The 251,647-nt window shown below is 40.2% G+C and overlaps 4 protein-coding genes across 7 annotated transcripts; 2 read left to right on the top strand and 2 right to left on the bottom strand.

The window, feature by feature from the left end:
* The first annotated feature begins 21,039 nt into the window (after positions 1–21,039).
* Positions 21,040–113,359, top strand: grip2.L (glutamate receptor interacting protein 2 L homeolog). Of its 2 annotated transcripts, none has more exons than XM_018256323.2 (24): positions 21,040–21,305; positions 57,189–57,269; positions 62,952–63,087; positions 63,263–63,408; positions 64,968–65,054; positions 66,045–66,120; positions 70,303–70,448; positions 76,127–76,274; positions 78,262–78,431; positions 82,726–82,851; positions 84,313–84,468; positions 84,711–84,897; positions 88,324–88,469; positions 90,444–90,524; positions 95,732–95,798; positions 96,981–97,126; positions 100,833–100,977; positions 101,495–101,634; positions 103,023–103,202; positions 103,598–103,751; positions 106,575–106,695; positions 107,208–107,423; positions 110,283–110,429; positions 110,775–113,356. In XM_018256323.2, exons 1-24 carry the CDS (start codon positions 21,236–21,238, stop codon positions 110,955–110,957), a joined length of 3,255 nt encoding a protein of 1,084 aa, XP_018111812.1. In that variant the 5' UTR covers positions 21,040–21,235; the 3' UTR covers positions 110,958–113,356.
* A 3,873-nt stretch (positions 113,360–117,232) lies between these two features.
* LOC108714650 (sodium- and chloride-dependent taurine transporter) lies at positions 117,233–149,488 on the bottom strand. The gene is made up of 14 exons (XM_018259059.2): positions 149,309–149,488; positions 136,101–136,337; positions 135,650–135,784; positions 132,894–133,128; positions 129,497–129,629; positions 128,171–128,305; positions 126,860–126,963; positions 126,651–126,775; positions 121,487–121,599; positions 120,478–120,615; positions 118,629–118,731; positions 118,430–118,530; positions 117,774–117,944; positions 117,233–117,690 (listed from the first exon to the last, which is right to left on the bottom strand). The coding sequence occupies exons 2-14, from the start codon at positions 136,327–136,329 to the stop codon at positions 117,562–117,564; spliced, it is 1,851 nt and encodes a 616-aa protein (XP_018114548.1). The 5' UTR covers positions 136,330–136,337; positions 149,309–149,488; the 3' UTR covers positions 117,233–117,561.
* A 60,430-nt stretch (positions 149,489–209,918) lies between these two features.
* lsm3.L (LSM3 homolog, U6 small nuclear RNA and mRNA degradation associated L homeolog) lies at positions 209,919–220,113 on the bottom strand. The gene is made up of 4 exons (XM_018259063.2): positions 219,975–220,113; positions 213,315–213,425; positions 213,138–213,233; positions 209,919–210,355 (listed from the first exon to the last, which is right to left on the bottom strand). Exons 1-4 carry the CDS (start codon positions 219,993–219,995, stop codon positions 210,275–210,277), a joined length of 309 nt encoding a protein of 102 aa, XP_018114552.1. The 5' UTR covers positions 219,996–220,113; the 3' UTR covers positions 209,919–210,274.
* Positions 220,114–220,122: 9 nt separating this feature from the next.
* xpc.L (xeroderma pigmentosum, complementation group C L homeolog) lies at positions 220,123–249,760 on the top strand. 3 transcript variants are annotated; one of them, XM_018259060.2, is made up of 19 exons: positions 220,127–220,348; positions 220,769–220,910; positions 222,059–222,168; positions 223,309–223,428; positions 225,066–225,261; positions 226,686–226,795; positions 230,940–231,057; positions 232,142–232,226; positions 232,912–233,069; positions 233,340–233,460; positions 233,705–233,794; positions 237,663–238,559; positions 240,236–240,396; positions 241,785–241,866; positions 243,059–243,193; positions 245,525–245,694; positions 246,913–247,006; positions 247,093–247,182; positions 249,369–249,760. In XM_018259060.2, the coding sequence occupies exons 1-19, from the start codon at positions 220,240–220,242 to the stop codon at positions 249,570–249,572; spliced, it is 3,192 nt and encodes a 1,063-aa protein (XP_018114549.1). In that variant the 5' UTR covers positions 220,127–220,239; the 3' UTR covers positions 249,573–249,760. The 3 variants fall into 3 exon arrangements, with proteins under 3 accessions (XP_041446763.1, XP_018114549.1, XP_018114551.1); XM_018259062.2 differs by having other exon boundaries at positions 220,128–220,348; positions 225,069–225,261; XM_041590829.1 differs by lacking the exons at positions 245,525–245,694; positions 246,913–247,006; positions 247,093–247,182; positions 249,369–249,760 and adding an exon at positions 245,338–245,450 and having other exon boundaries at positions 220,123–220,348.
* The last annotated feature ends 1,887 nt before the right edge of the window (positions 249,761–251,647 follow it).

The following is a 251,647-nucleotide window of genomic DNA, read 5'->3' on the forward strand; positions in this document are numbered from 1 at the left end:
AATTTAGGGTTTGGATGTGGTTCAATATCTGCCCAAAACTTTGGTGGAGGATTCGGCGCAATCCTAAAGATTGTGGGTTGGTTGCATCCCTACAATATAGATAATTAGTCAAACGCTACTGTAAGTTGATAGTTGAGCTCATTTAACTGTGAGTCTGGCTGGTGCATGCGCTGATCCACTTCTGCTTTGTTACAGGAGCCAGTGTTGCTTTTCTCCATCTGCGCCTGCTCCTCTGGGGATACATGACCCGATAGTTCTCTCACTTCTTTCTCTTTTCCTTTTATGCTGTCCAGGATCAATGGAGGATTTCATGCTTTGCAGCAACATAACCAAAGCTCATGTATTTCAAAGAGGCCATACGTAAATCTGTGTCGATGTGCTAAAAGGATTAATGTACTAACTGAATATTGACACTCCTTATAGGCACGTGCATGTGAACCTCTTCCCTTAACTGCATATCACAAAATCTTTTGGTGACTTCTCCATGGGGCAGATGCCAAATATCTTGTGTCATTTTTGCAGAGATGTGTGTAATATACAGTAGTATTGGAGTCAGTTTATAGCAGTGTCATATGATTCATCAGATCTTGTTGCTGCTCACAAGAGATTACAAATCTAAAAGGCAAGAGGAGTAAGATTAGGGTGGGGTGCTACAGACCCGGTTTATCCGTATATTAGCAGTAAGCGTGCAGTGAAAATTAGTAGATCAGTAATTAGCAGCAGTGCTGTTTGCCCAGGTAAATTCTGCCATAGAAATTCAATCTGAAGTCATGTACTTTTCTCTTTGAAAACAGTTCTGATTCCGAAAGGACAATAAGATCAGTCGCTGTATCAACATTGTACTATTATTATTATTAATATCGGTGCCATTTTATTTCCCCGCTTGCTACAAAGGCATTCACCCCTTTACTGAAATATATCACTCCTGTAACCAACGTTTCTACCCTCATTGGGGCCAAGCATCCTTGATAAAGGCCCCAATGAGGGCCGAAACGTTGGTTACACGAGTGATGACTCAATAAACAAAACAAATTTGTTTGAAGACTATTGGAATGTTGGTCCATCTTTAACATTACATAAAACTTCTTTGACCAAGCACACAACATTGAATAATGGAATAAGAGTGCGGGTACGTTTGGACTTTATATATATAAATATATATATATATATATATATATATATATATATATATATATATAGATATAGATATAGATATATATATATATATGTTAGAATTTGCCTTGGAGTTCCATGATGTGTATAAAAACATATATGATCTTTTAACTTCTTGGTGACTTATAATTTCCCTATATGGGGTAGGGTTGGCACCTTTCCTCCCAACTAACACCGGGGTGGGAGGCACCGCAATGTAGCGGGAGGTGGGGCAGTGACAAAATGAGATTGTGGCATAGAGGGGGCGGGATGTTATGTCAGGGCCGTGGCTATGACATGGTGAATTCTGCCCTGTTTTTCTAATTTGGAAAACCGGGTAGGCAGTTTTGACCTGGACAGCCCTTTAAAAAACCAGGCTATCCAGGTCGAAACCGACAGGTCATAACCCTAAATAAGGGGTTCATTATTCACTACATATATATATATATAGTTTCTACAGTATCCACATAATCTTGAAGAAGCTGCACACGCAAGAATTATGAGCGATCAACGTAACATCTGTAGATAACACAGTAATACAGAATATTTCCCAGCCACTTAATTTAAATAAAAAGAACCTTAGAGCTTCATTGATCAAAATAAACACAGCCTGGGAAAAGAACCTTTAAAAACATTGGTATGGCTCAGTAGTAGCAAAACAGAATCGCTACGTTGTATGTTAAGGAAACAAGTAGATTGCTACAATTTAATTATTGTCAGAAGCTGCCCCCTTATATGCTATGAAAAATAAAGTATGCTGTGTTAGAAGAGTTAGTAAAGCAAGCAAGTACAGTGGGTACTGTGTAAGTGCAGGTGTGAAGTAAGAGTGGATGCAACGTAAGAGGTGGTGGAGAGTAAGAGTGAATGCAGAGTGAAAACTGGTCTAGGAGTAAGGAGGGTAAGAAAAGGCACAGAGTGAAAGTCGGTGCAGAATAAGAATGAGTGAAATGTGGAAGTGGATGCCGAATAAGAGAAGATGAAGCGTAAGAGTGGATGCAGAGTAAATGTGGATCTACAGTAAGAGTGGGTGAAGAATAGGAGTGGATGTAGAGTAAGGGAGGGTGCAAAGTAAGAGAGGGTGAAGTGTAAGAGTGGATGCAGAGTATAGTGGGCGAAGAGTAAGAGTGGCTGCAGAGTACAAAAGGGTGCAGGTGCAGAGTAAGAGTGGGTGCGGGGTAAAAGTGGATACAAATTAAGAGGGGATGCAGAGCAAAAGAGGGTGCAGAATAAGAGATATGCTGTGCGAAGGTGGATACAGAGTAAGAGTGGATTCAGAGTAAGGGCACTGCAGAGTTTAGAGTAATAGTGTGTGAAGGGTAGGAGTGGATGCAGAGTAAGAGAGGGTGCAGAGTAACAACAGGTGCAGAGTAAGTAAAATGGTCCAGGAATAAGTAGTCTTCTCATTATACACAGCAATGTCCCAATAAATCATTTGTACCTATATGGATAAATGTAACTTTAAAACGCATGGAATTATGGTAACAGTAAAGTGGATGCAGAATAACATAACGGTACAATGTGTTGGGGGCATGGGGTGAATACAGTGAGTGTAGGAGAATGCACCTATTACCACAGAATCTATACAGTGAGGACCTGTAAGATGTGTTGGGAGTTTGGTTCAGTGCAGAAGTATTTACTGGTTAAGTGTATTGGAGCAATGTTGTCTATGGGAGCATGGGAGCTACTCAGTGTGGTGCAGGGTGATGGGTGCATGGGAGAAAAACAATGTGCCTTACACATATACCAAACTCTTTGCCTCTTGCAATGAACTAGCTGTGACTTAGTGGCTGGCATCCTGCTGTTCCCTATTGGAGGGAGAGTGTCAGGGTGAGCAAACAAAGGGCAGCTGGTCTGGACTAGGCACAGCACTGTGGTGCAGCAGAGAATGGGTTATTTACCCTTTACAGCCCCAGGGATGATTTGCACTCAGAAGCTAAAGGAGCAAAAAAAAGCATCTTATTAATATTGATGACATTTTCACCATCCCATGGACTCAGAGATACACAGACCAGCCGTCAGATACTGCAGAGGCAGGGATTTCTTTTTCTTCTTCTAACTTGCCTCTAGTCTGTCTCTCCTGGTCTCTCTCTCTCTCTCGATGGCACTTGCTGTCAGTCTCTTCCTTGTGTTCCGTGTATAGCTGTCCCTTATATCCAGCCTGTCTCCGATCCTGCAGTCTCTCTTGGTCATCTTTGCTTTACCTCCTGAGAAGCTGCATGCAGAATAAATCAGTTTTTCTTTATTGGCCTTATAATCCTCTTGAAGGCGGAGGAAAGAGCTTCTCTGCAACCTGAATATGTCTGTCTCTCACCTCTTTAACTTTCCTCCCCTCTCCTAGCTCTCCCAGCTCTCTCCCCTCTCCTTCTTGCTCTGTCTTTATATCTCACTTTAGTTCTACCTGCTTTAATCCCCTCCATTTTTATTTTGCATACTCCCCAATCGATTTTGCTCTTTCATTTGCCTCTATTTTTCATTTCACCCTGACCCTCATTCCCACGGATACCCAGGGAAAACGCCTTCCAATCTGCCCTGTTCAAGCTTCACTTGAGCTCAAAGCCGCAAAACTCAACACCCATGTTCTCTGTTTCCCTAAAGTGTCGTTTTGGGATGGTGAGACGGCGAGTGAAAGGTACAGTACGGTGCACCTCCAGACCCCCTGCATAGTCAGCAAGATGTAATGTACATGGCTCAGCACTAAGCAGGACCCATTGACCCAGATTTGTGCAGAGCCGCTTGCTGTGACATGGATTTATAAGTTTGTGTGAGCTCATGCTGCAGTTAGTGGGAGTGAAGCATTTGGCATCCTCAGATCATTTACAGTGATAGGTATGGAGCCTGCAGGGAGATGGGGGTTCTCTGTGAAAGGTGCATGGGAATATTTCATTCAATTTGCACCTCTAAATAGCAGTTGTAGTTCAGCATCAGTAATTTATAATGGCTGGGAGCGGGGCTATAGTGTATCTGTGTCAGTAAGTCTTGATGTCTTTGTTCCAAATGTTAACCTTGTCCTACGCCATGGAGAATGCTTTCTGTAGCTGGTTGCGATTAGTACATTCTGGGGGATCATGGATTGGGGGCACACTGCTTTGTTTTGAACATTTCCATGCCTTGCTTTGTTTTCACTCCAGGGTGCTTGTCACTTATTCATTCCATTGTTTGTTTTCCATTTCTCTCTTTTTTTTCAATTTGCTTCCATTCCATCTTGCATCCCAACAAGTACCTTCTCCGGAAGAAAGCAATGTGCATAGCGTCAGACTCTATTTCAGAGTTGGTAAAGTAGGAGGCACCTATTGAACATGACTGTACTCCCTGGAGCAGTGGACTACTATCCTGCCCCCTATAATAACATTGTCACTATGCATAGGATACTCTCATTCACAAGAGCACACCATTAAAGATTCCAGAGTTGTAAATTTGGATATTTTGCCTCTGCCGCCAGTGGTGGATTAATGAGATGTGAGGCCCCTAGGCTAAACTTTTCACAGGGCATGCAACACAGTAAAATCATTTTTTTAAAGAAAAAAACAATAGTTGAAAAAGCCTCTGGGCTCCTTAGCACTGTGGGCCCCAATGCTATAGCCTAGGTTAGCCTATCCATTTATTCAACCCTGTATGCCACCAATTCACCCAAGCCACACCCAAAAAGACAAGTAAACCCATAAGTAAAAGTAAAAACAAGCTTTTTTCATTGGTATAACAGCATCAGTTTGTTCTGCCTCTTTCCACAGCTGGCTGCCCTGGGGCTCTTTAGATATAGTTACTGTTTAACATTTACCTAATGTACCCCTGTCTTGGCCCACCATCTCCTCTAAATATAGGCCATAGGGCATCTTCGGTGCACAGTCCTGACTCCTGGGATGTAGGCAGCAGGCAGATGGCAACCCTTCCTAAACAGCGTAGGAACCCATCTTTTGATCCCTTAAAATAAGAATCTTTACTACTGAGGGCCATGCCATTAATGAAAATGAAATGTGTCCCTATCCACAGGAATGATAAGTTGAGGGCTTGACTAATAACAGACTAGCCTACCAGAATACCAGGTTCCCCTGGTGGCCTCCAGCACACGCCTGGATTTGTGGAAAGGCCACCAAGGCCCAGGCCTAGGGTGGCAGGATTTTAGGGGGGCAGCATGCTGCCCAACCAAATCCACATTGGTTTGGAAGCAGAGCCCTAGGCAATCTGGCCGGCGCATGCGTGAGGCGACGCTGGTGCGCATGCGCAGAAGCTCAAGAGTGCAAGAAGAAGATGGGGAGTGAGGGGATTGGACATGGGGTAGGCGACAGAGCAGGTACGTGCCTGGCGCCCCCCCAGCCTTGCACCCTAGGCACGTGCCTACTCTACCTACCCATTGGCCCGGCCCTGTTTGGAAGCTCTAATGCTGCTCATGAGATACAATAGTTTTTTAAATTTCTTGTGTGCCAATCCCCAGTGCTCCTGACCTGATGGTGAAAATTAGTGCATGTGCATGAATGAAGGGGAGGGGACAGGGGTTGACCAACGGCAGCTGGCCTAGGGGTGCCCACTATGTAAATCCTGCCCAGCTCCAGCATAGGAAATCTCCCATTAGCTCATCCTTATTTCTGCCATTTGTCTATATAAAAACCTAGACCATGCATTCTCTATATCCAATTGCTGTGAGAGTGGAACAGGGTGTCTCTGACACTAGGAGACCCGATCCAGCACTGAACTTGACAAATCTTGAACTGATCACTTACTTATGTTACATCTTTAACCTCCAAATTAGAAAAGTCCACATTTTAGAGGTGCAAAGACAGTGGCTGAACTACCTGGGGAGCATGGGGTGCAATTGAGCCAGGGCTGCCGATTTCCGGGTAGATACTTGATACGGAGGGGGCAGGGGCCCGGCTGCACATTCCGCACCAGGGCCCGCACCCCTCTAGTTACTTTACTGTGCGAAGAGGCAACAACAAGATGCAACGGTTTCTCAGTACCTAACAACCAATGGGATGTTTCTTTTCATCATTCTATCTCTGTATATTTGATCAAACCTAACTGCTGATTGGTTTTCTTGGATTACTGCTCTGGGGCAGTTACTTTAAATGTTGCTCCATAAAGATGCTTAACAGTAGATTGAATATCCGTTTTGTATGGCATGCAATAGTTAAATATAGGGCCTTCCTCAAACGCAGTCACAAGAGGCAGTGAACAAGCAACAAGAGAGTGATTATGTGTGTAGGAGTAGCAGAGAAGCAGAAACAGCATATTGTGTGCTTAGGATTGGATGGGGATTCCGCTTCACCCTGGGAGGGGGTCCCTGAAGAATTCCTGCCTCCCACCTGCAATCAGCATTGTATTATGCCATCAACTGCATAATTGTGGTCTCTTTACCATGACCAGTACTTCATGTGAATTCTTGCTTTTCTAATTACAATAACTGAACAATATTCTGATGCAAAAGCAGCTAGATTTGTGTGCATTGTTAGTATAATCCTCTAATCACAACCTGTTTTATACAGTCATGTTTCCATTATTGTACAGCTAAGGTGAATTTATAGGAAGCTGCCAACTAGTGATGGCAGTAGGTAGTTTCTATGCGGCGAAAGCTGGCAAAAATTTTTGCTCATCACTACTGCCAATCTAAATGCCATTCATGGCTGAACTGTACAGAACTCAGAGTAATCAGCCTGGCCAGACAGTAGCTCCAGGGTTCCCTCAGAGCCCAATAGAGCATCAATAGATTCAGACACAGCACAATTGCATTTGATTCAGCGCCCGCATTGCGCACGCAAAGATGCACGAATTCTGGGAAAAACTGGTGCGTTGTGTGATACAAACATAGCGATTGCGTCTTAAAGTGCACATTACACACTGTGTCGTGGTAACTTAATACGCCCTATGGTCATGCAAGTACAGGTATGGGAGCTGCTATCCAGAAAGATCTGATTTATGGAAAGGCAGTCTCCCATAGACATTTTATCCAAACAATTCAAATTTTTAAAATGATTTCCTTTTTCTCTGTGATAATAAAACAGTACCTTGTACTTGATCCAAATTAAGATATAATTTATCCTTATTGAAAGCAAAACCAGCTCAATGGGTTTATTTAATATTTAAATAATTTTCTAGTAGACAAAAAATAAGGAAAGATCCCTTATCCAGAAAACCCCATGGTCAGAGCATTCTGAATAACAGTTTCCATACCGGTATACGCAGATCATTTTCCCTTCCCATCAGGCCAACTAACTGAAAATTTCCATCAACTAATAACCCTGGAACCATCTTTTGTATTAGCCCCCAACTCGCTTTTCATGACCAGATGATCAGTAACTATGGTCCAAACTCAAGTTGCATGACCAGGACTGGGAATGTATAACCAACTAAGGGCCAGACTGAGTTGCCCTAAGCCAAAGAGCTGGACTAGCATTATTTTTACGTAGGATATTTTCTTTTGATAACTAAGCATTGAAAATGAGTGCCTGAAAAGTGTATTCATACATGTAGGAATTTTCCCCCCTATGAGGCAAATTGATGAGGCTTCAAATGGGTTTTTTTTTGCCTTCCTCTGGATCAGGTAGCAGTTTAGTCAGGTTATATATAGACTTAAAAGGTTAAACTTGATGGACATTTGTCTTTTTTCAACCTAACTTCCTATGACTATGCAGATGATGTTTGTGGCCTACAGATTTTTGCATGCTGTGCAATATGTTGGCAGTATAAAAATACATGTTATTAATAATAATAATAGATCTTTCCCTGCAGTGCATATCACCGTCTCCCTAGACCAGTTTTCTGCATGGTTAGTTAGTACCCTACATTGCAGGGTAACGTGTGTTTCCATAATTCCAAATTGTTCTATTTAAAGAACAACATTACTTTTTATAAGGAATTTGTCAAAAGGAATTGCTCTTCTAGATACTCCTGAAACCTTTTCTGAGGGTTAATTATGGTGAGTTATGGAGTGAACCCTTATTAGTTGTCCAATAGGGGCTTGAACTGAAAAAGTCTGTCAACTAGAGTCATGAATCAGGTCTGGTTACCAGCAAAAAAGAGGATACCTTGGGGCTTGGGTGAAGGTCAGCAGGTTGGGTCACGAATCTCCATATATATTTTTATTCACCTCCCATGTTTTGCTCCCATAGACGGGGGGGGGGGGGGGCATACATTTTTAGTGCAATTGTGTACAAGCAAGTGCAAGCGCAACTGTATTCATTTTAATGCTGGAATATTGAGAAAACCACTGCTTTCAAGGACAAAACATTGCTGCACTTAATGAGCCCCTACTCTCACTATATTTCAACTGCAGTAACATCAGAATGCAGCAGATCCCAAATGCCTGAACAAAAGCCACAGCCACAGGAGATAGTACTTCCCATTGAAACCTACTGCCCATTGTGTTACACATCAGTTTTCTGGGATATTAAGTCTTCCCTTTTATACACTCACCTGCATTCCCCTATTGTCGCTTATAATTGAAGTTGAAATTGTTTTGCCATCTAGATCATGGCAGAGCCCAAGTGAGCTCCTTTCTCTGTTATGACTGCAAACTTCTCAGCCTGTGTGGCTGCCGACTGCTTCAAAGAAACAGCTTAATTAACAAAGTTTCTTTATGTTAATAATAAAGTTACTTTATGTTAATAATCATTTAAAAGAGAAAGAATTCAAGTTTGGGGCCTCTGTGTGTCTTAATTGCATCATGCACTGTCCTCTGTGGGTTGTAGGAGAGCTTGAAAGGAAAACTTTGAATTAGCTGTAAAGATATTTCTTGCAAAGCATCTCCCCCCAACCTCAGAGCTCTGGGGAAAAGTAGGAATTATTTAAAGTGTTAAGAGGCCCCTGTAGCTAGTATACACTTGGTTGAGCAGTGGGGAGCATGATGTGCTGCGTATGGGCCTTTTCCAGGAGTATATTGTTTGCAAGCTACCCCGCTATATGCTTTAGACATTCTGCCTCACTCGAAAATACAAGGCTTATGCTCAGTCATTAGGCATAATTAATAGGAAATGAATAATATTGAGTCCATTCTATTTCTCAAACCACTTTCTTATGTAAAACCTCCACTGACTGCATGGGTGGATTTCAATAATGGCTTGGAAATGTAACCCCTCCGTGAAACAATACCAGTGAATTTCTTATAACACGGAATGTTTCATATTATACATGGAGCTGCCAATGCATTTATTATGTTATGTGTTATTAGACATGAAATTGACAAAGTATTTATTCTACCATTTGTTCTTGGGGTATATTTCATGAAGTTGATACTGTATCTATACCACCATGTGTTCTTGGGGGATATTATACATGAAGTTGGCACTGCATTTATCCTGCTATGTGTTCTGGGGTTTTTATACATTTAACTGACATTGTATTTATGTTACCATTTGTTCTTGGGGTTTCCGATATAAAATTACCACTGTATTTATCCTGCTGTGTGTTTTGGGGTTATTTTACATGAAACTGTCACAATATTTATACTACCATTTGTTCTTGTGGTATGATGCATGAAGTTACCACTGCATTTATCCTGCTATGTGTTCTGGGATTATTATAAATAAAACTTGAACAGTATTTGTACTACCATTTGTTCTTGGTGTATTATACATGAGGTTGTAACTGCATTTATCCTGCTATGTGTTCTGGAGTTATAATTTATACTACCATTTGTTCTTGGGGTATTATACATGAAGTTGACAATGCATTTATCCTGAAGGCCAACTGTCCAAATGTCCAAGTTCTGTAAATAAACCACTTTTTGTTCGAGCAAGCTCCTATGAGTATGATACTTTTTCCGTTATATATAGGCGTGAAACCAAGAAACCAAGAAACAAACTGACTACATACCCTAGTTTATGGTTACAAATGGCAGACTGAAGTTTTGCAGCAACATTGGTAGGCACTGTCCTGTGATAATGAGGGGGGTTTGATGGTCTGAGAGCATATAGGTGCTGTTATTATTATCCCTTTATAATTTATTGCATATTAGGCAGTAGTGCTTTTTGAAAAAATTCTCATAATTTATAGGACCGCTATATCACTACCAATGTTTGCAACTGCATTTCTGTATCCCATTCTCTCCAATTCACATTCTCTTCGGCACCTCTGTTTGCAACATGGTGGAACTTCCCTCTCTCTGATCCATCTTTCAGATGTGCTGCTCCTTCCAATCATTTGTCCTCAGTAGGATCTCATAGAGAAAGGTTAATAAATGGAATTGCACCTTTAAAACAGTGGAGAGGCCCCATCATTAATTCTAAAAGCGTCTGAGAGTGCTTGATAAATATCAGATGCCAGAGAAGTAATGCTTAGTTGGGGGGTTATTGACATGTTAGAGCTCCCAGGTACAGTTCCCTGTTAGAAATTTGTAATCACATCTCTGGTTCTAGGAATAGTGCAAAGCCCTAGGTCATGCAGATTCAAATAATTCCCCAGTATTAACACTCTTACTTTTATTTACATTTATCAGTTCAGAGTGAAGAGGAAATTCCTTAAAAATATAGAGTACATGTATGGGACCAGTTATGCAGAATGCTCAGACACTGGGCTTTTCTGCATAAGGGATCTTTCCATAATTTGTCCAGTGCTGCCTCCTGATCTTTCCCCCAGGCCCAATTAAGATAACATGTAGAACAGGGGGCCTGGAGAAGGGTTGAGGCTGGAGTGGGGGGCCTGCTGGTGGTGGGTTTTTGCTGGGGCAGAAAGACCTGGAGGGAGGCCTTGTGTCAGAAGCCCCAGTGGGCCTTGGACCCTCCAGTCTAATGCTGAAGGAAATGATATATAAAAATTTAAATTATATATTTATAATGAAGTCTATGGGAGATGGCTTTCCCATAATTCTGAGCTTTCTGGATAACAGGTTTCTAGATACTCCAACTGCAATCCATTGGTATGTGTCGATATAGTTTTTTTTTTGGTGGGGATTAGTATTTGGAGAAGGTTCTTCAGACCCTTTGATAAATATACAGCTGTATGTTTGTGAAATATATCAGTACACACAAACGCTTGCCATTAATTACTATGAGATCCAGGGCAGGCCCAGAGCCACCTCCCTCCCGCTCTGCGCTTGAAAATTTAGCATTGGAGCAGGTGAAAGGGGGGCTACATCACTAGTGCAATGAGCGCTATAGCTTAAAGTGACAGGAGGTAGCTTTTTGCCACCCCTTGTAACTAGCCACTCACTGTTCTCACCTTGGGGCAAATTCACAAGATCCGAAGTTGCGCCAGCGACAGCTTCGCCTCACTTCGCCAAGCGTAGTATCGCCAGCGCTACCAAAATTCACTAAAATGCGAATTTGCGCTCAGGGAGGCGAACGGTAGCGAATTTGCACTAGCGTTAATTCGTCAAGCAAAGCGAAGTTACACTAGCGATGCCTAATTTGCATACGGCACCAAGTTAAAGTTGAATGGACGTATATGTAGCAGCAAATACATTACACTACACAAGCCTGGGAAAGCTTCATAGAATAAAATAGAGTTGTTATTTTACCCGATACATGTGCCCACTGTATAGTTTAGGTGCTATATGTTAGGAAAAGTAGGGAGGAAGGAGGGTACCCCCAAAAAATTTACAATCTTTTTCAGCCTATCACCCTTAAAAAGGAAAAAACGCCAGCGTTTTTTGGGACTTAGAAAAAATTTCAGCTATTTTTGAAGCAGGCCCTTTCTACTCTATTGCACTTTGCCTGGTCTGAGGTGGCGAAGGCAAGTCTGGCGCAAGAGGTAACGTTTAGTAAAATGCGCAAGTTAGTGAATTAGCGTAGTTAAGTCCCATTCGCCATAGTGCAACTACGTCTGGCGTAAGGGTGCGAAGTAGTGCTAGAGTAGGTCTACTTCACTAGCGAATTTACGCCAGCACCCGTTAGTAAATCAGCGAAGTAACGAAATGACATGACGCTGGCGAATTTACGCTAACGTTAGGTGCTTCGCGCTTTAGTGAATTTGCCCCCTTGCCTCATGGGAGGAGTGGCTCTAAGATTGCGTGAACCATGGACCTTTCTATTTTGCCTCATTTGCAATAATGTCTCCAGGGTTTGGTTCGAGGGCTGGAATTAGGGGGTAAACAACAGAGGCACATGCTTATGGTTCAGTAGTTTTAAGGAAAAGAAGATATGTTTATTGAGGTATGAATATCAGTGCCCGATATATGACACTTATTATTAAACCAGCTCCCTTCTCATGTTACTTATTCAATGTCTACCGCTAAATGTTTCCACACAGGGACTAATAATGTGGTGGGACTGAGTGGGGAGCAAATTGTCACTATTGCAGAGCCAAAGTTCTTTTGTTTGGCTCCGTTTGGTTGTATTTACCCTAGGAGCAATATGTCTATGTTCAGGTTCAGTGTGCTGTGTAGAAGGCCCAATAAAATTTTTTCCTTAATACATCGGGTCCTTAGAATATATTGCCATGGAGCCCAGGAACTTCTAGTTGTGCTGCTATCAATATTGAATGATTAATAGCCCTTATATATTTATTAGGTACCCTACAGAGAGGCAGATTATGGCTGTTTAGATGCCGTTCAGCTACTCCCAATCAGTGTCAGATTCACAAGTAGGGATGTAGCGAACTGTTCGCCGGCGAACTAGTTCGCGCGAACTTCGACTGTTCGCGTCCGCCGCAAGTTCGCGAACGTCGCGCGACGTTCGCCAATAGGCGTTCGCGTCAAAATCGTTCGACCATTCGATCGCTAAAATCGAACGATTTTCGTTCGATTCGAACGAAAATCGTTCGATCGAACGATTAAAATCCTTCGATCGTTCGAATCGAACGATTTTCGGATGTTCGAAGTTCGCGAACAGTTCGCGAACTGTTCGCATTTTTTGCCGGTGTTTGCGAACGGCGTTCGCGAACACATACTCGGCGGTTCGCTACATCCCTATTCACAAGATATGGGGGGCCCCTAGGCTAAATTCATACAGGGCAAAGATCAAAAATTGTGGGGGGTTTTCTCCAAAAATAATGACCAAATTTAGTTAAAAGTTCAATCCATTTATTGGGACATACAGGAGAAGGCCTGATGCGTTTTGGGGCACTTATTTATAGGCTACGAGGAAGTAAAAGCCTATGAGTAAGTGCCCCAACAGGCACAAAACGCATCAGGCCTTCTCCTGTATGTCCCAATAAATGAATTAAACTTCTAACTAAATTTTGGTCATTATTTTTGGAGAAAAAACTCACAATTTTTGATCTTTGCTATGTATTATGCACCCATGGACTGGAGTGAACTGTGAGTATATCTCCTCAGCTTTATTATTATTTTCATTATATTTATCATTGCACATTGATTTATAGTGGCGCCATCGTGGGCTAATTGCATCATTCTTGTTTATCTAAATTCATACAGACCCCCTTCTAGGCTGCTGCTGGGCCTGGGTGTGTGCAGATCCAGCATGCACCTGATTCGGAATGCGCCAGTGACTAGTGGTGGGTGAATAAATTCGCCAGGCATTGATTTATTATTATTTTGACGCCCATTGAATCAATGCGTTTTGCAAATCTTTTCGCAGTTTTGCAAATTTTTTGGCAAACCGCAAAGGGACAGATTCGCCCATCGCTACAGTGACGTCACTGGACACAGCAGTGCAAACAAAAATAAATACAGGTATGGGATCCATTATTCGAAAAACCGATTATCCAGAAAGCTCTGAATTAGGGAAAGGCCATCTCCCATCGGAATCAAAACAATCCTATCGGTTTATTTAATGTTTACATGATTTTCTAGTAGACTTTATGTATGAAGGTTTAAATTACGGAAAGATCCATTACCCGGAAAACCCCAGGTCCAGAGCATTCTGGATAACAGGTCCCATACCTGCATTCAATGATAAGAAAATAGAAATAATTGAAAAATAAAGTAGATGGACTCTTGATCACACTTGGCCCCTAGGCTGTAGCCTAGGAGAACCTGTTAATTAATCTGCCCTTTCTTCCAATAATTACTAAAGAGATATTAGATATAAAGTGCAATATAATGGGAAGGCAAAGCAATGGCACCATGCAGAATGGCATGACAGAATAGCCAGTCATTATACAATTACATAACTATAATAATAAAGGAAGAGACCCCCCCCCACCCACTCGATGGCACCAACAACTAGTTCACCTAAGCTACAGTCACATCCATGGCTGATTGGTCCATAGGTTTATCCTTTAAAAGCAAAAATGAAGAGGTTGAAGCAGAGCAGATGCGTTTTCCAGGCAGGGAGGATTGTGTGTGTTTTCCCACATCAATTACTCTATATAAATTTGGCAATAATCTAATATCTACTGTATGGAATTTCCATCCTAACAAAATAAAGGCAATTCATTCCATACCACCCTCTTCTTTTCAGATTTTATTACATTTTAAACACAGCACTGCGTTAGAGTAATCAGGTCCAATTTGTATCTCTGTTATCTGTTGGGAGTCCTGGCTATACATCCACAATAACTGCTAGAAAAACCTTTATTGTACATATATCATGGCTGCTAAACAAATGAATCAATCCTCCTGCCTCCCATGTTCTGGGCACTTCTACCTCCTGATCATGATGATTATTATTATTATTATTACTATTTATAACACAGCAGGCTCATATTCAGGTACGCTACACTGCTGGGCATCCCACTTCCCATCTGTAATTACATGCATATAATAGTGATGTGCTTATTCTCCTTTATGCTCTATTGAGCACCGGCTCCTTCCTACGATATGTTTACAGAGGGCTGCCCAACTGGAAATCTGGGGGCTGAATGTTACCTCTGTAGCGCTATAGTAAACTGACTTGTGCTAGGGCCATTTAAGCTACTTTCCTTTGTGGGCTGAGACCACCGATGAGCTCTCTTTCTCAGGGGTAAGCCCTCGCAACGGTGTGGAGGCAAGGGTGTAGTGTAACTGTAACCTGATACAATAGCACAATGATGGGTGCCAGTAGTTCTTTAACGTTGAACATAGAACTGTATTTATTGAACAATAGCACATACTGTAGATCATTTAGCACATTGATCCACAATGGAGTATAGAACATAAACAGCAGCATAAAGGAAGCATATACTCACAGCACGTATAGGCTGAATCCCCACAGGCTAGGGAATATACAGCAGAGAGTAAGTTGACAGCATGTGATGGGTATTGCCCAGTTTTCAGGATATCTTCCAGTGGCAGACTAGGGGAAATCCTACCATCCCTATCTCAACACTTGGTTCCTTACTCCGGGTCAGTAATACCCTGGGATCTTAATCCCTCTAATCTCCTCGGCGGAGCCTTGAGCTGCTCAACTAAATAACCTCTCTATCACTCCTAGAGTGATCTATAATTGAGTATAGCTGTCTAAATACTAGGGCCAAGGCGCCTAAGGTCGACACTACCCATTCCCTTCCAGCCTGCTTGGTTGGGCTAAAGCAATGGACCCAGAGCACATGGTTCCTAAACCTTTTATACTCTGGCACAGTGCCATCTGGTGTACACTGTGTGAACTGCAGGGGTTACATAAGCACAAGGTCCCCATAAGGACCCACTGAGGTGTCCATATTACTAGGGATGTGCCTGTCTGTAAAGTGTAAGGGTGTCTAAGATTGACTAACTGTGTCTTTGGTCGTAGCCAAGTTACAATAAAGGCTTTTTATTCATAAAATGGTGCTGTCCATTTCCGAAATTTGAGGGTGTCTAAGATTTTCACATCCCTGCACCTCCAACATGTTTACTGAGATCCCTCCTTATAGTTATCTTGTAGCAGCACTCTCACCTACTAGCAGGTTCTTGTTCTATACAATTGTGCATTAAAGGTGGTTTAAATTAACTTTTAGTATGATGTAGAGAGTGATATTCTGAGATAATTTGCATTTGGTTTTCATTTTTTATTATTTTTGGTTATTGAGTTATTTAGCCTTTTATTCAGCAGCTCTCCAGTTTGCAATGTCAGCAATCTGGTTACTAGGGTCCAAATTATCCTAGCAACCAGGCACTGATTTGAATAAGAGACTGGAATATGAATAGGAGTGGGTCTGAATAGATGAGCAGCAATGACTATAAATGTGTAGCCTTTACAGGACATTCATTTTTAGATGGGGTCAGGGACCCCCATTAGAAATCTGGAAAGTGTCACAACAAAAAGACAAATAACTCAAAAAGTACAAAATATAAATATGAAGACCGATTGAATAGTTGCTAGGATTGCACATTCTATAACATACTAAGGGGCAGATTTATCAAGGATTGAATTTCAAAGTTAAAAATACTTTGAAATTCGACCATCGAATAAAAATACTTCGAATTCTAATTCGAACTTTTTTCCATTGAATTTGGCTATTCTACTGTCGAAGTAAAATCAAAAGATCGAACGATTAAATCCTTCGAATCGAACGCTTCGAACGATTTTATTGCACGATCGTACGATTTTTACTTCGATTTCAAAAACATGGAAAAATGCTGTAGAAGGTTCCCATAGGCTAACATAGCACTTCGGCAGGTTTAATTTGGCGAAGTATTGAAGTCGAAGTTTTTTTTAAAGAGACAGTACTTAGATTATCGAATGGTCAAATAATCGAACTATTTTTACTTCTAAATGAATTCGATGTAAATTTGAAGTCGTAGTATCCTATTCGATGGTCGAAGTATCCAAAAAAATTACTTTGAATTTCGAATTTTTTTGCTTAGAAAATTCCCTCGATTTTCACTACGACCCTTGATAAATCTGCCCCTAAATGTTGCCTCAAATGTGAACCACCCCTTGAAAGGGAGACACTTTCATAATGAGAGAATATGTAATTTAAAGCAACTTTGCTAAATACATAAATTTTAAAAAAAAAGCAATGGTTTTAAAGAAAACGTAAGCCCTCGAAAACAAATTTTGTTCATTGCGGATATGCTGCTCATAGTATTACATTTTTTTTTTTTTAGTTTTTAAAGATAATAGCAGCTTTCACAGTATTACTATAGTGAATTTGAAACAACATTGCCACCTGCTGTTCATTTCATCCAACTGGACACCGTCAGTAGAAAATGAAGTTACTGAAAAAAAGGGAAGTCTTTTGATGTACTGCACTGAAAATTAATTTAGTGAGCAAAGAAGAGTCATCTGATGTTTCTTTGGTTAGTTCCGAGCACAGCAACATCACACAACTTTCTTTTTCTCGTTAATTGAATTTGCTACCAACTGTGTCCTGTCGGGCAAAATATCATTATGGTGTGATTTACAACTCCCAGCATTTCTTATGAGTTTAGATAATGCTACATGGTTTCAGGAGTCAGAAGCAAGAGTGCAGATACCATAGACTCAATAGCAATTATAAATAACATTAAACCCTTTAAAAATGTATGTATACTGATATGGGCTCCATTATCTGGAAATCCATTATCCAGAAAGCTCAGAATTACAGGAAGGCCATCTCCCATAGACTCCATTTTATCCAAAAGCACATTTTTAAAAGTTTTTCTTTTTCTTAGTAATAATAAAACATTACTTTGTACTTGATTCAAACTAAGATATAATTAATCCTTATTGGAAGCAAAACCAGCCTATTATTGAATGATCCATTATCTGTAAAAACTCAGGTCCAGAGCATTCTGGAGAACAGGCCCCATACCTGAAAGCTGCTTTGAATACATTATACAAAAATAAACCTGTTTTTATTTTGGGTGGAAATCCCTTTTAAGAGGTTAAAATCAGTATCTTTGCAATGGTGTACAATGGTATACAGGCGAATAAATCATTGTCAGGTCTCCCAGATGCAGACCTGTAGTAGGCAACAAAGCAGCAGTTGCCAGGGGTTGAGTCGGCAGCTAGAACTGTATGAAAGAAAGATTTATTTAATTAGGCCTCGGCGAGAGATGAAGCGGGCGTAACAATGAGGCCTCCAATCTGCCAGGAAAGTAGAAAGCGAGAAAGGATTTTTTGATGAGCAATTCTCCAAAGAGCCCACTCTGTAGTGCAGTTCCTTTCTCTATTTATCCTAACAGGTATTGCGTAGAAACCCAAGGCCACGTACACACCAACAATTCCTCTCCTTGCAATAGATGCACAAGACGACGCCTCTTTATGAGACTGTTCATAATGTGTAATAGTAAATGTTCATATAATGTAATATAATATGCAATATATCTTTAGCTGGGGTTTCTACACACTTATGTGCAATATTGCTAATATACACTGCAAATGCTAACAGGGTCAGACTGGTGGGTGCAGGGCCTACTGGGGCTACTGCCTCAGGGCTCCCCTCAAAGGGGCCCCACCTACACATCCCTACAGGGGGCCGACTACACCCGCCGCCCAAACGCGCGCATAAATTAACCCTACTTACAGTGCATTGGGGGAGGGAGATCAGCGACCTGAGGAATGCTGGTGGGGTTCAAGTCTAGGCTGACGGGCCCCCCGGGTTTTTTCCCAGTGTCTTATTGGCCCAGTCTGACCCTGAATAATAAAGACTGTTACACACTACATTTTACACTTGTGCTTAGAGGTCATTTTGATAATAGTACATGTTAGCTGGAGTATGTAAGACTTATTGTAACTTTACTGTATTTAGAAGAAGACAGACCTATTTGTAACTTTATTGTAAATAGCTGGAGTAGCTATCAGCAGATTGCCAGATAGTGAAATGCCATTTCCAGAGGATGCATTTTCACTTTTCCAGAGTCCAATGTTGGTTCCTTTATGCCACTTTAGCTGATACTCGGCATTACATATTGTGATGTTCAGTCTGGTTACCTATTAACATTACTTCTGCAGGGTCGGACTGGGGGGCCCGGGGCCCACCGGGACTCCTGTCCAGGACCCCCCTCCGGACCCCTTACTATGATGCCTCACATGTGCAAACAGAGCCGCAAATATTTCGGGGCCAGGAGATCGGGAGACGGGGTCTGGTCCGGCGGGGGCCCAAGGGCCGGGGCCTGTCTGACCTTGTCTGCAGACAGTCTGGAACTCAGCATGTCATTTGAGATTGGGTGTCCAGATATTTTGGGCCACTGAAATCTAATGTGCATTTATATAATACCGTAAATGCTTAGTCAGCTGGCAAATGTTCTGTAGTGCTCTATGTCCATATATTGTAAACAAAAAAGAAGTGAAACTTGAGCATCTTTAAAAGTATCTTTAAAAGTATATTCACATCACAAACAAGGGCACACAGTATACCCGAGAGGTTGTTTTTTTTTTTGTTTTTGTATACATATAATTAAATTAATTCAGAATGCTTTGGGACTTGTGCTACTACAGGTATGGGATAAGTTATCCGGAAATCCATTTTCCAGGAAGCTATGAATTACAGGAAGATTGTCTCCCATAGGCTCCATTTTATCTGAATAATCCAAATTCTTTAAAATGATTTCCTTTTTCTCTGTAATAATAAAACAGTACCTTGCACTTGATCCAAACTAAGATATAATTAAATCTTATTGGAGGCAAAACAATCATCATTTATTTCATGTTTAAATGATTTTATAGTAAACTTGAAGGTCCAAATTACCGAAAGATCCGTTATCTGGAAAACCCCAGGTCCCGAGCATTCTGGTTAACAGATCCCATACCTGTATTAGGCAAATTTTTATTTTGGGGTGGACTTGTCCTTTTAAGGCTTTATACTCACAAGCAACATGTGTTATTATGCGTTTTACTGCATGGACACTGAAGCATTAATCTTATTGATTAAGACCAATTGTTTTTTTGCATTTAGTTTTGGCGGCTGCCACCCATAGATACAGACCCACAGGGCACAGCTAAATCAATTAACACCCGTGTTGCAGTGGGCCAAAATGCTTCATAATGCCATGTTGCAACACTCCTGGGCACAGAGCATTACATGAGCACAGGAAAGCATTTATTGCAGAGATTAAGGGGCCTATTCAGTAAACTTCAATTTTTTTCTGGTTGAGTTTTTAAAGGGAAAAATTTAAATTTCTAGATGAAAAAAAACCTAGAATTTATAGAGATTTATTATGCTCCAAAGTTGCTATAAATCCGAAAATACTCCAGCTGAAACCTGTCTGGGTCATGTAGAAGTCAATGGCAGATGTCTTTGTTTCTTGACATCGCAATCTGCGCTGGATAATCTAAAAAAGTCCTGGTTTTTCATGCGACAACTCTAAAAAAAAAAAACATACGATTTGAAAATGTGTACATATTATTTGTCAAAAATGGAAATTCTTTTATGCCTGTTCTTTTTCTGAAAAAAAAAAACAACAAAAACTTTCACAATCCGAATTTACGAAAATTCGATCTTTAGTAAATACCCACCCTAAATCCGAGATCATAGCTCTGTTATTACAAATAAGTGTATGTATTTTTAAAATATATTATCCAGGTATGGGATCCCTTGTCTGGAAACCTGTTATCCACAAAGCTATGAATTACAGGAAGGCCATGGACTTCATTTTGATCAAATAACTGATTTCCTTTTTTTTCTGTAATAATAAAACAGCAGCTTGCACTTGATCCAAAATAAGATATAATTATCCTTATTGGAAGCAAAATGTTCCTGTTGGGTTTATTTAAATTACTGAAATCCAAATTACCGAAAAACATCCCTTACCCGGAAAAACTCAGGTCCCGAGCATTCTAGATAACAGGTTCCATAGCTGTAACAGAATAACAGACTAGCAAAGGAAAAGGCGAAATAATAAGGAGAAAGTAAAAAATTTAAGTTGCATTACAAAGGGGTAAACAAACAGTAAATAATAAAATGGAAAGCTCATATAAACGCCAATGTTAGGGACCAATATATTGTGCCAGTGCCATATAAAGTAATAGCATACCCTTAGTTAGTTGTAATTACTTACTTTATCTTCCCAGGGGGACCACATTGCTTTCAGGTGTTTAAAATCATATTAAAGCAACTTTCTAAAAAAAAGAATATATGTAAATTCTTATTAAATGTACTACTTGTGATGTGTCTGGCCACTACGGGGTTAAACCAAATATATCCCAGGGTAGGAGAGATTTATTGGGCTGGGGTGAAGCCAGAGCTGACTCAGTGAAGTCAATCAGTTAGTGGGAAGCAGTGGTTGTTGGGAAATAAGTGCAGGTGCCGCAGGTGCGATTTATTACTAAAAACAGTGGGAAGTGCCGGCTGGTGCTCAGAATTCTCTGTCCCTGTCTGAAAAGCAACGTGAGAAGGGGGTATTGATCCCCCCCAGCCAATGAAGAACCTCTAAATGCATTTTTTCCAGACCATTCTTAGGTGGAAGACTGCAAAAGGCCAGAAGTCCGTAACCTTCAAAAAGGGTACATATCATTTCTGTTATATAGTTATAATTAGCCATGTAAAACTAGGAAAGGGTCCACTGTCTTTCAAATTGACAGGGGTCCCCAATATAAAAAGAGAAATGCATGATTTATAAAGGAAATTAATATAAATTGCAAATGTGCATGGGAGAAAGGGAAAGCATTTCCAAATGAACTATTTCTGGTGTAAGTGACTTCCCCTTTAAATGACTCTTATGGCAGTTGGGAGACTAGCAGTGCCATTGGCTGCTCTACTCCATAAACTGACAGCTCATCCCTTTGGTTCATTTTTTCATGGTTAAACAGGGAAATAATAATCAGAGCATAACCCTACTGTCAAAGTCTCTGTTAAAGGGGTTGTTGAGCTTTAAGGTTTGTCTTTTTTCTTAAAGGGGTGGTTTACCTTTAAGTAAATTTTTTGTATGTTATAGAAAGGCCATGTCTTAGAAACGTTTCCATTGGTCTTTATTATTTATTTTTTAGTGTTGTTTTAATTATTTGCCTTCTTTTGACTCTTTCCAGCTTTCAAATGGGGGTCACTGACCCCATCTAAAAACAAATGCTCTGTATAACTACAAATGTATTGTTATTACTACTTTTTGTTATTCATCTTTCTAGTCAGACTTCTCCTATTCATATTCCATAAATATATGGTTGCTACAGTAATTTGGACCCTAGCAACCAGATGGCTGAAATTGCAAACCGCAGAGCTGCTGAATAAAAAGCTAAATAACTCAAAAACAAATGAGAAAAAAATGAAAACCAAAAAAATTGCAAATTGTCTCTGAATATCACTTTCTACATCATTAACTAAAAGTTGATTTAAAGGTGAACAACCCCTTTTAACCACTTTCAATTTGTCTTAATTTTTATATATAGTAATATAGTAATAGTATAATAGTTTTGTGAATAATTTGTGGTCTTCACTGTTTTGCTAGTTGTCAGATGGGGTCACTGACCCCGGCAGCAAAAATACTATTGCTCTGTGATAAAATGTTATTGTTTTTTATTCCATATATTTGCTGTTTCAGTCCTCCCCTATATATCTTCCAATCTCTCATTCAATCAGCTGCCATGCTGCAATATTAACAGTTTTCTAGCAGAAAACCACGCCCTGGTAGTCAAATGGTAGCAATGCCTGTTTGGCTGCTTCCAAGCTATTGTATTTGAATACAATCTTGCTCAGAATTGTGCTTGTTTTACTGTATAATTACCAGCCTGAAAAAATCCAGAAAGTCTACCTGTATTTTTTTAAATGCTACCTGTGATTCTCAGTGCCCCCCCCAAATTCAAAGCTGGAAAGAGTCAGAAGAAGAAGGCAAATGAAAAAACTATTTTAAAAAAATGACCAATTGAAAAGTTGTTTAGAATTGACCATTCTTAAAAGTTAACTTAAAGGGCGTTTAAAGTCTAAAATAGAATAAGGCTAGAAATGCTGTATTCTGTATACTAAATATAAACATGAACTTACTGCACCACAAGCCTAATCAAATAAATAATTTATGCTTTCAAAGTTGGCTACAGGGGGTCACCATCTTGTAACTTTGTTAAACATCTTTGCAAGACTAAGACTGTGCACATGCTCAGTGTGGTCTGGGCTGCTTAGGGATCATCATAAACAAAGCTGCTTGAGTTCTGCATGGCTGGGAAGTAAGGCGGGGGCTCCCTCTGCTGTTCATAAGTATGATTGTTTCCCTGCTCAGCAGTTAGGGACCATCTGACAATTCCTATCCGCAGCAGTAAATGAAGGGAGAATTTCACTGCATACAGTCAGGTTTCTTATAAAAACTGTACACATTTTTTAATTAAAGTATATTGGAGATAGGTTTCTTTTTTATTAAAGAAAGTAAAAATGGGATTTTATTTTTTTGCCTTTACATGCCCTTAAAGGAAAACTATACCCCCCAAACAATGTAGGTCTCTATTAAAAGATACTGAGTAAAACAGCTCATGTGTAAAACCCTGCTTCATGTAAATGAACCATTATCATAATAATATACTTTTTTAGTAGTATGTGCCATTGGGTAATCATAAATAGAAAATTGCCATTTTAGAAAATAAGGGCCGCCCCCTGAGATCGTAAGATTCACTGTGCACACATACAAACCACATGTAAGGTCACATGAGCCAATTAACAGACAGAGTTCTGCCTTTTGCTTCCTCACTTCTTCCTGTTACAGTTAGTGTTGTAGTATTTCTGGTCAGGTGATCTCTGAGGCAGCACAGATAGAGTCACGAAATGGTGGTTCAAGGCAAGAGATGTAAAAGGGCAATATTTATGTAAATATATATTCCAGTTTGGTAAGATTCTTTAATATGCCACTTAATTTGATATAAACTATCTGTTGCTTAAGTATTCATTTTGGGGGTATAGTTTTCCTTTAAAAGGGGAATCGCCCCTTTAAAAGAACAGGCCTCCAACTGAGCCATTGCAACAGATGCAGCAAATTACTACTGTATAGAGAATACTTCGAGAAAAACAATTGCCTGCTCTCTAGCTATAACCCAATGGTTTGGGCAAATGACTGCCTCACTTCTTACGGTGGTACCTGAACCTGTGTACTTGTGAATTCCATATCCAATGTGATTTTGTACAGTTACCTTGGAGCAACTATTCCTTTTTGATGTCGGTGCATGTACTGTATAGCACCACCACTGTAAATTCGATTTTATGCTGATCCAAATTAAAGAAGAACCCCTTATCTGGAAAACTCTGGGCCCCCATCAAAGAGGTATATTTATTAAAGAGTGTAACTAGACTGAGTGAAATTCCGCTGCACTCCATTCATTCTTACAGCATTTTTAAAGACCTATTTATGAATGGCGGAAAGCTATAATTTACCCTTTGACAAATATGCCTTTAAAAATGCCATAGGAAGGAATAGAGAGCAGTGGAATTTCACTCTCCCGAACTGTGGAGTCTGTTTTCACTCTTTGATAAATATGTCCCAAAGTTTGATGTGGACCTACCACAATTTTCTTGGTCTTGGTAGACATATCAGTATTTACATTGTCGGACTGGGGTGTCTAGGACCCACTGGTGCTGCCACCTCTAGGCTTTTCACCTCTGTCACTGGCACCCTCTGCCAAAAGGCCCCAGACCTACTCCATCCCCCACTTGCAACTCCTTATGTAACTTCTACTTCCTAGTTGTGGCCGAGAGCAGGGTTTGGAGTAGAGAGCCAAAGGAGGTATCTGGCAGGGAACAGGAGCGGGTCTGGGTCAGCAGGGCCCACCGGGGTCCCACTGGCCCAGTCTGACCCTGAATATATTGGCCATTTTAGACTTGTATGTAATCCCGTGAAGTGTCCTCTGCCTAACCTGATCCCATCCTCTCAAGAGTACATATACTGAAATTATCAGCATTCTTTTTTTACCTCCCAACAGCCATTGGGTCTGCTGCCCAGTGTAGGACTGGCCCACAAGGATACCAGGAAAACTCCCGGTGGGCCCAGGTGTCAGTGGCCCCTCATGCTGCTAAACATTTGGCCTATTTCATGGTCATTCTTTATTTCTATGAGAACAAAAAGGCTAAATAGTTGGAATAATAGAGCATAGTATTATAGTATGTAAAGAAAAGGGACTAGGAGAACAGCGGTGAGGAGAGGAAGAATAATAGTACTGAGTGGGCCCTTGGTCTAAAGTTTTTGGATGGGCCCCTGGTGTCCCAGTCCAACACTGCTGCCGCCTCTACTGATCACCCCTGAATGGGAAAATGATTACTCAAAGCTAATATTTCCTGGGGTTCCCATGCACGTGGATTGGTCATGGTCTCCTTGTCCCTCCAACATGGACACCATCATGATTAAAGGGGAAAATGTAATATAGGCTTCATCATACTGAAATAAGAACCTTTCTAAACATAAACTATTAAATATTCTGCATCATTTGTGAAATAATCACGTTTATCTTCACTATTCCTCTCTCAGCATCTGTTTCTCTTCATTCTCTCTTCATGCAGCAGTTGGATTGTTAGATCCAATAGACAAACAAAATCTAACAAAATAACTGCCTTCTGCGCAAATCCTGCATGTAGAGAGACATAATGCCTGGTGATTTCAATAGAGTGAGCTCTAATACATCTTCTAGGCATAAGAAGCCCCCCTATAAGATATATTGGATCTAACTGTCAATGAATATCTGACACCCAACTCCTGCATGAAGAGAGAATGAAGAGAAACAGATGCTGAGAGAGGAATAGTGAAGATAAACTTGATTATTTCAGAAACACTACAGAATTTTTAACTGATTATATTTAGACAGTTTCTTATTTCAGTATGATGAAGTTTATATTACATCTTCATTTTCACGATAGTTCCCCTTTAATAGAGATCAGTCCAGCCGTAAAGTTTTTAGACTAAAGTCTGTATATTTCCCCTGCTCGTCTGACAAACTTCATTAGACAAAGCGAAGGTTTCTGACAGCCCGCTGACCGCTAATTCCTGCTGATGTTGCGCCGTTCAGGATGAGCGAAGACAAGCGGCAGTCAGATATTTAGGATACAGGAGAAATAAAGCTGACAGACGCGCAATAGAAATCATAGGGGCGGCTGGAGGAGATGTATAGTCATTGGGCATTGACTCAAGCTAAAAACCTGTCTAAGATATTAAGTCACATTAGTGATACGGCCTGAACATTTCCAATGCATTGCACCTTTCTCAGCTTTATAATTGGCTCTGGGTGTTGCAGGGAGGGAAGAGATAAAATAAAGCACATGTTATATTCTGTAAGATCTGGCTGAGACTGTCAGTATGCACATGAAGCATGCCCACCCTGCAGCCTGCCAGCTGTTGTTGAACTGCAGCTCCCGGCGTCTCATGGAAAAGGGAGAAATCACTGCAACTAGAAAGGGCGTTTCTCAAAGATCTACATATTTCTGTATGGGAGCAGTGTCGGATTGGCCAACCGGGATATCAGGAAAACTCCCGGTGGGCCAAAGTGTCAGTGGGCCCTCATGCTGCTAAACTTTTGGCCTATTTCATGGTCATTCCCTATTATATGAGAACAAAGAGGCTAAATAGATGGAATAATAGATTTATAGTATGTAAAGAAAACAAACTAGGAGAATAGAGGTTGATTGAGGAGATGAAGAATATTAGTACTGAGAGTGGGCCCCTGGTCTAAGGTTTTATGGTGTCCCAGTCCGACACTGTCTGGAAGAGTGCACTATCAAATATATTGGTTGTTGATTGAGATATGGAGACTGCAAGAACAAAATAAGTGTGCATTTAGGAGGCTGTCTCGTCCCATCAAAGCCGTAGCTCAATTGATGCGCTCTAATCTAGGGCTACCTGTCCACTGGGGCATACGTGGTTCTACAGTGTCGGACTAGGCCTTGGTCAGAGAATACAGATTGTACATTCATTTCCTTTCATCTTCAAATATGAATTAAAATGGGTTACAGTGACCCTGTTGGTCACTTGGCATTTAGGCCTGGCGTTAGAGTGAAATGACTGCACTGCCCTCTAGTGTTCATATAGTGCACTGCTTCGCTAGCTCTTGTACATTACAGCACCATTTACACACACACAGATAATAGGCAGCACTCACATTATGCACTGTTTATCAATGGGTTCACATCCACCAGGGTCCGTCCACTCCTGGATCAACTCGTACTCTAATGATTATAGGCAGTGAACCATCATTATAGTTAAAAAAAAAAAAAAGGCTTTTAATTTCACATCAAGGGCAACAGCAATGTTTCAACTTAATAAAGATCTATTATGGGCCTAAAACTTTGCTGTAGCCCTTGATGTGTAAATGAAGGCTTTTTTTTAAGTATAATGATGGAGTGCTGTCTATAATCGTTGCATTACAGGACCATTAGCGACATTAAACGGATGGTTCACCTTTCCATTAACATTTGGCATGTTATAGAATAACTAATTATAAGCAACTTTTCAATTGACCTTTTTTATATAGTTTCAGAATAATTTGCCTTTTTTCTGACTCTTTCCAGCTTTCAAATGGGGGTCACTGACCCAATCTAAAAAAAATTATTATTATTATTGCTAGTTTTTATTACCATTCTTACTATTCAGGCCTCTCCTATTCATATTTGTTTAGCCAGATGTACAGTTCTTAAACTATATTAGAGTTAGAAGGGAAAGACACGATTCTAGAAATTATTAGTACAGGAATTTAAGCTATTTATTTGCTAGGCTATCACCCTAGCAACTAGTCACTGGTTTAAATGTTTTTGACAATGTGATATGGTGGCTCAGTTTCATTTTGCAGAAAGGGAAAAAAAAGACCAATTACAATGGGGCTTAACTTAAAGTCTGCATTAAACTAGGGATGCACCAAATCCAGGATTTGGTTCGGGATTGGCCTTTTTCAGCAGGATGAGGATTCGGAGGAACCGAATCCGAATCGTAAGTATATATATGCAAATTAGGGCAGAAGGGAAATTGCATGACTTTTTGTCACAAAACAAGGAAGTAAAAAATGTTTCCCCCCTTCCTGCCCCTAATTTGCATATGCTAATTAGGATTTGGATTCGGTTTGGTATTTGGCCGAATCTTTTGCGAAATAGTGATTCCAAAATAGTAGATTCGGTGCATCCCTACAACAAACCGAAAGTTAACGTTAGAGGTGAATTTCGCCTTAACTCCTTCTACTCCAGGTTGGCAGGGTATGAGTTAAGTGCCGCTTGTCGTGCTGTTCTCTCCGGTTTTGCCTCCACAGTCTGTGATGGGAACATGTCAGCGCTGTGCATGTGTAATTAAGACATTACTTCTGATTAACGTGACAGGCCTGTTATTAATCTGTCTTATTTGCAAGTTGCTTTAAGTGTTTAGCATCTAAAAGTGATGCCACGCTCCCTTTTCCAAGCTTCTTCATGCCAGACCCTTCGCCCTCCACTGGCATTCCTGTTGCAACTACTCTATCTAAATGTGTGTAGTACTGCTACTTTCCCTATATATACACCCTCTGCTACTGGTCTGTCTTCTCTGTCGGCCCAGCATTCTGTGTGCGTTCCTGGAACTATGGAGTCCAGTTGGGAGAGTTCTGCACTAATGTGCCAATTCAGTTTGAAGGTATCTTCAAACCTATCAAATATTATCCCGGGTAGGCCTTAGGAAAGAGCCACTTAGCTGCCAACTTGGTCTGGAGGGGCCAAATCAGCAGCTTTTATTGCCCCATGTAAGGCTACAGTGGCGTATCAAGAATGTTCACACCCTCCTGCAAACAAAATTGTTTAGAGGGGCCCAGCGTGCAAATCTGCTCCAGCCAAAAACCTTATAGATGATCCTGGGGTCCAGCCCTCCTGCTACAAGGGGGTCTGCTTCCTCTATGGTTCACTGTATGGGCAGCTTTATTGGTGTAAGTAAAAGGCAGTCAATACAGCTACAGCCCTAGCCCTCCCAGCTGCTGGGTTTAAGAAAAGTAGTAGTTGAATGGCCTCGTATGTTTCCTCTCCCTAAACCACAGGCCCATTTACCTATCTGATATGTGGGGGGATTGAAATGGAGACCAAGGATTCTGTCCACTACAAACTGGAGTGTTCATTTATATTAAATAGTTACAATTGTATCTTTGCATATCTGAAATTGTTACAAATGTATCTAAGTGCAGCTGCTGACTATTCTGGGCTCCCTGCCAAAAGCCTCTTATATAATTACATTACAGAAAACTACAGTATGTTTCTTATTCTGGTTGTTCAGTGCAGAAATCCTGGACATTTCAGTGACAATCCGGGACTCCGTGCTGAGCTGTCACAATTGGGGCTGTCCAGCGAAAAACGGGACAGTTGGGAGGTGTGGGAGTGGGAGGAGGACAGCTCTTGGGGAGGGAATATAGAAATTGGTGGCTAAGCTTGGAGCACTTACTGTAGGGTAAATACTTAATATATATTAAATCAAATCAGTAGTGATGGGCGAATCTCTCCCATTTTGCTTCGCCGAAAAATCTGCGAATTTCCCGCAAAATCCACAAAAAAATTTGTGAAATTCGAACGTTTTCACGAATCGATCAATTCGAATGTTTTCACCAAAATCAAAAATGTTAAAGTTTTCACTTGAAAATCGAGCAATTCGAACGGTTTCACCATAAAATCAAGCAATTCGAACGATTTAGTGGGAAAAAAATCTAGCAATACCAACGTTAAATTGACGGAAATTGACGAATTATACACGGGAGATTCGCAATTTTTTTTGCCAGCGGCGAAAACTGAAGATTCGCCGCAAATTTGTGCCAGGCAAATTTATTCGGCCTTCACTACAAATCAGCACTTCGCCTTTTCCTTGAGTTCCATCCCTTTACAGCAGTGTAAAAGCTATAGCTGCCTGCTGTATCCTGGTGTATTTATCGTCAGCAGAGCAGTACTCTATTTATAGAGTTCTAGGGTCATGTTCTCTAGGGGCTAAAGTTGTAGCTGCTCATGTGAAAACTAATGTATCCAATTGCAAACCCCCTTCTCTATACAAGAAACAACACTTAAATAGTTGTCCACCTTTAAGTTAACGTTTAGTATGATGTAGAGACTTATTTTGAGACAATTTGCAATTGGTCTTCATTTTTTCATGTTTTTTTTTTTTTAAATTAGTTTTTTTTTTTTCAGCAGCTCTCCAGTTCTAAAATGTCAGCGACTATCTGATTGCTAGGGTCCAAATGATCTTGGCAACCAGAGAGCGGTTTGACTGAGACACTGGTATATGAATAGGTGAGTACCTGAATAGAAAGATAAATAATAAAATGCAACAATAACAACCCTCAACTGAAAGCTGAAAACAGTCAGAAGGAGGCAAGTACTTTAATTACTAAAACTATACGCTATAAAAAAAAAATGAAGACCAATAGAAAAGCTACTTAAAACTGGCCACTCTATAAGATGCTAAAAGTTAACTTAAAAGATGAACCACCCCTTTGAAATTAAGTGAATATTGAGAAATAACAAAGAATACTCGTCACAGTTTGGCCATTTAGAACATAACCATCCAGTTCTAGAGCCATTGAGATAGAGGAGGAGCTCCTTCTACTGACGAGAGAAAATCTGTGAGGTCATAAAGAAACTGTCAACTTGGCAGTTTGTCCCTAGTAAAGAGAAGAACAGGTGTAACAAGGCAGTAAAACTCTATGGTGCAGCACATATAGACTTACCTTCATTAAATTCAATTGGCTTTATTCTTCGTTTATTGTCTTGAACCAATTAGCCTTTCTCTCCACTTTGAATTAAAATCTAGCCTTATAGATGGAAATAAATGAGGTGTAAACAGGACAGGTGGGTTACAGTTTACTCTAAACCATGGTCCGACCTACCAGGTTAACCTCATCCTTGCTGTTCACAATCACGGTGGTACAATAGTTAGTGCAACTGCCTTGCACCTCTGGAGCCTTTGGTTGTATGATGTTCTCCCCATTCTTCTATTGGTTTCCTCCAGCACCCCAAAAACATATACGATAATTGACCATTGTGAATATGATAGAGACTTAGATTGCATGCTCCACTGGCTGATGTGTAATCTTTGTGATGCACTGCAGAATATGTTGGTGCTATAAAATTATTTTGGAAAGTTCCATTCTCTTGCAGTATAATAATCTCCAACAGATTGGGTGGTGAGCAACAGTTCTAAGCCCCCCAATTTATGTAAAGTGGGCCCCATTAAGCACAGGCCTATGATTCAGCCCTTCCAGCATGTGGATCTGTGCTGCCAATATTCCTCTCCTACAGAGCTTATTCTTTCTCCGCATTCATTTGAGTATCATTTTCTCCCACAAAGGGATCTTGGTGCTCGGGCTCTGCGTGATTTATCCCAGCGGGGTGCCTGCTATTCTCCTGGGGGAAAGTAATGCAGATAAGTTAGTTTTTCCCTTTTGTGCAGAGAGAGAGGGAGAGAGAGAGAGAGTGTATATGACAAATACTGTGCTTAGATGTGCTCTAGCTAAACCATGTTGATTTTATTGCTACAAATAAGGTATTTAAAGGTTCCTCTATTCTTTCATGCAAAAAGGGAATACATTACAGTGAGCTGATGCATGGATTGTTCCATGCGCCAGTACAAGGCATTTCTCTTTGTCATACTGTAGCTATTGGGAGATGCAACTGTCATCTGATATAATTGCTTTAAATTTAGCGGGAATAATATCATTTACTTTCCACCGCTTTATTTTCCAGAACCATAATATAATACACAAGCCATGAATATCCTGTAAATTATATTATTATAGATGTTGCTTAGTGATATCATCAGTTATAATTGATGCTCAGTTATGTTTACATGTGTTTATTATAATAAAGTACCCTTATTATAAATTATTATAAGGATGTTGGTCACCTTGGAGTTCCATGACCTATATAGACCTATATAGAAGCACTCGGCCTTATGCTTTTATAAGGTTATTGAATAGAGTCCTGCAGTAGGTTGGGTACCCGTGGGTTACGTGCAAAACAAGTGGGTACCCTGCAGGTTGTAGGTAGGTTTTTTTTAGGTACAGGTATAGATGCGGGTCTTCTGGTTGTAGGTTGCGTTACGGGTCTCATCTATATTTCTTATCTTATGTTATCTATACTCAAAGGGGTTGTTCACCTTCAAACAACTAGTTGTTTTTAGTAGGGATGCACTGAATCCACTATTTGGGATTCGGCCGAACCCCCGAATCCTTCCTGAAAGATTCGGCTGAATACCGAACCAAATCCTAATTTGCATATGCAAATTAAGGGTGGGAAGAGGAAAACATTTTTTACTTCCTTGTTTTGTGACAAAAACTCACGCGATTTCCCTCCCGCCCCTAATTAGCATATGCAAATTAGGATTTGGATCCTGCTGAAAAAGGCCGAATCCAGAACCAAATCCTGGATTCGGTGCATCCCTAGTTTTTAGATAATCGCCAGTAACAACAACTTTTTCCAATTACTTTCTATTTTCTATGTGCCACCGTTTTTCTAATATTGAAGTGTAAAGTGTCATTTTCACTTTCTAAAGCAGCTCTGAGGGTGGTCACTGACCCTGTAAACTGTTCTAAATTGATACATTTAGTTGATACATTTCTCTTCTTTGTCCCTGCTGAGCAGAATCTCTGGGTTTCATTACAGGCAGCTGAATTGATACAATAGTTACTAATACTCCAGAGAAGCTGCTGATAAATGTATCAACTCAATGTTGCAGAATTGTAACAGTTTAGAATCTACACCTGAATTACTGAGCTGCCAGACTCAAACACCAGAGACACAAACATTAAACTTAGATTTTGGAAAAACAGTAAAAAATAAATAATGGAAAGTAATTTAAAATAGTCTTTATTTCTGGGGAACAATCTGTAAACAACTGAACTTAAAAAAGTGTTTGGAAGGTGAACAACCCCTTTTAACTACTTTTAAAAAAATGTTAAAACCTTTTTTCTGTCCCCGCCCATTTCTGATGATTCCACTTCCGGTTTGCATCCAAAGCACTTAATGTTCAATGATTGGCAGCGGGTTGTGAATAAGGCAGTTGCGGGTCGGTGGGTGAATCCAAGCGAGTAAATATGCAGGTTGTGGTGTGGGTCACGGGCTGTGGGCCCGGGTCTCTTTGGTTCAGCACAGGACATTATTCTCTATAGTGTATGTGTGTGTATATATATATATATATATATATATATATACTGTATATATGTATGTATATATATATATATATATATATATATATATATATATATATATATATATATATATATATATATATATATATATATATATATATATTATAGTGATGGGCGAATATCTGCCGTTTCACTGTGCGGGAAAATTCAAGAAAAATCGTGAAATCAGAAAGTTCACAGAAAAATCTAGCAAATCGAACGTTTTCGCTAAAAAATCTAGCAATTTGAATGTTTTCACGAAAAAATTAAGCAATTTGAACGTTTTCACAAAAAATCAAGCAATTCGAACGTTTTCAGAGACAAAATCGAGCAATTCGAATGCTTCCACTAAAAAATCGAGCAATTCGAACGTTTTTACAATAAAAACGTGAAAATCGGAAATTAACGCCAGAGAATTTTCACTGGCGAATTTTCGTGGGATATTTGCGAATTTATTCGTCGGTGGAGAAACACGGAAATTCACCACAAAATCGTGCCATCACTATATATATATATATATATATATATATATATATATATATATATATATATATATATATATATATATATATATATATATATATATATATATATATATATATATATATATATATATATATATATGAACACTGGAAATGTAGGGTAGTCTATTGGATACATACTTACCAACCGTCCCATTTTTTCTGCGGGACAGTCCGTAGTTCTGGTTTGTTACTGAAATGTCCCGAGTTTCAGTTTGATCTCTTGCACCAACGCCAGAAAAATATACAATGTTTCTGGAACTTTATTAAAAAAGAGGCTTTTGGCAGAGAGTACAGAATACAGAAGCACCTGCACTTAGATACAACTGTAACTGTGTAAGATAAATCAGAGATACAACTGTAATTAATAAGATAAGTTTGGTAGCTTAACTAATAAAATATAACCCTAAACCCCCCCAGAAATGTGTTCAAACATTCCATTTATCTGATAAATTTTGAGAAATACTGTAGATGGTATTTAGGGGCCACAATATGGGTGAGGTCAAAGATGTCACCATACTACACTCAGCAGATCTTTGTCCCTGTTTACATTTTTATTCTGTTTTGATTACAAAAATGCTACATTGTTGGGGGTTACACGTGTGTGTGCCTTGTCCCATAGTAATTAATGGACCTGAATTTAACTTGTACGTTTAATTTTGGAATGATTGGGGGATGTGGATTACTACCCCTTAGCACTTCAAAGCTAAATTTGATAACACAGTAGTGCTGTCAAACTGGTGAGAAAAAAAGAAACTCATAATGATATACTTTGGGTATAAAATGGGTAGTTAACCCTCAAAACAAGTTATTGTAAAATGGCTGAGATATTGGCTTTTACACTGCTAATATAATGAATTTGAAACAGCAGTACCACCTGCTGTTTGTTCTGGCTAACATCGGTAGAAAATGACATTAATGAGAAAAGGAAAGTCTTATGATGTTGCTCTGCACAGAAGATGGTCAGGGAGCAGAGAAGAGTCATCTGATGTTTTCTCTGGTCAGTTCTAAGCAGAGCAACATCACAAGACTTTTCTCTTCTCAGTAACTTCATTTTCTGATTTAAGAAATTAAGCTGCCATGTGATTGTTTTATAGCACTGTGGGAGATAATGGACATTTTAGTGAAAGTCAGGGATGTAACTATAGAGCAGGGATCCCCAACCTTTACAACCCGTGAGCAACATTCAGAAGTAAAAGGAGTTTGGGAGCAACACTAGCATGAAAAATGTTCTTGGGGTGCCAAATAAGGGCTGTGATTGGCCATTTAGTAGCCCCTGTGTGGATTGTCAACCTACATTGAGGCTCTGTTTGGCAGTACATCTGGTTTTAATGCAATAAAACTTGCCTCCAAACCTATATATATATATATATATATATATATATATATGAGAACACTGGAAATGTAGGGTAGTCTATTGGATACATACTTACCAACCGTCCCATTTTTTCTGCGGGACAGTCCGTAGTTCTGGTTTGTTACTGAAATGTCCCGAGTTTCAGTTTGATCTCTTGCACCAACGCCAGAAAAATATACAATGTTTCTGGAACTTTATTAAAAAAGAGGCTTTTGGCAGAGAGTACAGAATACAGAAGCACCTGCACTTAGATACAACTGTAACTGTGTAAGATAAATCAGAGATACAACTGTAATTAATAAGATAAGTTTGGTAGCTTAACTAATAAAATATAACCCTAAACCCCCCCAGAAATGTGTTCAAACATTCCATTTATCTGATAAATTTTGAGAAATACTGTAGATGGTATTTAGGGGCCACAATATGGGTGAGGTCAAAGATGTCACCATACTACACTCGGCAGATCTTTGTCCCTGTTTACATTTTTATTCTGTTTTGATTACAAAAATGCTACATTGTTGGGGGTTACACGTGTGTGTGCCTTGTCCCATAGTAATTAATGGACCTGAATTTAACTTGTACGTTTAATTTTGGAATGATTGGGGGATGTGGATTACTACCCCTTAGCACTTCAAAGCTAAATTTGATAACACAGTAGTGCTGTCAAACTGGTGAGAAAAAAAAGAAACTCATAATGATATACTTTGGGTATAAAATGGGTAGTTAACCCTCAAAACAAGTTATTGTAAAATGGCTGAGATATTGGCTTTTACACTGCTAATATAATGAATTTGAAACAGCAGTACCACCTGCTGTTTGTTCTGGCTAACATCGGTAGAAAATGACATTAATGAGAAAAGGAAAGTCTTATGATGTTGCTCTGCACAGAAGATGGTCAGGGAGCAGAGAAGAGTCATCTGATGTTTTCTCTGGTCAGTTCTAAGCAGAGCAACATCACAAGACTTTTCTCTTCTCAGTAACTTCATTTTCTGATTTAAGAAATTAAGCTGCCATGTGATTGTTTTATAGCACTGTGGGAGATAATGGACATTTTAGTGAAAGTCAGGGATGTAACTATAGAGCAGGGATCCCCAACCTTTACAACCCGTGAGCAACATTCAGAAGTAAAAGGAGTTTGGGAGCAACACTAGCATGAAAAATGTTCTTGGGGTGCCAAATAAGGGCTGTGATTGGCCATTTAGTAGCCCCTGTGTGGATTGTCAACCTACATTGAGGCTCTGTTTGGCAGTACATCTGGTTTTAATGCAATAAAACTTGCCTCCAAACCTATATATATATATATATATATATATATATATATGAGAACACTGGAAATGTAGGGTAGTCTATTGGATACATACTTACCAACCGTCCCATTTTTTCTGCGGGACAGTCCGTAGTTCTGGTTTGTTACTGAAATGTCCCGAGTTTCAGTTTGATCTCTTGCACCAACGCCAGAAAAATATACAATGTTTCTGGAACTTTATTAAAAAAGAGGCTTTTGGCAGAGAGTACAGAATACAGAAGCACCTGCACTTAGATACAACTGTAACTGTGTAAGATAAATCAGAGATACAACTGTAATTAATAAGATAAGTTTGGTAGCTTAACTAATAAAATATAACCCTAAACCCCCCCAGAAATGCGTTCAAACATTCCATTTATCTGATAAATTTTGAGAAATACTGTAGATGGTATTTAGGGGCCACAATATGGGTGAGGTCAAAGATGTCACCATACTACACTCAGCAGATCTTTGTCCCTGTTTACATTTTTATTCTGTTTTGATTACAAAAATGCTACATTGTTGGGGGTTACACGTGTGTGTGCCTTGTCCCATAGTAATTAATGGACCTGAATTTAACTTGTACGTTTAATTTTGGAATGATTGGGGGATGTGGATTACTACCCCTTAGCACTTCAAAGCTAAATTTGATAACACAGTAGTGCTGTCAAACTGGTGAGAAAAAAAAGAAACTCATAATGATATACTTTGGGTATAAAATGGGTAGTTAACCCTCAAAACAAGTTATTGTAAAATGTCTGAGATATTGGCTTTTACACTGCTAATATAATGAATTTGAAACAGCAGTACCACCTGCTGTTTGTTCTGGCTAACATCGGTAGAAAATGACATTAATGAGAAAAGGAAAGTCTTATGATGTTGCTCTGCACAGAAGATGGTCAGGGAGCAGAGAAGAGTCATCTGATGTTTTCTCTGGTCAGTTCTAAGCAGAGCAACATCACAAGACTTTTCTCTTCTCAGTAACTTCATTTTCTGATTTAAGAAATTAAGCTGCCATGTGATTGTTTTATAGCACTGTGGGAGATAATGGACATTTTAGTGAAAGTCAGGGATGTAACTATAGAGCAGGGATCCCCAACCTTTACAACCCGTGAGCAACATTCAGAAGTAAAAGGAGTTTGGGAGCAACACTAGCATGAAAAATGTTCTTTGGGTGCCAAATAAGGGCTGTGATTGGCCATTTAGTAGCCCCTGTGTGGATTGTCAACCTACATTGAGGCTCTGTTTGGCAGTACATCTGGTTTTAATGCAATAAAACTTGCCTCCAAACCTGGAATTCAAAAATAAGCTCCTGCTTTGAGGCCACTGAGAGCAACGTCCAAGGGGTTGGAGATCAACATGTTACTCACGAGCTACTGGTTGGGGATCACTGCTATAGAGGAAGCAGACCCTGTGGCTGTTGAGGGGCTCAGGAAGTAAAGAGAACTCAGAGGAGACTGACAGATAAGATGTTTCATTATAAAAAAGTCTTGTAATATAATATGATTTTGCTTGATTCTGTGGCTCTGGCTCATGTTTATATGGAAGCTGAGAGTATATTTTCTGTGTGACATCCTTCCTGAGTTAAGATGCACCCTGTTCTTCTATTAGCAGGCATAGGGAAGCAATTTTCCTCTCCATTACTCGCCTCCTGGTATTTTTAGTAAAACTGAGTGGACTCGGCTAAAGACGAGAGCAAATAGGAACTGTTTGTCCGCATCGTTAAAATGCCTCCTACATTATATTGCACCCGGCTCTCAGAAAAATTGCTGCATTGCACAGACACATAAATACAAGGAAACAGCCTGTTGGGGAGGGAGGCTGTTGTAGTGGTATCCAGAAAACAGCCATTGCTAGAGGTGTTTTTATTTTACAGCCCACCCCGTGCATACTGACATGCACAATGCTATGCAAACTAGACATCAGTGTAGGAGTTGGGATAATTGATAGTGAGCCAGTGGGAAAAGGGATCCCCCACCCCGATCTATAATATAAAAAACATCTGCTTTAATACCGCCATTAGCCAGTAGATGGCACTGTTGCAACTGCAGCTCTCAGCTGGGGCAGGTAGGTTGCTGCAGGGCAAATACTGTATACAGAGCAGATGTTAATTGATGCCCGGTCTGTGTATGTGTTACGTGCACAATTCCAATCAAACTGCAATTACTCTTCGGTTTACTTCTCTGTTTGGCTGCGCATCATAAAGCCTGTACACAAAAGATTCTCCATAGTATATTCATATCTTCCCAGTGACAGCACTCCGTTTTTAAATTTAAATTGCCTCTAATTATCTCATATCATGGCAGCGAGAAAATGCAACGTTTCGAGTGGCACTCCACTCTTTATCAAGCATAAAACGCTATATAATCACATGATCTTATATACCTTGGAGCACACTGCCCTCTAGTGTCACAGCTTAACATATTTCTTAGTTTAAATGTCCATAATAAATTCAAATATATAATCCAAATAGCATCATAAAACAGACACTTATCTGAATATCCCAGTATCCAATAGTGATTACGGCTTATTCCTGCAGGGAAAATGCAATTTGTTCCTGTTACCACCTACAAGAAATGAGATCAAATTAAAATGACCATCTATTTAGATAAAAACGGATTTAAATCCTATTCATGATTAAGTCCATGTGGGGACGTAGAAAGGCACGGCTGGGTTCTGCTGCATTCTTTTACAAAAAGGAAGTACTTTCAATTTCATTCCTAATGAATGTATGTTGGATAACCTTTCTATTGCTGTTTTTGGGGTTTGTACCCCCTTTTTGTTCTCAGACAAAGTGAGATTTCAGCCTCACAGTGGGAGAAGCTGTGATCTGTTCTTTTAAATGTCTTTGTATTGTACAGAAATGGAGATTCCACAATTCATGTATTTGTGGTTTCCATATAAGACGGCTGAGCCTTGGGTCCTAAGAGATATGTGTAGCGACAACTGTATAATGCACAGACCTTTCATATCTTTATCCTTCTTCCTGTAACTGATCTGAGCTTGTAATATTGACTTCATGTCAGCGATCTGATGTGCCCTAAGCATTCAAGTCACTTTATAGCAATAAAAATGAAGTTACTGGCAGCTGTTAGAGCTGCATGTGCTGGGCAGTTCCCTAAATATTTATTGAGAGGCGCGGACGCCTATTAGAGATGTCGCGAACTGTTCGCCGGCGAACTTGTTCGCGCGAACATCGGGTGTTCGCGCTCGCCGGAAGTTCGCGAACGTCGCGCGACGTTCGCCATTTTGGGTTCGCCATTGTTGGCGCTTTTTTTTGCCCTCTCACCCCAGACCAGCAGGTACATGGCAGCCAATCAGGAAGCTCTCCCCTGGACCACTCCCCTTCCCTATAAAAACCGAAGCCCTGCAGCGTTTTTTCACTCTGCCTGTGTGTGCTGAAGAGATAGTGTAGGGAGAGAGCTGCTGCCTGTTAGTGATTTCAGGGACAGTTGAAAGTTTGCTGGCTAGTAATCGTTTTGATACTGCTCTGTTATTGGAGGGACAGAAGTCTGCAGGGGTTTGAGGGACATTTAAGCTTAGGTAGCTTTGCTGGCTAGTAATCTACCTTCTACTGCAGTGCTCTGTATGTAGCTGCAGTGGGCAGCTGTCCTGCTTCTGATCTCATCTGCTGACTGCTGCAATAACAGTAGTCCTTGTAAGGACTGCTTTTATTTATTTTTTTGTTGTTTTACTACTACTACTACTACTACTACTATAAGAGCCCAGTGCTATTAGTCTAGCAGTGTTGGGGAGTGGGACTGGTGTGCTAATCTGCTGCTCCTAGTAGTTCAGCAGCACCAACTTTAATTTTTTTTTTTTAATATTCATTTTTTTTTATTTTACTTTTTTTTATTTTACTACCGCTGTAGTAGTGTATACGTTGACCTTGTAGGCATTATTTGCCCTGTAGGCATTATTTGCACAGTGTTTTCTTCAACCCGCCATCGAGCTGTGTGACCTTGTTCACATTCTGTCTAAATATCCATAATATTACCGTCTCCAGAAAAAACACCGGAGTCACTTTTTTCAAGCAGCCATAATATATTTTACATAATCCGTATCCACCGCTGTAGTAGTGTATACGTTGGCCTTGTAGGCATTATTTGCACACTGTTTTCTTCAACCCGCCATCGAGCTGTGTGACCTTGTTCACATTCTGTCTAAATATCCATAATATTACCGTCTCCAGAAAAAACACCGGAGTCACTTTTTTCAAGCAGCCATAATATATTTTACGTAATCCGTATCCACCGCTGTAGTAGTGTATACGTTGGCCTTGTAGGCATTGTTTGCCCAGTTTTTTTGGCCACAGCCACTGAAGCACAGAGGCCAGAAAAAATATGCCATATAAATGCTGAAAATAGTCATTTTTTGCCATACGTTGACTCAACGTATATGGCAAAAAATGACTATTTTCAGCATTTATGTGGCATATTTTTTCTGGCAACTGTGCTTCAGTGGCTGCAACCAAAAAAACTGGGCAAACAATGTCTACAAGGTCAACGTATGGCGAAAAATTACTATTTTCAGCATTTATATGGCATATTTTTTCTGGCAACTGTGCTTCAGTGGCTGCGTCCAAAAAAACTGGGCAAACAATGTCTACAAGGTCAACGTATGGCGAAAAATGACTATTTTCAGCATTTATATGGCATATTTTTTCTGGCAACTGTGCTTCAGTGGCTGCGTCCAAAAAAACTGGGCAAACAATGCCTACAAGGTCAACGTATGGCAGTTGTTTAAAGAGAACAGTAGATTACTAGCCAGCAAAGCTACCTAAGCTAAAATGTCCCTCAAATCCCTGCAGACTTCTGTCCCTCCAATACAGAGCAGTATCAAGCAGATTACTAGCCAGCAAACTTACTATCATCTGTCCCTGAAATCACTAACAGCTCTCCCCCTACACTATCTCTTCCAAGCACACACAGGCAGATTTTTCAGATACATTTTTGCCCTTGATCCCCCTCTGGCATGCCACTGTCCAGGTCGTTGCACCCTTTAAACAACTTTAAAATCATTTTTCTGGCCAGAAATGTCTTTTCTAGATGTTAAAGTTCGCCTTCCCATTGAAGTCTATGGGGTTCGCGAACCGCTCGCATTTTTGCGCAAGTTCGCGAATATGTTCGCGAACTTTTTTTCCGACGTTCGCTACATCCCTAACGCCTATATAGGGATCTGATTGTGATGTCGAACAGTTGGCAGAAAATTAATTTAGCCGTTTTGAATGAAAGCTGTCTATGCAGATTATATTGCTCTGTTTCGTGTACCTTGTTCTTACCTCCTGCAGGTTTCGCTTTTTTGCTTTTTCAAAATCATTATTTAGCAGTGTAAAAACTGCTAATAGGTTAACCTAGAAAAGCAAAGTGAATTGCTCAGTAAATCGAAGGATCCTTTTGATTGACAGTGTGACATCAGAATGAATCAACTGTGTGTCATCTCATTCTTCCCCTGGAGCACTGGGGGGCAGGCAGGATAAAACCGGAACAATATACCTTGCTATGAAACTTTTAAAACAATCAATTTCATTTCCAGACTCTGTGTGTCTCGATGAAATGTTAATGCTTTTCTGCAGCTCTCTCGCCATGACATATAAACCATATCAGTCTGCTGTTCTGCGGGCGAGTGCAGCGGGGAGCTGAATACAATTTGCTCTCTATTTAAGGGGGTTAATCACACTGGATCTCCAGGGAGTTTTTCTTGCCAAGTACTTGGGCAGGTGCCTGGAGGTTATCCCTTGGTACCAGAGGAAAAGGTTGCTTCAGTTTCCGAAGAAAGCATTTTCATTTCAAATGTGAAAACTTCATGTAAATCTGCAAAGTACTTTGGCATTCTGAAGTTGTAGCTCTATTTAAAGGGAAAGCTGAGCTGAAATGGGCGTATTTTGCAAAAGTAACACTAGCACCCTGCTCTAATCCTCCTTTTCTTTTCAAACTGAAACATAGTCCTAGGGCACAGAGGGGGGGGCAATGTCATTAAAGTCGCAAACGAGAAAAAAAAAATCGCACCAATAAGACTAAAAATCCACATCTCCGATGTAATATTGTTCCTTAAAGGGATACTGTCATGGGAAAACATGTTTTTTTTCAAAACACATCAGTTAATAGTGCTACTCCAGCAGAATTCTGCACTGAAATCCAATTCTGAAATCCAATTCTGAAAAGAGCAAACAGATTTTGTAATATTCAATTTTGAAATCTGACATGGGGCAAGAGATATTGTCAGTTTCCCAGCTGCCCCAGTCATGTGACTTGTGTCTGCACTTTAGGATGGAACTACTTTCTGTTATTTCTCCTACTTCATGTAACTGAATCAGTCTCAGCGGGACTTGGCTTTCAGGGCCTGAATTACATAGTGGGTGCCCCTAGGCTAGGGTTGCCACCTGGCCGGTATTTTACTGGCCTGACCGGTAAAAATGATGGTTGATCCAAATGTTATTAATAGGGAAAAAACATAAATATATAGGAAGGCCGGTATTTTTTTCCAGAAAAGGTGGCAACTGTACCCTAGGCCCACTGCCGTTTATCGCCTCTGTCACCTCCCCTTTATTTGTGCAAATTTTCATCATCAGGACCGGGCAATGGGGATTGGTGCATGGAAAATTATTGTATCTCAAACTCATCCCAAGTGTTTTTGAACCAATGTGGGTGTGGTTGGGAAGCATGACACCCCCTAAAATCCTGCCGCCCTAGGCCCGGGCCTAGGTTGCCCTTCCACAAATCCGGGCCTGTTGGCTTTTACTATTAAGTGCTGTTCTTAGATCTACCAGTCAGCTGTTATCTTGTGTTAGGGAGCTGCTATCTGGTTACCTTCCCATTGTTATTAGGCTGCTGGAGGGGGGAAGGGAGGGGGTGATATCAACTTGCAGTAAAGAGTGATTGAAGTTTATCAGAGCACAAGTCACATGACTGGGGGCAGCTGGGAAACTGACAATATGTCTAGCCCCATGTCAGATTTCAAAATTGAATATAAAAAAATCTGTTTGCTCTTTTGAAAAATGGATTTCAGTGCAGAATTCTGCTGGAGTAGCACTATTAACTGATGCGTTTTGAAAAAAACGTTTTCCCATGACAGTATCCCTTTACACTGTCATTGCATTGCGAATTTTAATTGCGCACTCTTAAGAAGTGCTTAAAGGTGTCGTAATCTTTTGGAGCACACATAATGTCTTTTTCAGTAAGAAGTTTTATTACATTTACAGCGCATTGGCACAAACTATAAAATTCGTAAACGGTCTTCCACTGCTGGAAGTGGTTCGCAAAAGCTATATTAAATTTGTGCAAAGCAAAATTTGTTCACGCAAAGGCACAGCTTTTCTCATTGAGAATAGATTTTCCGTTACCAACTTTTATTACATTCCCCTGAATGAATATTAGTATAAAAGGAATCCTAGGAAGCACTGTGGGTTGCCACACATAATTAACAGCAGGACCACCCACATTTCTTCTAAGTAATGTGAATGGAAGACAATCTGCAGTGTGCCACTTAAAGATACAGTAAGCAAAGTGTCCTATGTGGCATCTGGTTGCTATTGAGTTTGACACCCCAGCTACCAGATTAGATTATTTGTTTACAGGATTATCTCTACTAATTCTTCTAAAAGAAGCATCCATGACAAAATTAAGAGAATCAAGTACATTTTAAGATCCACATCTATACAGGTATGGGACCCGTTATCCAGAATTGCTCTGGACCGCGGATTTTTCAGATAGTGGATCTTTCCATAATTTGGATCTTCATACCTTAAGTCTACTAGAAAATCATGTAAACATTTAATAAACTCAATAGGCCGGTTTTGCTTCCAATAAGGATTAATTATATCTTAGTTTGGATCAAGTACAAGGTTTATATGGATTATTTGAATAATATGGAATTTATGGGAGAGGGGCTTTTGTAATTTGGAGCTTTCTGGATAACAGATATAGGATAGAATAACTGTATTAATATCATTCTTTTGCATTGCGCTAGGAACAATCAGTTTATTGATAATGAATGATTAAAGAACAAGGAAAGTCTTAAATAGAATATGGCTAGAAATAATGTATATTTTAGAATCCCAGTTTATCTGTTTAAATCTGGCTCCATAATCTTTGTCCCTGCAGCTGGAAACAGTAAACGGGATGTAAAGGCACAAATAAAATCCAATACAAAACTCTACACAGTCGCTGACTGCTCTACAGGGAAACAAAGCTGCTTGAGTTCTGCATGGCTGGGAAGTAAGGCGGGGGCTCCCCCTGCTGTTCATAAGTATGATTGTTTCCCTGCTCAGCAGTTAGGGACCGTCTGACAATTCCTATCCATAGCAGTAAATGATGGGAGAATTTCACTGCATACAGTCAGGTTTCCTATAAAAACGGTACACATTTTTTATTTAAAGTATAGTGGAGTTTCTTTTTCATTAAAGAAAGTAAAAATGGGATTTTATTTTTTTGCCTTTACATACCCTTTAACACAAGTAATCTTTGACTTTTGGGAGCAGATTTATCAAGGGTTGAATTTAGAGTTCTGTGTTTATAAAAACTCCTATAAACTCGATTTTCGAGTTAAAAATTAACAATCAAAATTTATTTGAAAAACGAAACTTTTTTTTTTTTTTCAATTCGGGTGAATAGGATCGACCCACAAACTCAATTCGAATTGCATTCGATTTGAGTTTTTTTCTCCAAAAAAAACTTCTTATTTTCCAGATGCCACCAAACAACTCCAATTTGATTCCAGGACGTCCCCCATAGCCTAAAACAGCAATTCGGCAGGTTTAAAGTTGAGAATAGTCGAATTTGAATTCTTAAATGGCCAGTACATGTTAAATTTCAAAATTACATTTATTTAAAAACTTGAATCAAATTTTAACTATTCCCTAGTCGAATTACACTAAAATAAACTCGAAAATTTGGATTTGCATTTACAATTCGAATCCTTGATAAATCTGCCCCTAGGAGTCACTTTACTTTTCAGTATTATGACAAGGTTAGAATTTAATACTGTAGCTACCATAAGCTTTACAAAGGATGGTTAAAAGGGTGGTTTACCTGTATGTTAACTTTAGTATATTATATAACTGACTAATTCTAAGCAACTTTTCAATCAATTTTTTAAAGTTTTTTTTTTAAATTCTTTGCCTTTTTCTTCTGACTCTTTCCAGCTTTCAAATGGGGGTCAGTGACCTCATCTAAAAACAAATGCTCTGTAAGGCTACACATGTATTGCTATTGCTACTTTGTATCATTCCCCTTTCTATTCCACACCTCTCCTATTCATATTCCAGTCTCTTATTCAAATCAATGCATGGTTGCTAGGGTCATTTGGACCATATCAACCAGTTTGCTGACATTGCAAACTGGAGAGCTGCTGAATATAAAGCAAAATAATTCAGAACCCACAAATAAATAATAAAGAGAACCAATTTCAAATTGTCTCAGAATATCACTCCCTACAACATTGTAACATCAGCAGGTAAAATTCACTGGTCATCTGTTTAAATGCAAACACCTTATTGGTTAATACTCCTTGGCAAACTTAGGGGCAAATTCACTAAGTGCCGAAGCGCCTAACACTAGCGTGAATTATCTAGCATTGGGCATTTTCGTTACTTCGCAAATTCACTAACGGACGCTGGCGTAACTTCACAAGTGTTACTTCGCACACTTACGCCTGGCGAATTTGCGCAACGGACGTAACTACGCAAATTCACTAACGCGCGCATTGTTCTGAACGCTACCTTTTACACTAGACTTCCTTCACCACCTCAGACCAGGCGAAGTGCAATAGAGTAGATAGGGGTTTTTTTTAAAAAAAATTAAAAAATTTTCTAAGTCCCAAAAAACGCTGGTGTTTTTTCTTTATTATGGGTGATAGGCTGAAAGCGATCAAAATAATTTTTGGGGCTCCCCTCCTTCCCCCCTACATTTCCTAACTACACAGTGGGCACATGTGTAGGGCAAAATAAAAATTTTATTTGCTGTTTTGAAGGTTTCCCAGGCTTGTGTAGTTCTGCTACGAAACTTCCATTGGAAATTGAATTTGGCGCCGTATGCAAATTAACCATCGCTAGCGTAACTTCGCTTCACTTGGCGAATTAACGCTAGCGCAACTTCACAACCTTACGCTACCCCTGAGCGCAACTTCGGATTTTAGTGAATTTGCGGAGCGCTAGCAAAAATACGCCTGCCGAAGTGCAGCGAAGCGGACGCCAACACAACTACGAATCTTAGTGAATGTCCCACTTAGTGCGTTATATTACATATGGGGGTTAATCTTTAATTCATCTCTAATTTGACTTAATTTGTTTTTAACATTGTAATGACCCCCAGTTTGTTCTATTAATTTATTGTTCTACTGTACAGTGCTGCATACATAAGTAGCGCTATATAGACAAAATATACATACGGTACATGTAGAGTTTTCATTGAGCCATAGAGAAGAAGAAATGCAGGACTGGACACACTAATACACTGCAAGAAGCAGAACTTACATTCATGAACCTAGAATATCTTAAAGGCAAACTATGAAATGTTCCCACAGACCCACCTATAAATTAGCTTTCAAAAGAAACTTTTCCCTAAAATATACCATCAGTGTCATTGTATGTATCTCTTATGTTTTTGCCCTGGAAAGTCATATTGCTGTATATACAGGTATGGGACCTGTTATCCAGAATGCTTGGGACCTGGTGTTTTCCTGATAACAGATCTTTCCATAATTTGGATCTTCATACCTTAGGTCTACTAGAAAATTATGTAAACATTATATATGGTTTTGCTTCCAATAAGGATTAATTATATCTTAGTTGGGGTCAAGTACAAGCTACTCTTTTATTATTACAGAGAAAAAGGAAATCATTTTTAAACATCTGGATAATTTGATTATAATGAAGTCTATCCGTAATTCTGAGGTGTCTGGATAACAGGTTTCCGGATTACAGATCCTATACCTGTACTGCTGTATGTTTCTGAGCTATCACCATGTAACCACCTCTGTCCCATCAGGTCCAAATTTGCTCCCACTTCCCATTCCAAAAAGTACAGGAAAAGTTTGGTTTATTAGTCCAAGTGGACCCTGATGCTGTTTCTTTCTATTTTGCTGCGTGTTGAGTTTATGGAATACTTGTCACCCCCACAAGAATGATATTTAGAGAAACGGTGCTTTCTAAACAGTGTAGCTGTTGTTTCATGGGAATACGGAGCTGAACTTTTCTTATGGAGGGAACCAGTCAAGCTAATGCTGCTACACCCACGCTTCTCCTTGAGATCTATTCATTATGAGCACAACGCATGAAGAGATGTCAGCTAACTTTAAGTCATCAGCGGAATAATGATCCACTTCTGCCATTTTAAGACCTTAATCCCCGTTACTTTCCATCTGGTGCAAAATAGGGTAAAGTTTTATTAAAATGCAGCGACAAACATGATCTCCCTAATAACATGGCGTTAGTCACTTTTCTGTTTATGCTGGAGAAGGAGAAGATAAGGTGTAGTAAATAAGATTTTTACAAAAAAATATTACTCAATCTTTCACTGTTTTATTTGTCACACAGCCACAGTCTCTTCCCAGAGACACTTATCCCCACTGTTACTATAGGCACCATCTCTCTCTACTATACCTGCTATCCCACAGCCACACTCCCTTCCCAGAGACTATTATCCCACTGTTACTATAGACACCATCTCTCCCTACTATACCTGCTATCCCACAGTCACACTCCCTTCCCAGAGACTATTATCCACTGTTACTATAGGCACCATCTCTCCCTACTATACCTGCTATCCCATAGTCACAGTCCCTTTCTAGAGGCCTCTATCATGATACAGTAGGAACATGAGGGATTCTTTTTTTTTTTTTTTTTTGCTTACCAAATCACTGTTGTACAGAGCAAAACCCCCAACCACTGTCAGCAGGTGAAGTTATATTTCGGAGGGGTGTCTGGTTACACAGGGCAGCTGCTGGCACTACTCACAACAGCTGCCCTGGACTTGCATGTGATTTAGAATACAGTCCCACTATGTTTTACCCCAAACAGACAAATACAACACAGCCTGCATTTAATCCTTTACCTGCCATCCCCATAGAATGGCATGAAAATAGTGCTAACCAGGTTGATTAGTTTCCACCTTGCACTGACGGAGCAACACTAATCCCCTGTGCATAGAGCTTCAACCATTAGTGAATGGGAGTCGTCTTTGATTTAAAATATAGAAGTGGAGATATTGTATTGTGGAGCAATCTTTGGATATTGGATTGGATAAATAAATGTTCCATATGCTCAGTGACTTGATATCCCTGGGCCCTGGCACAGAATCACTAAGCATTAGGTACAGATATGGGATCTGTTATCTGGAGACCAGTTATCCAAAAAGCTCCAAATTACAGAAAGGCTATCTCCAATAGATTCCATTATAATCCCACAATCCAAATTTTTATAAATTTTTTTCTCTGTAATAATAAAACCTTACCTTGTACTTGATCCCAACTAAGATATACTGTAATTAATCCGAATTGGAGGCAAAACCAGCCTATGGGTTTATTTAAGGGGCAGATTTATCAAAATGTGAGTTCAGATTTTAATAAATAAAAAAAAAAACAGACCCACGTTCTATTCATTCCTATGAGATTTTTGGAAGAGTATTTTTAAATGGCGAGTTCTTATTCTCATCTATATTCATTTTCTAGTAGATTTAGTGTATAAAAACAAATTACGGAAAGAATTGTTAGCCGGAAAACCCCAGGTCCCAAGCATTCTGGATAACGAGTCCTATACCTAGGGTTGCCACCTGGCCGGTATAAATGATGGTTGATCCCAGTGTTATTAATAGGGAAAAATGATAAAAATAAAGAACGGCCGGTATTTTTTTTCCAGAAAAGGTGGCAACCCTACCTATACCTGTCGTTGAAAAGACATATATTTAATTTTCACATCAACTCATGCTCAACAATAAGTTTCGCATTTATGATTTTCTTGGATAACCCCCTACTATCATCATATTGGCCCGTAATTTTCCTGACTTGCTAAGGACCCCCTTCTCTGGTGCAGTTTTTTTTTTTCCTACCCATTATGCACTGATTCTCTCCCATACAGTAAAATCCCAGCTCATTGTGGAAAGAGAAGGGAAACATCATGCTTTAGTATCTTTCAGGCTCCCTGTGGATCTTATCCACCTCCCAAATAAAAAAAACTTTTGTTGTAGTGCAGAATCCAATCAGAGCAGGGAGCGTTCTCTGGGCTGTTTCTTTCTATGGGGGAAGAGTCAGAGAGAGTGAAAGAGAGAGGGAGGCAGAAGCTGAGTTGACAGTTGCTGGGTGCTACCCGAGGTCTCCAGCAGAAATGCTCTGTGGGTTGAAGAAAGATTTGCACTCAGATTTTGGTGAGTCTGATTTTTTCATTTCCACTTTGTGTCAGGCTATTGATGTGGGGCCCCTGGGGGAGCTAATGAAATACAAATTGAGGGATGTGATTTTTGGAGCCTATTGACTTTCTGTGATCTGTTCTTTACTGCTTGTTACTGTGCAGCTGGGCTGGAATGCCTTGGCACCTTTTATATACATTTATTGTATATTTCAGGTTCCTGCAAATAGCCTAGTCATTACTTCTTTAACACCTGGTGCCCCGCACTTGCTTTCAGCTTTTTCCACCCTGGTCCCGACTGTGCCAAGCTACTTGCCAGGCTGATGCTCTGATACAGGTTTTGTAATTGCAAGAATTATCGGGACAGGGACCATGCAAAAGAGACAGCAGTTCCAGTGAGTGCCAGGGACCAGTGGAGGTTACAGGGCCCTTCAGGGACCCACTATATTCTACTTATGCCTCTGTATATACTGTATGGCCAGTAAAATGTCACGCTAGTGTTCTTGCAATATTAAAAAAAAGCTCAGTTCACCTTAAAATGTACTTAGTATGATCCTAAAATAGGTACAAACAGTTTGAAGTTGGTCTGTTTTTTCCGTGGGGTGCTTTTTGCCTTCATATTCTGCCTCTTTTCAGCCTGAAAATTAAAATGCTGTCTGGTTGCTGGGGTTATGGCTAGCTAGCAACCGGAAAGTGGATTAATCTTGATGCTAGTTCTTGTTGCTGTTTTATTACATTGCTTTCAGTCTAGGCTCACTCCTATGCATCTTCTAGTCTGTTTTCGAACCAGTGCTAGTTAAGTGGGACCCTAATAATCACATAACCGTTTTAATTTACATGTTTCAGTTCTTTTGATAGTAGACTTACTGTACACCAGTGTTTCTATATACAGTATCTGTAGTTACACAAAAGCATGCCTCCATAATTTGGGGCACAGATATAACTTTGTTAGGAGCCCACCACCTATAACTATTACATTTCTATATATCTGTTACCTTGCTATAAAATGAGGGGCCTAACGAGTTAGGGGGTGAGATTAGGAATGTTGCTCCTATGGGGATTATTGACAAAATTAGTCCAAAAAAAGTAGTTCACAAAGTGCTTTTTGACAATGTTATATTATCTGTGTATGCTTTCAGGAATACATGTATAAGAGGTGCACTGCAAGTCCCCTATAACTTCCCATATAAATTGTGTTCAAGGGGCCACCATCAGAAATCTTGGAGTCCTATACAATAAAGTGTTTGGGCCTCTGTGTGATCAGCAAAGAGATCTTGTAAGTTCCACAGGGTCACAGATATTGCCTCAGCTGCCCAGGAGCAGGAGGATCCACGGCGCCTCTACTAAATAAGAAAGAAATTGCCGCCTTAGGGGCAGATTTACTAAAGGGCGAAGTGACTAACGCTAGCGAAAATTCGCCAGCGTGACGTCATTTCATTATTTTGCCAATTTACTAGCGGTCGCTAGCGAAAGAGAGAGAGACTCTACCGGTACTTCACTCCCTTACGCCTGGCGAAGTTGCGCTCTGGCGAATGGACATAACTACGCAAATTCACTAAGATGCGGAATTTACTGAACGTTGCCTCTTGCGCCAGACTTGCCTTCGCCACCTCAGACCAGGCGAAGTGCAATAGAGTAGATATGACTTCCTCAAAAAAAAGTCCAAAAAAACGCTGACAACTTTTCATTTTTCATGGTGATAGGCTGCAAAAGAGCGTAATTTTTTTTGGGCATAACCGGCTTCCCCACTACATTTCCTAACATTTGGCACATAAACTATACACTGGGCTCATGTGTAGGGCAATATAACAACTCTAGTCTATTTATTAAGATTTCCCGGGTTTGTGTAATGTATTGGCTACACTATAAACGTCCATTGAACTTTAACTTCCCGCCGTATGCAAATTAGGCAACGCTATCGCAACTTCGCTTTACTTGCCGCAGTAACGCTAGCACTACTTTGCCAGCTTTCGGCGCCCTGGATGCAACTTCGGATTTTAGTGAATTACCGTTGTCCTGGCTAATCTACGCCTGGCGAAGTGTTGCGATGTGAGCGAAGATGTCGCTGGCGAGGAGGATAGTAAATTTGCCCCTTGATGTATTGTATGAAGTTGGGGTTTGCAAAGTGCTACCTGAAATATTCCAGTGTATCTTTTTGTTTTGACAGCAGCGCTGAATCGCTGTGAATAGAAGGAGAATAATTTCATGCCTGTATTGTGGAACTCACTAGTGATGGGCGAATCAGTCCCGTTTTGCTTTGCCGAAAAATTCTCGCAATGGATTGAACTCAATGGGTGGCAAAATGATTTTGACGTGCAACAATTTTTATTTACACGACAATTTTTACAAGTGCAACTCTTTCGTCCAAATGCATTTTAGTCAGTGGGCGTCAATTATTTTGACGCGTGACTATTTTTACATATGCCAGGGACCATTAAAGGGGTTGTTCAACTGTTGGTTAATCTGTATTATGCTGAGTGATATTCTGTGACAATTTGTAATTGGTTTTCATTTTTTATTATTTGTGGTTTTTGAATTATTTAGCTTCTTATTCAGCAGCTCTCCAGTTTACAATTTCAGTGATCTGGTTGCTAGGGTCCAAATTACCTAGCAATCATACATTGGTTTGAGTAAGAGACTGGAATTTGAGTAGGAGAGTAATAAAAAGTAGCAATACAGATTGTTTTTAGATGGGGTCAGTGACCCCCGTTGGAAAGCTGGAAACAGTGCAAGAGCTTGAAGACACACCTCTTGTGTAAACCACTGCATGTTGATACTCTATACAAATAGGAGCAGAGAAGGGGTTAAATGTATGAAATGTATTAAATGAGAATGTAAAGAATTCCTATATAATTGGGTTATGGATGCTTTGTCTGTATTATTCCCTAATCCTGGGCTCTGCTCTCTTTCTCAGTAAATGTTTAGAATATCCTGTCCTCCCCCTGCCATACATTACCACCCTGCATTCCAGCTCCATATCCAACCACTCTCCCCTCACTTGCTTCTCTAATGGGACATGGTCTCTGAACTTCAATGTCTGTGTTTTTTAATATACTATTGGTTTGCTCCCCGGCCATACTTTAGTGAGAATGAGAGCAGTTGTGTGTGCAATGTATAGAGCTGCTAGTACTGTACATGCATTAACAAATTAACTTGTTCAATCAATACCGAAATCAATATTGCTGCAGGGAAATTCCCCCATCGTCTGGTATGAGCGGTTTAACAGCCAGCCCAGCATACTGGGTCAATCAATAAGCATGCCGCAAATATTTATTGGGGTATTGCAAACTCCATATTCCAGCATTTTTGGCCCAGGTTTTCAGAGTTGACCAGTGAACGGCTGCACTCAGTTCTGGGTTCTGCAGTAAACATTTTATTCCATATATATGTAGTCTATTTGGAAAGAAGTTCCGGGACCAGCACTACCCTGTAATTTCATTTCACACACACATCTCATACAATTCCGACGTTTCGGTCCTCTTTGGGACCTTTTTCAAGGAAAAGATCCCAAAGAGGACAGAAACGCCGGAATTGTATAAGATGTTTGTGAAATAAAATTACACAAAGAGTAGTGCTGGTCCCGGAATTTCTTTCCAAATATACTGTATGAATTAAGCTTGACTGTGCACCTCGCAAGTTAAAACGACAGAGTGAAGGTATTCTATGAGATATATATATATTACGGGTACTGGGTGTCCCAATAGGGAACCCCAAAAAAAATCTTGTCTGGGTGAGGGGCCTGGTGATTTTAAAGTTAAGATCCAAATCATGTAGTGTACAGGGTTTGGTTATTGAACTTAGATGTGGTACTGTGCACTACAGGGGGCATTGTGGACTCAGTGGAGCAGTTGTGGGAGCACTCCAAGGCCAAATACAGAGGAAGTGCAGCTGATCTGACCAGTATAGTTACAAACAGTATAGTTACAAACAAACCAAAAATAAAAAAATGATTACACACATTTCCTGGTCCCCTGTTCACAAATGAATTTAGTATCTAAGCTAATGCATGTATTTTACAAAACAGGGTTTTGTTAGATACAATATTAATATTTGTTAGACCTGTCCGGTCTCCACCAGGCTAAAAAGTGTCAACCCTACTTTGGGTCAGTGTCTCCAGACCAAGGCACCATCTTAAATGGGCTTGACAGTGGTGGGGTTCGCCAGATCAACTACACATTTGAAGTATTGTAAATAAAATTCACTGGAGAGCAAGCAAGTAAAGCTTCTGTGTTGTTTATTTAAAGATGCATTGCACTGCATGTTTCGGACCTAGGGTTGCCACCTTTTCTGAAAAAAAATACTGGCCTTCTTATATTCTTGGCATTTTTTCTTGTTAATAACATTGGCATCAAGCATCATGTTTACCAGTAAAATACCAACCAGGTGGCAACCCTATTTGGACCTTATGGGTCCTTCCTCTGGTGCAGTTAAAGAACACTAATTAGAGTCAGCCTAATTAAGGCCACCCACACCAAGTCATGTGACAACAAACAAAATCACACTGCACACCAGCTCCATCTAGTGGCCAGGTGTACGAACATACTTTTCAACATACTACCCAAGTCTATCGTACAAATGGCACCTACATTGATCACATGGTGTATTTTGCAATCTACGTTTGTAATAAGTCATAATGACTCGTACTATCTGGTAGTATTTAGTCCATAAAGATATTGTCCATATCAGGTCAGATGGGAGAAAAAATCTGTAAAGAAATGTAATAATTAGTATACGACTTGGTTTTACAATCATTTTTTTTACAGTCATACTTCATTCATTCCTTTAGTTCAATTCAATCCATCTTGCTTTGTGTCTCAGAAGCATGGTTTTCCTATCTCCCCCTCTACTCGGCATTTCAACTTGTTATAGGACCATCCATCGTAAGCTCACTGCACTGTGTTTTTCATTAAAAAAATGTCTTCCTACTGGTGTATGTGTTTTTGTCTTATTGGGGTTGAAAGTAGTAATTGATCTTTTATGTTTACCCAATAGTGATGGGCGAATTTGCGCCATTTTGCTTCGCCGGAAAATTCGCAAATTTTCAGCAAAATTTTCGAAACACCGAAAAATTCACAAAACGGCGCCGGTGTCTCGTTTTTGACGCTGGCGTCCGTTTTTTAGACGTCCGATGCAGGCAAAATTCCCATTCTTTGTTTTTGTCAGGATCCTGGGTTTTTTAATGTTCAGTTCTGCCATTACTAATGAGTTGGCTATATTTTTCTATATTTCTCACCCACATACTGTACCTATTTGTCTAGGAATGAGCCCTTTTGAAATTAATTTCCCTTCCATTTTTTGTTGGAAGCACTCAAGGGTTTCTAGGAATTGTAGTGAGGCAAACATTAGAGAGCCATAAGTGTCCCTAGCTGGTGTTTTGCAAATATACACTGGAGAGGAATTAATGGAAGAAGTTATTTATACTTGGGAGGAGGACAGCTATTTGAATGAGCTGAGGTCAGTTTGTGTGCGTGTGGTGTCCAATGCCAGTTGTTGGTGTTTAGTCCTGGAAGGCAAGGATCTTACACTGGGCTGTATATAAATACACTAGGACAGACTGTATATAGATGCACTGGGCTGTGTATGAGGATGGAATATGCAAGCAATGCTCACATTCTTTTCTGTAATGAAAACTATTCCTTCCAAGGAAGGGCAGGGGGGATAATTTGTAGAGATCCTGTTCATTAGGTCAGGACTTGACAACCTGCTGCAGCCCTCCCAGATGTTGCTGCACTACAACTCCCAGCACCCCTCAAGCAACTTCTGGTGGTAGTCTGGTTGATTCAGCAACATCTAGATAAATATTTGTATCCCCTGGTCTCGAACAGTGTGCTAGGGCATTTAAAGACGATGGGTTTTATTCACACTAGCTGTATTTCCATTTCAACTATTAAAGTCTGTCCAAAAAAAAAAAAAATTAGGGGAGTGACAAATGTTTATAGCTGTGTCCCTATATAGTTGCTATGCTTGGCATTCAATGGAGCTTTGAGTGCACTCTACATGGTCCCAATATGACATAGACCACTATAGGAGCAACAGACTATTTCTATGCAGATACATAGCAGACTGCTGCACACTCTATGCTCAAAGGGCTGAAAGACAGTGCTGCCATTAGTAATTATGGAGCCCATACCAAAGTTATTAGTCTACTATTTATCTGGGCACCATGGGCTCTGTCAACGTATAGATTGAGGGCCCCAAATTGTAAAAAAAATGTCCTTGTACCCAAGTCCTTAATCCACCTGACCATGCACAAGTTATGCCAAAACTCTCTGTACCCCACCAGATGGCATCTATGCTGGAAGATGTCACTCTTATGGCCAATTAAAGTTGAACATTCCCTCCTTGGCATATTGGAGTCCCTGGTACTCCACGGCATGCGGTCACAGGATGAAAAGGAGTCTAGATACAAGAAAGAGGTTTTTTTTTTTTACATAGTCTAGGCACCAGAGTCGCTTTACATTGCAGATCTCACCTCTTCCATTGCCATTGTAATCTAATATCCTTATCAATATGGGATGGAAGTTGAAATTATTCAGAAGATAAAATTCAGTAGATGAACTGCAACTTCTGTTAAAAATATGTCCCCCTCCAGTCATCTCAATGGAGGGAAACTGAGGGAGTGCCAGAAACACACATTGGATGAGCATGGTCACCTACACCCTGATGTTCATATAATGGAATTTCTAGGCTATTCATGTTAGAGGTTGTAAAGGTGATAGTCACATTGACCTAGTCTCCCTTCTCTACTACACGGTATACACTGTATGGGTTCTTGCCAGCACACTTAACCAGTTGCCAAGACCAGTGTCTGACTAAAACTTCAAGAGAACCTGACATCAATGGCCAACTCTCTAAGGTCTACATGTATATATTGTGTGTGTGTGTGTGTGTGTGTGTATATATATATATATATATATATATATATATATATATATATATATAAATTAATAGAAATTTACCCCAGCACTCCAACATATAGCCCCCTGGGAAACCTATTTTTGCACAACTGAACTGTAACTAACACAAAAAGAGACACTTTTAGTTACAAAGTTTGTACAAAGCATACATAAGCTGACGCGCCCCATCAAGGCAGTGTCCGTGCGTCAGTCCTATCCTAAGTGAAAAAAGTATTATCTTTGGGGGGAGAAAGATCATACCTGCTTTTCTCTTTGTCTAGCATGATCTCTTCCAAAGACACCATTAAGCGGGGGTTGGGAGAGCAAGCATCAAGGAGAGCGCCACCTCCCCATATATAATATAATTAAATCAAAAAAATGCAGCTCAATCCCTTTTTATTGGGTGCACGTGGGTACGGCTTGATATACAAATTAATAGAAATTTACCCCAGCACTCCAACATATAGCCCCCTGGGAAACCTATTTTTGCACAACTGAACTGTAACTAACACAAAAAGAGACACTTTTAGTTACAAAGTTTGTACAAAGCATACATAAGCTGACGCGCCCCATCAAGGCAGTGTCCGTGCGTCAGTCCTATCCTAAGTGAAAAAAGTATTATCTTTGGGGGGAGTTTTGGGTTAGTTACAGTTCAGTTGTGCAAAAATAGGTTTCCCAGGGGGCTATATGTTGGAGTGCTGGGGTAAATTTCTATTAATTTGTATATCAAGCCGTACCCACGTGCACCCAATAAAAAGGGATTGAGCTGCATTTTTTGATTTAATTATATTATATATATATATATATATATATATATATATATATATATATATATATATATATATATATATATATATGTATATGTATGTTATTCAACATATGTTATTTATTTCTAACAAATGGTTGTCTGTTGTTAAATCTTCTAGATGATGGCCCCTACTCCAAAGGAAACAAAGATCCAGCCGGAAATGATTTGGCTTTGGTCTCTAGGCGACAGAGCATCCCAGGTATGTTGTTAGAAAGCACCAATATTCCTTTGGTACAAAAAAAACTGTTCAATTGGGTTTAGACTAGTGGCAGGGTGATGCCTTGAGTCAACAGGTATAATGAGGGGCAGCTCAAATCAGATACTTATCGTTTTTTGATTCTTCCCAGTACCTTCTAACAACTAATTTGGATATTTGCTGCAGGCTTCCCCACTCTGAGAATTCTTAACTGTGAGCAGTGAACTGATTGTCATCAAGAATAATTACTCAACTGCACTACACAGATCTCTTTAATTCACAGTGACGGTGCACTTCTGCCATAAGGCCTCTACTTAAAGTGAAAGCTCCTCTATTTTGTTCTCTGACTGCAAAGTATATAAAAAATATCATCTTGTTATTGCCCCTTCCATTGAGTCCTCCTGCTTCTTATCTATAGCCTGCATTGTGATTGTGGGGGTATCTAACTTAGGCAGTGGTGGGCACAGAGCTGTCTTTATTGTTTAAGGGGCAAAGCTGTACAGGTGGGGGGGAGATCCAAATAGAACAGAAGTTGGGCGTTGATGGGAAAAAAGTAAAGGTCTACTCTTACTCTGTCCTCCAGCCACATGATCACTATGGGAATATACTATTGCTGGATTTTATTATTGTAATGATGTTGGGGGTCATTTACTAGTTCTGGGCAATTTAGCACCTGGGTAATTACCAGATGTAACCAACCAATATTTAGCTTTGTTAGCCAACAGCTAGAATTTGATACAATGTAGTGGGCTATGCCACTAGTGCAAACCGTTTGTAAATAAGCCTACCGTTTCTTACTTACATTATAAATCAACCTTCTGAAACAGCCATGGACATATATATATATATATATATATATATATATATATATATATATATATATATATATATACATATACATATACATATACATATACATATACATATACATATACATATACATATACATATACATATACATATACATATACATATACATATACATATATACATATATATATATATATATATATATATATATATATATATATATATATATATATATATATATACATAAAGTACGATGGAAATAATAGTGCAGGGCTCCCCATGGTTGCTTGCTAATACATTCTTTATCTGGTTCACAGTCAGAACATTGTCCACTTATGCTGAATATATATTAACTGGAAGCATTCATTTGGCATGACTGCTGGGATTCTCACCTGCTGAAAAACAGGCAGTTCCCAGAAGTGTGTATATATATTTGTTTATTATGAATTGCTAGAATTTTATCTTCTGGCCATTGATGTTTTAAACACAGCAGTCCCCAACTGTTTCCATATACTGGGGGAATTATTCACTATACTAGGGGGCCAATTCACTAACTTCGAGTGAAGGATTCGAAGTTAAAAAACTTCGAATTTCGAAGTTTTTTTTGGGCTACTTCGACCATCGAATGGGCTACTTTGACCTTTGACTACGACTTCGAATCGAAGGATTCGAAGTAAAAAACGTTCGACTATTCGACCATTCCATAGTCGAAGTACTGTCTCTTTAAAAAAAAACTTCGACCCCCTAGTTCGCCATCTAAGAGCTACCGAAGTCAATGTTAGCCTATGGGGAAGGTCCCCATAGGCTTGGCTAACTTTTTTTGATCGAAGGATATTCCTTCGATCGTTGGATTTAAATCCTTCGAATCGTTCGATTCGAAGGATTTAATGGTTCGATCGAATTATCCTTTGATCGTTCGATCGAACTATCTGCGCTAAATCCTTGGACTTCGATATTCGAAGTCGAAGGATTTTAATTCCTAGTCGAATATCGAGGGTTAATTAACCCTCGATATTCGACCCTTAGTGAATCGGCCCCCAGATGTACAGGGGCCCATTAAAATATCAAAATGATGGCATCCAAGTTTGGGGGGGGCATAAAAATGCATTGGGTGGCTTTATGTGGCCACTGGGCTTCCAGTTGTAGTAAGAAATCCCCATTCATCAAGGTCTTAGCCGCTTCTTTGTATTAATCCTTAACCCCCAAGTGTTATCCCCTTGTTGCCTAGGGATCAGTCTGCTTTCATATGACACAGCCAACTATAGACTCTTTGACCTCCTATTGATGCTCTGCTTGTACGTCCCACAACTGCTTCTTGTTCTTTTAACCTAATTTTAATGCCTCAGCTTGAAATAGAACAAACCTGGATAGATACACAAGTATTGCTTTTGGGGACTGCATTCATTAAATCATTGTGTACATAGGAAATTATATATCCCCCCTATTGTCTAAATAAGTCTAACGGAGTCTAATGGACTTATAAAGGCCTTATACAAGTCAAGAAATACTGAGGTGCCTTGTATTACCCTTATATTTTAAATTAGCACATTATTCCTTATAATATGCTGATTTCATTGTGAGAGAAGTGATATCACTAAACATTTAAAAGGATATATGAGACTTAAATACATTTTTGTTTTTCTTATAAACCTTTTCTAAGTCATGGCCCGTACAACAAAAAGATCATGGATGACTGACATGACAGTGTATAGTTTCTATGGAAATAGAAGAATGAGAAGCAGAATGTCAAACCATGGAAAATAATTCATCCATTTTTCAAATTCTCCGTGTAAAGGAATCTGGCCACAGATGTGGCTTTCTACAGATCTTGATTATGATATTTGTTTGTCCCAAACGTCACGGGATGAACAAGTTATGGACCTGTGCTCCCCAATAAGTTATAAAATAACCCCAGTTTCTACAGGACCTTGGTCAGTGTTGGTATTAACGCATTCAGTCTTATTTTTATATAGGTCATAAAAGTATAAAAAAAATATATTTGTTTCATACAATGTTGAGTAATGTCATCACTTATGAGTGCTTAGTCTTGTCAAATGATTTCTTAGTCTGTATTGTAAGAAATAATATACTCCCTATTTGTAGGCAGATGGCACACCAAGGGGCCTAAAAAGCTGTGTAACATAAATAAGGAACATATTTTATTTTACACATGTAAATACCAGATACGTTTGTAAGTAGATTCCGTTGGAAGTTGCTAAAAAAAAAGTGCGTAAAAAAATAAAGCCATTTTCTACACGGTGATGCCTGGAGATCCCTCTGTTTGTTACACCACATAATAAAAATGTCCCCAACTGTTCTGAGACCACAACATTTATACCAGGGAGAACTGCACTGATGAAAACAAACGCTCTTCCCTATGTACAGCCAAAGGGCAGTGGTGTAACTAACTATACAGCAGACCCCATGACTAGTGATGGGCGAATTTGCGCCGTTTCGCTTTGCCGAAAAATTTGCGAATTTCGGGCGAAATGGCGAAAAATTCGCGCCGGCGTCCGTTTTTTGAAAAAAAAAATTGACGCCGGCGAATTTTTACCGCGAATTTATTCGCTCGGCGTGAATCGCGCAAATTCGCCGCGAATTCGCGCCTGAAGAATAAATTCGCCCATCACTACCCATGACTGCAAGGGGACCAAGGGGCCACTACAGCCCAGTCACTGTACAGTTTAGCATTTGGCAGCGCGGTCAATTGCAGCAGGATGGCCCGAAGGGGAAGGGGTTTAAACTTGTGCGTGTGGGGGCATCTCCATCAAGGTACGCTACTTCCAATGTATTGGGCCTCGTTAATAAACACTAGGCAAATTTGCACATGGGCCTTAACCCATAGCAACCAGTTGGTGATTTAATTTTTTTCCAGGCAGCTGCAGGCGTAGGACATAAAAAGCAAACATCTATTTGGTTGCCATGCATTATTGCCAAGGTGCACCTTTGCCCAGAGTTTTCAAATGTATGTGTGTCTATGGCAGATACTGATACTTTATGTGATTAGGTATGCCAGACACACCATGCAAAACAGAGGAGTAGATTATTATGGTACAAGGTAGAGCATTCGTCTGGAAAATTCCTTCACAAAAGTTATAGCTGATTAAGAAACCAAGTTCGAACCCTAATTTGTATATTCAACTTTACGTTGCTTTAAAATCTCTTTGACTTTAGATTCAGCTTGATCAAACCCTTTGGCTGATTCCAAATTCAGGAAAAACCATTGAAATGAGGGCAACTGAATCATTGATTTGATGCACCCCATTCCCTGAAATGAATAGGGCAGCAAGACCTTGGAGTGACTTAATCTTGTAGACTTTAGAATACACATCAATGACAAATTCTAGTGCATCAGATTCTATATTTTCGTACAGGAAGAAATATGTATTTCCCACCAGCACTGTGTGTTGGCACTACCAGCTACAGGCTGATTGTGATCCTTAGAAGGGGACCCCAGTCTTCCTGCCTTGCTAGGAGCCCTATAGTCTCTAACCTGAAATGCTACAGGCTTCTTAGAACAGCACACACAATATATATGTATGGCCGATGTACCCAAACTATGGTGATGGCTTATTCTACTACATGTCCTCGTGGCTTGTGTAAGTCATCCAAGAGCCACACGGTTCCCTTCAAAGCAGCAGGACACTAAGCGACAATTTATATTTTTGTCAGAATAGAAATTAAACTGCAGCTAAGGAGCATTAATATCCCAGCAAGGTACCATCTGCAGTCATATCTTGATTTGTGTATGTGCGGTTGGTGCCGGGAACCGGGCAGGAAAACTGATAATTTTAGCAGGAGCAGCAGGACCGGCTGATAAAGGCTGACACCACGTGGAGAAAACCAGTCATCCGTAAGGGATCACACAGACGCTAAAAGAAAGTTTTTTTCCCCTTCTGTTCCAGCGCTGCATCCAGTAATGTGTTGGCTGTGACGCTGTTACATTTCTGCCCTCCCTACAGTTAAAAGTTACAGTCAATTTATTTTTCTCTCTTCTGGTTTATTTTCTACTTTCCATTAAATACTCTAAATTAATTTGCACAACAGCCCTGGAATTTGATTTATTATTACTTTGTTGGATGGCAGAGGACCATGAAATCTCTTAGTGTTACTGGATCACAGTATTGAATGTGGTACTTTGCATCTTCTATTGAAAGCTTTTGAGGGGTACCTAATAGAGGTTATGACATTGGGCATGTAAAGGGGCCATGTGTGGCTGGTGGACACCCAGTACTGCAAGATGTACATGCATGGCCTTTACCTGCAGGGAGACAGGTTTTCAGACTGGGACACTAATTACACATTCTCTTTCTCTGCTTCTTTCATACACTTAGTGTTTCTCTAGGACCACTATCATTCAGGGGATGCACAGGAAGAGGGCTGTTAGCCATCCGGGGGCCTCCTCTAACCCCTCCCCAATTCTCTGTGGTGAGCTCACTTACAGGGCCCAAGTTTCTCCCATAGGTTCTCCTCTAACAAATACCTACATGCTTAATTTCCCTACAATCGTCTCAGGGGCTTCATCTAATCACTCCTCATTGGGACATCAGGCTATCCTTTCTCACTAGCCTAATTATCTTTCATGCTGCCTAGCCCTGAAGGAATCAATCTCCCAAAAATGGGCTGACCACATTTGTCTTGGTACTGCCTCTGGATGTTCCTAGGCCAAAGTGGAAGTGCAGAGCTCCTGCACTCTTGGACAACCTTAGGGTTGGTGGATGAACTACAACATTGCCCAACTATTTATGTAAAATTTACATAAACTTTTTCAACTCTTTACAGGCTTGGCAGACCTTAGGTATGATTTGCTCTGTGCCTTGACAAATACAAACTTGGAATTAATAATTTAATGCCTGGGTGCTATTTTCTCTGCAGAGGAGTTTCGGGGGGTAACCATTGTGGAGCTGATTAAGAAAGAAGGAAGTACGTTGGGGCTGACCATCTCCGGTGGTACAGACAAAGATGGAAAACCGAGGGTGTCTAACTTGAGGCCAGGAGGCCTGGCAGCCAGGTAACACCAATAGTTGTTCCTTTAACTACATTCTGCTCTGTCAGATAGATGTATAACAAAACCAACGGTTTTTAGATATTGAGGAACATTTTGCCTTTGGGACATGGATGATGGGACCTTCCAAGGTTAGGATGTTACATTCTTAACATTGTCATTACTTTGGGTTTTTTGTTAGGAGTGATCAACTGAACATTGGGGATTACATCAAGTCTGTGAATGGCATCAACCTGACTAAACTACGTCATGAAGAGATCATCAGCCTGCTGAAAAACGTGGGCGAGCGAGTGGTCCTAGAAGTGGAGTATGAGCTGCCTCCTGGAAGTAAGTGCCATAAGGAATGGCTAAAATATGCTTGGTGTGCGATACCTCTGGCTTTCAGATGCAGGAATAGTGTGGCTGCTGTACACACAATAGCGGTACAGGTATGGGACCTGTTATCCAAAATGCTCAGGACCTGGGATTTTCTAGTTAATCGATTTTTTTCGTATCCTGGATCTTCATACCTTAAGTCTACTAGAAAATCATGTAAACATTAAATAAACCCAATAGGCTGGTTTTGCCTCAGTTTGGATCAAGTACAAGCTACTGTTTTATTATTACAGAGAAAAGGGAAATCATTTTTAAACATTTGGATTATTTGGAGTCTAAAGCAGATGGCCTTTCTGTAATATAGAGCTTTCTGGATAATGCAGTTCTGGATAATGGATCCCATACCTGTACTTTTTAAGACTTGGTGCTAGAGATGTAGTGCCAAATATTTTCTTGGAGAGCATGCTATAAGTTAGAGACAGATTGCAGTCCCAGTACACCATTTTACTCTAATTTTAGGCTAGGTGTACCATATAAAAAACATGAATCTTGTTCTGGCTTGGTTTTACGAATCTATCAAAAACACATAATAGAAATGAGACCGTAAGGAGTAACAGGCACTCAAGTGACTATTGGCTAAAGCTCCCCAAAGACGCGACGATTCTTCTTGCCGAACAACCGATTTTAGTGAAGTCCGACAATCCTTAGAAATTATCGTGCGGTTAGTGGGATTCGAACGATTGTACATCTTACGATTTGTAGGAAATTGATCGGCCAGGTTAAAAAGCAGGCAGCTCCCCTTTGTTTTCCTGGCAAATTGGTCTTTTTAGTTGATGGTCAATTCGTACGATTGTTCCGAGAAAATCGTGGTCTCACGATGAGGATCGGATCTTTTAAAAATCTCAACATTTATGGCCAGCTTAAGACCCAGCAGCCCCTAGAAAATCCTTTCCTTATTGCTACTTTACAACAAACACCTAATATCTTTTCAGATCATAGTAGATACGGCTTTTCCTTGAATGACCCTGATAATGCTTTGTGGTCTATGTGCCAGCAGAGAGAACCACGGGCAATCCGGAATATCTGACAAAGTCTTTGGGTAGGGGAATGTAATATCGGTTGCTGACACAAAAAGTTTGCAATCCTTTCGCAATGCGAATAAATGTTCACAAAGTGAAAAAAGTTGCCTTGCGAACACTTTGCGCCTCATGTAACAGTAGGATATTGATTGAGAATTGTATAGTTTGCGATCGTTCACAGTGTAATAAAATTTCACAATCGCAAAATGTTTTTTGCGACAAAATCTTTAACGGAACTCCAGAGCAGTTGTTAAAGGTTTGCAATGCACAATTAAGATTAGCAATGCAATAAAAGTCTAACGAAGAATATTACATTGTGAAATTTTTATTCGCAAAGTTTTGCTCTTTGCAAACTTTTTTTCCTCCAAAATAGACAGTGTCACTCCCAACAGTGGTCTGCAGTGAATCTCTGCTGGGGATTTGCAATACTAACTTAATGTCAACGCTGTACATCACTCTCGTGCTTGACTCTAACAACCTTCTGATCCGCAGCTCCAGATAACAGCTCAGCCATCATCCCAAAGACTATCGAAATCACCTTGTGCAAAGAGGGCAACAGCTTTGGCTTTGTAATGAGAGGTGAGCGTTGTCTTTAATGTGTTATCTTTAGTAGGTGGAAAGAAACATTTATTTCTAGCACTATGCGGAAGTGACCCCAAACGAAACACACTCCGGGCAATATTGTCTGTATAAACCAGAGCTACAGCATGTACAGTAATCACCCCATGGATTTGTGCACTGGTTTAAAGAGGAAATATATGGTTGTGTTCAATATAATAGGCAGTGGCGTAACTATATGTCACTGGGCCCCACAGCAAATTCAATTTAGGGCCCCAAAATATTGATAAGGTGGCCTGTTCTACCCAGACATATTAAAATTGGCTATTAATTAGGGCCTCACTGGGCCCCCCTATTCTACTGGGCCCCCCTGCAAGTGCAGGGTCTGCTTCCTCTGTAGTTACGCCCCTGATAATAGACCTTGTGTTTCACTATATTGGTTGCTCTACAACCCCTTGGATGTTGGTCTCAGTGGCCCCAAAGCAGGTGCTTATTTTTAAGTTGGAGGCAAGTTTTGGTTGCATAAAAACCATGTGTACTGCCAAACAGAGCCTCCTGTAGGTTGCCAGTCCACATATGGGCTACCAAATAGCCCTTATTTGTCATCCTCTAGGACTTTTTTCATGCTTGTGTTGCTCCCCAACTTTGTTTACATTTAAATGTGGCTCACAGGTAAAAAAAGATTGGACCTCTGAACTATATAATAGTCACTGTGTTCAATACGATAGGCCCTTTATTGCAAATACATTCTGCTTTATTTTAAAATATGTCTATTTTATTAAACGAACGTATGCACATAGGGAAGTTCTGCTTTTCACAATTACACCCCACAGTGATAAGGAAAGTGGCAAAATAGGAATAACTATACATGCTAATCTAGTCTATCATATATATATATACAGTATATATATATCATTTATTTTTGAACTTCTGGACAGGTTCTATACTCTGTACAGATTTGCCTGAAGTATACAATGCTGTGTCAGTCTTTAAACAAATATGTTTCTGCAGGAGGAGCACATGAGGACTGGCATAAGTCCAGAGCACTGGTTGTAACCTATGTGAGGCCTGGAGGACCAGCAGACAGGTACAGAACCAACTCATATGGATACGGGAAATGATGCAGTATTACAGTATTCGTTTTAGTATGATGTAGAGAGTGATATTCTGTGACAATTTGCAGTTGGTTTTTATTATTTGTAGTTTTTGACTTATTTAGCTTTTTATTCAGCAGCTCTCCAGTTTGCAATTTCAGCAACCTGGTTACTCGGGTATAAAGTAGCCAAAAAGTAGCAATAACCATACATTTGCAGCTTTACAGCGCATTTTTTTTAGATGGGATCAGTGACCCCCATTTGAAAGCTGGAAAGAAGACAAATTAAAAACAATATAAAATTAAGACAAATTGAAAAGTTGCTTAGAATTGGTCATTCTAGGTGAACCACCCCTTTAATTACATAGTTGACTGTAGTAGTCAAGAGGCCCAGAGTCAAAATAGCCTACCAGAGCCCCGTATGCCTTGGGCTTACAGATGAGGAGGAGATCCTTATGGAAGAATGGGGGATAACTAGGCCTAAGAATCTGATTAAATATCATCTCCTCCATTAGTCACTTAAAGGACCAAGCAGAGATTAATTAATTACGTCATTACTATTCAGCCAATGTATGTGTATTTACAGGTATGGGCATTACGGGATGGCTGTCTCCCATAGACTCCATTTTATCCAAATAATGCACATTTTTAAAAAATTATATCCTTTTTCTCTGTACTTTTACTGCTGTGGATTGGAATTGTCAGATGGTCCCTAACTGCTGAGCAGGGAAACAATCATACTTATGAACAGCAGGGGGAGCCCCCACCTTACTTCTCAGCCATGCAGAACTCAAGCAGCTTTGTTTATGATGATCCCTAAGCAGCCCAGACCACACTGAGCATGTGCACAGTCTTAGTCTTGCAAAGATGTTTAACAAAGTTACAAGATGGTGACTCCCTGTAGCCAACAGTGAAAGCATAAATTATTTGTTTGATTAGACTTGTGGTGCAGTAAGTTCATGTTTATATTTAGTATACAAAATACAGCATTTCTAGCCTTATTCTATTTTAGACTTTACATGCCCTTTAACAGTACCTTGTACTTGATCCAAACTAAGATATAATTAATCCTTACTGAATACAGAACAATACTGTTCTGAATTTAATAATTAAAAGTTTAAGTGATTCCTTAGTAAATTTAAAGTATGGATATCCAAATTATGGAAAGATCGCTTATCTGGAAAACCCCAGGTCCCGAGCATTCTGGATAACTGTTCCCATACCTGTATATGGGTTTTACGTTTAGCTCTATGGAAAGTGCTGGATGTCTTTGGCGCAAGCTGTTCTGACACATGAATCCTGGTGCATGTTAGAAACCATGTCAGGAACTGTCTCGAATCCCCTTAATATTTTATTCAATAAATGAACGATCTGAATTTCCATTCTAACAACGCAAGTGCCCAGAGCCTGACAGACAGGACTAAGCAGATTGTTCTGATCAAAGTGAGAGGCTGTCGGATTTCTGGGACGATTTGAAGGCGTTTTATCTTTTTAATGTGTTCAGTGTTGAACATGTTGCTGTCCAGGCGGGAATGGAAACTTATCCCCCTCCAGTCTATGCACTAATCTCTCCTGTACCAGTAATCTGCTGGCAGAGTAAGAGTTAATATAGAATTATGCTCAGTCGCTTTTTATTACCCCTATAATAAACCACCTCCCTATCACCAACATGATGAGTCCAGGCTAATGGTCCCTTTACTAACGTGTAAATGGTATTCGAAATACCTGCACGTTGCAGGGCTGCATTTATTGCATTCAAATAAAATTAGAACCTATTTAGTCATTCTAGTTTTTAAACAGAGTTTTTAAAGGAGAACTAAACCCTAATAAAGGAACAGGGTTAAACATGCCATGTTTTATATACTGAACTTATAGCACCAGCCTAAAGTTTCAGCTTGTCAATAGCAGCAATGATCCAGGACTTCAAACTTGTCACAGGGGGTCACCATCTTGGAAAGTGTCTGTGACACTCACATGCTCAGTGGGCTCTGAGCAGCTGTTGAGAAGCTAAGCTTAGGGCTCGTCACTAATTATCCAGCAGAAAATGAGGTTGGTCTGTAATATAAGCTGATGCTACAGGGCTGATTATTAAATTCTGATGCTAATTGCACTGGTTTCTGTGCTGCCATGTAGTAATTATCTGTATTAATTACTAATCAGCCTTATATTGTGACATTTCTATTCTATGTGTACTGTATATTGTGAGTGGGTCCCTAAGATCAGTAAGTGACAGCAGCACAGAGCATGTGCACTGTATCAGCAGAAAAGAAGATGGGGAGCTACTGGGGCATCTTTGGAGACACAGATCTTTACTGCTAAAGGGCTTTGGTTGCCTGGGGCTGGTACAGAAGCCCACAACATTTCTAGCTACTTTAAGACGTGTCCCTGAATTTACAAGTGATTTGGTAAGGACAGGATCTATATTTGCTTCCTTTCCATTTGATCTCTTGGCTATTACCTTATAAGCAGTTAGATTGGCACAGTGTATAGATGTTATTCTTTTTAGTACAGGTATGGGTCCTGTTAACCAGAATGCTCAGGGTTTTTTTCTGGATAATGGATCTTTCTGTAATTTGGATCTTCATACCTTAAATCTACTAGAAAATCATGTAAACATTAACAAACCCCAAAAGGCTGGTTTTGCCTCCAATAAGGATTAATTATAACTTAGTTTGGATTAAGTACAAGCTATTGTTTTATTATTACAGAGAAAAAGGAAAACATATAAAAATAAATGTGGATTATTTCATTATAATCGAGTCTATGGAAGACCGCCACTCCATAATTCGCACAATTATCCAGAGACCGTTATCCAGAAAGCTCCACATTATGGGAAGACTGTCTCCCATAGAGTCGGCACCTGAGAAAAGTTTCGAGATGGCACCAAAAATTTGCCACGTGGTCAGTTTTATGCACAACAACAAAAAACCCTTTGTATATCACATTATTCTCCCCTCCCACGTTAACCAATGGGATTTGAGCACCCAGGTATTATCCGTTGGTTGTCAGATTTACTAGTAGTGCCTGTGTTTGTATGCTAGTAGTAATCTATAAACTACAGAGGGTATGTTTTGCTTAAACAGCAACATAGTTACTAAGAGGCACAATTATCTAAGGTCGAGGTGAATTTTCGAATGCAAAAAATTCGAATTTCAAGCTATTTTTTGTGTACTTCAACTTGGGAATAGTCCAAATTTGATTTGAATTTGAAAATCGAAAATTTGAATATCGAAAATGATCATGTACTGTCTCTTTAAAAATTCGGCTTCGCCTATTTGCCATTTAAAGCCTGCCGAATTGCTGTTTTAGGCAATGGGCGACCTCCTAGAAAATATTTGGGTCAATTGTTGAACTTTATAAAAATCAAAGTTTTTTTGGGGAAAAACTTCTAATCGAATTCGATCGAATGCGATATTCCTTCAATTCGTACGATTTGAATTTGGACGAATATGGACCTATTCGATCGAAAATGGACCTATTCGACCCAAAATAAACTTTGACTTAATTTCGGTTGGTTTTTTTGAATTTCAACCTTTTTTCAATTTGAAATTCGACCCTTGATAAATATGCCCCTAAGTGTAGTAGTAGATACCATTACCAGTGGACCATAGGTAATGTCAAAAATCACAGACATGTTTTTAAGAAATTGGCAACATGGGAGCCTTTTTTTTTTTTTAATAGAAAAATCAGTTGTAGCCTAGTGGATAGTAGGTCTTCTAACAATGTAGGGCATATTATATGGAGAAATGCATATGATTTCAGCTTCCCATTGACTCCAGTGCAATTTGTCGAATGTTGATGCCGGTTTGCGAATTTTGACACAAAGTAAAACATGGCCGATTCGCTCAACACAGTCAATAAAACTTGAAAGTAAGGAAAAAATGTTTCACCAGTAGCCAAAAAGTGCAAAAAGGTGCCACAAAATTAGTCTCTAATTTCATTTGCTACAAAAGTCACCCATAGACTTGCAATGTGTTGCAATGTGCAAATTTTCCTGTAGTTGAAAATTTTTCGAAACTCCTCTCTATTAGTCTTAAATTATGGAGATCCAAATTATGGGAAGTTCCTTTATCTGGAAACCCAGCATTCCAGATAACAGATTCAATTCCTGTAGTGAATAGGTTTTGTATTACTGATCATTTTGTTGTATTGATGTTTCCATGTTCCTTTTTGCAGGGAGGGGACCCTGAAAGTTGGTGATCGGCTGCTTTGTGTGGATGGTATTTCGCTCCATAATATAACCCATACTGATGCTCTGAGCATTCTCCGACAGTGTAGCCAAGAGGGTGTCTTCCAGATAGAATATGATGTTGCTCTCATGGGTGAGTATAAGGTTTTTTGGGTATTTTGTTTTCCTTTTTTTGTCCCTAGTTTGTTCGGCATGGCTTCTATAAAGGTGGTGCTGATTCTACTTGCAGTTTCATTCTTACTGAAGCTGCCATTGTCTTTGGTTGGCCGGGCACATGCTTTCTTAACCCCTAATAGAAACCTAGGGCCCCTTTAACAAATGTCACCTCCATGGCAACTGCGTGTACTTTCAGGTCCACTTTAATAATTTGACCAATGGGGCATCTGCCCACTTCATTCATCCATTTCATTCCTTGCCACTGCCCTTCTCACTCCCACTGCTCTTTCTTCTGTTCTTCGAGAAGGGATTATATTGGCATGTCTGGGGTTAATATGATCATTATCCAATTTTTTAATAGTAATTTTACTGGCACATTGGGGTTTTAGTAAAATGGGTGTGGTATTTAGGGGTGTGGCCAAAAGTGGGCGTGGGTGCGGCAAATTATATGGGCCTACCTTTTGAATTTTTGCACAGGACCCACCGAGGCCTCCAAATGACCATGTGTACTTTGCCTGTGCCAGCCTTTAATACCACTGCTGCTAGGGTTGCCAACTTTTAGTTCCAGGAAAATGGGCAGGGCAGATGATGTCGGGGGGGCAGTGACGAGGGCGGGCCTTTTGACACCGTGGGTGGTGCTGATGATGTGGTGATGAGTGATTGTCTGATCGCCATGTCATTAACATCAATGTCCTGTTGGATATCCAGACAGGAACTTTTCACCAGAACAGCCCTTCCAAAAAACCGTCTGTCTTGGTAAAATCTGGACAGGTGGTAACCCTACGTAACTGCTGCCCAGCTACTTGCTTAGGCGTTACCGATCACGGTAGTATAAAATATAAAATGTAACTGCTCGGTTAGATTATAGCAGCCATTACAGCAGGGATTACTGAACTGTAATTTCCCCGATGCTTCCAAAGTTTTTGATGGGGAAGTTCAGCCACATGCTGTGGATCATTGCATTACCCTGCAGCTGCCTCTCTGTGTGTTTCTCTGAGCTTATATGTATAGCCTGGCTGCCCAGAGTCAGCCTCCATGAACGGCAGCGCCCAGAGCATTGCTCCCCGAAATGCATACACTGCCTTTTTCTAATGTGAAAGGGGGTTAATCCAGAGTGTGATGTTTCATCGGAACGCCATCCATCACCATGCAGTCTCTGTCGCACGGAGACCCCTCGGGGGTGTAAAGCAAATTAATTGGCAACTCAATCAACTGACAGAAATATCACTGCTCACAAAACTGACAAGAGAGAAGGTTCTGCTCTAGAGGATGAAAAAAGGTGAAGCATTTGCTTAGCTTAGACTGTCTAATTATATGTGCTTCTATATAGCTCTGATAATTATATGTGGGGCTTGCATCAAAATTATTCATATTTAGTTCCTTGCTTGCAGCTGAATTTCCCTTGCACATCTGCCTGAGGCACGGGGAAAATCAATGGTCTCTCCCAAGGTCAAATCGACATTTGGAAAGGAACCACCAGCTTTGACATTGCTTCTGTAATGCTTTGAGATGTTACTTGCATGTGTATATATATATATATATATATATATATATATATATATATATATATATATATATATATATATATATATATATATATATATATATATATATATATATATATATAGTACAAAGTTAAGAATTTTTTTTATTCACATAGGAGACTGACGTTCCTATGTGAATAAAAAGAAAATTCTTAACTTTTCCTAAGTCCTGAGAGTGCGGACCTTATTTGTACAATATTGAATCTTATTTTGGACACTGCACCCAGGCAACTGTGAACCTTGTGTCGTGAGTGCCGACTCCTCCATTGACTGTATGTATGTATGTATATATAGATAGAGATAGAGATAGAGATAGAGATATATATAGATATATATATATTAAACAGTGATATCCCAGCGGCCAAAAATGCTTATGGGATCTGTTATCCAGAATACGTGGGACCTGGGGTATTCCCAATAAGGGGTCTTTTTGTAATTTGGATTTCCATACATTTAGGGCAGACACACACGGTCAGATATGGGGAGATTAGTTGCCCGGTGACAAATCTTCGAGGCGATTAATCTCCTTGAACTGCCTTCCCACCAGCTAGAATGTAAATTGCCGGCGGGATGGCACTCGCATCGCTTGGTTTTCCGAAGTCGCCTCACAAGGGGCAGGTGAAGGCAGTTCGGGGAGATTAGTCGCCCCGAAGAAGGGGAGATTTGTCACCGGGCAAATAATCTCCCCGAATCTGACCGTGTGTCTCTGCTCTACTAAAAAATCATTTAAAACATAAACGAAATAAGATTATTTTGCCTCCAATATAGTTACGTAATTATCCTATTATGTAGGATTGACTATATCTTAGTTGGGATCAAGTACAAGGTACTGTTTTATTATTGCAGTGAAAAAAATCATTTTTAAAAATTTGACCTTATTCGTTTCAAATGGAGTCCATGGGAGAAGGCCTTCCCACAATTTGGGGCTTTCTGGATAAGGGGTTTCTGGATAACGGATCCTATACCTGTACTATGCAACTTTTCTTTTTTTTTTATAGTTTTTGAATTTGCTTTCTTTTGACTCTTTCCAATGAGGGTCACTGACCCCCTTCTTAAAAACAAATGCTCTGCAAGGCTACAAATGTATTGTTAATGCTACTTTTTATTACTCATCTTTCTATTCAGGCCTCTCCTATTCATATTCCAGTCTCTAGTATTTAAATCAACGCATTGTTGCTAGGGTCATTTGGACACTAGTAAACAGATTGCTAACACTGCACAATGGAGAGCAGCTGAATAAAAAGCTAAAAAACTCTAAAATCAAAATTAAAAACAATTGCAAACTGTCTCAGACTATCACTCCCTGTATCATACCAAAAGTTATTTTAAAGGTGAACAACTCCTTTTGAGTTCCTTGCAGACGTTTTGTCTAGGTTACTACTGGTTGGCCTCAACTTTTGTTACAGCTAATGTGTTATCCACTTAAACAATAGCCAGCGGCACTGTGGCCAAGTGGTCCAGGGGGTTATGATTTCACATGGCTGCTTTTAGGGGATTATTTATCAAAATCCAAAAAATTTCCGATAGTTTTGGGTAAAATAGTCCAACCAAATCTGCACTGATTTATTCCCCTTTATTTATCAATAATTGTTTCAGAAAATTTCCTGCGCGGGAAAAAACTCGATAAAATCTTGAAAAAATTTGAATCATAAAAATTTGTCATCATTTATGGCCAAAAACCACAAATTCTTCGGATTAATGCAACGCAGATCAGGATATCTTCAGGACAGGAACTTATAATATCCTTCTATTTTGCAACATGGGGTATTTAATTTATTATAATACACAAGTTTTAGTGAGTCATGTGACAAAAATGACATCACTACTCGCCATTTATAACTGATGACATCACTACTCACCATTTATACGGATATCATTTACAAGATATTCATGGCTTTTGTGTATTATATAATAAATAAAGTACCCCCTCTTGTAAATTATAAGTTACCGAGGAGTTTCATGACCATATAAAAACACGAGGCCGAAGGTCATGGAACTCCGAGGTAACTTCTAATATCCTCATATTTTACAACTGGGGGTACTTTATTTATTATAATACACAAGTTTTAGGGAGTCATGTGACAGAAATGACATCACTACTCACCGTTTATAACTGATGGCATCAGAACTCACCGTTTACAAGGATATAATTTACAAGATATTCATGGCTTTTGTGTATTATAAGTGTATAATGTGCATTTTGTGTCCATTCTGACCCTCCAGCCCCTCCATTCCCTAATTCTAGTAGCAGTCAGGAGAAAGCTGTTTACAAGCAATGGCTGCCCTCGGTGTTGCATGTATGACGACCATGGTGGTTTGAGCACTGCGGGGAGTAGAAGGCAATGTTCTGATGGATCTCGATAGGAGTCACTTAACAAGCTGCAGTGCTGGAAGGCACAGTCCCCTCCGCTCTTCATCTCAGGCAGGAAATTAATTGATTGGACCAGAGTCAGCTCCCTCCCTGTGGATTTTTCTGTAATTCACTTAACTCCTTGTGGACTGAGCTGACAGACACAACATAGGACCACATATTAGGAAGAATGAGCAGCAGAACCTTTAACTAAGGAATGCTGATATGATGTGAGCTAGTGGGACCTATTGGGGGAGCTCCTAGGACGTGTTGGGTAAAATTCACTTGGTCAGACCCAAGACCTTAATTAAAAAAAAAGCATAAGAAAATACAGAAAAAGCAAACTCTATAGGGCCTTAGCTTTTGTCATAACTGGCTAATAAAGAGAACACCCAGAAAATTCAATCCTGGCCTTTGTGCAAACAAGCTTAAAGGGACACAATTACAAAAATCCAATAGAGCAAAAGCAAATAGCAACACGACGGAGAAAAGCCTAAAAAACTCTATTCACTGATATTTGTTTGGTTGTCTCGTCTCACCCACAACAGCAATCCCGTTATGCTTTATGGCTGAGATTCTAGCTATCTTTATTATTACAGAACATTCTGTCATGTTGGTCCGCTGCTTGACTCTACAGTCTTTAGAACTCTGTTAGGAAATAGAAAGCTAAGCAATGTAAGGGAACCTCTAAACTATATGCTTTGAACACTACAGATCTTGAGTTACAGAGGGCTCTGAAATGTTTGTTTTATTGCTTAAAGGGGTTGTTCACCTTGAAATGAACTTTTAGTATGATCTAAAGAGTGATATTCTGAGACAATCTGCAGTTTGCTTGTGTTTTTTATTATTTGGGGTTTTTGAGCTGTTTAGCTTTTTACTCAGCAGTTCTCCAGTTTGCAATTTCAACAATCTGGTTGCTAGAGTCCAAATTATCCTTGTAGACAGGCATTGATTAGAATAAGAGAATAGAATGTTGATTAAGAATGAGTAGCAATAACATTAGTAATAATATTGTAGCCTTACAGAGCATTCGTTTTTTACTTGGGGTCAGTGACCTCCATTTGACAGCTGAAAAGAATCGGAAGAAAAATGCAAATAATTAAATATCTATAAAAAAAATGTAATTGAAATTGAGCCGCCTATGTATCTATGACTTTTAGGTTCCATTCCCTGTAGTGATGTGCGAGCCGGGCCGATACCCACGGGTTCAGGGTGACCTCGCACCCCCATTTGTGGGTGGCGGGCGGATGGGTCAAGCTCTTCTTCCTGCTCTCCCTGCCCAGTAGATTACACTGCCGGCTTCCGATTTGATATTCGCGCACCTGCTCGCCCCACCCCTTTTGTGACGTCATTGGCGGGGTGGGTTGGCGCGGACCTATAAAAGGAACCCATTGCTTGGGCGGGCATGGATAGAGGGCGGGTTTGGGTGTTGATTCCCTGCCCTTCCAGGGTGAACAGCATTTGCAGGGCCGGTTCTGCTATGAGGCAAGTGTCCTATGACATTCCCTATGCATTCACTATATGCTAAGCTATTTGCATAAAGAATAAGTGCCACACTGAAAAAGGCTGAAAGGTAAGGTTTGGTTAAACAGAAGAGAAAAGCAGCCGTATGCCACCACTAAAAGCTGTCTAGGGCTTTAGTTCCCCTTTAATACTGTCATTTCTATACTGTTTCTATACTGTAACAGCTAAAATCCTTTCCAGTCTGAGCTTCCATTAGACACTTTCCGGTCCAACTGTCTCTTCTGCTTCCCACCCTAGACACTGTGACCAATGCATCCGGACCTCTGCTAGTGGAAATCGCCAAGACCCCAGGATCTACTCTGGGAATTTCTCTGAGCACAGGAACTCACCGAAACAAGCAGGTCATTGTTATAGACAAGGTGAAACCTGCCAGTGTGGTGGACAGGTGCGTATGTTACATTATCATAGCATACATGCAAGCACATTTAAATAATCACAAAATAAAATATTTTATTGGGATGTGAGGTCAGGTTCAAGCAAGACCCTTTCAGTTATGGTTATGGCTGATAAGGCTGTCCTTAAAGTAGAACTAAAGCTTAACTAAAGAAGTAGCTAGAAATGTTGTACATTATGTTTTGGACTTCTGTACCAGCCCAAGGCAACCACAGCCCCTTAGCAGTAAAGATCTGTGTCTCCAAAGATGCCCCAGTAGCTCCCCATCTTATTTTCTGCTGATTCACTGCACATGCTCTGTGCTGCTGTCACTTACTGAGCTTAGGGACCCACTCACAATATACAGTACACATAGAATAGAAATGTCACAGTATAAGGCTGATTTGTAATTAATACAGATAATTACTACATGGCAGCACAGAAACCAGTGCAATTAGCATCAGAATTTAATAATCAGCCCTGTAGCATCATCTCATATTACAGACCAGCCTCATTTTCTGCTGGATAATTAGTAACGACCCCTAAGCTTAGCTTCTCAACAGCTGCTCAGAGCCCACTGAGCATGTGAGTGTCACAGACATTTTCCAAGATGGTGACCCCCTGTGACAAGTTTGAAGTCCTGGATCATTGCTGCTATTGACAAGCTGAAACTTTAGGCTGGAGCAATTAGTTCATTATATAAAATATGCCATTTTAAGCGATACTCAATTTTAGGGTTTAATTCTCCTTTAATGTTGTGTGCGGACAAAATGACCTATGGTCCCCATTATTTTAGTACCATCAACACTGCAGTCCTCCAGCTCCTGCTGAAATGTAAACCCAGAGTTACAGTTCCTTCCATGGTCTTGTCTTTCTATACACACTATCCCACAGTGTAATGGTTCTGGGAAACTGAGACCATTCAGTTACAGGAACGCTATCCGATTGTTGTACTGTTTTTTTATGGAGCTGTATTATTTATGATTCTCTTTAGTGCATAGTCTTCATGCAGCAATATAATGACTAGAATAAAAATCTTTCTCTCATATACTGCAAGGCTCAGTTTTTGTATAGGGAATTCATGTGCACTGGGCCCCCAACCTCACAAGGGGACACATCCTTGGTACATTTCCTTGGTACACATTAAACATCACACGTTCTATAACTGCTGGATGTTTCTTTCTTTGTACTTATACCAAGGGCTTTCAACCTGTAGCCATTGTTCAGATGCTGAATGATTAACAGGGTGCTAATGAACCTAACATAGCACATCTCCGTTAGCTGGATTCTACACTGGACAATTCTCATAATTCAAAGCTATAAAGAAGTATAGGGATAATGATGAAAGAAAACCACCATGTTAGTCATTTTGTCTACTCCTTTCTCTATAGAAATCTTATTCAAGTTATTACACAGTCTTAATGTTGCCACTATCAATCCTTTTCTATCCTTCCATCTTGACTAATGGTTGCTCCACATGTTATCACTCCTCACCTGCTGAATTAACCTTGAATACCTTTACTCTTCTCTAGCTGGTATCATAGTTTTGGTCTTCTTTACACTCATAGACATGTTCCTCCTTCCATTTATCAGGGGTGTCTTGAAAATGTTGGGCTGCGCATTATGTTGGCGCTAAATAAATACATGTTAATAATAATAATAATAATATTATGGCTGCTCAGGGAAAGCAACTGAAAGGACCACTTTAAATGCAGTTACAGAGGTGCCCCAAATCCACTCTTTTTGGGATATGGGCAAATCCCAGCCAGGCACTTGGATTCAGTAAAATCCTGCCAAAAAACAACGAAACCTAAACCGTATCATGAAATTCGGTGCAGCCCTAGTCTGCATTGACATTCAAATACTTCAAGTAACTCAAGTACTTGCATCTAATATGACTTTTCCCTCTTATTTTTTTCCCTTGCATTCTTCACGTGCATATTGGTTTGCTACAGGAGCAGTTGAGACCCTCATTATGACAATATCCCTTCTTCTTGTAGGTGCGGAGCTCTGCATCCAGGGGATCACATTCTGTCCATCGATGGCACTAGCACAGAGCACTGCACTCAAATGGAAGCCACGCAGCTCTTGGCCAGCATCATAGAGAATGTAAAACTGGAAATTCTCCCAGCCCATCACAGCAGACTCCCTCTGAGACCCCCAGAAACGGGTCAGTAAATACCTAATTTTCTTTTCTAAAGTGTTGGTTGCATCTAAAGGCTCTGCTATGGAGGATAACTGGTCAAATGAATATCAAGCACCAACGCCTGCAGTCAGTCTGCAGAGAAAAATGCTCTCTCCATTCAGACCATGTCATCCGTGAAGGATGGTTATCTGACAGGGCAAGGTTGGACAGTGGAACACGTGCTCATTTTGATGTCCGAGGAGGGGTTTATCCACTTCAGCTGGTAACTTTGCTATTGATGGATAATGAAAGTATATATAACCTGCCCCCACTAAAGCCATCAATAACACCCAGCAGAGCATGACTTTGCTGGTTATACGTGTTTGATGGATTTACTGTCATTTATGTGTACATTTTTCAGCTCTGCTAAATTGTGTTTTATGTGGGGAAACCATATGTAGGGTGTACAGTCCCTTAATTTTTTTTTGTATATATAAACTGTTGGTATAGGTGGCTCTGCACCTCTCCACTTTCAACTGTCTGGTTATCAGGGTCCTACGCAGCCTTGCAGTTGGGCAGTTGTTTGAATGAGTGCAAATAAAGATATATGGAGACATGAATAGCAAGAGAAGTGATTGTTGTTCATGGATTATTTGGATTTATCGTTTTTGGGGTCAGTGGCTCCCCCTTGGTAATCAGATAACTTTTTTTTTAAGGAGAACTAAACTCTACAAATGAATGGCTAAAAATGCCATATTTAATGTATGGAACATTTCCTAATTGGACCAGTGTTGTTAGTGGAGTACCACAGGGCTCTGTACTAGGTCCCTTGCTTTTCAACTTGACCTGGAGGTGGGCATTGAAAGTACTGTTTCTATTTTTGCAGATGATACTAAATTGTGCAGAACTATAGGTTCCATGCAGGATGCTGCCACTTTGCAGAGTGATTTGTCTAAGTTGGGAAACTGGGCAGAAAACTGGAAAATGAGGTTCAATGTTGATAAATGCAGGTTATGCACTTTGGCAAAAATAATATAAATGCAAGTTATACACTAAATAGCAGTGTGTTGGGAGTTTCCTTAAATGAGAAGGATCTTGGGGTTTTTCTAGATAACACGTTGTCTAATTCTGGGCAGTGTCATTCTGTGGCTACTAAAGCAAATAAAGTTCTGTCTTGCATAAAAAAGGGCATTAACTCGAGGGATAAAACCTAATTATGCCTCTTTATAGGTCCCTGGTGAGGCCTCATCTGGAGTATGCAGTTCAGTTTTGGACTCCAGTCCTTAAGAGGGATATAAATGAGCTGGAGAGAGTGCAGTGACTAAGTGCAACTAAACTGGTTAGAGGGATGGAAGACTTAAATTATGAGGGTAGACTGTCACGGTTGGGGTTGTTTTCTCTGGAAAAAAGGCGCTTGCGAGGGGACACGATTAAACTTTACAAGTACATTAGAGGACATTATAGACAAATGGCAGGGGACCTTTTTACCCATAAAGTGGATCACCGTACCAGAGGCCTCCCCTTTAGACTAGAAGAAAAGAACTTTTATTTGAAGCAACGTAGGGGGTTCTTCACAGTCAGGACAGTGAGGTTGTGGAATGCACTGCCGGGTGATGTTGTGATGCTGATTCAGTTAATGCGTTTAAGAATGGCTTGGATGATTTTTTGGACAGACATAATATCAAAGGCTATTGTGATACTAAACTCTATAGTTAGTATAGGTATGGGTATATATAACTTATGTCAAACTAGGGAGGGGTGTGTGTATGGATGCTGGGTTTTCATTTAGAGGGGTTGAACTTGATGGACCTTGATGGACTTTTTTCAACCCAAATTAACTATGTAACTATGTAACTATGTAACTATATTAAACTTATTGCACCAGCCTAAAGTTTCAGCTTGTCAATAGCAGCAATGATCCAGTACTTCAAACTTGTCACAGGGGGTCACCATCTTGGAAAGTGTCTGTGACACTCACATGCTCAGTGGGCTCTGAGCAGCTGTTGAGAAGCTAAGCTTAGGGGTCGTCACTAATTATCCAGCAAAAAATGAAATTGGCATGTAATATAAGCTGATGCTACAGGGCTAATTATTAAATTCTGATGCTAATTGCACTGGTTTCTGTGCTGCCATGTAGTAATTATCTGTATTAATTACTAATCAGCTTTATATTGTGACATTTCTATTCTATGTGTACTGTATATTGTGAGTGGGTCCCTAAGCTCAGTAAGTGACAGCAGCACAGAGCATGTGCAGTGAATCAGCAGAAAAGAAGATGGGGAGCTACTTGGGCATCTTTGGAGACACTGATCTTTATTGCTAAAGGGCTGTGGTTGCCTTGGGCTGGTCCAAAACATAATTTACACTATTTCTGCCCTACTTCTTTAGTTCTCCTTTAATTTCAAAATGGAAACACACAGACTTGACAATCAAATACTTTAAACAGACCAGTTGCAAAATGCTAATTTGCGATGATGATTGTGACAAAGTTCTGTAACCTAGTTTTAATTACTCTAACAAAAGTCCCTGCTATCATTCTCGGATGATCTACATCATACTAAACCCTAATTTTAAGGTGAACTTGCTCTTGTATTGCTGGTTGGTTCCTGTTGTGTGTAATATTTTGTACTCGATTGTACGTTTAATGCAACTGACTATTAATCGAAGACATGCTTTTACATTGCTCTGAAGCATATTGCTAAATGTCCGTAGCCTAGTTGTAATTATTACCTAACAATATGTCTGAGAGTCTATGGAATGAGCTGTTCCCATAATCGCACATCACTTAGTGAGCATAGATTCTGAAAGAGATTGAAAGAATGATTTATTCGTTCCCTGTGATTAAAATATCTAGTAGTGTCCACTATCCAAACTTGCTGAGTAGTGCCTTTAAAAGAAGAGAAGCCATACTACAAGTGTAGGTTTTAGACTGATCTAGTTTTTGATTATAAGTGATTATAATTTTCCCTGCTATCATTCTCAGGAAATTTACCCCCCTCAATTTGCCCTACAGCACCTTGGTTAGGGAACGTCTAAATCAGGGATCCCCAACCTTTTGAACCCGTGAGCAACATTCATAAGTAAAAGGAGTTGGGGAGCAACACTAGCATGAAAAATGTTCTTGGGGTGCCAAATAAGTGCTGTGATTGGCCATTTGGCAGCCCTTATGTGGATTGTCAACCTACATTGAGGCTCTGTTTGGCAGTACACTGGTTTTTATACAACCAAAACTTGCCTCCAAGCCTGGAATTCAAAAATAAGCTCCTGCTTTGAGGCCAATGGGAGCAACATCAAAGGGGTTGGAGAGCAACATGTTGCTCACGAGCTACTGGTTGGGGATCACTGGTCTAAATAAACATCTAGTAGGTCTGAATGATGGCAGATGTCAGTGTAATATGGAGCTCTATGCCAACCCCAACTGCTAGGGATATAGCAACCCTCACGTAAGCAGTACCTTCCCATTACCCAAACTCAGGTGGAACTGACTACCAGGTTTGGGGTAGGTCCACGGCTTTTTTCTAAGCATGTTGCTACCAAGATGTAATTATAACCTGTTAGTTTAGGGAACTTTTTCAGCGAAATCAGCATTGTGAACCACCCTTTGCCTTGAAACGCCTGTTAACCAAAACAGATGAGTACCTGCTATTCCAGCCACCTTCTGCAGACATATCAGTTGGACAAATAATAGCAGGCAAACATAAAGTGCACCCATCTCCCATGACCTCCCTGGCAAAGAAGACCACTGGACACAATCAGCGTCCTTTTTGCCTGGGGGATATACCCCTAAACATTCCTACAAATAAACTGTGATAATACAGCCACAAAACTGGGAGAGCAGGTTTGAAATCTCCTATGAGAATGCTACTTCTAAACAGGAACTGTTATCTCTCCTTTCTGAATTTCCCTTTGACCTTCTGTTTTCTACCCCAACTCTCTGCACCTTCCTCTGCATTAAAAAGACTTACCAATCCCTTCAAGCTACCTGACCATTACATCCTATCTTACCCAGTTAAGGCTTCTTCCCTTTCCCTGCCCCATTCTTGTAACCAGAAGTAACCAATTAGCAAGTAACATTTACTGACCTCCTGTCTGAAATCAAACATCTGAGTGGTCACCGTGGGTCACTAAAGCTCAAGTTACCGTTATGCATTCATGACACCACCACGAACTTTGAAATTCAGAGGAATAAGGACACTGTCTAAAGGGACTGAAAAAAATTAATTGATGGAAACGTAATCAGGGTACGCCTCCGAGCACTTCTGTAATTTATATTTGTTTTATTTTTAGCATTTTTAAAAGCTAACATTTTGAGTTATAATCAATTGAAATTGTGTTCCAGTTAAGGTTCAGAAGAGCGATCATCATCACTGTTGGGACCCCTGTGTTAACTACTGCCATACACCCCATCCTGGGCACTGCAAGACTCCAACATGGAACCCTACGTCTAACCAAGACTATTGCAAGTGTAAGTATTGCAGCTTTCTCTTATCATTACTCACTTTCTTTCATTAATGGCTGGACTCCTCCCTTGGGTATTTGTTACCACTTTATAATCCACAATATAATCACTGTTTAACAGAGTTATAAATGAAACTACATGTTGGCCCATGGAGTAATACTAACGGGGGGTTTGCATATCTGTTTAGGATAGAATTGTTTTCTTAGACCCATTTCAAAATGATTTATGATTATTATACATAGAAGACATAAATAATATGCAAAGTATATAAATACAATCAGCGATTTGTGATGGCATTGGTTATAGTCACTGGTTGTTAATGTCACTTGTGCTACTAGGCTTTTTGGGATGTTTGTTATAAGAAAATAATGTACCCCTAAATGAAAATTATAAGAGGTCACCAAGTAGGTCCATATGATGGACACTTCCAATATCCTCATATTTTAGGGTATAACTGACCCAGGGCAGTGGAGTTGACTTGAAAAATAAAAACTTGCCTTCACTAGACATTCAACCTAAACCCAACAATTGAATTGTTAAATGCAAGGGTGATTTTGAGGCAGCATCCCTGATACCAATTTTCTGGGAGGCACATCAGTAGTGCAGAGAGTGTAGTTGTGCTTTTTGCACTAGAAGAGTCACATTTCCAACTAAAAGAATTTTCAGCCCTTATGGTTACCTGGTTGGTATATTTTTTCTGCCTCTGGTAACCTGCCACACAATGCTGCCCAAGGCTAGATTCTCGCCTTCTAAACTCGCCTTATAGCAGGAGTGGATCTTTTACATGGGAATACCTAACAGTAATGTATGTACAAGTTCTGTCTGGGGATGATGCAAATCAGAACAATGTTGAACTTATACCTAGTAAAATCATTCTCACCTGCCTGAGCTAGTCTTGCTTGCTCGAAGGTTGCAAGATGCTTTGTTTTGAGGAAACTAATTGCTTCATGCTCCATTTGGCATCGGCTTTCAGTTTCCTTATTCCACAAGGTCACTTCCTATTCTACTGGAGCTCTGTGCGAAACTTTGCAAGCAAAGTGTAGTCAAAGGAAGGTGGGCAGCATGGAGCTGCTTAGCTACTTATAGCTGGAAGCTCCAAATATTTGGCAGGTCGGTTCCTTGTGAAGCACATGCCAGAGCTTCTGGTTTAGTCATGATCTTCTTGTTTTTCTATGGTATGTCTTTGTTGTCTTGGTGAGTTACAGCTAAGGTTACACGTCTGCCCACAGCCCAAATTATACAGTGCCACAAAATCTACACTTGCCCTTGAGACTGAGACTAGGGGAACCTGGTGTATTAAAACTACAGACATTTGAGAGTTAGCAGAATGATGGACTCTGCATCTGTGATTAGAGACATGTCAGATGTTTTTCATACGCCCTTCTGTGTAGTGTTGTATATGATTTATGGAAATGTTGTTTCCTCGATGCTTCACATTTTAATTTTTCTCCTTCCTGTTCTTTTCAGCGTTGGTTGCTGCCAATTTCTCTTCCTCCTCTGTAGCCGGAACACCAGGATTTAGCAGCCAGAATTCCAATACCCTTCCACGCACAGTGCACCCAATGAGCCCAAGAACCACTATGAACAGGAGGCGACAGAAAAGGAAGGACCATAAAAGCTCCTGTAAGAGTAAAGTTTTGCTTTAAAGAGATAGACATAGACTTTGTATGCATATTAATGAGTCACAGTTTGGTGTATAGGGAAAGTTTTTATTGATAGAGCCCACAGTGTAATATAATGGAGTACTGTTATAGGTGTATGTTTGGATCCCGTTATGACCCACCTTTCCCCCAGTCCAGTCTAATTCGTTTGACACTCCCATACTGTGAGTATCTGATATGTTCCTATAATCTCTGTTCTTCCAGTGTCCTTGGCTTCCAGTACTGTGGGGCCTGGTGGGCAGATAATACACACGGAGAGCACAGAGATCATTCTACGCGGAGATCCATTAAATGGTTTTGGAATTCAGCTGCAGGGAGGGATTTTTGCCACAGAGACCTTGTCATCACCTCCTCTGATAAGGTTTATTGAGCCAGACAGTCCCGCTGAGAGGTGAGGATAGAGTGTTTGTGCTTTTTTTTATTTGTGTGATTCACTGTCTTTCTCTCACTCTCAAGAACCATGAATAATAACCTGTGAATTATATCCTGATAAACAGTGCTTAGTGATATCATCTATTACAATGGTGATGCAATTTCTGTGACATGACTCACTGAAACTTGTGTATTATAACAAATAATGTACCACTTTGGTCTCCAGCCTTGTACCTTTAAATGGTCTATATATATATATCTACTGTATATTATTAGAAAAGCCAATATATCCTTATAAATGCTACATAGGGACATGTGTCACAAGACTCACTGACATGCTCTTTAAGAAATAATGCACCCATTAGTATATTGGGAGTCGCGCTTCATTCAGTATGGTATCACTTGTACCTTTAGCAGTGCTTGATTAAGCAGTAGCTTAATATGGGTGAGGCCTTGTGAAAAAACATCTCTCTGAGCAGATCAAGTAGCATAGATGACTTTAGAAGTGGTGGGCCCCTAGGTTTAGAAACACACTACTACGTACACACAACTTCAGCATCCTACTCTCAGCTAGAGGCTCCCCTCTATGCCAAATGCAGCCTCATCAGTGGATGTTTCAATCTCCCACCCAATTCTTGGTGTAGATTCTGCCATTTTAGGCCTGGGACTTTGTAGACTTGTCACAAATCTGGGTATTGTAGGGTGGAGGAGCTGGTTGAGCAGGCCTAGGGGAACACCATCTTTAATGTCTTCTTGCTCTCTCTCTTGTAAAGTCTATCTCTTCTGTAGTGTCTCCACCCCATCCCTTTCTTCATCTCCACCCCATCCCTTTCTTCATCTCCACCCCATCCCTTTCTTCATCTCCACCCCATCCCTTTCTTCATCTCCACCCCATCCCTTTCTTCATCTCCACCCCATCCCTTTCTTCATCTCCACCCCGTTCCTTCCTTCGTCTCCACCTCGTCCCTTCCTTCGTCTCCACCCTATCCCTTCCTTCGTCTCCACCCCATCCCTTCATTCGTCTCTACCCCATCCATTCCTTCATCTCCACCCCATCCCTTCGTTCGTCTTAACCCCATCCCTTCCTTCGTCTATTCCCCATCCCTTCCTTCATCTATCCCCCATCCCTTCCTCCATCTCCCCCCATCCCTTTTTCGTCTACCCCTATCGCTTCTTTCGTCTACCTCCATCCCTTCTTTCGTCTCTCCCCCATCCTTTCCTGTTTCACCCCCTTCCTTTCCTTTGTCTCCCCCTCCATCCCTTCCACTGTCTTCCCCCCATCCCTTCCACTGTCTCCCCCCCATCCCTTCCTCGTCTCCCTCTCTCTTTCCCTGTTGTAATCGTTTGTGTTTTGAATATGGAACAAAATAACCAATAACATGAATAGTTTCTTTATATTCAAGTTTGTTTGTTAAAGAAGTAACATTCTGTCAGCTGGGTGAGTTGTGCATGGCCCTGTACACAGTTGAAGCACTCAGACAATTAACCTGCTGGAACATTTTGCAGTGTTTACTGGAATAATTACAAGTAGGGGAATGCATTATGAGTTGGGAGAATTCATTAGTCACGAAAAGATTAGACAGTAGGCGAAAACATAGGAGCCCTATTTCACCTTTAGCCATGCAGTTTTCAGGATGGCAGGAAAGTAAGTGAACTCGGGGCCCCCGGTACCATAGAATTAGTAAAACACGCCGCCCCTGTAGTGCTGCAGGAAGGAGCTTCAAGGCTGAGATCTGTCAGAATGACGGATTCTGTGCAGTGAGCGTGAAATGAAAAGTAACCAACCTTGTGGGGGGCAGAGAATTGTGTCCCACAAGGGCAAGGGATCTGACTGTGCTGCTGTTCCTGGCTTCGTTCAGAGCACTAATTGACTGCAGATTTTAATTAGCAGCCGCATTGACTCTCAGCTTACATTTGATTCTGTTAGCAGAGCCATGTCTTGTTGATGCCTGACTCATGTCAGATCTGTAACTTCAGAAACTGCTGCTTTCCTCTTAAGCTACAAACCTTTTTAGGTCCTTTAAGTCCAAGTTGTAACATTAAGTCTTGACTGCCCCCCACATAGTGGTGCCCTGCATATCAAATTGGTAAACTTTACTGAAGTGCATATGCCGTCCATACCAAGAACTGGAGTCTCCACCACCATTAAAGGCCAAATAAGAATGCAGGGCAGAAAGATCTGAATTACCATGACTTATTTCATCCTGAGGTGCCCAGTTTTACTGGAAGAAATATTATGTTTCAAGATCTAAAACTGCATTAGTGGAATGTGGTTGGTGTTTTTGGACAAGAAAGTTTTATAGTTACTAGATTAACATTTATTGGTAGATCATGCTATTTTAGGGCACAACTGATGTAATCCTTCTAGGGGGACACAATCTACTGACAGGGAGAATATGAGACCATAGACGGTAGCACTCTACTCATGTGATACACCAGGGCTGGTGAAGGACCTATAGTATGTACCATACTATGCACAGCTCTAGAAGAGGTAACATCTGGGTTGGTGGTAGTCTGAGGTTCATTTGGAGTCTGTGGATCCCACCAGCTCTTAATATTTGGCTGTGTGGATTGTACGGAGGTCAGTTTCAGGCTGGGCTGACTTGGCAATTTCTGTCTAAAACAAAGGACGAGTCCAGTTTTGGAGGGTGCCGTCTATGCCTTGTAGAAAAACTCTGAATTGTTGGTTAGAAAAATGGTATTTTGAATGTGTTTTTGTGACTAGTGTGTTAACAAATACGGGTTTAAGGGGGAATAAACCCAGGAAATGGAGCTGGTGGGGTACAGTGGTCATACCCTTTTCTTTCTGCTTGTGAATGTTTGAACCTTCATACCAACATGAAACCTTTTCTAGTTGCAGATGACCACCTTCTGTTTTTTCTTGTTCTTGATTCACATCTCCGTTATTTTTAGGTTTATATTTTCTGTTTAGCTAAATACAGTGTTTCCACCATTCCCTTCGCTGCTTCATTTCATTTGTCCTTGTCCCTGCAGTACAGATTGTGTGATAGAGCCTGGTACAGCACAGAGATAGCATCATGCTCTTATCTTGCTGTGCACTCGGCTCTCTGAACTGCACGGAGCTAAATAATCCAGGAGCCTGATGGAATGTTACTGTCAATGCTGTGTGGCCAGGATCCATTTCTAGGAGCTTTTCTTACAGACCTGAAATAAATCTTATAACCTATACAAGGTCTGCCTCAGAAACACAGCTAACTTTTTGCGTTCTGCAGAAGCTAAGGACTACACTGATGTTCAGAGCTTCTAGACATAAAGATCTCAGAATTATTTTCAGATATAATAAATGGTTTCTGTACTTTATATAATTTTACAGAAAAATAAGCCCACTAAGCCTTGAGTGCACCAGCCCTGATTGCTTTACATATTCTATTTATTGAGATTTTATAGCTGGTTAAATTTTACCTACCCTTTCCTCTGTTATCAGGTGTGGGCTCCTACAGGTTGGGGACAGACTACTTTCGATTAATGGGATCCTGACTGAAGATGGGACGCTAGAAGAAGCCAACCAGCTATTGCGGGATGCAGCCCTGTCCAATAAAGTGGCGCTGGAGATTGAGTTTGATGTGGCAGGTGACTAATGTCTGGTTCTTTTTTGATTGTTTACAGTTTAGTCTCTGCTCTGTAGTTACATCCTGGTCTTTAGCCTTGTGGGAAAGAAGCACCTAAACTTGAATAAGATATATAAAAGAAGGCAAGTATGCCACCTCTATTATCTCTTGCAATGAGCAGTGAGTACAGAATTTTGCTATATTGTAAGGTTTTGCATTTTAGAGGGGGGGGGGTGGAAATATAACAAATTGCTGTGATTATTGCACTTAGCTCCTTACTTGCTCATGGTATATTGTGGCCTGTTGCATTTAAACCTTTAATCCTATGTCCCCGGGCTGGCCCTTATAAAGCAAGAAGTTGACTGTTTCATTGATGACTTATATTGTTTATATGGCACCTATTCATTCCATTTTCATAAGTCCCTTTTACCAGGCATGCACGGATATACACACCCACAAATTAAAGGAATTCGATTACCGTAGATTACAGGACATGCAGGCTTCCCCTTACTTACAGGATCATTTATCTAGCATTAACTTTTTCCAACATTTGGTTCCCTATATTTGACACCTTGGAGCCACCACCCTTGTTGTGATCTCTCTATCCCCACCTGCCCTCAACAACCTGGCGCTCCACCTTGGTGTGCACTTGTTATTCAGTACAGGACTTTTCAGCCCGTAGCTCACGGCAATAATTTTCCTCACTAGCACTGTATCCCTAACTGGTGAATTGTTCATCGGAAGACTACTTCCACTAGACTTCTGCTGCTCTTTCTATTTTTGTCTTACCTATCTTGTGCACCTCCCTATAACATTTACTCTCCTGTCTCTGGCTGAACCTATTACCTTTCTTTTCAGGACTGGGTTCTCCTCCTCTAGCAGATCTTGTTATCATGCCCTTCTGCAACTCCTCCCCCTTCAGCGCTATTGCCCTTTATATATACATTCCTTCCTCTGGTGGCCAGGGTAAAATTTACATTATATTAAACAATTAACACAATCAAGCTCCCACATTAAACATTTCCCACATACCTTTCCAACATTCGTAACCCCACATACCTACATAGCATTCATTTACACACTTTCATCAGGCACATTACACATACGTATCACTCCGTTCATCCCCTACAAGTGCACCATATGAACAGCTGCAAACCAAATCTTGGGACATTTTAGATCAGGGGTGTCCAAATGGTAGATCGGGATCTACCAGTAGACCTTTAGTTGGTGATCAGTAGATCTCAAGACACCGTCAACAATCAGCTTGACTAAATTACCCTTCTGTTTTATGCTTTTCATTCAGATATTTATTCTGTTAAGGTTACATAAGAAATAGTTGTTTTTAAAATATAGTAATATAAATTCTGTTATAAATCAATATAATATTTAAGAAATATTTTCCATAGAACAGAATGCTAACCGTGCTATTATGGATGTAGATAATAATGGGACAATATCACTAAAGTAGACCTCACATTAGTAAAGTATGGGCACTCCTGTTTTAGATCTACTTAGTTCCACCAACTATCCTCCGAAATCCCAAATCAATTTTTTAGGCCAGTGCAACGAAGGTGGTTTATTCTTGTAGAACTTATATGGTTTGCTTGCCATGTGGTACGGCCAGAGCGTTCCACCATAAGGAATTGCTTTTAGTATTTGGCCTTAGTCAACCCTCTGCCTATCTACCTATAGAAATGGAGGTAAGTACTAAATACAGAAAAAAATTGATCAAGACTTAATTTTTTTCTGCTCCCAGCTTTATTCTCCATCCCCATGGGTATACAACTAGACTAATTATTACATGCAGTGCTGAGACAGCCTTCTCAAGAGCTTCAGAACAAAACGCTCATGGGTGCGCACCTTTATGAGCTTTTTAATACTTGGTGTTTTTGTTTGGTTAAGCAATTAGTTCTAAACATGCATCACTAATTCATGCTGTATATTGACTTGTACTGACATGCAGCCTAATCTTCTACACTCTCCTGCTTTCTCCAAGAGTCTGTGGTTCCCAGCAGTGGTACGTTCCACGTCAAACTGCCGAAAAGGAAAGGAGTGGAGTTGGGGATCACCATCAGCTGTGAGTAGCAGAAACGGATAGGGGTCAATTTGGAATGCAGATAATGGGGTTTCACAGACTCTTGTCTGTGCTCTGGGGCTGGCTGTCTGCACCCAGGATCATATGAACACCATACATTCCAATAAGAGAGTTTGCTTGATACGCCTTGAATGGTTGAATATTTTGTATTGTATTTATGCTTGTGTTTAGAGCGTTGCATTAGCAAAGATGAGTAGTAGATATGTGTGTATTCATTGGACTCCCTTGTTAATTTGTGTGTAGGAGAAGACCTGGCAGCAGAGCTGTCCTCGGTGGGTAGTAGATAGGGGCTGATGCTCTATGTCCGTGGATCCCCAATGTTTTTTACCCGTGAGTCATATTCAAATGTAAAAAAAAAGTTGGATAGCAACAGAAGCATACAAAAAGGTCCCTGGGTGCCAAATATGGTCTCCGGTTGGAAGGCTCATGGTTTTTATGCAATTAGAATTTTCCTCCAACCCTAGAATTCAAAATGAAGCACCTGTTATGAGGCCATTGTGAGCAACATCCAAGGGGCTGTAGAGCAACATGTTACTCATGAGTTACTGGTTGGGGGTCACTGCTCTAGGCCTTGCACTTGAGAAGGACCCTGAGCTGAGTGCAGAATCATCTGCCTACTAACTAACTCATTGGCTCACACTAGATGTCTTGCCCCAGGTCCTCCAACCTTTTACAACACCCCTGCTTGTCAGTCGTTCTACCTATTACTATAGGTTTGCTCCATAGCCTTTAGAACAATAATGGTTCCCTCCGAAGAAGGAGCTTGTGGTCTGGGGACACATTTCCTAAAACCAGTCATAATGCTTCAAATTAAAAATCCATTTCAGCCTTGTTACACCCCCTCCCCTCATTAATCATCTCCACAAAGGAGGCCTCTGCAGAATTGACTGTGGATTAATTAGGCATTTATTATCAGCGCAAACAGTGGCATCGATCTAGTGTTGTATTTTTCCTGTGTCACTTTCCTGTCCCTGTGGAAAGGATACGCTCGATGACTGGAGTGATTCATCATCTTAGCTTCTCCGTCTGGTGTCCCGGGGTATCTGGGAGATGGTGAGACAGGAATACCAATGTATCAGCATGCCCTGAATTCTGTCTTCCTGCACCAAAATGAATTTCATGTCCGTAATTAAAAAGTGTTCCCATGTGAGCAGCAGAGGTGACATGTTGGGCAAATAAGTTGAATGAGCTTGAGTAAACAGCACGGCAGCCCCCATGCATAAATTCAAATGTAAGTGTAGATCATAAAATATTTTCATTAACATAAACCAAAAGTAAAAATTATTTGTTAATCTGTCAGGGGTGTGACTTGTAGCAACCATAAAATATTTTTATTTTCCATTAAATACAAAAGACCACATATATTATCTGTGTAAATAAGGGGAAATACTACATATTCGATGTTGAACCATATCCGTATAGAAAAGGGGATGGAAAGTCAAAAAGAAAATAAAGGCAAACTTGTTTGGAGTACATGTATGGGACCTGTTATCCAGGATGCTGACGACCAGCGGGTTTCCGGATAAAGGATCTTTCCATAATTTGAATGTCTATACCTTGGGTCTACAAAAAAAATCATTTAACGGGGAAGGAAACCCTTTTGGCGCAAAACCCCTCCTCCCCGGCCTACCCCCCCCCGGGCAAATGCCCCTAACTTGTTAGTCACCCCTCCATGCAGGTCCTCTCTTACCGAGTTCATGGGCGCCATCTTCGTCTGATCGCTCTTCTTCCTGTATTTGGTGGCGCATGCGCAGAAGGAGGCATTTGCCGCTTGGATCTACTGCGCATGCGCCAAAAGTCCCAAAAAACAAATTGTAAACTTCGTGAAATTCGGGCGCATGCGCAGTAGATCCATGTGGCAAATGCCTCCTACTGCGCATGCACCACCAAATGTCGATCAATACAGGAAGAAGAGCGATTGGACGAAGATGGTGCCCGTGAACTCGGCAAAGGAGGACCTGCATGGAGGGGTGACTAACAAGTTAGGGGCATTTGCCCGGGGGGGGGAAGTAGGCTGGGGGAGGGAGCGGGGCCTACGGGGGGAGGGGTTTTGAACCAAAAGGGTTTCCTTCCCCTTTAATTAAACCCAGTAGAATTGTTTTGTCATCTATAAGAATTAATCATATCTCAGCTGGGATCAAGTACAAGGTAGTGTTCTATTATTACAGAGAAAAAATAAGTCATTTTTAAAAATTAGAATTATTTGATTAAAACGGAGTCTATGGCACATGATCTTCCTGCAATTCAGAGCTTTCTGGATAAAGGGTTTCCCAATAGTGGATACCATACCTGTAATAAGTACTTTCCCAGCTCATTCTTTTTTCCTGTTTGCTTGTTTAAGAGAGATTTTCTTTTTTTTAACACTGCTAAATGTGGGCCTCAGGTTCAGCAGCTCTTTTTAAGGGCAGCCATGGCCAGAGGTCCTAGGGGTTAATTATATATCCAGGCTGCTTCTTCTCTATACTGTGCATAATGAACCCTCCATGGGGAATGTGGTTGTACTGGCAGCTGTAATGAAGGATCTGCTACCCCTCCAGTCCAGCAGTATACAACTAGACTTCCATCCATTCCAAAGACAGATGTTTATTCTTTTTTCAAACAACTGTCACAACTGTCATTTGGAACATTTCTGGAGGGAACTATTTGTTTACCTAGTAAAGATAAGGAACATAAACTTTCTTAAAAAGAAGAAAAATAATATATATATAGATATACTGTAGATAGAGATAGATAGATAGATAGATAGATATAAAAGATAGAAAATATATAGATATATACCATATATTTTTATAAAAAAGTTTAAAATTCAAAATGCATCAATATGTATTTCACACAACAACACCTTAATGTCCTCAGCCTATACAGTATTCAATAATGCAGCTTACCATCTAGGGCAGTGATCCCCAACCAGTAGCTCGTGAGCAACATTTTGCTCCCAGTGGCCTCAAAGCAGGTGCTTATTTTCGAATTCCAGGCTTGGGCAAGTTTAAAAACCAGGTGTACTGCCAAACAGAGCCTCAATGTAGGTTGACAATCCACATAGGGGCTACTAAATGGCCAATCACAGCACTTATTTGGCACCCCAGGAACATTTTTCATGCTTGTGTTGCTCCCCAACTTCTTTTACTTCTGAATGTTGCTCATGGGTTCTAAAGGTTGGGGATCCCTGATCTAGGGTATCACATATACAGGTCTAGGATCTGGAAACCATTTATCTGGACAGCTCTGAATTATAGGAATGCCATCTCCAATACACTTCATTTTATCCAAAGAATTTACAATATTAAAAATTATTTTTTAAAAATTAATTTATTTTTCTCTTTAGTAATAAAACAGTACTCGATCCAAACTATGATATAAGTAATCCTTATTGGAGGTAAAACAATCCTTTGGGGTTTATTTCATTTTTAAATGTTTTTGTTTAATAGACTTAAAGGAGAACTAAACCCCTTTAATCAAAAATCCCCTTCCGTCCATTGGCCCCCCCTCACTGCTTTTCTTAGTAGCTCAGTGGAAAAAGTGTCCCTGTCATGTACCTTGGCATATTCATGCAGTGAAGTGCATCGGAGCTCTCCGGCGCCATCTTCTGTATCTTCTGGTTCCTCGCTGAAGTGAGAGCGGCACAGAGATTTTTCGTGCAAGCACAGTTGGGACCATTCTGGTATTCGTGCCTACTGCACATGCGCGGAAAGTTTAGAAGATTGACAAAGGAAAAGAAGAGTATCCAAAGATACAGAAGATGGCGCCAAAGAGCTCCGCTGCGCTACTCTGCATAATTATGCCAAGGTCCATGACAGGGACACTTTTTCCACACGTTTTGATTAACGGGGGTTTAGTTCTCCTTTAAGATATGGAGATCCAAATTATGGAAAGATCCATTATCCGAAAAACCACATGTCCCAAGCATTCTGGATCACAGATCCCATACCTGTATTGTTTAAACATCATAAATAAAGCAGCTAAGACTAGGGCTTGTGTGGTAATTTGCCAATCCGTATGTAAAAGGCAATGTTGCGGGCAGAATTGCCATTTACATATGTGTTTGGTATTGATTGACAGATTACCAAGGCTATAAACCCCTGGTCTTAACTGCTTTACTCAAAATTGTTTTGCTTTTCCAAACTACTAACTGCAACGTTTTGCTAAAGTTTGTGTTTTTTTCTAAATATCTACTTGTTTCATCCAATTTTTAGCATCTTATCTTTCAAATGTCATTTGATAGAAAGCTAAAATATACTGAATGTGAATGCTAGGGGTCTTCTGAACATTTATACCAAATATGCATAGGATAACCAAGGTATGTGGTTGTGTAGAGACTCCAGAACAAAAATAATACATAAAAAGAAAACAATGCCTGCTTTTTATGTACTACAAAAATGGGTGACATTAGAAAAGTACATATTTTAGGCAAATTGGGCCAAATAGGTCTTTGTACCCCAAACTACCAACCTGCTAAACCTGCATTTCTAGAAATTGCCTCCAAGCATGCATTTGGAAGCACTTTCTTCCTCATCCTAAATATTAATTTCTAGGGGTCTTCTGAACATTTTACATCAGCAATATGCATAGGATTATCAAAGTATTTAGCATATTAGAAACTACAAACTTTGTTTTATTTGTTGTAATATAGACCTAAAAACATTTTTGTAAAGTACACATTGTGCCAAATTCAGTGTTTCTATTCCAACCTGCCTCATTCAAAACTTCGCTAAACTGAACCATTTTATTAAGCTCCTCAAAGCTTGCTCTTTATAGCATTTTATCTCCCACACAGCCTTATGTGAAAATAAAAAACCTCCATAATAGGAATGCCACAGTTCTTCTAAAAAGTTTGATACCCCATATGCATAGGTAGGGGTGCAAAACGATGTGACCTATAGAGGCGCCAAAGTATAATTATTGCACACATGTGTTTTAAGGACAAATCCAAATAATCGAGCAATGCAGAATGCAATAAAACCAACACAAATCGAAAGAAATAAAAAAATAATTGCACAGTAAGACTGGTGATCAAAATCTCAGTTCCCACGTGTCTCACTGTGCAATCAATGTTTTTTTCAGACAAAAACAAACCGGTTTGTGTAAGTGTAACAAGTATATGTGTGTGTGTATGTTATACTTGTGTTTAACAGTTGGCTGGGGGCCTTTGTGGGAAGACGGTATTCAGCAGTGCATTTGTTTCCTCGCAGCAGCCAGCAGAAAACCAGGGGAGCCGTTAATTATATCCGACATCAAGAAGGGCAGCGTGGCACACAGGTGGGCATTGTGCAGTTACTGAGGACACTGTTACTGTTTAGTATTGTTCTTTATGAAGGTGATGGGATTGACATGGAGCAGGTAAACCCAGATGGACTCTGGTGTCAGCAAAGGTAAACCACTTTCAATGCCTAGAGTCTTATAGGTTCCGCAGCTCTTTATATCTGGGTTCTAGAATAAGTACAAAGTGCAAACTGAAACAACGTATAAAAGGGCCCAATTGCAGTATGTTTTGGAAAACAAATTGTAGAAATAGGAGGGATGGGTAACCTAAATATTGACACAGGTCATCAGACTGAATGGGAAGATGGTTTTTGGGGGAATTGCAGTGACTGTTTGCAACAAAATAAGTAGATAATGTTCTAACAACCATCAATATTTGCTTTGGTCTAGAATACTAACCCATAGGGTCCAATCAGATTATTATTATTATTATTATTAATAACATGTATTTATATAGCACCAACATATTGCGTAGCACTGTAAAGTAGATGTGATTATACAACTACATCACATGAATTACATATATATGCTTTCTTTTATTATCTGTATTGCTGTGGGCCTGCCAATGATAACTTGGTTGTGCTTATTGGTTGCTATGGATTACTATATACAGGTATCTCCCTTAAAGTTTATCTTTAAGATCTTTTATCCAGAATGCTTGGGGACATGGGTTTTTTTGGATATGGGATCTTTCTGTAATTTGATCTCCGTACCTTAAGTCTGCTAAACGTTATTTAAACATGAAATAAACCCAATAGGATTGTTTTGCCTCTAGGAAGGATGAATTGTATCTTAGTTGGGATCAAGTACAAGCTACTATTTTATTATTACAGAGACAAATAATATTTGAATTATTTGATTAAAGCTGAGTCTATGGGACATGGGCGCTTTCCCATAATTCAGGAGCTGGGCATTTAATGATCACATTATGGGTATTTTATAGTCACATTATCTGGGCAACAGAAGGCTGTATTTTTTTTTTTTAGGTTTGTGGCTAGATGTAATCGGGCCCCACAGCAAAATATTTTTAGCCCACCCATCACACAAACCAAAATTGTGCATGAGCCTATGTCTGCATTCTTTGTTCTTGTTCCTATTCCACCATGTATTGTTCTTTAACCCTGTGGCTGGCTTTGTACAATGTGCTCATTAGAAAGGTGTGTATATTTTACCCCATAGAACCGGCACCTTAGAGCCTGGAGATAAACTGTTGGCCATTGACAACATCCGACTGGACAATTGCTCTATGGAGGATGCTGTGCAGATACTGCGCCAGTGCGAGGATCTCGTTAAGCTGAAGATCCGTAAAGATGAGGATAATTCAGGTATGGGGATTTTAGATCCTATGCCAGCAGGTTTGCTGAGAGTTGTTAATGCAACCATATACATTTCATTAGCGAGACTGTTGCTTAAGCACAAGCAAGGTTATTGGATCCAGTTCTAAAATGCTGGAAATCACAGTGCAATAACTTAAAAAGTCTGCTAATAGTTACAAGGGGGCCCTTGAGATGCCGGAGCAGCTGTCTCTCACAAACCCAACAAGACTAAAATTTAAAATTACGTTACATTTGCTTGAGCTTCCCCAAATCACTGAGCATATTTAAATTCTTGAAACCGCGAGGGGTTTTGGCTAGCAATTTTCAGGATATACCCCCTGTAAAATATTAGGTTATTAAAAGGCCAAGTGCTTTTTATACAGGTCATGGAACGCCAAGGTGATTTCTAATATCCTCATATTTTACATTAAGGGGGTACTTTATTATAATACACACGTTTCTGTGATTCATGTGACAAGTTCATAACTAAGCACCAATTATAAATGACATCACAAAGCAGCATTTATATAGTGAATAAAGTACCCCCTCTTGTAAAATATAAGGATATTGTATAAAAACACGAGACCGAAGGCAGGGTATTTTTGTACAGGTCATGGAACTGATATCCTCATATTTTGCAACAGGGGCTACTTTATTATAATACACAAGTTTTAGTGAGTCATATGACAGAAATGACATCACTAAGCTCCGATTATAACCAATGACATCACTAAGCATGTTTATAAGGATATAAGTTACAGGATATTCTTGGCTCTTGTGTATTATAAGGATATCACTTACGGCATATTTAAAGCTCGTGTGTGTTATATAAATGTTGCTGGCATGTCTGCATAATAGATATTATAGATTATAGATCAGAATAGTGGCTGTACCAATTCATATCAAGCACCACACCTTCCTTTCATGACCCCCAGTCCAGCTTTGCATACTGACCTCTGACCCTATACCTATGATCCTTCCTACCATTGGCATCAATATGGCAGTATCACTTAAGTCTATTTCAATTCAGTATAATATAAACTGTAAGTGATGATAATTCATAAAAAGACTTTTAAATGAAAATAATGTAAATATATCATTGGCATATGGCGCGGAATGTGTGGAATAAGCATCATGCCTTTTCGAGTTCCCGTCGTGATAAATTGATTTATTTTGTGTTGCCCGCATGTTCCCTTTTAGACTGTAGAGCCAACGCTGAACATCATTTGCATATATACATATATTTTCTGGGTCGTTAAACGCGTATCATTAAATCTAAAATCCAAATTATAACTGGAGCGCTGGCAAAGCAGGCAGAGCTACTGCACCGTTTCTCTGCTATAAAAATTAGACTTGGCACAGAGAGAGGGATTCACAATAACCAAGGCAATGGGTGATATTAAAGGACAACTGAAGCCAGACATACAGTACTGTAGATGATGCATCTGGCGCATAGGGTTGTTTTACTAACAGGAGGGCATGTCCATTCAAGCTGTCTCTGTGGTATCTTCGTCCAACACTCTATTGCAGTTTATACACTAGTGTGTACCTGTTTGCCGTGCGGTGAATATATGCAGCAATGATGAATTCTCGCGCTTATCAAATGCACTTATCAGGCACAGCTATTGTATGCATCTGCCCATACACCAGTTCTGTGTGACCCTCACTTATCATGTATGCCACCTTCTGCTGCTTGTGCTTACAACTAACTCCTCTACAGGCATGTTTTCCCTTCTTCTTAAATTATATCAGCTTATAGAAGCCGCTTCTGCTCCTAATATTCCCCCACTGGGCAGTCATCACCTGACACTAGAGGGAGCTCCTATAGCTGAAATCTTCTGCACTAAGCCGATGTTGTGCCCACACTGCCCACTAGACCAAAAACTGCAATGAATTAAATTAAACCCTTAAAGAACCCCTTACATACTTTTTTCAGTAACCTACCTTAAAAAACATGTTTTTTCAAAATGTTTCAGTTATTAGTGCTGCTCCAGCAGACTTCTGCACTGAAATCCGTTATTCAAAAGAGCAAACAGATTTTTTTTTATATTTAATTTTGAAATCTGACATGGGGCTAGACATGTCAGTTTCCCAGGTGTCCCCAGTCATGTCATTTATGCTCTGATAAACTTCAGTCACTCTTTACTGCTGCACTGTAAGTTGAAGTGATATCACCCCCCTCCCTTCTTTCCGCCCCAGCAGCCCATCAGCAGAACAATAGGAAGGTAACCAAATAATAGCTCCCTAACACAAGATAACAGCTGCCTGGTAGATCTAAGAACAACACTCAATAGTAAAATCCAGGTCCCACTGCGACACATTCAGTTACATTGAGTAGGAGAAACAATAGCCTATCAGAAAGCAGTTCCATCCTAAAGTGCTGGCTCTTTCTGAAAGCACATGACCAGGCAAAATGACCTGAGATAGCGCCTACATACCAATATTACAACTAAAAAAACACTTGTTGGTTAAGGAATGACATTTTATATGGCAGAGTGAATTGTTTGCAGTATAATTTAGAAATAAAAACTACACCGTAAAAATTATGACAGAATCCCTTTAAGGGATGGCAATGCACCGATGTGCTGACTGTTCCTGTCTAAGTTTAGGGGAAATTTACACTTAATAAGGTCTGTGTTGGAACTGCATTCTGCTTCTTGATTCTAATTAAATGTGTACATTTTGTTGTATGCAGAACCGAGTATTTGAAGTATTTTAATTTTTTCCCATTTTTAATGCTTACTGGGGTCTTGGGAGTCATTGTTTGAGGAGATGAAGATATTTAATTAAATCTCCTCTGTAATCAACACCTGATTTACCTAATCTGCCTGAGCCACAATTAACACTGGTAGGGGGGAAAGCTAATTATGCTTATATTATGCATTATTACTTCTCATAGAGCCTTGTGACACTGCTACACAGGGTATCTCCCTAATAATACTCATGGATATCATGTGACCTGTTCATATTATCCAGCAGCCAATGGGAAATGAGCAGGCATGTCTGACAAAAAACTATTCACATTTATGATTGGCTGCCATTGTGCTCTGTAGATAGGAGTGCTGCCACCCCCTAGGGTAGGAATGAGAGCAATGATCTTGGTATAACCCAGTGGCAAGGAACCAGCCCATTTGTTTTATAAATCACTAAAAATAACAAATGTGGAAAAGTGCCTTATTTTAATCTATAGTATTAAAATAAAGGTGCTTTGTTTTGGAGTTTATATACCATTTAAGAGGTGTGTGCAATATAAAGTATACTTTTTAATGCCACATCCCAGAATTACAGTCAGGGGCACATTTACTTAGCTCGAGTGAAGGATTGGAATGAAAAATACTAAGTATTTTTTTGGCTACTTCGACAATCGTATTGGCTACTTCGACCATGACTTTGACTTAGTTTCGAACTAAAAGTCGTTCGACTATTCGACCATTTGATAGTCGAAGTACTGTTTCTTTAAAAAAAACTTCGACTAGCTACTTCACCACCTAAAACCTACCAAGCACCAATGTTAGCCTATGGGGACCTTCGGTATATCCTTCGACTTCGATGTTCGAAGTCGAAGGATTTTACTTTGATGGTCGAATATCGAGGGTTAATTAACCCTCGATATTTGACCCATAGTAAATGTGCCCCTCAGTCTGAGACCGAGAGGCAGGTGACTTGATAAGAGTAACATTTTTCCGTCCTGTTCTTTCATGTTCTGATTTTGCAGATGAGCAGGAGACTTCTGGTGCCATTATATACACCGTTGAGCTCAAGAGATACGGTGGGCCACTGGGGATCACAATATCAGGGACTGAGGAGCCATTTGATCCAATTGTTATCTCTGGGCTTACAAAAAGAGGATTGGCTGAAAGGTGAGTTCTGTTCTGATACTGCAGGGAACTTAGCTACTACTTGATGCAGGATCACAAATACTGTTCCTTATTGTATAGTGCAGCAGCAGTGACCTCTTGAGGCATTTGATAAGAAGTGTGTTTAAACCGGTTTACTGTGAATTCATATCCCTTGGCAACTAGTGGGATGAAGGAGCTGTGCAAAATATTCAGAAAATTGACTTATGGCCAGAGAAGTGCGACACTGTATCAGTGATGCCTATAGTCAGGACCAGCAGTGCATGGCATGGCAAAAAACAGATAAATATGTTAGCAAGCTTTGTTTGAATTTTTAGTTACTCCAAGTCTAGTAACCCATAGCTATAACCGGCAGATAGCATTTGTTGGACTTCTGTCAAGCAAGTATTTGGTTGTCATGGGTTACTGGGCTTGGAGTAAACTTGGTTAGACCTGTTTTTACACAATATCATTGTAATAGAGACCATTTCCTTTGTTAATGCCACTTAATTGGTCCAAGCTAACTGCTTATTTGCTGTAGGACTGGAGCCATTCACATCGGGGACCGGATCCTGGCCATTAACAACATTAGCCTGAAAGGAAAACCACTAAGTGAAGCCATCCACCTTCTTCAAATGGCAGGAGAAACTGTGACCCTCAAGATAAAGAAACAGACAGAGCGTGAGTACGAAAAAGGCCCTGTGCTATTGATGGCAAAGTATCAACATTGGCCATACCTGTAAAGATCTGCTTGTTTGGTGAGGTTGCCAGATGAGCAGATCTTCGCCACAATGATGGTGGGATTGATCAGACAAATGTTATCTTTGGTTGCTGGCCAATGTTCACATTATATAGGCCTATGGAAAGAATTATATCAACTGACTGGTGGGATGCTCTGACCTGTCAGATCTGTCTGTCTGATCCTTGGCCATGTTTTTAGTGTGGCAGGCCACAGTTTTGAAAACGTTTGTGGGCCAGATGCTGCCAAGATGGTCGCGAGTGGTTTAAAATATCAGCCTATATATGGCTACACAGGTGCAAAAACGCACATATACAACAGGTACAAAAAGACCACTCCAGCTCACCGTTTTAAAAAAAAAAGGAGCTCCCTGGAACCTCGGCATCCCCACTGTAAACACTTCCCAATATAAGCAACTGGACAGCACTTCTGGTTAAAAGGATTTATTACAGCAGGCTTCTGATAGGATTCACCTAGCACTTTTTGGGAACAACTCCCTTAATCATAGGATTAATGGGACTTAATATGATTAAAGGGCGTGTAAAGGCAAAAAAATAAAATCCCATTTTTACTTTCTTTAATAAAAAAGAAACATATCTCCAATATACTTTAAAAAATGTGTACTGTTTTTATAAGAAACCTGACTGTATGCAGTGAAATTCTCCCTTCATTTACTGCTGTGGATAGGAATTGTCAGATGGTCCCTAACTGCTGAGCAGGGAAACAATCATACTTATGAACAGCAGGGGGAGCCCCCGCCTTACTTCCCAGCCATGCAGAACTCAAGCAGCTTTGTTTATGACGATCCCTAAGCAGCCCAGACCACACTGAGCATGTGCACAGTCTTAGTCTTGCAAAGATGTTTATAGCAAAGTTACAAGATAGTGACCCCCTGTAGCCAACTTTGAAAGCACAAATCATTTGTTTGATTAGGCTTGTGGTGCAGTAAGTTCATGTTTATATTTAGTATACAAAATACAGCATTTCTAGCCTTATTCGATTTTAAACCTTACATGCCCTTTAAGTTAGTTGTTCCTGAAATGTGATGAATCCTATCAGCAGCCTGCCGTAATAAATCCTTTTAACCAGAAGTGCCATCCAGTTGCTTATATTGGGAGTATGCAACAGTTACAATGTCTTTGATTGCAAAACAAACTTTTATTTCTTGTCTAGTGCAAGTTGGAGATTGATCAAATAGACCTCATGCTATAGTCTTTCTTAGATATTTAGATCAAAATCAGGTGTGCAAAATATCCAAACTCTCACCTACTTACAGTATATCTCTGAGAGTTACATGAAAACAATGTTTGTATCTGGATTTAAATTGTAGGAATATTCCCCCAAAGGCTTTCAGACAGTATGAATGAAGGGAGTGACCCTGAGGATGACCTGACAGACTCTCAAAAAACAAGTAAACTGTCTGAGATCTACTCCACCACAGTCCCCAGTGTGGATAGTGCCCTAGAGTCTTGGGATGGATCTGGTATTGATGCAGGTTATGGGAGTCAGGGTAAGTAATGGTGAATCTAGGGGGTATTGGAAAGCTCACAGGATGCCATTATGTTTATGTTTGTTTGGAAATCAAAATTCTGTCATGAATTCTAAAATAACTATTCTTAATGTCTTGTATAGTGAGAAAATAAATTATATTTATTTTTAGATACAATATATTTGTTCAAATAGCACAGTAACTTTTAAGGCCCCCTAACTCAAGGTCATATAAATTACTGTTTCTTACTTGAATTCAATGCCCCCAGTTCGATTGGTTTAGAAGACTGGGTGCATTATACTTCATCAGGTTACTTTATTATCCCTCTAAAACTTCCAACCATCCTGCGGGTGGGACTATGGTGGGGCCCACCTTCTAAATGTTGCAGGCTCAGCCAAAGGTTGTTAATCTTTCAGGAACGTATGTGCCTCAAGCTGTTGGTATCTCCCTCCACCCTCATGAGTGGAGAACAAGCCGACAGAAGAGCAACACACCTCCTGTAGAGCATAGAAAGAGCTACCCCTTTCTGGATGGAAGTTTCAATGAACAAGACTGGGAAAAGCCAACACGGTAAATAAACTAAACTCTTTGGGGGTTTTATTTATAAAGAGGTGGAAAAATGGAAAATGTAACCTTTCTGCAGGATAACATTTAGGTTTTGTTTCCAAATAAACTGGGAATGAATAATATATATGCTATTGAGTAGCTTTGAGGGGGATGATTTATATTAATGAATGAAATAATGAATTGTTGTAGGTCCTTTTTCTGTTTGAATGGAGAGTGGTGCATTCCTGGTTGTCTGCTGGTTCTGCTGTTACTGATAGTAAAGTCATCATCATCATCATCATCATCATCATCATCATTTATTTATATAGCGCTGTCAAGATACGCAGTGCTTTACTGCAGTTATAGCAAACAGGGAATAAATGGTGGCTAACAGACAAGGATTACAGAGTACAATGGGGTTTACAAACTAAAAGGTTAGGGTACAATTGAGACATTAGGATTATATAAACACTTTGTCATTTTTGATACAGCAATGATTAATTAAGGTACAACAAATAGGCCTCTTTAAACAGATGGGTCTTTAAGGAGCGCTTGAAAGTTTGGAAGGAAGGAGAAAGTCTGACAGCTTGTGGCAGAGAGTTCCAGAGAAAAGCAGAAGCCCGAGAGAAGTCTTGTAGACGAGAATGGGCAGAAGTGACCAGAGGAGAAGTGAGGCGAAGATCAGAAGCAGAGCGTAGGTTTCGTGAAGGAGTGTATTTGGAGATTAGAGATGAAATATAGGGAGGGGTTTCATTATTAAGGGCCTTGAATGTGAGTGTAAGTAATTTGAATTTGATTCTAGAAGAGATTGGGAGCCAGTGAAGGGACATACAAATGGGAGCAGCTGATGTTGAGCGGCGAGCTAGATGAATGAGTCTAGCGGCCGCGTTTAGAACAGATTGGAGTTGTGAAAGGTGACTTGTTGGAATACCTGTGAGGAGTAAGTTGCAGTAATCAAGGCGGGAGATGATGAGAGACTGAATCAGTGTTTTAGTTGATTCTGAACTGAGATAGGGTCGTATTCGAGCAATGTTGCGCAGTTGAATACGGCAAGATTTTGCAAGTGTTTGAATGTGTGGTGAAAAAGACAGATGAGAGTCTAAGATAACTCCTAGGCAGCGTGCCTGTGTGGTGGAATGAAAGGTGGTGTTGTTTACGGTGAGTGATATCTGAGGGACAGGGGAAGATCTTGGAGGAAATATGATGAGTTCTGTTTTAGAAAGGTTCAGTTTCAGGTGGCGCTGTGACATCCAGGAGGAGACAGCAGAAAGACAGTCTGTGACTTGGGAAAGGACAGAATTAGAAAGATCAGGAGTAGACAAGTAGAGTTGGGTGTCATCAGCATAAAGGTGATACTGAAGTCCAAATGACTGAATGAGTTTTCCTAGTGAAGTTGTATAGTCATGATTTGCTTGTTCTTCTAGAAGAGTTGCATTGTCACTGTTGGTCCTTTCCCTTTGACTATGCTCATTCCTCGACCATTAATCCCTCAAAAATGCGCCTGTCATTGAAAAAGATGCAGTGATCTGGCTGTTTTGTGTTCCATAACCCTTAACAAGACAAAAAATTAATGCTCTAATTGGCTCTCGTCTTCGTTCTATTGGAACACAAGTCATAGTGGTTTCATCAGCTTCTCCATTGTGATTAATAGGGTGATTGCCCTATTTGTATCCTTCCAATTAGTCTGAAAAAAGTCTTCTATGTGACTATATAAAAAAAAGATATCCCCCAGAGTTTAAAAGGAAGAAATTACCTTAGAAAATAGGAAATCAAGTCACGAAGGCTATTTTCTTTGGGAGGTTATATGCTATTACAATGACTACAATGTCATCTGCCTGTTAGCCTATGCACAAAGCATTTTAATCAATTTTAGGTCAATTGCATTCATCCATTGTGTACAATGACAAGTGAATCTCTTTATAGTTAATGGCATTAGGCACCGATGGTCACACGCAGTAGAGGCTTTATCTCAACCACCATATATTGTATGTTCCAGCATAAAAAGTGCCACAAATAAAATTGTTCAAACATGACTAAACCGTTACTTTATAGGAATAACAATTCCCAATCTTGAGGAACTCATGCCCACACAAAACATGTCTGTGCTTGTGCTGATAATAGTTCCTTCAGCTATAAGATTTGTGATTTCCATTAACAATAAAAGGAAGTGACCAAATTAAATACCAGGTATTTGTCATGTATTTAAAGCTCATCTAAACCTTATTATAAATCTTGCCCATAGGCGTTGTCTTATGTTTATTAAATTACTGTAACTCTTTCTTTAAACGCATGGCAGCCCTTGCTTGTTACCAAATGCATGACCATTTCTGCAACTCATGTTTGGTAGTGGTGTGCTTCAGAATGATGGTGATGATCTTCCCTTCACAGATACCTTAAGCTTCTCCTTCCATCACGTTTCTCACTGCGTCTGTTCTCCTCTGTGTTTTTCTCTCTCTCTCTCTCTTTCTCCCCAGGTGTTCTGTGTCTCAGTTCTGAATCATTTCCCTCAAACTTTTTCTGTACTTACAATTTCTTGGGGGCTGATTTTTATTACTTCCTTCCATGTGTGTTTTTTTTTTTTTTTTTTATTTAAATCCTGTCTTTGCCTGCATGCCCTCACTAAACCACATCCATCCCACCAAATCATATATAAGTCACAATCCTGCCTCCACCCTTCCTCTTGAAGAATGATTGGATGATTGCATGGACGTGTCTTTGTGGGAAAGGCCTTTCCTCAGCTCCAATGATTTGTACATTTCTGTAAGAAGAATCCATGAGAGTGGGCCACAGTTATGGGCAGAAGAATCTCCTGCTGCTCCTGAAGACTCACCATATTTGGTTCAACAGATACCCCAGCCAGCCAAATGGCCTGGAAACTGACCATGACGATAGCTTTTGGCGTGTTTTCGGAGAAGCCCTTGAAGACCTTGAAACATGTGGACAGTCAGAACTTTTGAGAGAAATAGAGGTAAACGAGTGTTCACTTTAAAACAGAATCCACCTTTTTAAATTCCACAATTTGGCCAATCTTGACAGCTGGGTATGTCTGGCATATGTGGCATTACACTAGGTCTCTATAGTATATCTTATCTGCCAGTGATCCTTCTTAGTATGTAGTTGGGGTATGTGCAGATATATCAATGAGCATTAGCTCCTCCCTTCCTTTAGATCCTTACATCATTGGTCTGAAGTTTGGGCATTGTATGGTCATCTAAGCTTACAGAGCTCACCATGCAATCTCATGCTTGCCTAACTGTCTCTTGCTGACTAGATGCAGTTTTTCTTATAACCTTATAATCTTCTGTTATCATCCTCTTACTAGAAACTAGCAGTTGTCTGGGCCTCAGGGAGTCATGGTCTGGGGTTATGATCATGATCAATGATGTTCCACAGGCATGGTTGGCCAGAGAAAAAGTTTTTTTTATCATAGATTTTAAGAGATACAATAAGACATATACATATGGTTTTGCCATTTTCTAGGCCTCCATTATGACTGGTAGCGTGCAAGATTTGGGTCTAGACAGCAGCCAAATACTTCTGGAAAATTCCAGCCAAGGAGGGCATGTACTGTTCAGGAGGGGAAGCCATCACATCAGCAGCAACAGCCCCAAGAAGGAGAACAAATTAAGCCAGGATGCTAGAAGCAAAAAGGAAGAGGTGCACAATGCACAGTCCTTAACCACAGAGTTACTAAAGGTAAGGCTGAATGATATGCAAAGTAGTAAATTCTTCTTATTTATACCATCCAAGAAGAGCACTAGACTAAACTAAACATTGTCAGTCAAGCATTCTTCTAAGGCTACCAATGATCATTGACATGTAGTTCTAGCTGTAGTTGTTTTACATCTGCAGTCCTCAGTTTCTTCTATGGACAATGATTGTTGCAGTAGCTTTTTTTTTTGTAAACCCTAAGATTTTAATCCATTACCCCAGACTCTGGGGATGTGTACTTGTCACAGGGACAGTTGCACTCAATAGTTTTCATGTAAATAATGCGAGCATGAGGTTTCCGTTGACTGCTTATTTTACGACCTGTGAAACTTTCGTATTGGATGCTGCTTCGGTTGGGGTGTTGTTTCCTTATGGATCCTGTACATAGGCCAAGGAGCCTGGTTGAGGCAGATATTGGCTGCCAACCCTGTAGCTTAATTCCTACATATATATATGTTGAAGGAAAAGGCACTCACCAATCTCTCGATTATTCGACGGGTGCTAACCAATGATGCACCATGCACGAATAAATATATTTTGATATAAAGCTGATGGTCATGGCCATGAGTGCTTTCTCTGGACTATTATTTATATATATATATATATATATATATATATATATATATATATATATATATATATATATATATATATATATATATATATATATATATATATAATTAGGTCTCTTTTAAATACCCAATGGCGGAATTACCGGGGGTGTACAGGGTGCGGATATACCAGGGGTCGTGCCCCTGCACCCCGATGGGGCCCGCCTTTCTGAAGAGAAATTTCTTATATGCGTCTGGTGCCGGAGTTAGGACTAGCAGGATAGCACAGCGCTGTGGGAGTGGGGAGGCTGCAGTCAATCACAACCCGAGCACCGGAACCTCCAGCAAACAGCATTTTACTGGGCCTGCCCATACAGAACACATTTTAGGACATCCTGCGGTGAAATAAACTTCCTTCCTGCGATGTCCTATGCCTTCTGAATGGCGCATCGGGTGCTTTTACCGCCACTCATCGTCCAAACCTGCAGTCACACCTCTGTCCTCTACCCTCCCTTCTTAACCGTTAGTCATGCTAACTCTGCCATCAGCCTTCAGCCCTCAGCCTTCAGTCCTCAGTCCTGAGAAGAGGGCTGAAGGCTGAGGCTGAAGGCTGAGGGCAGAGTTAGCATGACTGACGGCTGAGAAGAGAGGGTAGAGGATGGAGGTTTGACTGCAGATTTGGATCCAACCGTCAGTCACACTGCTTCTGCGAAATACAAGTAAAAGTCTGGCGAAGCAGGCACAATGGAAAAAATAGTAGGATCTAGACACAACTGGGCATTCTTTGTAGAACCAGGGGAGGGGGAGAAGTAGGAAGTATCACTAAGTCTCAATGCAGGAGAAGCGAGAATGTATGGCATGTAAGGGTAAAAGGAGACAGAAGCAGAAGTTTAATAACTATTAAATACGGTGCCTTCTCCAGTCGGCCATGTTGGGATTTCCGCCTCATTCCCTCACACGTGTTTATGTACTCCATAAATAACCTTTATTTATTACTTGCTTTCCCATTCATTATCAAACTGACAGCAGCTGCCCAAATCCCCTTTACAATTGAAATCTATATTAAAAGGGTAGTTAATATCCCCATGCCAATCACTGCTTATAGTATAATGTGGGTCACTGACCCCATCTAAACAACCCATTCCTTCCTTTTATTCAGGGTCTCTACAATTCATATTCCAGTCTCTTATTCAAATCAATTCATAGTTGCTAGGGTAATTTGGATGCTAGCAACCAGACTGCTGGAATTGCAAGCTGGAGATCTGCTGAATAAAAAGCTAAATAATGCAAACTGGAGATTAAAAAAAAACAATTGCAAAGTTTCTCTCTCTGCACCTTAAGTTAATGTAAAGGTGAATGACCCCTTTAATGCTGCAATGATTAACCCTTGTCATCAACACAGTAAAAATTGTATTTCAGACTCCTGTGCTTATATATCTTTTGAGTACAGGACCTGGTGGTCCAGAATGCTCAGCACCTGGGCGTTTCTAGATAAAGGATCTTTCCATAATTTGGATATTCATACCTTAAGTCATACTAGAAAATCATGTAAACATTCAATAAACCCAATAGGCTGGTTTTGCTTCCAATAAGGATTAATTATATCTTAATTGGGATCAAGGACAAGTCACTGTTTTATTATTACACAGAAAAAGGAAATCAGTTTTGAAAAGTTGAATTATTTGATTATAATGGAGTCTATGGGAGACGGCCTTTCCAGAATTCGTAGCATTCTGAATAACAGGTTTCGGGATCCCATACCTGTACTAAAAGACTAATTGTTTTAAAAGAATAGTTATCTTTCTCAGATTGATTTATTTTTCTCTGTCCCTGTAAACAAGCAGCATTGTGTTTGTGTGTATATAGTGTAGCCAGAACAGGAACATTATTTATACATATTATTGGCAGAAATATTATCACTGTGCCATTCATATGTGCCACTATTTTTTGTCCAAGGCTGCATGAAGTCATTCTCTTTATAAGAGTAATATTGCTGTACTTGTAAGATTAAGAACATACAGTACATGAACTAGTATTATGAATAGGTATATATGTATGTGATGAGCACCCATATTTATCATATTAGTGTTTGCTTTACTTGAACACTTGACACGTAAGTACTGAATTAACCTACCAGCTCCTATGACATTAGGTCAGTAATGCTGTATTCCAGCCCAATGCGGGGGAGGGGGGAGTGTAGGGGGGCCCAGTTGTAAATTTCCATACCACGCCCCTTAGGGGTCTAGTTATGCTACTGTAAATACTCTTCATGCATGCTGGTTGTTTTCTGCAGGTAACTGTACAGAAAGATATGGATACTGATGACTTTGGATTCAGCGTGTCAGATGGTCTCCTGGAGAAAGGTGTCTATGTAAATATGATTCGACCTGGGGGTCCAGCAGACAGAAGTGGTCTGAAAACTTATGATCAGATCTTGCAGGTAATGAATGGCAATATATGTATTATAAGAGAGTGGCAGTGAGAAAGGATTGCATCATGTCAAGGCACAAAAAAATAGATGACATTGAAACATTTGTACCATTATGCTAGATCTTTACAGATCAGTACCTATGAATGTGGCATAGGGTCTTCAACTACACCTTTTGATTTGCAGCACACCACTTACTTCTTGGTCCATATCCCAGGTTGCACCTGAGGAAGGGGTTGGTCTCCGAAAGCTTGTGCTTCGAATACTTCTGCAAATAAATGTGTTGAAGGCATTGCCTGGCTGAGCATAGGGTCTTAAAGCATTTTAAAACTAACCAGTTCTGTATTTCATCAACAGGTGAACCATGTGCGTACCAGGGATTTTGACTGTTGCCTGACCGTGCCACTTCTGTCTGACGCTGGTGACCGGCTTGATCTGGTGATTAGTCGCGGTTTGTCCATTAAAGCAGAGGAGATGGGGGTAGAGCAGATAAAAGGTCCATTGAGAATGGAGACACAGACAAGCACAAAGACTCTCTGAACCCTAAATTAATCATTTCAGGAGATTAATGTTTAAACTGTTGAAAGCTGGGTGTTGCCCATTTATTATTTTTAATTAGCGAAGGGGATAAGCTACTTATTTTTTAACGTGTGTTTATGTATTGTCAGCACTTAGATTATATTGTACAAAGTGAAACTGTGCAGAGGTCTGTTTCCAGTGGTGCAGGGGTCACCCTTCCCTGCCTCTTTTCACCCCATCACAATTAAGTTATCACTTTCCTATTCCCTGTATTGACGTTGGTTACAGAACCCTGGTGGTTAAGGTTTATCCTGTACTTATGGTGCTATTCCTTTATTAGCGTTCGATTATAGCTTTTTCACCCCACGGAAACACACCCGCACTACACAATTATTGAGGAAATGCACAAAGACTTGCTAGATCACAGGCATTGGGGCCTTCCAAGGCTCCTCTGCCAACCAGTGTTGGGCATTATAGTTCATTCATAGCATCAGAGGCAGTTGTATCTCTTCTAAATGGATAATAGCGTACTCACCTCCCCCCCCGTGTGATTTGTTCAACACTTGCACTATAATTTGTTTCAGTTGACTAGCGATGCTGAACAGTATAACACTCATGCACTTTACACCGTGTTTTCTCACTTTTTTCTTTGTTTGGGATGTCTCTCACCCATTGAGAACTCCAACACAACCTCTGCTCACTGCATCATTAGGATGCTGTCTAGCAATATCCCTGTTCCACTCCCACAAGCCACCCTTCATATAGGAATGCACAGCCATCGTACCAGTCTACAGTATTTCAGGAGCATCCCTTAATGCTTTTGCTTGGCACTGTGATATCACACACACTTCCAGAAAAAGAGCACAACTCCTTTGTCACTGCACCTTGACTCATTGTTTCACTGTATCAGATTGTGTTTGTATTCTCTCCTCTGCACAATATCCCTGAAAGACATCATGGCGGCCTCAGTGATGGAGCAAGCCAATGGAATAGCTTCAGACAATGTTCAATTGTATTCTTGTATCTCTCTGTCTGGATTATGAAGTGTTTACTCCTTCTCCCTCTGGTTCTGGATGTTTATACTGGCACAAGGGCCCACAATCAGATTTTTCTTTGCAAACATGGCACCCACAGCATACTGTATGCAAACCATTTTAGAGGTATAATCTGGATATCTTGTTGCTCACCAAATTCCCAGTACAGGGTCTAATTGCTTGCTGTAGTAGTAATTCTTGACCCCCTTTGATGTCACCATCCCTCTTACAGTAATTATCATGGCTCCTATTCTCCACATACCAATGCTGAAGCCAGATAATTCACGAGAAGCCTTTGTGACTGGGGAGGGGATGTTCTATGACCACTTTAGGGCTTTGGAACAGAGATCTCCCACCTGTGGCTGATACAGAGCCCTAGCATTGCCCAAGAACCTTTGTAGGAGCTGTAGATATGTTACATCTGAAGAGTCACATGTTGGGGAACCCTTATCTTTAAGTTAAGGCACATAGCCCTTCTACTGTATATAATTGTGACCACAAGACTTGTCTCCATGCCTAAGAATCACTAGGCATATATGATCCAAAAGCTGCTGGATGCTGCCACCATCCTGTCTGATGTGGTTAATGTACTGTGTTGACAGCATTCCTGCTATTGTATTGTGCCAATCTCGTTCACCAGTGCCTCTGTGGTATCTGCATCATTAATCCTGGTTGTTCCGCAGCGGACACTTCCAAATGCAAAAGGAATGACAGCGCCAGCTGCATTATTGCAGCGGTTTACATCATTCCTCCTGTGTAGGGGTGGACAGCTGTCCAGCTTTTTCTTCAGCTACATCTCAGCCAGCCAACAGTCTAATAGTTTGAGACAGAGGTGGATAAACCTGTGGCATTACAACTATTGTATAACAACAATTCCCCAGTTCCTCTGACAGCTGAATGCTCTTGAGGATGCTAGAAGTTGTAGGACCACAGGTTGTCCTTCTCGGTTAGAAAGAAATACACTGCGGCTGGTTCACCATGTACAATTTCTGTGCCATAGAAGGTACTAAAGGTATTTTTATATGCAATATTTGTGGGTACAGAGCTCCCGTTTCGGGGTTTTTAATAGTGAATTTTAACTAATGGCTTTAATATGTTAATTCCTTGTACCCCTTCCTATGCATTTTCAATGGGCGTTCTCGTTACCTGCATAACTAAAAATCAGTATTTTTATCCTATATGAGATGAGAGCAACTTAAGTTGTAAAGTATTTTTCTACTGCCTTTTGATTTCTTATGTATTTGGGGAAAGCACAAAATGTTAAAGGTTCAGGATACGGAGAACTTTATTTTAGTCCTGTTCTGGATGCATTTGTAAATATTTTTCTCTATTTAAATGACTGTACTGAGAGAAGCTGGGTTTTTATTAATAAAACAATGAATTTTACCAGTTTGGATCGTTTGGAAATGCTTTATCAAAACTCTCTTGTGCCATTGATGAAGCAGGAACACTTGATTAATTAAAAGTATAGGTTTTCTTTTCAAGTACAAATATTAAAATATAGATTAAATATGTACAGAAACTAGTACACTGGCCTTTAGGACAGAGCCACCTGTTTGGCTATAAGAGCAGTTCTTTGTTTTCCTGTGCTGTGGAGTGATATCACTATCTTCTCCCACTGGTAACTCCCTATTTACAATTCTATAAAAACTCTGATTTCTTTGTTCAGGGTTCTTACTCTTTATGAGTTCAGAATCCATGGAGCTTGTGTCAAATAACTTTGTCTTAAACCGCAAGTGATCTCCGGTTCCTGAAATTCCATGACCCTAACAAGGTATGTGAGCTATTATTATAACAACTATTTTGCACCCAATAGGCATACTTCTCATTTTAATACCCCAGAAATAAGGACATGCATTGGCAAGTGTTTTTCAATTCAACTGTTTATTATGGAAGTAGATTACAAAAGCACCTAAGGTTACAGTATGGCAGCCGAGTGGCAACACAAACTCTGGTACAAATTAAGCCTGGGGCCCTCAGTTCAGCTTATGGGGTAACAGAAGAATCCAGTGTCTGTGCCCACTCTACGTATGAGTTTGCTGCTTCCTTGAGTAGTTTCCATCAGTCTCTACTGGTCCAAGAAAAACCGAGGGGGGCGGTTCTGAAGGCACAGTGCCATTTCTTCTTAGACAAATAATAGAACTATCATTAATGAGCCTAGTCTTCCAAGACAGACTCCGTCCTGTGATAGTTATAACCCAAAAGTGAGCCCCCAGTCATGCTCTTATAACAGTAGGAAGGGCATAGGAAACAACTGGTGAAAAGAGAATTCTTATCAAATGTCTAAAAAAAATGCTCATAAAAGGTGAAGTAAAAAGACAGTTCTTAGAGAAATACTGAAAAACGAATTCAGGTTTTTGTTAACAATATTGAGGGCACAGCTTAGTGCTTTTATTTGTGCAAATAGAATCTGCTGTAATGCTGATGTTAGTAAAGACATTCTGTAGAGCAGGGGTCCCCAACCTTTTCCACCCGTAAGCAACATTGCAGTGGGGAGCAACAAAAGCATGTAAAATGTTCCTGAGTGGTGCCAAATAAGGGTTGTCTTTGACTACTGGTAGCCCCTATGTGGACTGACACTTGAGACTCTGTTTGGCAGTACACCTGTTTTTTTTGTAACAAAAACTTTGTTTCCAAGCCTGGAATTCAAAAATAAGAACCTGCTCTGTGGCCACTGGGAGCAATATCCAAGGTGTTGGGGAGCAACATGTGGCTCATGAGCTACTGGTTGGGGATCACTGCTGTAGAGACTCCAGTAGAGTCTGACCTCTAGCTTGTTGTCATTTGTTGAAGCCTATGGAAAAGACCTCTGAGATGGAAAGTCCTAGCATGTCCTACTCTTGTATACATGTACATATTTATTGAAGGAATGTCATGTGCACTGCAGTCAGTTAACCTGTGGCCTGCCAGGTGATGAAATACAAATCCCAACCACTGTTGGGGGGGTACTGAAAATTGCAGTTTAATGACATCTTGCGGTGCACAGGTAGTCCATACCCAAGCCAAATTGGAAGATAAGGCATAAAGTCATAAATATAGGGCATACTTGCTCTAAAAAGTATTTTTAACAGTTTATTCATTTCTCCTATGGAATTCAGAAAGCCCGCTGGAGTTCATGCAATGTCATTTCTGGAAGGCCTCATGCCTCAGCAGCCTTATCATTTCAGCCCTTCATTTCCATACAGTGTCTCCAGTGCAGGACGCTCCCTCCTAGTTCCCTACTGAGCTTACCATGGGCTACAGAAACTTGACCCTCTGTCTCACACTTCTGAGGCACAGCACCGTGAAGAGGAGAAGGCAAGCAGCAATTGTACACACAGAAAGAGAAGCATTTATTTGTCCCTTCATATGCCTTTTAATGTATTTATCCAAAAGCCAGATCTACAGCTGATTCAGACTCAATAGAGATCCACAGGAACATTACATCGGGCAAATAACAAATAAGCCAAAAGAAATGTGGCCAAACACTGAACTAAAATGTTCTAATTATAGAGAAATAAAAAAATAAATCTTCTCAAGGGCTTTAAAATCACCCTGCTTCTCAATGAACAAGCAATAACGGGAAATGTCCTATAAAAGTAGTGCATATAATACAAACACAAATAAAATTCAATATTAATCTTCCACATATCATAAATTACCATAACCATAATTACCATCAGCAGAAGAGGCACATTCAGAAGGTTACACGCCCTCCTTATTAACAGGGTGTATGAAGTTCTTACTACTTTGTTGGCATGTCATTGGTTAGAGGAGATTTGGTAAAATACAAAGTTAGTGTGAAAAGAAAGTCTTGTGATGCTGCTCTGCTTAGACATGACCACAGAAACCTCAGACGACCCTTCTCTGTGACCTAACAATTTTTTGAGCACAGCAGCATCACAAGGCTTTCCTATTTCCTTTCCTCACTTCCTTAAAGGAAAACTTTACCCCCAAAATGAATATTTAAGCAAATAATTTATATCGTATTAATATATATTTAAGTAAATATTGTCCTTTTACATCTCTTTCCTTGACCCACCATTTGTGATTGTCTCTTTGCTGTCTCAGAGATCACCTGGCCAGAAATACTACAACTCTAACTGTAACAGGAAGAAGTGAGGAAGCAAAAGACAGAACTCTGTCCGTTAATTGGCTCATGTGACCTAACATGTATGGTTTGTTTGTGTGCACCGTGAATCATACGATCCCAGGGGGGGTGGCCCTTATTTTTTAAAATGGCAATTTTCTATTAATGATTACCCAATGGCACATACTACTAAAAAGTATATTCTTATGAAAATGGTTTATGTACACGAAGCAGGATTTTACATATGAGCTGTTTTATGCAATATATTTCTACATGGTTCAGGGGGTATAGTTTTCCTTTAATATTCTGTGTCAGCCAAAATGCACAGCGGGTGTCGCTGTTATTGCAAACTCATTACATTAACTTCAACTTTTGTGATTGTGGTCAGGATGCAGCTTGACCAGAAACCATGAAATGCATGATGCAATTAAATGAAAATAAAATTTGGAAATTGGAAATTATTTGATAAAATGACAATATTTTTAAAAAATCAACCCCCCCCCCTCACGAAATAGAAAATGTTGCTGGTTAAGAGGCAATAATGATTGCTCTGCTATTCATTTTTTACAGAATGGCCCCTTTGCAATGTTTTCACTTAAGAGGTTGATTCTCCAGGGAGGGGCTGCTGTTGAGAAGCAAAGATTAGGGGTCTTCAGATATCATCACATTCTAGTCACCCATTTCCCACGTCACATCACTGCCACTACCCCCAGTTTAACTATGTCCCCCAGACAGCTGCACAGTGGTCTTGGTCTGGAGGCCATCATTGTTGACTGCATCACATGCCGATCACTGACATACCCTCACCCCATACACAGTGAAGCAGTTTGCTATTTTTCTATATTCTTGACCAGGATAAAGCTTCTTTCTAGATGTTTTACATTAAAGGGCCATTCTGCCCCTGTAGCGTTTAGAACTTAACAGTAGGTAGACTCCAGCTGCACATACAACTACTGTGTTATGATATATAATATGATAAATGTCTAAAACTGTTGTGATATCAGAATCTTTCTCCGCACCCAGAGATCAGGCACTCACTATAAAATATAACATACGCTCTTTTCGCGCACATATATATATATATATATATATATATATATATATATATATATATATATATATATATATATATATATATATATATATACTGTGTGTATATATATATATATATACTGTATATAGATAGATATAGATAGATATAGATATATATAGATATATATATATATAGATATATATAGATATATATATATAAAAACACAATATACTCTACAAGAGCCAAAAGAATCAAATTCTAGTGCAAACAGAGATCTCCATAAACCTGTATCTAAGGCAGGGATTGCCAATCTGTGGCCCTCCAGTTGACGTTGGAATTACAACCCCCTGCACCCCACATTCAAGTTGAGGGGAGTTCAACAACATCTAAAGGGCCTCACATTGGACATCCTTGATCTAAGGAGAAGGTTAGTAAACAGCTTAGAACACAACTGTCCCTCCCTAGACTGGGGGAAGCTTGGGAGCCTGATCACATCATGGTCTCCACAATAACATGCGTTGGCTTTTCAAAGCCTCCATTTGTGCAGATTGGAGTAGCTCCTTCCGAATCCTTGGCCCAACGGTTTACTTCTTTGGGAGCTGTAACAGCTTTAATCCTCTGGAAATAAAAAGACTGGGTCAAGTTAACTGGACCTATAAACATTAAGCTTGAGATCTACCAAAAGCAATCACACTACCTACCTCGATGAGAGAGCCTTCAGAACGTGCAATGCGGAACACCATGACCAAGGGGATGCAGATCATAGATGACAAAGCAAGGACCCAGCCCAGTCCAATTGCCCAGTCTGGGTAGACATAATACTTGTTGTAGGTGAGTGGGGCATACTTGGCTAATGAGAATATAAAACAGCCCTGGAAAAGAAGAAGGGAAAGTATGGGAAAGGTGGCAAGCTGGGCAGACACAAGAGGTATTTGTCTTGGCCAGCAGTGCCTCTTATTCTGTCTCTGGTCTTGAACCTGAACAATGAGATGAAGAACTAAAGAACTATATTTTTCTCCACTGCCTTGATCTCTTTGGACCTGTAAAAGCCACTCATGGTGCATGAGCTCAATTAACCTGCTTCATACTTCCCACAGAAATCAGTGCAGTGGAAAACCTGTTGACCAGTTCCAAGCCCCAAACGCATGCCTGATAATGTGGAAGAGAACAGCCCAAGAGCATGATGTACAGACAATCACAGCTCCATAATAGGGGTGAGTTTATTTTCAGTTTTCCCAAGGTAGGTTACTTTGAGAGCTAATGTAAATGGTTTCATACAGAAAATGTGGCACTACAGTATATAAAGGCCACCACATGGTGCCCACAGTATCTCTCCAGGAGTGGAGTTCCAACTCACCACACAGAGAAGAGGAGTGATCACAGTCCAGCTCCACTTCATCCAAGGTCCCGGTTTATATCCAATCATATCTTCTATATTATCATAAAATTTATCAGTGCCTACAAACAAAGCAGAATGGGATAAGAGATGGAGGCAGGTCTGCAGCTGGTGCCCTCCTAGAATGCCGTAATTTCTAGTCTAGTAGTAGGATACTTACCATAAACCCAGGCTACAGCAACACATTCAAAGAATGCAACCCACAGGAGGCAAACACCACTAGCTGCATAGTAGTCAAAGAGTTGGAACATGTACATGCCACCCTGAGTAAAGGAGAATAGTAATGGTTAGGAAAGCAGACGGCAAAGCTCCACATGTACATTGATTTTTGCTACATGCCCATTTGGAACAACTGGGATGTATGTTACACATGCCTCTTGCTGGTTGTTTGACAATGAGATACATTAAAAATAAACCATGAAAAGGGTAAATTAATCCTGAGCCAATTTGAATTAGTCCTCTTGGGTAACCAAATCTAAGCAGAATCTACCCAGGCATATATCTCTTATTCTCTCTATTTTCTGCTCTTGAGTGGATCTCTTTTCAATAGTCAGACTGGGAGATTATTCCTTTAGTTGTTGCACAGAGCCAGGTTGCCAGTGTCTGCCAACATCCGATTCAGAATAAGGGCAAATTGATTTGCCACTAAAGTTCTAGTGCCAAAGCACCTTCAAATAAAAGCCCCTAATCACTCCCTCCATGCTAGCTGCTGTCATCTTTTGCCTCTAAACGTTTCTGAGCTCCTGTTTGCTGACTGGTTATTGACTCTTGCTTTGTTCCAGATTAGGCTACTTGCTGCCTGTGTTAACCTTTGCCAAACTCTAGGTTTTCTCCTACTTTGACAGTAAATTGGTTCTATAGTCTGCAGCCTACTCTGATGTTTCATGCTTAATGTAGTATTACTCATGGTTTTTGATTGTCAGGAGGGAGCCTCGCGTTAGGATCCATTCACCTCCAAAGAGCACTGATGTCTATGAAGGGTGTGTTTGTCAGTTCCTAAAATTCCTGAAAGACCTTTCTGTTAGGTCAAGGTCAACCCCTATCTGAAAGAGAGCAACCCAGGTTCATCAAGTACTGTGTATGTTCATACTGTATGGGTTGGCATGCTGAGGACATAATATCTTGTCCCCTTCGCACCCAGCACAACACTTTGACAGTCGAAACTTCGCTCAGATAACGCCAATTCACTAAAATGCAGAGTTTCATCATGGGCACCGAACGGTGGCGACTTTTCGCTAGCGTTACTTCGACAATGAGAGCATTTTATAGTGAAGATGTGTTAGCGTTCATTTCTACCTAGCGAAACTTTGCAAGGGATCTTGCGCTCAGATCAATAGGTATGGACGTCTTTATGTTAAATGTTGGTGCATATACTTACAAATTACATTTTTTAAAACACATGTCCAGGGATCCTTAATAAAGACAATAGAGTTGTTATAATGCCCACTGTAAAATTATTGTTCCATATGTTTGCAAATGTGTGAGGAAAACCGGTTACCCAAAAAAAGTTTGTTAGGTCTTTTGCAGGCAATCAGGCTGAAAAAAGTATAAGACGCCAGCATTTTTTGGACTTTGATGCATTATTAGCTCACACAATATAATGTAAGTGGAAGATTGAGGAAGATCTAGCTACTTTAATGCACTTCGCCTGGTCTGAGGTGGTGAAGACAACTCTGGTGAAAGAGGTAACGTTCAGTAAAATCCGCACTTTAGTGAATTTGAATTTGAGTAACGTCCGTTCGATAAAGCGAAAAGTCACCTGGCGATAGAGTGCGAATGACCGCTAGCGACTGTCCCGTTCACTAACAAATTGATGCCTGTGCCTGTTAGTAAATTGCCAATGTCCCTGCGGGCGGCTACGCTGGCGAATTGTCACAAGCCTTAGCCACTTCGCACCTTAGTAAATCTGCCCCTAAGTGTTTTAGTATAAAGGCAGTTGTCTAATAAGCTATGGCAAGTACAGAGACACCATGAACACTGAGAGTGAGAGCAGCTACAGGAATACTTACTTCAGTAACCATGGTTAACCCCAGAAGATAGCTGAGGATACACACTACAGCGATGAACATTTCTCGCCGGTAACCCTTCCGTAGGAAGGACGGATACAGATCAACTAGAGATGTGATCTGTCCTTCAACTTCAACAAACTGAGATGGAGAAAAAAAATATCTACTAGTTATTGAATGGTGATAATGGCAGGCACAGGTCATAAGAATGGAATAGGAAGATGTAATTTATAGTACAGTTTGACTTACCCATTATTTATTTAGGGGCCTATTTATAAGAACACAATGTTCATTCTATGACTGATAATAATACAAAAAAACAAAGAGTGTGTCTGTATTGTAGAATACTGTACAGGTATGGGACCTGTTAACCAGAATGGTCAGGACCTGAGGTTTTCCGGATAATGGATCTTTCTGTAATTTGGTTCTTCATACCTTAGGTCTACTAGAAAATAATGTAAACATTAAATAAACTCAATAAGATGGTTTTGCTTCCAATAAGGATCAATTATATCTTAGTTTGGATCAAGTACAATGTACTGTTTTATTATTACAGAGAAAAAGGAAATCACTTTTTAAAATGTGGATTATTTGGATAAAATAGAGTCTATGGGAGACAGCCTTTCCGTAATTCTGAGCTTTCTGGATAATGGGTTTCCGGATAGCAGATCCGATACTGCGATATGGTGGGGCCCCTGATCTGATCTCTCTACTAAATCTGATTATTTTAAGCTCCATCTAGTGTGGACACCATGGGAACAACAGTTTTTCCAGCTTTCTGGACCATTAAAAGGACCAATCCACCTGATAATTAAATAATTATTGTGATGTTAACAGTGATATTTTAAGACAATTTACAGTCGGCCTTCATTTTACAGAGGGGTTATGAATGTTTCCATCTACACCAGGGATGTTGAGCCTTGAGACTGGGAATTGTAACTAAACATCAACTGGAGAGGGCAAGAGGTAAAGAAGCTACATGTTATGAGTTGTCCTGTTTAATGTTACTAACCTGGCTATCCAGCCCAAGCAGCAGAAGCATAATAAAGAATAGGATGGCCCAAAAGGAGGGTAGAGGCATCATGGACACTGCCTTGGGGTAAGCAATGAAAGCCAGGCCAGGACCTAGAGAGAGATAGATGTGCTTTAATTAGTAGCGTTAAGCTCAATGAAGATGTTGCCTCTCCTTCCCTGTAACTGAGGATTTAAAAACTGCACCACAGGGTTCTAAGCCTGCTCTTACCTATACCATCAGTATCCTTCCATCAGCAACACTTATTAGACAGTATCTCCCTAAGTGCAGTAATTGCATTATTCCCTATATACATGGTAGGCAGATCCTTCCACTAAAAAGAACAATAAGATAAACCACACACCAGCACCCTCACCCTGGAAGAGATTAAGAGCAGAGACACACGCTCAGATTCAGGGAGATTAGTCGCCCGGCGACAAATTTCCTCTTCTTCGGGTGACTAATCTCCCCGAAATGCCTTCCCCAGCCTTCCTGACGGCTAGAATGTAAACAGGCGGGTTGGCAATCGGAGTGCTTCGTTTTCCGGTCGCCCAAAGTTTTCTCGTCAGGCAACTTCGGGCGATTTCAGAAAATGAAGCTCTCCAAGTGCTGTCCCACCAGTGATTTACATTCTAGCCGCTGGGAAGGCAGGGGAAGGCAGTTCGGCGAGATTATTCGCCAAGAAAAAGAGAAGATTTGTCTCCACAAATCTGAGCGTGTGTATCTGCCCTTAGAAACCAAGGATAAAGTTGTTAATCGAATTTGACTTAAATCCTTAAAACGCTCTTCCATCTCATCATGAACACACAGCAAACTGAATTGCTTAAAATTGTGCATTCTATAAAAGGTGGTGTGTGTAGGTACTAAACCGTTGGGGGTCACTGTTCTTTGGACTGATCATTGTGTTAGATACTGTAGGGTTAAAGGAATTGTTCACCTTTAATTTAACTTGTGGTATGATATAGGTATTGATATTCGAAGAACATATGAATTTGTTTGAATTTTTAATTTTTTTGTGGTTTTTCAGCGATTCAGCAGCTATCTGGCTGATTTAAAAGATAAACTGGCATAAGAATAGAAGAGGGACTAAATAGAAAGAAAAGGAACTAAAAGTAACAATAGCAATAAGATTTTGGCCTCAAAGAGCAGTAGTTTTTTTGGCTGCTGGGGTCAGTGACCCCAGTGGCATAACTAGATGTTAATGGGCCCACAGCAAATTCATTTTAGGGCCCGCAAAATATTCAGAGATTGCTGTATTTTAAAAATACGTTTTGAAATTGCACATTAATTAGGGTCTCATGGGGCCCCCTGTATCTCTTATCCCCCCTGCAGCCGCAGGGTCTGCTTCCTCTGTAGTTATGCCCCTGAGCGACCCCCATTTGAAAGTTGGAAAGGTGTAGAAGAAGGCAAATAATTCAAAAACTATAAAAAATAAATAATGAAGACCAATTGCAAAGTTGCTAGGAATAGGACATCCTATAACATACTGAATGTTAACTTAAAGGTGACCCACCCTGTTAATATATTATTTATTGTGGAAAGAGGATAATGCATGTGTCGCCTGTCAGTAGAAAGAAGTAAAATATTAACTATGGAGATGGGCAATGAGTTGGCAGGGTGTTGCTCTAGGGTAGTATATCTAATGTAAACTCTTTAAATAAAAGTAGATAGTATATAGAGAACCAATCTTTGAAATAAAAAACAAAACTGGGATATCATCTCCTATTTATGATTTCATAAAAGAAATAATTCTAAGCAAAAAAGAATATCCCAACAATGCCAGTGAATAGGTGTTGGGTTACACTGTGCCATCCTTGGGCAGAAATTAGATGAATGAGATGAGGTTAATGATATAAGAGGCTGCACAATGACGTTATACAGTCTTTAATGGACCCCCTACTGTAAATAACAAGGATATTAGCAGTCACTGAGGATTTCCATGACTAGATCAATGCCTGAGCTCATTACATTTGTCTGACCTAACTTCTTTAGATTTGACAGTGTGTGGGTATTCTCTATCATACAGTCATTCTTAGTGCAGCAAACTTGAGCCAAGCTGCTAAGGCTGATGGGGTGACCATGAGAACTTAGACTAGAAGCACATTCTCCAGCCAAGTTAACGAGCCAAGCTCCAATCTTCTGCCCCAAGCTATGATTCCAAACTCTCTCTTTACTATGGGAACCATGCACACAAATGTTCTGAGCATAATTCTGGGAGGAAGGACTAGCAGGAGGTTGTCTTCTATTCCAAACAACTGGGGCCCAACCTGCAGCCATATGTACTGAGATAGATACTGAGAGAATTCTTTAGTAATCTAGGCCCCCATACACGGGCCGATAAAAGCTGCCAACAGACCGAGTCGGCAGATTATTGGCCCGTGTGTGGGGCCATCTGATGGGCTCCCCTAATCGATATCTTTACGAAAGTCAGCCTGATCTCGATCAGGCAGGTTAAAAAATCCTGTCAGATAATCAGGTAGAAACAATTGAATTCTACCTGTATCTGAGCATTCAGCACTAACAAAGGCAACCTATCAAAATTTTACGGCCAGCCTGATCAACGAGCCAGACAATATCCAAGCCTTCTGCCAATATTGGTTGGCTCGTCTCCCACCATATAGGCAATGAATATATTCTTATCAGTTTATGGGGTCTGTATAATAATATTGGGTACAGCCAGCCTAAGAGGGCAGGAGATAGCAGAGATAACTCCCAAGGTTTCCTCAAAGACTATACTATAAATCAATGCCAGGGTAGTGGCACTTAGACAAAAATATCCTCAAATAAATGAAGTTCAATAACTTCACAAGGGAAAATATGCCCCACTTTTAAAGGAAATGTAGAGAGCTCTCCTGAGCATTTTTGCAATTTATATTAAATATTTGTTTATTGTTGTCAAGATATTACTATGTTTTACACCGATAATATATTGGATTTTTGAAACAGCAGTGCCACCTGCTGTCCATTCCAGCTGTCTAGCTTCAGTTTATATTGAATGTAGTTACTGAGAAAAGGAAAGTCTTTTCTGTCCAGAACTGACCAGAGAAACACACTTACTTTATTTTCTATGCAAATCTTCACCACAAGACTTTGCTTTTCTCGCTAACTTAATTTTCCATCCAACTTTAGCTAGCTGGCTGAAACTAATGGTTGTTGGTGCTGTTGTTATTCATTATATTAGCAGGGTAAATACCGCTAATATCTTGAAAACAAGAAAATCAATTCATGTAAATTGAAAAATTGCTTAGAAGAGCAATTGTACATTCACCTGTTTTGAGGGTTTACATTTGTTTTAATTACTTCTAGGACAATCCTACCTAAAGGGTATCCACCATTATATTGCCATGTGGTCCCCACCTAAACAACATCATTTTCAGTAAGAAAGAATATTAGAGCCATAGAATGTTACGCCATTATTGTTCTTCACGGGCCGCCATCTTGGCCATGTAAATTACAGGGGCTAAGCAACTTTTTGCTCAGCCAAAACAATGCAGTTCAAAGGAGAATTCAACCCTAAAGTTTAAAAAACCCTACCCCCCTACCCTACATAGACCCCCCTCCCCCCAGCCTAAGTGCTACCCTGGGCAAATGCCCCTAATGTTTTAATTACCCCTTGGTGCAGATTCAGGCATCAGAGTTCACAGGTGCCATCTTTTTCTTCGGAAATCTTTTGTTATGAGACCAGCATGGCGGTGCATGCACAGTTGGAGCAATTTTCTGTTCCGAAACAACTGCGCATACACAGTAACTCACGAAAATTGCCAATTTCGAAGATCGCAGAATCGGCTGAAGATGGCGCCCGTGCCTGAATCTGCACCGAGGGGTAAGTAAAACGTTAGAGGCATTTGCTCGGGGTAACAATTAGGCTGGGGGGAGGAGGAAGTGGGGGTCTATATAGGGTAGGGTTTATTTTAATTTTAGGGTTGAATTCTCCTTTAAGAAGAAAACAGGGGGGTACAATATAACCAGTATGTAATGTTTTAAAAAGCTGTTCAGGAGAAGGCCTGGGGGAAAACAATGTTACAATTATCATGCATAACCCTGCACCTATGGTGGCTGAATGGTGCTAAATTCCTTAGTATTTGTTCCGGAAAACAAAGTAAAAATTCTACAATTTCATAATTCAGTCACTAGGGGTCATTGTTGTAACAAAGTCCCACTCATAAATATACAGAAATGGAGCAGTAAAACTCAGTGGGCTGAATCAGTTATAATAAAATATTTTGACAAAGAATTGCTTGCTATTATCCATCTCCCCTTTAAAGGACACATTCTCCTGGCATGCTACAATATCCGCTGGCACAGAGCGCCTGCAGAACATCCTCACTCCTCGGGGCAGTTAGCTCAGCCTTGCAGTTAATATATCGAGAGCTGCTCCCCTTAAAGGAAATGTAAACCCTCCAAACAACTGAATGCAAAATAACTCAGAGCACCCTTCTAAGCACTTTTGCAATTTACAGCAATTATGTTTAATCTTCTTTTTTTCAAGATAAAACAGTTTATCTTGAAAACTGATAACATAATGTCTAGGAAACAACAGCAACTGCTGTTCATTTCGGCCTATTGGACACAGTTGGCAGAAAATTAAGATAACGAGAAGGGCAAAGTCTTGTGATGTTGATTTGCTCAGAAAATAAAGTTAGTGAACATAGAAGAGGCATCTGGCCTGTTCTCTTTTCACTAATTAATTTTCTGACATCTATGTATGGTCAGCCAAAATGAACAGGAGATGCTGCTGTTATTCCAAATCCACTATATTAGCATATACAAAAAATATATTTACAGTAGAACGATATAATGTTTCCCAGGGGACTGCGTCAAAACAACGTAAGATCCAGGAAAATGTTAAATCCGGGATAGAAAATACACAGTTTGCCTGAATGGGACCAGGACAAATCAGTGTCAATTCTGGGAAAGAATAAAATCCAGGGACGTAAAATCAGAGTTCTACTGTAATTAGTTGTTGAGTAGTTAACTGCACTGACCTATTATTACCAGAGGAGGCAGTAGAGTTCTGCATTAACAAAGTGATCAGAGAACTTTTATTTTCATGTATAAGTCAGTACCCAGGTTTCTGGTATCCACAGGCTTGACTTCCATGTTACAGACCTGTCACGTGGTTGTGGGCAACAGCCCCCACCACGGTAGCAACATCATACAGTACCTGACTCTGCCACATCTGCAATGTCCACCCCTTGCTCTTGTGCCATGAAGCCCAGGACGGAAAAAATTGCGAAGCCAGACACAAAACTGGTACCACTGTTGAGGCATCCCAGCAGCATACAGTCCCTAAGTCACACACATGTCACGAGCAGTGTTAATGAACAAAAACCAAACCCGGACAGCTCCCACCCCCTCTGACCACTGACTTGCCTGTAACAGTTGTACTTGTACTTGTTGTAGCTGCCCAAGGAGGTCATGGCTCCCAAACAGATGGCATAAGAGAAGAAAATCTGGGTCCCAGCATCGATCCACACCTGAAAGAAACAGGAGACAGAAAGTAAAATGTGAGATTACTGTAGGGACACACAACAGTCTTTATGGCTGGAGATTCCCCAGAAGATTTGGAATCTCCTAGTCGCTAGGCCCCAGTACTGGATCTAAATGACCTAAGGGGATACCATTGTTACTGATCCACAGAGTTAGTGAACCTTCTTGTTAGCTTTGATATAGCAATTGGAAAATGGTGGTTCATCTTCTTTGGCCTTCATCTTCTGACCCAGGTGAATCTGTGCTGGGGAGCATGATATCAACAAGGACCAGTAAAGACTTCTGCCCTAGAGGGACACTCCTTCTATGAAAAGTTGAGGAACAGGAACCCCATGAGTGAGGTTTAGTAAGATATAACCTTTGTCAGGAGTATGTTCTAGGAACAGATAGTGAGACATAGTTATAGAGAGCAGCTTTGTGCTCCATCTAAGGACTGATAGCTGGAGCTAGTTCTCCCTTATGCATAACTGACCTAAAGTGAAGTGACCTCAGTGCTGAAGGAACTCAGGCTTAGTATTTACTACCTAAAAAATTCAACTGGATGGGATTAGGAGCACTAGCTGGAAACTCAAAGGTGTATGTTGAACCTACCAATCATCTTAACAGTGGTGCAAGCTTAGAGTATATCTAACATCATATATCTACTTCTGACAATCTGTGATCAATCAATCAAGGGACTGCAGGTTTTAGAAATGAGAAGAACTTTAAATTGAGAGATCGAGAGACAAGAGTTGGGTGATACCACAGGAGTTGGCAAAATAAATGCAGTTGCTTAAAGTAGATCAAAGCGGTAGGGAACATACGGCTATAACTTTATGTAAAAGTAATCTTCTGAGCACTTTTGCAATTGATAGTTTTATGATATTATCAGGTTTTTTTTGGTTACACATTCATGATAATATAATATCTAAATGAAGCAATAAAATAGTGTCAGTTGCAGTTCAGTTCAGTTGGCTTTATGTTGCTATGTTGTTAAAAGGTGCGTAACTATCTGAGCTTCAAGAAAATTTCTGCATCTTCACTGATTACACATTACTTCATTGAGACAACATAAATATGTGTGACCTTTGCAGTAGTTAGGGGCCATGTGTAAGGTCACTAAAATCTTGCATGTTACCCATCATTAGTAAAGGCAGCTCCACACCCCAAAGTAGGCATGTGGCACTAACACAACTAATACACACAGGGACTCACCTGGGGATCTGCCAGGCGGGTGATGTCTGGGTACAGGTAGAACTTGATCCCTTCTGCTGCCCCTGGCAGAGTGACCCCTCGGATCAACAGTACAAGGAGCATGATAAAGGGGAACGTGGCCGTGAAATAAACCACCTGCCAGGATAGGAAGGAACAGTCAGAAAAGCAAAAAGAGCTGGAATGTGCATTTTTTTACGAATTCAGCAATATATGACTTTTTATCCTGGTGCCAAGTGACTGCTATGGCTACATGTGAGACAGAAATAAACAACCATAGAAAAAGGTCCAAGTATTATGTCTGTAGTAATGTTCATGCCAAAATTATTAATAGGAAATAAAAAGTAAAATAGCAAGGCTGGTATTTGTTTCCAGAGAAGGTGGCAAATCTCGGCACTGCCCTGAGCCCTTCCTTTGTAATTCCAGCAATGGGCCCTTGTTCTCTCAATCTGAATGCTTCTGGTTCTCTGCCCTCAGCTTGATCTTCTTGCCCTCTCTATAAATATTTCTCTTGTACTGACTGCAGCCCTCTGGCTACATTCCTGTGCTGTGACATTAGCCACATACTGCATGGGACTTTGATGTCCCTCCAATTCTAACCCGTGCCTTCTGTTCCTAGAAATCCTAAGAAGGGAAACTTAGCAGCACTGTATAGTAGGAATGACCTATTCCCTTCCCTGTCCATCAGTATCACCAAATATAATCCCAAAGGACTGACAATGAATTTCTCTGTATCCACCCACTCTGAGTTCCTAACCGCTGTGTGTGTGTTCCCTGTTCCTACAGTTACCTTGGAGGTTGAAATGCCAGTGCATTGGTTTTTTTAGATTTTAGAGTTTAGATTTACATTACAAAGAATGGAAACTTTCAGCTGCCATGGAAACAGGAAACAAATGCCCAGTTGTGGTCTTGGTGCACACTAGTGATGGGTGAATAAATTCGCCAGGCGCGAATTTCCAATTTCCGCTGCAGGCGAATAAATTTGCGAAAATTTGTCGCTGGCCAAAAATTCGGATGATCGTCAACATTATTCGGATGCCCATTGACTTTAATGCCTGTGTTAAAATTGACACTAGCGTCATAATTGCCGCGAATTAACGAGGGTGTCAAAATGAACACGGTCATCCAAATTCTTCGACGAAGGAGAAACAGGACAAATTCGCCTATCACTGGTGCACACACCATTTTTACTATAAGCCAGAGGTTTCCAAATCAGTCCTTGGGAGCGCCCAGCCCATAGACCAAATGGGTTATTTACAGATGCTTATCATGAGCTTCTTGCTTGACCTTAAAGGGCAGGCGTGCATACAGCGGACTCAGGACACTCACCTTCCCAGTGGATCTCACTCCTTTCCAGATGCAAAAGAAACATATGACCCATGTCAGCAGCAAACACAGAGCTAGATCCCACTTCAGTACTCCAACATCATCAATTCCCTTTGATAAGCTTAGAACTTTGTGCCTGAAGAAGAAGAGAGATAAAGGGTCAGGAATGAGTTTTAAGTATAGAGAGTATGGAGTAGAATGATTAAAGAGTATATAGAGAGTATAAAGAATATATTGTTGGATAAAGTGTATAAGGACACACAAACCAACACACCATAAAGTAGACATTATGTGAAGGCTCTAAGGTGTCTGATTCTGATTTTACTGCACTTTTGCTTCATCAGTGCCGTCGAAAAATGATTAGATCACCATAATTAGCAACAATGCAAGACTCCAGTAAAGATTTTACAGGAGGAACAGGGTGGTAACTGCATGAAAATCACATCAACACACAGGACACACACACAATTAAACAGTATTTCACAGGGTCGCTGCTACTCTAACAGGATCACTAATCCTTTAAGATGAGTGTAAGTGTTATTTATATATGTATTTGATTAGCAGCCAAAAGAGCAAAGGGAGACTGAAGAGGCACAATGATATGAGCAGCTGTGTTTGACATGGATCACAACGTTGAAAGATAGGGGGATTGAGAAATAGCAATGCCCCTCACAGGAGAAGTATAAGTACAAGGAGAGGTATTAGCAATATTAGCAATAGGTCCCTAGCGGGATATCTTGAAGACGCAGTCTATAGAAAGACTGACAACAGAATGGCAATAAACAGGTCCGGACTGAGAATTAAAATAAGCCCTGGCATGTCAGGTACACAGAGGACCAGTCAGCCCACATAGAGGCCCAAACAGCCCCCACCAGCCCACTAAATACTGAGTTTATATGGGACCTTATAGCAGCCCCTCTGGCATTTGCCAGAACCCACAGATTGCCAGTCCGGGCCTGGCAATAAAGAATAAACAATATCAGGAGAGGCTTAAACAGCTTAATATGTCCAGCATAGTTCAGGAAGCACGTTCTATCTGAAATAAAAACTAAAAGTAACATAAGGAAAGACTTGATTACAGAAAACAAATTAATTAAAAACTGAAATTAACTATTCAGTGTATAGACTTATAGACGAAATAACACTTTTCTATCATTAAATTCTATTTCTAACAGTTGTAAGAAACAAGCGCTATTGCTACTTTATTCAAGAACGCAAATTATAACCAGCCTTTTACAGGTCCTTTTACAGGAATGGGAGGGATTTTACTTTTATATAATGAAGCTTCAAAAGTCAGTAAGTCTCAATACCAAGTTCAACAGGGGCTGAAACCACTCAAGGGAAATGTTTTCACCTTTGTAATAGAGGAACATTGCACAAGCTCTGCTTTCTGGCAGGATCACAGTCCCACATCTGCCCCTGTCATGTCTGTAGGCATGAAGGTGCCAAACTGGCAGACAGGTGGAATGCAGGAGCCAAACTGGCATTTAGTGTAGTTTAGAAGTAAATAATTAAAAGACAAAGAGAACAAGATAAGGAGGACACATAAAATAATAATAATAAACAAGTGTAAAATACCTGAGAAAAGGGAAGTGGAATAAGGAAAAAGAGTCAGTGGTTATTAACTTGTCAGAACAAAAGGCAACAGTTAGGAACTGGAGCCAAATTGAGAATTGCAATACTGTATCACACAAATAGTCAATAAAAATCCCCAGATGGGAAATATAGGCACTGTTTGTAAGCAGATGTTACGCATGGGGAAACCCTAAGCAGTAGTGATGTGCGGGTCAGGAAAAGTCAACCTGCACCGACCGCAGACCACAAAACCTTGAAACATTTTGCAGGTTAGGGTCAGGTGCAAGTTAAAGGAGAAGAAGTCTTCTTGAACTTGGGGGTGCCAATTGTTAGGCACCCCCAAGTGATTTATTTACTTACCTGAAACCCCAGGCCAGTGCTCCTATCATCAGAAAACTGCTGAGCACCACTTAGAGATCGTCTTCAGTCTTCCTCTTTCTTTGCGCGGCTGCAGATGCGCAGTAGAGCGAAAAACCGAACTTTAACTAAAAAATCAGCTATTTCGTTCTACTGCACATGCGTCTGCCCTGGGAAATTTGAAGAAAGAAGAAGTTGGAAGAGAATCGGTGGTGCTCGCTGGAATAACCCAGGGCCGGTGCAGTTCTATGCTGATAGGACACCGGCCTGGGGTTTCAGGAAGGTAAATACAATTACTTGGGCTGCCTAACATTTGGCATCCCCAAGTGCAAGACAAATTTCCTTCTCCTTTAACTTGCACCTAACCCTAACCTGCAAAATGTTTCCATTGCAGGACTCGAGCCCAAGACATACCCACTTTTTACTTTTGTGCGCATCTCTGGTTCCAAGATAGGGAATCTTCAAGAGCAGTGGAGGAATGTATTTCCCAGTCTGACCCACACCTTACCCTAACCCACAATGGTTGTCCAAATTCAATCCAAACCCACCCAACTGGTGGTCAAACTCTGGGTTTTGGGTCAACCTGCACATCATTACTATGCAGTCCTATATCCTTCATATTTAAAAATTCCATGCAAAAAAGGTTAAGGAGTTTTCTCTAGAATATGTATGACCCTGTTCAGCTAGCCATGCCCCAAATAATACATCACACCCTCTGGATGGATATAACACAACAGGAGGCGTATGGGAAAAAAAAGCAGACTGAGCCAATAACACCCAAACAGATGCCAGGGGATAAAAGAAAAATAACCCCAATACATATTTATTCTGCCCATAATATTTTCATTAGAGCAGTTTTGCTCCAATTGTGGGGTTATGGCTCATATCTTTCCTTTGCTTTTTACACATGGCGTATTCCCTTAAAGGAGAATGTTGGTGGGTATTTTCATTTTACATTTACTTTTCTCCACCTGACTACAATATAAGATTGTAAGCCACCCCTAATACCAAATGCTTTACATCTGTACTTCATGGGAAAGATGGAGCCTGCATAATGTGCATCAGGAATCATTTGTGGACTTCCACGGTAGCTTTCAGGGGATGCAGTGGTTTCACGTGGGTGAGCTGAAATCCGAATTCCAGTGTATTTTTCTTGAGAATCTATGATTAAAGGGGAAGTCCCGGTTTGCAGTGCAGGATACAATGTACCACCAAAGTTGGGTCATGTGGGCCCAATTTGCTGATGGTTTGATAGCTCCCTTGATGTGTTCCTCTGGCATCTCAATACCATGCCCTGCTGTTTGTAGCCTAAATCCCTTACTACACAAGAACTGAGCACTTTTGCTCCATATCCCCAGAGCACTGTATTATTATCCTTTAAAACTCCCTCGACTATCCTCCAAACACACATCTCCAACACACAAACATGATCTCACAGAAAGGCACCACTGCAGGTATGAGGACTTACTCCCAGAATTCTGTAACAGGAGAGGTGAAGTTTGTAGAGTTCATTGACATCCACAGGGTCCTGTTTTTCCTGATAGTGTCCTCCACACAGCTTTCTGTGTTCCATTCCTGGTGGCAGAGAGCCCATGGCAGCTGTTCTTGGAATGACTGGAACAGGTAGTAAACTCCCCATGCAAGAATCACAATGTAGTACACGTTTAGCAGGGACACAATGACAATTGAGGCATATCCAATACCTAGAGAGAGAATAAAGTCAGATCACCCTTTATAAAAAATACAACACGTATGGCGGTAAAAGTATTAGTTCAGATAAATACTGTTATTGTATTTGGTCATCATTTCGTATATGGATTAACAAATCCTTGAGAGATGCAATATCGTACCAACAAGTATGGCCATTCCAAATAAGTGCTAAGAATAGTCAATGAGAGAAAGCCAACACACAGTACTAGCCGCTTAAAGTGCTTTATTGCACAACTTTGTGTAATAAAGCACTTTAAGCAGTTAGTACTGCATGGCGGCTTTCTCCCAGTATCTATTGTTAGCAATAATTTGGAGTTAAGACACCTGGTGGGGGTGTAGACTGAGATTGAGAGCTGGTCAAAACTCGTCCCACACACCTAAAGTCACCTCTACAGACTGAAGTATGGCCATTCCTCTGCTGCAAACTACAGGTTTCAGAGTCCAGATTAGGACTATTTCTGTCTCTGCCTTCATAAACAGATCTGACCATGGCAATGCCTTTTAGACTCCATGTAAAGCAACAATTTACTTCTCCTTTGTGGCTCAAACTATAATTGCTTGTGCTGGGGCTTGAGTCATCTCAATGCCAAGTGATATGAAACAGCTGCAGATATACACACACAGGCCTCAGAATAGTTTCCAGCCTGGCAATGACACAAATGTGCAGTGGCGCCAACTTGTCATTCCATCCGTTCTTTAAACCTCCTCCATGCCAACAGTGTCTTCTTAACCCTATATAAATACACTGGGTTTTGGCCTTTTGATTGCAGCCTCTATCTGATGCCCAGTATTAGTTCTTTATTCCTATCTCCAGTGCTATATGTAGCTAAAAAAAAACTTTGTAGAATATGTAGAATATGTGCAGTACCTACAGGTATAACACACAGTGCAGTCTCAACAGTTTTATTATTTGCCGTTCTAACAGATCGCAAGCTTGAGTATCCTGTGTTTGCCTTTATTATTATAATCTGTAGGGCTCTGTCAAAAGGATGACCTACAGTGTGAGCCCCAAGAGCTGTTCTTACAGAGTTAGGGGTAATTGGAGAATGTTTCCCTTTGGGTGGAGTTCTCTGTATAGCTTCTGCCAATCCCATGTGGAAAAGAGGACCATCATGGGACAATCAAAACCTCCCATACTCAATAGCAGATTGACCATCTAAACAAGGACATGTTGATTTTTGTCAAGCACCTTACACTTCTGGGGGGACATGCTTTGATGTGTCTTGACATAGGAACATGTTTGTCTTGTCAGTTGCATGATGCATACATGATGATGCCTGGCATGTGGTGTTGATGCCAGTGTTGAGATGTAATACATGCAATTATGCCACTGTGTGTTGACTCAAAGTCAGTGGTCATGCTTGGCCTATGCTTGACCTAATGAATGGCATTTGGATGTTGCTGTTTAATAAATGCCAAGGGCTCTTCTGTTTGCAAAGCGATCGTGCTACTAGTGTATCACTGAGCTCTCTCTTTTCTGATTGTGTTTGACCTCGGCCTCGATTTTCGGATCCTGAACCTTGGCTGCCTGTATGGATCTTGTTCTCATCTTGACTCTGCTCTTTGCGTACCGATTTGGATTTGATGTTTGTATTCTGCATAGGCAGTCCTGCCACTCCTCCACAGGGAACCTTCTGTTTTCACCTTCAGTGGCGGTTTCCCTTAATGGGAGTGTAAGAGAAGCTGTACCACTTTGGACATTCCAACTAAGATACTGATGGCCTTATATACAAGTTAAAAGGCAGGAGTGCAATGACCACAGGGTGCTTTGAGGTCAAGCTTCTAGTTACTATTAACTCAACGACACAATGTTTAGAGAAAAATATGTGCTCTGTCTTTGCATACTGAATAACAGAACCTAATTTCCATGTGAACAACACCAACATGGTTGTTGCACCTGCCAGTTTGTGTAATGGAAAGCATGCTGAAGTAAGAGTAAGCTCCTTGCCATGAAATAGCCATTGTGTAACCCTTAATGCCAAGGCATATAATGCCCACTGGTCTTTAACTACTGTGGTCTTCACAAGTAATCGCAATGATGTCCTTCTGGTGAGACTTACCACTTGCAGAAATTTTTAATGATTTGCAAATTATAAGAACTTTCATTAAAGTCTCAGCAGGCTCCCCTAGGCTTAATTTGGTAAACTAAGGGTAAAGGCACATGCTAAGATTCGAGGGAGATTTAGTCACCCGGCGATGAAACACCTCTTCTTCAGGTGACTAATCTTCCCGAAAAGCCTTCCTGCCAGCACTCGGAGCACTTCGTTTTCTGAAGTTGCTCAAAGTTTCCTTGTGTGGCAACTTTGGAAAACAAATTGCTCAGAGGGCCATCCTGCCGGCGATTTAGATTCTAGCCAGCAGGAAGGCTTTTCGGAGAGATTAGTCACCCGAAGAAGAGGCAGTTTGTCACCAGGGAGACTAATTCTCCCTAAATCTTAGCATGTGTCCTTACCCTAACTGTAATGGGAAACAAAGAAACGTGCTAGAACTCTAGCCTACTGTATTTCAGTTTACCTGTAAAGGCAGGACATATCTTCTCCCAGCAGGTTATTCCTCCTTCAGAAGTAAACTGTCCCAAAGCCACTTCCAGGAAAAACACAGGTAAACCACCCCCAAACAGGAATATAAAATATGGGATTAGGAAGGCACCTGCAAAAAAAGTAACAATGAGAATTAGAAATAGGAACTACAGGTTGCAATATACTGATTGTGAGTTGGAAGATAAGGATCAATACCAAAAAGAAAGCAATGATTCTACTTCTTATCTAAAACTTGTACCTGTTTAGTATATGTGTTTATATACAGGGGAATATCACACACTTCTATGCTTTCATCATAATGTTGTAATTGGTACTGAGATTGATTCAAGATCCCTTATATATCACAGGTTTTAAAGAATTCTGCATGGCGACATAATAGTAAAATGAAGCCTTTTGCCATTTTATGTTTCCTTAAAAATACTCACCTCCGCCATTTTTGTAGCAGAGGTACGGGAACCTCCAGACATTGCCTAGTCCAATGAACCCTCCAGCAACAGAAAGTACAAAGTCAATCTTGCTGGCCCATTTCTCCCGCTGAGGGGGTTTTCCATCTGCTTCATCTTCTGGTCTGGTTCCAGGGCTCTTGCCTGGAGAAGGTTTCAGAATGTCCTTGTGGAAATCCTTCAGACACTGAAGCTTCTCTTTATTACACATTGTTCAGTCTAGGGAAGACATAATGAGGGAATGAATGATGGGGAAACCAAATGCCCTCATGTTACCAAAGACAATAGGAACAGATTTTAGAGCAAAAAAGAGTAAATGATCCAAATGGAGAAAAATTTATTGGATTTGCCAAACACAAAATAAGTAGGTATGAGAGAAACAATCATGTCTGATTCTATGCCCATGGCACATTCACTTACTTGTTCATATACTATTTCTTCTCAGATAGATGTGTATGACCACTGGGTTATATGTGGGGGCTCTCAGCTTTGTTGCCATAGGGATGGAGACAACATAATTGTGGCTGTGTACTCCCAAATTTGCATAGGTTGTTGCTGGTCTAATATATAATGTGCAGTTGTATTCCTCAAGACTAAGGGTGTTATTTACTAAACTCCGAATGCAAAAATCATGAAAAATTTGTGATTTTTTTTTATAAAATAGGACTTTTAAAAAATCACGAATTTTTCAGAATTTATTAAATTCAGAATTTATTAAACCCCAAGGATGGAAAAGTCTGAATCAGAAAATCCATCATCTCAGACCTGTTAAGGTTGAATATAAGTCAATAGGAGAAGTCCCAATGATGTGCATTGGGTTTCGTGCAATACCCCAACGTTTTCTGAGTTTTTGGGCAAAAAACATAAGAAATCTGAGTTTTCGGGTGAAAATCCCAAAAAAATCTTGAAAATTGGCTTTTTTTGCTGGAAAGCAAATTTCTGGAAAAATGTAATAATAAATAATCACAAAAAACCGAGCGGATTTGATTGGAGTTTGCAGCAGAAAATGTTGAGTTAAAATCTGACTTTGATAAATAACCCCCTAAGTGTGTCTTCTATACAGACCCTTGCTCATTGTGTCCATAAAAACATCAACAGACATCTGAAAACTCTCCCAAAAACATTCAGCTTGAAAGCCTATCATGGCTGCAAACTATTGGATTTTGCTGCAGCCACAGAGATGCAGAGCAGGATAATCAATGGGAAGATGAGGGGCAAGAGATAAATCATTCCCTTTTTATATCAAGAGATGTATTAGAAGAGAGTTTCTTTCTGCCTCTGCAGATATTGCCAATAGATGTCTTGAAGAGCGTTAACATATTCCTCGTGACTTCACATAAAAACAAATGTGTACAGGTATGGGACCTGTTATCCAGAATGCTGGGGACCTGGGGTTTTCCGGATAACAGATCTTTAAATAATTTGGATCTTCATACCTTAAGTCTACTAGAAAATCATGTAAACATTAAATAAACCCAGTAGGCTGGTTTTGCTTCCAATAAGGATTAATTATATCTTAGTTGGGATCAAGTACAACTCTCTGGTTTATTATTACAGAGAAAAATGAAATACTTTTTTAAAATTTTGATTATTTGGATAAAATGGAGTCTATGGGAGACAACCTTTCTGTAATACGGAGCTTTCTGAATAATGGGTTTCCGGATAACCTGTACCAGTCCAGTTACCAGTATAAACCAATTAGATTTTTGATGTCATCACTAGACAAGTGTAAATGCTGATTGGTTGCTGTGAGCAATTAGTCTACTATATGACTTGCTACAATTTAGAAAATGAGATCAAATCTCATTGGCTACTGTAGGATTCTGCTCTGGGGTCATTTAGTACCTTCATTAGTGCATTAGCTCTGCTGTGTTTGAGTCCAGTAACAAACTACTATTTTTTTCCTTCCGTAGTACTCATGCTTTATTTTAGGGCTGTAGCATCATGGCTGTGGGCTCCATAGCGCTAAAGTTTTGGAACAGTCATTATCCACCTCACTCCTTTTCTTATAATAGAGCACATAACCCCTGTATATACAAAAGTGATGACACCAGAAGTGAAACCCCTTCCCAAAATAATGCAGCTTGTGTCTCTTTAATGTCGTCTTCCATATGACTCAATAGATGACTCTTTGACTCATTCAGGCGCAGCCGGGGACCCATGCCAGCAGGTGACCATGTTACAGCACATATCACGTTTATTGCAAGTGGGAGTTAATAAGAGACAGAGAACTCTATAAACTATATTTATAGATCGTGCAATCAGTGAGCATGAAAGGAGATGCTAAGAGAAAGTTCTCTTTCAGAAGTAGCTATCACACAAAGATAAGTACATAGTCATCCATTCCCACATACAATAACAGGCTCATATTAAAATAAAGGGTACAGGTATGGGACCTGTTATCCAGAAAGCTTGGAATCTGGGGGTTTTCGGACTAGGGGTCTTTCTGTAGTTTAGATTTCCATACCTTAACTCTACTAATAATGTAACCGTTAAATAAACCCAACAGGATTGTTCTGCCTCTAATAAGGGTTAATTATATCTTAGCTGGGGTCAAGTTCAAGGTAATGTTTTATAATTACAGAGAAAAAGGGAATTATTTTTTAAAGTTAGAAATATTTAATTAAAAAGGAGTCTATGGGAGATGGACTTCCTGTAATTCAGAGCTTTCTGGATAACGGGTTTTTGGCTAATGGATACTAACGTCACTTATACTTGATGGAAATCATAGCTCTGGGTAAGATTTCTCTGTATGAAGCACACACATTCTCTTCCATACAGTAACGTAACTAGAGTGGGGAGGGCCCTTGAGCGGGACGTGCAGCCGGGCCCCCCGCCCCCTTCCGTACGCACGGAACCGCCCGGAATTACGAAGAAGTTAGTGGTGCGCGAGCTGCTAGGGGGCTCCCCCGGTAGTTACGCCACTGCTTCCATATATATATATATATATATATATATATATATATATATATATATATATATATATATATATATATATATATATATACAATGCTGGCATACATGTACAGCTACAGTGCCCAGTTGATACAAAGCATTATGCTCAGACTTGGTGCCCTGAATGTGACCCAGGATGATGAGAAAGGTTTATTCAAAATACATTCTTATGGGGTGATCACTACTTGTCTGACAAATTGTATCAGATGAGAAATTACTAAATACCAGCATTTCTCTCTCTGCCTTGTTCCCAAATCCCACATCTCCCACGTCACGTCTGTTTATTCCAGCAGAGAATTAGTCAGCAGGGCTCAGAGCACAGACTTATACAGAGCAAAAAGCTCTCAATAAGAAATCTTATTCAGTCCAGGATACAGACAGCCTGGCAGCCTCAAAGAGGAACTCTGATATACTGGCAAACTAAGTATTATACCTTTTCCATGGCATTTCTGTTAGCAAGGTTAAAGAAGATCTAAAGCATAAAAAGTGCAAAGAATCTGGCTGTATTCTATACAGGTATGGGACCTGTTATTCAGAATGCTCGGGGTCGGGGTTTTCCAGAGAACGGATCATTAAGTAACTTGGTTCTTAATACCTTAAGTCTACTAGAAAATCATGTAAACATTAAATAAACCCAATAGGCTGATTTTGATCCCAATAAGGATTCATTATATCTTAGTGTGGATCAAGTATTTATTATTATTAACATGTATTTATATAGCACCAACATACAAGGTCATGTTTGATTATTACAGAGAAAAAGGAAATCATTTAAAAAAATATTGATTATCTAGGAAAAATGGAGTCTATGGGATAGGCCTTTCCATCATTTGGAGCTTTCTAGATAACAGGTTTAATAAGGATAAGATCTCATACGTGTATACTAAACTTACAGCATAGCCCAGATGTTAAGCAGTCCTATAAATGTAATGATCCAGGCATTTAAAGTTGCCCATCCTGGATCTTGTTAGGAGTGTCAGTGACACTGCACATGCTCAGTGTGTTCTGGGCAGCTGTTAAGACACTAAGGGGCACATTTACTTAGCTCGAGTGAAGGAATAGAAGAAAAAATACTTCGAATTTCAAATGTTTTTTTTGGCTACTTCAACCTTCGACTACGACTTCGAATCGAACCTTCGATATCCTTCGAAGTTGAAGGATTTTACTTCGACTGTCGAATATCGAGGGTTAATTGACCCTCGATATTCATCGACGGTTAATTAATCCTCGATTTTCGACCCTAAGTTAATGTGCCACTAAGCTTAGGGGTTGCTGACAATGATCAAAGCATCAGCAAAAACTTAGATGAAGTATTTTTTTTTTTTATCAATAATTTTTTATTGCATTTTAAAACATACAATATTCATGTAAGACTGACATGTTACAAAAAGTCCTGAAACATGTATAAAGCATATTATTTTACATATAATGCTCTCACGTTATCATAATAAATTTACTTAGATGAAGTATTTTTTATATGAGAATTAAAGGAGTGATTAACCTTCAAGTTCCATTTTAGTATGTTATAGACTGGCCAATTCTAAGCAACTTTTCAATAGATCTTCAGTATTTATTTTATTACAGTTTTTTAATTATTTGCCTTCTTCTTCTGACTCTTCCCAGCTATCATATAGGGGTCAATGACCCCATCTAAAAATGAAATGCCCTGTAAGCCTAAAAGTGTATTGTTATTGCTGCTTTTTACTCATCTTTCTATTCAGACCTTCTCCTATGCCTATTTCAGTCTCTTATTTGAATCAATGCATGGTTGCAACCATATTGCTGAAATTGCAAACTGGAGATCTGCAGAACAAAAAGTTAAATAACTCAATAAACACAAATAAAAAATTAAAATCAAGTTCAAATGGTGTCAGAATATCACTCCTTTCATCATTCTAAAAGTTAACGCAAAGGTGAACAACCCCTTTAAGGGATGCACTTTTGCAGCTTTAGTGCTCTTTCACTTATGCCTGCAGTCAACTTAAATAAGGTGCAGCATTTGTAGCCTAATTCCTTGTTCCGCTTTAGTCCCCTCGTTCAGCAGAGCTTGTCTAAGATGGAGATTTCCTCTAGGTCACCAGTGTCTAACCACAAAATATATTTTGGAACCTTCGTGACATCTTTGAAGTTACATCAAGTAGTCATGACCTTCTGTTGCTGCAGCAAAACTGTCAGCACACCCCTTAGGAATATTACACACGTTTAGAAAAGACAACCCCCTTTTGTTGGGATATTTTACATGATAAAAAGGATAACTAAGTTTCCAGTAAAACTATGCTGTGCACTAATCTTTTGTCCAATGGGAACATGTGTCGGCCATATTACCCCCACCAAACTCGAATGCACCGAGCAACTGCCAGATGAAAACAGCTTTGATGAGCTCTGGCAAGCTCTGTCTCATACTCTGTAAACATGGAATACAAATTGCCGCTGTGATTTCCATGAGAGCCACCTGTCTCCACTGCACCTGAATCCGTACCCCCTGGGGCTCAATTTACAGAATTACTCATGTTTCCACAACACAAATAACCAGATATCCACAAACGCTCCCTAATTAAAGCAATTGGCACTGGCAAACAAAGAGGTGTAAGCTCACCTTCACTGCATAATAACCCATACACTGTTCACCTGCTTGGAGATTGTACAGTATGTTGCTTCTATGTTGGTTTCCTTTGGGTACCACTGTTTCCTCCCTCACATCATACAGGCAGGTTAATTACAATTGGCCCTACTGTGTTTGAATGTTATAGGGACCTTAGATTGTAAGCTCTGCTGGGACAGGGACTGATTTGATGATGTGATATATAAGCTCTGCAAAGCACTTGGGATATGTCTTTGCTATATAATTAAAGGATAATAATAATAATAATGCAGGTATGGGACCTGTTATCCAGAATGCTCGGGACCTGGGGCTTTCTGGTTAACAGATCTTTCCGTAATTTGGTTCTTCATACCTTTAGTCTACTAGAAAATCATGTAAACATTAAATAAACCAAATAGGCTGGCTCTGCTTCCAATAAGGATTAATTATATCTTAGTTGGGATCAACAACAAGCTACTTGTTTTTGTTTTATTATAACAGAGATAAGGGAAAGCATTTTTAAAAATGTAGATTATTTGGATAAAATGGGGTCTATGGGAGATGTTCTTTCTGTAATTCGGAGCTTTCTGGATATTGGGTTTCCAGATAATGTATCCCATACGTGTAAATAATAAAAGCTACATTTTTATTTTTGATGTTTCTCAAAAAAAGATCAGAGATCACAGGCAGAATGCTATAGCCCGGTAGGGATGTAGCGAACCGCCGAGTATGTGTTCGCGAACGCCGTTCGCGAACACTGGCAAAAAATGCGAACAGTTCGCGAACTGTTTGCGAACTTCGAACATCCGAAAATCGTTCGATTCGAACGATCGAAGGATTTTTATCGTTCGATCGAACGATTTTCGTTCGAATCGAACGAAAATCGTTCGATTTTAGCGATCGAATGGTCAAATGGTCGAACGATTTTGACGCGAACGCCTATTGGCGAACGTCGCGCGACGTTCGCGAACTTGCAGCGGACGCGAACAGTCGAAGTTCCCGCGAACTAGTTCGCCGGCGAACAGTTCGCTACATCCCTATAGCCCGGTAAGTCTGACACTGGCTGCCAGGATATACTACTAATAAATATGTTATAGACCATATATTTATTAGAGAGAGTCAGCTTGGTTCTATGGTGAGCCGGTCATAATTAATCAGACTAATCTCTGGGAGGAGGTAAGTAGTAAAGTGGATCAGGCCAATACAGCTGATATGATATATTTAGATTTTGCTAAAGCTTTTGATACTGTTCCACATAGAAGATTAGTGCATAAAATTAGGGCACTGTCCATGAGACAACAGAGAGTTGCTAAATGGGTTTAGTTTTATGTTCTTCTCTGACCTTTTCAGTCTTTTTATTTATTTATATTGGCATGTCTGTGGCACCAACACACTGAATAAAACAACTGCACAATTCTATCAACCCATGTTCTTTTTGCCATTGGTATTTTACCACCATGTCCAATAGCAGCACTGCAAAACTAAGTGACAGAGAGATGGTGATAAGAAGAAACCCAGAAACATATTGTATGAAGTGATCAGAAGGTAAGAATGTACAGTTAATATTATAGTTCTAAAAGTACAAAAGGAATGGCAAATGCTGAATAACTACAACTACAGGTTATCTTTACAAATACCAAGATATAAAATTCATTTCATATGGACACACCCTGATGGTCCTTCAGGTAGGTCCAAGACGCTTTTTACTAGCAATGCACCAAATCCTGAATTCAGTTTGGGATGCAGTCTGATACGAGTCTTTTTTAACAGGATTCAGATTCACCAGAATCCAAGAGTGTGGATGAACCAAATCCAAAACCTTTATAACACAAAAAATTTGCCACACATGCGCTCTGCACCACCACCGAGGGTTCAGATTCAGATCAGTATTCCATTCCCAAGGATTCGGGGGTTCAGCCAAGCTCCCCACTCAATGTTGGTCTAGAGGGCTCGGGGCCCACTGGGGAAGCTACCTCAGGGCCCCCCGCTCTTGCGGTCATGGTGGGAGCCACGTAGGGAGATCAGAAGCAGCAATAGGGTCATGGTGCAGGGAGAACGTCTGGGCTGGTGGGACACTGGAAAAAAAACCCGGTTGGCCCCGGCCAGACCCGCTCCCTGCACCATGTCCCTATTGCTGCTTCTGATCTCCTTACACAAACACTTGCATGAATCCAGTAAATTGTTTATTTTAAAAAAAATCCATTCATTTCTGAATCATTTTTTCCTTGATATACTGAATATGTAATGTAGAAAAAAATCCAAATTAGAGCTAATTAGAGTCTAAGGAGCTTGCAGTCTTTTGATGATCTTAGAATGCATACAAATCAGATTTTGGGACAAGATGAGGACGATGAGAATAAAGATACATAATGGAACGTGTTCCACAGTCACCATGGGAATCCCAGGATCCTAACCCCCCAGGGGGACAGTGATTTCTGTGACCTGTCTGCACTTCTGTTAGGAGGCCACAATTCCAACAAAATATGCACTCAGATGTCTATGGGAAAAGTAGCTCTCCATAACAACATAAATAAACACATGCACTCATTTAATAGAAAGACCTGAAGGGTCACTTGGGAACCCAGACGCTAGTGAGGTTATGTTAAAATAGAAGCAAATGTAGCAGATGTTGATGCCATTCATTAAAGGTATTTGCACCCAAGCATGCTCCTTATACTTCCATATACTTGTGACAGGGTCAGACTGGGCTGGCGGAGCACTGGGAAAAATATCCAGCACCACCTGTTGATCATTTTCCGACCATTCTGCCCACCAAGTAGTCAAGGAAGCTGTCAGGAGAAAGAGGCAGCTCTGATGTTCTACAGGTTAGGAAAGAACATCAGAGCAGCCTCTTTCTTTCTCCTGACAACCTCCTTGACTAATTGGTGGTCAGACTGGTGGGAAAATGACAGCAGGTGGCACTGTTGTCGCAAAATCCATTCACATTAACAGTACATGTATCCTTTAATATCTTGGAATAAAAAAAATTATAAATAATGAATGTACATTGCAAAAGTTCTCAATATAGCACTCTCATCAATTTTACATTCAATTTTTTTTTAAAGTTTTTCTTATCCTTTAATGTAATGGAGTGAATGGTGTGCAACAATCTGAAAAAAGATGCAGACCAGTTTCTTTGCTTAAGTATGTGTAAAGTGTCCCTGCGGTACAGACACATGTGGATATAATAAAATGGCATTACCCCACTGCGGCCACTGGGCCAAGATACTGAGCCAGCCATGTGTAAATAACTGTAATAATGACTCTCAGTGCTAGTCTAGACTGTTTCATTCTCACAGAAACGGGTGTCTGGATCCATTATCCAGACACCCGTTATCCAGAAAGCTTTGAATTACGGAAAGACTGTCTCCCATAGACTCCATTTTATCCAAATAATCGAAATTCTTAAAAATTATTTCCTTTTTCTCTGTAATAATAAAACAGTAGCATGTACTTGATCCAAACTAAGATATAATTAATCCTTGTTGGAAGCAAAACCAGCTTATTGAGTACAGCCTACTTTTTTAGGACTTTATACATATTTATTCTACCTGGCAGCTTGTAGGACAGGGGCCCAGGAAGCCTTTAAATGCCCCCTAAAAATCCCTGTTTTGTATGGAAAAAAAACCAAGGATGCTTGGGTTTGGTCACAATTGTTTATATCATGTGACACGTCAGTAACCTTTTAACATAAAAGTTAGTCAACAAATACCCATAATGAACAGTGCAATCAAGATGCGTTTCTCCATTAGATAGGTAGGTATGGGATCCGTTATCTGGAATGCCCCGAATTATGGATAGACCATCTGTCACAAACTCCATTTTATCCAAATAATCCAATTTTTAAAAAATGATTCCCTTTTTCTCTGTAATAATAAAACAGTACGTTGTACTTGATCCCAACTAAGATATAATTAATCCTTATTGGAAACAAAACCAGCCTATTGAGTTTATTTAATGTTTAAATTATTTTTTAGTAGGTATGAGGTTCCAATTTACAGAAAGATCCATTATCAATAAAACTCCAGGTCCCGAGCATTCTGCATAACAGGTCCTATACTTGGACTTGGTTGCTTCTGCCATTGAATACAATACAATATGTCTGACATGCCTGATATACACACTAACAAGCAACAGGATTTATTAGGAATATGTATTTGTGGTACCCACATGCTGCCCATTAGTAAACTGCAATTAGCCTCTTGCTATTTTTAATTCTGTCTTGGAATAAAAACTCCTTCTCGTACATCTTTCAGAGTACTGGGTGTCAATTGTCAGCAAAAAACCTGTACTTGGGGCTTCTATCCTTGTTGATACCCAATGTTTCTCTGCCACAATTCTGCAATGTAATGGTCGCCAACTATTGCTGAGCTATTAACTCCCAGCATCCCCAGCCAGGCATTGGTGGCTCCTTGGCTTAGGCTGAACATTATCATTGTGCTGCGTCTCTGCATGACATTATGGATTAGTGGTGACCATTGCTGCCTGGAAGAGATTATGTCGGATAAAAAGTATATTACAAATATAAGACTAAAAGGATTGGTATTATACATTTTTAGTGGCCGTTTCTCCTTTCATTCATATTTGTTTTGTGCCAGCGTCAGAAAAGAGTCATTTAAGGACTATACCTTACATGACTCATGAGTAAAACTCTATATTTCATATTTTAATTCAACTCCTAACAACCCATGACAGTCTTCAGCTAGTTTCCCATGGTGGGTGCACCAATGCCACTACCTCTGACCTCCAGCACCAGTGGCTTAATTAACGGGGCCCAGGCCCCCATTTCTGCCCATTGTCCCTGAGTCAAGGTTCTACCATTGTTCAGAGAAGGAGTGGCAATGATTTTTCCCTATGGGGCCCTTTGCATGTTGGGGACCCAGGGCTTTGCCCATTAATTAAATTGTCCCTGTAGCTGTTAATGGGAAATAACATGGGGGGGGTCCAAAAAGCTTTGCTGTGTGCCATGCTCCTCAAAATGTAGCAGTACTGCAGGCTGCACCCCTTAATACATTACCACATAGGTTCTCAATTACATCAGCAAATCAGTTTTTTTCATATAATTCTGCATTTCTGCCAATCATGCTGTTCCCAAGCACAAGGGCCATGCCAGATACCCAACTAATATTGTGTATGGCCAACTACTGCAAGCGGAGCTCTTTGTACTACCACAATGCAATGCAGAGCACTGTGCCTCTCACTGTATCTGGTGTAAACTGTCCTTGGCAATACAGGAAAGGTGGGACATGAGCAGCATATGGGTATCCCCTGGCATGCCTCTATATTAGACATCATTTATGATGCCCAACCAGGAGCACTGGAGGACGCAGGGAGCTAGAGAGCCCAGCACTTACTGTCTGCTTAGGGCTCCCTTGCACCATAGGTGCAAAGCAGAAATCACACTAAGGGCAGAGACACACGATCAGATTTGGGATGATATAGTCGCCCGGTGATAAATAGCCTCTTCTTAGGGGCGACTAATCTAACCGAACTGCCTCCCGCCGGCTAGAATGTAAATCGCCGGCGGGATGGCCCTCTGAGCGATTTCTTTTTCGAAGTCTCCTGAAGTTCCCTCGTGAGGGAACTTCAGGCGACTTCAGAAAACGAAGCGCACCGATTGCCATCCCACCGGTGATTTACATTCTAGCTGGCGGGAGGCAGTTCGGGGAGATTAGTCGCCCCGAAGAAGAGGAGATTTGTCGCTGGGTGACTAATCTCCCCGAATCTGAGCGTGTGTCTCTGCCCTAAATGAGGGTTAACTGCAAATGTTTGTGTATGGGAATCTAAGGGATGTACTTTTTTGGACCCTTGCCTTCTTGCACTTGAATAATGAGCCCTTTTACTTTATGTTTTGTCACTCTCCAAATGTAAAATGCTACCTGGCTGCCATGGCCACCAAAAATCAATCTTACATGTAACCGGTATGGAACCTATTATCCAGAATGCTTGGGACCTAGGGTTTTCCAGATCAGGGGTCTTTCCGTACTTTGAAACACAATACCTTAAGTTTGCTAAAAAAAAAAAAAAAATCATTTAAACATGGATAAACCCAATAGGCTGGTTTTGCTTCCAATAAGGATTCATTATATCTTAGTTGGGATCAAGTACAAAGTACTGTTTTGTTATCAAAAGGGATTTTTTTTGATTTTTAAAAATTTGAATTATTTGGTTAAAATGGAGTCTATGGGAGGTGACTATTAGTGATGGGCGAATCTGTCCTGTTTCGCGAGCGACAATTTTTATACTCGCTGCTATTTTGTCCAAATGCTTTAAAGTCAATGGGCATCCAGATAATTTCAATGTGCGGCAATTTTTACGCGTGCAACAATTTTGACGCTCGCCAATTTTTTTCTTATCATCGCTGATTTTTCGCCAGCGAATCTCCGATGCAGTTTCTAATTTATTTATTTAAAAGTGGAAATTCGCCGCAAATCCATGCCTGAGGAATTTATTCCCCTATAACTAATAACCATAATTTAGAGCTTTCTGGAAAGTAGGTTTCCTGACTATTCAGACCTCTTCCCGTTCACCTTCCAGGCTACCTTACAAACCCCGACAGGTTTCTTGGGGAAGTGGAACCAAGGAAACCAGACTGCAGTTTATTTAGAGAAATAAAAGAACAAAAGACTATTACATAGGGGGAGTAAGTGCAAACTGTGTTGGATTATCACTGACTTCAAGTGCAAAGTAGTGCAGAGCAAGTCTGGAGATCTTTATATGTCATTTGTTTCAAGGCAGGATGTAGGTAATGGGCCCAGGACATGACACCAATGGCCACATCATAGCAATTTCACCTGCAACTATAACTGCAAATATACAAGCCCCGTGGGAAAAAGTCAGAGTCGATGCTGTGGTTAAAATGAAAAAATGTTCTTCCCCAGTACAAAGTACTTCCCATTTTTGTTGTCCTCCAGTTGTGGCCGAACTACAAATCCTATGAGCCTTAGAATGCAAAGACCGTCATTCTATAGCAGTTAGGAACAAGAGTGTGGAAGATCTCTGCCGTGAGTGACAGGCGGCAGTTTAGCACCATCGCAGCCACATGGGAAAAGTGACTGTATAGAGAAGGGCAAAGTCAGAGGTGACAGTCAGTAGTGCAATAGGGGTGTGGGTTCCATAGCTGATCACAATCTGTGAGGTTACAGTGTAACTATATACCACAGTCTTAATTATCTGGATATACGCCTGGTAACCGTTACAGCTGGGAAAAGGTACCCTTGCACACAGGTGCAAAAATACATTGGTGCAGTTACCCATAGCAACCACTCATATATTTGCATACATTTTCTAACTTTCAGTAGGCTGTAATTGCTGATTGGTTGCTGTTGGCAACTGCGCTTGTTCAATGATTGAACTACAATGCCTTTTAGAACCCAGGGATGCCAAAAGTTGTATTTATGCAGCTGTCTGCGCATGCTACAATGCAACCCCCTGAGATACAGGTCAAAATAAAAGACTGTATTTGAGCATCACTATAGGTAGTCATAATGCAGCACCATAACCACCACTGGGTGCTCTATACGTGCACCACCAGCAATGCCTATGGCTACAGGTGCCAAACAACTCCCAGCAACAGCAATATAACAGCATATTAGTCCCACACTGCAAGAATAATATTTTCCGACTGGTATAGAGGCATGATGATAGTACCTACCTCCTGTGATGTATCTGCAGGTGTCCCCTTATGGCTGTGTATGGGTGGGTGGCAGCTCCCTGCTCTCATACACTCAGTGTGTCCTGTGTACATGAGCTCCCAGCTTACACTGCATAGAGGCTCTGGGCTCCCAGTGTATATGAGTTAGTAGCATCAGATTCATAGTGGAAAATCACCGGCTATACCCATCAGTTACAATGGGGAGGGAAGCCTGAAGTGGAGGGAGTAGCTTTTACTGGGGGTGGGCTGGACTAGTGCACAGGGAGCCTCAGATAAAGATATAGCACATGTGCTGAGAAACAAAGGAAGGCGTCAGGCTGATACTCAGTATTTCTATGTAACTGTAGATAAATGAGAAGAGGATCACTACCTACTCTTTGTGGAAATGGATACTGTCATAATGCAATTTTATGTTTGTTATCCCACATACAGGACTAGAATGCAAACAGGCAACATATCCAAGGTAGTCATTCACAAATATTTGTCCTGCTGGAGCTCGTTGTGGCTCATCTCATCATTAATATAAATGCAGAGCCAATATTGCCATAGAATATGAGTACTCAAGGCTTTAAGTCCCCTACTGGGTCAGGAAGTCCTAGTTAGCTGCATGCCCTGGGGGTAGGATGTGTTGCCATAAGCCCAGAGGTAGAGCGAGTTTGCCCTTCCCAATCTTTTGCTTAAGGCAAGGGAGGGAGGGGATGTTGCTGTGGATCCTGGAGTCCCCAGTATGAAAAAGTTTAATCCCTAAGAGAAGTAGGACCCTGAGTGAAGTCAGGGAAAGGGACCTGTGAATGAGGCAGATAGGTACTATAATAGAACACTCCAGTATTGTTAAATGCAGATGTGGTTGCTATAAAGATCAGCTTGTACTCCACCAAGGAGATATAGTATGAGGTAGTTCCCTAGGTGGTACTCACCAAATGTAAGGACTCGAGAATTTCTATCATTATGTTAAACACAAACACAGAACTGTACAAATATAGAGCAGCCAGTATAACTCCAGTGCTATTTTCATCTTTAATGCTCACTACAGCACATGGCACTATAAATACAAAGCCAACTTCATATATAATGTTCCCAGAACCCATAGCATTATAAATATGGTACCGGCTCCATGTTTTATATGTCCATCTTCCTCTCCCTCCATTCCCTTCATTTACCCATTCACTGTTCCTTTCCCCTACTATTCTCTTCTACTCATTCTGCCTTCTTTATCGTCCATTCCTTGCCCGAAGTGTCAATATGGATTTAAAATAAATAAGACAATAAACCATAGCTACAGCACAAATCGCCCCACATACCCCCTCCTATTATTTCATGCTCCTTGCTACACTCCTTTTGTTCTCCCTTAATTTTTTTATTTTTCCCCATTCCTTTCCATTATACATCTGTAGAGACAGATTGTTCCCTTGCTTTTCTCTCCATGATTATTCATGGTAGCCGAGAGCTACGTGGATTATCCACTCTGGGACTGAGTTGACTGCAGGGAGCTTAGAATTTAAAGGGTCAGTAAGTACAAAAAATGGAATGGTTTCCTGCACATTTAAATGATATACTATTACCCTGCACTGGTACAAACTGTGTGTTTGCTCAAGAAACTCAATTACAGTAACAAGTGGGACATTGTTATTTTTCTGCACTGCCAGAAATCATGGGAGTCAGGTGCAAGTCAGTTGCATATCTTTGTAAGTGCAATGTGCTAAAGAATGTAACAGATTCTCAAGGAACAGTTTATCAAAACAGACGGAACCAGTGGACTGGTGCTATTCGGACATCACTAGTTTATAGGCACAAGTACATCTGTGAATTTCTTTTAAATGTGCACAATTTTACCCTTGTATTCACTGTAATCTTGTGCTTCACCTGACTGAAGCCTATTCATATCCCTGAAAAGAACTTCTAAGCAAGGGATCCAAAGCGATTCTACAGAGCTGTAAAGTAAAGTTCAATGTCTAACTTGACTGTAAAGGATCATCTGATATATCTGAGATACTGATGCATAACTGCAGAGAAAGCAGACCCTAAGGTTGCAGGGGGTGGGCAGGAGTGTAGAGGGCTAAGAAAAGCCCTAATTAATGAGCATTTTTACTATACCTTGGAGGTCAACTTACCAATGTTTTGGGGCCCTAAATTGAATTTGCTGTGGGGCCAATTAAAATCGAATTACACCCCTGCTAATATATTTTTCTGCAGCATGCAAGTATAATGATGGGTAATGTTTCTTTGACCCCCTTAGGTAGTATTTAAAGCAGGCCATCCTCCTCAACAAGTGTACAGAGCTTGTGTCCCACAAAAGGATGACAGGCGTGTTTGCTGCTACAGAATTAAATATGGTAGTTGTGGGTAGTTCGGCGTGAATTAAAGTTGGTAGAGATGCCATGGTGGGCCATAATGCCAGTAAACGTAAAAGAAAGGATAGATTGAATGTGAACCAGTCAACAATGCCACTAATACCCTCATTAAATCATTATTATGAAATATTCATCATTTAATGCATATAAATAGATTTTTGCCCTTGCGCTAATACCATTGGCTTCCATACCATTGTCATAGACGATCTTGTAGATATAAACCTGTGCCAAGGTCCTCCACTCCCCAGTTAATATTTAGTGGAGTAAGTTAGCCATCAGTGGCGTTGCCACCTTTTCAAGAGTAAAAATATTGGTATCTTACATTCCTTTTTATAACCTTGGCATCTGTTTTTGCCGACCAGGTGACAACTCTTGCCAACAGCCGCCTTTTATAAGGTAAACATAGAAAATTTGCAAAAGACTGTTTAGTTATCAGGGATATCCCTAATAGTACTGGGGATCAGGCCAGAAGGGGCCAAAACAGGGATTTAAATTCAAGGCCCTGGGCCCCTTCTTCGCAAGAAACCTTTGGGAATCCCCTCCATTCCATTTGCTCCCTTGGTAGTGTAAACCATGTTCTCCTACTGCCCAATATGAGCAATCCACCCTGCTGTCAGTCCCTACGAGGAACTCCTGTCCCAGGGCCCCCTGTTGATGCCACTTATCCTAAAATGGAACCTGAAGTGCAAGACTAATACCAAGTCAGACGCTGACAAAGCACTAGACAGGCAGCTCCCAGGCCAAATTCAAATCCACACATCAGAAAGTCAAGGAAAATGAATAATGGATATTTAGTTTCAGGATACACAGGATAAAGTACTCAGTTCAGGATTTGGGTTGAATATAAAAAGTAGGGGAAAGAACATGGCACAAGCCAGCAATAGTGCAGTTTTAATTCCTGACCATGACACTTATTCTGATAATAGTATATAAAAAACAATGTTACCCCTATGCATTATTCAAAGGGTATTGCTGGGTGTGGTTAAAAATAATTGCACCAGTTTCATGGCAGGTTGCATTTCCGAGGTGACTCTGTGACTTTATAGTACAGGTATGGGATCCACTATCTGGAAAAATCCGAAGTACGGAATGCCCATCTCCTATAGACTCCATTTTATCCAACTAATCCAACTAGTTTTAAAAACGATTTCATTTTTCTCTGTAGTAATAAAACTGTGCCTTGTAATTGATCCCAATTCAGATAATTAATCCTTATTGGAAGCAAAACCAGCCTGGGGGTTTTATTCAATGGTTACACGATTTTCTAGTAAACTTAAAGGGATACTGTCATGGGGAAAAAATTTTTTTTCAAAATGAATCAGTTAATAGTGCTGCTCCAGCAGAATACTGCACTGGAATCCATTTCTCAAAAGAGCAAACAGATTTTTTTATATTCAATTTTGAAATCTGACATGGGGCTAGACATATTGTCAATTTCCCAGCTGCCCCAAGTCATGTGACTTGTGGTCTGATAAACTTTAATCACTCTTTACTGCTGTACTGCAAGTTGGAGTGATATCACCCCCTCCCTTTTCCCCCCCAGCAGCCAAACAAAAGAACAATGGGAAGGTAACCAGATAGCAGCTCCCTAACGCAAGATAACAGCTGCCTGGTAGATCTAAGAACAGCACTCAATAGTAAAATCCCATGTCTCACTGAGACACATTCAGTTACATTGAGAAGGAAAAACAGCAGCCTGCCAGAAAGCATTTCTCTCCTAAAGTGAAGGCACAAGTCACATGACCAGGGGCAGCTGGGAAATTGACAAAATGTCTAGCCCCATGTCAAATTTCAAAATTGAATATAAAAAAATCTGTTTGCTCTTTTGAGAAATGGATTTCAGTGCAGAATTCTGCTGGAGCAGCACTATTAACTGATTCATTTTGAAAAAAAATTTTTTCCCATGACAGTATCCCTTTAAGTTTAAGGTATGGAGATACAAATTATTGAAAGATCCGTTATCTGGAAAACCCAAGGTCATTTTGGATAACAGGACCCATACCTGTACTACTGGTGCTATGAGGGTCTAAAGCACCACAACACTTCAACAAAAAGTTGCCCAGACCCACTCATCATCAGTGACTTTCCAGAAACTCTCCTCAATTAGTACCAGTACTGGAGGCAGGCACCCGAAGGTTAAAATAGTTTAAGGGCCTCACACCAAATTCAGTTGGGCCCCTGACAGGCACTGATCTAGTCAGCTCCTAAACAGAGCTAGCAGCATGGGTAATGGTCCACCACACCCACATGGGTGGTTGGATTAACAAGTCTATCACTAATCATTTACAAAGTAAGGCAATCGCTTTAGAGATTTGTAAGGAAAAATGGAAAGTACAAAGTCCAAGTGAAGCAAAATAAAGAACGTCACAAAATCAAACTTATTTTTATTATCTGCAAAAATCATTATAAAACAGGAAATTGTTTGTTTACCCTTTTCGCGGGTCAAGGTGCCATATAAGTAGGTCAATCATTGAGCCGTTCAGTAAAACATTATACCTCCAGATTTTTATATTCTATGAAATCTAGTATTGAATTCTCTACAAAATAGAATACAAAGCCACAACCTTCCTCATTTTCTCCAACATCCAATGGTATACATTGCCTTTGTATGTATTTTTAAGTGATAAACCCCCATATATAATAAGGGCAGAGACACATGGAGTTTTGGGGAGATTAGACGCCTGTCGACAAATCGCATCTTCTTCTGGCAACTAATCTCCCCAAACTGCCTTCCCGCCAGCTAGAATCTGTAATTTCGGGCGACTTTGAAAAACGAAGCACTCCGAGTTAGGGATGCACCGAATCCGGCCGAATCCCGAATCCTTCGTGAAAGATTCAGCCGAATACCGAACCGAATCCGAATCCTAATTTGCATATGCAAATTAGGGATGGGAAGGGGAAACCATTTTTGACTTCCTTGTTTTCTGACAAAAAGTCACGTGATTTTCCTCCCCACCCCTAATTTTCATATGCAAATTAGGATTCTGATTCGGTTTGGCCGGGCAGAAGGATTCGGCCGAATCCTGTTGAAAAAGGCCGAATCCTGGATTCGGTGCATCCCTACTCCGAGTGCCATGCCACCGGCGATTTAGATTGTAGCCGGCGCGAAGGCAGTTCGGGGAGATTAGTTGCCCCAGAAGAGGCGATCTGTAGCTGGGCGACTAAAGCTGGCCATAGATGTAAAGATCTTTAAAAGATCTTTTCGTTATCATGAGACCACAACTATATCGAAACGATCTTTTAAATGTACGATTTCTCCATCAACTAAAAAGACCATTTCAGGCAATATTGCCAGCAAAACTGAGGGTAGCTGCCTGCTTGGCCCTGCAAACATAGATAGATTGGCCAATCAATTTTCTGACAGATGGACGAACGTTCGATTCCCACTAACTTCACGATAATTTGGTAGATTGGTCGGATTTCGCTAAAATCAGTTGTTCACCAAAGAAAAATCTTTGCCTTTATGGGGACCTTAAATCTCCCCGTGTGTCTCTGCCCTAAAAGGCAATACCTGCTACTTGCTGATTGGTTGTTATTTTCTTACATAACCCTATTGTTTGCTTTGTGTTACTGCTCCTGGGCAAACTTAGTGCCTTTTATTACATATGGGGGTAAGTGTTTTAGCAGAGAAAATTCTCTATATTGTCTATGATTTTCAGGGGTTCTTGTAGCCTCGACGAAATGCAGGCGACAAATAGCTCTATGTGTCATTGCCCAAATAATAATCTCCCTGGAAGAAGTCAGAGGCGGGGCAGGGCATAGAAACCTGTTGACTGACATCAATAGGGGTGTGGCCAGATGAAGGCACCTGTAATTCAAACTTTATAGATGGGGGGTAACTTGTGCCAAGGAAATCTAGGTATTTTCTTGGCACAATTCTGCAGAAAAAAATTGAAGTCATAGTGACCCTTTAAATTAAATTAAATGTATTTTTTATTAGTATATCGTATACAGACAGAAACATATTTTTAGCTGAACTTTCCCTTTAAGGCAAAGCAAGATTTACAGTTCCATATAACAAGCTTATTACATACCTGTCCAGTTGTGTGTAATGCTTGTGCTGTGTCTAATTATACCGTATCATTTGCTGTTTATGTGGAGAACACTTTCTAAGAAAGTGATACAGACTGTCCAAACCTGGTACAGAAAAGTTCGATTGGACTGCCAAGGACACAGTGTTGAACCTGCTGCAGGAACAGTCACACACAATATTAATGGACTGTATTTAGGACCCAGTAATACAGTCATCAGGTGCTGCTTGAACACATTCAACAAAATAAATGGAGAAATATGTTAAGAGCTGATTTTAGGGCAAAAATTAAATTTTTCAAATAGCTGTAGGGATTTTTCTGGCCCAAAAGTGTCAATGAAAATAATAATTACATGTTAGTACATTTATACACTTTTAAAATCCACGTCTAGATCAGCCTGCAAAACTTCTGATATTGGTGGGCTATATAATACTTCACCCCAGGAAGGTACGGGTATGGGACCTGTTATCCACGCGATCTTCTTCCTGCTTTGACCGGCGCATGCGCAGTAGGAGCATTTCGCCGGTACGATCTACTGCGCATGCGCCAAAAGTACATCGTGACTTTTGGCGCATGCGCAGTTGATCCGTACCGGCGAAATGCTCCTACTGCGCATGCGCCAAAACGCCATTCAAAGCAGGAAGAAGATCGCGTGGAAGAAGATGTCGCCTGTGTACTCCCTGGACTGGACCTGAGCAGAAGGGTAAGTAACAAGTTAGGGGCGGGACGGGTAGGCCAGGGGGGAGGAGGGAGGGTGGGCAACACACGGGAGGGGGGGAGGGTTTTGCGCCAACTAGGTTTCCTTCCCCTTTAATAACAGTGTCCACAATATAGCTTCTGCCTGCTTGTTATAATTATGAGTTCCCAGACCAAAGGAAACGAGATACAAATAATTTATACAGTGTAATCAAAGTTTATTTTGAAGTGAAGTGAAGTGGATTGTATTGTCATTTCAGCCAAATACAGTAAATACAGTACATAGTAATAATAATCAAAGTTTATTTTGCTTGACTAATGTGATGGAATAAGATTCTGAATAATTTTTGTGGGTGACGGATCCCCTTTATCTTAATTTTCTGTCGACTGTGCCCAGTTGGCAAAAATAATTTTTCAAATTCATTGTCATAGCAGTGAAAGAACTACCGTGAAAAATTGAAGAATTGCAAAAGTGCTGATTAGAGAAGAGCGTTCATCCCAACTATCAGACTAAATGATCTTCAAGCAGGGCTTACAGGTGTATCTAGAAGAACTATTGGGCAATCTACTCACATATCACCATAACTGGAATTCAAGCTGGTTCCTTAAAGCAACTGCTCTAGATTCCCTATGGTGGGGAAGCTTCACAGCCAAGGGCCAAGATGGGCCCAGGTGTCAGTGCCCCTCATGCGGCTAAAAATTTGGCCTATTTCATGGCCATTCCCTATAGAGGCTAAATAGACGGTATAATAGATCATAGTATCTAAAGAAAAGGAGAATAGATGAGTGAGGAAAGGAAGAATAATAGTACTAAGAGTGGGCCCCTGGTCTACGATTAATTGGTAGGCCCCTGGTCAAAGGTTTTTGGGTGGGCCCCTTGTGTCCCAGTCCGACACTGTCTAAATATGTATTAATTAATGCTGTTATGGAAAGATTCATGGCATTTCTTCATTAATGTTGCTGCTTTATTATGGGCTGTTCTTGAGTATGGGGGCACCACAAGGGGGAACAGAGGGCACACAGCAATTAGGGGCCCCATGACAGTGGGGGTCTTAAGAGACGTAAAAGCAATGTGAACAGATTTACAATGTGGGCAGTTTCAGTCTGGGTCTGAGATGTGAACAGTACAGGGCTTTAGGGGTGTGAACAAAGGAGGTGTTACAAGTGTGAACATGTAGGGGCCAGTTAATTTCTGAAGTGAAGCAGACATCGCAGGCAGATTTTCATGTGGGGGCCACACAAGGGGGGGGGATGCGGGCCGCCAGTTGGACAGCAATATTTTAGTTGAATGGTTAGAGCAGAGTCTGTTTTAGAAAGGGTCAAGATGCAATTTTCTGCCCAAAGCCAAGCAGTAAAGAGAATATCAAGAAGTAATATAAGGGCTCATTTATTAATGGGGTGCAAAAAATCTCAAAATTCAGCATGTTTTTACCTACATTATTTGCAAATGTAATTGCTATTAAGAGCAATCTCTCCATTCCTTGCTATTTTACTGTTAACATATTGTTTTTGGATGTGATAGTGGTTTGGGCCCCATGCACAACTGGACTTTAATGTTTGTAACCCAATCACCTCGCTATAGAGTTCTGTAAGTTTATAGGTGCCAAGGCAACACTGCAACAACTTATATTGCTGCTGGAATATGTAATGATGTGCATTTGCAAGTCTAACCCCAATAACCATAATAAAAGGTTTTTTTAGTAAGATGAAATGTACTAAAAATTAAGTGACATAATGCCATAATGCATTGGTCCAAGGCTTCTAATAAAAACCCCCAACAAGTTTGCCCAATCCACAGCTGACACATGTAAAGGCTCAAGAATTCAGCCAATGGGCAAGAGTTGCACTTGCAGTTGTAAATTACCATTCTTTTGGGTCAAGTCCTCCTTTTGTCTTCAGTATGTAGATGGAGCCTCCCTAATAAAAACATTACAGATATATACAAAAGTGGTCATCATAGTCACTCTACTATTCATTCATATCCCAAATGTCACTCTCAATGGTCTTCTGCCTGGGTTCCATTACCTGTGGCTTTGAGTCCCATCAGGAGGGAGAATTCCCTAATTTTGGAAACTCAACTGCACTGAAATAAGCAGTACAAAAAAATCTGGTTTGCTAATTTTTGGAATGTGGTACCTTTTGTTGCAAGATATTGCACCTACATCTGTGACACTCTCCTTGGAGAAGGTTAAAGGGGTTGTTCACCTTTGAGTTAACTTTAAGTATGATGTAGGGGCCCCTATGGGTTAATCTGCCCTGCAGCTTTAAGGCTCCCAACTTTTTCTTAGAGTGATCTGCCAGGAGAGGTGTGACAGCTTCCTGCTACACTGCACTATAGTGTGTGTAAGGAGAAGCCTCTTCCTCTTTCGTCTCTGGATGCTGATCCAGCTGGGTGTGCTCAGGGGGAGTGAGTACACCAGGCCCAGAAGAAGGCATGTGTCCAAGTCATGTGTCCAAGTCTTGGACCAGGCAACCCCGTGAATGAGGAATAGATATACTAGGGCAGACTTGTCATAGTCTCTCTAGCAGAGAAAGGCAGAGAGGTTAGAGAGAAAGAGCAGTTCTGAGCTCCAACATAGGAGTGATAGATTGGGGTATCTCTCCCAGGCCATATTGCCTGTAGTATAGGGATCCCAGCCTAACCTGAAGTGTTAGAGTCACGTGTAACCCATGCTCTAGTGCACTAGCTGGTATATTAACCCCGAATGGCCCAAATAGGTGTTACATTTGGCGCCCAACGTGGGGCGTGATCTCTTAAAGGAGGAGCTACTGTTGCTTTAAGTTTTTGTGACAGGCTGCCGGACCTGATAGGCAAAAGGGCAGTCCTGCACATGTTTCTTTTTCTGGAGAAAAAAAGTATGTGGCCATGGGTTCGGGCTTGGAGGTTCGCCCCGAATTTCACGAAGGCCTGAGGTGCCGCATATCTTGTGGTGGATGAGATTTTTGCTGGTGCCAAAGATGTTCCTGTGCAAGAAGAGTGGAGCGATTGGAGCAGGAGGCTCCTGGACAATTGTTGTCGCTGCCGACTTATCTGCGTGTGACACCATGCCCATATCCAAGATGGAGGATGCCAGTGGGATGGATGGCCAGATTCGGATGTCCCAGAGTGGATAGATCCATGTTAAAGTGCTCTCGGTATTGGATCCGAAGATTGGAGGTACCGGTGGAGCTGGAGGAGTGGACACTAGGACTCAAAGTGGTTCACAGCGGTAAGGCCAGGAAGATGGAACCTAGTGTGCCAGAAAGTGAAGTGCTGGAGTGAACTCAGGACAGTTGTAATAAAGTTTGAGTAACTGCAACTGCTTCATTTGCACTTTAAATGTTGATACAGTATTGTGTATGCTGTTTTTCCTTTGCAGTGACCATTGTTACCAGGTATGCCTCAGGGAGGATACCAGAAGTGGATGTGATGGTACTGTAAGTTGATATGTGTTGGGGATGTTAAACCATTGTCGGGACTAAATGGATTTTTCCCCCGGGTGAATGTAGGGACCCCTATGGGTTAATCTGCCCTGCAGCTTTAAGGCCTCACCCTTTTTTCTTAGAGTGATCTGCCAGGAGAGGTGTGACAGCTTCCTGCTACACTGCACTATAGTGTGTGTAAGGCGTGGTCTCTTCCTCTTTTGCCTTGTGCTCAGGGGGACTGAGTGCAATAGGCCCAGAAGAAGTCATGTGTCCAAGTCGGGGACCAGGCAACCCCGTGAATGAGGAATAGATATACTAGGGCAGACTTGTCATAGTCTCTCTAGGAGAGAAAGGCAGAGAGGTTAGAGAGAAAGAGCAGTTCTGAGCTCCAACGCAGGAGTGATAGATTGGAGGTATCTCTCCCAGGCCATATTGCCTGTAGTATAGGGATCCCAGTGGAGAGAGTGATTGCCCTGAGGTTGATCCAGACACCACTACTGGAATATGTCGCAGAGGTGAAGTGGGAGACCTGCCAAGTCTGTCCCCAGGGAGTGTCAGCCTGTGATGAGCCTGCCTGCAGATCTGTGTGAACACTCTATATGCTGTTGCTTCAGCTCCTGCGTGAGTAGAAACCTGATGTTCAATAAACCTTGTTCCTGTTTTATTAAGAACCTCCTGGCGCCCAAGTCTTTTGTTATTGCACAGTAGCCTGTGGGAGTTGTAGTTACACTACACCTTTAATCTTCCATATAGCGAAGGCCTTAACCTGAAGTGTTAGAGTCACGTGTAACCCATGCTCTAGTGCACTAGCTGGTGAATTAACCCCATATGGCCCAAATAGGTGTTACAATGATGTAGAGAGATAAATTCTGAGACCAATGTTCAGGTGATTTTCATTTTTTGTTATCTGTGGTTTTTGTTCAGCAGCTATCCAGTTCCGTAATCTGGTTGCTAGGGTCCAATTTACCCTAGCAAACATGCATTGAATTGCATAAGTGACTGGAATGAATAGGAGAGGCCTGAATAGAAAGAAGAATAATAATAAAAAGTAGCAATAACAATAAATGCATAGCCTTACTGAGCATTTGTTTTAAGATTGGGTCAGTGACTCCCATTTGAAAGCTGGAAAGAGTCAGAAGAAGAAGGCAAATAATAAAAAACCTATAAAATATAAATTATGAAGACCAATTGAAAGGTTTCTTAGAATTGCTCATTCTATAACATATTAAAAGTTAACTTAAAGGTGAACCACCCCTTTAACCATGTAAGCCTGTAAACTGCCTGTGCTGCATTACAGGAGCATTTTTGTGCACGGAGCTGCCTCTGTGTAATCTCTGTATTTGGCACAGAGATGAGGGTCAGATGTTTAAGCCTCATAAAGCTGAGTTCCCGAGTTATAGGATTATATTTTCAGATCACGTACACCCTCAGAACAATAATAAAATCTGCAGCAGTGTCCCACCTTGGGACACTCCTGAGCAACTGTCTGTTGACAAATCTTTCACTTACCTGCTTTAGAGAGAAGTGCTGCTCATAGAGCAAGAATTGCAAGGGATGGCCAGTCACAAGGACCAATGTGTAAAATATAGGGAGCATGCAACTTATTATTCCGTAGGTCGTATAGATGTCTTTATTAGAGATGGTGCAAATGCTTGAAGTGACCACTTATTATTAAAAATGTCCAAGGAAGCAAAATAAAGACCAAAGAGATTCTCTATTGTCCTAGACATGAGTCCACCCTAAAACAAATGTGGCACGACCCTCAAATGGTTAAAAAAATAAATTAAAACAAAAATATTTAAGTTACAACTTTTAAAACAATCCCACTTATTTTTATATTACAAATATTAATTTTTTTTTTAATTTTTATAACTTTTCGGCATACTGGATATGACGTCACTGACATAAGATTGAGGAGTATGTAGCTTCATCTTATCATTGTGCCAGGTGTAACTCTGGCGAAATGGGTCCCGTAATGGGAAATTCGGACTTTAGTGAATTTGCCGAGTAACTGTCATTTGCCTGCGTGAATATTTGCCTGTCGAAAGGGCGTTCAACTTCGTTACCAATTAACTCTTTTGCTAGGGAATTGTCCTCTATGCCTGTTAGTTAATGGGCGATATCCCTGCAGATTGTATTTCTGTCGAATTTTCACTAGTGACAGCCACATCGCCCTTAAGTGAATTTGCCCTTTGTCTTCTTGTCTGGTTCCAATGATGTTCTTCTACGCCTGCTTTTTTACTCCAGACCACATTTAGCCATTTTTTCTTTTAGCTGATTTGATAAAAAACCTTAATTTTGGCTTTGGTATAAAATAGTCTCTTCAGTCCTCCCCCTTGGCCTACCACAATCTGGTTGAGCCCCTTTTCCCTAAATGGATGTATGGCCACAATATAATTGAACAAGAGTGGTGACAAAAAAAAAAAAGTTTAACATCCCGGCTCACCTACCCAATGATAGTGCACCCCATACCCCAAAGAAAAATCAAACATGTTAATGAGCAGGCAATAAGGTAAGGGTGGAGAAGACACTAAATAGAATGGGACAAAAATATGGAATGTGGGATATGTGGGGCTCGAAACAAAAAACAGAGAGTGCCTACAACAACACAATTAGTGTAAAACTATATGGCCATTCCTGTCTCTGCTAAAGTTGTAGATCTACAAACGATCCTTTACAAATATAGCCTTAGGCACTGTGGCATACCTAGCATAAAATATAATTTGTCTTACTTTGCTGATGTTTAATGACTATAGTAGTGATATCAGAATGTCAAGACTTTTGAACATGACCATACCACATAAAAAGAGACAACCTGTAGTTTGGAAATTCAACATATATTGTCATCTGAACATCCAATCTGATGGCGAAATGCAAAATTGAATGGTTTTATGTAAATAACCAAGCTCATTACTCATGCCTATGGTAGAGCTGATGACAAAGTCTTTTACTTTCTTTTAGACATCCTATGAAATAGATATGAAATGTTAGCTCTTCTCTTCTATCATGGATGCCGCTAAGGCTGGCCTTTGAGTACTATGACCAGAGGTAAATAGTTAGGGACCACAATATGGGGTTTACCTTGACGTGGTATGGTGGCTTACCAACTTTATGATCATAACTTAGTAACTAAAAAACCCTGTTTTTGTAAATACTTGCACTTGAATAGACACTAGATTATACGGATGCACTGAATCCAGGATTCAGGGAATTTGGCCAGGATTTGGCCTTTTTTAGTAGGATTCATAGGGGCAGATTTACTAAAGAGCGAAGGGGCTAACGCTAATGACTTTTCATCAGCGTTGCCACCCGCAGGGACATCACCAATTCACTAAAAGGCGCAAGCGCACAATCGCTAGTGAACAGAACCGTCACTAGCGTTCATTCGCACTCTGTCGTCAGGCGACTTTTTGCTCTGTCGAACGGACGTTACTCCGCAAATTCACTAAAATGCGTTAAAATGCATTAAAAGTTCAAAAACCACTGCCGACTTTTCCTTTTTTTAAGAGGGATTGGCTGCAAAAGTCCTAACTTACTATTTTGGGTCAGCGGTTTTCTCCAGACATTTTATAACATATGGAGCATTAATTTTACAGTGGGCTCATGTGTAGGGCATTACATTAACTCTCTTGTCTTTATTAAGGTTCCATGGACATAAGTATTTAAAAAGTGCTAAACTAAACCATTTGCACCAACATTTATAACAAAGACCTCCATACAACTTTCGATTTCCTCCCCTATGCAAAGGGACCTTAGTGCAAGATCACTAGTGAATTTTCACTAGGCACAAATGAATGCTAGCGCATCTTCGCTATGAAATGCTTGCACTGGCGAAGTAACGCTAGTGAAAAGTTGCATTTTTGTGAATTAGTATATTCGTATCGTATTTAGGCCTGGCGAAGTGGTGTAATGAGTGCGAAGCTGACACCGGCCAAAATTCGCCAGTTAGTGAATCTGCCCCATAGAATCCTTGTAACTGGCCAAACCGAATCCTAATTTGCAAATGTAAATTAGCTGTGGGAAGGTAAATCATGTGACTTTCCATCACAAAACAAGGAATTAAAAACAATGTTTTCCACTTTTTCCTTTCCCGCCCCTAATTTGCATATGCAAATTAGGATTTGATTTGGTTCAGTATTTGGCCAAATCTTTCACGAAGGATTTGGGGATTCGGCTGAATCCCAAATGGTGGATTCGGTACATCCCTACTAGATTACTTATGAGACAGAGAAACAGGTAATATCCATTGATCAATCACCCTGTATGCTGCTAAGGCTGGAGCTTAGTTTATTTACTCTTAAAGGGTAAACTTCAACAGCACTGATCAATTAAACTTTTTCCAAGCTTTAATGCAAGTGAATCTTCCATTGAGTCTCCCACCATCTCTAAGTACATTAAGGACAATACCAAGTTTAGGGCAGGGTGCAAAGTGAAAAAAACAGGTGCAAACTGCTATGGTTTTTGCACATCTGTGTCCTACCCTGCACCTTTGTGGTATTTAGGGATGCACTGAATTCAGGATTCGGTTCGAGATTCAACCAAGATACGGCATTTTTTAGCAGGATTCAGCGAATCCAAGTGCATGGCCAAACCGAATCCAAATCCAAAAAATTACAAGACTTTTTGTCACGCAAATAAGAAACTCAAAAATTTCTTAACCGTGTGCTATGTGTTTTGTTCTCTTTGCAAATTAGGGTTTGGATTCAGCTCGGGATTCAGCTAAATCTTTCAAAAAGGGTTTGGAATCCTATAATAGTGCATTCGGTGCATCACTTGTGGCATTAAATGCTTGAAAGACATTATCCAAGAGCTGAACACCTAAACAGCAATATGACTGGTGCATATGATTGTCACTGGAGAACCCTCTTGCATCAGTAGTTTTATTTGGCTTGCATTCTTTGGAGAACTTGGGAGTGCAGAGTTTTATGAGGGGTTTACATGCCCTTTAACCTCAAAGCATTCTCTTCATCAGCTGCGGCATTAACTATAATATTTATTTATAGCTACTATTCTGCACTCTGTAGCCATGCCACCCATATATTTCTGCCTGACATACAATAAACAACAGCTACATCCTATTTACAAATATTTTGAGCCAAGCAATGTTTTTTCCATTGATAAATCTAGTCGTTCGAGATAAACGTCTCCCACTACAAAAGCAGAAGAGTTACTCATTCCTAAAATATGGAACATTCTCAATGAGCTATAAACAGACTTTAAGTTCTGCAGCAACCCAGAGATAATCCTTAAACAAAACAAATTCTAAAAGGGACAGGGGACAACATCGTTTGAGGTACAACAATCTAATCTTAGATGAAATCTCAAGATTTCCCCAGAGAGAAGAGCTTCTCTGAGCCTGAGCGCTTACAGGGCTTCAGCTATTTATACCATTTAAATATTAACATGAGATTTGCTTAGCTAAGAAAAACAGACAAAGCAAACAAACAGTAAATTATCTGGGTTAAACCAGTATCATGGAAAGGGAACAGTAGCACAGGTCCAGTGCATTGATTTACTGTCTGGTAATAATCCCTGGTATACAGGAAACTTAATGACCCCTCCACCCTTAGGGCAAAATACATTTTCTTTTAGTAATGTAAAACAGTTTTTGATAGACTTTTCATGTTCCAGGCCCCTCTTAGAGGTCCAACCTTTGGTCAGACCCCCTTTAGCTCATAAAATATTGAAAAATATTGGTGTATCAGTCATTCAGACATATTTCCAAAAATTTCTTGGGCAACAAACAAGGTGTTTGTCCTAAATCTTACCATAAATGATCTTCAAGCTAGGCTTTCAAGTGTATCGATGAGAACAAATAAGCATTTTCTGCTGCATGTACAACATCTCTCAAACGGACACATCCATAAGGTCCTCTGAATTCAGGGTTGAACTGGGCCGGCAGAATACCGGGAAAAAATCCGGTTGGCCCTGCCGACCCAGGTCCACTCCTGCCTCTCCCCCAATACCTCTCCCTCGATCACAGCTGGAGGAAGAAGATAAAAGGTATGTGGCATGGGAGTACACTGTGCTAGTTGGAGGGGCTTGGGCAGAACTGGGAAGGGGGTCCTTGAAATAGCAAGGAGGACCCTTGAGGTCTCAGCCATGGTGGGCCTCAAACACCCTAGTGTGATTCTGTTTGAATTTGATGGCCCTCAGTAAGTGACAGTTGCAAAGTCCTCCACATCACAAATGTCTGAGAGTGGGTGGCCATTCATAAAAATGAACAGTGGACAATAGATGATCACATTTGGAACTGGACTTTTCTAGAAGAGACCAAAAATTCTTAATCTGCCACTTCCAAAACTGAGAATTTATTCATTGGCATGCTCAGAACTATCCTTGAAATGATCAAATGTCAAGTGAATTTAAGTAAATGAATGCCCCATAATGCTTGGGTGGAAAGTTTTGGCCTTTATTAAGGTCATCTCATAGGTATTCCTCCAAAAGAGTAGATTATTAAATGTTAAAGCCTTGAGGTTATTTCAAGGATTACAGGTCCGTTCCACAACCAGACCTATGCAGTCAAAAAGGGACAACCTGTGTTTTCTATCAGCACCCAGGGAAAATATCTGATATTATTCACCTTCAGCCATCATCAACTCTCCCTCAAGATAGAGGAAAGAAGGTATATGTCAATGTCAACAAGCAGTCACATTCACTTTCCTACTTGACTCAAAGCTAATAAGGAAATGGGCAAACAAAGGCATACTTACATGTATGATGTCACGATAAGGACAATGGGACAGATTTTTGCTGGCACAGTGATTGTGCCAGAACCCCTTCAGTAAAAATGCTGTTTGTTCTATCTATTGATCTTAGTAGCTACTGTACTATTAACCTGGAGTACATGGTGTGTTTCCTTAACTGCCATCAATATGACAACTGAGAATGCCATCCACACCTTCTGCGTATTTTGGAGTGGAATTACGAATGGATGCACTTTTGTGCCAGGGCAGAAGGCAGAAAATGTACCGTGTGCCACTAACCATTGGAGTAAATCTGAGCATGTTGTTGATTTCAGTGACAGATGTGCCCGTGCTGCATTTATTTGCTCTTTCTATTTACAAATATATAGTGAGATATTTTATATGAGTGGCGCACTGTATGTTACCAGCCTATTTCCTTCAGTAGCACTCACGCATCTCAGATAAGAATGTTATCAGGACTGGCTGACTTACAATCACATTTTCACATAATAAATCATTAGCAGAACCGTCTGAGTTCATTGATCCAGAACAACGATTTTCCGGCATTAAGTAGATGCACTAACTGCGATTATCCAGTGGAGTGTCCTCTGATAATAAGCGTCTGTTGGACATTTACTGGTTCCGTACACAATCCTGCTCAACCTGTTCCTGGCTCTTAATTTTGCATTTCAATTTTCCGAAGTATCAGATGTTTTCTTCAGGTGCCCTGTGTTTCAAGGGAAACTGGCATCATGGACTTGGGTGAAGAAACATCATCACTGCTGTTTAATTAAATTAAACATTACCCAAAAGTTTAGTGGTGGATCTGGTATTTGGCTGAATCCTGCAATTGTTCAATATTTGCACCTAATAGCAATTTGTTTTGAACAAGTGGCAGGTTGGAAATTGAAAGTCAAGACTTGATAATGTCTGTTAATGGCAACTGCACTTGAGCTAGTTAGCACCTTTGTCACTAAATCTGCCCCCCCCCTCATAGTGCAAAAAACGATAGAGTTCACCATGTTTCTCTTACAGAAATTCACAATAATTGCACATGCATAAAAGTGTAGGGGACTGAGAAATGATGTCCTCAATTATTGTGCATTCCCCAAAGGTTTGGCCATTAAGAGGGCCCTTAATTTTTGGAGGGAGTAGTACTCCTCTTCCTGGGTCAAGGCATGACCCTTAGCTTTCCCCTTTTTGGCCACTAGGTGGCAGTGTTATAATATAAGGGGTTGCTGCCAGAGACTCCCCTAAGTGGAAGAGAGTCAAATGTGGAGCCTATTAGTGCAGGATTTAGTAAGGGGCAGCTGGCCTTGTTGCCTAGACAGGGAACCAGTGTACAGGTTTTAGGGACTAGATAGATTCCCACCTAGATTTCCCTTAAAGAGCAGCCCCCCAAAGAAGAAGAGAAACTCTGGGTGGACTGGATGATTTTCCTCTCCCGACTTCTATTGAATGGTATGCTATGATCCTATTCTGGTTTGTGAGTATGTACTGACTTATCCATGATTGTACCCTGCATGGTTACAATATTCTCCTTTGTGGGTGTCCTCAATAAATCTGTCCTAAATAAATTCTGGTTAATGTTCCAAAAACCACTGGCACCCTTTCTTTAGAAGGATTACAGCTTACAGTTGCATCACTCCCTGCCTCCACACCGTTGCGAGGGCCCACACCTGAGTATAACAGATCTAATTTGGAGTAAACATATTGGTAAAGCAAGTAGAGGTGCCGCTGCATTTACTATAGCCTTACACAAGCATTCAATACCAAAGGCATAAGATTTTGTGACAGTTGTAAATTGTGCACAAATGGATGCACTTGCAAAATGCAGCATGCGGGCAAGAGATATATATCTATATGCCCTTCATGTCGTTCATTTGGTTTGACTTCATGCTCCTATTGGTGTAACACTCAAAGTGAGCCCCGTACTTACCATATGCAGCTGTTAAATACATGGCTTCCTTGATCCATATTGCACTTAATATACCAAGGAAGTTGCAACTGTCATCAATGAGCAGAGCGCAAGGTAGATAAATGCACATAGGGACAGGAAAGTTGTGTATGGCATGTTAATGGCTATGGTTTTGCATCCATATTAGTGCCTACTGCTGTCTATAGTGCAATATATGAGCTATTCCCTTACTAACTATTCCAAGGGTCATAACCTCCTACAAGTGGAGTCCTAGAAAAATTACCAACCAACCTGACAACCCATTTCATGCCATGAATAGCTTATGTATATAGTCTCCTATCATGCCACATTTCATTTGAATATAAAGATCTACCTCTGATCCAACATTGGTGTAGAGAGCATATTAATATAAAGAACCACTGTAGAGAAAGCCAATCAAGAATTCTCCCTGATATTTCTGATATAACTCTGGCTTCTGTTTCACTGATACAGATGCTCACTACAGCAAGGGTGCAGAGAGACCCTGTTAACTACGAACCTTGCACTCCTGGTCCCCACCAGGACTATTGTAAATATTGCACCTATTACTGCAGGATGGTGGCTCGAGGCTTCATCTGCTTAGTCATCAAGATGAAGACTACTCTTAGTTGGCATTTGCATGTCTATCGCTCTACCAGTTTAGTTAATTTAGCCCTTTACTTAAGTTACAACAGAAATGAAAATAATTACTTTGTTGCCAGCGGTTGGATAAGGTTGGGGTCTCTGTCCTGGAGCTAATGTTGTTGTAGAATATTGGACACTTGTTCTTCACTGAGGTTATTGTGTTAGATCCAGTTCCAAAATGTATTCGAGTCACTGCATTGTGATCTCTTAGTTTGAGTTTGTTAGTATTAGTGATGGGCCCATGTCCCAGGTTTCATGTGAACAAAGGAAAGTTCTTGCCTCCCACAGAGATCTTTTTACCCAGATTAATTAAGGCTTTGAATAGTATTCCTTAAATATTTTGAGAACACTAAAATAATTGGTGTAATTTGGAGCATTGGTTGGATTTGGCAGTGAGAAATGTATAAGTCAGCTAATCAGCTCAGTTTAAGTGCCCAAAGTAATACTACTTGGCCTTGTGTCAGGGTTCCAGGGGCCTGTCATAAAACCTTAGACCAATGGCATCGGCCCATACTCCAGACAACATTTACACAGGACTCTAGTGCAAGCTAAAAGAAGTTGGAATTTATTCTATGAACTCAACTTCTTCATCCATTCTACTAGGGAAGTTCCCTATGAAAATTACATTATATTATATTGAAAATTTGCAGATGTTCTGTTAGTTTTTTTTTCTTGCCAAGTAAAACAAAGGCTTGATTACCATTTTATTTTCATTTTGTTTCCTGCTTATTGAAAATGTTACTGAAGTCATCAAAATTTTTAAAGCATTACGGACATTGCGCATCGAAATGCGTCAATGTCTGTAATGCTTTGATAGAGTAAAGATTTCATTTTTGTGAATATGTGCCGTGAGTGCTTTCATTTTCTTTCTTTTTATATATTTTTGGTTAGCACCCGGCAATACAAAAAGGTGGGATGTGAGTGCAGGTAATCGTGTATCATATATATATATATATATATATATATATATATATATATATATATATATATACATACAAAACCTCGTAGGATTTCCGCACACCATTACTGATAACAACTGACCCGAGTGCTACTCACAAAAATGTAGTTATATGCAGTTCTTGGGTACGTGAGTGCACATCAGGAGCCTTTAGACAAAAAGAGCTTTTTTAAAAAATAAAAACTTTTATTAGAACATTTTAAAATTTGGTTAACATTTCGGTCTCCATCTAAGACCTTTGTCAAGTCGGATCAAAGGATTTTAATCGATCAATCGAAGGATTTTCCTTCGATCAATCGAAGGATTTTCCTTCGATCAAAAAAACCTTAGAAAAGAAATGGGGAAGGTCCCCATAGGCTAACATTGTACCTCGGTAGGTTTATTAGGTAGATGTAGTCTAAGTTTTTTTCAAAGAGAGTACTTCGACTATCGAATAGTTGAACGATTTTTAGTTTAAATCATTCAAATCAAAGTCGTAGTCAAAGGTCGTAGTAGCCTATTCGATGGTCGAAGTACCCAAAAAAAAACTTCGAAGTTTTTTTACTTCGAATCCTTCACTCGAGCTTAGTAAATGTGCCCCTGAGTGTGTTGTATCCATAACTAAAAAGGATCTTGGGATTTTTGTGCATAACAAGCTGTGTAACGCTAGGCAATGCCATTCAATGGCTACTATAGCAAATAAAATACATACAAATGTCATAAAATGGGCATTAACCTAAGGGATGAAAACATAATTTTGCCTCTTTATAGGTCCCTGGTAAGGCTTCACCTTGAGTACAGTTTTATACCCTTGTCTGTAAAAAGGACCTTAATAAGTTGAGAGCGCAGAGACGTGCAACTAAATTGGTAAAGGGGATGGAAGTTTTAAACATTGACTTTTCACATGTATATTAGAGGGCTTTATAGACAGTGGGGGATCTTTTTTCCCATACAAAAGAACAAGGCACCAGAGGCACATAACTATTATTTATAGCAGGGTAGGTGTTTCTTCACAGCAAAGGCAATGAGATTGTGGAATTCCCTTCTGGGCGATGTTGTGATGGCAGATTCTATTTATGGCTTGAATGATTTGTTATGATCTACAGTTTTATATGTAAATGTATAGATAGGACTTTATAAGTATGTTTGTATGTGTGCACTGGGTTTCATTTGGAGGTATTGAACTTTGGTCTTTATTTCAACCAAACTTAACTATGTTACCATGTACCTTTCATCAGTGTCTGACCATTCCGAATGGGGAAACTCAGATCTGCTAAAAATTTAGCAGCTGATTTCAAAGGATGGGGGTGTGCTGGACAGAGTCACAATATGTGATGTAACTGTACATTATGTTAGACAAGGTTCGCCACCTGTTTTGTCTGGACAGCCCGGTTTTTGTAGGGACTGTCCCACCCAGTTTTGTCAGGCTAAAAAAACAGACAAAATCTCCCCCAATGTCATGATCCACCTCCAGACATTCAACTGATGTCAGACCCCGTCCCCTTTGTCTGGATTTGAATTAGGACAAAAGTGGCAACCCTATGTTAGACATTGGCTGGCCCTTGAAGCTAGACAGGATTTCTCCTGCCAATGGAAGCTCTTTTTTGAAACAAAATATCTACTGTGTATATATATATAGATTTGCTAGGTGCAGTTATCCATCCTCTAAACCAGTTTTCTATTTTTGGTGGAATAAAGGACCATGGTCCCTTCTAATACTCTCTCAGGATCTCAGGTTACTCACATACAGCCCTAGCTCAGACCCAGAAACCCCACAAGACTTCTGTCTATGGCAGATCTAGAGAACCCAGAAAGGCAGGGAGATCCAGTCACAGCATGATGGGATAAAACCTATTTCCGCCTACGGGTCTTCAGCTGAGTTATACTTCAATAACAAATGAATGGCAAATGAAGTTGCTACTGATGGCATCCAGGCCTACTGTACTTGATGCCCCTTGATTTTCTTAACTACAACTGCTTATTTGCAGGGTCTAAGGTAGTCAACCCCGTTGGATCTCTAAGGACAGCAATGGAATGCCTAGGACCATACTTTTGTTTCATTCATAACCTGTCCAAAATAACCATCTCACAGAACAGCTAATTGACAAAGCAGCCACTAACTTAACCTCCTCTTACCTTTGGTCACCCTCTGTTCTCTCTTTCCCTGTTTTTTATTACTTCTCCACCTTTATAACTGATCCTCTTTCTTCCCTTCCAATCTATAATGTTCATTTCAAGCTGTGGACCAGGGTCTACACAGGTAATGCTGGCAATATATAGACCAGAACTTAAAATACCTGCATAGGGCCATAAATCTGGTACTTTCCCAGAAGGCCTAAACAAGCCCTCCATGTGATTCAATCGTTGGGTAGTCCCACTTGGGTGGAAAAAGCTTCACAATTGGAGACCTTGCCAAATGAGTAAACCTGCTCATGTACAATATGCCCAGCCTACACAACATATTGCAGAGACACATACATAATTCAGTACTTGCTCTGACCCACCCAACACTAAGGTTCACATAACCAGCAAAAAATTAGGAGGGCTGTTGGCTACCTGCTTCCCTTGGGGTAAATAAGGATTTTCTGCCTGATCCTCTCAGGGGCATATTTCTCTATATCTTAGGGCCTCTTCAAATATACAGACTTGGGACACATGATTCCCCTTTAAATGAATCTCCTGTTTGCCTTCTTTATACAGAATAATACACCTTCTGAACATCTTAGTGCGTAGGGACAATCCACAGCCAACAACATTAATCCTCCTGTTGACAGGAGATGTTTGGGGTGGGCAGAATGATGTCTATTTCTGGCGGCAAGGACAATGTGGTGACATCCTTTGAATGCCATTTTCCAGTGCAACTGATCTCCTAAGAGCCTCAAGACCATACTGGGTGCTGTGAAGATGTTACTAGGATCAACTTCCAGAGCTGGGCAGTCAGTGTGCACTGAGTGGAATGGAGATTGTTTTTATAAGATTACAAAATGGAATAAACTCCGTAGGAATTTATAGATATATATATTTATAGGGGTGCAGGGCATTTGTACTAAATTAATCTTGCTGTATTGTTTTTAAAATGTCTCACTGCCTCTCCTAAACCCCCTTACTTAGCACTATAAAGGGTAAATGTAATAAAAGTTGCTAAATTTGCACCAGGTCTAGTAACCCGTCATCCATATAGTATTTACTATTCACTTGTTTGACTGCACAAACATATTCTTATGTAGTAGTTTTCTCTTCCTTGCTATCTCTGCTTCAATCAAAATGAGCCTGTACTCCCCAATTGATATCAAAATTAAAGGGGTGGTTAGCCTTTCAACGGGCCTTACTTTTTTTCATTTTTTAATAGGTTTTTAATTATTTACCTTGTTCTGACAGTTTCCAGCTTTCAAATGGGGGTCACTGACCCCATCTAAAAAACAAATGCTCTGTAAGACTATAAATGTATTGTTACTGCTATTTTTTATTACTCACCTTTCTATTCAGGCCCTCTTCTATTCATTTCAGCCTTATTCAATTAGGTAAATTGAACCCTAGCAACAGGATTGTTGAAGCTGCAAACTGGAGAGCTGCTGAATAAAAAGCTAAATAACTCAAAAAACACAAATAAAAAAAAAAAAACCAATAGCAAATAATCTTAGAATATTACTTTCTACATCATACTAAAAAAGGTGAACATTGTTAGAGACAGGGGTGTATATTGGGATGGCCTAAATGTCAGGTTCCAGTCCCTAGAGGTTATGAACTTCTATCTTCCACTTCTCTCGACTCTTTCCAGGGTTATCTAAATCATGTATGCTCATATTACTTATTATGAAACTGCGCTTTAATTCACTTTAAATTTTTGATTAAGGTCTTTAAGGTTTGCAGGTAGGCCTTCTTCCAATTCACTGCCCTGCCTTGCAGCTGTCATAGTTTTGACTGCACAAATTGAGACCCTCAAGAGGAAGTTCATGGGATTTGTCTTGATTCTACACCTAACAAATGGGCAGGTCCACCAAGAATGAAAAGTCTCCCCTTTTCCCGCAGCCCCTGAAACATGAGGGAGTAGGAGCCAGCAGAGAGATAGTCAGGATTAAGTGGGGTACAGTAGCAGAAGATAGTATTGTAGGCAATTTTGTTGTAAGGGAAACAACTCACTGATGCCATTCCTTGATCCAAGATGGCGGCACCCTGTCCTCCCACATGGTTCTTCCTGGTCACAGCACTGTGACGCCGGCTCCTTCTCGCCAGCCGATTGGACGCCAGTGCCGGAATGGACGCCAGCATTTGAACGCTAGCTTAAACACGCCAGCATAAACACGCCAGCGTCAACGTCATGGCGTGATCATGTCCAATTTTGGCGCCAAAGGAGGCCTATTTAAAGGAGCCTGAAGACTGCAACATTGCCCAAACATAGATTTCGCTTTGTGCATTCCTGGTTGTGTTTTTTGTATTGTTATATTGATTCCTGTGTGCCGACCTTTGCCTGTGTAACACCTATTTGGCTGTATAGCACACACGTAGTTAAAGAAAGTCCAGCTAAGGTATGATCATGGGTTACATGCGACCTACACTACAGGGCAGGGCCTTCGCCAAGTGGAAGCTTTCCCTTTAAGAGGTAGTAGAACTACACAACACAGGCAGGTTAAGTGCTATAAAAGATAGAATGGACGCCAGGAGATTCTTGGTGAAAAAAAAGGTGGATGTTTATTATGCCTAAAGCAAATGACCACAGGTTTACTCACGTATGAGTGGATGTGATAGTAGTCGATAACACAGCAGGATGGTAATGTACAAGCAGATCACACAGGAACAACAAGATGGTTATCACTCACAGAGAAATCAATAGTCAAGTGTACATCAATTCCCATTTGACCGACGTTGCCAGTGAGGGGATCGGGATCAATCAGGTAGGGTACAGGCAGTCCTCTGCTAACCTAGATTCCCTATCAACTGAGTTCCCTGCTCTAAAGGCAAACAGGCCTTGTGGGAAGCTACTCCCTGCTATCAATCCTCAACGGAGCAACAACGGCTCTTGCTGAGTAATGCTCTCTGTCTTACTCTCTCTAGAGAGAACGAGCAAAAACTAGTCTGTGCTGACTTATCCCTCATTCACCGGTTGCCTGGTCCCTACTTAGATCGCAAAAGGTACAGGTCCCTTTGGGGTAAATGACTTTACTGGGACCTTGGTGATCCCAGGCTCAATGGGAACCACCTAGCAGCATAGCACCAGGAGCCAAAGAGGAAGAGGCACTCCCTGTACAACACTATATAGCAGTGTGGCAGGAAATGGTATTGCACCCTTTGACCAATAGATGTAGTTGTTACACTTACATGTCATAAGGGCTTGTGCCCAATAACAAAAGCTATTAGGAACTACAAGAAAGGTAGGGGATTAACTCTATAGGGACTAGCAGAACCTATAGGTCCTTACACCTGTTTAACCGTTTTGACCCTATTCTGCCTGGATTGACCTCTTTGCCTGGACTCTGACCATTCTATTGCCAAACCCTTTTGTACCTTGAACTTTGTTTGTTGAACTGCCTCCTCCTTGGTCCGCACTCCATACTGAGCCTTCAGGCCCTTACATTTGTGCTGTGGAAGGCCATATTGAGGTCTTCCTGGTCCCGTATCACTCTGCTTGTAATATTTTTTGTTTGTTTTAGTTGTAAATTGCTATTGCATCTGAAAGGCCATTGCACATGACATGGTAGTGCTTTAGCTATTATAGTCATAAGTATATAAGAGAAATTGGCTTTTTGGCTTGAAAAGAGAGAATGTCAATGTAACACTAACTTGGGCTAGGCAGACCAAATGGGGTTAATGTCCAGCTAGTGATTAGAGCAAAGGTTACACATGGGCACATCCAGATGGTTAGGACACCAGCAGCCAAAGAGGAAGATCCACACATTTCCAAACACTATATTCAAGTGTGCCAGGAAGTGATCATTATACCTCTTGGTCAATATCTAAGATAGATAGATAGGCAGGGATTTAAAGCCATAGGGGCATATTAACCCTATGTGTCCATACATCTACTTTAGGGGCTACATGTGAACAGAGGGTGGCGCTTAATGTAATCTATGAGAAGAAAGTTTGAAGGTCCTCCCCATGTGGGATTTACTGTTCACAGAGAAAGAACAAAATAATTGTTTAGGGGAGCAGTAGTCACACTCTGGTTTGTGTCCCATAGTTGAGACACAGTTGGGAGACTGTTCCATGAGATCATCTTGTCCTTCTCTGGTACCCAAAATATTTGCTTCAGTAAAAGAAATGAGTATGTGATTATTTTCAATGGTTAGCCAACTCTTGATTCTATATTTGCAACTGGCTCAGCCAGTTTGGTAGGTACATATATATGTGGGGCACTCCCATACCTCCCAATCCTTTCAGTTTGGTCATCATTTCTGTTTCAGTTCTCTTTTGCAAGAAGTTGGCTACATTTTCTAGGAGGTTGACTAGGAGTCAAGCTATGTACTTGTTTAGGTTTACTAAGAGGGGGGATTGTTTGCTTTTTTTATTTGGTGGTAAAGGCTGCTGTGATCTGTATTCCTAAATATATGATAACTGTTTGCTTGCCTTTGGAAATTGGAAGACAGCTTGTAGGTGTCTCAGTTTCAATGGTTTTGTCCTGATTGGCAAAGCCTGGCAGTGTTTATTATTCATTTTATACCTGGAGATAAAACAGAATTCTTCTGGAATGTGGAATGGTGGATTAATTGGAGTTTAATGTCAAGAGGTTGTCATCAAAGAACAGGTAGTTATTTCCCCCACCACAGCCCCACCTTGATCTCCCTTATTTGTCATGGCTTCTAATGGTTCCAGGGATTGAGCAAAGAAAAGATAGATTGAAATAGTATGCATACTGGTCTATTCAATCAGGATTTCCTGAGAAAGTATGCATATTACTGGCATCTTAGTCTAAGGCTAATGCCATAGGGGGCTGATCTCGGCCTGCAGAAATGTGCATCAGTCCCAACACTGGCATTGGCTTTCTTCTTTGCCTAAACCTGGAACTGCTGCATCAACCCAGGGACAGGCACACGCGGATCATTGCATTTTGGCCCCCGTGTGTCATTAACCTTAAGGAAATTGTATAGCAATTTGAATGAGGAAGGGAAGTCCAGGACCCCCAAAACCTCAGATATTTACTTCCAGTTGTGCCTATCAATTACTTCGAAGGATTTAATCGTTCGATCGAACGAAAAATCCTTCGATCGATCGATCGAAGGATTAGCGCTAAATCCTTCGACTTCGATATTCGAAGTCGAAGGATTTCAATTCGAGGGTCGAATTTCGAAGTATTTTTAACTTCGAAATTCGACCCTTAATGAATCTGCCCCCTAATGTCCTGCAGTTAGCATAAGTTCTACAATTATAGATTTTTTTAGTTACAGTACTCTGAATTTCCCTTGATACATTTATGAATCTGCAACATTTGCAAATATTCGCACCACATTTGTAGGTTCCAATAAAATTCAGCCAGTTAGTTTTATCTTTCTTATTAGGTAACATACTCGGGGACACCTTATCTCGCAGATTGTTTGCCCGTCTATAAATAAATTGAGGTTTTTTTAGATCCAATTGTGTCAAGATAGGGTCTGATCTCAGTACCCCCCAATGTTTTAAAACTATATTTTGTATCTCCCTGGCCTCTATACTGTATGTAGTGATAAATTTCATTCTGTTCTTGTCAAATGCTGTCCTCTTATTTCTATATTCACTTTTCTTATTGCTCAAAAGGTCAGATCTATTGCTGAGTACCGCTGTTTCATAAGCTTTCCTAATACATTCTGTACTGTAACCCCTAGATGTTAATCTATCCCATCATTCCATGGACCTGTCGTGGAAGGAGTCCCATGTGGAGCAGTTTCGTCGTATATTGCCTTTAGTATCAAAAAAGTTACAAAAAATGTTTGAATCGAGAGAAATGATGTTAAAATGGTCATACAGTATATAGCTAGATCTTTATTTAGAAATTTTCCAATTTTTTTTTGCAAATAACATTGAGCTATTTATTTTTGCATTTATATAAAATATATATTATATTTAATGCTTATAGAATTATTATATAATCATAAAAAATATATATATTTTCCCTGGGGAAAAGGTCAAGGTCTTTTCAAGAATGTTAGTAATTTTACTCCTTAAAATCTTCCGTCCTATTTTCCTTTGTTAAGCAGGCTCATTCCGAACACTGATCAGCACATTAGGTACTTTCCTCCTTTGTGATGTAAGATTTCATGTTGGCAATCCCCTTTATTCTGCAGCATATTGCTTTGCTCCCACTAACCACCTCATATAACTAAACCCAGAACCCACAAGGAAGGTCACTTGATTAAACAGCATCAATTGTGATTCTCTTTAAATTCTCTGTTTCTTCCTTTGATCTTAGTAACCACCATCTAATCTCATTCTTAACATCGCGCTTGACTCTCATTTCACCAGCTATTTTCAAAAATGATATTGTGACCTCTATTCTAGTGATGACTCTGCCCATCCCTCCATAAGTTGTATTTAAAAATATATACAGTTAGAGTGAGAGTCATGCTGTCTGCTTTGCTTTTCAGCACCACAATCTTCTCTAATAGGGTTATTTATTAAAGTCCGAATGCCAAAAACTCGAAAAATTTGAATTTTTGACTATAAAATCAGATTTTTTTGTGAAAAAAAAGACTAGACTAGGATGGAAAATGTCAGAATCCAAAAATCCGGCATCTCAGACTTGCCGAGGTTGTATATAAGTCAATGGGAGAAGTCTTGAAGATATCCTGATCTGCAATGGGTTTTGTGCAATAGTCTGAAGAATTAGTGGTTTTCGGGCAAAAATCTGAAAAAAGGTTTTGTGTGGAAATTGGAAAAAAATCTTACAATCCAAATTTTCCACGATTTTTTCCTGAACTTGAATTCTTTCATGAAAATGTATTGATAAATAAGGGGAAATAACCCATGCGGATTTGGTCGGAGTATATTTCAGATAATAATAATTCCGAGTAGTGGAAGAGCCCCATTCTGGCGCCACTGATGTAATCTGCTTGACAGAACACTCATTATTTAATTTTTTTTAATTTTTTTTTTTTAATCCTGATCGACCTGGCCCCTGAGAGTGCGCTCACTCCATTAACCACAAACTGTAACTGGTTTACTTAGAAGTAGGCTTCTTGTTATTGCATTTTCATTTTCTGGGGATAAACATTCTGCCCTAGAAATAAATTTATAGCGTTAAGGAATCTCAGTTCAAGGAGAACAAAATTGGCCAGCATTGTGGCAGGCTGCTCTTTGAAAGAAGTATTAGGACAAATTAAAATTGCTGGCTTGGCATCACAAACATCACAAGGAGGATGAAAGTCTGCTTAAAAAGTACTTGTAGGCACAGTATTTTATTACTGTTTATAAAGCATTGATGTATGCTGCTGTGAAAGGGAGCTTGAATATTATGGCAGAATAAACTAAAATAGGCATTTAGCAAGAGATATAACTAACAGCCAAAGTTCAACACACTAGAGATTTGTCTCTCGAAGGAATCGGGTCTAGGAGGGCAGAAAAATTTAGTAGAATTGATGGTCATCTTATTTGCAGGAGCACCATAAATAGAACACATTAGGGAAAGTAATGTAATTATAGGTGTATGGTTTGCTCTAAGTCTAATAACACCCATCGAATGTTTGCTTTACAAGCTGGACAAAATCAGGTACTTGTTATTGTATTAGCCCAGGGTGTTATCTATTATTTATACGCTAATAACAGGGTTCCATTGTGCTCGTGAGCCATATACTTTGCATCTTATTTATCAAACATACGGGTGGAAGCTACAGACTCGTTGCAGGTCAGAATCAAACTCAGGACCCCAGTGTTCTGCCTATCATTTGCCACCAAACAGAACTATAGTTTCAGGATCAGGAACCTACGTTAGTCTCTGTCTCCTTGTTCCTGGAGGCGATAAGAGGTATCTACACTGAAAATATATGTTTTGCCTGGACAATTCTCTGATGCCTACATCTATTGCTCCTTTTATAGTTTACTAATCCCCGGTGCGGACCAAAGCGTCTTTGTAATGAATGATAAGGTGCACACTCCTTAGATATCTTATTTGTATTGCTGCAATATAGGTTTTATATCTCACAGTGTATTGGAAAGTTTGCCAAAGTATTCATTATTGCAGGCTTTTGCATCCATAGATTCTTGGATTTACTAAGGCTGCACATCCAGTTTCTTCAAGTTTTCCTATGGGGTATTAATTCTTTTATTTTGGTATTTGATTTTGTATTGTACTAAACCAGAGACTTATGGGCCCATTTACTAAAAATTGAATTTTTGATGTTTTCCACAAATCTGCAAGCAAGATTTAGTAAGTGTAAAAATCACAAAAAACCTCTAATAAAAGACTTCAGCAGGTAAAAGCAGTCAAGGCCCTATTTGAAGTCAGTGGGAGCTGTGCTAATCTTCCTATTGGAACATTTATAATCAATATGAACTTTTAGAGGTTTTTGGATTCACTAGGAATTGTCTGAAAAAATTAAATTTTTAGAGGTATTAATTTTTTTAGCACATCGTTCAGTGTCATTTTCTGTTCGTACTTTTTTCGGATTTTCATGACATTCATCACAAAAACTCTGATGTTTTCGGATTTTTGCCTGAAAACTTCAGATTATTGCACGAAACCCAATTCAGATCAAAAAATCTTTGGGACTTCTCCCATTGACTTATATGCAACCTCGGCAGGTCTGAGATGCCGGATTTTCGGATTCGGACTTTCCATCCTCGGGTTAAATTCTGTAAAAAATAGGGATGCGGCCGGGATTCTGCCTTTTTCAGCAGGATTCGGATTCGGCCGAATCCTTCTGCCCTGGCCGAACCGAATCCGAATCCCAATTTGCATATGCAAATTAGGGACGGGGAGGGAAATCGCGTGACTTTTTGTCACAAAATAAGGAAGTAAAAAATGTTTCCCCTTTCTCACCTCTAATTTACATATGCAAATTAGGATTCGGATTCGGTTCGGCATTCAGCCGAATCTTTAGAGAAGGGTTTGGCCGAATCCAAAATAGTGGATTCAGTGCATCCCTAGTAAAAAACACGATTTTTTTCGGGATTTCTGCATTCGGAGTTTAGTAAATAACCCCCGTAGAGTTTGTGAGTTTAGTCGTGGTTTAAAAAAACCTCTAAAATCCATTTGATAAATAGACCCCCACGTGTTAGGGCTGTAGATCCAAAACAGCCTTTTCATCTCTAAAAGCTATTCTTCCCCATTGTCTATAATCATTCATCTTAGAAGATGGAGTTATTTTTAACATTATGTCCATGTACTTCATAACTCACACAGCAATGGGTTGTTGATAAGAAATGATGTGACAGGGATTACATTAACTAATGTTTTTACCTTTTCTGGAAAATAAAGTGAGATCACGCTAGAAATAGAATAACTTCTGCACTATGTAATATAGACAGTCGTCAGAACATCTGATATTTATTGCACATGGCAGGACTAATTGCAACATTCAGTGATTACAGAATTGTAACAATGGCTGCGAGGAATTGTGTTTGCCAACTACTGGCCTCCAGTGAGTAAGAATCCCACATTGTAACTTGTGCCATTAGATTTGCAGTCATCCCACACATTCAGCAGGACTACAGTCTTCTTGTCATGGAAATAATGCTCGTAAATTCCTTCTTCAAGCTATACTCTTGCTATTAGACGCATATTTTTCTCCTTGGTGGAAATAAAACAAATATGCCCAAAAAATAGTCTTGTAGTTGATATGCTCCATTACAAACGTATCATTAAAGGGCATGTAAAGGCAAAAAAATAAAATCCCATTTTTACTTTAATTAAAAAGAAACCTATCTCCAATATCCTTTAATTAAAAAATGTGCACCGTTTTTATAAGAAACCTGACTGTATGCAGTGAAATTCTCCCTTCATTTACTGCTGTGGATAGGAATTGTCAGATGGTCCCTAACTGCTGAGCAGGGAAACAATCATACTTATGAACAGCAGGGGGAGCCCCCACCTTACTTCCCAGCCATGCAGAACTCAAGCAGCTTTGTTAATTATGATCCCTAAGCAGCCCAGACCACACTGAGCATGTGCACAGTCTTAGTCTTGCAAAGATGTTTAACAAAGTTACAAGATGGTGACCACCTGTAGCCAACTTTGAAAGCGTAAATTATTTGTTTGATTAGGCTTGTGGTGCAGTAAGTTCATGTTTATATTTAGTATACAAAATACAGCATTTCTAGCCCTATTCTATTTTACACTTTACATGCCCTTTAAAGAGGTTGTTCAAAAAAATTATGTTAATGGTCTTTTAAAAGGTTTTCATAAAAAGCAAAGAAAGGAAATGTGGTGTATCTCAAATTATACACATCATAGACCCAGATTCAGGGGAACTTTTCCCATGGAGAATAATTAAAGAAATCTTCCAGAGAAAGAAAAACGAAGTTATTCACAAGTTAAACATGAATTTCAGTTAATAGGTAACACAACTAAGTTACAATAAAAAAAACACCAGTTTTATGAATCCATTTTGCAATTAACAGTAGACCGTAATTGAATAGTATTTCACTGATATCAACATATTTACATACCTAAAGATGCTGAATTATTAGCTAAATCTGGAGAAAATGGTCTTCATTTTTGAGAATTAATATAACTTCTAAAAATCCTCTAAAGTCCTTTCAAAATTGTGGAAAATATATTAATTCTGAAGGTTGGAGAGAGTTTATGTTTATTAGCCTTGACTATGAGTTATTATTTTAGAATTCTCCTGATTCTCAAAAGATTTAATTCTGTCCAAAAACATAATGTTGATTTTTTTCACATTTGGTTCCCTCTTCCTCTTCTAAAATTTGCCCTGACTCATGGTTATGATCGGAAGAAAAGATCAGCAGGCGATATTGTTTCAGTGTCATTATATCAGCAGTGTAAAATGTTAAATTTAGATTTTTTCAAAGTTGTCCATGGAAGTGCCACAACTTAGATTCTGTTAGGAGTGTCAGTGACACGCACATGCTCAGTGTGTTCTGGGCAACTGATATGAAGCTAAGCTAGGGGGTCATTGCAAATAATTAAGCAGAAAATAAGGTTCATCTGTCATAGAAGCTGATGCTACAGGTCTGGTTATTACATTCTGATCTCTAAGCTTAGGTCAGCAGCACAGAGCATGTGCAGCAAATCTCTACAAAGAATACATGTGTGGAGCAGGAATGTCGGAGCTCACCCGCACACACAGTGCCTCACCTAATCCGTCGCTGCTATCGCGGGATCTCGGTCATTCATGTGCAGCAAATCAGCAGAAAAGATGGGGAGCTACTGGGGCATCTTTGGAAACAGATCTTTACTGCTAAAGGGCTGTGGTTGCCTAGGCCTGGTACAGAAGCCCTACACAATATGTGCACCATTTTTATCCTGCTTCTTTGTTAGTTCTCCTTTAAATAAGAGTATGCCTTACTTATTATATATAGAAAACTCTAGTTGATGGACCTCTGACATAGTCCTCCAAAAACAACAACAGAGATGCAGCTTTATACCTGGCCTTTGGTAGACATGAATAACACATGTGCACTAAATATTTATTTCTATTCTGATATACTGTTTGCACTGGGGTCTGGCATTTACACTATAAATTCTCAATAGTCACGGGTGATTTAATAATCTTTTGCTATATACAGAAAATGCAGCACCGCTGATAATATTATTTTACTTTTGTATACCTTGCTGGTATTTAAATAAACTTGGGAACCATTGGCTATGCTGAAAAAGGAAAAACACATCCCTACTAAAGTACAAAAATTAGCTTGGCGGGCAAAAATCTGATTTTCACTTGGTTTTTTTGGGATTTTCACCTGAAAACTTATATTTCTAATGCTTTTTGTCTGAAAACTTTGGGGTATTGCACGAAACCCAGCACACATCAAAAAATCATTGGGACTTCTCCCATTGACTTAACCTCGACAGGTCTGAGATGCCGGATTTTCTAATTCGGAATTTTCCATCCTCTGGGTTTAATAAATTCCGAAAAATTCATGATTTTTTAAAAGTCAGATTTTATAAACAAAAAAAAAAATCACAAACTTTTTGGGATTTTTGCATTCGGGTTTTAGTAAATAACCCCCTCATTGTTAATTCTCTGAACTACCCGTTCCATTGGTTTCCACTCTATTTGTGAAACCTGTGCCTGTAAATATTGTACCAGTGTATGGTGATGAATGAGTAAGGGTTTAGTTCCACGAAGTCCAAGCACATTGTTAACATATTAACAATTATCCTAACATTGGCACGGGATATTGAATAATAGGAATTAAAAGAATTCTGTACTTCCCAAGCGAAAAGAAAAAAAAAGTTTGATGTGGTTTAATGGAATCTAGACAATCTTGACATAGAATTACAAAGACACATCTCAGTTTAGTATAGGGCTACATCCATATTGTTACCTGGCCTATGTCCTCATTGGCTCACTGAGTAAGTTCTGATGACCAACTACTGTACAAACATAGTTTCAGCTAGTGCCCCGACAGTCAATATATATTGGTAAAACAGGGCAACCTATGGATATGCTGGGAACCCTAAAATGAATTTGCCAGCAACATCTAGTTACGCCACTGATAACAGGCTTCTGTGGGGATCAAACTAGTAGTGACAATGGGCAGCTGAACATGCAAATGGAAGGCATATAAAGAAACGGCTGCACATAATTAGGATGATGCACATGGACCCAATGCCATTTGTCAAGAAACAAAGATACCGGCACACAAGGCTTGCTTGCAGGGAAACCCTTGCTTTAATTCAAAAGTGCGGAAGTGCAACGTTTCGGGGAGAGATGCTTGAGAAAGGGGCGGGTCCCCGAAACGTTGCACTTCCGCACTTTTGAATTAAAGCAAGGGTTTCCCTGCAAGCAAGCCTTGTGTGCCGGTATCTTTGTTTCTTGACTCAATTTGGAGGTTGCTGTACCCTCTATTACTGAGCACCAGGCGTTATCTTCAGGAGGTTGCCATGGGTGCGCCTGCTCTATCTTGTTCCAGTACCCAATGCCATTTGTGCCCACATTGTCTTAGGGAAAAAAGGCATAAGTTTGCATGTGATTTATCAATGTCTACCCAAAATTGCATCTATGGGTACATTATGAAACCATGTAGAAGGTATGGCTACTCTGGAATTTTAGGGGTTAAAACGTATAGTGAATTGCAGGCATTTAGGACATTACACTGCAAATCTGTTGCAATCTAATAGCAACTTGGAAAACGTGCAGAATTAAAAGCACCAATGAGATATTGTGGTTTAGGGGACACTACAGAGCAGGATTCAGTATCGAAGTAGTTTTCCATTCTCTGTCGTCAGGTTCCTCTGAGCTGACAGCTGCTTAAGAAGCACGTGGCACTACCATCTGCTGTGACAATTGTAAAGTCAAACTGTGCAGCGGGTGCCGCCAATCCAAATATTGCTTGCCCTGGGTAGGGAAAACAGAGGTCATTCACTAGAGTAACTAGCAATGTGCATATAGGAATGATCAGGCCATAGGAGGGTCCCAGCTACAGGACAAAGTATGACACTTGAATGAAATACCCCAAACTTCCCATGGCACTCATTGTCATGTGTGTTTTTTTTTGCTACCCTGCAGGTTTGGAGGGAAGCAACATGCAGAAATAATGAATTTTGCAGTTTCTGCTAAATCAAATAGTATGCCAAGGAACATACTGACTGTACAGAAATATAGATGAAGAAGAATTATAGCATAGTGATCATAGATATATACACGGACAACCATACCAACAATACCTGATCCAGTTACATTATATTAAACAAAAAGGAATTTGGACACAAGTTAAAGGATAAGTAAACCTTTAAAATACATTGTAAACCAAGAGTTCTATTCTAAGCACATTATTTTTTAAGATTCCAACACTTTTTGGGGTTAGTCTTAGCCTCTGCAGCAATGCACTTCTCATTTCCAATCTTTGCCTTCCGGAATGTTTTTTACAACATCTATGATAGTGTTTATATTTTTTAAATTCCGCTTCTGTCCCCACAGACTTGTAGTTTTTAAATGCCTTTCTCTTCAGGCACAAACACTGCTTTCAATAGCAATACACATACAAATAACGTAAAAACCATAGAAAATGTGTAATGAATGTTTATTGCAAAGTTGCTCAGAATCATGGTTTTTTTCATTAGGCAAAAAATAATTTTTTGGGTTGACATTCCCTATCTTGGAATCTTAAAATAGTACTTAGTGCATAGAATAGCACTCTGGTTTACTTATCCTATAAAGTTACATTTATAGGAAGGCAAAATTTCAATAAGGTATAATAACTAAAGATGACTGTGCCAAAAAACAGCTGGTAAATGATGCTATCTGTGCATTTTAATCTCAACTTTTATAAAGAACTGAAATTAATGTAACCTCTCCTTATAAATTAATCACATTTGACCAAAAAAGCAGCTTGCTTATTAGTGGCCCAGGTTCCTGACACGGGCATCTAAATATACAGAAACAAAAATTTCACACAATGCTGCTGTTGTGCTGTGTAAAGCTACCAGGACTTTTCCAATGCTATTTTTCTGTTACACTCATCTCAGCTACAAGTAGACTAAACAGTCTCCTGAGAACACCTTCCCTATGTAGCACATCTGTGGGAATTTCTGCAAATAATGTAAAGTCCACAGTAGCACTAGTGCACCACTGTAACATTTACTAGAGATACCTGAGCCGCAGAACTGTCTTTGTTGGGTTTGAAGAAGGTCCTATGATATGGACTCTACAGTTTGTTTCACGCTCTACTGTAATTGTAAGGCACCATGAGGCAGGACTGTAACTGTTGAATAGTAATTGTGTAAACACTATTTTTTATTAGCATTTGATGGGTGGTGGATTTTGCAGGACAACAAATAAGGTTACCACTGTACCACTGGAGGGTGAGGAGTACCTAGGCCATGGGTGCGGTCACGTGGTACCGGACCTAAATACAACACTGAATAGCACCGTATATCAGGTCTATCCAAAATGCTACAGGGCCTTATCATGGCTATTGCACCCAAAAGTCCCACCACGACAAATGACATTCCTACAAAGAGGGCCTGATGGACTCATTCCCAAGCTGCTAAACCCAAAAAACAGCCTCATGTGCAGCCTCTGCAGGTATTTGTCCAATGTAAGAGTTTACTGGAGCTGCTAATCTGGTCTAATTATTTCTGCATAAGATGTATTAGAGCCAATTAAAGTAAATGCCAAGTGGGATTCCGGATAAACTTGTAACACACTGTTTAACCACAAAGTTATATTCAGTATCTCCATCATTTCACTCTGATACAACCAGTGGGGGGCAGTTTTAAACATCTCTGTAGACAGCCTGGGACCTGGTGCTGATAAAATTTTAACTTGCCTGTAATAAAATCTCACAAAGGTCCCATTTAATGCTTGCCTTTAAAAATTCACTTGAGAAAAATATTGTCATCAATAACAGACATGTCAACCTGGGGTTGGTGCTCGTCGGTGTGGGCAGAACCCCGCCAAAATATGTTCTCCACAAACCCAAGTCATGTAACCGTAACCCTCTCCAAAGGATGTCACTACAAGCTCTAAAAGACATAATTGAATGCCCAGTTTGCAGAAGTGACATCACTTTCACTACGTGTGACATCACTTCCTCTATGACTGATGTTCAGCTATTGCCAGCTGACTCCTCACCCCCCCCCCCAGCTCCACCTCTGAATTTAGTAGTCTCTGGTGACGTCTGTTGTGGTTTTTCCAAAAAAATTGAAGATGTTTGTATGTAGAGGAACATAACTACACGCCCTCTTAACCAGGGGTCCCCAACCTTTTCTACTCGTGAGCCACATTTAAATGTAAAATATGTTGCAGAGCAACATAATCATGCAAGAATGCAAGAAGTTCCTACAGGTACAACATATGGATTGTTATTGGTAATTGGTAGCCACTATGTGGACTTGCAGACTACACAAGGCTCTGTTTGGCAGTACATTGGGTTTTTGGGCCACTAAAGCTTTCCTTCAAGCCAGGAATTCAAAAATAAGAACCTGCTTTGAGGTCACTGGGAGCAACATCAAAGAGGTCGGAGAGCAACATGTTACTCACAAGCCACTGGTTGGGGATCACTGCCCTAAACCATAACTGCAATTTCTGTCCCCTTACTTGCCTACATGAATTTGTGATGCCACACACTCTGTGACACTATTGATAACTTAGTAACAGGCAAATTAAATTATCTATTTATATATTACTCCAGTTGACATACAAATTACAGTGGAAAGTCTCTAACAACATGCTTTGCATAGTCCTGTAATAGAAACTGTTCTGCTGACAGCTATGAGCGATAGATTTGTCTCCCATTTCATATGTCCTGAAATCTAACTTCTATCATAGGAGAAAATAAGAAAAGTATGGGCAAAAGGATCATGCTTATACAAAATACCAGCCACAGCCCTCTGCAGAGACGATTGGGACATAAGAGAATTTGTATCATCTTGTTAGGTCATCATATGAGTGTCAGTGGCACTGCACATGCTCAGTGTGCTCTGGACTTCTACTGAGATGCAAAGTTAAGAGAAACCATCAAAAAATTATGAGTTTGCATCATAAAAGCTGATGTTGAATTGTGATGCATAGGCTTCTAATTTGCTATTTAATGTGAACATGAATTCATTACTAATAACACAATGGTGACAATTATATAAAATAAATTGTGTGAAGTTTCTTAAGCTTAGCTAAGTGACTGCAGCCCAGGGCATGTGGATCAACAGAAAAGAAAATGGAAGCTATTGGGGGCATCTTCAGGGGCACAGATCTTTGTTGATAATGGACCGTGGTGGCCTTGAGCTGGTGCAGAAGCCCAAAACAAAAGATGTAGCATTTATAACTTATTCCTTGTTGAACTTAAAAGTTCTCCTTCTAAATAATTTCTAGGCCATCCTCTACTTTTATTCAAACATTATTCAAACTAGCCTTTCCTGCATTATGACTTTTTTAAAGATACAGGTATGGGACCTATTATCCAGAATGCTCAGGACCTGGGGTTTTCCGGATAATGGATCTTTCCATAATTTGGGTCTTCATGCCTTAAATCTACTAGAAATACATTTAAACATTAAATAAACCCAATAGGCTGGTTTTGCTTCCAATAAGGATTAATTATATCTTAGTTGGGATCAAGTACAAGCTACTGTTTTATTATTACAGAGAAAAAGGAAATCATTTTTAAAAATTTGGATTATTTGGATAAAATTGAGTCTATGGGAGACAGCCATTCCGTAATTCAGAGCTTTCTGGATATCGGGTTTCTGGATAAGGTATCCTATACCTGTACAAGTATTTAAATTCTGAAGAGAAGGCTGGAACTTGGGTTCATTCATCTTCTCATACATCTAAAAGTATTTCTTCTAAAAACTATGCTCACTCTAGCATTTGCCTAGTCTGCAATTGTGTTTTAAAGTAAAACAGATAGTTCTACTGTACCTTAAGAGGGGTATAATATAATACAAATTAAATACCCCCTGCTATAAAAAATGCAGGTATTAAAAGTTAGCTCGGAGCTCCGTGACCTGTATATAAAACACTTGGATGTGGCTCCTTTCCTTTTTATGGAAATGGAACTTGATTTATCCTTTTATCCATAGCAGCTTTGCCCACTGTTCAGGAATGATTTGGGCATATTCTTCCAGGCCAATTTGTAACTTATTATTCAAGTCTGTCTGGTGAATCATGTGTACCCTCATTTGCACATAGCGCCCCAGATTCTCAGCTGGATTGAGTTCAGGACTGACTGGACATTGTAGGACATTGCCCTTTCTGTTCTTTAGTCCGTCCAAGGTTTTGTTGGCCTTGAATTTAGGATTGTTGTCCTGCTTAAGTATGAATCTCTTGAGTCTCTTGCACTAGCTCCATACTTGTACCATACATTCCATTAAAACAAGAAAAATTGGCCAAAGTTCATCTGGCTGACAGGACACTTGGAAAAACCCAGTGGGCCAGCCTGATCACCACCTGCTGCCTGTCGTTGCTTCCCACTGCGCTCCCTCCCCGATCATTGCAAAATTAAATATATTAAATATAAGGTGCGTGCACATGGAGAGGAATGGGCTGGCAGCAGGCTGGAAATGGGTGAGTGGGCTGCTGGGGCCGCTAGGGTAGCAGGCCTATGGGCAATGTATACGCCAGTCTGACCCTGTGAATAATGTTTGTGTACTGTATAATAACAAAACAGTTGTTCTAACCAATGGGAACCAGCAAGGCTTCTATTCTTTTTTAGGTGGGCTGAAATGAATAGGAATAATGATGCATGCATCTAACCAGAACTTGCAGAATTGTATCTACATAAACTGACAGAAGAAGAAGCAAACAAATCCAAAGCGTTCTAGACAAATATCCCATAAACCATATGGAAGCAGATGGAGAACAGGGGTTGCTCTATATATTTGTAACACTGTGCGCAATATCTGTTTTAGTAATCTCTGGCTGAATTAAACCTTAAAGGTACATCACATAGAAAGGGCACTTGTAGTTGCACACTTAGAGGGGTCCACACGATCTTGCAGATGAACACAGATGAACACTGCCACTTGCCCCTTACTTACTCCTCATTAGCAGGGCCGCCATTAGAAATCACGGGACCCCGTACAACAAAATTTTTGGGGCCCCCTGGGCCCCGCCCACACTGACAACCAAGCTCCACCCCATAAGCCGCCCACTCCACATCGCAGTTAAAAGACCACACAGACATCAGTGCAAAAAAAGTAACCCCCCCCCCACACAAGTTGTAAAAAGCTATTGATGGTCAGGGGCCCCTTATTTTTTTTTAAAAAAAAACATTGGTGGCAGGGGCCCCCTTATAAGTTAAAAAAAACTTGGGGCCCCAACAAAAAAAATGTAAAAAAAAAATGTAAAAAAAAAAACAAACATTGGCGGCAGGGGCCCCCTTACAAGTTAAAAAAAATTGGGGCCGCCAAAAAAAAATTACATTTTTTTTTTTTTTAAAAACAATGGTGGCAAGGGGCCCCTTACGAGTTAAAAAAAAATTGGGGCCCCCAAAAAAAATGTTTTAAAAAAAAGATTGGTGGCAGGGGCCTATAGAATATTAAAATAATACATTGGTGTCCAGGGGATTAAAAAAAAAAACACACAAACTTCAAAAAATGCAGTGCTGCTGGGCCCCCCTTCATGCCCGGGCCCGGTACGCTTGTCCCCCCTGTCCCCCCCTGATGGCGGCCCTGCTCATTAGAGCCTCAACCGACTAACTGTCTTACCACTATCTGTCTCCACCTACAGTGAGCTCCACAAATCTAACCTATTATATAACATAACTGTTGACCTCCTATAGGTTATTGCATTAAAAACTACTCTGGAAATCTGGACTAGAAATTGAAACCAAGGTTATTCATACAGTTGAGCCTGTATAAATAAAAGTACTACCTTCAGGCACAAAATGATGGTGTTCCAGAAGTGTAATTTTCATACATCGCCATGGTTTTTAAGCCACAATAGAGTTTTATCCCAGAATTGCAAAGTAATTGTGGCCACATGGGGGAATCGCAGCCACTGCAGTTGTGCTCGGTATGTCAAAGTGAATGCGTTCAATCGATCTATGTGGAAACGCAAGAAGTGTATCTTAATAAATGGAACCAACACATCCAAATTTGCATCCATTTAAGCTCAACCCGCTCTTGGGGCTGCATTCATAAATGACCCTTAATGTCTGCCAGTATTTCCACTACTATGCCATGTTTGTATCCCTCTAGCGATGAACCACCTTTGCATGTATAAATGCTTACATGTCATAAAGGCATTTGCAATAAAGAGCAGGTTACTAAAAGAGCTTGCTCTTGGGGAAATCAGCCAAAAAAAATTCCAACTCCCAAATTCAAAAATTGTTATTTTAGGTTATGACCCAGACGCACCAACATGACATCCAGTTACACATAAATCACTTAAAACGTATACTAGATATGCCATTTTGACTCCATCAGAGTCATTTGAGAAAAAAACATTGAACTTGGTGAATATGTGTTATTTGCGTTTATCTACTTCATCTACTATGTAACTATTTCATGATTGCTTTTAGGAGAAATTCAGCCATGCATTCTCATTGAGTCAACAAAGAGGAACCCTATGAGCTATACAAGGGCTTCCCTAGTAGTCTGTGCCATGTTTCCTTTGTTCTCTTCTCCTGCAGTAAGGAATTACTATTACTATTACTTTTTACACAGTGATGACCTAATATGGCCTCCCATGGTACAAAGTGATTGGGAATTCTGTCATTGTTTACTGTTTTACTCGTCTGTAACTCAACAGCAGTCAACAATGGCTATTCCCATAGGTCCCAAAGTTTCAAGGGATCCACTTCACCACAGCTTCCTCTTAGTTTGTTTAGTTTTGGTATGTGGGATAAAAAAATAGGACCACAAGGGATTTGGCCCATGTGTTCTCAAGAGAAGAATGTTATCCAGGTCCAAGAAATTACACAGCCAACTTTGTGGCTGTGGAAGAAAGAAGCTGACAAGCAGGGGCATAAATACAGAGGAAGCAGACTCTGTGGCTGCAGGGGGCCGAGGGGGGGCTTTACTCATATACAATTTCAATAAATAGTAATGTATGTATAACGTTATTTGTAAAGTACTGTTAAAGAGCAAATTTCCCCAAGAACAGGAACAAATTGGAGATGAAAAAAAGTCCACAAGGTAGTGCTCCAAAAGGTAGACTCTTAGGGGCAAATTCACTAACCAGCGGAAATTCGCCATCGCCGGCTTCGCTCACATCGCAACACTTCGCCAGGCGTAGATTCACCAGGACAATGCTAATTCACTAAAATCCAAAGTAGCGTCTTGGACGCCAAACTCTGGCGAAGTTGCGCTAGCGTTACTAAACCAAGTGAAGTAAAGTTGCGCTAGCGTTGGCTAATTTGCACAAGCCCAGGAAACCTTGATAAAATAAAGTTGTTATATTGCCCTACACATGTGCCCAGTGTACATTTTATTTGCAATATGTTGGGGGAGCCCGGGTTCCCAAAATTTTTTTACTGACTTTTGCAGCCTATCACCCTGAAAAAGTAAAAGACGCCAGCGTTTTTTGGGACTTAATACATTTTTCAACTAAAAATTGAAGAAGCCGTATACATTCCATTGTACTTGGCCTGGTCTGAGCTGGCGAAGGCAAGTCTGGCGGAACAGGTAACGTTCAGTAAAAGGCGCATCTTAGTGAATTTGCGAAGTAATGCTCTTTCGCCAGAGCAAAACTTCACCTGGCATAAGAGTGCGAAGTAGTGCTATAGTCTATCTCCTTTGCTAGCGAAATCATGCCTGCGCCTGTTAGTAAATCGGCGAAGTCCCGAAATGACATCACCCTGGCGAATTTTCGATAACGTTACTTCACCCCTTCGTGAATTTCCCCCTAAGTTTTTTCTTGAAGCGATTGAGAAAGGGTTCCTTACGGAGGAATTCAAGGATGGAATTCCAGAGGTAAGAAGCAGCAAGAAAGAAGGGTTTGAGACAATAGGTGGCAGTGGATTTGGATGGTGTGAAGAGAAGGTGGCTCTGAGAGGAGTGGAGAAGAGAACCAGGAACATATAGAGAGACAAGAGAAGAAATGTAGTGAGGAGCAGAGGAGTGAATGGTTTTTAATGTTAGTAGACGATTTATATGCTATCCTCTACTTAACAGGCAGCCATGCGAAGGATTTTAGTGGGTTGAACAGGTTCCCATTTAGGAGAGAGCAGAAGGATCCTGGTAGCAGAGTTTAAGACTGATTGAAAGGGAGAGAGATGGAAAGCAGGAAGACTACCCCCATACGGTTGTGCATTCTTTATTATTTTGTAAATTTATGTAACTCTAGCCTTGGGCATTATTGTTCTTTAGTCCATTGAAGTGATATCTAATTAACATGCTATTACTTTTTTTTCTTTCTTTAAATGGGCCAATGAAATGTCAAGCCATTTAGCAGCATTTTGTTCCCAGACAGAAACAAAACCTGTTCACAGCTTGAGGTTTGCTGCCTAAAAATAATTAACTACACTAATCTGATCCATTAAGGAAGGCAGAGGTGGATTACAGCATACCTGACACAATGCATTAGGCTTAGCTGGTATTAGAGAGGAAGGGATGGCGATTGGCTCAAACAGACCTGGTTCTGTGCCTCTCCTGAGTCAAGTAATCACACAGTAACAGGTTAAATGCATGTGTTAAAGCAGTAAGGTCACAACTTCCCATGTGACTGTGGTTTTCATCATGACCTTATGGCATATACCTTGCTCTGCTATAGAGGACAACGGAAGTTTCATCATTTAAGCTGGATCATGAACATATTGTCCACCAGCAGGCAAGCCTACAGCATGTGTGGCACAAAGTCTACTGTGGTCACAGAACTTCTTAATGACTCATGTAGACTAAAGGGCAGAATTACCAGTGTAAAGATGATTCAAAGTTCCAATAAAGAGAACAGAATCAAAAAAGTAATAGCCTAAATGTGCATGTTACATAGTTGTAGTGACTCCAGTAGGCAATACTAGCAGGTCAGTTGTTTACCTGTACATTTATATATTTGTTTCATTTTTATTTGGTTTGTTGTCAATCTATTTAGATGCCAGCATCTAAATATTTGTATAGTTGTACATAGTGTAGCTCTTATTCTTCATGAGACATTGCTTTAGTTGTTAGTTTAACTGTGGCAGATTACAAAATTTGGAGGTCAACCAAATTTCATTGTGTCAATAGCCTTGAAGAGTTGCTATAGTTTATCAAATGTTATGAAATCAGTGGATGGGGTCCAGCCTGAAGGCCAATTAAGGTGGTTATCAGGGATGAATAGAAACATTTACAAATCAGTTATTCCTGTAACTTTAGCAAAGTTACTTTTCAAAGCTTGATCCAAAAGGGAGGCCTAAACCCAAAATGTCAACCACTGACCCAGGGGAATAAGAAGCCGAAAGACCCTGTCCTGCCTCTCCAAAGAGGAGACAATAGTAACAATGTACCTGCTGCAGTGTAATGCAATCTGGTGACACCAAGGGTAATCGCTTTGCTAATAAGGTGAGATGGAATCTGATGGGATCACATGCAGCAAGCCATTTATTGGGGTAAGGCTTATGCTGGAAAATCCGATACAAGGACGAATTAAATGATTAGTAGTGACTGGCAGAGGAAATCTAACCTATACTTAATGTTAGTTGGCCGGATAACCAGCCCAAGGACATTTGGACAATTTATGTAGCCAACAATCTCAGAAGTCTTTTATTAACATATGTTAGACATTGAGAGCTAAAGCCAGCAAGGAATACAAACCCATTGTTAGAGTGAGTAATTAAATGAAGCAGATAGTTGGAATTGTTTATTCTATTAACATTTAGACATTTTTTTCTATGAAACATTTGTATTCATCACAAGTGTAAATTAGACCTTATGACTCCAAGGCTTAAATACAAATAAAGGCAAGTTCGTTGGTTGTTTGAACATAAACGACCCATTTATGAATACACTTTGGCACACAGTGATCCAAAATGATCATTATAGAAGCAGGTGCCCTTATTAGTGCAAAACAATCAGTGTGGCAAGTGATGTGAGTGAAATTAGGAGAGTTTGTCCTAGAGTTGGCAACAGGATCTATAGAGAACACTAAGGGTTCATGTTCATTTTTTCAGCTATCTGGATCTACTGCTCTGCCAGTGGTCAGTGTACTCATGAAGCAACAGGGGAGAGATGAAGAAAAATAAACATTACCTGTGCCAACATGCGTAGCCAACGTGGATGTTGTGCAAGAAAACCAGTATCTTTCTCGGAGTGGTTCCAATGCAATGACCTTTAAATGATGGCCTTCCAGTTGATGCAGAACAACAACTTCCAATATAACAAAAACATACGGGGGCAGACTTACTAAAGAGCGAAGTGACTAACGCTGGCGAAGATTTGCCAGCGTCACCAATTTCAGGGATTCACCGATTTAGTAATGGGCGCAGGCATCACTTCGCTCCCAAAAGAGACGGACTCTAGCGGTGATTTGCCAGGCAAATTTTTGCTCTGGCGAATGGACGTTACTCCACAAATTCACTAAGATGCGGATTTTACTGAACGTTACCTTTCACCAGACTTGCCTTCACCAACTCAGACCAGTGAAGTGTATTGGAGTGCATAGGACTTCCTCAATCTTCTGTTACTTACATCATAATTTTTAGTGGAAAGTCCAAAAAAACGCTGGCGTCTTTTCATTTTTTCAGAGTAATAGCCTGCAGAAGTCCTTAAAATTTTTTTGGGTAACCGGGTTCCCCCCATACATTTTCTAACATATGGAACATAAACTATACAGTGGGCTCATGTGTAGGGCATTATAACAACTCTATTTTTTTTATTAAGGTTCCATGAACTTGTGTAATGTAATGTATTTGCTGAAACATATACGTGCATTCAATGTTAAATTTCCCACTGTTTGCAAATTAACCTCAGTGAAGACCTCTAACGAAGTTGCGCTAGGCAGAATTGATCGCTAGCGAATCTTCGCTTGGATTTGCTCGCATTGCTGAAGTAACGCTAGCGAAAATTTGCCAGCGTTCGGGGCCCTGGACGCAACTTTTACATTTTAGTAAATTAGCGTTGTCTGACCGAATTTTCCCCTGGCGAAGTGTTGCGATGGCTGATGCCGCTTAGTAAATTTACCCCAAGTAGCGATGTGGAAACTTGCCAGCTGGAGTGCCACAAATACAAGATTCTGCTATAGTTTTTGCCTTTATTTGTGATTACATTGGTGGTATTTTGATACTTCTTAAAGGGGTTGTTCACCTTAACTTTTAGTATGATGTAGAGAGTGATATTCTGAGGCCTTTGCAATTGGTTTTCATTTTTTATTGTTTGGTTTTTGAGTTATTTAGCTTTTTATTCAGCAGCTCTCCAGTTTGCGATATCAGCATTATGGTTGCTAGGGTCCAAATTACCCTGCATTGTTTTGAATAAGAGACAGGAATATGAATAGAAAGATGAGTAATAAAAGTAGTAATAAAAATACATTTGTAACCTTACAGAGCATTTGTGTTTTAGATGGGGTCAGTGACCCCCCCCCCTGGAAAGAGTCAGAAAAAGAAAGCAAGTAATTCAAACAGTATGAAAAATAAATAATGAAGGCCAATCGAAAAGTTACTTAGAATTGGCCCCTTTAGAACATACTTCAGAGCTTCTGTAGGTATATTTAGGAACAATCAATGATTTCAATTTAAATTTAACAGAGTCACATGTTGTATGCAAAAGCTCATTTAGACAAACCACAGTCATTTTGGATCAAAGTGCTTCGGACTGATGAGGCAAAAATTTAGTTATTTGGTCATAACGAAATGCACTATGCATGGGGGAAGAAGAACACGGCATTCAAGAAAAACACCTGCTACCTACTGTTAAATCTGGTGGAGGTTCCATCATGCTGTGGGGCTGTGTGACTAGTTCAGGGACTAGGGCCCTTGTTAAAGTCAAGGGTCGGATAAATTCAACCCAATATCAACAAATTCTTCAGGATAATGTTCAAGCATCAGTCACAAAGTTGAAGTTACGCAGGGGTTGGATATTCCAACAAGACAATGACCCTAAACACACTTGGAAATCTACAAAGGCATTTATGCAGAGGGAGAAGTATAATATTCTGGAATGGCCGTCACAGTCCCCCGACTTGAATATCATCGGAAAAATATGGGATGATTTGAAGCAGACTGTCTATGCTCGGCAGCCATCAAATTTAACTGAACTGGAGAAATTTTGTATGTAACAAAAACAAAATTTGTGAGTTTTCTTCAAAAATAATAACCAAAAATATAATTTAAAGTTCAAAACATTTATTAGGACATACAGGTGAAGGCCTGATGCGTTTTGTGCCTATTTTGGGGCACTCACTCATAGACTGGAGAGATTTTGTATGGACGAATGGTAATAAATACTGCCATCCAGACACTCATCAAAGGCTATAGGAGGCGTCTAGCGGCTGTTACATTTGCAAAAAGAAGCTCAAGTATTGATGTAATATCTCTGTTGGGGTGCCCAAATTTATGAACTTGTCTTATTTTGTTCTGGTGCATATTTCATATTTTCTGTTAATCCAATAAAACTTTATTTAAAAAAAAAAAAAACCTAACTATCCCCACCAATCTGTTCCACTTCCTGCTCACTGAATTCTCTGACTGTTCAGGGGAGCCAGTTGCACCCAGGAAACCAAACTGTAGGATACCTAGGCTGACCTGATTAAAATACACCCACCCCATCATTTGAAACACAGACATGCACCATTATAAATCTATGGGTAGCTCCAAAAATTGGTTTTTTTTTAAAGATAATGTTAATTTTTAGCACCAAGTAAAACCAGCAGTATGTTTTATTCATTATTGCCTACAAAATTATGTTTTTTTTTTCATATGCTATATGCTGCCTTTAATGGCACTAGTGTGTAGCTCCCCTACAGCTCTGCAGTAATACAGATAGAGAAAATGAAGACCAACCATTGGCTTGATGGCCCTGGGCATTCACCCATTGTATCTATTTAATGGTAATTAAATAGTATTTGTGATGCCATGAAACAGAATATCTGTCCAGCTTTCTGTTTTATTTGGTTAGTACCAATAAAAGACCTGAAACAATAAGAGGCCCATTTATAAGTCCAAATTTATCTCATTATTTTCTGAAAAATCTGACCAAATCCGCACAGGTTTTTTTCCCTTATTTATCAATACATTTTCCCGATAATTACCTGTGCAGGAAAAAACCTTAAAATTGTGAAAAAAAACAAATTGTACAAATTTTTTTGATTTTCCAACCCGATTATTGGACGAAACCCATCGCAGATCAAGATATCTTCAGAACTTCTCCCATTGACTTATATGCAACCTCAACAGTTCTGAGATGCCGGATTTTCGGATTCTGACTTTTTTCCATCCTCGGGTTATAATAAATCCTGAAAAATTTGTGTTCTTTTTTTTCCACTAAAAATTCAGATTTTAGATTAAAGAAACACAAATGTTTCGGGGTTTTGGCATTTGGAGTTTAATACATAACCCCGTAAATATAAAGTTATAGATGGAGGTCATTATCTACAAAGGGAGACTAGAAGGTAAAATTATATATTCGGCCTTTTAAGACCGGAGACAAATGTGCCCTAAAATGTTGATTACGTTTTACCTGTAGTTGTAGCTGTAATATGGCCCCATCCAATGGAATTTTAGGTCATCAACCACAAGGGCAATGGGATAAAGCTGAAAATGATATCCAGAACTAAAGTACTGAAGAAAGCAGAAGACTAACAACAAATGAGAGTGTGCCGTGATGAGCAACATAAACACACAGGATTGGTGAGTCAGAAGAACTGCCCCTAGGGCATTACTTACAAGGTCCACTGCAGTTTAACCCATGTGACATCTTACCAACGTATGCAGCCGGACATATATCCCTAAGCAAGAGCTATATGATTCATTCCGATGCCTAATGCAGAACTAAAACGAGCGCCTATTGTTTCTGATTCAAGAAGCAGCCTGCTCTGTTTCTGCCACTAGTACCACTATACGAACTATATCCATCATGGCAGTAATACTCTTGCATGCTGCTTTCCGTCCGTGACTTCTTTCGTTTGTAAACATTAAGGCAATAACATAAACTGGTCATAATTATAGTTTATAAATGGATGAGATTTTAAAGCCTTGTTTTACTTAAAAGTCTACAGAAAGGCAGTGGTCAGAATAACAAAAGAAAACTAAAATTTCCATTCTGAGAGAAAAATAAATCAGATTTAAGATATGTTACAATGAGCTCTTTACTGAAGGAGACAAATGTGCCATAAGACTGTTGCACGGTTTTGTGTTGAAAAGAAACAGCGTCTCCTAGTGTCATAACATGGCTTTGTCAATGTATGTTTATAGGATCCGTTATCCGGAAACCCGTTACCCAGAAAGCTCTGAATTACGGAAAGGCCATCTCCAAATAATCCTTTTTTTCTGTAATAATAAAACAGTATCTTATATAGATATAATGAATCCTTATTGGAAGCAAAACCAACCTATTGGGTTTATTTAATGTTTATGTAGTTTTCTAGTAGAAAAGTCGGGCAGATGTCGATCGGGCAGAGTAAAAAATCCCGTCGGATCGCGGGCGCATCTGATGCGGTCCCACAATCTGACCGCCCGTATTGCCTCCATTCTGATCCAATCGTTGGGCCCTAGGACCCATGATCGGATCATCCCGATATCGCCCACCTCAATTTGGGCATATCGGGGAGAGATCCGCTTGTTTGGCGACATCTCTAAATGCAGAATTCAGTCAACACAAGTCTTCTTAGTTTGTAACTTATAATGAACGATCATCTGCAGGGAATGGTGAGTGTGAAGAGTCACCAGGAAAGAAACAGTTTTGATAAACTTGTGAATTGTTTTGTTTAGGAAAGCACCGGGGTTGTGGGAGCAGCCTAGGGGTTAATAAAGAAGTAAAGTGGAAATACAACTAAACCTGAACATATTTGCATAAACAGACATAAAAACAAAACAAAAAAGATTGATCTATCTTAGGTCACTGGATAACCAATGGAAAAACCAATGGTTTAAGCCAGTGCTGTCTAACTGGGGGCCGACAGACCGCATCTGGCCCACGACCTCCCCTTGTGTGGCCCCCAACATGAAAGTCTGCCTGATGTGACTGCTTCCCTTGTGTAAATTTTAAATGGTATCAGTACTGAGATTAACTGGTTCCTACATTGTTTACACCTCAAATTCAGACAGTAATCTGCTGTATCGATCACACCTACAAAACCCCTAAAGGCTTGTACTGTTCACAACTCAGTCCCAGACTGAAACTGTCCACATTGTTCACCTGTTCAAGCCTCATACAAACTACTGGAGGGGCCTGATAAGAAGCAATGGGGGAGCGGATTCTGTGCCTGCGGAGAAACACAGGCTGAAATACACAGTCGTCTGGCCCTAGCCTCAGACCCACCTATGACTATAGCCGCTCATTTACCAGCAATCCTCTTATAGGAACAGTTCAGTGTAAAAATAAAAACTGGGTAAATAGATAGGATGTGCAAAATGTTCCTAATATAGTTAGGCAAAAATGTAATGTATAAAGGCTGGAGTGACTAGATGTCTAACAGAACAGAACACGACTTCCTGCTTTTCAGCTCTCTAACTCTGAGTAAGTCAGTGACTGTAAGGGGGGGGCCACATGGGACATAACTGTTCAGTGAGTTTGCAATTGAGCCTCAGCATTCAGCTCAGATTCAAAAGCAACAGTTACGGCCCATGCGCCCCGCCCCCCCAAGTCACTGATGAGTGGAAACCAAGAGAGCTGCAAAGCAGGAAGTAGTGTTCTGGCTATTATGTTAGACATCCAGTCACTCCAGCCTTTATACATTATATTTTCAGCTAACTATATTAGTTTTTTAATATAGTTTTTATTTTTACACTGAACAATTCCTTTAATGCTCTGGCCAGGGTACTTTTCATCTGATTGTCGTGCTGCCATCCCTGAGTTGCTCTGGGGGCGCTCATGCACTATACAAATGTACTTTGTCCACTTTAATTACCCAGATATTGACTGGAGCAACGGTACTGCCAGATCAGTTAATGGGAACAAGTTTATAAACTTATTGCACGACAATTTTTTAGCACAGGTTGTTGAGGAGCCTACCAGAAAAAATGCTATTCTTGATTTAGTGATCTCAAATGACCCAGAACTTATAGCAAATGTGCAAGTCATTGAACCCCTGGGTAATAGTGACCATAATGTTATATCTTTTAATTTCTGGTGCAAAAAACAAAAATATACTGGGGCAACAAAAACCATGAATTTTGGAAAAGCTAATTTTAGTGCCTTGAGGGCTGCCCTACGGAGCATTGATTGGGGCATTAGGTTTTCATCTAAAAACACAGAACAGAAATGGTTGTCCTTTAAAATTATATTAAATCATTACTGTTCTCAATTTATTCCCTTAAGGACTAAACGTAGAAGCTCTAAGAATCATCCTGTGTGGCTTAATACAGAAGTAAAGAAGAGAAAGGCATTTAAAAACTACAAATCTGTAGGGACAGAAGCTGCATTTAATCAATATAGACACTGTAATAAATGTTGTAAATCAGCAATCTGGAAGGCTAAGAAAAGAAATGAAGAGTTAATTGCGGTGGAGGTGAAAACTAACCCTAAAAAGTTTTTTAAATATATTAATAGTAAAAAGATGCAGGTTGAGAGTGTTGCTCCATTAAATAATGGTACCAGTATGGTTGTAACAGATACAGATAAGGCAAATGTGTTAAATCAGTTCTTTTATTCAGTGTATACAATAGAGGAGTCTGAGTTACAAGGCTCACTTAATAAATCAACTCAATCTAGTCAGTGGCTGACTCAGGATATGATTCAAAAAGCTTTAATACAAATTAATGTAAACAAGGCTCCAGGGCCTGATGGCATACACCCCCGGGTTCTAAGAGAGCTTAGTTCAGTTTTAGACCAGCCCTTATTTCTGATTTTCTCAGATTCACTGTCATCTGGTATGGTGCCTATGGATTGGAGAAAAGCTGATGTTATTCCAATATTTAAAAAGGGATTACGATCTCAGCCTGGCAATTATAGGCCAGTAAGCTTGACATCTGTGGTGGGCAAATTATTTGAAGGCTTGTTAAGGGATCACATTCAAAATTTTGTCCTAATGAATGGCATTATGAGCAACAATCAGCATGGCTTTATGAAGGATAGGTCGTCAGACGAATTTGATTGCATTTTATGATGTGGTAAGATTCTGGACAGTGGGGAGGCAGTAGATGTGATCTATTTGGATTTTGCCAAAGCGTTTGATACTGTGCCCCACAAACGACAGCTTTCTAAACTAAGGTCTGTTGGGCTTAATGAAGTCATTTGCACATGGATAGGAAACTGGCTACAGGATCGGGTACAGAGGGTGATTGTTAATGGGACATTCTCTACTTGGAGTAAGGTTCTTAGTGGGGTCCCTCAGAGCTCAGTATTGGGTCCACTTTTATTTAACTTGTTCATTAATGACTTAGGGGAGGGTGTTGTAAGTAATGTATCAGTGTTTGCAGAAGACACAAAATTATCCAGCCCAATTAATTCCATCCAGTATGTGGCATCCTTGCAACATGATCTTGACAAACTGGCAATCTGGGCAGCTAAGTGGCAAATGAGATTCAATGTTGATAAATGTAAAGTCATGCACCTGGGATGTAAAAATATCCAAGCCACTTATACCCTTAATGGGACTGCACTAGGCAAATCCATTATGGAAAAGGACCTTGGAGTCCTTGTAGATGATAAACTTGGCTGTAGTAAGCAATACCAGTCAGCAGCATCAAGGGCAAATAAGGTCTTGAGCTGTATTAAAAGGGGCATAGAGTCATGGGAGGAGGGGGTCATTCTTCCACTGTATAGAGCACTTGTAAGGCCCCATCTAGAATATGCTGTACAGTTCTGGTCTCCATCACTCATACAGGACATTATTGTATTAGAGAGGGTACAGAGAAGGGCAACTAAGCTGGTAAAAGGTATTGAAAATATTAGCTATGAGGAAAGACTGGCCAAATTGGGGTTGTTCACGCTGGAGAAGGGGTGATATGATGACTATGTATAAATATAAGGGGATCATATAATAATCTCTCTAATGCTTTATTTACCAGTAGGTCTTTCCAGCTGACACGAGCTGTGAAGATGTGGAATTGTCTCCCTGAATCAGTGGTACAGGCTGATACATTAGATAGCTTTAAGAAGGGGTTGGATGGCTTTTTAGCAAGTAAGGGAATACAGGATTATGGGAAATAGCTCATAGTCCAAGTTGATCCAGGGACTAGTCCGATTGCCATTTTGGAGTCAGGAAGGAATTTTCCCCCCTCTGAGGCAAATTGGAGAGGCTTCTGATGGGTTTTTTGCCTTCCTCTGGATCAACTGACAGATAGGTAGTTAATAAAAAAAAAAAAAGTTTGAACTCGATGGACATGTGTCTTTTTTTAACCTTACTTACTATGTTACTTCTATACACTACCACCATTAATAGGAAAGGGGAAAAATATGGCAGTGCAGGAAAAGTACCCCAACCCTCAGGTATTCTCCTTCTTGTCTGACTATGGCCCTCATTAGGGAGGGAGTTAATATTAACACTTAAAAACATGGCTTGCGTTGGTGCAGTTAGACAATGCATTCCTCAGGGAGAGTCAGCCATTTAGCAAAGATTTTATCATTTTTTAATTTCTGGTGGAAGCCTCTGCACAACACCTGTACCTTTCAATGTCTTACACTTAGCCACCATCACCAGTGTCCTGGTTTCTATTCTCCCATTGGAATCTAGAGGAAATAGTTGTTCAGCAATGGAATTTCATTTATGCATAACATACACAGAAATGCATTCGGGACATTTACAGATGGACAAAGGTTTTAAGACAAATACAGTCTCAACCCATTATAAATATATTTAAGACAGAGACATTTTGTGCATACTGCTACTGAAAAATGCCTTACCCTTTAAACAAAACAGGGATTGTTTGTCCATATATTGCAATATATTTAAGCTGGCCAACTACGTCACAGTCATCCCATATCTGGCCAGTCCTACGCTTAATTTTCATCTGATTCATTAAGAAATTAAGAATTCTATTGTTTCATTATATATTTTACAAAGGGACTAAGGTTTTAAGGTCATAAACAACTTTGTCATTCCACATAGTCCTAAACAAAAGGTCCAATTCATGCTTTGGCTATTATACAGTAGCGTGTCCTCAGGCGCCTTATGAAACTAAAGAAGAAATTTGACTTTTTTCCCCCAAAGGCGTTCTGATCCCCCCCATCCATTTATCCAAAATATTACATTACAATGCTTACTGCATTGTCTACAGTTGTATTGCTAAAAAGCCTTAACAATTGTGCAAGTAAAAAAAAAAATAACTTAGCAACATTTTAATTGGCCTTCATTTTTTATATTTTTAAGATTAAATGCCTTCCTCTTCTGCCTTTTACCAGTATTCAAATGGGAGTCACTGACCCAGCAACAAAAAAACCTATTCCTCAGTGATGCTTCAATGTTTCGGTTATTATTACATTTTATTACTTATTTTTCTGTTTAAAACTCTCCTATTCATCTTCTAGTCTCCAATTCACATCACTGCCTAGTTAAAAAGGTAAAAAAGGACCGTAGCAACAGCTAGTCGCTAAAATTCCAAACTGTAGAACTACTGAACATAAATGTATATTATTCAAAATCGTGCATAATAAACCGATAGGACCGTAGCAACAGATCGCTGCTGAAATTCCAAACTGGAGAGCTACTGAACATAAATGTATATTATTCAACACTGTGAAAAATAAACCAAGATGTCTCAAGATATTAGGGATGCACCGAATCCACTATTTTGGATTAGGCCGAACATCCGAATCCTTCCCGAAAGATTTGGCCGAATAGCGAACCAAATCTGCAAATAGGGGTGGGAAGGGGAAAACATTTTTTACTTGTTTTGAGACAAAAAGTCATGTGATTTTCCGCATATGCAAATTAGGATTTGGATTCAGTTAGGCCGGCCAGAAGGATTTGGCCAAATCCGATTCCTGCTGAAAAAGGCAGAATCCTGGATTCGGTGCATCCCTATATATATATATATATATATATATATATATATATATATATATATATATATATATATATATATATAGATATATATAGATATATATATAGATATATAGATATATATAGATATAGATAGATATAGATATATATAGATATAGATATATATATATATAGATATAGATATAGAGGTACTGTTATTATTACAGAGAAAAAGGAAAATTTGGATTTGATTATAATGGAGTCAAAGGGAGACAGCCTTTCCGTAATTCGGAGCTTTGGTGTATAGATATAGAATACAGATATTTTCTCAAAGCATTCACCTGCAATAAGTGAAATACTTGCTGCCGTGTTAAAGTCATGATCATAAAAGCAAAGCTCTGAAGGCGGAGGCTCTAAATACACTGAGTGGGCAGTGCTGGTGAGGAGTTAAATAACTTTGGGTGCTGGTGGTACAACTTCTTGGAATGACATGAAATAATACTTGACAACAGATAACATTACGCACAGTTCACAGACTGCAGAACGAAGTAAGAAATTGGCAGGACTCATATAATGTTGACGTCTGTTTACATATTAGCTTCTCCAGCTGACATTGTAAAATAACTGATTTAGAAGTCCAGTAACGGAATTGCCAATAAAGAATAACAGGCGACACAGTGCTGTCCTCCTATTGCCAGCAGTGCAAGGGCACAGAAAGTAGGTATATCAAGGCTGCAGCCCCCTAAACTTGCATTTTATAAGATAGCTCTCTGCACTATTTTTTTTCAAGGATATGAAGCTTTTCGCTTCTTAAGTTACCACTATGCACTTTCTGCCAATTAGCTTCTACGCTAAGCAGTAAACAGTCCTTCTATTCCCTGAAAGCAATACCCCTTCCCTCAGCATGTTTCAGCTGCAGATAGGGGTATAATAGGTTTCGCAAGTCCTCCATTTACTTGAATGATGCAGAGGAGTTGTTCAGCCAAACTGTATAACAGCCATTTATGGAAATCGCCTTCTATTCCCTCTCCCTCTGTACTGACATTAGGAACTTTAAGCAGCTAGTGAGACACATCAATTATTCCTCGAGCTTTGCTACAGTTAGTATGAGGTTGCAGGTACATGTGCAGGTCCATAATTTAAAAATTGGCAAGCATACAGGTAGGCCCAAAAATCTTTGGACAGAGACAACCTTTTTTCTAATTTTGGTTCTGTACATTACCACAATGAATTTTAAATGTGAAAACTCCGATGCAGTTGAACTGGAGACTTTGCAAAAAACGTTTTTTCAGAGTGGTATAAATTCTTTTTCCTTATGTTTCATATACACACCATCCACATTGTATTAATATTTATAAGCATGAAGAGTCGAAACAGACTGGAACATAGGCAGTACTTTTCTCTGCAATCACCCTTTATTGGTGTTTAATCACGACATGTTTCGGGAAGAAATCCCTTTTTCAAGTGTTACAAAAAAGCCAATTGATTACACAATAAATACCCTGCAGGCTTAAGCCTCCACCCAACTACACCATGTGACGCACATTCATTGCTGGTAAATTTAACCCTTAAGTCCATGTATCCAGCACCTTTCATGCAGACTTTCACCTTTAATTCAGTGGGTTGAACAAAAAGACTGCATAAAAATGTGAGGAACTAAAGCTTTTTTTTTTTTTTTTTTTTTAAAAACAATCACTCCATTTCAGGGGCTCAAATGTAATTAGATAAATTAAAAAACTGAAAATAAAATGTTTGTTTCTAATGCTTGGTTGAAAACCCTTTGCTGGCAATGACAGTCTTGAACTCATGGACATCAGATTCTGGGTTTCCTCCTTTTTTATGCTCTGCCAGGCCTTTACTGTCTCTGGTCCAGTCTTGGAAAAAGAATGTCATGCCCAAACCATCATTTATAGCAGAACATTTGTGCCTATATGTTACCAAGATCCCTAGGGGCAGATTTATTAAGGTTCAAATGTTTTTTTTTTTTGACAAAAATTTAAGTTTTCAAATTGTTGTTTTTTGGTCAAAACTCACATCACCGACCCTGAAAATTAGAGTGAATCTGAAAATACACAGTCTAAAACCTGTCGAGGTCATGTAGGAGTAAATGGCAAACGGTCCCTTTAACCATTTGAAGAAGCTTTCATTATGTTTGAGTTTTTAAGCAGAATCCTCTGGGGGAAAAAAAACCTATCAATTCAAGCAATTTGAGGTTTTTTTCGGTTCCAATCAATTCTAGTTTTCGCATGGTTACCACCGAAACTCGCTGATTCAAGTTTTTTCCATTAGAGTTTTTTTCTTAAATTAGAAACCGTTCGAGTTCATTCAAGGTATAAAAAAACGAACCTTTGATAAATAACTCCGTAAGAATGTTTATGGAGCAAGGACCCTTCTTCCTCCTATGCCTCTCGGTACACTGTACCTTCATAACTCTATATATTACAATGTTTTTCTCTATGGTTGTACACTGTAATGTACAGCACTGCATATACAAGTATCACTTTGTAAAGATAAAATAAACATACAGAATCCTATCAATTATGTTAAAAGAAGCTTTCAACACAAGAATTTTCCCAAACGGTATACCGTTATAAGCAATGCAAGTAGTACTTAGCTACATAGTTAAATTGGGTTGAAAAAAGACAGTCCATCAAGTTCAACCCCTCCAAATGAAAACCCAGCATCCATACACACACCCCTCCCTACTTTTAATTAAAATTCTATATACCCATACCTATACTAACTATAGAGCTTAGTATCACAATAGCCTTTGATATTATGTCTGTCCAAAAAATCATCCAAGCCATTCTTAAAGGCATTAACTGAATCAGCCATCACAACATCACCCGGCAGTGCATTCCACAACCTCACTGTCCTGACTGTGAAGAACCCCCTACGTTGCTTCAAATGAAAGTTCTTTTCTTCTAGTCTAAAGGGATGGCCTCTGGTACGGTGATCCACTTTATGGGTAAAAAGGTCCCCTGCTATTTGTCTATAATGTCCTCTAATGTACTTGTAAAGTGTAATCATGTCCCCTCGTAAGCACCTTTTTTCCAGAGAAAACAACCCCAACCGTGACAGTCTCCCCTCATAATTTAACTCTTCCATCCCTCTAACCAGTTTAGTTGCACTTAGTCTCTGCACTCTCTCCAGCTCATTTATATCCCTCTTAAGGACTGGAGTCCAAAACTGCACTGCATACTCCAGATGAGGCCTCACCAGGGACCTATAAAGAGACATAATTATGTTTTCATCCCTTGAGTTAATGCCCTTTTTTATGCAAGACAGAACTTTTTATTCATGGCAAACAAAACACCTCTGTACTGCAGGCACCTGGAGGAATGGCAGGTTTATTTTGTTTTGGGTTTATGACGGATGGCAGCACCCCTCCCCTGCCCTATGCTACAGCCCTTAACTTCTTTTTTTACTCCTGGTTTAACGTTCACATTCATGTGCAGGGGCCAGGATTGGACCAAACTGAGCCAGTCAGAGGCTGAGATGTTTTACAACAATGCACTGCTTTGTTTTTAAATTCTATGTTAAAGGAGAAACAAACCTGTAACATAAAAAATCCCTAGCCGGCTTTCATTTTCAGTGCAGGTGCAGTTGGAGTAATTTTCCGTTCCCGAACAATTGCGCATGCGCCGAAAGTCACAAGAATTTCCGAAAATCATGAAAGAAAGACACAAAAATTTCTGAAAATTGTTCGGAACCGGAAAATTATTCCAACTGCGCATGCGCGAATATGAAAGTCTGCTTCCGAAGTTTAACTAAGAAAAGAAGATGGCTGCTGTGAACTGTGGGGGACAGAATCTGCACAGAGGGGTAAGTAAATTGTTTGGGCCATTTGCCCCGGGTAATGCCTAGGCTTGGGGGGGAGGAGGGAGGGGGGTCTACAAAGGGTAGGGGTTTTTTATGTTACAGGTTTGTTTCTCCTTTAAATACTTAATTCCCCAGGCAATGCCTGATACCTGCTCGGCTAGTGCAGGTATGGGGCTGTTATCTAAAATGCGCGGGACCTGGAGTTTTCTGGATAATGGATTTTTCTGTATATTGGAGCATCATACCTTATGTCTATTAGAAAATAATTTAAACATTATATAAACCCAAAAGGCTGACTTTGCTTCCAAACTTATATCTTAGTTTGGATCAAGTACAAGGTACTGTTATTATTACAGAGAAAACGGAAAATTTGGATTTGATTATAATGGAGTCAAAGGGAGACAGCCTTTCCGTAATTCGGAGCTTTGGATAACGGGTTTCCAGATAACAGATCCCATATCTGTATATATATTTGGCAAAACTGCATTCAAACTAGTATCACTAAGCACAATGAACCCAATTACAGGTTTATGAATAATAAATTAGAGCACAGTCGTTACAACATCAAAATAATGATTTCATGGTAAATGTCAATTTATTAGATCATTCATAATACAGTAAAACCTGTATTAAGTATGCATCCTATGTCCACAGAATGTTAAACTTATATTATCCCACTTGCATGAACTAAAATCTAATCAGATAAAAAAGGAACGCTGTGGCGTCTGCCATTAGCCTCAAAATAAGGTTTTGTGCTCTTGCACAGAAATATTAAAAAACATGTTATAGCAAAGCAATAAGATATAGCCATCTGAAGGCTAAACTTAATTGCCAACAGATCCTTGCAGTTCCTGTGGGTACCAAAAATGGTTCAGTAATCGTAGCAAATCCAAATCCCGGTGTAACACGACAAGCAGTCACGAAGGAAGAAATCAACCAACTCTCAAAGGAGGAGCGACAAGAACCACACCATCGCCTCTCACAAACAGCATTGGGATGTTTCGCTTTGTGGACTGAAATGAACAGAGAAGAAAAAAAAAAAAAAATTAAATTCTACATTACATTACAGAAAAGTACGGAATGCAATAGCATCCTACACAGCATTTAAGGGCAAGCAAAATGTTAAATAGAGGATGGCATTTGAGCAACACTTAATGCCCACAAAATGTTATTGAATAAATGTCTGAAACTCACAACAATGTTCAACAATTGAAGATTAGACTCGCTAATTATTCATGTCCTGAGGGCAGCACTACACTAGAGAAAGATCTACCTAATAAAATATAAAACAATCCCTGAAAATCATTTTTTTTTTAAACAATTACCAACTGGAACTGAATATACACTAAAGATAAACACTTAAAGGGGACCACCACAAAAAATATTCCAAATATTTTTTTATCATGTCAGTCAAGCAAAATGAAATTGAATTACACTGTATAAATTATTTGAATCTTGTTTGCATCATTCTGGGAATTCATAATTATAGAAAGCAGGCAGGAGCCATTTTGTGCACACTTCTTAAAGCAAGCCTTGTATCATCTTAGAATCTTGTTTGTGCACCAGAATGTCCATCCCCATGCCCTGGCTACACAATTAAATGGTTAAGAGAATTGGGAGAATGGGGGGAGAAGCAGTGACATCTAGGAAGTGCTGAATGGAAAGTGAAAGTGATTGCTTGCTAGGGCATAGAGGAGGGGCAGGCAATATTTGATTGACAGCTGAGATTTTTAAATGCGTTTACAACAGCTAAGAACTCTAATACAAAAAGAATTTGGATTTCATGTTTAATTTGAAAGGGACTTTTATTATACAGCTTTTTATGTCTGGGTGACAGGTCCACTTTAAAAGCTTGTTCACCAGGAATTCCTTTCCGTTGAGTTGTTTTTAGATTGTTCTCCAGAAATAAAGACTTTTTTCTTATGGTTTGCATTACCGTTTTTTCCAAAATACAAATTTTTAATGTTCCTGGCTTCGATGTCTCAGTCTGACAGCTCAGTAATTCAGGCGCAGATTCTGAACGGTTACAATTTGCTTCATTAGTTGCATATTAGCAACTATTGTATCAATTTTAACAACCGCCTTTAATGAAAATCAGGGATTCTACTCAGCAGGGACAAAGATAAGAAATGCATCAACTAATGTATCAATTAAGATCAGTTACAGAGTCAGTTGAAGTTCCTAAACCTGACTGTTTTATCAACCTTCTTTATCAAGTCTTCTTTTCTAATGCTAACTGACTCCTGCGGCACAAATATGGCAGCCTCCTCATAGAGAAACACAGGGGTAAGAAAGGTAATGAAAAAGCATCAGGCAAATACTTTTATGGCAAAATTATAAATGGTATACAAACACAATATTATGATAGCTATAAAAAAAAAAAAAAAAGGTTATGTTCAAGTGTCAGTATCTCTTTAAATGTGGGTCGATAAATCTCCCCGTGTACCTTTACCCTTACCTGTGTATCACTTAAAAGGCACATCACTGGAGCACCAATAGCCAACACAGAAGCGTAACTAGAGGGGGGCGGGCCCTGGCGCAGGACGCGCAGCCGGGCCCCCGCCCCCCTCCGTACACCCGGAAACTGTACGGGAAATGCGCAGTGCGGACTTCGCGGACTGCCGGGGGGCCCTGAGGGGGTGCGGGCCCTGGCCCGCTCGCACCCCCTTCTGCCCCGGTAGTTCCGCCACTGAGCCAACAGTACACCTGGAGCACTGAACAGCTACTCAAGAGTTGTTGCACATATACCAATCGAAGAGAGACAAATGAATGGCACCTTAAAGGGGTGGTTCACCTTTGCGTTAACTTTTAGTATGATGTAGGGAATAATATTCCAAGCCAATTTGCAATGGGCTTTCAGATTTTTGTAAATTATGGTTCTTGAGTAATTTAGCGTTTTATTCAGCAGCTTTCCAGTTTGCAAGTTCAACAATCTGTTTGGCTCCAAATTACCCTAGAAACCATGCACTGAATTGAATAAAGACACTGCAATATAAACATGAGAGGGCCTGAACAGAAAGATAAGTAATAAAAATTAGCAACAATATGAAATCTGTAGCTTTACAGAGCATTTGTTTTTAGATGGAGTCAGTGACTCCCGTTTGAAAGCTGGAAAGAATCAGAAGTTGGCGGCAAATACATTTAAAAAAAACTATTTAAAAAATAATGAAGACCAATTGAAAGGTTGCTTATAATAACTTAAAGGCGAACGACCCCTTTAAAGGAGGCCATTTTTCACACCTTGTAAAATATATGAATGGAGTCTCTAAAATGTTATGTTTTGAGTGGAAAAATTTCAAAATATGACATCTACATGAAGTTACCTATAGGTCATGTTGATCGTTTTTCGCCGATAGGTCTGCTTTTGTAAGTAGTTGTTACTTGAACTTCCTAAAACTGACTGTTTTGTCAACCTGACTGTCCCTTCTCAACTTGTCAGTTATAATACTAACAGACTACTGCTGCAAAAATATGGCAGCCCCCTCATAGGGAAAAATGGGGGTAAGAAAGGTAATGTAAAAGCATCACACAGATATTTTTATGCCAAAATTATAAATAGCATTCAAAGATAATGTTATGATAGATACTAAAAAAGCCTATTTTCCGGTGTCAGTATCTCTTTAAATGTAGATATAGGTTGTGCTTGTTGCTCAGCAGGGTAACCTATATAGCCTTTTTTAAAAGATTTACCATGTCAAAATATTGCATTAACTGGTAATTAAAATCTGTATATAAATAGAGATGCCTATCACTGTGTAAATACTATAAAAAGGATGTAATTAAAACAATATTTACTTTGTAAATCTCCTCGTACGTCTCCTCATCAATCTCTATAGTTGTCACGGTCTCCTCCACATCTCCCAGGATCATGTTCAAATGCTGATCATATGCCTGTGTAGGAAAGCAAACAGGTTTTTACTTAAGTCTCAAATATGATCTGCACAAAACAAAGCACCTAAACCCAATACTCACGTGTAAACGGCCACGCAGCTCTCGGTCATTCCTCATCTTAACATAGATCCGTTCATCGAGGCTAAGTCTGATTAGATCCAGAGGCTCCTCCACTGTATTAGTAGTTTGTTGCTAGATGGAGGGAGAGAAGGAAGGAAATGGGATGAGCACTTTAGCGGAAACATGCAATTTTAACATTGTTTTATATCAAAAGTCTCTGAAACAGCTACAATTGTTTGATCCTGAAACAAACAGGGCCACACATCCACCTAATAAGTTCTGCTAGGTCTATGCGCTAGTTCAGGGATCCCCAACCTTTTGAACCAGTGAGCAACATTCAGAAGTAAAAAGAGTTGGGGAGCAACAGTAGCATGAAAAATGTTCTTGGGTGCCAAAGAAGGGCTGTGATTGGCTATTTAGAAGCCCCTATGTGGATTGTCAACCTACACTGAGGTTCTGTTTGGCAGTACACCTGGTTTTTATGAAGCCAAAACTTGCCTCCAAGCCCGGAATTCAAAAATAAGCACCTGCTTTGAGGCCACTGAGAGCAACATCAAAGGGGTTGGAGAGTAACATGTTACTCACGAGCTACTGGTTGGGGATCACTGCGCTAGTTTCTTAGCCTCAAACCAATAACCATTGTCTTTTTCTAATTAAAGTTTGGGCCCTTCTTTTGCAGATGATGACTATTAGCCTCCATATCCTCACTGTGAGATTTTAAAAAGATACTTTAAAGGAAAAGCAAACCCAAAATATAAATTAATCTAATATTTACAGCATTTTCCTAGTTTGCACAGGATAAGCAGTTTGGGCATTGCTAATACAATGAATTAAAAAAACTTTTGAGCAACACACCCAGGTGGCAAGTTTTAAAGGAGACATACGGTGTGAAAAAAACAAAAATGTGCCAGTGTCTTGTACCCTTAAAGTGATACTGACAATTAAAAAACGAATTTTTAAAATATGAATGTACATTAAAAGTTACCTGCAGATCATGTTGATCGTTTTATGCTGAGAGGTCTGTTTCTAAACCCGACTGTTTGGTAAACCCGAATGTCCCATCTCAGCCTGTCAGTTTAAGTTTCTAATGCGAACGGACTCCTGTTGCACAAATATAGCAGCCCCCTCATAAAAATGTAAAGAGTAAATGTTGGTGCAGGGCACACTGGCAAACTCACGTATTGATTAGACCAGAAAAATAGTAGATTAAAAATGTAAGTTTTATTATAGTCATCTCTCGTCTGACTTAATCATAGAATTCTCTCATTCATAGGCCCCCTCATACAGGAACATGGGGCATCAGACAGGTAATGCAAATGCATTGTGCAAATACTTTATGGCAAAGTTATAAGTAGCCTTCAAAGGCAATATTATGATAGATTTAAAAAAAAAAAGTAAATTTTAGCATCAGTATCTCTTTAAATATCTAAGGAATGTGCTTAAAAAAGTAATGTTTTAGGTTGATTTATTGAAAATTTCTCTCAACTATTCCTGCCAAATTCTTCCACTTCTGCTGCCTCCTTTCCCAGGCCATGCAGGGGAGCTGGGGCACCCCTCACAATGTGCTGTAGGATAAGAACCAATCAGCAGCTAGGCTAACCTGATAGCGAACAGAAGCCTGTCTTTTACCTGTGTGACTGAAGCGCTGTGATTGGCTATCCCTCTCCTTCTGTGTTTTTGGCAAGGACTGTTAGGACATGACAGGGATCATAGCAGATCTAGATCTATAGGGAGTTCCAATAAAGGTGTAATTTATAGTGTATATATATATATATATATATATATATATATATATATATATATATATATATATATATGTATATATATATTGACTTCCTGATGACTGCTTGTGTTTAGGAGCCAAAACGTTGAAAAAAAAGACTATTTTTGTATCACAAGACATATGAGTGTGTGACCCCAGTAAATACAGTGGTGTGAAAAACTATTTGCCCCCTTCCTGATTTCTTATTCTTTTGCATGTTTGTCACACAAAATGTTTCTGATCATCAAACACATTTAACTATTAGTCAAAGATAACACAAGTAAACACAAAATGCAGTTTTTAAATGAGGGTTTTTATTATTTAGGGAGAAAAGAAATCCAAACCTGTGTGAAAAAGTAATTGCCCCCTGAACCTAATAACTGGTTGGGCCACCCTTAGCAGCAATAACTGCAATCAAGCGTTTGCGATAACTTGCAACGAGTCTTTTACAGCGCTCTGGAGGAATTTTGGCCCACTCATCTTTGCAGAATTGTTGTAATTCAGCTTTATTTGAGGGTTTTCTAGCATGAACCGCCTTTTTAAGGTCATGCCACAACATCTCAATAGGATTCAGGTCAGGACTTTGACTAGGCCACTCCAAAGTCTTCATTTTGTTTTTCTTCAGCCATTCAGAGGTGGATTTGCTGGTGTGTTTTGGGTCATTGTCCTGCTGCAGCACCCAAGATCGCTTCAGCTTGAGTTGACGAACAGATGGCCGGACATTCTTCTTCAGGATTTTTTGGTAGACAGTAGAATTCATGGTTCCATCTATCACAGCAAGTCTTCCAGGTCCTGAAGCAGCAAAACAACCCCAGACCATCACACTACCACCACCATATTTTACTGTTGGTATGATGTTCTTTTTCTGAAATGCTGTGTTACTTTTACGCCAGATGTAACGGGACGCGCACCTTCCAAAAAGTTCAACTTTTGTCTCGTCGGTCCACAAGGTATTTTCCCAAAAGTCTTGGCAATCATTGAGATGTTTTTTAGCAAAATTGAGACGAGCCTTAATGTTCTTTTTGCTTAAAAGTGGTTTGCGCCTTGGAAATCTGCCATGCAGGCCGTTTTTGCCCAGTCTCTTTCTTATGGTGGAGTCGTGAACACTGACCTTAATTGAGGCAAGTGAGGCCTGCAGTTCTTTAGATGTTGTCCTGGGGTCTTTTGTGGCCTCTCGGATGAGTTGTCTCTGCGCTCTTGGGGTAATTTTGGTCGGCCGGCCACTCCTGGGAAGGTTCACCACTGTTCCATGTTTTTGCCATTTGTGGATAATGGCTCTCACTGTGGTTCGCTGGAGTCCCAACGCTTTAGAAATGGCTTTATAACCTTTGAAATTGAACTCAGGTGTGATAAACCACAGTTAAGTTTTTTTTTTAACAAGAGGGGCAATCACTTTTTCACACAGGCCCATGTAGATTTGGAGTTTTTTTCTCCCTTAATAACGTAAACCTTCATTTAAAAACTGCATTTTGTGTTCAATTATGTTATCTTTGACTAATAGTTAACGGTTTTTGATGAGCAGAAACATTTAAGTGTGACAAACATGCAAAAGAATAAGAAATCAGGAAGGGGGCAAATAGTTTTTCACACCACTGTATGAGGTCACATTTACATGAATATATATATATTTGTGGATGTATACTGTATCTGTGCATCAGACTGTAGCCAAGTTCTTTATAGTGGTGTAATCCATTCACATTCCCACCAATAGGGGTTACCCATAAGCCCACACTGTGAGGGAGTTTAGACACAGAGAGCTGCTGTTTTGTCAGTTGAGAAGCAGCAGCACACCAGTAACATTGGCTCTGTGTCTCCACTCATTTTCTTTAACAGGTATGTAGTTTGCCACCTGTTTGGTTCAAAGTGTGGCTGTACAATATTGTCATCTAAACAACAGATCCATGTTGAAGGCAGTGAGTGCTTAGTTATATGTTGCCTCAACATGGGAATTGTAACATAGTATCTATAGAGTGACAATGTCTGATGCAACCTTTTTTTTTTTATATACTTGTTCAATGTATATTCTCTGATTTGGAGATTTTGGGTTATCAGTTATTTTGAAAAGTGTTACAAATCATACTGTTGCCAGTTAAAGAGGTTGCTCTTTTACTGAGGCCAACCAACAGCATCAGCCTGTTTGTCTGTTAGATCTCACCCTGTTGAGGTTATACATTCAACTGATGTATTTATTGCTGCAGCCAATACAGTGAATAAAGCATATATACTTATATGTGTAAATATAATACTGCTATGATGAGGCTGACATCACATATGTTATTTGCCTTGAATGTGAAGTCATGAGAGAAGGCTCAAAAGTACAATATTGTTCAGATGTTAGCATCTTTGAGAATGCATGTATGTGACACATGAATTGTAAATGACAGGTAATAATAAACTGTATGTTGAGAAATAACAATGTAATAAAAGTTGAGAAGCAGCAGCACACCAGTAACATTGGCTCTGTGTCTCCACTCATTTTCTTTAACAGAATCACTGTTGCCACGGCCACATCGTGGGGCTGTAACAAGTGCGGACTTTTTGCTGTTTTGATATGACTACGTTCCAGCACTTAGGCATTTATCAGTGTTCTGAGTGCACCGATCTAGTTGTGTGTGTGTGTGTATATGCATATCCAACGTTTCGGTCCACACTGGGACCTTTCTCAAGGACCTTGAGAAAGGTCCCAGTGTGGACCGAAACGTTGGATATGCATGTGTGAATAAAGTTCAGCACTTTTTTTCACATAAAACTTGGAGTGCGGGTCCCTTTACTACTGTGTACAAGAATATTTTGACCAACGCACCCACCTCGTTTGAAATCCGGTAAGAGTGCGCTCACTCAACAGACTGTATATATATATATATATATATATATATATATATATATATATATATATATATCTATATATATCTATATCTATATCTATATCTATATCTATATATATATATATGTATATATATATATATATATATATATATATATATATATATATCTATATATCTATCTATATATATATATATATATCTATATATCTATCTATATATCTATATATCTATATATCTATATATCTATATATCTAACAAACAAGGGAAAGTTGTGCTCACCACTAGTTTTTAAAAACATTAGGCGGGGGTGCAATGAGGGTGTGACCACAAAATACATATAGACAAATACAAGATTCCTCTGCACTCAACCCATTATCAATATATTTAAGACAGAGACATTTTGTGCATACTGCTACTGAAAAATGCCTTACCCTTTAAACAAAACAGGGATTGTTTGTCCATATATTGCAATATATTCAAGCTGGCCAACTACGTCAAAGTCTTCCCATATCTGGCCAGTCCTATGCTCAATTTTCATCTGATTCATTAAGAATTCTATGGTTTAATTATACATTTTATAAAAGGGACGAATACGTTTTACCTGCAACTTACTAGCTGCTTTCAAAGTAAAACTCAAAGTAAAACTCCCAACCTTGGCTGCCCTTTTATTAGACACCAGAGTTTTACTTTGAAAGCAGCTAGTAAGTTGCAGGTAAAACGTATTCGTCCCTTTTATAAAATGTATAATTAAACCATAGAATTCTTAATGAATCAGATGAAAATTGAGCATAGGACTGGCCAGATATGGGATGACTTTGACGTAGTTGGCCAGCTTGAATATATTGCAATATATGGACAAACAATCCCTGTTTTGTTTAAAGGGTAAGGCATTTTTCAGTAGCAGTATGCACAAAATGTCTCTGTCTTAAATATATTGATAATGGGTTGAGTGCAGAGGAATCTTGTATTTGTCTATATCTATATATATATATATATATATATATATATATATATATATATATATATATATATATATATATATACACACACACACACCCCCCAAGAGGATCTCTCACACTCCTTTAACCACCGGGTGCTGTTGTACTCTCGAATATTCAAGTTAGGGATGCACCAAATCCACTATTTTGGATTCGGCCAAACCCCCGAATCCTTTGTGAAAGATTTGGCCGAATACCGAACCGAAGCCTAATTTGCATATGCAAATTAGAGGTGGGAAGGGGGAAAACATTTTTTACTTCCTTGTTTTGTGACAAAAAGTCATGCAATTTCCCTCCCGCCCCTAATTCGCATATTCTGTTCGGCCGGACAGAAGGATTCGGCCGAATCTGAATCCTGCTTAAAAAGGCCGAATCCCGAACCAAATCCTGGATTCGGTGCATCCCTAATTCAAATGTCCAGGGTAGTAAGCAGAGCACACGGGAATTTTTAAAAAATTACAGTGAGCGCTGCTTACTACCCTGGACAGATGTATATATATTATTTGTTGCCCAAACTAGCTAATACAATGAATTTGAAACTGCACCATCTGCGGTTTGTTTCAGCCAACTACCCACAGAAAATTTAGTTAAGTGACAAAGGAACGCCTTGTGATGTTGCTCTGCTCAGAGAATGAAGATAGTGAGCAGAGAAGAGTCATCTAATGTTTCCCTGGTCAGTTCTAAGGACAGAAATATCACAAGACTTTCATTTTCTCTATTTTCAATCGACCGTAGCCAGGTGGGGAAGAATGAAAAGCATGCGTTTCATATCCAGCTTCTTAATACTTTATTATATTGCCCGAGTATAGTCACTTCTGTGCTTAGGCAATAGCAATCTTATCAGTCACACAGAATAGCAAATGCAAGTGCTCGCAGGGGACACAGAACATTTTGCACCCAATGACTTCCACTGAAATTTCCACGCTCAGGAAAGTCCTGTCTAACCAAATGGGTAGCAATAGTCACATTCTACACATTCCCAAATGAGACCTAGGGAAGATTAAGTCTTTATGACCCACGATGGGCCCGAGAGCCTAGTTCAGGACCGAACAGAACCGCTGCCCCTTTCTAGTAGTATAAGGCCCACCAGCCCTACCTGCTCCCCGTCGTCCGCCATCTTCAAAACCCCGCGCACCGGAAGTGGCCGATCACCCGAGCAACTCTTCTCTCGCGATATTTAGGAGGAAGGCGCAGAGGCTCAGCCAATCAAGTGAGAGAGCGGGCGGAAACTGACTGAGGCCTGACAGCAGGTTGCACGTGTGTGTCAGTTCCGGAAGTGACGCGTTAATGTTATTGTCTGAGACTGAGTGTTTCCTGTGTGGGTTATACAACCAGAGCATGTGAGGTAGAATTGTGGGGAGATGGCAAAGCGGGGGAGCTCTGAGGGTGCTGCAGTGGCGAAGAAGAAGCCAAGGAAACAGGTGCCCGGGAGGGACAGAAAACACCCAGCAACTGACTCCAAGCATAGTGGTGAGTTTCTATGGGTTATACTTATTATATAGGCTGGATAGAATTGCTGTTGTGACTACAATGTGCACCTTATGGGCCTCAGCCTTCTACTATTCTGTCTTCCAAAACTATTTCTTGGTTGCTAGGGTAATTATTAGTCCCTGGCAACCAGATCATTTAAATGCCCAGCAGCAGGACAGTTCCACATAAATGTAAATAATTCAGAAATCACGAGTCATAAAAATTGAGATCAATTGCAAATTGTCTTAGTATTGTGCTGTTGGCACAGTATTAAAAGTAAGGCAAACGTACCCCTTAATTCTCCATGGACTTTCGCTTTTATGTTAAATGAATAACTAGCCTTTGGCGCGGATGGTTCGTCTGCTTTTAGTTCTTTTCACCTTTCTGTTTTAAAAGGGGCATTTTGTTTTAACCCTGTAGATGGCGAGGATGTATTGTATGAAGAGGAAAACCCCCCATTTAAGAAGAGTAAAGATTCCTGTGGTGACAGTGTGAAAAAGCAAAGATGCAGAACCAAAAGACGGACTGACAATGAGAGGAAAACAGTGGGAAAAGAAATACAGTGAGTTGTTTGGTTTTATAACAGTGTGGGGAATAAGAGACAACCCCCATATGTAATAAAAGGCACCAAGTTTGCCCAGAAGCAGTAACTCTTAGCAGCCAATACGATGCTTGTTTTTAAAAAGGTGGTCAGCAAATGCTACCTGCTGATTGGTTACTGCTCCTGGGCAAACTTAGTGGGGCTGATTTATAAACACAGGGAAAATTTGCAGCTGGGCAGCCGTGGCAACCAATCAAATATTTACTTTCATTGTTCAACCTGCATCTGGCAGATAAAAGCCACTTATTGGTTGCTATGGAGTACTGTCCATGGGCAGATTTGCCCACTGTTTATAAATCAACCCCAGTGTCTTTTATTATATAACCCTCTAAAGCTGGCCATAGATGTGCAGCTATACCTTCAATGTGGACGAACGATCTTGGGTAGCAATCTCCCGAACCTGTCACTAACCATTCAGATCAAATAAAGTGGTAAAAGAACAGATCAGACAATGTTCTGCCCCTGACAGAAATCATATGAAAGTTATGTCCGACAAAAGCTGGTCTCTCACAGATATCGTCAGATTTCATGGGATTTTTAGAAGCGGATCTAGGATGAAAGTTAAAATTCACCATTCGATAAATACACTTTTAAATTTCCCCTCGGTATGAATAGTAATCTCATATTTTGATAAATCTGCCCTAAAGAGTCTTGTGCATAAACTGGTATAATTTTATTTAAGACCAGGTTTATACTGTGTCTTTAATATTATATGCACTTAAAGCAAATGTAAACACTCAAAACCAATAAATGTAAAATTGCTCAGAGCACTCTTTTGAGCAACTTTGCAATTTACATTAATTATTTTTTCTAGTTTCTAAGATATCACTTTTTGCACGTCATCATATAATAATTATCTAAAACAACACCTGCTGTTCATTTCTGTAAATCGGAAAGTGTTGTGATGTTGCTCTGCTTAGAACTAACCAGAGAAACGTCAGATGACTCTCTGTTCACTTTTTTTCTGAACAGAGCAGCATCACAAGTCTTTCCTTTTCTCGGTAACTTAATGTTTGGCATGGGTTTTAGATAACAAACATTAAGGTTACCATTAATGGTCTAATTCTTTAGTGTTTTAATGTCTTTATTTCTTGTTGTGCAATCCCCAGAGATCCAACAAATTTGACAGAAAAGACTCTGATCATAGACATGCCTGTTAAACAGTTTAGTGGCTCAGAGGATGCTGAAGAGAGTGAAGATGAGTGGGAGGATGTTCAAGGTACCGGACTTATACACTTTGATATGTTTTTGTATCACTAGTGGGTCGCCTACAGATTAATAAATATTTAGGGCACTGTTGGCAAGAAGATGATGAAAGGAAGCAAATACTTTCTTTTATATACTATGAACAGTGACCGGTGACACTTTTAATCTGCAATATTCCAAGAATTTCTTATACATTTGTGGTTCAATTAAGCCCCAGGAAGGAAGCTGCCTAATTTTTGTAAGAGTAGATGAACTGGGCACCTTAAAGGTGATATAAACCTTGAAAATGAATGTAAAATTGCTCAGGATGCTTTTCTAATTAATTACATTCATTTTGTTGTTTCAAAACTATTAAGAAGCTATAAACCACTAATACAATGTGTTATGTAATTGCAGCAACACCTGCTGGTCAGTTCCTCCAACTGACCTTTCAGGGTGATATGTTTAGAAGGAAAACTCTTCTGAAGCTGCTCAGGAAAGAGATCAAGCAACCTCAGATAACATTTCTCATGTCTTTTTCTGAGCAAAAATCTTCAGAATAGTAAAAATATATATGACTTCTTTAATATTAATAAGAAAAACTGCTGACAGTTTTCTGTGTTACAAGAGGTCAGCAGTTCAACTTAACCCTTGATACTAAATAGAGTCACATGTGAAAGAAAATTCATTTCTAAAGTTGGTTCAGACTTGCCGGCATACTGTAGCTTTATGGGTGAGGGTATTATGGCTCCTGATATTCTGTGGTTTTATGTGGGGACAACACACCTGTTCTCACAATCTGCACTGGTGATGCTGGCTATCCAAAGACCTGGCTTGTTCCCGTAGTAGCTGCAAAATGTATATGGAGCTACTCACACTCTATTAATGTAGTTGGGGGAGCTTACCCCATGTATTACTACACCAACAGTATCAATCAATGTTTCGGGGGGGGACACACCCTCACTTCGTCAGGATGTGGGGACCCATTAAGGGGATCTTTATCCTGTGAGCCAACAAGTGCCTTAAAGCAGACCTGAATGGAGCCTATCATAATCTAAAATGGCTAATAAGACCTGTGTAGAAGGTACATACATCATATTTATCATATCTGGGTTCTGTGTGGGGCCTCATACTGGACATTTCTGTAGTAAGAATTTTGATATATTACCTGCAGCAAACAATCAACGGCAGACTGGTACTGCTAAGAGGAAACGGCCTGGAAATTCGAAAGCAGGAGGGAAAAATGAAAAAAGACTGTCCGTTAAGAGCAATATAAAAAAACGGTCCAGGCCTGGTGAGTATTTTTTTTTTTTCTTTTATTATAGAAAGTGTCACTTTTTAAAATATAGAACTTTTTTAATGTTGCTTACTTATACTTAGCCCTCCTGTATCTGGTGTGCTTCAGAGGAAAGAGCTGTAGGCCAGGACCAGGCGGAGAATCCGGTGCCCTGCTGATTCCCTTCCCTTTTAACTGTGACGCAAAATGTTGCATTTTGGCACTGAAATCCACTGCGTCTGCTTGCAACCGAGCAGAAACCACACTTCTGGGTGCAGGCAGAGCAGGAGCTGTGGGGCAGCGGATTCTTGGCCTGCGGATAAACGCAGAGATCTGTCATTGTCTGGCACTGCTGTTATGTAACAGGAACCAGACAGGATAATGATCCCATTTAGTCTGAATTAAATAGAGAACCTAGTATCTTCTAGTCATTGCCTACAAGATGGTGGCAGTGTTTTAAAATTCTATAGGCCCCTTTTCAAAAACTGAATGTGTTGTTAAAAGTTTTAGCTGAAAAGAATATATTTTATTTGTATTTATCCTATGTAAAGGTTGCCGTCTCTTGACGGGGGGCCACATGGGTCATAACTGTCTCTTTTGAATCTGAGCTGAATGCTGAGGATCAATTGCAAACTTACTGAAAGGTATGTCCCATGTGGCCCCCCTTAAAGGGTTGTTCACCTTTGAGTTAACTTTTAGTATGATGTAGAGAGGGATATTCTGAGACAGTTTGCAATAGTTTTTTTTTATTTTTTAATATTATTAGTTTTTGAGTTATTTAGCTTTTTATTCAGCAGCTCTCCAGTTTGCAATTTCAGCAGTCTGGTTGCTAGGGTCCAAATTACCTTAGCAACCGTGCATTGATTTGAGTAAGGGACTAGGACATTAATAGGAGAGGGCCTTAGTAGCAAGAGGAGTAATAAAAAGTAGCAATAACAATAAATTTGTAGCCCTACAGAGCATTCGTTTTTCGATGGGGTCAGTGACCCCCATTTGAAATTTGGAAAGAGTCAGAAGTAGAAGAAGGCAAATAATTCAAAAACTATAAAAAAATAAATAATGAAGACCAGTTAAAAATTGCTCTGATTTGGCCATTCTATAACATACTAGAAATTAACTTAAAGGTGAACCACTCCTTTAAAGTTGCTGACTAACTCAAAGTTAGGAAGCTAAAAAGCAGGAAGTTGTATTCTGTTCTGTTCTGTTAGACATCCAGTCACTCCATCTGTTATAGCTATGTATATATTACATTTTTGACTAACTAACTATATTAGAAACAATTTTTATTTTGCACAGCCTATCTATTTACCCAGTTTTTATTTTACACTGAATTGTTCCTTTAAGAGTGAAAACATGCTGTGATGGTGATGTAGTACCAATATATTTATCAGATAAATTGCTGTAACGCTTTTGTCATTTATCCAACTCTCTCTGACTACAGTGTGATGTCAAGTTTGGCTCTGTGTCTCAATGATGCGGTTTAATAACCGTTTCAGCCATTATTATTATTAATTCTCGGTGAACCGAAGAAACATAAAATGAGGTGATAAAATATTATACTTGTGTCTCTGCATCCTAATCCATTGTACACATCACTGATATGTCTTTGCAATGTGTATTTTTTCTATTTTTATCATTTTGTGGTTAAAAACAAGCAGATGGTGATGATGGGTTTGAAGAAGAAAGTTATTCCGTTAAGAAGAGGAAACCCACAGTCCCAGGTGTAAAAGGCAAAACTAAAGCTGCTAAACCTGCAAGCCATGTATCCTGTGCAGCCAATGCTGGGGACAAGAAACCCAGAGCCAAGAAATCAGCTGTTAAAAAACAAAAAACCAAAGAGACTGAGATACTGTGAGTAGGTTTCATGTGTTTCTAATCTCAGTCACTAAGCTTGACTTGCACAAGCCTGTCCTATTGGTGTAACTCTAAGCAGTTCTTATATGTACTGCTTCAGGGCTGTAGTTCATAAAGCGTCACTACTTCTTTCTTCAGATCACTTCCCAGGAATAATACATGGCAATCAAAATGTGCCTAATGTTTTTGCACTTCCTATCTGATCCTCCATGTTCCTCTGTGAGGGGGCTGCCATATTTGTGCTGCAATAGTCCTTTAGCACTGGAATCTAACTGACAAGTTAAGAAGGGACAGTCAGGTTGGCAAAACAGGTTTAGGAACTTAAAGGTGCAGATATATTAAGGGTTTTTTTATGGTCAAAACTGTCACATTTGATTAGGGAATTATCCAAACGCGATGCAAGTTTTTTTAAAAAAAAAATCAAATTTGATTTTCGAGATTTATTATTCTCTGGCCCTTTAAGAATTTGAATTAGACTATTCGCCACCTAAAACCTGCCGAATTGCTGTATAAGTCAATGGGAGTGAGCAATTTAGAAATGTGTGCAGCCTTCCTGACCTTCAAGTCTTTTCTGAGAAAAAACTTGAATCAAGTTTGAATGGATTTTATTCGAGTTTTCGACTCAGTAAAATTGGTCCAAATTTAAGATATTCGATTTTTATAATAAATAGAATATTCTAATTTCGAGTAAAATCGAATTCATGTGAGTTAAAAAAACTCACATTAATTCGAAATTCGAATACAGGTATGGGATCCGTTATAGGAAACCCGTTATCCAGAAAGTTCTGAATTCCGGAATGAACATCTCCCATAGACTCCATTATAATCAAATAATTCAAAATTTAAAAAATGATTTCCTTTTTCTCTGTAATAATAAAACAGTACCTTGTACTTGATCCAAACTAAGATATAATGACTCTTTATTGGAAGCAAAACCAGACTATTGGGTTCATTTAATGTTTACATCATTTTCTAGTAGACTTAAGGTATGAAGATCCAAATCACGGAAAGATCCGTTATCCGGAAAACCCCAGGTCACGAGCATTCTGGATAACCGGTCCCATACCTGTATTGATAAATGTGCCTCCAAATAAAAATTACTTACAAAAGCAGATCTACCACTGAAAAACGATCAACATGACCTATAGGTAACTTTTCATGTAAATTAATATTTCGAAGAGTAGTTTTTTATTAGTGTCAGTAAAACTTTAAGCAGTTTTATTTCATACTCCCAACAATTTTAAATCACCCTTCATAGCCTCACAGGAATACAAATGGCTGAATAGGCCTGTAAATAAATCTGAGATGTTTGCCTGCAATTTACAGTTTGTAATTCATTCCTTGAACACCTGCAGCGTTTGACCTTATTGTGTCTGTTCATTTAAGCAGTCTTTGTTAACCTCTGGCTTTGTTTCTTTTAGTGATCTTCTGGCTCTGGAGAAAAAAACACAGACAAAAGTGGCAACTGTAGAAGAGTCCAGTGTCTCAGAGGAGGCAGAGGATAGTGATGAAGAATGGGAAGATGTGGAGGGTATTTTATTTCACCTGGATATGGTCCTTTGTATAGACCAGTATGGCCTTTTATTGCAAAGATATTGCTATTGAGCTCTTACACTGCCAGGCAGGGGGGATGATCAACTGGTAGCAAGACTTGCACCAAAAAAAAACATGTATTCAGACAACAGTTCAGCAACCTCTTATTTTGCTTGGTTCAGGTTCCTCTGCCTTACTGCAGATTTCTCTAGGTCTGCTTGGGGGACACAAGGACAGTGGGGATAAAGCTGGCCCCACTAGGAGGCAGGACACAATAAAAAAAAATACAAACTTGATCCCTCCTCCTCCTGCTATACCCCTCCTCTGTAGGCAGAGACACTCAGTTTCGTTGTGTCCTCAGGAGGTTAGGACCGTCTCCTGCATTCAGGAGTATTATAGTATTTATTTTGCTCTTCTTTTTATTTCATTTCAATTCCTTCACATTATATGGAACTGGACAGCTACACTGAGTAGTCTGATCCATTACTTCAGGATGTCACTGGGGTCTCTTGTGCTCTGCACTGACCATCCACAATTGATTCCCTCCCTCTGTCGTCCAGAGTGAGGATGCACTGGCCGGGACACAGGGCTGAGGTATAGCCAAGTTCATCCTGTGGCTGATTCCTCCTTATATGCCTCCAAGATCCCTACACTAGCACTCCGGGAACTCTTGCCGTGGCTCATTTAAGGTAAGCTGTATCCTTAATAGCAGCCTATTCACTCTCTGAGCACCCTCCCCCTCTTCACAAACCATCTGCCTTGCACAGCAGTATAGGAGACTTTGTTGCAACCTGAAGGTTACTGGTTCAGACCCAGGCAGTATGTTAAACAGCCTCCACCAAACACACAGGCAGGCAATAGGAATGGCACTTATGTTTCCTAATGTCCTCACCGTCTTTCACTCTACCTGGGGAGGCAACGGCTGGGCCAGATTTTGTGCTTTCTGTATGCGCACCCAGTGTGCAACCTGGAAATGCGCGCTGCTGCCTTAGGCGCCATTTTTCTAAGGCGCGCTTCGGCACCATACGTCACTGCTAGGCTAGTGGCTATTCTTCGCGCTCTCCATTGTGCGCCCAGGCACAAGGACCCTCTATGTTCCACAGGCAAGCCACCTGAGGCCGTTTGGGAAACTTCAGAACTCCGTCCTCAGGTAAGCCAAGCCTCCCATGGGGACCCATCAGGCCGGCCCCGGGACTCCACCCCCCTGGATCCCGAGTTTCCCCCAGAATGGGCATCTCGGCTTGCCGTCGGCATTCCTAAATTGGCTCTCTCCCTTGATAAACTGCTAGCGCGGCTAGATAATCCTCCGCCTAAGCCTCCAAAATGTAGAGCCCCCTCTCCTTCCGAGGATGAGTGTGATTCAGAGTCCATCACTACTTCTCCCCTGCCGCCTGACTCCTAGGAGGATCCGGCCCTGTCTGGTGGTGAACTATCTCACAGTTCCGACCAAGAGGAAGAGGACTCCCCCAAACTCTCCTCCGAGGCCATTGATTCCCTCACCTCCTCAGTATTAGAGACCCTTCACTTACAGGAGCCTGAACCTAGTTCCAGTACTTCCACCTCCTTGTTTAAGCGACGCAGCAGCAGGTCCTCACTTCCTTTCCCTCTCATGCTCAACTCAAGCAAATTATCCAACAGGAATGGGACAAGCCAGAGAGACATTTCCAGGCTAACCACCGTTTTCTAAAACTATATCCTTTTCCACAGGATCTAATGGAAAAGTGGACCTCCCCTCCTTCAGTGGACGCGCCTGTCTCTCGACTATCCAAGGACCCCCCGTGAAGAACTCGCACATTTAGCCTCGCAAGGAGGCTAATGACTATCTTGTGAAGCCTCCCTCGATGCTTTACAGGTGATTAGCAGAATTTCAGCCGACTTCACTTGTTGGTAGCGGCTCGCAGATCTCTCTGGATGCAAAATGTGGACCGCAAACTTGTCCTCAAAAAAGTCTCTCACCTCAATTCCATTCAAGGGAAAGGCAGTCCCGCAAGCCGCCCAGCAAGCCCACGTCTGCATGACTCGCCACTTCTTCCCTCCAATGACCCAGCCGTAGGGGGGAGACTTTGCAGGTTTGCCGACTCCTGGAAGAATCTGACTCAAGACGCTTGGGTACCACCTAGAATTCACGCTCTCCCGCCCTGCCGGTTCTTCATTCATTCAACCGCGAAGGTTCAATATGGAATCCCTCAGGTCTGTCATCGCGGCCATGTCCCCAGGCCAATTCCTGGTTTCTCTGGATATAAAGGACGCCTACCTTCACGTCCCAATTTTCCGTCCCCATCAGAGATTCTTGCAATTTGCCTTCCAAAATCGCCACTTCCAATTCACAGCCCTTCCCTTTGGCCTGACTTCGGCCCCTCGTGTCTTTACCAAGATCATGTCGGTGGCCACTGCTCTAATCCGCACCAGGGGGATCTCCATAATGCCTTATCTGGACCTCCTGATCTCCTGATCAAGGCACCTTCCTTCGCAGAGGCCCAGCAGGCGTTGCACTTCACCATGGTTCGGTTACAGGAGTTGGGTTGGTTCAACCCCGAGCCAATCCATGGTCTTCCTCAGGATGCAGTTCAACACCCAGACACAAACTGTCCCAGCGACAAGGTCCAGCATCTATGGACCCTCGTGCGGTGTCTCTCTTCTCGAAGTCCCACACCGCGAGATTCTAGATGAATGTGTTGGGAGTCATGGTTTCGAAGATAGAAGCAGTTCCCTTCACCCAGCATCACCTCAGGGAGCTTCAGTTGAATATTCTTGCGGCCTGGAGGCGCAAATCCCTTCTCCTGGAATTTCATCTATCCCGCAGGACTCTTTTCTCTGGTGGATGCAAACCAGTCACCTGACCAGGGGCAGACCCCTAGGGGATCCACAATGGTGACTCCTCACCACAGATGCCAGCTTCTCCAGTTGAGGAGCAGTGCTGGAGGGTCGGTCAGCGCAGGGTCGATGGTCTCTATCGGAACGACGTCTTCACATCAACCTTCTTGAGATACGGTCAATCCGACTAGCCTGTTTGCCATCTTCATTCCAGGTCTCCTAAACTGGGAAGCAGATTATCTCAGCAGACAATCCTTAGATTCCGGCGAGTGGTCTCTAAAGGACGACATCTTCCACAAGATCACTCAAAGATGAAGGACGCCAAAGGTCAATCACGTCACAATTGGAAAGTTCCTCTCTTCTTTGCAAGGTCTAGGGACCCTCTGGCGCTGGCGGCAGACACCCTCACCTCTCCCTGGGACTTCCATCTCGCGTTCTTTCCAAGATCGACCAAGAAGCTTCAGAGAGAACACACTACTCTCATCCTCATAGCTCCAAGATGGCCCCATCGATCCTGGCTCTCGGATCTAGTACATCTCTCAGTAGAGGAACCTTGGACTCTGCCTCTCATCCCGGAACTTCTCTCTCAGGGTCCAATCCTTAACCCTTGTCCTGCCAACCTCAATTTGATGGCGTGGCATCACAGGGTCAGGTTCCCCTGGACTCAATCAGGGCACATTCCACCAGAGGAATGAGTGCGTCCTGGGCTTTTCTAAACCAAGCCTCAGCAGAGCAATTGTGCAAGGCTGCAACGTGGACTTCAATCCATACTTTTGTCAAATTTTACCAGTTTGGCACCTTCGCAGCATCTGACACCCGCTATGGCAGGAAGGTACTTCAGGCTGCAGTGGCTGGTTCCACGTAGGCCTCTACTCCCCACCCTTGATTCAGGGGACAGCTTTGGTACATCCCCACTGTCCCTGTGTCCCCCAAGCAGACCTAGAGAAAAGGAGATTTTGTGTACTCACCATTAAATCTCTTTCTCTTCAGTCGCTTGGGGGACACAGGGCTTCCCTCCCTAGATAGAGGCCTTCTCTTGGCTTCAGACTTGGTTGACTCAACCATCTGATCTTCTTGTAATTAGTGACCAGTTTTTCTGTTGATTATTAGTAACCTCCTGTTTCTCCTTTGGTACGAACTGAGTGTGTCTCTGCCTACAGAGGAGGGGTATAGCAGGAGGAGGAGGGATCAAGTTTCTATTTTTTTATTGTGTCCTGCCTCCTAGTGGTGCCAGCTACACCCTACTGTCCCTGTGTCCTCCAAGCGACTGAAGAGAAAGAGATTTAACGGTGAGTACACAAAATCTCCTTTTCATTCTTGCCTCACAGAACTGAATGGGCCAGTAGACTGCCTCCAAGCCTCAACTTCAACAGATATTCCTCTCCCCACACAACCTGTTGAAATAGAGATTGAAACAGCAGAATCCGCTAAGAAAAGACTCAGCAGGTAAACACTTTTTCATGGGGCATCCTGGCGCCTGATCCTATTTCTCCCACAGTTTAGCCAGTGTAATTTGCAGCCATGTATTTGAGGTATGTTCTTTTTAATCTGTATAACATAAGAATACCCTTGCATTTTGTGCTCAGTGGTCATTTACTGAGCCCCGGGACACAAGAGTAGGGTTGCCACCTTTTCTGGAAAAAAATACCGGCCTTCCTATATATTTATCTTTTTTCCCAATTAATAACATTGGGATCAATCATCATTTTTACGGGCCAGGCCAGTAAAATACCAGCCAGGTGGCAACCCTACAGAAGAGTAGTGGTCATTTAACAAGCACTTGGTCCCCTGGATTAAATATCTGGTGCTTGATGGCAGAGAGCAGCATCGGGGAGCATAGAGACCTTCAGCAATGCAAGAACAGCAGTACGGTGTGCCAAAGTTTTATATAGTGAATTTGTTGCACCAGCCTAAAGTTTTAGCATCTCAATAGCAGCAATGGGGGGGTCACCATCTTGGAAATTGTCTGTGACACTCACATGCTCAGTGGGCTCTGAGCAGCTGTTGAGAAGCTAAGCTTAGGGGTCGTCACTAATTATCCAGCAGAAAATGAGCTTCCCCTGTAATATAAGCTGATGCTACAGGGCTGATTATTAAATTCTGATGCTAGTTGCACTGGTTTCTGTACTGCCATGTAGTAATTATCCATATTAATTACTAATCAGCCTTATACTGTGGCATTTATATTCTATGTGTACTGTATATTGTGAGTGGGTCCCTAAGCTCAGTAAGTGACAGCAGCACAGAGCATGTGCAGTGAATCAGCAGAAAAGAACATGGGGAGCTACTGGGGCATCTTTGGAGACACAGCTCTTTACTGCTAAAGGACTGTGGTTGACTGGGGTTGGTACAGAGCCCAAAACATAATGTACAACATTTCTAGCTGCTACTTTAGTTTAACTTTCCTTGTCCTTTAAATGACCAATGGCAGCCTATTTTTGCACTTTACATGCTGTGTTCTGTAAAATAAATGTCCCCTAAAGTCTGCACTCATTATTGGCAATTATTGAGTAAATTCCACTTTCTTCAGAGAGAAGAGGAAGGCAGAGTACGCTGCATATATGCGCAAGTTATTGAGAAAGTTCAGCAAGGAGGTGCGGGAAGACACTCATAAGGTAAACCCAGATCAGTGATTCAACAAGTTTCTTCTCAGCCATGTCATAGGCATATCCGTGTAATAAATAAATTCAGTAAGCATGAAGGAGCAATAACTTTTTTCGCGTCCAAACATCTTAACTGCAATGTAAAGTGTAACTTGAACAGAATGGATAATCTGTCTGTAACATGGAAGGCGGAAGGGCCCTTATTCAAGGTGGTCTGTACACATAAGCAACCTTCAGCACACCATACAAAATGTATCTTGTACCAAGGCCCTTACACAATACTGGTGACTGTTGTATATTGTTTCTCTCCTCCCTCTCCCCATCATATTTTGCATCTGGAGAAAGGGAGTGAGAGAACAACCCTGTGGATATATATAATATATATTTAACATGCCTTATTTAAAGCAGGACTTTCAACCATTCGCCTAATGGCAAGCAAAGTAGGGACGGTCAATTGTATTCTGCATATGGACCATCATTCACAGCTTTTTATATAACAGTGTATCACTAATGTAGTTTTGATTGGCAACTGTGCAGCAACACAGGTCAGTAATGTATCCAGAGACAGACAGAAATGTAGCAATAGAGGCATATTTAAAAGGTCACACATCAGATGACAAAACACAATATGTGAACTTGGACCAGTGTGATGTTGCACTTGCTCTTGTGTGATATTATGGCACTTTCCTTTTTCTAGGTTCACTTGCTTTGCCTGTTGGCAAATGGTTTCTATCGGAATGACACTTGTAACCTGCCAGATCTCCAGGCTGTTGCCCTGTCTGTGATCCCTGTGAAGTTCACCAGTGTTCCTGCTGAATGTGTAGATGTAGTGTATTTGACAAACTTGATGAAATGGTAACTGCTTTCTTGGATCTATCATCAGAGGCAGATTAATGCACATATCAGGGACTATATAAGAGAATGTTATCAGAGCTGCCTGCTCCTGCTTCATCTTTATTAGCAGCAGCACTAGGGCCTAGTTGCTAGGTGCTAGAATTTGTACTTCAACAGCAACTGAAAGGCTGAAGGCTAAAACCAGGGTTAGGGACACTGCAGGATACTGAATGTATTTAATGTAAGCTCGCTTTCTCCCATGTAATCCCTAATGCTCCATCCTTTGCTTAGGTTTTTTGGAACATTTACTCTGAGTAGTGAGATGTCCCTGGATGAGTCTGAGCCATTGTCAGCCACCCTGGAGAGAAGATTTGGAGTATACGGCGTGAGAGATGAATCAGAGATGGTCCATGTAAGATAGCTCTATTCCTAAGTGTGCAGAATCATATGGCTGCCCACACTGATGCTCTGAATAAGATATTTTAAGTCAGTTTTCCAGTGTACCCCAGCAGAATCATTGCGACTGCCATAACTAAACTCAGAAGTAATTAACACAACTGACTGAAATTACAGTGCACGATTGTGTTTGTTATGTTTATTAGCTTCTGTATTCTGAACCCTTACTCTTGTCTTGCCCTCCCCACTTGCATATACAGGTATTTCTCGTCATCCTGCGTGCTCTGCAGCTTATGAGCCGTCTGGTGCTGTCACTGCAGCCCATCCCTTTAAAGGACAAACCTGCAAAGGTAAGGGAGATGATTTTTCACAAGAAGCTGTTTTGTGATTAGAAGAGCCCTCCTTTAAACTTGCACTGCATCTGTGCACACTTGTGCAAACACCTACACAAGTGCCCCAGACCTGTGTCATAGGGTCGGTTGCAGTATTAATCTCCCAGGAAGCGGTTGACTTTTTCTGCTCTATCTTCCATGTTTTCTACAGTGTTTTCTCCCTTTTTACACAAAGAAGCAGTATTAAGTATGATTCCCTGCTGCATAGCCACGCAATGACAATGTGCGCAGTGCTTTTTACTTAGTTATGCATACATTGTGTGGACAACTTCAAAGTACAGTTGACAGGTCAGCTTATTACAGGTTTTGCTTAGAAAAAAAGTTTGTTTAGCGGATGTTTTCAACTCCCATCATTCTAAAGGTGGCCATAGACGTAACAATTAACATCTTACCTTTTAATGCTCCAGCCTTTGGTGTACTGTACTAAAGTTGCACTCACTTCCTAGACTCACATGTGGTCTCAACATCTGAATACCTTGGCTTGCTGATGATTTATTTTCCTCTGACAAAAAAATAAAAAGCACGTTTAAAGTACTGTACTTAATATTTTTCTTGAAAAACTTGCTTGGGTAAAAAAAAAAATATAAGATTAGCAACAAGCCAATGATTTTTTTCCCCTTCTGAGGAAAATTGGAGAGGCTTCAAATGGGTTTTTTTTTTTTTGCCTTCCTCTGGATCAACTAGCAGTTAGGCAGTTTATATATAAACTTAAAAGGTTGAACGTGATGGATGTGTCTTTTTTTCAACCTAACTTACTATGTTACCTGGAAAAGATCTTTCCAGTTCACAATAGTTCTGTATGGATGGGGAAACGGTTAATGGCACTGGCCAAGCCACATGCCAGTAAGTAATGCAGTATAAATGAAACACCAATACCTTTTGATGCAACAAACTGAGTGATCCCAAATTTATTCCATGGTGCTATCAGACACTTCAACTACGATCAAACGTTTCGAGACCACATGAGGAAGAGACATGTTGTCCCAAAACTTTTGATCGTGGTTTTAAGCTGGCCATAGACGCAAAGATCTGATCGTACGAATCGAGGATTCGTACGATTTTAGAACCGTGTGTGGAGAGTCCCGACATTTTTCGTCCAGCGGAGATTGGTCGTTTGGTCGATCGGACAGGTTAGAAAATTTCTGTCGGCTGCCGATAATATCTCTGCATGTATTGCCGATCGTACGATTTTCAGTGGGAGACTGTCACTAGCTTTGGTTGGACATATATATCGTACGATTGCTGTCAGGGGCAGAATATTGCTGATCTGTTCTTTAACTAATCTGACTGGTAAGACTTTGATCTGAATGGTTAGTGGCGGGTCGGGAGATGGGAAAGTCCGATCGTATGATGATTCGTACGATCGGATCTTTGCATCTATGGCCAGCTTAAGTGTCTGATCGCACCATGGAATAAATTTGGGATCACCCCTGTTTGCTGCATCAAAAAGTATAGGCGTTTCATTTATACTGAAAGACATTTCCAGGAAAGATCATTCATTTCAATACACACATGTAGAGCTGAATAGTCAGATATACAGATAGAAACAATAGAATTCTACCTGTATCTGCCGATTCAGCACTAACAATGGACGATGTTTGGGTGCCTTGAAAGGCTCCTGATTCGAATTTTTCTGCCGATATCCGGCGACTCGTCTCCCACCATACACGCACCGAATATTGTACGAAAATTAGTTTTGTACGATATTATCAGTGTGTCTATGACAACCTTTTAACCAGCTGACTAGTTGTAATTCACAGCACATGCTGGTCATTAAGCTGGCCTTGTAAGGTCATCAAATGAGAAACTCACAAAAGAGACACTTAATAAGGAAAGAACCAAAGGAATTCATAAACAGCCTGAGAGAGCTTGCCTTTGTGGTAAGTGAAAGGCACCATCAAATAAAAACATCATTAAGCTCTTTCCTGCGGTGAGAAACCTTTTTTTTATTAGATTGCAGGACCCCATGGTTCTCTGCAAAACTGCAAATATTCTAAAGGTCAGTGTTCTGCCGGCGGATGTTTCATTTTGGAACCAAGCACAATATTTATTAACACAAACACAAATAAGCAAATGGCTTAGAAAGACAAACCGTGCAGTTCTTCCTCCAGCTGTCAGGGAAGGGGTCAGTATCCTTCATCTACATACCAGGAATGCCAGCTAAAAGGAATGTTAACTTGAAGAGACATAACTAATCTTTCATTTATGCAAAACACTAGCACTGTCTGTGCGCTACACAGAGAAAAAGAGTTTTTGCTTTTAAGTTATGTATTGCAGTAACTAAAAGCCTGCTAATAATTTGCCAGACCATCTAGAGTGGCCCATTCTGATGTAGGTAGCTTCACTGAGTCACTAGTTATACTTTATACTTGGCCGAATAAAAGCAGAGTTCCAAGAAAGCACATAGCAATAGGCTGCATCACAAAGCAGAGCAACTCTAACCCTAATTAATTACAGCACTGGCCGTAGCCATAATTTCATATAGTAAGCTCACCAGTTCCACATCTGCCAAGTGAGTATTTTCTGTGGAAAGGATTTATTTACCATCATTGTCTTTAGTGACACCAGCTAGTATGACTACAGGTAAGGGACCCTCCACAGTATGTTTAACTGCTTTCTGATGGTATTTAGACCCCATGAGAAGATAATTATCGCCAGTGCAATAAAAAGTATAGAAATGATAAGACAAACATGAGTTTATATTAGATTTATTTTTATGTAATGAATCGGGAACTGTAAAAACGCATCAGTTAATAGTGTTGCTCCAGCACTGAAATCCATTCTCAAAATTTTTTTATATTTAATTTTGAAATCTGACATTGGGCTAGCCATATTGTCCGTTTCCCAGCTGCCCCCAGTCATGTGACTTGTGCTCAGTCAATCTTTACTGCTGTACTGCAGGTTGGAGTGATATCATCCCTTCCAACCCCCCAACCAGATATCAGCTCCCTAACATAAGATAACAGCTGCCTGGTAGATCTAAGAACAGGACTCAATAGTAAAATCCAGGTACCAGTGCGACACATTCAGTTTCATTGAGTAGGAGAAACAACAACCTGTCAGAAAGCAGTTCCATACTAAAGTGCTGGCTCTTTCTGAAAGCACATGTCCTGGCAAAATGACCTGAGATGTACCTACACACCAATATTTCAACTAAAAAAATGACACTTGGTGGTTCAGGAATTACATTTTATATTGTAGAGTGAATTATTTTCAGTGTAAACAGTGTAATTTAAAAAATAACTACATCATAAAAATCATGACAGAATCCCTTTAAACTGCGACTGATAACACTGGCATATACATACAGTAGGATTTGCCAGAAAGAAGATATGTTTTGGAATAGAAATCACTTGAAGGTATCGGAGAGTAATAGCTCTACACATCATTAGCGAGGAGCTGGCCTAGCATATTGGATTGTTTACATTAGTGCCCACTGCACCCAGCACTAACCATTATTATAGCAGGGCACAGAGTTCCTACTTTCAAGCTTTTGGCTGCTGTTAATTATATCACCCCATTACATGATGGTCCACACCCACCTTCGGTGTGGCCATAATTCATCAGCAAACTGAAGGGGTGCATTGGTGCTTGCTGCAAGTTGCAAAGGAGCATGTATGGTTGCATGTACCTTTCTGAACGGTGCCAATGCTTGTACTTGTTGCTTGGTGCATTAAGGCTGAATATGTTGTTTTCACATGGGCACCTACATTGTGATTTGACACTTTGTACATGGTTTGGGACTTCAAAACAGAAGGTGTAGCTGTGCTGCATAGGGAACCAGACCATGTTAACTTTACTGCATGTTCAAATTGTGTTTAAACAGACCAAAAAATCACCAAAGGAAAAGTCCTCCAGGAGGTCCAGTACTAAACCACAAACACCCAAAGACAAGACCAATAGTAGTAATAGGCAACAAGTTAGGCAGAAGAAGGTAAAGCAGGAAGAGACTTTGTCAGGGGAAAGTGAAGAAGAGAATCCAAAGCACTGTACTACGTCTGGGAAGGGAAAAGGCAAAACTACCAAGGAGAAAAAGGGTGTTAAGAGTGCAGATAAAGAGAAGCCCGGGGCCCAGCCCAAAAATCAACTCAGGAGGAAGGCAGCATCCAAAGTGACTTACAAAGAGGAGAGTGAGAGCTGTGGTCACAGTAGTGATTCCGACTATTGCCTTTCGGACGCCCAGGACAGTGACTATTCTGACTGGGAGGAAGAACCCTTGGCTAGTAAAAGAAGAAGATCATCTGGACCTGTAAAGGAGATTATAAAGACAAAGAGAAATACCAATTCTGCTGCCAAACAGCCTAGAGATAAAAACTCACCCAATTCAGTCACACAGCCAAAGAGAAGAGGCAAAATCATCTCCACCGACGACGAATCTGAAATGGATGATGAGGACAAAATGTGGAAATCGCCCCTGTTGTCCCCAACGGTTAGTGACCAATGGGTGGAAGTTTATTTGGAAAGTGAGGGGAAGTGGCTTTGTGTAGACTGTATGCATAGGACTTTGGGGAAAGCTCAAGATTGCTTTAAGACCACCACCAAGCCAGTCACCTATGTGGTGGGGATCGATAATGCTGGCTGTGTAAAGGATGTTACACGCAGGTACGATTCTAATTGGATGACAAGCACACGGATGCGTCGTATTGATCCTGATTGGTGGGAAAAGACACTGATGCCTTATAAGAGCCCCAATATTGAGCGTGAGGACAGGGAAGATACAGAGGTAAACTCTATTATCTATTAAATGCTGTGTTATATGGGGGGGTTGCATGTTGTAGTTCAGTAAGAATTGGGGTAATGCTGGTTAGATTTGATGGTATGAGATGAATATACAGTATCCTAAATGCATTTATTAGTATTATGATTATTAATAATAAATAATAGTAATAATAATTCTGTGCAGCTAGTCTGCAGTTTCTACATTTCTGCAATATTCCCAGAAAGATATTTTTGTAAAAATGCCCTTGCTTTCCTTCTAAGGACCACATCACAAGTAGGTAACCAACGTTCCATTGAAAATAGAACCAAAGCTGCCCAATCACAGGAAGATCTAGTGCCAGATGAGCCAGTCCTTCAGCACAAAGCACAGTGCAATCCCCAGCCATTGGGATTTCCAGCTTGCCCCATTAAAACCGAACTATAGATCATATAGTGTAGATCATATACTGATCAGTAAGGCCTATATATGGCCAGGAGTGAGTCAGCAGCCAATATCTGCATGTGTGGCATTAGATTAGTGCTAAATCAATGGCTTGTCGATTATGACATTTTATTTGGAATTTATTAAAAAAAATGTATTTTCATCTCATTAGTCCTTAAAAATATATTGTCTTGGATGCAGGCATGTTTCATTTTTTTTCCTGTCCAAAGAGATGGGTTGTGTATTCCACCATCAGGTACAAAATAAGAAACCAAATTAGCAAGAAAAGTGAAAATAATATAAATGTCAAAAGTACTTAGAAGAGCAGCTTTTATGTTCATTTGTTTTGAGGGTGTACATTTCCTATAATTTTCTGTTTTTGTTTTCATGATATCAGCAATTTTACACTGCTAATATCAAATTTTTTTCCCCCACGGTAGATCTAAACGGCTGTGACTGGTGGAGGCAGAGTATCCAAGTGTATCTCCCTCCTTGTTAGCTCGAACACCTAAATGGGCAGATGAGGCCAGAGATAACAGTGCAGAGTAGTTTTCCAAGACATTGTATCCCCAGCCAGGACAGCAGATCAGAGCAGAAATGCACATAGTACAGGTATGGGATCCGTTATCTGGAATCCCGTTATTCAGAAAGATCCGATTACGCAAAGGCCGTCTCCCATAGACTCCGTTTTATCTAAATAATCCAAATTTTTAAAAATGATCTCCTTTTCCTCTGTAAGAATAGAACAGTAGCTTGTACTTGATCCCAACTAAGATAAAATACATCCTAATTGGAAGCAGAACCAGCCTATTGGGTTTATTTAATGTTTATTAATTTCTAGTAGACTTAAGGTATGAAGATCCCAATTACGGAAATATCCATTATCCAGAAAGCCCCAGATCCCAAGCATTCTGGATAACAGGTCCCATACCTGTAGAGCAACTTTACATTAATGTGGTTGTTCCCCTTTAATGCATTTCACAGCCTACTAAATCAAGTTGGCCCCTTGTGGAACCCCTCAAGCAATTACTGTAATACAAGTACCAGTATCTCTTGGCTGCTTTTAGCTAATGTGCCCTCTTTACCTCTTATTTTGTTTTTAGGTGCTTATTGTATTTATTCCAGTATGATTAATGTATGCACCGATTTATTGTACAACATTGGTGGTTTATAAATAAATGCTAATAATAATAAAGAGTTGAATACTGTCCAAAGCTTAACAAAACCTATTTCTAACAATATAAAATTCTATGTTTAAGCTTGATCTTAAGCTACTTGACCAGCCGCTGCCAACATCCTTCCCTGAATACAAGAACCATCCACTGTATGTACTGAAGAGACATCTGCTGAAATATGAGGCAATTTATCCAGAGACTTCAGCTGTCATGGGCTATTTCCGAGGGGAAGCCGTCTATTCCAGGTACCAAGGGAAATAGAAAAAGTACTTGGTGCAGGGCGTTGCGCTGATCAGAAACATCTACATTTCCCTGAAGGTGGTTTACTTGTCCTTTAAATCTATACAGAATTGTCATGTAGATGGAGATAGGTGTTTATGGATGCAAGTAAGGTGTGTAACCACTGAAATTCAGTTTGTCAGGAAGCCTTGAGATGACCTTGGGAATCACTCGAAACCCTGGTTATTTAAAGGGCAAGTCAACCCTAAAATAAAAATTTGCCTAATAAAAGAAAACATTATTATATGCAAATTTCCAATAAACGTTTTGGACATCAGGGCAGAAAGGGACAGACAAACACTGATTTCAATAGCAATACATGTACAAATACCCTAAAAACCATAGAAAATTTGTAATGAATGTAATGACCTTCGCCTCGCTTCTCCTCTCATCACTTCCAGCCATTCTTGTCTACAAGACTTCTCTCGGGCCTCTGCTTTTCTCTGGAATTCTCTGCCTCGAGCTGTCAGACTTTCTCCTTCTTTCCAAACTTTCAAACGCTCCTTAAAGACCCACCTGTTTAAAGAAGCTTATTCAATGTACCTTAATTAATCATTGCTGTATCATAAATCACAAAATTGTTTCTAAAATCCTAATGTCTCAATTGTACCCTAACCTTTACTTTGCAAACTCTAATTTGTAGGGACCTCTAATCCTATCCTAATCTGTAACCCTTGTTTGTTATTCACCATTTATTCCCCTTCCGTTATAACTAAGGTAAAGCCCTGCGTATCTTGTTGGCGCTATATAAATGATATTGCTTAGAATAATGTTTTTATTTTGGGGTTGATTTGCCCTATAAGCTTTTTAATCAGTGGCCACATCATGGAACATATTCCACTGGCATTAAGGCTAAATAATATACTGAGCCACTGGTGTGGTCACCTGATAAATGCTCATAATGGAGGTAATTGAGCCAACTGAAATCAGTTCAATTCTATACCTCTAGTTGGCCCCATGCAATTGTGTGATGTCTAGGGATGCGACAAATCCGGGATTCGTCCTTTTTTAACAGGATTCGGATTCGCCCAATTCCTTCTTCCTGGCCGAACCAAATCCGAGCCCTAATTTGCATATGCAAATTAGGGGTGGGGAGGAAAATCATGTGACTTTTTTTCACAAAACAAGGAAGTAAAAAATGTTTTCCCCTTCCCATCCCTAATTTGCATAAGGCTGAATCTTTCCCGAAGTATTCGTGGGTTCGGCCGAATCCAAAAAAAGTGGATTAGGTGCATCCCTAGTTCTGTCAGACAACTAGATTGGATGACTAGAATGGCCTGCATGTTATCAGCTCTGACTTGTTATTGCCATTGTCTGGATTTTGAATTCAATCTGCTTCTCTCTCTCTCTGTAGATCCTGTGTTCATAACCTGCACTCAAGTGACACGTGGCTGAAAGAAGCCCGAGTGGTGCGATTGGCAGAAGTGCCCTACAAGGTAAAAGATGTTCTACGGTTTTCTATGAAGCCAGCCATAGATTGCGTTCTGTTCTTCCTTTCTGTTGCACTGCTGACAACACATTCAGTTGTAAGAACATTTGCAGCAGTTAGTGAAGACACGATTACAGTATACAGGAAGCCCACTCATACCAATTAGTGTTTATAGTTTCATTCCTGTTCCTCACTGCAACATAAACTAGGGGTCAGCAGAACTCAACATCACCAGGTTGAAAATGTGACAACGGATGCTCTTAAAGTGATACTGTCATGGGAAAAATTGTTTTTCAAAACGCATCAGTCAAAAGTGCTGCTCCAGCAGAATTCTGCACTGAGATCTGTTTCTCAAATGAGCAAACATATTTTTTTATATTTCATTTTAAAATCTGACATGGGGCTAGACATGTCAATTTCCCAGCTGCCCCCAGTCATGTGAGTTGTGCTCTGAAAAACTTCTTTACTCTTTACTGCTGTACTGCAAGTTGGAGTGATATAACAATGTGAAGATAACCAGATAATAGCTCCCTAAATGTGGCCATACATTATTAGATTCGCTCGTTTGGAGAGATTGCCATTGATTGTATCTTAACCCGATATGCCCACTAATGGCTGGGCGATATCGGGTGAATCCTAACGTTTGGCCCTTGCAACGAATGGGCACTCACGGGCCGCAGGATCGATATCTGCCCGATTTTTGGCCTGATATTGATTGGGAGGACCCATCGGGAACCCCCACACACGGGCAGATAACTGCAGAATCATTCTAAAGGACCGATATCGGCAGCTTTAACTGTCCGTGTATGGCCACCTTAACACAAGATAACAGCTCCCTGGTATATCTAAGAACAGCACTCAATAGTAAAATCCAAGTCCCACTGCACGTTCAGTTACATTGAGTAAGAGAAACAACAGCCTGCCAGAAAGCAGTTTCGTCACTTGCTTGTTCAGGAAGGAAATTGCATATTGTGGAGTGAATTATTTGCAGTGTAAACAGTGTTATTTAGAAATAAAAACTACATCATAAAAATCATGACAGAATCCCTTTAAGGACAAGAAATGCAATCTGTGCAGAGGAGCTTGGAAAGCCTTTCCAACCCCCTCTTTTCTAATGATTCCAGTGAATTGGAACATGTTTGGTCAAAGTTTGGTGCGAGTTGTGTGATTTAATTTTTTTTACCTTCGTCTCTGAACAGATGGTGAAAGGAAGTTCGAATCGTGCGAGGAAAGCACGCATAAGTGATCCAGAGAAGAAGAAATATAATGACCTTGGCCTGTTTGGCCTTTGGCAGACTGAGGAATATCAGCCTCCGGTTGCAGTTGATGGGAAGGTAAGACTTCTGTCTGTAACTGTGTATCACATTGTGCCAGGAGCTGCTGTGTGCTTCATGTTGGTTGTTGGAACATTGTAATGAGTTTTCAGTTAATGTGGAATATGTACAATACGCAAATATAGATGTAGGCTTCTTGTGGGCCCCCCTTGTCCCTTATAAGCATTACAAACCTTACAACCCCCCATTTTGCCCTATCATTCCACTAAGTCTGTATACAAAAATCATGTGTTGTTTAAAACCACAACTCCTAGAACCAGCCAATTGTCATCTTGGGATTCTTCACACCAGCCCTCCTGCCAGTCCCAGGGCTTCAATGGGCATTCAGTCTTCATGCTGGTCTGGGAGGGTCAATTCAGGGCTGGAGATACTCTTTACTGGAGCCTCAAACTATGCAAAGCCTTAGCACATGCAGCTCAGTGTTCTGTTTTAGTTCTGCAAAAGAATAACAAAGAACAACCAGGAAGGAGAAGGGTTACCAACATTATTTTTTTGAGGGGGGTCACAGACTTGGAATATTAACAGGTATCTGGTTGCAAGGGCTTAATTATCCTAGCAACCAGGCAGCACTTGCAAGTCAGAATGGAAGATGAATAGGAAGATTAATCCAACTACAGTGCCTTTCAAAAGTCTTCACCTCCCTTGGCATTTTTCATGTTTTGTTGCCTCACAACCTGGAATTAAAATGGATTGTTTGAGAGTTTGCACCATTTCATTTACAGAACATGCCTACAACTTTGAAGATGTTTTTTTTATTTTATTTTTTATTGTGAAGCAAACATAAAATAGGACAAAATAACTTCAGTGTGCATAACTGTCACCCCCCCTAAAGTCAGTACTTTGTAGAGCCCCCTTTTGCGGCAATTACAGCTGCAAGTCACTTTGGATAAGTCTCTATGAGCTTGCCACATCTTGCCACTGGGATTTTTGACATTCCTCAAGGCAAAACTGCTCCAGCTCCTTCATGTTGAATGGTTTTTGCTTGTGAACAACAATCTTCAAGTCTGACCACAGATTCTCAATTGGATTGAGGTCTGGACTTTGACTAGGCCATTCCAACACATTTAAATGTTCCCCCTGTTTCACCACTCGAGTGTTGCAGTTTAGCAGTAAGCTTCGGGTCATTGTCCTGCTGGAAGGTGAACCTCCGTCCCAGTCTCAAATCCCAGGCAGACTCACACAGGTTTTGCTCAAGAATATTTTTGTATTTAGCACCATCCATCTTTCCCTCGACTCGGACCAGTTTCCCAGTTGCTGAAAAACATCCCACAGTATAATGCTGCTGCCACCACCCTGTTTCACTGTGGCCATGGTGTTCTTGGGGTGATGGGATGTGTTGGGTTTGTGCCAGACATAGCATTTTCCTTGGTGGCCGAAAAGTTCAGTTTTAGTCTCATCTAACCAGAGCTCCTTCCTCCATACATTTGGGGAGTCACCCACATGCCTTTTGGCAAACTCAAAACGTACCTTCTTATTTTTAACTTTAAGTAATGGCTTTTTTTCTGGCCACTCCTCCATAAAGCCAAGCTCTATGGAGTGTACGGCTTATTGGGGTTCTATGGACAGATACTCCAGTCCCCTCTGTGGAACTCTGAAACTCCTTTAGGGTTACCTTTGGTCTCTGTGCTGCCTCTCTGATTAATGCCCTCCTTGCCCGGTCTGGTGTTTTGATGGGTGGCCCTCTCTTGGCAGGTTTGTTGTGGTACCATTGTTGTGATATCATATCAGAAAATGTGTTTTTATACTGACAGATCATGGACTTCATTTCACTACCGTAATTATGTGACTTTTGAAGGTAATTGGTTTCACCAGGATTTTTTAGGGGCTTCGTGGCAAAGGGGGTGAATACATATGCACATGCCAATTTTCAGGGGTTTTTTTTAGTTCTTTTTTATATATATTTTTCTTATTTCGCTTCATCAACTTAGACTATTTTGTGCAGATCCATCACATAAAATAAGATTAGGAAACATTTAAATTACAGGTTGGAATGTAACAAAATAGGATAAAAAGCCATACTTTTGCAAGGCAGTGTATAATAATAAAATAATAAATAATAAAAATGATAATAATAATAATACAATTTAATAATAAACTATTACATTGAAAGCCTGTGACTTTTTTTACATCATTTTGTGTTGCAGGCCTGTATAGGAAGGCTACTTAATGGAAAACCAAAAATAGGAAAGACCAGACGAATAACTGCTTAGAATAGGTCCTTCTATAACATGATGAAAGTTTATTTAAAGGTGAACTTCCCATTTGAGTCTTATTCTACTATGCGGGTGGCAGGTTTACAGTCTGTTGATCACCCGACTTTCTGTTTTACAGGTTCCACGCAATGAATATGGAAATGTGTATCTGTTCCAGCCCAGCATGTTGCCAATTGGCTGTGTCCAACTTCGCGTCCCCAACCTGCACCGAGTAGCCAGGAAGCTGGACATTGACTGTGTCCAAGCCATCACAGGATTTGACTTTCACTGTGGCTTCTCACACCCTGTGTAAGGCTCCATTAGCTGCAGTCATCTATAGACTAGTAGCAACAAATATAAAGCAGCTACATTTTGGGTTTATATATGAGTGGGAGCTGCCATAATGCTTGCCTCGGTCAGGCACATTCTATAAAGATGGTGCTTTAGCCTCAGCAATCAATATGACAGTCCAATTGTATATTTGCTTATTCTTCACGTATGGGACCTGTTATCTAGAATGCTTGGGACCTGGGGTTATCCTGATAATGGATCTTTCCATTATTCGGATCTTCATACCTTAAGGGGCAGATTTATCAAGGGTCGAATTTCGAAATACAAAAAAACGTTGAAATTCGACCATCAAATTAAAAAACGTTGAATTCGAATATCGAATTTGGCAATCCTTCGATCGAATAGAAATCTTCGACCGAACGATTAAATCGTTCGATTTGAACGATTTTAGCGTACGATCTAAGTATTTTTATTCAATGGGTAAAGACTTAGAAAAAGTTAGTAGAAGGTCACCATAGATTAACATAGCAATTCCGCAGGTTTAATTTGGCGAAGTATTGAAGTCGAAGTTTTTTTAAAGAGACAGTACTTTGATTATCGAATGGTCGAATATTCGAACGATTTTTACTTCGAATCAAAGTAAATTAGAAGTCGTAATATCCTATTCGATGGTCGACGTATCCAAAAAATTACTTCCAAATTCGAACTTTTTGTACTTCAAAATTCACTCGAACCTTAGTAAATCTGCCCGTAAATCTATTAGAAAATAATGTAAACATTAAATAAATAGGCTGATTTTGCTTCCAATAAGGATTAATTACATCTTAGTTTGGATCAAGTACAAGCTACTGTTTTATTATTACAGAGAAAAATAAATTTGGATTAGATTTATCTGGTTGTGGACACCCAGGCCCTTTTGGTTCTCATACATAATTTGCATTTATTACCTACCAGCACCCCTCTCTCACTTTACTCCACTGTTGTAACCACATTAAATAAATCGGCTGATTTTGCTTCCAATAAGGATTAAATATATCTTAGTTTGGATCAAGTACAAGCTACTGTTTTATTATTACAGAGAAAAAAAAATTTGGATTATTTGATTATAATGGAGTTTATGGGAGACGGCCTTTCAGTAATTCAGAGCTTTGGGTTTTTGGATAACGGATCCCATACCTGTACTTTGGATAACAGATCCCATACCTGTACTTGCAATATTATTGAAATCTTTTTCAGAACTGACGGTTATGTAGTCTGTGAAGAGCACAAGGACATCCTCCTGTCTGCTTGGGAAAATGAGCAGGCAAATATAGAGCAAAAACAAAAAGAGGTGGGTAAAGCAAATAGGTTCTTGGGGGCAGTTGACTTGGGTGCCTCACCATTGGCTCCTCTCACCATTGCTTTTCTGTGTCCCAGAAACGTGAGAAGCGAGCTCTGGGCAACTGGAAGCTGCTGATCAAAGGACTTCTCATCCGAGAGAGATTGAAAGCACGTTATGGCAACAAGGTAATAGTGGGTCACATGACAAAGATACTTGCTCAGTGTCTGCCCTGTGCTTGATATTTAGACAAGGATGTAACTGCAGATCACAATGGGAGGCACCAAATAAACTAGAGAATGGTTGTTTTAGAGTTTCTCTAAACATATAGATTGGTCAGAGGTCAGAACCAGCGTCAAGTAGACATATAGCAGGGTGACGTGTAGTGTTTTATTTACCTGTATCCTCCTTCTTACGGTCAGGGCACACGCTCAGATTCGGGGAGATTAGTCGTCCGACGACAAATCTTCTCTTATTCGGAGCGACTAATCTCCCCAAACTGCCTTCCCACCGGCTAGAATGTAAATCGCCGACGGGATGGCACTCTGAGCGTTTCGTTTTCTGAAGTCATCCGAAATTTCTTTTACGAGGAAACTTTGGGCGACTTTGGAAAACGAAACGCTGCCAGAAAACAGCGATTTACATTCTAGCAGAGGGGAAGACAGTTCACTGGACGACTAATCTCCCCGAATCTGAGCATGTGCCCTGACCCTTAAAGGAAAACTATACCCCCAAATAATGTAGGTCTCTATAAAAAGATATTGCATAAAACAGCTCATATGTAAAACCCTGCTTCATGTAAAAAAACATTTTTCATAATAATATACTTTTTTAGCAGTATGTGCCTTTGGGTAATCATAAATAGAAAACTTGCCGTTTTAAAAAAAAAAAATAAGAGCAGTCCGCTGGGTTCCTAGGATTCACGGTGCACACAAACAAACCATACGTGTTAGGTCACATGAGCCAATTAACAGACAGAGTTGTGTTTTTGCTTCCACACTTCTTCCTGTTACAGAGTTGTAGTATTTCTGGTCAGGTGATCTCTGAGACAGCACAGGTAAGATTCTTTAATATGCCGCTTAATTTGATATAAACTAACTGTGGCTTTAGTATTCATTTTGGGGGTATACTTTTCCTTTAAATTGGAGAAGCTGACCAAATATTGGAAAATAAAGGTGGGCGACTTAAGCCATATAAATCAGAAAACCGATGCCCTGCTCTCAAATGGCGAGTAGATAAAGAACATAAGTCACTTATTAAATAAGTAACTATAGAGGACTCCACTTATATTGTTAAAGGGGTTGTTCACCTTCCAAACACTTTTTTTTTCAGATTGTTCCCCAGAAATAAAGACTTTTTTCAATTACTCTCCATTTTTTATTTGTTTTTGTTTTCCAAAATCTAAGTTTAAAGTTAAATGTTCGTGTCTCTGGTGTTTGAGTCTGTCAGCTCAGTAATTCAGGTGCAGTCTGAACTGTTACAATTTTGCAACATTTAGTTGATACATTTCTCAGCAGCATCTATGGGAATATTAGCAACTATTGTATCAATTCTAACAGTTGCCTGTAATGAAACCCAGAGATTCTGCTCAGCAGGGACAAAGATAAGAAATGTATCAACTAAATATATCAATACTACAGTTTACAGGGTCGGTGACCCCCCCCCCTCAGAGCTGCTTTAGAAGGTGAAAAATGACACTTTACACTACAATATTAGAAAAACGGTGACACATAGAAAATAGAAAGTAATTGGAAAAAGTCATTGTTTCTGGTGATCTATCGGAAAATAACTAGTTGTTTGAAGGTGAACAACCCCTTTAATTGGTGCAAATATTCCTTGTGTGAGGCTTCTTACACTGGGATTCAGTGATGGACATCTGGGGCTGTAGGATGGGCTCGGACCAGACACTAGTGGGCCCAGCCAACGACAATTCCCATCATCTTCTATAACACTGATAACATTTAGCAGCATGTGATCCTGGGCCCTGGAAGGCCCAGTCCGACATTGAGTCCTAATATAAACTTACACCAAACACCACCTTTCTGAATGACTCTGGGATTCGGCCAGGATTCTGCCTTTTTCAGCAGGATCCTTCTGCCCGGCTGAACCAAATCCTAATTTGCATATGCAAATTGGGGTGGGAGGACTTTTTGTCACAAAACAACTAAGTAAAAAATGTTTCCCTTCCCACCCCTAATTTGCAAATGTAAATTAGGATTCAGTTCGGTATTCGGCCGAATCTTTCGTGAAGGATTCGGTAGTTTGGCCGAATCCAAAATAGTGGATTCGATGCATCCCTAATATTATGTATTTATAAAGTCCCTGCACTTTCTGCCGCACTTATGCCTGAATACTTTTTATTTCTTTTTCTCAGGACACAGATACGCCTGGCCTATCCACTGAAGCAAATGATTTCTCTTCGGATGACGAGGAGAAACAGAAGACAGAGACCCCCGCTCAGGACATGGCAGTCTCTTGGCCACAGAATCGCCAGGCTCAGGCCACAGAAGGGAAGACGAAGAGCAGGAGGCAGAAAAAAGGAGAAGAGAATCATTTATTCCCCTTCGAAAAACTGTAATATTAAAGGAATCTGGTTTGGGACCAAGCTGCCTTCATCTCTTCTCCTTTCTACAATATTCCCTAGTTTGGTTTAATCGGGGGAAGGGGATTCTGGGAATTTAAATAGCTATTCCAAATGAACATAATGTTTTCTACGTGTTCTGTGATTTTTCATTTCAGAAAAAAATACAAGTCATTTTGAAGATACAACAGTGTATAAATAGCAATTTATTTGTGTGTGTGTGAAAAAGTAGCATCGCAACTGACACAACTCCGGCGTTTGACATTTCAACTAGAAATAGATAGATAATAACTATACAACAAAGGGGGAATAAAGCAGACCGGACCCAAAATGAATTGTGCAGCCACTATAGCGTTAAATCATGTGACCATGTCTCAGTGTTACTGCTTTTCTATTTATTGCTGTATAAATACCGTCTCTCTCTCTCTCTCAAACAATTCAGGGCAAATGATCATGGAAAATACTTGTCCTGCCAAGGTCATTTTATTTTTATTCAGTACTTTTTAGGTTTGTTTTTATAAAACGTTCCAACGTTGCTAGGTATAAAAAAAATAACATAAGCAAAACAAATCTGGTTACAAAGCACTGGTAGAGACATATTGGGGGGCTTTTGGCTCCTCCCTAACTATGAATGAGTCACCTGGGCTTAGTTAACCCAATCATGGCTGAAATCATGGTGACGTCACAAGTAATGAAGAGGGAACAGCAGGCCTTCCTATGTCTTACCAGGGTTTTTTTTTTTAATATGCATAGTATACAAAAACACATGGTATAAATGGTAGGGATGCACCAAATGCAAGATTCAGTTTGGGATTCTGCCTTTTTCAACAGGATTTGGCCGAATCCTTCTGCCCAGCCGAACCCAATTTGAATCTTAATTTGCATATGTAAATTAGCGGCAGGGAGGGGAATCACTTGACATTTTGTCACAAAACAACGAAGTAAAAAGTGTTTAACCCTTCCCACCCAGGGTTCAGTTCGGTATTTGCCCGAATCTTTCGCAAAGGATTCGGGGGTTTGGCTGAATCCAAAATAGTGGATTCGGTGCATCCCTAAGGTAGACACATATTAATCTAACTAAACTACTTTAAATAACTGGTTCATTATCAGTAGAACCACTGTATACAGTGGTGTGAAAAACTATTTGCCCCCTTCCTGGTTTCTTATTCTTTTGCATGTTTGTCAAACTTAAATGTTTCTGCTCATCAAAAACCGTTAACTATTAGTCAAAGATAACATAATTGAACACAAAATGCAGTTTTTAAATGAAGGTTTACGTTATTAAGGGAGAAAAAAAACTCCAAATCTACATGGGCCTGTGTGAAAAAGTGATTGCCCCCCTTGTTAAAAAATAACTTAACTGTGGTTTCTCACACCTGAGTTCAATTTCAAAGGTTATAAAGCCATTTCTAAAGCTTTGGGACTCCAGTGAACCACAGTGAGAGCCATTATCCACAAATGGCAAAAACATGGAACAGTGGTGAACCTTCCCAGGAGTGGCCGGCCGACCAAAATTACCCCAAGAGCGCAGAGACAACTCATCCGAGAGGCCACAAAAGACCCCAGGACAACATCTAAAGAACTGCAGGCCTCACTTGCCTCAATTAAGGTTCACGACTCCACCATAAGAAAGAGACTGGGCAAAAACGGCCTGCATGGCAGATTTCCAAGGCGCAAACCACTTTTAAGCAAAAAGAACATTAAGGCTCGTCTCAATTTTGCTAAAAAACATCTCAATGATTGCCAAGACTTTTGGGAAAATACCTTGTGGACCGACGAGACAAAAGTTGAACTTTTTGGAAGGTGCGCGTCCCGTTACATCTGGCGTAAAAGTAACACAGCATTTCAGAAAAAACATCATACCAACAGTAAAATATGGTGGTGGTAGTGTGATGGTCTGGGGTTGTTTTGCTGCTTCAGGACCTGGAAGACTTGCTGTGATAGATGGAACCATGAATTCTACTGTCTACCAAAAAATCCTGAAGGAGAATGTCCGGCCATCTGTTCGTCAACTCAAGCTGAAGCGATCTTGGGTGCTGCAGAAGGACAATGACCCAAAACACACCAGCAAA

This window comes from Xenopus laevis, chromosome 4L, assembly GCF_017654675.1.
Source record: "Xenopus laevis strain J_2021 chromosome 4L, Xenopus_laevis_v10.1, whole genome shotgun sequence".
NCBI classification, from domain to species: Eukaryota; Metazoa; Chordata; class Amphibia; order Anura; family Pipidae; genus Xenopus; species Xenopus laevis.

Bases quoted from the DNA above. Each gene is read 5' to 3' on its own strand.
- grip2.L (XM_018256323.2), top strand. From the start codon at position 21,236: ATGCATTTTTTCCAGACCATTCTTAGGTGGAAGACTGCAAAAGGCCAG. The intron at 21,306-57,188 runs GTACATATCATT...TAAATCTTCTAG, and splicing joins GTCCGTAACCTTCAAAAAGG to ATGATGGCCCCTACTCCAAA. The intron at 76,275-78,261 runs GTGCGTATGTTA...TTCTTCTTGTAG, and splicing joins CCTGCCAGTGTGGTGGACAG to GTGCGGAGCTCTGCATCCAG.
- LOC108714650 (XM_018259059.2), bottom strand. From the start codon at position 136,329: ATGTGTAATAAAGAGAAGCTTCAGTGTCTGAAGGATTTCCACAAGGAC. The intron at 129,630-132,893 runs GTAAGTCCTCAT...CTTCTTCTTCAG, and splicing joins CCTGTTACAGAATTCTGGGA to GCACAAAGTTCTAAGCTTAT. The intron at 120,616-121,486 runs GTTAGTAACATT...TCTCCATCTCAG, and splicing joins TGCTTGGGCTGGATAGCCAG to TTTGTTGAAGTTGAAGGACA.
- lsm3.L (XM_018259063.2), bottom strand. From the start codon at position 219,995: ATGGCGGACGACGGGGAGCAG. The intron at 213,426-219,974 runs GTAGGGCTGGTG...CCCTCCATCTAG, and splicing joins TGGCGGACGACGGGGAGCAG to CAACAAACTACTAATACAGT. The intron at 213,234-213,314 runs GTGAGTATTGGG...TTTCCTACACAG, and splicing joins AGCTGCGTGGCCGTTTACAC to GCATATGATCAGCATTTGAA.
- xpc.L (XM_018259060.2), top strand. From the start codon at position 220,240: ATGGCAAAGCGGGGGAGCTCTGAGGGTGCTGCAGTGGCGAAGAAGAAG. The intron at 225,262-226,685 runs GTGAGTAGGTTT...TGTTTCTTTTAG, and splicing joins ACCAAAGAGACTGAGATACT to TGATCTTCTGGCTCTGGAGA. The intron at 226,796-230,939 runs GTATTTTATTTC...CTTGCCTCACAG, and splicing joins AGAATGGGAAGATGTGGAGG to AACTGAATGGGCCAGTAGAC.